The sequence below is a fragment of the Neolamprologus brichardi genome, chromosome 4 (assembly GCF_056152115.1).
Source record: "Neolamprologus brichardi isolate AB-2024 chromosome 4, ASM5615211v1, whole genome shotgun sequence".
Taxonomy (NCBI): domain Eukaryota; kingdom Metazoa; phylum Chordata; class Actinopteri; order Cichliformes; family Cichlidae; genus Neolamprologus; species Neolamprologus brichardi.
The window spans coordinates 8426156-8714513 of record NC_142107.1 but is presented as its reverse complement, the minus strand read 5'-3'; the positions used below and the strand labels follow the sequence as shown (position 1 = coordinate 8714513).

The 288358-nt window shown below is 40.7% G+C and overlaps 4 protein-coding genes across 8 annotated transcripts; 1 reads left to right on the top strand and 3 right to left on the bottom strand.

Moving 5' to 3' along the window:
- Window positions 1–30715: 30715 nt before the first annotated feature.
- On the bottom strand, window positions 30716–34431 carry wfikkn2a (info WAP, follistatin/kazal, immunoglobulin, kunitz and netrin domain containing 2a). Its single transcript, XM_006791600.3, has 3 exons — window positions 33868–34431; window positions 32759–33075; window positions 30716–32562 (listed from the first exon to the last, which is right to left on the bottom strand). The coding sequence occupies exons 1-3, from the start codon at window positions 34078–34080 to the stop codon at window positions 31362–31364; spliced, it is 1731 nt and encodes a 576-aa protein (XP_006791663.1). The 5' UTR covers window positions 34081–34431; the 3' UTR covers window positions 30716–31361.
- A 6344-nt stretch (window positions 34432–40775) lies between these two features.
- Window positions 40776–49474, bottom strand: ankrd40 (ankyrin repeat domain 40). Its single transcript, XM_006791601.3, has 5 exons — window positions 48988–49474; window positions 48290–48438; window positions 47293–47925; window positions 46187–46368; window positions 40776–43254 (listed from the first exon to the last, which is right to left on the bottom strand). Exons 1-5 carry the CDS (start codon window positions 49119–49121, stop codon window positions 43111–43113), a joined length of 1242 nt encoding a protein of 413 aa, XP_006791664.2. The 5' UTR covers window positions 49122–49474; the 3' UTR covers window positions 40776–43110.
- A 1907-nt stretch (window positions 49475–51381) lies between these two features.
- luc7l3 (LUC7-like 3 pre-mRNA splicing factor) lies at window positions 51382–58919 on the top strand. 2 transcript variants are annotated; one of them, XM_006791603.3, is made up of 11 exons: window positions 51382–51637; window positions 52319–52385; window positions 52495–52534; window positions 52630–52774; window positions 52938–53012; window positions 54008–54112; window positions 54398–54559; window positions 54712–55121; window positions 55293–55483; window positions 56388–56602; window positions 58252–58919. In XM_006791603.3, the coding sequence occupies exons 1-10, from the start codon at window positions 51539–51541 to the stop codon at window positions 56567–56569; spliced, it is 1476 nt and encodes a 491-aa protein (XP_006791666.2). In that variant the 5' UTR covers window positions 51382–51538; the 3' UTR covers window positions 56570–56602; window positions 58252–58919. The 2 variants fall into 2 exon arrangements, with proteins under 2 accessions (XP_006791666.2, XP_006791665.2); XM_006791602.3 differs by having other exon boundaries at window positions 56388–58919.
- Window positions 58920–88649: 29730 nt separating this feature from the next.
- cacna1ia (calcium voltage-gated channel subunit alpha1 Ia) lies at window positions 88650–275176 on the bottom strand. 4 transcript variants are annotated; one of them, XM_087839747.1, is made up of 37 exons: window positions 274155–275176; window positions 226818–227081; window positions 185659–185771; window positions 173485–173618; window positions 166008–166105; window positions 159212–159371; window positions 150940–151288; window positions 150451–150543; window positions 142817–143141; window positions 142132–142520; window positions 138476–138627; window positions 137976–138161; window positions 132239–132356; window positions 131961–132116; window positions 130328–130418; window positions 129251–129405; window positions 127987–128691; window positions 127345–127445; window positions 126292–126415; window positions 126002–126070; window positions 124503–124681; window positions 123736–123862; window positions 123417–123542; window positions 123207–123296; window positions 122890–123082; window positions 120532–120683; window positions 119468–119577; window positions 115673–115806; window positions 114659–114729; window positions 108208–108286; window positions 107872–107993; window positions 105969–106424; window positions 100313–100462; window positions 95208–95345; window positions 92817–93000; window positions 92204–92337; window positions 88650–91956 (listed from the first exon to the last, which is right to left on the bottom strand). In XM_087839747.1, the coding sequence occupies exons 2-37, from the start codon at window positions 227062–227064 to the stop codon at window positions 91231–91233; spliced, it is 6936 nt and encodes a 2311-aa protein (XP_087695873.1). In that variant the 5' UTR covers window positions 227065–227081; window positions 274155–275176; the 3' UTR covers window positions 88650–91230. The 4 variants fall into 4 exon arrangements, with proteins under 4 accessions (XP_087695873.1, XP_087695875.1, XP_087695874.1 ...); XM_087839749.1 differs by having other exon boundaries at window positions 92204–92334; XM_087839748.1 differs by having other exon boundaries at window positions 95208–95342.
- Between the last annotated feature and the right edge of the window lie 13182 nt (window positions 275177–288358).

Genomic DNA, 288358 nt, shown 5'->3' with positions numbered 1-288358 from the left:
CTATTAAAAAAATAATTAGATTACTGTTGCTTTCTCGTAAGCACGCTGCTTTACTATAATATGGATCATATGGAGTGCAGGAGAGAGTATGAGCGTGCAGCGTTTAAAGCGCGTACGTACTGACATTACTTTGAGTTTGATTCCGTAAAAAGTGACAAAAACATTAGCGTCCTCTGTGGGAAGAAAACTTCTTTCTATAGCAAAAAATAAAACTTCAAACCTGAGCAAGCACCTAGCAACCCGCAACGGGAATGTGAAATTCACAGAGAAACCCCGGGATCCTCCCACTGACATGACCGCTGCGGCACCGGGCAAACCTCCACCTGCTCCGCTCCTGCTAAACAGGTGAAAATAGATTTAAGAGCAACAGGACTTACTGCCGCTGAGTCTTTGATTTTATTTATTTTTTGCTGTTTTACTTTCATCTATTTGAAAGACTGAGTGTAAACACAAAAAATATTTTAATTTACATGCTGGAATATGCAGAAAATAGGTTTAAATGTTAAACAAATGTCTTCCAGTCAGAGAATTTTACATATAATGTCATTTTTGCTTGATGCAATGTGCATAAAGTTAAAAGACTAAAACTCACAAAACAATTTTAAGAAAAGACTTTTTCATTTGATTAAATTTAATATGATGGATTATGCAGAAAAAACAGAACTGGGCTGAACGGTCTGTTGCTTTATTAAGCATTCAGGTTGTGTATCGTGTTTCTAAAATTAAATAAGTAATAAAGTAACTGATTACTTTTGAAAATAAGTAATCAGTAAAGTAACTGGATTACTTATTGGAGAAGCAATCAGTAATTAGTAGCTAATTACTATTTTCAAGAAACTTGATGAGCTCTGCCCTTCAGTTAGCTGAAGCAGTACCTAGCAAACAGCTACAGCCTGCTTCACCTGCTAACGCTTCACACAGGCTCACAGTAAAATACAACAGCAAGCACTAATACACCTTTTATTAGAGATGGGGCTTTTTAAGCTTTTAGCATGTTTTTCAAAAGCTTGCACTGAATGTTTACATCCATGAATTCTTTATTACAATATAGTTGTTATATTTTATACCAGTTTGGGCGTTTTGGTAAAGGACATGAACTCAAAATGTTGAAAAAACACCTTGAAACGTGCTGTTTGTGCATCTGTTTAGCACATAAAAATTTTATCATATTTGATCTCATTATAAGCTTTACACTATATGAACACTGTAATAGAGACATATTTGTACTTGTGTAAGGTTTGTCTCAAAGTAAGCGAGTTCCCTTATTTAGGCCACATTCCTCCTAAGTTAGCTTTCATACAGAAGTTCTCCATCTCGAGTGTTGTGAAATTTTTTATCTCTCACTAAGTGACACAACTACCGCTTTCGATGACCTGCTACTTTGTAACTTTTGGTTCAGTCAGCTATTTGTCTTCAGTTTAAATGTCAGTATGTTTGCGTGCCAGGTGTTTGGACATGTTAACACAGGCTTACAGGTGCAGAATCAGTGAACAGCATCACATCAACCCTCCAGCATTTTACATTATCAACAATGAGAACTCACCATATTGCTTCTGTCCTGACAGTGTGTAGAAACCGAGCTCTTAGGGAATAATTGGAGCCTCTCTTTGTGGCCCACTGCACTTGCAGCTTGAGGAAGGAGGAAATAAAGACTGTTTTATCTTAAGCAGGATTAAATGCTTAAGGAGGTAGAAGAGGTGAAGGAAAACAAGTGCTCTGACTAAATCTTAAGCATGGTTTCAATTAGTTTAACTCCAGAAAACCGTTGTACGGCGCAGTGAAATGATACTGTTTTAGTGGTCTCAACAGAACACTTGAGCAGTCAGTAGACTCAAACGCAATCCTCCATGATACTGAGGAATGTTTGGCAAGGTGAAAGCCTCAGACAGCCTCCTCTCTGTGTGGAGTTTTACAGTAGTCACATTTCAGCCCTAATTTATACTTCATCCTTCACTCGTGCTTTTTTGTTTCTCAGGCTGATAGCAATCCACAGCAGGCCTATAAAACACAGATTTCATATTTTGATACAGTGCCTGCTGTGCTGTCAGTTATCATGGAGGATTACTAGAACTGTTACGAGTTCTCTGGCGGCTGGTTACAGCCAAACGAGGACAAGGAGGAAATGTAAATGGAGAAGCTGGAGAAGGGGCTTTGGCAGGCCATGTCGCACCATGTCACTGAAATGTGATCTGTAGGTCCCACATGAAGGAGCGCAGCCAGGAGCTGACAGACCTTTTTAGTTGTTCGCCCTGTGCCATGTCTAAAAATCAAGTGTTCTTTTGAAAAACAGAACAAATCTAAGTGATATTGGCCAAGAGATACAAAAATGATGACATCCATATTGTTTCCAGACCCACTGGAGTGTTTGCCTAAGAAACTCTTTGCAACTAAACTACAACAACTGGGCCGTGATTAGCATGTGGGTCTGTTAACACAGGTTTTGAGCTCAGGGGAATATGAAAATATTTAACACGCTCTATCTAATGTGTGCAGTTTTCCAGATTTCTGTTGTGAATGTTGTCTATAAATGGAGAAATCAGAGGATAATTCTGTATACACAGAATTAGGAATCCCCAAAACGTGAAACTTAATTAGATGCATCATACCGGCAAAATGAAAATAACTTTCTCAAGAAGGACGACGATGATGTAAAAGCACCTAAAGAAATACTTTAACTATGTCACTAAAGTTAAAACAGGTCATGTAAAGTAGTGCAGAGTCTTGAGTTATTCCTCATTTCTTCATGTTTTTCTTGGAAAAAGGAAAGGAGATAATGGGAAATGTATACTTGCATAGGTAAACGTATAAATATGAAAACAGAGCTTGTACAGTTCTGACAAGCTTGAAAGTCAATATTTTGGAGGATCACTTTTACTCTTCAACACTGAGAAGAGTAAATGAACTCACTCGTCATGTCTTCAAGTAGTGCTCAGGAATATTTCTCCAGGCTTCTTGAAGGATATTTAAAACTCTTCTTTGGATGTTGATTGCCTTTTCTTGTGTTCTCTGTTCACTGATAATCCCACACTCAAAAATGTCGAGGTTCGGGCTCTGGGGAGGCCAATCCATGAAAAATAGTTTTCCATGGTGTATTTTTCCATACAGGTTTTTATTGCCTAGGCAGTGTGTTTGTGATCATTGTCATGCTGAAAAATGAAGCTGTTGTCAATCAGACTTTCCAGATGGGATTGCATGGTGAATAAAAATGTGATTGTACTTCAGCCTTTTCTTCATGTTCTGACCAAAATATAATAAAACAAGAAGACTTTTTCCCCAGGACTGTATTATTATGTGAATATTGTTGATGTTAATGCTGTCATCAAAAAAGGACCATTACATTTTCAAACATGTTTCCAATTTGAAATTCATTCCATCAGCAACTGAATTGCAGTTTGCAGTTGCAATTTATGTGAAAATGTATCAATGGTTTATAAATGTGAAATTGTGAATATGTGTGTGTAAGGGCAGTCATACTTCTGTTTCTATTCCTGGCACACTTCTCGGTTCACATATGTGCGCGCGTGTGCATTTCATTGGAAATCAGTTTGATTTAAGGCAGTTCTTGGCTGTGCTCCACTGCTACTGCAAACGTCAGCAGCCTGGCCAGCTAGCTGAGAGGGATGAGGGATTGAGGGTGTGGGTGGTGAGGGGTTAGTTAGCAGATGGAGGGAAAAGGGTTGAGGAACTAAAGGTAGGAAATGAAGAATAGGCTGGTGACATGATAAAGAGTTTAGCAGGGACATAAGGCATAAGAAATAAGGCAACTGAGGGAGGGAAAGTGAGAGTGATGGCTGTAGCTGCACATGGAGAGGAGGGGCAGAGAGATGAACAAAGGGTGAAAAAGTATGACTCTGATCATATACCAGATACAGGCATGATAAAATACTATATGGACACAAAGCACAAACTAAACTACCACTTAGTGTTGAGCTAAGAGTTCACTTCAAAGCACAAGAACCAAGCAACCTTAGTAACAGTGTGCTGTCCCAAGTGACCCCTGTCAAATACAAACACTCTTGCACAATCTTCAGAAATTAATCAGTGACGTGAACGTCCTCAACGGGCAGACAGGTGGATGTGGGCTGACAGCAGAAAGCACAGCCCTGTAACAGTATGTGACAGGCTGCGGAGTCAGAGATAACAATGAGCCAGCTCAGTTCCCAGCAGGAAGACAGTCTTTAATGAAGCCAATACTTGGGCTGCCTGGGGAGAAAGGATGTTATTAGCATAGGACAGAAGTCTCTGTTACAGGTAGCTCAAGTTAAGGGGAAAAAAATAAAAATAGGAAGCAAATTCAGGATTTCAGCATTGCTTTTTGTGGATGATGTCATGTTGGCTTAGAGGTGGTGACCTCCAATCACACTGGAGCAGTTTGCGGCTGAGTGTGAAGCAGCAGGAATGAGAATTTGCAACTCCAAGTTGGAAACCATGGTTGACAGCCGGAAAAGGGTGGAGTGCCCACTCGATGTCAGGGAGCAGTTACTGTCCCAAGTAGAGGAGTTCAAGTGTGGTGTCTTGTTTACTCTGGGTCTTGTTTAGTAGTGAGGGGAGAGTGGAACACGAGATTGACAAATGGATTGGGGCGGTATCCGCAGTGATGCAGATGTTGCACCGATCTGTTGTTGAGAAGAGAGAGCTGAGCATAAAGCAAACTTGTCGATGTACTGGTCAGTCTACATTCCTACCCTAGACTGCAACACTAAACATAACCTCCTTAAAACCAGGTTATGTGTTCAGGTCACCATGGTCATTTTACTGTGGAATTTATGCAACTCCGTCACACAGGAAATTCTGACTAACCCATTCATTTCCTCCATGGTGCACACCTCTTCTGCATACTACACAAACAAAAGCAAACATTTTTTCACATCTCAAAATTTAAACTCAAAATCATTCTCACACATAAGTTTTCTTAACATGGCTCCATCTCACAGCTTGTTTTAAAGAGCTTAATGATATGAATTCTAGTGTAATTCCAAAGATAGCAAACCTGTTTTTAAATCACAAATAACAGTGGCCACAGTGAGGACCTTTAAAAGATTGCTTAAAAGTGGGGTGTGCAAATTCATTAATATGCTCTAGGCTAAATATGATTTTCAGTTTATGCTAGTGTATCTATGCTAGCAAATATTATTACTTATTGCAAGTGATGGGAATAACAGCGTCACAAGTAACAGCGTTAGTGTGTAGATAGTTTTATGTTGTGTGTCAGAACAATGAGGCGACTGCTGTCTCCAGGTAGAAAACAGGAGTGATACACCTGCTGCTGTCAGAGCTGCAGGTATCAGGCTGTGATGTTCTCCTTTATAGTGGACAGAAATTTTTGGAGTGGCACAAATAATTTGTGTGGCATCTTACTGAATGCAAAACAGCTGACTGTTATGTAAACAGTTTGAAATGTTTTTTTGTTTTTTTTTTAAGGGGTAAAAGGTAAACAACTTTGTTGTTTGCAAAACTTGTGCATATCATTTTCAAATTGACAATTTATATTTGCATTTAAAGTTATGAAATATGATTCATTAATGTTTGTGGTTGTTACAGTAAAAAATGCAACTTTTTCTACTCTGATTTTATTTTTTTTGTCTGATTTTAGATCAGTTGTGTTAATGCAGTATATCAAAATGAAAACATAACTGTAAATTCAGACACGTGAGGTTGTGCTGAAAACAATGATACCAAACAAGGCAAAGTAATTAGGTGTTAAAAAGGAAATGTAGAGGAAACATCAAAAGTAGTTAAAAATGGCCAATTATACCCTGGACCCCAGAGGTTAAACTTTTTTTTTTAAGTAACGCAATAGTTACTTTTCAAGTAATTAATTACTTTTAGAATCTTGTAACTCAGTTACTAACTCAGTTACTTTTTGAAAAAGTAACTAGTAGCTATAATTATTTACTTTTTGAAAGTAACTTGCCCAACACTGCTTATTAATTTTGTTAATTATTGATTACTGCTTGGCGAGTACTTTTTGCTGACAAGCCAGCTCCTTTCTTTCGCACAACATGTGGCTGAGGCTATCTACAAACAACCAAACCAGTTGTGGAGAGATTTCAGCTGCAGCACTGTATACCAGCTCTAATAATCAAATTCATGCAAGCAACAGCGATAGCAACCACTTGCCATCCAGTTGCAGAATACACACTTTCCCATAATGACCATTGGTTACCAGGAGAAGGGGCTTTAGAAATCTATTTCACAGCAAATACCATGCAGACACAACTTGTTTCAAATATGCACTTTTCCCTAGTGGCCAGTGGGTGCCAGGTGGTTGCTAGCTAGTCTTTAGCCTAAGCAAACTAGCCCATAGTCGGTGGATGGGAAGTGTGTTATCTGTATTGCTTTTTATTTATATTCATTTTAGATAAAAACATAAGTAAAAGAAGAAAGATGTATGCAAGGTGAATTTAAATATAATGGAAATAATTGAAAATGGATAAGTAATTGAAAATGAAGAAAGTAAAGAAGATATGTATCGCCTCCTGTTCACTCTAAGTGGACAACCTCAGACATTTCTAGCTGTAGTGAGCACAGAGCAGTAAAATGGTATTTGGATTTTCTGTCATCTCTCCTTCATACTGCAACCTTTGAGAATGTAACCAGGGTTGTTAAGCCAGAGATGAACATATAATGTCATCCTTAGGTCGTAAGCTTCTTCCTCCCACCCTGCAATTGAAACGGCAGTTGTATTCATGGTGGCTTGACAGTCTCACACAATAGACACAGTAATGGGTGGGTGCATTCCAGCATGCGCCACACACACACGCACACACACACAAAACAGAAACATATACAGGCTTACTGAGACCACAGGCTTTCAGCGAACCACAACATAAAGATCATCATTTAGGCTCCTGACTTCCCTTTCACAGGGAACTTCAGACACTGATTATATGATGCTTGTTTGTATATATGCTTTTATATGTGTTTATGGGTGAGACCAGAGAATAATTTTTAGATCAAATTTGTGAGGTTAAAAAATTGGAACACTTTGAAATTTTGTCTGCAACCTGTTCTCCATCAATTCCCTTAGCACCCACAAAATGAACATCCATGAGTTTAATCTGGGTGGCTGAACACGGGTTAAGGGGCAAAAAATAAAATAACTTGACAAACAGCCTGGTTTTTATTTCTAATGCATTTCCACATACTAGCAGAGCCACTGAGCAGAGGGCGATCCTTCCTTTCTACAAAATAAACAAAATCACTTCTTCAGCAGAGAAGCATGCACATCTAAGATGAGGGGACAGTTGTGGATAAAAGCCTTTAATTTATTCACAACTGTATATATATGGATTTAAAGTTTATGCAGTTGCACTCTGAGACTCAAAGGCTTTATTATTTATTATAGCTATTTGCCATAAATATTTCCAAAAATGTAAAATGAAAGCTCTGCAGATAAACAGAGGATTCAGGGACTAAAAAACATATCAATAATAAGCATATATGTTTTTTAAATCAGCTTTTTCTGGAGCAAAAAAAGAAAAAGAAAGAAAGAAAAAAGCAAAAACCCATTGAGAGCTAAAATTATATTAGACACGTACCAGGCGAGAAAAAATTACCATCAACCATTCAGATCCAGTTCCTGTTCCAGTAATAGAAGCTCTGGAGAGTGCTGTCACATGGTTGAAACTCAGCATGAACCATTTATTTCCACCAGTATGGGGTTTCTCACTGACAGACTGATATTTAAAGTTGACATCTGATGAAGCTGTTGACAGTTTCAGCTATTGCAATAGCGCGGCAGGGATGCTTAAACTTTTCTGTATCGTAATATTTTAGCTTTTTTTGTTGCCGTAATCCTAATTGATTGATGAGCACAGCAGTATTTATTGCAATTAAACATGGATCATTTTTATAGTAATTCCCACATGCTATAATAGAACAGAACAGAAACTGAAATGCTTCAAGGGTCAAGATGACAGAAGATCTTCACAGCTATGTCAGCTCGGCAGCCCGAACAGCAAAAGTCTGCCACATGGGAGTGTCCAGGCAAATGCTATCTATGACAGGCTTCTTGATAAAATGCAGATCTATTTGGTGTAATCAGATATGAGAGCCTCGTGCTTTCGATCACAAAGGAAGATTGATGCATTGAGTGACAGAGTTTCACTCTGAGAAAATAAATCTTGGTTATAGATGATGGATTTTCTGTTTGACTAGTAGACTATCAATCCTTTGAGTTTACACTCTTACGGCTCAGTGACTGCTGTTTCTGATGTATCCAGTTTTCCTTCTTTTTGTTTTAGGGTTCAGGTTCATGTTGTGTATGAATTAAAAATAAAAAATAAAAAGTATAGTTATATCAGAAATGTGGTGCTGTCATTTCTTTATATTTTACTTAAGAAGTCAGATTTTCTTGTCATTTTTTAAAATCTACAGAACAAACAAAAAAGCAAAGAAATTTGCATCTTTGGGCACTTTTTGCTGGAAAACAGTTGCAAAAACATTGGATTTGTTCCCATTTTTTAGTTGAATCTGTGAAAAATGCCAAAGATAACACAAAATGGTATTTTTTTTTACCAATAAGGGGATCACCTGGAAATTGAACAAGTGGAGGACAAAGGAAGACGTGGCAGGACCATCTGCATCTGGCCCTTCAGTTGATCCATCAACTGTTCACTGAAGCCTCATCAGAAATAGTTTAAGAGGAATGATGGCTGTGAACAAGCTTCTCTTGGGGAAGTGAAACAGGAAGAAAGGGCTGAGCTATGCCAAATTACACAAGAATCTAAGAATTATGGAGTGATGACTCCAAATTCAAAATATGGAGTACAAGTCATTATCAATATGTATAGAGCAGGTCATGAGAGAAGTACAACTATGAGTGCCTACAGTTATCTGTAAAACACGCTGGGAGGCTCTGTCATTGGGGCTGCATCTAGAAAGCATCTCATTAGCAACGGCTTCATTTCTCAGCAGGACAATGAACACAAATACACTACCAATGCACTCAAAGCATCCCTATATAGCAAAATACATACTGGGAAACTACCAGTCATGGATTGGCCTCCCCAGAGCCCAGACCTCAGCATTATTGAAGCAGTATGGGATCATCTTGACAGAGAACATAGCAAAAGGCAGCCAACATCCACAGAACAGCTTTGAATGTCCTTTAAGAAACAAGAAGAACTATTCCTGAAGACTACTTTAATGCCATTGTGCTATTTGAACAGTCAAATACTTTGCAAGTGTCATCCACCCATTGATATGCACATTGATATAACATATTTTTTCTATCTTTTTTTTAAAATCCCTTTTTCTGGCCAATAACTGGTCACATGGGCACAATATGCTGTTACCATTCATGTGCACTAATTTAACTAACAAGATAACAGAACTAGAGTAACACCCCCTTTCCGGTATTTATTCTAAAGGTAACCAGATGCTGGTTGGAGCTTTGTGGTAAGTTATGATACTTTAAATCTTCTCACTGAATACATGTTTCCTCAAAATGACAAATTATTTCTTTATTGAATATAAAATGAGCGGGGGAAACTCCAGTCAAGCAGTTTTTTTCTGCCATTGGTAGAAGTAGAATACACTCACAAGTGCGAGACCATGAGAAAGCCACAGCTCGGTGGCCTCACGTTCTCACCACTAACACTATGTTTGTCTGTAGAGGAAGGCTGAAATAGATAGTACCCCAGCCAAACTATACAAAGAGGACATCTGATGCAGAGTGCTAAGAATAAGGACATGAGTCAACAGTGCTGTTCCCAATATGAAGGGGCAGGCATCTGACAGTGACACATTTCGCTGGAGAAGAGACAGAAGTTGGTCACTGTTGGTTAGTGTTTTACATTTTCCCCCCATAACATTTGAATTTACAGTATTTTCAGATGTTCCAGTAACAAATTCCCCAACCTGAGATATTTATTTGATTATTATGATTAGTTTGAGGGCTGGACGGTCTATGTGTCTAAATCTCTATGTACTTTATATAAGAGGTGGACTTAGCTATTGTAACGTTACTCACAGGTTTGTCCCGTTATGAGGCTGCACTTTGGCATCATGGCCAATGCGTCTTTGTTTTTTGAGCTAGATGTGACCATATTTGGACAAGATGGTGGGGTGCTAAGTTAACACTATCAAGCTTGGTTACCAATCCACCTCTAGAAACCATGTAAGTGTATCAAACGGATATTAGCTAATTTGTGCTAAGTGACATAAAAATAGAATTTTACTCACCAGAACTGGAGCACAGACTCCAGACACAGACGGGGAAAGCCTGTTAGTCAAATAAACCCAATAAAAAGGCTCCAAACCGCACTGCAAGAGGTCAAATTCAGCGAATTAGCGATAATGATGCCTTAGCATACAGTAACAGCTACAGCTTCCTCTGTCTGCACCCGTCTGTCAATAATAGTCGCCGTGTATAACTCTAAGTCTGAATACAATTTTAGTTAATGACCGCAGGGCAGTGTTCATGTATGGGGAGACTGTAACAGCTGTACAAGTTGCAGTGTTAAGATAATTCTCTGCTTGGTTGAAACATGTAATACGAGTTGTTATCTGATCTCTTCTTCCCAAAGTCTTACTGAAAGTCTTGCTGCTGATCTTTGAGAAAGCAACTGGAGTCTGGAGCAGATTTCATGAGGCATTGCACAATGATCTTCCTAAAAGCAGGTCAAGCTCATCTGAGACCACACACCCTGAGGACACACACACACCCGTTCTCGTAGCTCAACCTCCCCTCCTGGTTCAGGTCTCTGTTTCCAGCCACTGACAGGTCAGCAGGGCCTATTCATAGTAACACACAAATCACTGTCTTATTGTCAGAGAGAGAGAAACATTGACCTGCAGTGACACAGGACAGGGTTTGGCTTGCTTCTGATTTTTTTTTAAGTGAAAGTCACAGTGAATAAGGAAATAGAGGTGGCACACACAAAAATGCTCTTAAACACACAACCACCCACAGACCGCTCCTAAGTAATATTTTCTCTCTTTTCCCGTTAGCAGCTCATAATAGCATTTTTTTTTCATGCAGACTCTGTGGCTCTCCGTGTTCACCCTCACTTTTCACATCGCTGTCAGTCGGGAGATGTGTCTCACCATTCCACCGTCTGTCCTTGTTTATGTAGGTTTGTGCAAGTTATGTGATTTTTTTTTTAAATTTTGCCACTATAGCTCTTGTTCTTGATCTTCACTGTCCATGTCTCAACATTCGTATAGTGTGCTATTACAGGGTAAAGTATACAGAGAAATGACATCTATTTGACCCACTTTCACTGACTCCAACCAGATTTGGCAGAAAGATAAGAAAGCTCTCTGCCAGTAATCTGTTAGTAATCACCTATATAGCATTAAAATAGCACTGGGTCTTAATCCAGATGCTCTCATTAGTACACTTCCATGTAATACAATATGTACCCTGTGTACTTACTCTAACAAGGATTTCAGCAGTCTAGTAAACAGACTGGCAATTATGTAGTGCTTTTCTATTTAATTTGAGTACTCAGAGAGCTTTCTCACTACAAGCCCAGTCACACAGGTGGGTGTGGCAATGCAAAAAAAGTGTTTTTTTCCATACCTAACCTCTTTTAACCTAAAATTCTTCACTGATGTAGCAGTTGTGTTTAAAGTTTATGAATTTCACAAAAAACACGTGTTTTTATTAAATATTTTAATTTGGGTTTTAATCAGAGCCATTGAATGGAAGAGTCACGTAATGTTCGCTCCAATTGACCATTTAAAAAAAATGTTTTTACAGCAATGGCGAATCATGGAGCCTCGCAATAGTTCTAAAAGTTATTGACATACGGTAGCCGGCGCTAAGCAGCTTAGAAGTCTAAGGTGAATTTTTAACCTCCTAGGACCTGGTGTCCACAAATGTGGACATCACATTTTGGGTTATTTAGACAAAAATACTCAGTTTTGCTCTATAAGGGCCTGATGTTATACTTCTACTGTTCTATCGAAATTTTAAACTGATATCCTCATATGTGGCTCTCATTTTTCTTGATACAAAAATCAGGTAAAAAAAAAATACAAAAAAACACATTTCACAAAAAGAAAAAACACATTTCACCTGCCCACTAAGCACTTGCGGGAAGTATTTGAAGGCTACATGATCCACATGACAACCCCGAATTCTGAACCTTTCCTGACACGACTGGGACTTACTCACAAGGGCTCTGGTTTTAATCTCCTGCCTGTGTGTTCTGAGGCTGTGTGCGTGTGTGATCGTGAACCGTGTGATGACGTAGGTGCGTGCACGTGTGCTCCGGTCACAGCACTTTCCAGCATGGCCAGACGTAGGTCATTGTCACGTTGTTCACGTCGCTAATTAAAGATTTCTTAAGTCCATTAGTTGTCATTTGAATAAGCTCAAACTGCTGTGTCTTGTTCTATTTTATATCTGACTCATCTGGTGTGAGTCCTGCAGATGGTTGAGTTCGCTAACTGAAATTTATAATGAGTTTTATCTCGAGGATATAAGGGTAAAGCTATCATGCTAAGTTAGCCTGATTGCTAGCATTTTTTGGCTATATCATCTATATGATAAACACCCTATATCATAGGGTGTTTATCATACAGAAGCGCTGGGGGCAACTCTGGGTGTGTTATCATGGGTAACATGTAGGGTTGGAAGAGCCAACCTTATTGACCTTATGATCCATATACACACACTTCCTTAGCCACTGCCACCCCTACTGTTGTCTAAAATTGAACATCAAACTTGCAGTGTCACAATACAACACTTACAATGAATGCACAGTTAGCTATCCCTGCCATGATCCTGGCTGGCTGGATGGATGGATTATGCCCATCATCTAAATACTGTTAACATGCCTTTAGCTACTTGTTAGTGTGAACACACTCGCCCTTAGGCACTCAAAATAGCGACAGACGTTTACAGTTAGTGACACATTATCTCCTCTCACAATTTTTTTTATCATCATCAGCACATTGTGGGGAATGTAACGACTGTAACACAGGAAACTCTAAAACTCTTTATTGTTCATTTCACAACAACAGCATTGGTCCCTCTTAACCTTGACCACTGCTTTTATAGCAACAATGGCAGCAAAGGCAGCATTTAAATGTAACAAAGCAGCATTAGCCCAGAAACGTCTCATAGCTCAAAATCTTGTGACTTTTGGAGAAATCACAAACATGATTAACAGCATGTTGCCGTAACTTTAATTTCACGCTATAATGTTGTTCTGAGTAAGTGCAGCAAGTGACTCAGCAACAGAACACCTGCTACTACATCAATCTTTTCACCGACTGCACCCATCAGATTTTGGGAACACATATTTTACCACCTCTCGTGCCTCTGTCGGCCTCTATTCGCGGTGTTCCCTCTGTCATGAGCCTCCTGGCCTTATAGCTGTCTGCCTCTCTTCTCTCTCTCTATCTCTCTTTCGTTCTCTTCAAATGGCATGCTGTGCCAAGTGTAAGTGATTCAGCTGACTCACAAGCAGCGTGGGTTGCCAGCTACCGCCCTCCTCACTCCAACACACATTTTACTCAGAAACAGAGGTAGAATTCAGAACTAAGACGAGAAAGAGCGAGCTGACAGGATGGAGGGAAAATGTTACAATTAAGCCAAGTATATATTTCTATTTTCTTTGGGTAGATTGGGGGGGTAATGTAACTGCACACTCAAGAACATACCCAAAATCTTTTTTGCTCTTCTTCTCTTCATGAATATATTGAAACTTTAGTCTGACAGAGACGGGATACCATTTATTAATTTGTTCCCCCGGGAGCACCAAACGGAGTCATTCCTCCACTTACAACTGGGAGAAGGTAAACACAAAGGCACATAAAGGTAGGCAGGGAGCTCCCCTAAGGTACGCCATTGCCCCTTTTTATAAAAGGACCCTTATAATCCTAGCATATCACACCAAAATACACATGAGAGCACACAATCCCTGTTTCATATTAGAGAGAGACCTAATTCTGCTACTGAGAAATAGGGTCACATCACAAGGATTTTATGTTCTTTATTCCAGCAATCAACATTGTTCTATTACACAAAACTTTTTTTGGTCTGTTGTGTTTGCATGAAGGTTGAATCACTAATTTAAGCAGCGCTTATGATGACTCAAGTTTGTTGTATTAAATATACATACATACATATATATATATATATATATATATATATATATATATGTGTGTGTGTGTGTGTGTGTGTGTGTGTGTGTGTGTGTGTGTGTACTGGGCCAAACAATTGACGTGCACATTTTAGCAAATTATTAATTGGCTCCCCCAAGAGCACTGCAGATGTCCCATCAAGTACAGATCAGGCCATGGGACGCTGGTCACCAGGCCTCATTACCTCCAAGGTTGTCAGACACACACACACACACACACATGCTCTTTTCTGTGTGTATGTGAAACTGAAGGGGAATTAATCATCTACATTGTGCAGATGAAAGTGCCCTTTAGTCTGCAAGGTTATATTTGCTCCCTACTGGGTTAGACCGTCAACAGCTCTGCACATTAACATAAACGCAGACACTGTAACTGGCTTTAAAATGTATAGATAATATCAGTATAGGGTCATATTAGTGATATTATAAGATATAATCTCACCCCATAAACCTTAATACGTCCTTCAGTTAAAAGAAGAAGAGTAGCATCCAGTCACATATATTGTCATATTATATATTGTAAGTGCAGAAAATGAAATGGTAATGTTCTGCAAATCTGAGCACATTTGAAGATGATGTATCAGTAAGAGTGCTGATTATTTTTTTATTTTTGGTAAAAGGCGGGATAGCACAGAAACGTGTCACTGGGAGCAAAGTGGACGAGAGTCTGATTCTCATACTTTTTTAGACATTTTCATACCATAAAAGACCACAAACTGCAAGGTCCAAGAACTTAACTACCCGGCAAGACAGACTCAGGCAGCCACCAACAAAAGCTTACCATCACACCAATTACAGCCCTAAGCTTCACCACCCCGTGGTCCACCCAAACCTCCGATGCTCCCCAGCCCCAAATGCCGACCCCACCCTCTCGGTTTATAATCAGAGTTGCCGAGGTAAGCAGAGTGAAAGCACAGGAAAGACAGCGGGGGCCGGTGCTCGACCCCCCATTCAGTGCAGTCAGAGGGCCGTCCCGGGGCCCGAAAGCTCAGATTACACCGCACATAATGAGAGACCTGGCTCAGCAGGCTCTGCCTCTCTTTCTCTCCCTCTCTCTCTGTTGCTCTCACATAGACACACAGACAGAGCCGCTGCGGTATTATTGCTGAAGTCCTGCTCTGTTTCTCTCTCTAGTTGTCTCTGACAACTGCCAGCACAGCTGCTTTACATGTCCCTGTACGGTCAAAGGAAATAGGCAGAGCTCTTTGCTTTGCTGATTTTTGTATTCAGTGTGCGCAATCAAAACAAAGTTGAATGAAAAATGTTATTACCTTATATATAAAACATAAAATATATAATTGGCTTATATATGTAATTGGCTCTCAGTTTAATTTGTGACATTTGTAACAAAAAATGTTGCTTTAAATTTTAATATTTGAACCAAAATTTCAAAAAGATCATTGCTCTTTGTAATTTCCCATTTCTGTGTTGTGATGCCTTCTGGAAGAGTCAGTAATCAGCTTTGTTCCCAGCTGTGCAGCCATGTTAAGCAGTATAGAATATATGGTGCTATCGGCATATGACTGCAGTAATCTATGCACCTCCCTATGTTATCCATGCTTGATGTATGTGTTTGATGGTGTGTGTGGCTGTCACCTGATATAAGGTTATGTTCATGCACAGCACACAAATGGGTAAATTAGAAGCAGCCAGGGAATCTGCATCTTAGCTGATCTGCTCTTATGTCAACTGCTTTAAATATATGCAGTATTCATGTGTACTTTGACAGTATGGAAAAGAACATTAGATGGATTTGACCTGACTTATTTTTTTTTTCTTTTATTGTACTTTTTAAATTTCTTTTTCTTTTATTTGTGTATTGGAAAAGTATTTCTAACTCTTAAAACAACATCAATCCAAAGCCCTACAAAAAGACAAATGAATAGAAAAAAGCTACAAAAGTTAAAATAATAATAATAAAAGTAAAACAAAACAGAAGTGCCGACAGCAAATATGTATCTACAGTATTATATGAATCACATGATCAAAACACACATTAACCTACTCTCTCACTACTCTGATGAACCTTCTGCTTGTTTTCAGCGTGTCTCAGTTCAATGCTTCACATGTTTTGGTCTCTGTCACTTTAATGCGTCACATTATTGTGTCCCCTAAAATACTTCTGTTGTATTTTGTGAGATTTTGTGTTTTTCTACTTATATTGTGTAAAAAAAATATTTCTGTTGTGTTTTAATCAACTTTCATTGTGTTTTTGTGTGCGTTTGCAGCAATTTTCTATTTCCTTTGGTTTTCTGGCTCTAGTTCTGTTCCATTTGACCTCTCAGGGCCACCATACAAAACATGTGCAAGAACACAGCCAAAACCTCCACTATTAGATTTCGATTTCAGACTCTTGTAACAGTTTTCCCTTTAAAATCAATCAAAAGTAGCAAAACAGCAAACTAGAAGCCACATCATATCTTGGCAACTGTTTCATGTACTGACAGCACTACAATAAGATTGACTTTGCCAAAGTGCAGAAAGTACCAAGTAGCACACAGCCAGTGAGGCTTAAATAACAGTTCTAAACAACTTGTATTATACCACAACCCACCTTCAGTTTGTTAAAAATACTTGTGAAAAATTGCAAAAAAAACTCACTTAGTGACAAATCACTGACTAAACAACGTATCATGAAATGGGCTCCAGGAACAGTGTGTCCTCTGTGAGCCCTGGTGGCAAGGTCCTTACAAAACCATATTGAAACACGGCCTTTTCTGGAAGCTCAGTGTGTGCAGCGCTGTGACAAAGGCCAGCTCCTTCACAAACACACACACAGATCCATTCAGGACACAACTCACGACCCACTCGCTCACATGCCGTGTGGGCCGGCATTGTGTTTGTTGCTCCATGCTTTCAAAGTACCAAGGCCATTAGCATTGTGCAAAGCTGGACTGGGGCACAGTGAGCTTGTGTATCCATACGCGTTTTTTGGTGTGTCGGCCCATCAGCGTACGCTGAAGGGCATGAAAATACTTTTGCAAAAAATTACGCATTTAGGTGGAAGACTTTTTTTTCCAGAGTGCTCACCTCTTTGCTCTCCGACGGGAATATGGTGTGCTCGTGTATACTCGGCCGTGAAATAAAAGGAATGAGTGAGGTCACAGACTTTTGCCACAACGGCCCAAGGTCCACTAGAGTACAAGCAGCCTTTGTCAAGGCCATGTGTGGAGTGCTCTGTGCTGCATCACAATGAATCTGAGAGAGATGTAGAGGAGCAAGGAAGAGAGAGTGAAAGGCTTTTACAACTTGTATTGATTAGCAGGAAAGAGTTCCACCTTCTGCTCCATCCGGTACTACTGCTGCCAACTGGAAAAACAACAACACCCAAAACACTCACCTACTCTGTCATTTGGAAAATAGTTCTTTCTTTCTTTTTCTTTGAACTGCACCTAATTTAACATGGCTTCCACGGCTGTGTTTCTCAGAAGTCCCCCCTTGTGTACTCTTTGTTTGTTTGAAGCTGAAATTAGGTGTGCTTTTAGCTTTGTGCCTGCTTTGTTTTCTTGTCTGTTTTAACCTGAAAGAAAGGAAACACCAAGCTAATGCAGAGCTGTAGATCAGACCTGGTTAGGGTAACTGCTTAATACAAGTACACACATTTTATATATATATGATATGATACAATAAAGTATTACTTCTAAAGATTTGTCATGACTTAATTAAACATGGAAGCAATAAAAAGCCCATATATTACATTAAAACAGCCATGCTCATACAAATATTACAGCATGGACCATTTAGGGATGAAACTTCAATTGCAAGCACAAGAATATTGCCCTCTTGTACGTGCATGTACTTCATGTTTGTAAAACTGTGTGTTAATGAAGGTGAAGGTGTACTATGTAGCAGGCTGACAAAGTTGGAGGCTGGACACTACTCTAAGAGCCTGTGTGTTTGTTTCTCTGTGCATATAGCTTCAAGGACATTGCATGCAGTGCAGTATAGATGTTTTCCTAATTACATAAGTATCATATAAAGGGAGTTTACTTATAAGGTTTAGCCCCTCCTCTCGCTTTCAGTTTTAAGAATAGTCTGGCAGACAGACTGACTCGGTAGGCCACTAATACACTCTGCACCTGTCATCAGAAGCCTCACATGCAAATAGCTGACAAGAATATTAATAATATAATCATGTTGGGAAATTTAGGCAGCAGACTTTCTCATCTGTACTCAAATAGTGTGTTGCAACGTTTAGGTAGGTGATGACGCTAACTTCAAAATGACTGCTGTGAGCCAAGGTTTCCGATGATGGCTAATGTTGTACCAGCCACTTTAGTACCAGGCTGATTTCTGTTTGCCTTTGGGACTGCCTTAATTCTTAAAACAACACAAACAAACAAACAACAAATCTCCCATTCCACCACATTGCAAAGGTGCTCAATTGGATTGAGATCTGGAAATCTGAGTGAATGGTGCACTATCCTAGTGGAAGCAGCCATCTGGAGATGGGGACACTGGGCGTAAAGGGACTAATGTGGTCACAGCAATGCTGACCAGTGCATTTAAACAATTCTCAATTGATTCCATAAGACCAAAGGTTTGCCAAGAAAACATCCCCCAGCACTTTGAATGCCTGAACCATTATTATACCACAGGATGGGACCTCGAGGTTAGTCAAACCTCGAATACAGGAGGAACAATGTGGTTTTCGTCCTGGTCATGAAACACTGGATTAGCTCTTTATCCTCTCGAGGATACTTGAGGGTGCATGGGAGTTTGCCCAACCAGTCTACATGTGTTTTGTGGACTTGGAGAAGGCATTCGACCGTGTCCCTCGGAGGGTCCTGTGGGGGGTGCCCCGGGAGTAAGGGGTATCTGGCCCATTGCTACGGGCCATCGACAGATGGATTGGTGCAGCGGCCGCAGTGATGCGGATGCTGTACCAGTCTGTTGTGGTGAAGAGAGAGTGTAAAAGTGAAGCTCTCAACTTACCAGTCAATCTATGCCCCTACCCTCACCTATGGTCACAAGCTGTGGGTAGTGACCAAAAGAACGAGATCGCGAATACAAGAGGCGGAAATGGGCTTCCTCAGAAGGGTGGCAGGCCTCTCCATTAGGGATAGGGTGAGAGGTTCGGCCATTTGGGAGAGGCTCAGAGTAGAGCCGCTGCTCATCCACATCAAAAGGAGTCAGTTGAGGTGGTTCAGGCATTTGACAAGGATGCCTCCTGGGTGAGGTTTTCCAGGCATGTCCCACGGGGAGGAGGCTCCGCGGCAGACCCAGGACATGCTGGAGAGATTATATCTCTCGGCTGGCCTGGGAACGTCTTGGTGTTTCCCCGGACAAGCTGGAGGAGGTAGCTGGGGAGAGGGAGGTCTGGGCTTCTCTGCTTGGGCTGCTGCCCCCGCGACCCGGCCCCGGATAGGCGGAAGAAAGGGGATGGATGGATAGAACCATACTTTCTTGTTGTTTTAGCCAAAATGTTGCAGCAAAAACTGACACTCATCACTTTAGGCAATATTTTTCTAGTTTTCTATTGTCCACTTCAACATAATGTGTGTTTAGAGATGCTCTTCTGCATAACTTGATTGTAACAGGTTGTTATTTGAGTCACAGTTGCCTTCCTTCTTGAATGTGTGCCTTTCTTCAGTCTGGCACAACCAACGACCATGCCACATTCAAAGTAATCAAAATCATCTTTCTTCTCCAGTCTGATGCTAAGTTTGAATTTCAGAAGGTCACCTTGACCATCCCTTCATGGCTAAATGTACTGGGTTGCCGCCATGTTATTAGTCAATTAGATATTTGTGTTAATGAGCAGTTGAACAAGTGTACCTAACAAAGCCAGTGAGTTTACACTTCTTATGTCTGATTTTATCGCTGTGACTGCTCGTGTGGGTGTGCCTGAAAATGTGCAGTGTCTTTTCATTTACGGTGGAGAAATGTTAGAAATGAGCAACGACAGAAACCACCATAAAGGGAGATGAAACTGTTACATTTTTATCATAAAAAAGTAAGAACTCATTGTCATTGCATAAGCCTTCAATGAACAGCAGTGGACTATTGTATACACACATAACCCTTGAGAAGTTGTGCTTGTCATTGGCCGATTCCAATAAAGTCCTTTGAAGGGAACTCATCAGCTGGAAGCAACACATTTCCCAACATATTTGTATTTTCACACGTGTCACCCATAGCTGCAAACAGCAAAGCTGCTCCAATATTTTCAGCTCCTGTTCTGTCCCAAGGCAATATCCTGAGCAGATGAGCCTTCAAGGGGGATAATCATAGGCACTGCATGTGCACGTTAGTGTGTTTGTGTATGCATGTGTGTGTGCATACTTAGGTTACTAAGATTGCGAGGACAATTGTGTTTGCGCTTCCAGTCTTTCTTCATTCTGTGTAAAAAAAACAAGGTCTCATAAGCTAACTGATGACGTTTTAAAGTACAAGGCTGATTTAAGATTAGAGCAAGGGTAAGGCTGAGGTCAAGGTGAGGGTAAGTCTCCAGAAATCGATCATAATGTCCTCTAAAGTGATGGAAATTATGTTACGCGTGTGCGTTTATTTGACACAGCGAGAAGTGGAAGCTCTGGCAAAGGGACACATATCCCATCTGCTGCCATGCAGCTTGTAAGTGTGACATAAATCAAAAGCACACCGGAGGAATAAAAATATACGTGTACCAAGACATTTGCATGCCCTCTTTGTTTCTCATCGCTTTCTTTCTTCTTACCGAAACCTCTCATCGTTCCAAATGAGCATCCAGGTAAATGAATGTCATCTTTGCAAGTCAAAGCTGACTGCAGCTGGAGGTGGAAAATAATGGCTGGCTCGGGAAGATGATTAAAGCGCAGAACACACATTAGGAGAGATATTAAAGCCCGAAATGCCATATGGAAGAATGGCTCAGGGACCACCAAGGACAAAATTATATTGCCTGGCAATTACACACATCAGAGAGTACATGTAACCTTTTTTTTAAAGAGTGGGCATCAAATGTGAGATTGATGGAATGAGTCATAGTACGTGGCTATAAAATTAATTAACGCTACAAGGGAGTGAACAACAAACCTTTTGATGTGACAAGAAGGACGTGTACAAACGCATTTGCATCCCACGCTTTCAAATGCTGTCAAATACATCCCAGGTGATACACATGAGGTGTCTTTTCAGCGCTGATGCCTTGATGTACCAGCAATATTAGCCAATCCTCTTTTAAAGAGAACAAAGTCCACATTCAGAGGTTGGACATGTGTCGCACATTTGGGAGCTCTGTGTTCTCCACTTTGTTTTGTTCTGGTTTGGTTTATGCAACAGAAACTCCTTGAGTGGGTTTATAAGAAGATTCACTACATTAAGCCTGTTGTGAAGAAATATGCTAACAGCCACAGAGTGCAGATGATGCTGAGAAGTGTCTTACAAGGGTGTGTGACAAGTTTAGTCCACTCAGACCCAAGCAGACCCTAGTGGACTCATGAACATGGAACATTATAATCCCAAATTTAGGAATGAGGCCATCTCACTTATACCAACCCCCCCCCCCCCCCCCCCCCCCCCCCCCCCCTCCAGTCTCATAGTACCAAAGGACATGTTGTGCTTACCTGTGACATATAACTGCCGTATTTGACTCCCCAGGATGAGATTTTGCTGAGTGTGCATACACAAAGAGATGAGGAGTAAAGTAGCAACCAGAGACTAAGCAATAATAAAATTCAGAAACTTGTAGTGAGTACAGGTGAAATTACTTTCGTCAACATGCACAGAGTTCAGCTACTTTCAAGTTTGAGCAACTGAAGTGACAACAAAGCAAAAGACATTACTGACTAACATATTGCACAGAGGGTTACATAGACAGACAGACGGTTGAGTGTTAAGGCCACCTGCTGCAAAGCCATGGGAGACGAGCAGGTCAGTAAATGTAGGCCAATATACTTAGAGGAAAGTTGTTTCTATTAGAATGATACTAAATAAAGTAAATGAAAGACTCCTCATCTATTCACAACTTGCTACAAAAACGTTTTTTTCTCTATGCCAGCTGGATCTTCAGTTGTTATGGTAACAGATCAGCGTAATCACATCCTCAGGGCAAGATTCATACAGCCCATTATTGGTGACTTGACAGGAGATTTCCACTAGGGAGATCGTTAATAGCTGTCAACTTCACCATGTTCCTGCCACCTTCCCTATTCATCTTACCTCCCGTCCATCCGCTTATCCATTCATCCATCCATTTTCTACCATTTAACTATTTCAGGGTCACTGGAGGGGTCACTCTGAACAGGTTGCCAATCTGTTGCAGTGCCAATAAAAAGACAGACAATTTAGAATCACTAGTAAACCTAAAAATAACACAGAAAGGCTCTAGGCTGGATGGTGAGACAGTGCAAACCATTACACGACCCTCTTTGTCTTAACTTATTGTTTAATCAAATCTGTTTGTGTGTTTCTTCTCAGGGTTCACTCCTGCTTGAGCTTATGTCTTTCTCTCAGTTTGGACACACCAGGGGTCAAGGGTGAAAGTGTCATGTGATTGGATGTTTAATACACACTGGCATGCTGCCTAAGCTGCTCAGGACGAAAGCATGACGTCCCGCGATCTGCCACCCACAATAATGCTGTACCCACACACACACACACAAACACACAAACACACAAGCTTTGCTTAGATGTGAGCTGCACGTGAGGATTTCGTCTGTAGCCAGCTTAAAGGTACTTGAATTGCAGCCAAGAAGCACACACAAAATGTGAGTGTAAATACAGTTGTATATGCATTTGTGGGTGCTTAAGAAGAACATTTAGTCTTTTTGTACCTGTTAGCAGCTAATCACAACTCCTTTAAGCAAATTTGAAAAGTCAAATTTTTCAGGTGTGGAGCCCAGCCTTTCTTCCACGCAGCTACTTTTATGTTCTGCTTCTCTCTGTTGTTCTGCTTTTGACTTGTGAGGTAATGCAATACAGGGAAACAGGTTTATGGCTTTCCTGCCATTCAAGCGCAGAGGGAGTTTTTCCACAACAAACGATAAAAGCACTGATTAATATTCATATTCTCTCAAGGCGGAGAGGCACAAACGGTGGAGGAAAGGAATCTGACTGTATCCAAAAATAGTTCAACTGCAACTTCTTTCTTGTTCTCTGTCTTAGACAAGCCCAGGCATTTCCTTCCATTTCAAGTAGTGAACCCTTATGTAATTCTCCTGAAATAAGGTCAGATGCCTAAGTCTTACAATATGCATTATGCATAAAGCCGCACTATTGTGCAACGTGACAGTCTGAAGATCATGTCTGTCATGAAACAAGAAACTGATTATAAAATGGATTGAAACGTGTACACAATTCAAGAAGTGGTAAGTGGGGAAATGATGACTCTCTGAGGAAACGATCTTACACGCTATTTCTCACTGACTTGTTGGCTGACACAAGGGTCAAACAACAGGTCAGTGAGTGACCTCTTGTGTAATGGCCACCATTAGTCAGATGCTAAAAATTTAATAAATATGCACAGGTGCAAGATGGATTATTTCAAAGCACAAAAAACCAGAGACAACAAATTAAAAACCTTCTCTTAGAAGCAGACATATGTAATTTTTTTAAAGGTTGCATCAAAGTTCTGATCTATGTGTCCATGAGTATCAAGTCACATGGCCAAATGCACAAGACACAGATGGCTCTGCCTATCATTATACAGGGACAAAAATGAAAAGTAAAGTAGGAAGCTGGCAAAATGTAATCCAGAGCGCTGGACTGAGAGAATGGAAAATAAATCCCAAATTCATCTATTTATTTGTTCTCCTCTGATCCCTGATTTACCATGTGTGTCTCATTGCTTTGGGAAAGTGATCTGACATTTGTCTGGCACTACATTTGGCAGAAAATGCCCTGACTATGCTACAAAAACTTCTGGGGGAACAGCTGGAGGAACACAACTGAAAGAAAAAGAGTAAGGCTAGAGAATTGATTTAATATTAATAATATAACTAATATAGCTGCCTCATTACAAGTTCCATGTGGTACTCAATATTATCATTGAGTCACCATGTAAATGACTATTACTATAAACATCAAAGGACTAATTTTCTCTTTTTTTCACGCATAAAGACAAGGAGAAGTCTAGAACTCCCTCCAGTGTCTGCAGCGCTTTATAGCATTCAGCAAAGACGTGGATCCTTTGGCCCATCTGGTACCCCTGTGGTAGCAACAGGGGTTGTGGAGCCACTGAGGCCATAAGCAGATAGGAAAGGAAAGGCCTGGTATATACACAACCTAAAACAGACTGAAAGAAAAGCTCAGAAAATAAGCACATGAATTATTTGGGAAAAATAAGCATATCTATTATTATACCTCTTCAACTGCTCCTTAACACAACTGGGATTACTGGGATTTTTCCCACCAACTATCTCGAGAATTTACAGAGAATGGTCTAAAAAAGAGAAAACATCCATTAAGCAGTAGATTTCTGGGAGAAAATGCCTTGTGTTGATGTCAAAGGAGAGTGGCCAGACTGCTTCACACTGATAGGAAGGCAACAGTAACTCACACCCTTTATAACCAAGATGTGCAAAAGGGCATCTCTGAATGCACACTCTTGAAGCAGATGGGCTATAGCAGCAGAAGACCACACCAGGTGTCACTTTTGTATGTTAAGAACAAGAAACTGGGGGCTATAATTCACGTGGTTCAATGAAATTGGACAACAGGTGATTGGAAAAATCTTGCCCAGTCTGATGAGTCTTAAATTCAGCTGCAACTTGGATGGTTTTTCAGAATTTGATGCAAATGCCATGAAAACATGGACCCATCCTGCCATGTATCAACAGTTCAGGCTTGTGGTGATGTGATTATATGGGGGACATTTTCTTGCTACACTTTAAGCTCCTTAGTACTAACTGAGTATATCTGAAACATCACAGCCTACCCGAGAATTGTTGCTGGCCATGTCCATCCCTTTATGGCTACAGTGTAAATATCTTCTGATGGCTGCTTCCAGCAGGATAACAAACAATGCCACAAAGCTCAAACAATCTCTGGTTTCTTGAACATGACAATGAGTTCATTGTACTCAAATGGCCTCAACAGCCATCAGATCTCAGTCCAACAGAGCACCTTTGGAATGTGGTAGAACGGAAGATCTGGATCTGACATCATGGAAGTGCAGCTTACAAATCTGGAGCAACTGTGTGATGCTATCATGTCAACATGGACCAAAACATCTGAGGAACGTCTCCATCACTTTGTTGCTGAATCTATGACAGTTTTGAAGGCAAGAGGGTTTCCAGCCTGGTACTCTTAAAGTGTACCTAATAAAATGCCATGTGAGTGTACATTTTACAGCAGCCATTGTTGAGTTTAGTAACGTGACAGTAACTTCAGTACTGCTTTATTACTTCTTAAACGGTGTTTGTAGATTTTAGTTTGTGTCTTCCTCCTCTCACCCCAACTGATCACGGCAGATGGCCGCCCCTCCCCAAGCCTGGTTCTGCTGGAGTTTTCTTCCTGTTAAATGAGAGTTTTTTCTTCCCACTTTTGCCAAAGTGCTTACTCATAGGGAGTCATATGATTGTTTTCTCTGCTTTCTTTGCATTATTATTGGATCTTTATCTTACAATATAAATCGCCTTGAGGCAACTGTTATTGTGATTTGGTGCTATATAAATAACATTGAATTGAAATGGAGGTGATTGTTGGGCATGTGTGACTGGAACGTCTTTTCATATTCATGAAAACAAAACAAGCTGCCGCATCATTCTTGGTGTGCGCCAATAATCACATACAGCATTGGATGTATGCCAGGGAAGACACTAGTAGTCATTTTTATGCTGTTACAAAAACACCTATACACTGAGATGTTGATATGTAAAGCATAAATTGCAGAGATTTATTATCTGTGATCACTTAGCTTCATGCAAGCACCACTGGCTTCATTGTTCCAGCTCTGAGCTAAACCAGGTGGTTCCTGTAGGCCTATAGCATTACCACTTTAGAGTTAGCTTTTGGGGTACCAGTGGTATCCAAAGACAATTGTCATCCTTGCTAACAGCGTCTCAGCACCTCAGACCTACTAGCCAAACTAGTACATATAGACTGTTCATCAAATTCAGACATCACACATCATATTTGTACCACTCAAAGATATATGACGTCATGTCATGTTTGCCTTTGTGTAGTAGTAGTCTTAAGTACCATCATCACAAAATCCCCCATGTCCTTCCGTCTCTATAAGCAGATTTCTTTTCTCTGCTCTGCATCTAATCATATGTAAGGTAGGTCATTCACATTCACAAGAGACTGGCTCCTCTTGTTTCCACTCCTGATAGCATCTGGTCTCTGCTGCCTTTCTGCGGGGCCACACGAGGACAATGGTCCTTGTCCCAAAATAGAACAATGAGAAATCCCTAAAAATAACCGTGTGTGATGTTGGTTTGGGATTAGCATATTTTGTCCCAAAACATCCCTCTCTCCCAGTCCCCCTCCTCCAGGCTTTCTCTATTTTTTTTGGCCACTCCCTGTCCTCTTTCTCCCTCACTGCTGTCAGCTTTTTCTCTGCCTCGCTGTTATTCACATTTCAGGGCGATGGCAACTAAACCTGATTTTCACTCTTGCATTTTCTTGCCTCTTCATTTGCAGGTGACACAGAAATAGGCAATTTTGAGCCTGCATTATCATGCTTTTTTATCGCCCTACACTGAGCAGGTACTATTTTTAGAAAGTTAAAGATGAGTGGGGAAAAGAATCCCCAGGAGTCAGCAGCAGCAGTTTTATGTTCTGGACAATTTACACCCTCCTAATGCTACAACGACCTTTCTGCTCTCATCGCTCACGTATCCAAGCCTCCACCCCCCCTTGCTCTGTGCTCTGTTTTCTTCTCCTTCTCCTGTCAAACGTCCACAGACCTTTCATTCACCACACATGCCACATGTCTTGAAAAATAAACGAGAGACAGAGAATACTGATGTGGCCAAATTGTGAGCTTGTAAAGTGATTTTCACAAGCACTTGTTTGCCGTTTGTTCAAATATGATACGGCCTCTGTGTAAGTGGAAAAATTCCTGCTTACCAACTCATCAGTTACCTCTAGCAACATCACATTTATCCACTGAGCTCAATCTGCATTTTATCTTGATAATTTATGGCTTTCTGTTTTCTTTGGCCTTCTCTGTATTCTTCCCCATCTGGCACATTTTAGTGTACATACAGACCAGCTGTGCTCCGAAGAGATGCTACTGAGAATGTGTGCGTGTTCATGAAGTACTAGCACATCCAAAGCATTGGGCACGAGCTCCACGACCATCTGGCTGCCTGCTTGTGGATTCATTCATAAGGTAAAATGACACACTGTGTGTATGTGTTTGTGTGTAGGAACATTTGGAAATCTATAATATATTCATACAGTGCTGTGCAAAAGTCTTGAGCCACCCTCATTTCTCTGTATTTTGCTTATAAGGAGCCAGACTTTAAAGCAAGTTTGAGCAATAGATCACCAGACTTCTTGAAGGCCTTTAAGAATTTTGGACGGCTTCTTCACTCATTCTTGTCTGGTCCTTGTACCTGATCATTTTCAGAATGGTTTTAGTGCGTGTGTGTGTGTGTGTGTGGGGGGGGGGGGGGGGGGGGGGGGGGGGGTTCAGTCACTTCTCATTGACCGATGAATTGAAGCATAAAAAAGCAACTAACTGAACCACTGTTGTGTCTGCACAAAACACACTCACAGCAAAGAACTAGTTTTAAATTTTATCTTTAGGCACTCTGTTACTATTTTTGTTCACATTTCTTTAGGCATGAAGGGGTATTTGTGCACTAACCAGGTGATTCACAAAGAGCTGTAGGGTGAGTTATCCTCCACTTGTCCTCCAACTGGACAAGTGGAGGATAAAAGAAGAAGTGGCAGGCCTAAAAACTATCTCCAGCAAATAAACGGTATCTGAAAATCATAACCTCAAGAAACAGGAAGAAATCTTGACACAGAAGCTGAGAGATGCATCTGGCCCTTCAGTTGATCCATCTGCTGTTCACTGAAGACCAGAAATGGTCTCAGTGGCTGTCAAGGAGCTATTTTTAGGGAGTGGAAACAGACAGGAAACGCTGAGATATGGCAAATTCCAAAAGAAGTGGTCTGAAAAATCACTGTCAGTATGTGAAGAGGAGGAAGTTTAACAGTAAGTGTCTACAGCCATCTGTAAAACACGGTGGAGGCTCTGTCATGGTTTCAGCCAGTGGTGTTGGGGATCTTGTCACAGTTGATGAAATTATGAATACAGAAAAAAAAAACATCAGATTTTAAACCGCTACGCAATATCATCTGGAGAGTGTCTGACTGGCAATGTGTTAACACACTGCCAGCCTGGTAAAAACACATTCGAGTAGAAAAACACTCAGTGTGTCATAGATTGGCCTCCCCAGAGCCCAGACATTAACATCATTGAACCAGCATGGGATCATCTTGGCAGAGAACAGAACAAAAGGCAGCCAACATCTAAAGAAGAGCTTTGAGTGTCCTTCATAAAGCCTGTATGTACCCATGTATGACTGTATAGCTTAATGATATTATTAACAAAATACAAAAAAATGAGGGGCAGCTCAAGACTTTTGCACACAACTGTAATATAATAAGCCCCAGGTATATTAGAAACAAAGGTCCTGTTAAACTTACCTTATTTCTCACTACACTCTTATTCATATTTTGAACTATGTTTATTTAATGAACAGTAAATATAGATGAAGGACAACTATCAGTCCAACTTAACGTTATATTATTTAAATGTACTTAGGCAAGCTTACAATGGCTCATGGCTTGCTTTTCTCTTTCTTTTTTAAGTACTCTGCTGCCACCCAGTGGACAAACTACAATGGCTGCTGAAAAGAAAAATCAGTAGTGTAATTTTCTTCGTATCCGCCACACAAAAACGGCCCATTATGCAACTAAAAAATGTACTATTAGTTCTGATTACATTGATTTTGGTGTCCTGGTCCTCGCCAAGATTTAATCTAAACAGCCTCTTAAAATAAGCAACATGTTAGACTCAAATAGTCACTGATCCATTTTTTTATGCTTTAAATTGAAAGGCTACATTTTCAAACTGCTTTGACTTATTTCAGGATGTTGGAATATAAAGACATTTGCAGCTGATAACTGTTCAAATTATTGACTTGAACGTTTCTAAATGATTGCAAACACCAACACAGGATAAGAAATACTGAAATTATTTGTTTATTTGTTCACAAATAACCAAAATCTTGTGATGTGATTGCGAGACATAGACATGATGCAAGGACTGCCTCTACTCCGTTTCTATTTCATATCACGTATGTGTGTATTTTTTTAATAGCTATAGATTTGATCAAATTATAATGAATATAGACATTGGTTGGCAATTGGTTGTGCAACATATCTAATGTATAACGTAATTTAATTTATTTTATTTTTTTTCAATTAGTCATCTTAAAGTGAAAGTAAATCACTGCTCTGAATACTTGGAAGATCTTCAGTGATATAGTGTCACTGAGGGCACTCTGCCCCTCCCCCCTTTGTACCTGCGGCTGTCTGGCTTATTATTATGGTCTGTCTGGCCAGCTGCCTGGCTGGTGGTCTCTAAGTGAACTTGATACTGAAATCAGCAGCCAGCTGTGATGTGTAGTACATCAAGGAGGCTGTGCGGAGCTCTGTCTGGAGCTCAGCCAGTCACTTAACACTTGTCAACAGTTCTAATGAAAGTGGCCTTTTCCTTGGTGGCCTCTTTTTCATTAGCAGGGTCAGAGGTCGCCGCCCAAGGCTGGTTGTCGGTCGGTGGGAAGGAGGTTGAGGATGAGGGCTGAGGAAGAGGGCTGAGGAAGGGATTTAGAGAAGGGGATATAAGGCCAGAGGGGAAAGGAGGGAGGGGAGAACATTCAAAGGCTAGCTGGCGCTATGATCAGCTGATCCAGCTCACAAAGCATTTATAAACCCTGCCTCGATTCTCAAATTACAAAAACCTGCAAGGCTGATTTTCTTTTCGCCATTGTCACCATCCGCAACCAAGATCTTACCGTGAAAACATTAAAGCGTTTTCAGAATAACTGCGTGTGCTTGAAGCTCTGCACTGACTTGCTTGCTTCATGAGTTACCTTCCCCTGCTCCTGCTTAACTTATTACACCCTTTTACACCGCTTCCACTCCTCTCTCTGTTCTCTATTATGCCCCCTAAACACAGATGTGGCCAACTGAGGGAGCGAAAGAGAGAGAATCAGCCAACATCCCTCTCCTCCTCCCCCTCCTCCTCTTCCCCTTCACCGCGGCCTCTTGCACATGAAAGGGACCGTGCAAGGCCAATGGATGGCCGGTGGGGTGTGTGCTATGCGAGGGCCCCAGACCCAGACACAACACAACACACAGCTCCACAGGCCACCACAGCTGTGCTGGAATGTGACCTGTTTCGAATTTTAATGCCAGACTCGGCCCTGCGTGTGTGTCTCCATGTGTGTGTGTCGAAGGAGGAGGACATGGATGGAGGGACATCAACTACAGAACAACATGCACTGCCCGCCTTAACGCTTTGACAAATTGTGGCAGTGTCTGGTATTTCTCCTTCAGCAGAGGAAACAGCATTTAAAAAAAATCAAGAAGGAAGGAACATTTTTCAAGATTAGCTTTATTTATTTGCTATCATGTTTTATACATGTTTTAATGAACATTAATGTAGGATATCATAGACAAAATAAAAAACATATCTGGTCCCTATGCAATTAGATCAACAGAGCTAGATCAGTAAAAATAAATATGAAGTACACAAGTCCACGTACATACACATGGACACTCAAAAAAAAAATCTAAAAATAAAAAAAATTGTCCGGAAAATGGAACCGAAGAGCTTATTTGATTCTGGTTGATAAACTGAGGCATTATAGTGCGCTTAAGTGCTGAGGACAGATGTTACAAAATATCAACTGTGAGATACCCATCAAAAAAATAAAGCAACTATACTAATCTTATTAGGATATGCTGATATATACGAGTGGCATTAGTGTATATTTGGGTAACATTTGGAAAGGAAAAGGATTAAATACTTTAAACAGGGTAAATGCTTCTAACTATTAATACGCCACTTGCTTAATCCAGACAGTGTACCCCACAACTGAATAAAAAGAAATAACACAGTGAACAGTACGGATGATGTAAAATGTTTTTCTGAGACCTTCTGAGCTGTGTGGAAAATGAGAGAGGAAAGAAAACAACCTGCAGATACATTTCTAGTTTTGCGTTTGTTGGCAGTCAGTCTGACTGTTGAGGTCACTGGATTTATCTGAAAATGACAACCTGTAATGAGCTTTCAGTTGCTATCAGAGTCTACTGGACGGTGGAGAAATCTTTAATGAAATCGCAAGTTTTCTTGCTGATAATCTCACGCAGCTTCCTGATTCTGCGATTGCTCGAGGAGCCTACAAAGCTGTCGGGCTGCAGGATGGCCATGCCGTTGTGGACGTCCCCCATGATAATGAGCTGCCCGTCGGCTACAGTGATGTTGGGGCAGGGGCAGTTCCAGTCCATGTTTAGAAGAGTCACCTCGAGTGGTTCTTTGCCAAAGAATCTAAGACCCATCTTCTCATCCTTCAAGATCTCCTCCACCGTCACCAAAGCGTGGCCCGACTCTTGTTCCTCTGTCAGCTCGGTCACCCGGCCGAGGATCACGAAGTCGCTCTTGCAGAAGCTGGCCACCATCTTGCCTCGGGGTTTGCACACCTTGCAGTTGTTGTTCTTCGGAAAGGGGCACATCTCTTCACAGGCCTCTTTAGATTGAAAGTTGTTCTCGTTGCCACCGCAGCCTCCGTACACAAACGACTGGCACTTTTTGAGAGTGCTGCTGTAAGCCCAGCGGGGCTCGTAGGCTTTGCAGGGGCCTTGAAGGCTTGGAAGGCTACAGGGAGCTGCCAGCTCTCCTCCGCATGACAGCATGCAGGCTTCGTAGGTGTCAAAGTGGTTTCTGTTTTTGTTGCACTGACTGTAGGTAAAGGTGAAGCAGTTGTTCCTCTTTGGTTCATAATACCAGCTTATGCTCTCTTCCCCACAGTCATCCGTGTCTGGACTCTTAAGGCACTCGGCAGCTGGAAAAGGCAGGTTGGTGCTGTTCCCCTCTGGATTTTTACTTTTCGTTTCTTTCTTGATCACTACCAGAGGATAGTGTGATGACACACTTCCTCCAACATTTCTGGCTGTGCATGTATAGATTCCAGCATCCTGAAGTTGCGCGTTGTATATAACTAGCTGACCGATGTTAGTGACCACGACGTTCCCTCGGACGTGATTGGGTCTCATTACGATATTCTCTTTCCCTTTCAGTTGCTTCTCCCAGGTGATTTCCGGATGCGGCTTTCCAGACACTTCACACAGGAAGGTGGCTGTCTCACCCACAAAGACAGCCTGCTGGCTGGGTCCATTGTGTATGGCGGGAAGCTGGATGTCAGTCGGGAGGGTGGTCTGGAGGGCGGTGGTGGGATGTAATGTGGTCTCCACAGGGAGTGGGCTGGTGTTTGGCCAGGTCAGGTGGTACCTGTAGGTAATAAATCAGAGCCAGTTAATGTCTGAGGTTCTTCTTTCATTCCCATTGGGATGTTTTGTACACAAAACACATTAATATTGCTAAACTAAAGTTAGAGGAGAGTCTCAATTTTTAAGACTGATGAAGGACAACTTTACCTTGTTACCAAAAAGCAAACAGTAGAGATCTAAAATACTTAACATGTTACCTGCAGGTGACCTCAGAGATAGAGATACCCTTGGAACAGGCCTCAGCGTCCATGTAGCACTTGTTATAATACGTCATGCCATCAGATGCACAAGTGAAGTGGGGTTCTCTCTCACAGCGGTCTCGGCACTTACAAACTGGCTGGCCGTCCCAGATGTCACACTCGGACCCTTGCTGAGAGCACATGAACTTGTCGCAGGTGGCACCCTTTGGCATTCCAATGGGGCCCTTGTTCCCTTTGATGTCTATATAGCGTGCTGCCACACAGCTCTTGTTACCGCATACATTAGGGCAGCACTTCTCAAAAGTCTCACAGTCCTAAAGTTTGAAGAGAAAATAACACTTTTCTACCACATATCAGCAGTGAATGGAATCACGTGAACTGGACAAAACAGAGAAGACACTTTAAGGCAGGGATGTCAAAAGTGGAAAAATATTAAAAATAAAACATTTAATTGTTTATCTGTTACTTAACTATATTGGTGTAGAATGAATGGCAGTGCAGGTGGAGTCTTTATCGCTAGAAAAAGCTGTAAAACATATGACAATACAGCTAAAAGTTCAAAATCGTTGCACTTCACATTTTCCAAACCTTTCCAGAGGGCCAGATTGGAATCTTTGCCAGCCCAAATGTGGTCCCCAAGCCTTATGTTTGACACCCCTGCTTTAAGGTTTAAAGAAGTCATATTTTGTGTTCACATTTTTCATTTGAGGTACATTTTGGTCTTGAGGATTCTTTAAATACTGTTTACAACAGTATTGGCCAATGTGTGACGGCTTGAATAAAAACTTTGAAAGGAGTAAGTTTAGTTATAAATGCACTCCTGGTACATGACCTTACCACAGAGATTATTTTGGCTGTGTTCAGTTTCTATTACAGTGCAAAAGGAAGGTAATACTTTAATCTGCGTAAAAACACATAAATTATTCCCACTGATCAGTCTTAACTCCTCTTTTTGTTCAGCCTCGACCGTTTTAACTTCAGTATTCAGTAGCAATGAATGAATTTAAATGATTTTTTTAATGCAGTTTTTTTTTTCTTATTTTTAAATCCAGTTTGCCTAAATCTCGGCTGCACGCGAACATTTTACAAGCAGTAAGAGAACTCACCTGATCGGATTCGCACTCGCGCATGCAGGTGCTCATAGCATCCACCCACAGGTTAGGGTTCAGATCGTTCGGGCAAAGACCTGCGTGAGAGTACACCACTTTTGCCACAGACATGGGCATTGCTCTCACACGGCAGCTGTCTATGTAAAGAAGTAGAGTATAGCAATGTCCAAGAAGAAACCAGATCCATCGGTGAAACAGCATCCACCACATATCCGGCGCGTAATGGAAGCACTAAAATGCAAAAAATACAACCGGGTCTCGCCGACTTTAGGGCTTTTAAGATGTCTTTACACTAAGTCCAGTCGCGTGAAATTTAAAAAAGAAAAAGAGACGACGAATAAAATTGAAGGTAGAAAAAAAAAAGGCGTTTGCGGGACCGGGACCGATCTTGAGAGCTGTCCGGGTTTTTTTTTTTTCTTCCTACGTTGATAGAGGCAGAGGATGAGGGCTGTGGTGGTGCGAACCCCTTTAAGGTCTAGCTACATGAATTACAGTGACCCGTCTACTCGGACAGCATAAACCCAGCTGAGTTACAGTCATGAACAACTTAATTAAAAGTTCGCCAACAGTTTGCAGGCGTTGTTTCACAGAAGACTGGTGAGACACCTGTGCGTAAGGCGCTGCCTGCCTTAACCCTTAACTTGCAAAGTCGGTGAAAAGTAGCGATGATTCCGAAATTATATCGGGAGTTTAACACCATTTAGTATCCATGAAAAGAGAAATGTAAACTATTAATAAATGTGACGTCGTGGTTTGGCACGAGCTCATTCATTCTGATTTGTCAGTGTTAAGATTTTATTCAGTATATGAAGAAAAAAAATGCTACTATCCTGTAGCAAATTAAGCTTTGAGCGGGCTTCTGTTCAGAGATAATGTTTTACACAGACTGCGTATCACTTCACCTTTGTGATAATGCGCAGTGATTACTGTAAAATCTCACCGGCTCGTCTGAAGAAAATGTGACTCTCCAGGAGATAGCGCCAAACTCAGTGCAGTTCCGTCGGGTCTTTGCCATCTGCACGGAGAGACCACCAAATAGTGCCTGGTTCAGTCTTCTTGGGGTGAAATGCAGATGTGGCTGCACTGTGTCGGCTGTTATAACTGTTTTCGCACGGATTTGAACATTTTTATTTTAGATAATAGGTCTTTACCCATCTAGTTTTTTTTTACGTTTCAATGTCTTCCCACCGGGAAACAATTCTGTGCCTCACAAACTCTGATTCACACTTTTCAGACAGAAAACAATTATGATGGCGCACCAGATGGTGTCATACATGTCAGGATCTCTGTTCAAGTTTTTAATTCCTGTTATTTATAGAGACATGTAAAACTATAACAATGTTAATTTCTGCTTCTTACTATTTTGAAAAGAGGTTTTTAACATTATTAGTGTGTTAAATCCTAAATCAGTCTCAAACTGCTAAATAAGGAATAACCACTGATTTTTCTTTAATGACTCTTACTGATAATTTAGTCAATTATAAACTGAATAGAAATTGGTGTTTAACTTCCTTAACTAAAAGCTTTGCGTGTCTGGAAACCTAAAAGGAAAAACTTTAGGCAGGGCATGCTGCAGTAAAGGAGAGTCTGCAGGGTCATTTGGCAGCTATCACAATATTGACATGCAGGACGTCACAAATAGTACAGCTTGAAATCACGCTGTGAGAAACTGTATCATTTCCCGCAAAAGGCAATTCCAGGAAGTGCTGCAGAAGAGAAGGCCTCAAAACAAAACAAATAGGTTGGAGGTCTGCTTGGTGTGAACAAAACCACAGGAACAAAGGGTTTTCTATAGTCCTCACTTTAAGCCTTTGCTTGTATTAAATAGCTGGTGCAGCTTTAAAGGAATAAAAATGTTTACATTTTGAAAGCTTCTGTTTCTGCGTCTCTATACGTGTGTGTGTGAGAGAGAGAGGTAAAGAGCATGGTTATGTCGGCTGTGCTTCCCAAGCTGAGTCCCCGCTGAGCCTGAAGAGGCCCACTGTTCTTTAGGCCGAGCCCTGCAGTCCCATTCTCCTCTCCTGTCTGTTAGCGATCTCTGAGGGCACTTGTATAAACACGGACACATAAAAAGGAAGTATATAGAGAATGTGTTTAACACTGATTATAAAGATTCACCTATGGACGTGCATACAGTCAGTCACGATATGTTTTTACTGTCTGCTCACTCACACCACCACAGACCCCCCTTCCCCTAACCTTCAACCCTCAAGACCCTGCATTCCCAGCATAGTCGACACTGGTGCTTACGGGGCATGTCAAATATTGAATAAAGCTACACGGAGGACCCCATGCAGCCCACCAGTCTATCTGCCTCCAGAACATATATTGTCTGAAAACAGACCTTGACTTTGACCTTCTCTGTGCACCTCTCCATGTGTCTGTGCAGACCAAACAGTCCAAGAACCCGACAATTTTATGTTTGTAATAATAAGAATAAAATATATTAAGATTTTATGCTTATTATACATTATATAATATACAATCAAAAGCCTGATAACAGGTTGCAGGACAGTTTTGCTATAGGAGTTGCTCTGCCAAAAGTCAAAAATCACTAAAGATTTTGTTGGATGTGACAGAGAACATCACTGGCAGAAGCCTTCCTGCCATTAAGGACAAAACACGCCAGTTTTAACCATCGGTATTTCTCCCTTAGCAGTTTGGATTTTACTTCAAATGTTCAAAATTAAATTTTCTCCTGTTTTAAGTGTTCAGTAGACGTTCAGTATCCTCGCATTAGTCAAATTTCTAAAAACCTTTCTGTTAATTTGTGTGAAGTACAAACCAACTGCTAATAAGTACAGTATGCCACAAAAGGAATACATTTTCACACTGCTGGTGGACGACCTCACATTTAACATTCTTTATTTCACAGACTTAGGACAACAAGCCTACTTAAGGTCCAAAGTATGTACACTACCAGTCAATAATGTGGACATGCCTTCTCATTTTTCAAAGAAGAAATTGACAAATAACTCTAAATACATTTCATATTTTAGAGTCCTCAAAGTAGCCACCCTTTGCTTTGTTGACAGTGCTGCAAACCCATGGACTTCTCTCAATGAGCTTCATGATGTAGTCACCTGAGATGGTTTTCACTTCACAGGTGTGCCTTGTCAAGGTTCATTTGTGGAATTCCTTGCCTTCTTAATGGGATTGGGACCATCAGTTATGTTGTGCAGAAGTCAGGTTGGTAAACAGCTGACAACCCCATTTGACAGCTGTTAGAATTCCCATTATGGCAAGAACCAATCAGCTAAGTAAAGAGAAACAACAGTCCATCATTACTTTAAGAACTGAAGCTCAGTTGGTCTGGAAAATTGGCGAAACTTTGAATCTGTCCCCAAGTGCAGTCACAAAAACCATTAAGTGCTACGATGAAACAAATGTAAACCGCCCCCAGAAAGGAAGACCAGGAGTCACCTCTGCTGCTGAGGATAAATTCATCCAAGCCAGCAGCCTTAGAAATTGCAAGTTAACAGCACCTCAGATTAGAGCCCAGATAAATGCCACACAGAGTTCCACTGGTCCAATGGCTGCTAAGAAACCACTACTAAAGAAACGCAACAAGCAGAAGAGATTTGTTTGGGCCGGGAAACACAAGGAAAGGACATTAGACCAGTGGAAATCTGTACTTTGGTCTGACAAGTCCAAATTTGAGATCTTTGGTTTCACCTGCCATGTCTTTGCGCAGAAAACGGATGGTCTCTATATGCATGGTTTTCACCATGATGATGAGGGGGTGCTTTGCTGGTGACACTGTTGGGGATTTATTCAAAACTGAAGGCACACTGAACCAGCATGGCTATCACAGCATCCTGCAGCAGCATGCCATCACATCCAGTTTGCGTTTAGTTGGACCATCATTTATTTTTCAACATGAAAATGACCCCAAACACACCTCCAAACTGGGTAAGGGCTGTTGGACCAAGAAGGAGAGTGATGGAGTCCTGCTCCAGATGTCCTGGCCTCCACAGTCACCTGACCTAAACCCAATCGAGATGGCTTAAGAGAGATGGACCGCAGAGCGAAGGCAAAGGGCCAACAAGTGCTCAGCATCTCTGGGAACTTCTTCAAGACTGCTGGAAAAACAATTTCAGGTGATGATGTCATGAAGCTCATCAAGAGAATGCCAAGAGTGTGCAAAGCAATAATCAAAGTAAAGGGCGGCTATGCTGAAAAATCTAAAATCTAAAACGTTTTATTTCCCACTTTTTTGTTTACTACGTAATTCCATGTGTTCATTCATTCATCATAATTTTGATGCCTTCAGTGAGAATCTACACTGTAAACAGTCATGAAAATAAAGAAGAACCATTAAAAGAGAAGGTGTGTCTAAACGTTTGACTGGTAGTGTACCTGCAATTAACATCACCTTCTGCCTTTATTTGTAAAAATGCTTCAGGGGTTCTGCACCACGTTGATCCACAGATGCTTTTGCCCACGATTGAAGTCTGGGGATCTGGTGGGGCTGGTTTAAAAACAATGAAGGTGTTATGACTGTTCATACTAAGCTTATTATGAGTGTCTCATTCCATAGCAAAGGAGAAGGACACGTCCAGCCACAGCAGGGACCTAAGCCGATTTCTCAGTCTAGACACACAGCATGTCAATGAGAGACATGTAGGAATACACACACAGATAACGTATGCAGTACATCTCACTAGAAATGCCTCGTCTCTCTTTGTAAATTGGCTTGCATTTTCTGAAGGCACACACATACATACACGCACGCATGCTTAACTTCTGGAACACAATTCTGTGTATATTGTGCAATATTTGTGCTCTGCAGATTTGCTGTCTCTGAACATCTGGTCACCACATGAACGCCGCTGTATTCGTTTCGCTGAAAAGGTTAAGGATTTCACACATACAAGTATCAGGACTTAGGTGATGTTTATGTTCTTTAAAACCAAAAAGGAACATAACAAAATGTGTTGTCAGCTAAGTCCATAGCAGAACGATGCACAACACTGGCTTGTTGTGCAAACGTTAAAGTAAAATGAACTTAACCACAGCTGGATGGCGTAGCAGCACGGAGCGATTAGCGCAATATCTCATTTTATCACATCTTGAAATAAATGCCTAAAGTACACTCAACGGCCACTTCATGTACCCGATTAACTACTCGTTAACACTAACATCTAATCAGCCAATCACATGGCAGCAACTGTGTACTTTTAGGTAAGTAGACATGATCACGATGACCTGCTGGCCTTTAAACTGAGTATCAGAACATAACTATTTCTTGGCTTTAAAGAGATTGGTTTGAGAAAAAAATCCAGTGAGCAGCAGTTCTCTGAGCAAAAGAGCCTTCACGTCAGAAGTCAGAGAATAGCCACACAGCTTCAAGCTGATGAGGCAACAATAACTCAAATAATCACTTCTTACAGCCAAGGTATGCAGAAGAGCATGTCTGAATGCACAACACCTTGAACTTTGAAGCAGATTGGCTACAGCAGCAGAAAGCCACACCTCGGCGCCACCCCTGTCAGCTAAGAACAGGAAACAGAGGTTACAATTCACACAATTCCACAAACAAGGAAAAAAGACTGGGAAAAAATGCCACTTTGTCCAACAATTATTCAGATGGCAGGGTCACAATTTAACATCAACAGCATGAAAGCATGGACCCATCCTGCCTTGTTTCAACAGTTCAGGCTGCTGATGGTGCTGCGATGGTGTGAGGGTTATTTTCATGGCAAATTTTCGGCCCCTTAGTACCAATTATGCATTGTTTAAATACCCCAGCCTACCTGAATATTATTGCTGACCATGGCCATCCTTTTATGAAAAGTGTATCCATCTTCTGATGGCTGCTTCCAGCAGGATAACAAGCGAGGTCACAAAGATCACATCATGAATCTCGAGCGTGGCAATAAGTTGCCTGCACTCAAAGGGCTTCCACAGTCACCAGATCACAATCCAACAGAGCACCTTTGGGATGTGGCAGAACGGGAGATTGACATCAGATGCTACCATGTCGATATGGCCCAACATTTCTGAGGAATGCTTTCAGCACCTTGTTGAATCTATGAAGAACAACGGCAGCTCTGAAATGGATCAGTCCACTACTGGCAAAGTGTACCTAATGAAGTGGCATATAATTGTAACGGCAACATTTAAAATGTAAATGTCAAGCAACTCCTTGACTCCTGACTGGCTGATTGATGTATGCAAGCTATGAGCAATGTGATGACACTATGAGAATCATCTTATCAAATGTACCTTGGTAAGAGTTTAATATACTTCCCTGTGGTTTTATTATACTTAGATTTGCGTTTGTATAGCTAACAACATACAAATGGAAAAATATTCTGATGTTTATTAGAATCAACGTTTAGGCTGTAATACACGCAGTATCTCTGTTTGTATTACAGAGCAAAAGTGATATTTGTTTAAAGGGGGAAAAAAAGGGGAGGGGTTAAAGCTTCTCTTATTTACCTGCTTACCCTGCTACACTTCTAAATGACAATAATGAAACCATTAATGTAGCAAAGACTGAGAAAGCTTACCATGACAGGTCACATCCATAACTGTCCAATGTGACAGTGTAAGGATTAGAACTGAACTGTCTGTACTCAATTATATAATAGTATTTAAATGACTCCCCATACAGAGAAGAGCAGATAACTAAAAATTGATTCATTTCAGTGTAAAGCTAAAATAGTCCAGTATTTAAACAAACTCAGATTAATGACTGTAGTGAACTCAAAGAAATTTAGAAAAATCTTTAGATTATCAAACTAGTCCTCCTATATGTGGCTCTTCCGATGCCTGTATTTTCTCATGTGTGCCCTCTTGTGGTTGTCACCTGAAACACATTTCATTTCAGTTAAACCTGCAACACAACACATGTAAAAGGAAAAGAGTTCAGTGTAGATATTCAAACAATTAGTCAGATGGAGATATACCATGCTTTATCAAAGAACATACAGGTCATCAGAAACAAAAAACAAACAAAATTAGCAGTGCCCAAGATTAATTCTACAAGTACACAGGACGTACTGTATATAAAAATATCAGACTCTGAATGCATAGGTTAAGTCAAACTGCCTTTTCTAGAACAATAAGCAACCCAACAAATACAACGTTAGTCATCGCTTCCCACGGAATCAAAGACGACTCCATAAAAACCGACTGCAAACATGCTGCTCTCATTCACCGGGGCGCAAACCGCCCCCACTTTCTCAACCGAGCTCCTGCCTGACACACGTGGCACAACTTCACTTAATAAAGCATTTTAAAATAGTTTGGAACATAAACTAAGCACTCCGTCTACCTCCTTTCACCTTCACGAAAACCTCTGAAACACCTTCCTCCTCCCCACACATTGCACTTAGCTTCAGCATCACCCCCCCCCGCCACTTTTTGAACTCCTCTGAAACAAACTTTTTTTGACACAAAACAACAGGCCTAGCTGGTTTCAAACATACATACAAATTAATTAAAAAATATAAAACATATAAATACAGTAAGAGCTTCAGGTAATACAGTTGAACAGTAAACAGTTACCACTGGGTAAGAAACTGATTGCAGGACATCAGCGGCGTCCGCCAGCACTGCTTAAGAGAAACGAGCCCCAGCATTGTGAATTAAAGGATTATGTGTTGATGAAAGCAGCATAAAACATTACCATCTAACACGACGTGGCTGTGCCTCTTCACCAGTTTAACAATTAGCTTTCCTATTAGTGTTAATTATCATCTTACATTACTTTGATTTTTTTGTTGTGTATTTTAATTTTTAAAAGGTCTTGCTAGCACTAAACAGGCCTTGCTGGTAGAACTAAAGCCATTTATACTCCTTCCTTTACTTAAAAAAAAAAAAAAATCTAGTCACCATATAAGAGTTTAGGTTTGAATTGAAGTAACATTGCTATTTGTAATATTATTTTCGCAACGAGGAAGCGCTGAATCATAAAAAACAAACCCCCAGGTCCTTAGCAATCTCCTGTTTCATGCCTTCCTGGAGTTGAATATCGGTCGAGGATGCCTTCTTTTGTGTAGTTAGCATCTTTGCTGGCTAGATTAGTTTTTGGTTTCAATCCTGACACATTTAAACGTATGGACAACAACTGAATACATTCGAACTCACGGAAAAACAAAACGGAGCGTCGTCCGCAACCTCTGCTGGGACTCGAGCCTCGTCAGCCTAAAGCGTTATTCATGGTCTTGCTTTATTAGTATTAGTGTAATTGTAAATTAAATATGAGCCTTCACAGTTGACAATAAGTTTTTTAGTGACGAAACAGATTAACATACCCTGCAAAGCAAAAGTGACATTTGTTTAAAGAGAAAAAGAAAAAATAAGGGGGGGGGGGGGGGGTCAGTTTCAAGTGGCTGCAGTTTTATCTCCAACATTTAAGTCTTATGTGAATAAACAAACATAACTAGATCTTCCTTTACCACAGTGTACAACTGAATGGTGTCACTATGCAGGGAAACGAGTACTCCTGCTCAAACGTGTCCATCCTTGTGGGAAAGAGATTAAAGCGTCATCTCTGCTATCGTCTAATACAAGTAAAATTAGTCCAGCGATACTTCAAATGTCACCTGTTGTAAGATTAAATCCACCTTGAGAATTAGGCCAAGAGCAGATACACTGCAGGAAAAAAAACCCACACAGTTTTTTGCCTACAGCATATATGAAAGTGTGTACTGGAGCCAGTATATGTGATATCACTCAACAGGTCACGTCCACTGTGCTGCGCCTGGTCCTGTTCTGTTGACTTGATTATCTTATCAGTTAGAGTTATGCAAATCCTTCCTGTTGCCCTCTGTCTTCTCAGACCACAGCCTGAACCAGTATAGAAATGTGTCCATATAAGGCTATTGCAGAATCCTGTTCAAATCCAGCCCATAAGGAAGACAAGCCAGTGTCCTCCTCTGTTGTCCTACTGGAGCCTTGGCACAAAGTGCAGTGGGAGGAGAGAAAAGAGCTAAAGAGATGAGAGGTGTCCAAATGCTTCTGCAAGTCATCGAGGGCACCATGCATCAGTAATCACTTAGAACTGGTTTGGGTACACAAAAGCAGCGTGAGGGTCAGAGGAGGACAGGAGGCAAACAATAAGCTACAGTCTGGGGGGAAAAAAAAAGATTCCCAGTTAGTTAAACTGGCAAAACACCAAAGCTGAACAAAACTGTAATGAGGGACCTGGGCAGGCAACTAGTTATGGTTGCTTGAGGGTAGCTACAGAAGCCCATTGTAAGCAGGGGGACTTCCAGCTTTTTGGGAGCTCTAGTAGGTGAGTCGGGAGGCCTTCATGTTGTAGCAGGGTCTGTCTGTTAGGCCCCCAGACCCAGAGAAGAGGGACAGGCTTTCTGCTTTCTCCAACACGACCTCCAGCTCCTGAAAGTCCTGCAACCGAGCCACATCCTTGTCCTGGTCAGGAGACAGATAGTCGCGTTTAAAATCATCAACAAACACTACAGTTTCAACAAGTTCAAGTTAAATCTTTTTTTCATGGACATCCATAAAGTAGAGAGGACATGGATATGACCAAAGAAAGAAAAATGGAATCACTGAATTCTAAACTAACACAATAGCACAGAACGGTGTGTGTTGTTGCTGAGAGCATACCTCCTTACTGAAATCTACCACCCAGTGCACGTACCCCCCTCAATTATTTTTAAATATGAAGGTTTAACCAATCAAGAGACACAGACCTGAAATAGCTTACTTATGCCTTCAAAAATTTTACGTAACTGATGTTTAGCTGTGTAAAGCCCAAAGCTTCTTGTCTTTTTATGTCAGTGGACTTCAGTTTGGGTCACGCTGGGGTTGGACTACAACACAGAACCACTTTCAGCTACTTTGAATTTTCACAGACTAAACAACGAATGTAAAGAGAAAACAAAATGAACCACTTGTTGCAGCTTTGTCTTTATATATTCATTCTAATTTGATCACGCAGTCATCATTTGGACATAAAAGAACATGAACACAGTGTACCGACGGGGGTGGGAAGGTTTCAATGGAAAGTTAAAGTGGCTCACAAACTACAGATTAAGAGATTTAGAGAGTGTCACATGCATGAGTCAGACAGAGGAAAGCAGTGAGACTGAAAAGCTGAATAGTTTTGAATATATTCCTAACCTAACAGCACAGGTGGCATTTCTGCGCTAGGCAGATACTTAGCATGCATTATATACGACACGTCGGCCTGAAAGTGGCTTTGGTGCATTTTCATTAGGTGTGTATTTTGCACGAAATTACACAGTAGCAGAAGATGTCGCACAGTCCTTGGATATGGCAACCTATAATATTCACAACAACCTTTTGTTTAAAGGTTTAAAGTTTCAAAGTTTCATAGAGTGAGGCCAATTTTGTAACCACACAGACAGCAGACTAAATATATTCCACTTTTTCCCCTCCACTGAATTTGTTTGTTATACTATCCGTCTCATGGTTACCTTTAAATGAACCCAAGAAATAATAATAAAGAGGGAAAAAAAGCCTTTAAATGGCTGAAATTGTCTTTCCACATCTAAGATGCTGTGACAGATAAAATCGGTCTCTTGTTTTCCATTGTGTGGACATGACACTCAGGGCTCGCAAAATCGCTAGCCCGACGTCCCGGGGCTAGCGGTTTTTCCAGTCGGGCTACCAAAATCTAACTCAGCCCTGCCCGTCGGGCTATCATAGGAAAATATATGTCAGTGCTTTTGCATTCTTTCGCCAATGTAGCTGAGTAATTATGTCATTGGCATCGATGAGCCACTGTCAATATGTGACATATTGAAATCACGTTTGAATTTGCGCTTGCTTTTTGCTTTCACTTTCATTTTGCGATCGCGCGAACGGTGTATAGAGAGCGGCAGCACTGATTGGTGAGTGACGATTAATTGCGCACCAATTCCTCTGACATCGTCTTATCAATCATTAGCTTACTATTCAAACGCGACAAGTGAAATCTCTCGCAGCAAGCTTAAACATGTCAGAGGTTGAGTGCGCAAAGAATCGCTGATCATTATGTAAGTACGTGTGTAAAAGCAGCAGGATTTAGGCTGGTATTTTAGTTCTGCAGAGCCAAATAAGACAGGTCAGGGTGAAGAAGGGGCAGCCAAAGAAAAGCCGATCACAAAACGGAAAAGATATGACAAATCGAGCCCGTTCTCACTCCCGAGGCGTAACATGGCGACGTTTTGTCACGTCGGTTATGGCTGAAATCCAGTGCAATGACGCTCCCGCGGTAATCAACGTTCCAGCCCTGTATTCCAGCCCTAAACCTAACCTTATCCCTAGCCCTAACCATAACCTTTTTCCTCACCTTAAACAGGACTTAAATGATGTTAAATAGCGTGTTTCTAAGCTATTTGAAGGAAAAGAGCGAACATGTGTAGATTGAGTCCATACGGTTCTCACATTTCCTCATTTTTCCGAGGTCGTCATTTAGGAATGTGGTGGGTAGCCGAAAACGTAATATGTTGACGATTTGTCACCTAGCCTAAAATGTTACGCTTTGGGAGTGAGAACGTGTTGGACAAATCAGACTATGAGGCAAAAAGAAAGCGCAGCTTTTTTGGTTTCATGGACAAAAGAATTTCTGTGGCTGGAATATGACGAGCTAAATATCATGATGTTCTGCCAGGTGTGTTGTGAGTTTCATTTGATTTCTGAGTCGACAAGTGCCTTTGTTACTGGGACCAGTAATTTTAAGAAAGACCCCATCAGAACCCATGAGAAATGCAAGAAATGCATTATTGCCCAGTCTGCAGTATCTTTCCCAGAACAAACACCAATTGCAAAAAAACATACTACAAATAAACCAAGCACAACAAGAACTCCTGAAAAAGCTGTTTAGGACAGCGTGCTATATTGCAAAGAGTGAACTACCATTGGCAGAATTTAGCAGTCTTTGCAAACTTCAAAAAGCAAATGGCCTAGATCTTGGTTCCACTTACTTCTTACCCCTGACTACAGTGAAAATTTCAGATTCAGGATCTGACACAGACTGATTCATGTTCTACACAGTTCTTACAAGTTCATAGAAATTTCTGTTCAATTAGAACCAAGTATTTGAGTTGATGGTTTTAATTTTTATACAGTTGTTGTGATTTGTATTTTAACAATTTTTTTAATTAATTTTTGTTTCCGTTACAATATTATACTTTAATGTATAATATTGTAACGGAAACAAAACGTAAAAAAAAAATTCTTTTTTTATTCGGGCTACTTAAATTTATTTTGGGCTACCAAAAACTGAAGAATGCCTGCCCGAAGGGCTACCAGAGATTTTGAAATTTTGCGAGCCTTGACACTGTATAATAATATCATCAGCCTACACAGAGTAAGCAGGCTTTTGTGTCTGTACCTTTCTCAGCATGGTGTTGGGCAGCTTGCGGATCTTCTCCACGTGCTCGGCGCTGATATCCAACTCGCGGCAACAGACTCGTAGAAGGGAACGATAGGTGAGCTCCTGGCGGTCCAGCTCCACCTCAATGAAGTCGTTCTCCCGCGCATTGGGGTTCTGGATACGCACCTTCAGTACCAACTCTAGAGAGAGAGAACAACAGCAATACATCTTTACATTAACCACCAAAGTATCACACAGGCGCCTGGTGCATCTTGTCATTTTGGCTGTAAAATTATAAAATAATTCTCATCTTTCAGGAACCATTTGAACTTTCTCTACAGCTCAAAGTGGTTGAGAAGTTTTGGTAATCTCAAGCACACATGGTAACATGTAACCTGTGGAAACACAAATATATGATTTTTCTGTCTGTGCTCAGAGGGCAGCATCTTATGAATGCTTTGTACTATTATGAGAGACAGAATATTATTTCTGAACAGTTCATTTACTGATCATTTAAAAAGTGAAAAGAAAGGGTCTGTTTCGTTTTTATGAAAGCACATTAATAAAGAAAGCATGCTGGTTATATTTTGTCATAAAGATCAGCTTCTGGTTTGACAGGTCGACGACATCATGGAGTCAAATTAAGTTGTTATATCTGTGATATTATTAACTTAGTAACTCGGCTGCAAATATCTATACTGCCATGCCACATGAAAGTTTTACTGTCAGAACATTCACCGACAAAGTGTCAAAGAGCCTGGTTCTTTCTTCAGCCTGCTATGCCTGACACCAGCGGGTGTTTAGCAGTGTGTAGTAATTTAATGGGGCTCTGCTAGCTAAGGAGTAAGTCACTACTCTCAGCTAAGAAATCCTTACAGCATGCAGTTTCTAGGAAATAATCCATGCTGTTGTTTTTATATTTCTATTTGCATAAGCATTAAACAAACAAGATATATAAAAAGTAAACTGCACATCATGTCTATTAGAAAAATGTGCTGATACTTGTGGTGCTGCACCTCGACGCTTCAGAGTAAACCAGGGGAGTTGTTTCTTCCCACTTAATGTGTTTAAAATTGAGATAAACATTTCCTGTTATTTTAATCTTTAATTCACAGTAAACCCACCTTGTACATTGACAGGGAAGGTGCTGGTGAAAAAGAAAGGCTGGAAGGCTGGCATGGCACCACCAGCCTGGCCGTAACTCAGTTGCTGTGGGATAGACTGCTGTCTGCTCACAGTCGGGTTTGTGCTGGCCACTGGGGCTTGGACCTGGCTCCCGCCATTGCTAGCCAAGCTGGGACTGGGTGAGGCCAGTGGAGGTGAACACACGGTGCCGTTGTGCACCACTGTGTGCGGGTAGTCGACGTGGTTGACAAGGTGAGGCTCAACTGATAGGTCCATGGGCACCGTGCAGTTAACGACAGTGTGACTGTGGGAAGCAGCCGTGCTGGGTGAGACACCGTTCTGCTCGTTCACAGGGATGAACTCCCCAGTCTGGGCTTGGCTGTGGTTGATGGTGAGATTTGAGGAAGGAGCGGAGGCATCGAAGACGAGTTTCCGAGGAGGCTCGTGTGTTGGTGAAAGAGATGCCGAATCACTCTGCGTGTCTTCAGCGTGCTCTCCAGAACCGTTTTGTGTAAGGTGAATCACCTCTGACTTCTTGTCCATCTTGGAATACATAAAGGGTGGGTTAGACAGGTAGTTGGGGACGATTGGCAACTCGGGCTCCTTCACTTCAGGCACTTCCTCCACCTCAACTGTTGTAATAATGATCACAAAAGAGGGGGGATTATTTCCTGCAAATAGACTCGAAACAATAGCAAAGACTGCCGCAGATGCGTCAACACAAATACCCAGTGTTATAACTGATTATAGATATATACTTCACTCACTCAATCACACTTACACATTCATGCAGTACTTTTATCTATGCCTAAGCACTTCCTAACATTCACACATTGATGATGCCCAAGAAAGCTTCAGCATGCAGATCAGATGAGCCGGGTATCGATCCACTGAATCTACAACTGGTGGACAACCTGCTCTACGGCCTGAACCGTAACCAGCCCAGTTTCACCAATGTGACACAGGGAGCAGCAGAGTGAGAAATGTTGACTTTACCTCCTAACAGTCTTTTGATCTCCGGCTTGGATGTCAGTTGTGACGCTAACTCATCCTTAGCAGTGAGGATGTCTTTGTCCGCTCCACAACTGAGTAAGTAGGACACTATGTGCTTGTGATTCCTCTTGCATGCCCAGTGTAAGCATGTCCTGCAGGGATTAATGGAGAAACAAAAGAATTTAGTGGTGTACAAAAAGAAAAGGAAAAATAACAACAGAAATATACTGTATCACTCAAGTGGTACCACCTCTCATTAAGCTGACTATAGTGTGTGGCACTGGCATACAAATGGAAAAATATAAATAATGTATATATTACTTTAAACTTTAACCAAAATCTTGACATAACTCTACTTGGTTCTTTACAGGTGCAAAGTAACTGATGATGGGCGCATGCGTGAAAAATTAATAATCAAAGGTAGGTTTGTGTTTCCGAACTCAGTAATCAGGCTATAGCAAAGAGAACAGGCTTGTGGTTGAAGCAGCCACTTTACTCAATATTTTGCTTGTTTGCTGGTTTTAAAGAAAAGCTAAAAGTGGCAGCGCCGGCTGATTAACAAGCCCTCTTTGGCGTAATAGGATAACGCTGAGCAGTGTTTTTAATCCCTGTAGCTTTGCTCTGCAATGACTGCACTCGACTCCTGGCCGGCTGCAGTCGCGACCGAACAAATACTACTATAAATCGGTGAAAACACTCACCATCCGTTGATTTCGTTTTGTGAGTTGACATTAACCCCACTCTCCACTAACGCCCGTACTTCATCGATATCCCCGATGGCAGACGCCTCTCTCAGCTGCTCCTGTAGCTCTTTATCCAGCGAATTTGTGGACATTTTTGGTTCACACGGCTAGCGACGTGCGCTCATAGGACACGCAAAGACCACGCGAATTATGTTGCCAATACTAATTAGCTAAATATACTGGTTACAGCTAGCATTAGCTACCAGGCTAACCTTACCTACTGGCTAGCTCGACGAGGTGCTAGCTTATGGCAGCAAATCGCTTTGGCTATTACAACTACGTGTTGACCGTCTCTGGCGTTCACACGTCAAGTCGTGTCCCCGCCGCGTGTTTCTGCTGTTAGTTCGCGTTACAGTGGCACCGCATGCACTCGCTATAAACTCATTCAATCAAGCAGTAGTGTCAGAGCTCCGTCAATGCACTGCCAAAAACACCGCCGCCTCATCGGGAGGGGGGGGGGCATCTTTAGATGTGACAACAGTGAGCACAAATGTTAGTTCCCCTCCGAGGAATCGCGTAGCCCGTGCGTTTCCCCACGTAAATTGTGTGATATTGCCGTTGGCTGTCATGAATAAGGAAATACCTGGGAGATAAAAGTTCAAAGTACTTTAACTGTTTTTGACTCACACGTGTTGCAGGCAAGCTGGAATAAACCTCCCTACACTTATAATAGCCAGTCCAGAAAAAGCTAAAACAGCTGTTGATTATTTGCCCCAAGCACACCTGTTACTTTTGTTTTTATATCCATTTTAATAAAGTTATAAATACTGGTTTTAAACTTGCAGTACATTTTTATGCTGCATTTCTTCAGTATGCCACTAGAGGGGAGCAAACACCCACGATACTACACTAACTTGAACTTTGGCGTAAGATACACCAGGGATACTACAGCTGCAAGGCAGCAATTTTAAAGAATCACAGTTTCAGACTCTGTGAGTGTCGAGGGAAACTGCAAGAAGACGAGAGGAAAGAAGATAAGGAGTCTTAGTGGTAAAATGCGGAAGTACAAGAAAGCATTTAAACTTTAAGGAAGAGGTTAGCAAAGAAAAAGTAGACAAGAGTACTGGGAGGCTGGGTGTACAGCAAAGAGAAGTGGCAAAGGATAATAGTGGATTGTATGTAAGGCTCTGGACACTAAGAACAGAGAGCAGGAGTTGTATAAACTGGTTATGGAAAGAGATCAAGGTGGAAAAGATGCACAGCAGTTTGGGGTGATTAAGGTAAGAGGTGGAAATGCACAAATGAGGGAAGAAAGTGTGTTGAGAAGAGGGGGGGGGTCAAGAGGATTTCATAATATTATTTGGTTTTCATATGTGCATATTTTCAGTTATATCAACTTTCTTAGTAGAAAACTAATATGTTATATTTGAAGTTATATTTGACAAGAGCATAATAAACTGTGAATTCAGTTTTTGCTCTGCCAGCCCAATAGTTTTAGTGGCCCCCATATGACCACCCTATAAAAGATTTTTGGGAGGCACTACTGGATGTAAAAGGATGCAATGCTTGCTCTGAGTGTTGCTGTAGAGGTGCATAGAAACTCAGAGGGAGTTGAAATGAGTTACTAGATGGTAGTAAGACGTGTTATGATGTATGGTTAAATGAAAGGAGAGGAGGCAAAGTTACAGTTCATAGATGGAGTAAAGGAGGACATGCAGAGGGTTGGTGTGACAGAGGAAAACTAAAACACATTGGGGACATTAACGGGAAATTTATGTGGACTTGCCTTAATAAATATTTGGTCAGCACTGAAGTCACAAAAGTATGGATTTATTAATCATTCCTGGCAGTAATCAGATCTGGCAAAATCTGCATCACTGAGATAGATTTTGATGATGTCATAGCACTGCAACTGTGAAATATGCAGTCAGAAAGCTTCGCGTGTACTTGTTATGATCAACATTCACTGAGTTTGAAGTTTTTAGTGTGACCGATGGGAACTGAGTAAAAGCAACAAGTAAACATTATATATTACAGTATCAAATAAAGATCCAATACTAGTGGAAAATAACATTAGTCTGAATGTCCTTGTGTGATAGCCTCTGATGATATTTTTCACACACCACCACAATCTGGCTCTTCAATGTAGCATTTGTCTTCAAGAAACTTAAAGAAGTCCAGACGCTTTTCTTTCCAAGCTCATCAGACTTCAGTGCTTCCGTTGAAAACTTTCAAAATAAAACAAGGTATAAACATACGCAGTGCCGAAACATCGGTGTCTGGTCAAAATACAAATAGAAATTGCACATTTTGTCCGTTCTTGATCAATGGTAAAGTTTGCGGCACGATACGGAGAATTAAATCCTGGACACGATGGTCAGACTAGTACTTCCGGTTCAGAGGCCGCGGGAGCAGCTCCTGGGCTAGTTGTATTCGGACTGTTAGCGGGCGTTGTTGTTACAAGGTCTGCCATTTTGATTAGAAGTACTTCGCGCAGCAGATGGTGTAAATTGGGCCTTCTGAATATTATTGTAGTACTTTAAATTAAGGCTACATTCCTGAAGGAATAATGCTTTCTGCCGCCCAGTTACTCGACGAGTTGATGGGTCGAGATAGAAACTTGGCCCCTGACGAGAAGCGGTCCAACGTACGCTGGGACGACGAGAGCGTAAGTTAGCATTCTAGCTACCATTAGCTTAGCTAGTTTTAAAACCTACTAGCCGTGAGGTGTCCAAAATAAGCGTGCATGGCGTGCGCGGTGGGTACCGGCTAGTTTAGGCGGTATGGCCTCCAAATTAAAAATTTTCGATTCACACACAGAATCGATGGCGAAAAGCGGGCGGTTTGAGTCAGTGGTGCTTGAGCACGCGTGTTAGCGAGATTAGCATCACGATTTGGTCAGTCTTAAAGGGTTTCATTGGGCTCACTTCAGTTTTAGCAACTTGCTTTCTATGTATAGTTGAGATAATAGTTTAACTGTGTTAATACAAATGATTTTGACGTGCTAATGTGTGAAAGGACCTGCACATTACGTTCTCTAAAGGTTATGCTCTGCTTATTGCATAAACTGGCATTGCGATGTCTCAGCACTAAATACGGTTACATACATGTTGCTTTGTATGTAATTTGGCATTAATATTTAATATTAGTAATAAATACTGTTTTCAATGCTGTTGTGGGTATTTTTTGTGTTCTTAGTTCAAGCAGAAATTGATTATGTGAATTTGTACGACTACAACATTCATTTGCTCATAGTTGGTGTAAGTAACATGCTGTCACTCAATCCAATGTAATCTACTATGGAAGCAAAATTGACATAAAACTGTTTGATATGTTTTCTTTTATAAAGGTCTGTCGGTACTATTTGTGTGGCTTCTGCCCTGCTGAGTTATTCACAAACACCCGCTCTGACTTGGGTAAGTTGGGAACTTTGTATTCCCAAAATGTATTATAACCTGGACAAAGCCCTTGAGATTTGACAAACAACTATTTGACAATAATATGTTTATTGTTTTGGGTTCCCAGGTCCTTGTGAGAAAATCCATGATGAAAATCTTCGAAAAATGTAAGTTCTTATTGTGGCTTTTTTTCCTTTTTCTTTCCGTTTTTTTGGCTTGATAGGTTACACATAACTAAACAATTCTGTGTTGTTATATCCAGGTATGAGAAAAGCTCTCGCTTCATGAAGGAAGGTTATGAGCGAGATTTCTTGCGCTATCTGCAGTCACTCCTGGCAGAAGTGGAGCGGCGGATCCGCAGAGGGCATGCCCGGCTTGCGCTTTCCCAGGCTCAGCAGAATGCAGGGGTTCGTGCTTTTATTTGAGAACATCATTCTCAAACTCTTCTGTGCATCTTCATGTTTTCTCGGACCACAGTGCAAGTTATGAATCTAAAAGAAAATAACATTACCTGTATGTTTCTGCTTAGGATGCATTGATCTTAATTGTTCTCATGTATTCATTCTGTAGGGCCCTGGTCCATCAGGAAAGAATGAGGAGAAAGTCCAGGTTCTAACAGAGAAGATCGAAGACCTGGTTGTGCAGGTTTGCCCTAAATCTTTAAATTGGTAGTGTTTGAGAAAAACTGAAAGATTTGAACGCGGGTTCGTCTTTTCTTTCATCGGATATCTGACGGTCTCCTACAAGTTCTTCTTCCAGTGCCTTGCTTTAGGGGTTGTCACAGTGGAACACCTGCCTTCCTCTGACCTTATTACTAGCATCCTCCCCTGTCACGCTAACTCTCAGCATGTCCTCCTCCTCTACATCCATAAGTCTTCTTTCCTGGTTTCTCCCAATGAATATTTCAACATCTTCAACTCTGCCTCCTTGAGCTCTAAACTGAGTTTAACTCATACATCATAGCAGGCGCGACTACCATCTGATAATCCAAACCCTTCACTCTAGCTGCTATCGTTCTGTTACGAATCACCCCTGACACTCATTTCTACCCACACCTCCCTGTCCGCACTCATGTCTTCGCCTCTCTTGTGCGGTCTGCATTACCTCGGCTGGTTTACCACATATATTTAAACTCCTCTAATTTAACTACCTCTGAACCTCTGCAGCTTCACTGTTCCACCAAAATTTATGAATTTAGAAGGTGTGTGGAGTGCATGGTTAACTGTACATGCATTTGAAAAGAAGACTACATTAGAGTACAAGTCTGATAAAGGCTGTCCTGTCAGGAGGTTCATTGCTGCCCACACTTGTGCAGTTTCTCTTTAAAATAATTGAATAATAAACAAATGTAATCTGTGGAAGGAGATTTTGAACCCTTTGGGAAAATAAGGAAACATGTTGCTGTTCACACTGATCTAAGTGTAAGTTGACTTCAGACTTGAAAGCATTAAAACAGGAACAGCTTCCGTGTTGTGACCACAGCTGTTTTTGTGCATGCACTCTAGACTGTATGACATTTCAGATGCTTTTCCCTGACTGTATTACAGATCACATTATTTAAAATAAAACTCCCTAAATTCTTATATGCACTCCATAAATCAAGTTGTGACATTGTAACATGGCTTTTGTCTTTTTCTCAGATTGAGGAACTGGGCTCTGAGGGCCGAGTGGAGGAGGCCCAGGGAATGATGAAACTGGTGGAGCAGCTGAAGGAGGAGAGGGAACTACTCAGCTCCACCCCCTCGGTGAGTCAGTTTACCCTGGGCTAATCAGCCTACAAACACAGCTTAAGATAGCATAACATGAGCATCACCTACTATCAGTCAGTTAACATGAGTTTAATTCTATTTTAAATACAAGTTTAAACCCAGCCGGTGAGCTAAAAGTTCTTTTTCACTGTAGCTGTATTTGTTATTAATACTCCTAAAGTAAAGTCTGTGCGAGCTGGGCAGGCAGCTATGATGCAAATCAGAAATGTTTCCTTATTGTTTGACTTGATGTCTAATAACAAATTTGTCCTTTCAATCCAGACCATCGAGAGCTTTGCTGCCCAGGAGAAACAGATGGAAGTGTGTGAGGTGTGTGGGGCCTTCCTCATTGTGGGCGATGCACAGTCCCGAGTGGACGACCACTTGATGGGGAAGCAGCACATGGGCTACGCCAAGATCAAATCCACTGTAGAGGAGCTCAAGGTGACAAGATTGTGTCATTCTTGTATCTAGAACTTTTTACAAACTTGAGCTGCTTGAAAGAGTGTTTCAATTCGACCATGCTTGGTGTTATTGTTTAAAAATGTCTGCAAATGTTAGAAATGATATAATATGTAATGTTTTTGTATTCTCAGGAAAAACTGCGCCGTCGCTCTGAAGACCCTCAGGGTGAAAACCCAGCCCTCAAAAGAGAACGAGAAGAGCGGGAACGGGAGAGGGAGGAAAGGGAGAAAAAGCGCAAAGAGGGGGAAGAGAAGGAGAAGGAGCGCGAAAAAGAGCGAGAGAAGGAGAGGGAACGGGAGAGAGAGCGAGAGCGTGAAAGGGAGAGAGACAGAGAAAGAGAGAGGGAGAGAGAGCGGGACAGAGAAAGAGAGAGGGACAGGGAGAGGGACAGAGACAGAGAGAGGGATAGGAGGGCACGTCGAAGCCACTCTGGCAGCCGCCACTCCAGTCGAGCATCGGACAGGAAACGGAGTAGATCCCGCGAGCGCCGGAGGTCCAGGAGCAGAGACAAGGACAGGGACAGGGAACGCAAACGTAGCAGGTACGACTGAGCGTTGCACTTGGATTTATAGTCACGGAAATGTCACACACAAAGCAGAATCCAATGAAATGTTACAATTTAAAACATGAGGGATGATATATTTATAATTCTGAATGATTATTTTCTCAAAAATCATTTTAACCACAGCACTTTTTTTTGCCTTTTCTGTAGGAGCCGGGACAGAGAGAGAAGACGCAGCCGCGAACGCTCCGACAGGAAACGCCGCTCCCGAAGTCGTGACAGGAGGAGATCGCGTAGCTCAGAGCGCAAATCTCACCGCCACCGCAGCCGTAGCCGAAGCAAGGACCGGGACAGGGATCGGGAAAAGGAGAGAGACAGAGAGCGGTCATCAAAAGACAAAGGTACCGTCTGATTATTTTTATTTTTGTGTTTGTCGCTTCCTCATCATCCGCTGTCCTTCCAAACAATATATATTGAATACCATCCCTCCATTTATCTGTGCTCTTCTACTTATCTAGTTCAGGGTTAAAATGGGGGGCTGGAGCCTGTTTCATATGGTGAAAGGCAGGGCCCACTCTGGACAGGTCTATATTAGGAATACCTTGAGGGAATTTCTTCAATACTGGCAAAAGCATTTTATTATGTATCCAGGTAAAAGTCTCATTGAGATGGAGAAAAAAATCCCAGTGAGACTTTTGGCTGCTCTCAATGAGTCACAATGAGCAGCTCCACATATTTGATTTGGCAGAAAAGAGGTTTGTGTCTCCTCCGGGATCAAACCCCAGATTTTCTCCTTGTTAGGTGAATGTTTAAACCACTACACCGTGGAGCAACTAATTTTAAAAATGTATCAATATGAATTTAAAAGAAACCTATTGTAGTTTGAAATTATGTTACATAAAGCACTTCACACAAAGCACTTGTTATGTATCTTTTAGACTACATGAGCGGTAATTGTGCAGTCTCCCTCTTTTGTCTGTTTAGGTATTCCATAAATGAGAAGTAGTAGGATTACTAATGCATAAAAATTAGGCACAGATAATTTTGTTAATGCCAATAAAGGGCAGTTTGTTTGGTGCTTACCCAGACAACCTACTTACACAATCAAGCTGTTCCCATAAGAAGTCCTGCAGCAGTCTGTGCCCATAACAAATGAAAGAGGTGAGCCAGAGCTCGACACAATCCTACTGAACATTTGTGCATCAACAAGCACCTGTTGAACTCTTTAATAAGACAGTTTAAACTGAGGTTGTGCAAATATTTCTTGCTAATGTGTGCAATGTTTTCTCTCTTTTTTTTCTTCAGACCGTAAGGGTACAGAGGAGAGGAGCAACTCTAAGAAAGACAAGCACTCAGACGGAGATGCAGCCGCCATCAAGGCTTCTTCAGAAGCGGAACCGATGCAGACGGAGGCGGCTGCCTTCTCCCCTCTGCTAAACGGCCAGCAAGAGCTCCTCCATTCTGAAGGTGACACTCAGTCCAATTAAAACTGATCTGATAGGACCTCAGATCAGGCTCAGGTAAGTGCGTCCTCCTCCTCACACCTCCCCTGGCTCTCAACCCAACCCCCTCCACCCTCCCCTCTCACGTCCCCTCCCCTACCCACCTTTCCCATCTCCCTTTACCCACCCTCTCACCCCTGCTCTCCCACCCTGTTTATGTTCAGTTCAATGCCTATGATTTTGTCTTATGTACTATATGCAAATATCTTTATCCTGTTTTTGAATAGTGCATCATAAGTATGCACTGAAGATGAAGGACTAGGCCCGATGAATGAGAAGAAGGTAGAAATCATTCACACAAAGCCAAGAGGGAAAGGCCAGTGTAGTCCTGAGCAAACATGCCCAGAGGTACCCCTCGTTTTGTATCGGTTTTTGATCCTTATAGATGTATATTTGTCTTTGTGGACAAAATGGCAGAAAAAGTTAACGCATCCAGTCAAGATTTCCTGCCTGTATTTACTTGTTTCTTTTATTTATTTATTTTTATATTTATTTATCTTTTGTTTTTTTACTTTGAAGTAGCAAAATGTAATAATTGCTATTTGTTGCTGTAATAATCCATATAGGGAAGAAAACCAGTCACTGTGTGTGTACATGTTTCCATTTAAAAACCTTGGCGTTTTCTCCTGCTCATATGTAAACGCACAGGTGAACACACAGCCTTGGTCAGAGTTTTTTTTTTTTTTGTCACAAAGAAGCTATTTATTTTGCCATATTTATAACGCAATTGCCATGGATTTGTTGTCCAGCGTACTGTGCCTGATGATGCCATGCCAGTGTGTGTTTGGGGGGTGTTAAAGCACCGGGGGTCTAACGTAACCTAACTAACTGGAGGGTAGGGTTTATCGAATGAATTGCAGCTGACTTCCATACCTCACACAGCGTTGGTGTTGTGAGCGAGACCACATGAGAAAAGGGCAAATTAAAAATCATGGATACTCTCAAACTGTGCAGGTACTCACCCCAGGTACTCCTTTCTCTACCCACATCCATTTCTGAATGCTGTTGCCTGTCAGAAAAAAAAAAGCAAATTGTGTACTTCTCCAGAACACGAACTTGAAAGCTTGATTGTGTCACATATATTTTTAATTGTGCCTTCTTTGTTTTTCTATTTGTTAACTTTCAAACATGTTTGGGGAGAATGTGCGATAGGATTGTCAGAGAGACACAGATGCACAGACAGCCTGCCTCATATTCCTTTGCCAAATTGGAAATCGTTGCTGATGTGTGCTTTTCCACAGTGCTTCGTTCGTGTGTTTTTAAAAATCTAATTTGCTCAGGTGTTTGTAATTTTACACTTTTAAAAAAAACATATCAAGTGCATTTCCTCTTTGGCAAAGCAGATATTGTAGTTTTGACACTAAGTTCAGGTTTAGACTTGAGGCAGCTCTTGAAGAGCTTCTTTAAATTGCAAAGTTGTGCAAAATGTACAGAAAACAAAATAATCTCAGGGAATTTTGGCCAAATGCAGTCAAGACTTCAAGTGTCTGTTGTGCTAGTAAATGGATAGCTTTGTGCATTATTAGCAGTGTCTCTTGAGGGAAATTTGACTATCATATGACTTTGTAAATTGTTGTTGTTTGAGTGGCAGCAGTCGTTGCTACAAGCAGATGTTGTGGGACCCTGGCTAACATCGCATTTTGTGGACGTTTCTATATGCTCAACAGGGGAAGCTGGAATATCTGGTTGAGGAAGAAGTTGAAGAGTGCACCCATCCTTACCCTGAACCTGATACTTCGCTGCTTAAAAACAAGGTGAACCACAAATGTGTAATGGCTTATTTAAAGAAACATGAAAATAAATAAAACCGCGTAAAATTGAGGAGAGAGGACAGAATGCATCGATTTTTCTTGTTCCATTACCTGTCCATCTTTTGGCTGGATAAGGATAGTTGTGGTTCATCTGTTTATCTGATTTTACTGGTCAGCCAGACATCACTTAACAAACCAAACTTAGAGAAACTCTTTATGGATTTTTGTTTTTTATTTTGAAACTCTTTCCACATCCTCCGTGTTTCTTGGCATTTAGTGAAAATAAAATAAAATGAACAGTGCTTGTGGTTTGTATTGATTTGTCAGGTTCTACTTCACTTCCTGACCTCCCTTTTTTTTCTTTTTTTAAAGTCAGTTGAAGCGTATGTACAGTGTTAGACCTTTTGAGACGAGCAGTGTCTTCTTTTCTCCTCTACTTTAGAGCTCATTTTGATCGCTCTTGTTCCATAACTGTAAAATACTCTGATTGAATTTTGATCAATTTTGGAGACTTAATTTGTTTCTTTTTTTGCCCTGCTTTTATTGTTAATGTTGTACCACGATGAATAAAAAGCAAAATCTTGTCAAGATTGTTTTGGGTGTTTTGTTTTTTGTCACCTTCCCCACCCCCGTCATTGAGACTGTCTTGTATATAAGAGGTAGAGGCTCATCTCTAGTGGCACCTTGTGGGTGTGTTATTTTCTTGCCTAAAAATATGGATCTTGGTTTATCTGGCAACTTACCTTCTTAATCTCAACAGTGGGGGCCAGTGTGGATATGTACACAAAAACTAGTCCTGAGTCAGTGGCAGAGGTAAAAACAGACAAATTTATCGTATGCGAGCAGATGTGCTTTCACCACCAGTGCTGCAGTCTCATTAGCATGTTTGATCTGCAGCTGGATTTACATCTTTTTTGTTTGTTTGTTTTCCTAGTGATTTGTACCATCTGCCAAATACAATGTGAATATTTGATCAACATCCAATGTGTGATTTAAGTCTTCCCATAATTACTTTGATCAGTTTGTTTGAATTTAATAGGCTGCTAAATGTTTGGAGAAAGTAAGAAACTTTTAATTTGATTCATTTGCAGAAGCATTAAACTCAGCTGTTTTCCAGTTTGCATGGGTTTAGATGGTCCATAGAAGACGGAGTGGCCTGCATATGGTTATAGCTACTCTGTTTCAGAGCTGAGCTTAATATTTGGCATATTTTTAATATGCTTCATAACTGTAAAAACAAACAGAATTCCTGTAATGTAAAGTTAAAGTACCAAATAATCAAACCCTGCAGAGTATGCATGTGTTAATTATAAACCAAAAATATTTTTTCTTTGTGTATATTTTTTTTATTTAAAAAAATCGTTTATAGATCTTTTGACAGTGAAATTTGTCCTGCTCTGATCTGCAAGTGAATGAAACTTTTACAGCTTTAGCAATGAACTCTGTTTAAGTACACTATATTGCCAAAATCATTCACTCACTTATCCAAAGCATTGAATTCGGGTGTTCCAATCACCTCACTGGCCACACCTAGGCATGAAGGTGCTGCAAAGATTTCTGCGAATGTGTCCAAAAGAACGCCTTTGTGATGAACTGGAGACTAGAACCAGGACGTATCATCCGACATCAGTGGCTGACCTCACAAATGTGCTTCTGGAAGAATGGTCAAAAATTCCCATAAACACCTGTTGTAGCTGTAAGGGGTAGGTCGACATCATATTAAACCCTGTGGATTAAGACTGGGATGTCACTCAAGTTCATAAGCTTGTGAAGGGAGAACTCTCAGAAAATGATTAGCTTTATTTCCAAATAACAATAAACTATTAATAAACATGTGATTTTGTTGGTTGTTTAAGCAGCACTAGCCACTTTTTTTTAAATGCTTCCTTGAGAAAACCGTGCAAAATCAAACAAAATCAAACATGTAAAATGTATTCTGTGCATTTCTAAGAATCACCTTTGAATCATATTTTCACCTTGCTCAGCAGTAAACTGCATATGTTGTGCAAGGTCCAGTAAGTCTATCTATACACGCATTAAAATCAAAAATTGTCCCTCCAGTTAGCTTTGAGTTCATCATCTTTTCTAATCAATACTAAACAGACAGCAGAGGCATTGTGATACTGCCAACTCAGCAAGCAACGCAGATACTGGCCAGAAGCCACCTGCCTGGAACGACCAAAGTGGGGGAAAAAAGAGAATGTTGATTTATTAGCAACTGCAAAAGCCTCTTGCTCACTTTTGCATGTCACAGAGATCTGTGATTTGCCCCCTTCTCAATAATGAACATAGCCATATATTAGTTGCTAGGACACCAACACAAATCTATGCACATTGTATTTACCTGAGCTCATAATGTCATGCAGAAAAAAAGATTTCACTCATTCCCCCATGCACGTCTATGTCGCTCACAGTGCCCACAGGTCAGGCGTGTTTTGCATGGAAATGACCTTTCCAAAGCAGGTGCCTGTAGAGAGAGTGGCAGGGGTTTGTCGCAGTTCATTTGAGTCTAATTCCTGTATACTGGTCACCTAGGTCGCCGAACAGCCGGGGGGGTTGTATTACCCATACCCTGCAGATTCACCACAGTCTGGACTCGAGCCAAGAAAGGAAACAGCAGAAATGGATTAAAATGGTTGTTATCCCATCTGCTGTTACAAAAGCACAACATGCTACAGATTAGCAACATATCAAAACAAAGACAATGGTCTTAAGCAAGCTTACCCTCGTGTTAGAAATGATGGTAATGAGGCTTGACGAAAAAAATCTTCCTGCGATTGATTAAATGCCTAAAACTCATCTCAGTTCATCAAAATTACATATTTGGATTTTTTTTGCCCCCCCCCCCCCCCCAAAAAAGGAAATGATTCATTCAAATAGCTTAGATGTAACCCTACATCACTGCCTCATTTAGTATGTGCAGGACTATAAATATGCAAATTAGTCACAGCCTTTCCTTGCAGCCTGACCCCTCTCTGACTGTCTTTTTGAGTACCAATGTCTCATATGTTCTCATGCTACAGTGAGAGAGAGGAAAACCCAGTTCTTGCTTTGCAAATTAGGAGCGAGTTAGTGCAGCGGAGCGAAAAAAGTTACAGGACAGAAAGTAGTAGTAGTAGTTAGTCCCTCCAAACAAGTTCATGCAATTAGTTCCAGAGGTTTTTATGTATTAAAACCCTGGCTGTCTGGGTCATAGTTCATGAGTGCATAATTGGTAGACACGTAGGTGGTCTTTGACTACAGGCTGCAGATGTGAACTTTATCTGTCATAAAGTGACCAGTTTAGCAAGAGAGCGATCAATAAGCGGATCCTCATTACTCAGTCAGCTGTGTCCAGAGCTGCTTCCCAGAGAAAAATGTGGTTTGGCTAATCATGTATTTGAGTTGAGTCTATTAGAGTTCAATATGTGTTTGAAAGGTCATAACCAAATTATAAGTCAATTACACATGACCATGCTTGATTGTTCACCTGAACCGGCCCCAGCTGTGACCTTTGATTCTGTCGGTCTCGTGTGACTGCTCAGCTTCACTGCATGTTGCTGCCTGAGCCTTCTGGCTCTGGGAGGCCTCACCTGTCCCTGAACACCAACAAGGCAGGTGGGCTTCATGTGGTCTGTTGACTTCTGGGACTGATACCAGAATATAAAACAATGGCCCGTGAATGGGAGGACATACCTAGGAGAAGCACAGAGCTTCACATAAGGGAGCGACCAATAAGCATGGTTTATTTTTCTGTACATGCAACTTTGAAAGTTATTTTATAGATTAATATAGTGAAGCACTAGGTCTTTGCCACACTGAACAGCAGGAGGCAGTATTTAGCTTTTTTTCTGAATGGCTTAAACTGCAAAATGTGTGAGGAAGTTGCCTCACAGCATTGCAGATACAGTATTATATATCAGACATGTTGTGTCTATTATTGCATCCCAGTTCATGCAGGAGCGGGGAGGAACACTGAGAACAGTAAATTCTTTGAAACAGTGTCACACTGAGACAATGCTGCCATCCCACTCTCTGCAACACAATCTGCACGTCATTAGCAAAGCAGTATTTCCCCAGGGTAAGAGTTAGAGCAAAAAACAGGGGAGGGAAGCAACAACAGGAAGATAGTGAGCTGAAAAGACAGGGGAAATGGAAAAAGTGATAGAGCAGGAAACAAGGAGCGAGTCAGCCTGGTGTGATGTTAAATAACCTGGTTTAAAAAAAGAATAATGGAGATAGATTGTCTTCTCTTTTCCCTACTTTTACTCTCTTTCACATAGACAGCCGGTCGATCCGAAGTGAAGGTCGAGGGGGAAAGCAGCACATAGATTATGCAGCAGAGCAGGCAATTCATCAGCACTGTTGGCATGCTGTCTGATTAATAATCGAAACTGCAACACGCGCTCGCAGCTTATGTCAGCTGTCAGTCATGTCCTTAAGGCATCTGTCATTTGTGCTGAACTAATGCCAACTGCATACTTCTTGCACAACTGTGGCACCACCAATCCAAGAGGAGTTCAGCAACACTCTGAAGGTATACAGATATTTTTTTACACGTGCCAAGTTTACATTTGTCTTGCACAGCAGAACAACAACCCCATGTGGTTTTTCATACCCAGACCAACAATCAGTATTTCCTTGCTATTAAACCCAGTGTCCAGTGGCTGTGTGTCCTCTGTAGCAGTATCAGAGGTGGGCGGATCGATCCCAGAATTGATAATATTGATACCAATGCTAATATTGGTATCAGATCAATCCTAGCACGACAAGTGCAGTATTTAGCCCACTGAATTGTGTGAAAAAAATATACCTCAAACCCGCACTATAAAAAATGTCTGAACCTTTTTGTATTTACTTTCATGTGTAGTTTATTTATATGCTACAGCATACATTTTCAGGACTCCTAAAAACCCACTTTCAAAATAAGTAAAATTTAGTGGTCATTAATATACTTCCAGATTCATCTCATTAATCACGACACACTGCTTTCCCCTACATCCATATTTATATCAGTCCTGTATTTGTTCAGTATCGGATCACTACCAAAATTTGCAGTATCGCACAGCACTAGTGTGACATTTCTGAGCTACCTGGTTCTCCTTGAGAAGGAGCATACTATACATATACACCACATGCTTGTATGAAGGTGGCTTTTGAATGTGATGCACAGGAAAGATGTAGTTTTTTGGAAAAACTGCCTTGCCTTAAAACAAAAAAAATCTCCAGGAGCTCAGTAAAAACCTTGGCTCCTGCCTCAAACAGTCTTGTCTTAAACAAGAAAGACTTTTCTTTAACAAGAAGCATAATTGTTATGCCAGCATGGACCCACACGGTCTGTCTTCCAGTTTGCACTCTGCATGGTAAAGGTTAGGTAAGCCTGCTTCAGATTTGAGTGCTTCTTCTCTAACACAGTGTTATCAGTATCACAGATTACACTTCTGTTCTTTTTCAATTGTATGGGAACTTGTTTTTCTGTGTTTGTTTCGAATGTCTGTGTTTTCATGTAAGAATCCTGTGGGGGATTTTTTTTCTGTGCAGTGTAAAATGTAAAATTTCATTAACAGCAATGGAATTGGAGTGGATCACGGCTTAGTTTTTGCACTGCACTCCATCTCTCTCGTCTTCTTCCCTCAGCAGATGGCTCCACCACAGGAATGGGCTCCGAATCGACAAGTAAGAGCCCAGCAGCTTTCTTTTTGTCTTTCTTTCTATCTCTTCCTTCATGCTCTCTCTATCTTTTTTTTTTTCCTTTTTAGTCCTGCAGTGTTTGCATTTCTGGCCATAGATGAGCCAGAGCCAGGATGGAAGCCATTGAGAGTTTTCAGTCCTTCCACCAGACCATCAAAGTCCTTCTGAAGACAAGACTGTCCCCTGTCCTCTTTCCTCATCTGAAAGCTGCACAGGTAGTGATGCAAAGAAAAAGGAATAAGTAGGAAGAAATGCTCCTGATAAACATACTAAAAAAAGAAAGAAATTGCTAATATATTACAGAGGAACTTTAAAGTCAGAAAGAGAAAAAGAGAAACTGTCAGGATGAACAAAAACAACAAAAGCTTTACTTTCAGATTCGGTTTAAGGGTAAATCGTTGCATCTGATATGGTGGCAGGATCACCGCATTCTCGTGAAGAACACATTCACTGACACATGTGGAAATTCAGGGCGAGATTAAATCATCCCCTGGTGTAACCTTGTCTCCATGGCAACGGCTCAAGTGACCTTGCCTAATTTGTACCATAAAAACCGACAGTTGCAGAAATATGCACCAGGTGAAATGAAGATAACTCTGCACACGGAGCTACCTGCCTCAGTGTCTCCTCGCACGGCTAGAGAGGCAGATAAACCCGGACGAGAGCTGAAGCCGAACAAATAACAATTACCACCAAAGTCTGTCTGACTAATGCAAAACAATGAAAAAGGCAGCGCTGGAAGAAATTGTTATTTTCATTCATGTGAAGCCACAGATGACAAAGGTGAACAAACAAATGCATGTTTGTTTCTGCGTACTGGAGATGGGTGACTTTTTTAGCACTTTGATGAGCTGCAGCAGCATTAGAAGACCGTTAGCGTCCCCTGTGTTTAGTTATTGATCTCAGGTTGTGGCACCCAGAGTTTTCTCATTACATGCTGAGTCCATGATGCTCGTATTCCAATCTTTGTCAGTCACTAGTGATCATTGTCCTCAAGGTTTATTGCTTTTTACCCACTCATTGCTAGTTGATTGCCATTCATTGTGTTTTCATCAGTATGGATGCAGCATTGATCCGAGTCTTATGTGTCACATACCTCAATAGGATTTGGGTGCTTTTATTGTTTAAAAAAAAGGTAATTATTGGAGACATTTATAACATGTCAAGTTGTCTTGCTTCAAGACTTCTTGTCCACCCCCTCTCCATCACATCAAGCTTTACTCAATAACTCTTGAGCTATCTCTTCCTAATCTGGGTGGTGTCATGTGGAAAAGAGTTTTCACAGTACTTTGAACATTAACAAACGCTTGAACGAACGCTTGTAGAACCACCTGTAGTAGCACTAACTTGAAGCAGTTATTTTCTGTGTGACTTTATCAGTCTCTTATATCATCATGGAGGATTTTTTTTCCAACTCTTCTTTACCAAATTGTATCAGTTCATCGAGGTTTTGGGAATATGTTTAACCAGACCTGTCAAAAGGTCCAACCACTGCATTTCACTCAGGTTGTCTCTGCCATTGCAACAGCTTGATTCTTTTCTTTTTCAGCCATTCTGAAAAAGGGATCAGTTGGGAATCATTGTCCTGTTGCATGACCCAATTTTGGGCAAGCTTTAGCTCTCAGGCACAGGTATACAGAGCTGCTCGTAGCTGAATCAGGTGTCCAGGACCTGTTACTGCAAAACAACCCAAAATCATTACCTCTCCCTTAGTTGGTGTGAGGTGTTTGTACTGCTGTTTGGTTTTCACCAAATATGGTTCAGTGTATTATGGCCAAACATCTCCACCTTGGTCTCATCTTTCCAAAGGTTTGCTGTGGAAGTCTTGACTTGCTGTAATATTCTTGTTAGAGAGACGAAGCTTTCTCCTGGCAATTCTTCCAAATACTTGTTCAGTTTAATTGTGCTGTCATGAACTTTAACATTTAACTCGCTAACTGAGCATTGTAGTCTGAGATGTAGCGCTTTGGTTTCTGTGGGCAATACATGGTCTGACCTTGAGGTGAATTTGCTGAGATGTCCACTCCAGGGACGATTCTGACATTGTGCCACATTTATAGAGATGCTCACACTTGCTCATGATCAATTATTGAGTTAATTAGATGCAACTGGCTGCTACTTACTCTCTTAATTGTTATGGAAGCAGTAAGGGTATAGTTAGTGTTTCACAGGGCCCAGTGCATTCCTGGGAAACGTTTTTTTTTACATAACTGGAGACTTAAGTAGGGTCTTGGCAAATATTTTGGTAAGAGAACTGTAACGTGTATAATAAAGTGCAGCTTTTAGTGCCAAGTGTGTACCTCAATCCATCCATCCATCCATCCATCCATCCATCCATCTTCTTCTGCTTATCTGGGGCCAGGTCGCAGAGAAGCCTGGACCTCCCTCTTTCCAGCCAACTCCTGGGGAAACACTCAGGCGTTCCCAAGCCAGTCGAGAGATATAATCTCTCCAGCATTTCCTGGGTCTGCCCCGGGACCTCCTCCCGGTAGGACATGCCCGTAACACCTAACCCAGGGGGCACCCAGGAGGCATCCTTATCAGATGCCCAAACCACCTCATCTGGCTCCTTTCGATGTGGAGGAGCAGCGGCTCTACTCTGAGCCCTCCCGAATGGCTGAACTTCTCACCCTATCTCTAAGGGAGAGGCCAGCCACCCTTCGGAGGAAGCTAGTTTTTGCCGCTTATATCTGTGATCTCATTCTTTCAGTTGCTACCCAAAGCTTGTGACCATAGGTGAGGGTAGGGACGTAGATCAACCGGTAAATTGAGAGCTTCTCTTTTACACTCAGCTCTCTCTTCACCACGACGGACTGGTACAGCGTCCGCATCACTGCAGCTGCAGCACCAATCTGTCTGTCGATCTCCCGCACCCTCCTCCTGTCGCTCGTGAACAAGACCCCGAAATACTTATACTCCTCCACTTATAAGTATTAGCTGGTAACTTCACACTGCAAATACATCACTGTCTTGGCCAAATATGGTCAGTTTAGGCCGCAAAATAAAACAATATGGTCACATATAATTGAAGTGCATCATTATATAGAGCCTGTTATTCAGCGTCACTAAGAGAGAATTGTTCTTGCAGTTACTGTGAGGTTTATAGATTTTAGGTTAGTGATGTTGTCACTGCTCGGTGGACTGTATATAAAAATACACATAAAGGCAAGTAAACAGGAAGTGCAGCCGAGTTTGCATTTTCAGAGTGACAAATACTAGTTTTAGAATTAACAGCACCAAACACACAATAATAGGATGTATTTTCATTTGTGTTCACATAAGGCTAAACTCTTGAGAGGTCCTTTCATTTTATTATTGCAACACGTGCTTTGGCCATAACTGCGTTTTTGTTGGCCTGTTGATTAAGCACAGGCTCTAGTGTGGTCTCTTCTATTTTCTCCTCCCCGGGAAACTGCTGATGGGGCAGTTTTCTAACCCATCTTCTCTTCTTCACAGCACACTTTTCCGTCCCATGAATTATGCATCTGATTAATTAGGCTCGTCGTTACAGTATATGGTCAACTGGAAACTCCCCTTTGTTCTAGTTCAAACATGAAACAGACTTTTTTTTTTCTTCCCCTATTTCCTACCATCATTGTCGGCCATGTCTGTGTTATGGATGAGAGGGAGGGCCCTGGGTATTTGTTGTATCCCTCGGGATGCTGCATGGCATTGCGTAGGGGGAATACAATAAAATAGCAAGATAACAAGATAAAAGCCTCATGTTGGACTTCAAAGCGGAACAGCTGCTTGAATAGAAGCAGACAGAAACACGGTCTGCGCCTTGGTGATTTCAAAGAACAAGTCCACGCTGATGGAAGGCTTGAAGAGAACACACGGGATGCTGTGTACAAACACGCAGGTGTACACGTGACGGTGTGAATATTTAATCACTGCGCCGCACCGCAGAATGCTCCTCAATCGCGCTGTACTCAATTTGAAGCAACCAGCCTCTTCTTGCTGCTGTCTTTTGGACTCTCCTGCTTATGCTCACTGGAACGATCAAGTTAAGCCACATTAATCCAAGCTTCATCGAACTCCACTTCTTTATGACACACAATGTCACATGAATGTTTAGCTCTAAGTAACCAGAAAGCATAAACCTCCCTCCAAACAACAATAAATCAAAAGATTCTCGCTAGATGCCAAATTCCTCAGCTAAAGGTGCCTCATCACTTATTGATCGGCGCTGTGCTCGTGAAGGTGGGCTCTCCCGGCTCCTTGGAGACTTAAACAGACACATGAATCCTTTTGCTCATGACAGGAGGGAGGGGATATTCAGGCACTTTTCTGTGCAAAAGCTTGCATTTCTCAAATATGTGCATACACTCACACATTTTACAAGCTTTTAATGAAGTGGGCTTGCACCATGAAGTAAAAGGAGGTGTTAGTGGGTGGTTCTGCATTGTGAATCCTGTGGTCTTTCATCGATCCAGGGCTTCAATAGCTGTGTATTGATTGTCCCTCTTTTCCTTGTACAAAAATCAGTCATATACAGTACCCGTCCACTGATGCGCTGTGGTCAGCATCGCTGTCTTTTATCATTGCCCAGCCGTGAGATTATACTGACGAGTCGAGGATGGGCAAAAATTAAAAAGCTGCAGTTCTAATTGTGTCTCATGACTGTAGCTTTTCAAAGGTTTTAAGATTTAAGTGTCAAAATGAAGCAGCAAGGTGTGTGTGTGTGCCTTGGTCTGTTATCAGCCTTACTACTGCTCTGCTACAAATACTGTCAGATGGCATTACTCGGATGTACAGTATTTGTGTGCACCTGTGGGTCTCAGCATGGGTGTTTATGCCTGCATGTGTGTGTGTGTGTGAGTGTGCCTCCGACCATTTTCCTGTAATCATCTTGTGTGCTTTTGCGATGAGTAATGAAGCGCTGGCTGTCTGGCGGATGCTGTTTAATCATGCAAATCAGCACCACGCTCATTGCCTGCAAGGATATTGCAGCCAGTGCTGGACAGTGAGCAAGGCCGACCTCCTCCTCGCTGATTTATTCTGCCCTCTTCCCGCTGCCCCTGTGAATGACACCACGGCACTAATGGAAAGGTTGACGGGGAAGGAGGGAGGCGTAAAGAAGGACAAGGAAGGTGTGGGAACGAGGGTGAAGGAGAGAAAGAATGGAACAGAGTAAAAAAATTAGCAGCAGGGGGAAGGAAGAAAGAAATCTGTGCTTACTCTGAGTCCAAGACACAGTCTGGTTTAACCGAAATTCTCGTCCTTGTTATCCTTGCATTTCTTCAGCTGCTGGCAAACTTGTTGTCTTACTCTTCCATTTATTCCGTTCACAAATGCACTGATTAGCATGATGCATGACCACACATTAAAAAGGACATTTTGTGATTTGTTATGTTAAAGGACACTAACATTAAAATGCAAACAGGAGAATGATGATTATCCAGGGCTGTTAAGGTGTAGCTGATGAGAACTGGATGACTTCTGTCTTTGTCTGTGCGTATGTGTGGGTAAGTCACGTGTTTCCAAATATGTGGTTGTGGTGCGTTTTGGGAGATGAAGTCAATGAGTACTGACATTTGCACTGATGTGCACTGAAATTGAAAATTCAGTGCGGACTGACAAACACCTGACTCTCACCTCAAAACGTTGAGCAGGTCCACTATAATTCTACACAGGAGCATATACCAGCATTTGTATTTTTAATAGCAGATATATATATAGGCTAGGTCTCATAGTTCAGTAGCTTCCTCTGGATATGTTCGACAACACAAATTAATAGTTAAAGATTGTGACGTTTAAGGACTCTTTGGGCAACTGAACGATTACCAACCAGAAATAAGTACAAATTCATTTTTAATGATATGCTACATGTAGACCTATTACATGGCTTTCAGATGTGGTGAGTCGTGATATTCTGCTTGGTGATTGGTCAACGTTTTTCGTTCAGGTTCAGTTGATTCTCACTGGTTGCGTCTCAGACCTGAAGCCAACTGTAAAAACATAGTCCAACTCAAAGGCTCAAATTCAGACCATTTCTGTACTTAATGTTTAGACACTTTTGACTTTTCCCACTTAGTCAAATTAGACTTCCACAGGATTATCACAACAGTTCTGTTCCTGCTAAGAACATAAGAAGCTGTGAATGTGTTACAAGCAAATCAACAGCCTCCAAAGCTAAACGATGAAGCCCCTGCAGAAGTGCCAAGAACTTGAGGGTGCCTCTAAAAGCGAGTTAATCATCACAGATTTCCAGCTTTACAGCAGAAATAAACACAATTTTATAAAAAACAAAAAACTTTAGTGACTTCAGCGGTGATTCTAGAGTCTCGTGGGGCTCTAGACAAAAACTCACAGGGGGGCCTCTCCACTGTTATAAATATAAATACTCTGACAGCACCAACAGCAGTCCTATAACAGGTAAAACATTAATCTTGGCAGAGCTTGTGTTTATTTTAATAACAATGCTGGGATCTTTCAGGCTGGTGGCTTTGCTAACAAGTCTACTGCTAGTGTATCAACTCTGGGATAACTTGTCAGTCCCCCCCCCCCCCAAGCTTTTGTCTGCCTTGCCTTGGGTGGCAAGTGGCAGCTCTGTGTAACTGTGGCTAATTTCCCCTTCATTTCAATAAGGAGAGATCATTTAGAAGAATTGAACACGATTTATTGAGATGCAAAATTCAATTAATGAGCTATTTGCCAATTAGACTCTGATGAACCATCATAGCAGAAAGGAATCCAAGAAATGACAGGAATTAGGACAGGACCACTGGTGGAGGAGGTGAAGATGGGGGTCTGACTGACCAGGGTGAAATAGAGATGGGGAGGAGGTGGGTGTCTGAAAGGCAGAATGACAGAAGAGCGCTGAGATTTAAAGCAGCCAGAAATAAGGCTGATTGGCTCAGAGAGGGCAAGCAAGAAAGTGATTGGATTAGAGCTATGATGTCAAGACTGATTTTGACAGCGTGGGAAAGTTAACACAATTTAAAGAATAGACTAACAACCCCAGCAAAGCAAACAAATGACTTACAGCATTTTTCCTATTTTATACTTACACATAAGCGTCATGTCAGTGTACCCACTTAAATGTGATCAAGGATTAAAGATGTGGCTTTTTTAAACATTAGGTGTGCCGCCAACATAGGCAGCTAGATTGGGTGGCTTTCTGCCAGGCCTTACATCAGCAAATTTGTAGCTGAGCTCGGGAGGTGGAGCAGGTCTGCTAATCATCTACTAATCGGAGGGTTGGCGGTTTGATCCCTGGCTGCCCCTTGGTCAAGTTGCTCTCTGATGTGTTTCATTGATCTGATTCATATGGTGTGTGAATGTTAGACAGAAATCACTTATTAGTTTAATCTGTGTAAATGGAAAAACCTCAAGTGACTGTGAGAGCCACAGTTCAGCCAGCAAAAAAACAAACAAACTCTATGACAGGTTTTATGCTTCACCTAGAGTACATTGTATCCCCTCTGTTACTACAACACACAGCTTTGTGGAAATAATGAGATCACACGTCCCGGGTGAGTGCTGGACTGCTGGAAAGCCTGTGTGGGCTTGAAAGCGGGAGATCATTATTAAGCTGTTTGTTGCTGTCAGGAATGAAAAAAGGGTCATACTTGGTAGCAAACACAATTCAAGGTGATGCAGCCATTACAAAGATATGGATACAAGCATGTTTACTTCTTGTTCTGGTCTAGAGGCAGTGCACACTTTATTAAAATATTTATTACTGCGTAAACGGATCCATGCATTTGCACAACAGGAGATCGTGTGGTGAGACACAATGAATCGTAATGCAGCACTTCCCCTTTGTTTACATGACGCATTAAACTTTCTAGGCAACGGCACCTAATAATCTCAGCTTTATGGATGCCAGAATTACCCCTCGAGCATACCGCGGCAAAAAGAGTGGACATCCGCTTTACTGTTTTTTAGCTGGCTGAATACCATATGTGCAGGAGAGTGAACATCTGCCACAAAACAGGAAGGATACATACACGTGAACAACAGATCTGCAAGTGGATGCATCCCCTTGAGAGAGCAGAGCAGGGTCATTGCTGCACAATTCCAGTTCCAGCAAAGAAACCAAAGAAAATAGTCATAGTGTCACTTGAGATTGTGGAAGTAATGAAATACCATTTTTTTTACCCAATGTGGCATGCCAGAACAAGAGTGAGCCCATCTGGAAGCCCAAATTAGATTTTAGTTGGATTGTAATACATTTAAATCAAAGTAAAGCAGGTTTATCTATCCTTTTCATGACAACAATAAATTTGTGACTGCAGTATTTGTTAGAAAGAGGAAAAAATAGAAGTTGTACCTATAAATACAATAAAGTACCTGAAAAATCACCTCCTTTATATTTAGATTATATTTAGAGCACCGACTAAAGAAAGAAGGGCACAAGTCTAGGTGAACTGGAAACGCTGTACTCAAGGAATTCTGGCCCCTTTCCTTTTGTTTTCCCCACCATACTCTCTCCGTTGCCTTTTTAAGTCCCAGCTGTCAATCTATGTGGTATTTCCTTTGTTTTTTGTCAATCCAACAGTGTGACCACTGAAGGAAAAGACAGAAAGCTCCCCCAGGTTCATGTTCCATCACTGATCTTAGTGTCCCTATATCAGTCATTTAATAAATTCATCTCCTTGAAGCATGCCTGCATCACATCCTTCCTCTTATCTGCCCATTAGTATCTGCCCTCTCCTCATCTCCCTTTCCGCCACATTACCATCAAAGAGACAGACATCAAAAGTGCCACATAGCGACCCATTTGAATGCACTTGCTGCTTTGCTCATGCTTGTAAGACTAAATACCTCAGCATGCATGTGCACATCTTTTAATGACTTGTAGCCTGTGGTGGATAAAGCTGATAAAATGTGGCTGAGTGGACTTTGAAGATAAAGATGGAAAAATTAAAAATATTTAGGTAAAAGGCGAAAGTTTAAAAACGATTTTTCATGTAAAAGAGCTGTTTAACCAATGAAAACATTTGTCCCATCTCCAGCTGTTTCGCATCTGATTTCGGGTCCACTCTGTAAATGCTGGTAAGGTAGCAGAGCAGTGTCGCAACCAGTTGTTGTTAGAGCCTGCGTCTAAAGACCTGAAGCTAAGCCACAGTTTTTGGACAATTTAGTAGAGTTAATGTTTAGCAAGTGAGGTCACCAGCCACTAAGCTAAAAGCGATAATTTGCTAACTTTATCTACATGTGCTAATGGCTTACCTGCACAATACAAATCTGCTTAAAAAAAGTTACAGTTTTCAGTTTCAGGGAAAATTATTGCCTACTTGTATTGTAGCTCCTTGTAATTATGATTAGCATTTCATATGATGGTAGACGACTGTGGATGAATTCTTCTACCTTAAGTGTGCTGTAGGATTAGCTTTCTGGGACTAACTAGTATGCTTTCATGATGCTTAAAGATAAGATTATTATTTAGTGAATATTTGCATTTCATGGTTATACAGATCATTTTATAATTGGAACCTAACTAACTACGCTTAAGCTTAATCTGTGTAATATGTATGGCTAACCTTTACCAATGTAGTCGGTAACTAGAGGAATTCTCAATACCTATCAGGACCAAAGGAAAGTGGTTCTTGATCATCTATTTAAAATGTTAACATTAAAAATATTGTTAAGATTAACACAGACTGATATGTTAGGATGGTTGGTGAGTAGCCTGCTAATGTTACAGTTACATTATATTTGCATTAGCATTTAATGTTAGCTGATGCAAACATTTTAGCCTGTGGAATAAAGTTGATTTCAGAATGGCAGAGCTAGCTCTCTTAAAATGTTAACATGTACTTCACGATTTCAACTGACACAGCAAATAATTTGGATGTTGCTGTTGAAACATACTCAACTTGAATTCTTCAAACAGATCTGGACATCAATATTTTAAGTCCTTCGTTAAATTGCTCATCTTCTGCGTGTAGGTTTTGGTGCCCCATTCATGGTTTCTCCTTTGCTTGTGTGTTTCTTCCATCCTCCCGTTTCTCTTCAGCATGTAAGGATAGACTAGAACCCCGTTTTAGTTGCAGAAGAAATGTCGCCTTAACTCACTGAACATGCTGTAAAAAAACAAGACGAAACAACAGTTGTTGTGTCACTTAACCTCCTAAGACCCAAACTCTGGCATGTATTTTTAATTTCTCTTTGCCATTTGGGCTGATTGGGAGCTGATGAATGTAAAAACAAAGAATTACCTGATTTTTATTTATTTATTTATTTTTTTTACCTGAGTTTTGTTTCTGGGGAAAATGAGATACATATAAGTGGACATGCGTTTTAAATTTCCATAGAACATGGTTCTATAGAATTTCATGGTTTGATCCAGGAGTTGAGACTGTGTCATGACCACTTTTTTACATGTTTCAGGATGTCATTGGGGCAGTTTGAGCTCTTGTTGGCAGAGTTGGAAAGACATCTGAGGGGGCAGGGAACTAATTTCAGAGCGTTGTCTAGTTGTGTATCTGAGGATGAATAACATTACTTTACTATATATACATCCAGTACTGATGTGGGTTTTGAGCTACAAGGACACTTGCAGCTGTCTGATTGGTCAGTTTATTCAGATCCGAAAAATTGAGCTTTGTTTGAAAAGAAAAAAATGAACAACAAACTCTCCAGCACTTGTTCTAGGTTTATTTGAAGCTAGTGTGAGCCTTGATGTCATCAAGAGGTGCTGTATTGTTTAGATAAAACTCCCTCTGTTGTTGAGCTGGCTGGATGGTAACACAAAAACAGGGTTTTCTGACTAAACAGACTGTTACTTTCACAAATATCCACTGATTTGTCTCACTCATATTAGCCACAGATAAACATTGAAATATATTCTTCTTGCAAAGAACTGGATTTGGATTTTGTTTTCCATCACTTACATTGGAAGCACACTAGGAACAGATTTCAGCCAATCTGGACAGAAGGATTGATTACAGCAAGCAATAGCTGTTCAGTATTCATATGGCACCTAATTTTATTAATTTTATTTATTTATTTATTTATTGCTAGATATTGAAAATGTGATATTTATTGGGTGCTAAACAAAACTTTTGATGGCAATCGTCAGAAAAACAGAGATGCCATTTATTAGATACAAGGTTTAAAGTGTACATGTCTGAAGTGAATGATAGGGACACATCAAGTATAATGAATAGATTGATTACGGCACAGCCATATTATATATATGTATAGCATGTTTTCTTTGTTCCTATTAGTCTTTTTTTCACTATTTCTTGCTCTTTGTCGTTTTGTCTGCTCGTTAGTCTTGTGTCTGTTTCACATTTTATGTTTCTCCTCCATAACCTTCCTCCCTCTCCCTGCCTCGTCTATACCCCCTTTCTTTGCCCTCTTTCCCTGCTTTAGTGAATGCAGACATGGCAGATGCAATTCCAATATGGATACATCCTGTGCATGAAGTGTTGGCTTCAGTTTCACTTCCTGAGCTCCTGTGGATATACAACATATGTTCAAAAGCTAAATCTGGCCATTTTTTAAAAAGTCACCGGTCAAGTAGCTGTATAGCAGTGTGACACACTCAGTTTTACTTTGCCACACGGATGCTTTTCTGAATGTTTTTGGCATGTTGTAGTCAGTGTTTTCTTTATTTTGCTTCGACCTCATTCATCTTTTCACCTGGCTTTGTCTGCAGCGCAGTCTTTCAGTCTCCATCTGTCTCTTTCGCTCCTTCCTTGCCTCTTACTCACCCACCCAACTAGCTCTGTCTGTCAGTGATATTGTCTTTGTGTAGATGCAGTCACAGCCAAGACAAAAGGCAACATTTGCTACAAAAAAGGGCCAGGATGGCTTCTTGATCCGGCCTTCAACAAAATGCAGGAACATTTGACAATCAACATGTTTGCAGCAAAGATGACGAAGCGTCTCTTTCTTACCCACATGTGCACTCGCACACATCAGCCTCCTAGGTAAACAGGACAGACAGGCTCTCCAGTGGAGAAGAAATGCTTTTCCCAGTGTGGGCCTACATGCTTAGCAGAGTGAATAATTACAGTGATAAAAATGAGGTGATGGAGAAGGGAGATAAAAAAAAAAAAACCTCGTAGGATTCAACCTGGCGAGGCAAAATTCATAGAGATTAAAGTAAAAGGCACCAAACGAGATAAAAAAAAACACAACTTCCAAGCACAACCACAATGCATGACAACGTGATATTGCTTCTAAACAGCGCGCTGATTCTGGCATGTTAGTTTCAACGTGCCTGCACATTTCCAGATTTTCTAGAAGTTTTACACATTACATGATACGAAAAATAATTAAAATCCAGCCTTGAGAGGTTTTATGGGTATAGTAGGAAAAGGTACCATAATTGAGAAACATTTGAAAAGGAAGCACTGAGTAGCATAGAGCAGATGAACTGTAAAAGCGAAGCAAAAGGCCAAAAGAAAGGAGGAATAGGAACATTTGTACATTAATAGTAATTCCTTCATTAGGCTTTATCCTTTCAGAATGACTAAACACATAAGTTAGTAGTTACATTAAATGAGAATTTAACATGGACACCTGGTGCAGTCTCATTATGTATGAGGGCAACAAAAAGTTCACGTTTCTGAACTGCAGTTCTGATTGTAATTAAATGAATAAGCATGACGAAGACTATATCCCATTCCGCATGTATGCATGCAAACCTAAGGTGTTTGAAATTCATGAGCATCTTCATAGTTTGCCCTTCACTGCAACCTTGTGTCACGCGTTATGCAAATTCACGTGTGTCTGAGTTCAAGCTGATGTTCTGCCCCGTACTTTCACTCTCAGTGGGCTCATAGCGCTGCATGCATGAGAGCGTACAGCTGAAAGCCCTTAACACCAAGGCCCAGGTGTAAAAAAAAAAAAAATGAAGCTTTTCAAAATGCAACAGGCATCGAACTGAAACGTCATTAAATGCACCTCTGGCATGTTTCAGTAATACTGGCTCAGTATTGCTTCACTTTAACCTGAGACAGAAGGTGGGCTCATGCATATTGATTTAACTATATTCAGTGCATAGAAACACAGTTCAGTCGTACATGTTTACAGCACCGGAGGATGCTGAGATAAGTAAAGTGTCAACAAAGCTAAAACCAAGAAGTCCCAGTTTGTAGCACGCCCGACTTTGAAACAACTTTCATGTGCGATTCCTTTGAAGTGCATAATGATTACCAAGGTTGCCATAATTAAAGGTTCAACTAAATATGAAATAAATACAATGCATGAATAAAAAATAAAACAAAAAACGACTGCTGCCTTTGTTGCTCAGGATGCTCTGTGATGTGGAGGACTTTTTTTATTCACCAGTTATTCATTTAATGAATCTTTTAATCAATTGTTATATGCTTTCCTGTATATTTTTCTTCTGATGCTTTAGCTTCGTTAACAGCCATAGAGACTAAAGGTAATGTTTTTGCTTGCATACAGTCATCTGTAGAGGAGGTAAGCAGTGTCAGTGAAAAGATGTCAGACGTTTTAGAAATGTAAAAGATGAAGGACACACTTCCAAAGTATTTCCGATGAAACATCTAATCATTTTCACACTACAGCAAAAGACTTTAGCTTTTTTTTTTTTTTTCATGAAATACTTGATTTGGACAAATGAATTACAAGTTTTGGGCAAGTTAAAATCATTTGCAGATTATCTAATGTTTTTCTGAATGTTTTGGGAAATACAACTTCAGAACTAAGAAATGTGCCAAAGAAACTGAGATAAACAACGACTGCACATTATTGCAAACGTAAGCTTTAATCAGCATTCTTAAGAAAGAAACAATAAGACTGCACTCAGACATCCTGTGAAACAAAGTCTTCGAAAGGTCACTGTGTTTTCAGCTTTTCCGTTTACTCATGAAACCGCTACCCAGAAATGTTCGTCTAAAATGATAGCTTGTATTTCCAATCTTTTGGCTCGTCCCCCAAAAAAAATCCTTCTTTTGCATGCTGTTTAAAGGCAATGTGTGAATGGCTCAAAACTGATATCATGAGCTTTGCTACATGTGAAAGTAAAGAGATGGAAAACAGTCTGTGTTTATCTAAAATTAATCTCACATGTTGTCATAAGAAAGACACCAAATCGCTTCTAATGCATTAAATTGTGGAAATAAAGGAGACATGGCAATAATATATACTTAGAAATAAAACATTATATTTAAATTTTGTTGATCTACAGAAAAGAGAAAGAGAAATTGAATAACAAGCTCTATATAAAGGAAGGCCTATGAATAAATACATTTGCCCATTTTATAATCATCTTAGTCTTTGAAGAGCTGGATTTGTTTATAGTTCAAAAACCTTTAAGGAAGGCTCCTAGAATTAATAATTTACCCCTGACTTTTGCAAACACTTGGAGCTTTCATTTTTCTCTCAAATCAAACTGATGTTTGTAAAAGAGTGAGGGCATACCATGAAACCGTTCCTGCAAGCGGCATCAAACAGTAGATAACCTGCAAAAAGAGCCCAAGACTGTTTTTGTCTCAGTAAACATTCATTTTGATACCGTCAGGGGACAAGTCCTTGTGTGGTTGCGTACAAGCAAGACAGTCAGAATGCAGCTTAGCCATGCTGTCAATATATCAGTGTACTCTGTAAGTGTGAGTTTCGATGGTAACGACAGCAAATGAACAAGGCTGCCTGGTGCATTTTGAGTCATATGACAAAGTTACCCGTGTGTGGGAGATTGATTGCAAGAGATTGGATAAGATTCACGTATGCCTTTTCTGCTTTTGCTGTAATTTGTCAACAGACGCTGTCACTGCGTTACAGACGAGACTGTTTTGCAGCACTGTGAAGCACAAAGAAAAGTAAAGCAACACAGCTGACACATGCAAAAGCTACATTAGATACAGTCTTTTAATGGTGCGTTGCAAGCGAAAGAAATTGGTGACCCATCAAACTATGCTGCAATTCACAGTACAGCTCAGCTTGCAAAATTCTGCCTGGGAGTGGTACATTTTACATTTTACATGTTTCATTTATTATTATTATTTTTGGCCTATGCACTACTGTAAAGCTTTCTTTTTCCTGTCAGCAGGACATGTCTGCAGCACAGTCTAACAGAAATATGTAGAAATCATGTTCGACAGGTTAAGACGGTTTGTTTAGCCATGTTGCAATAGGTGGACGTTTTAGGATGTCAGACTATTCAACAGCCACTAAAATAGACTTTGATCAGCATGGGATAGGAATGTAGGAAACATTTGCAATTTCCAATAAATCATTGTATGCACAAGTGGTTATTTGATATTGTGATTAAACTGCTCACTGATTTGAGAAATAGACCAAAATGTTAAAAATGCTAAGAGAAATGATATTAAACCCAACAAAGAGATGTTGCAATAAGATACCTGGAGCTCTGTTGCAACATTTTTTGTCATTCTAAACTGCTTTCTCACGTCTTTGTGCACTTAAACCAGCACTATGTAGAACCACTAATGGAATCCAGTCTACTTTCTTTAGAGGTAGAACTATACAAAATCGCACATCTCCGGTTTTCACATTTAAATACGGCTGCGTTGCCCCACGCTGTGTGTGCCATTTGATGCCGCAGCTACAGACAGAAGAGTAAAAAGGCATCCAACCACTCGACTCAACAATGAGCTTAAACTTACTACATAATTCTGAGTGGGTTTACAGCAGTGGAGACAGATCATCTGGGGCAAATGGAGCAAAGTAAAAGCAGCTGGCTTCAGAAAAAAAAATTATGCAGTTAGAAATCCCAATTAATATGTGAGAAAAGAAATCCTAGTCCCAGTCTAAGAAGATCAAATTCCTATGAATGTGTGCCACAGGATCCCAGAAAGAGAACAACTCTGTCCCAAAAATGGACATCAGGGAAGAGCTGGCTCTTACGGAGCCCCGCAAGGGACATGGGCGGAAAAAAAAATTAAGATGAACTTTTGCGAGATCTCGCAAAACAAACTCAGGATCTCGCAAAACCTTTGCAAGAAAATAAAATTCTAAGATATTTTGAGGGGTGAATGTAGTTGTGTAAACGTCAAATATCTGCTCGATTTACAAGACATCACATATTTGCAAAAGTGCTCCGACGTTTTCGGAGACGTCTGACACCCACCATCTCGAAGCTAACGGGAGGTCGAGACCTACTATAGCCGGGGGGAACACCGCTCTCCCGGCACATTGTGCCTCAACCTCCCGGTCGGCTTCGAGCTGGCGGCCTCCGAATGCGGCTAAAACTTTTGCGAGATCCTGAGTTTGTTTTGCGAGATCTCGCAAAAGATTATCTTAATTTTTTTCCCCTCCCATGTCCCTTGCGGGGCTCCGTAGGGCTCTTATTATAACAAGAATGGAGTCAGAGGGGGTGCCTTACGGTCTTAAACACGTGTTTACTAGTATAGGTCCCTCCTAAAGGGAAAGAAGTCCAATTTAAAATTTTGAATAAAATTTACCCGACAAATAGACTCCTTGGTAATAGATTCAAAATAGAAACTGGTAATTGTGTATTTTGTGAAACAGAAGAGGAGGATTTGGACCATCTACTCTTTTTGTGCAATTTTATACAAATATTTTGGTTGGATTTTCATACCTGGCTTTATTCCAGTGGGATTAAAATTACCCCATTTACCTTAAATATGACATTGTTTGGAGTGTTTTTGAAAGAAAAGAAAGCTAATTATGGTGTTAATGTGTTATTAATCTTGTGCAAGCAATTTATACATAAATGCCATTTTTTTTAAGACCAAACCAACACTAGCTTACTGGAGAAACAACTTAAACCTGTTGGTTAAATCTTTGACTTTAGTTAAAAAGAAAAAGGCAGCTTTTTTGTTTCCTTTTTGGAAGATTTTGATTTAGTGAGTTAATAATCTGTTAAATTATATGACCCCATCTTTATATCTTCTTTTTCATATGTATGAAAGTTGCTAATATGTAAGGAATGTTAATTCTCTGAATGTGTAATATATGGTGCATTTTGTTTGTATGTTGATTTTACTAATTAAAGAAACAAAAACAAAAAAAAACTAAGGCTTTGGAGCGTGATGTCACGGGAGGGGGCGTGGCCAGGATTTTTGGTTGAGGCGCCATGTTTCTGGGCCAAACAAAGCGCTAGCTAAAGCACACGGATAACACCAGTTAGTACTTGCTGCGTGGTTTGTTGTAAAGTTAGATCGCACGACCGGCATGAGAATAAGCTTGAAAATGGTTTATCTTTTTATTCTTTCCCCACCTGGAAGCAACATGAGGCAGCTCACGTAGCGGATGTTACCAGAAGAAGGCCTCTAGCCTGGATAGCAGCTGTGAGACGAGCTGATATCCAGTTCTCTTCCATCTCCAAATATCTGTTGGTGCTCCAGACATTTTCATTCCGTTAAGTTCTAAATATGTTCATATCACTCTTTATAGCCTATTAGTTTTATTTGCGATGCGCTCTAAGGTCATAGCAAATTAGAACAAACATCCTACTTCTGCAAAATCATTTGCAGAACTACCTTCTATTTATAGAGTTGCTAATTATTTGGCATTATTGCAGGCAAACCAACCTATGAAATGGATGAAACACATCGTGACTGGGTTCCAACGCTACACAAGGGCCACTCCGAAAAATCTGCTTCAAACAAACCACCATGCCAATCAGATTACTTCTTCCATGTGAGGGTGAAGAGGTGACCCTTCTGGATAAGATGGTGAAGGTTTGCTGCGTTTTGGTGAACAGTGTGGTAGTAAAACCAGGGAAAAAGGAAACTTGCTCTTGTTAAATACTCTTAAAAGTGTTGTCTGTGTGTATATATAGCAGTAGAGGGAAAACTCCGACCCTCCTCCTCCTCCTGCCTTTTCTCCAGCAGACATTCATAGTGGAGGGAGGGTCTGTCAGCTACACCCCCCCTGGGATCCGCTCCTCCTCTGCCCGAGCACCAACTTTCATATATGGCTGCTCCAATCACCATGCAGCCATCTCATATATACGGCCAGCCAGGCACAGCTAGACAAGGACAGGTGAGACACTCAGACAGTTGTCGTTAGATATTTATTGATAAAGGTGCTTGAACCTGTTGGATGCTTCAGGCTAATGAAAGAAAAACGGTTTTGTTTATATATTTCTGTGCTGTTTATCATTATTAGTCTTTGAAATGCTGGACTAAGTGTCAGTATTATGGATTTTTGTCCTTCTCCCTTTCTCCACACAATCTACTGTATCAGTTGCCTGTAAACAACATCCCATCGGCAACAACAGCAACTGTTCTTCCAGCTCCTCCACCCCACAGCTCCGCTCCAAAGTAAGTTTCTCTGCTGCGTTTCCTCACTGATCTGCAGGTATCTGTCATTTATCTGCAGATGTGTGTGTGTGAATTATTGTAATCAGCCTCCTTTAATGGTGTCGCCTTGCATTCAGTTTTACAGCGTTACTCATGTTTTTAAAGTACTTTCTTCACAGTTGTACACGGTGGTAACACATGCTCTCACTCTGGGTTTTATTCCTGTTGAAGCAGAAAGCATCAAACCAAACAGGGTGCAGACCAAGCTTACATTAAGAAGCCCCCAAATGCCTTCATGCTGTTCCTTAAAGAGCAGAGGCCAAAGGTCAAAGCAGAATTAAATATCAGTGAGAGTGCAGCTGTGGGAGAGAGAGTAAGTGTGTAACTCTGAATACATTTATACACAACTACAGGACCAGCTGTCCTGTAGTTGTGTGTAGCAGCAGTGTGGCTGTGTATTTATACGAGCTGACTGTGTGTTCTGGTGATCTTCTATCCACAGTGGAAGTCGCTCTCAAAGAAGGAGCAGAAAAAATATTTTGACGAGGCGGAAACATAAAGATGTCATCACGCCACAGAACATCCGAATTGGTCAACCAAAGAGAACTATGTATGTCCAAAGTGCCAACATACAGTTCATGCATGTGCCTTTCACTGCACTGAATGATGAAACAGTCACTGCAGAGAGTTTGTATCAGCTCAGGAAAATTCTGATGTGTTTGTTTTTTTTAAAAGAGGAAGAGAGTCAGAGATCGCAACTGCACTAAAGGTGAGAGAATATTTCGGGGAATTGTTTTCATGTCAAATGTGATGAAAAAAGTCAAAAATCTATTAAAAAAAAGAACCACTGTGTTTTTGTTTGTCTTCTGAATCTGAAGAGGACGCTCAGCAGGCCAAAACGCCTTGTATGAGGCCAAGTCAAGCAGAGCCATCTTCTAATTCAGCGATGAAGGAACCACATCAGCTGGATAGTCTGGGTGTGCCAGCCACAGACCAGCCAGGTATTAACACCCTAATCAATAAGAACACAGTACTGGTGCAAATGCCAAACACACTGAACCCGGTCAGTGTGCCTGTGTGCAATGTGCCACAACTTTATTAGTCCCTCCTGCCTCTCATCTGGAGTCCCCTCCATTCACACCACTGATCTCCTCTACTGCACCAAATTCCTCAAATAGAATCACCCTGAACCCGTCTCCTTCCCCACACAGCCTCAGCATCATTCCTCTTGGTGGGAAAATTCCCTAGACTGGTCCTCAAGAAAATCAAACCAACCCTCATGGATTCATTTGCATCATAGGCCTCCTCTGTGCATTATGCCAATTATCAGATATGCAATGCAGTGAAATTACTCTGTATGCAGAGCATATGCACACAAGGAAGAGCATCAGATATTCTGGATCAGCTGTAAGCGAATGGTTTTCAGTTTTTCTTGTTTTGCAGCTGAAATAAAGATCAGCAACATTTGTTTACCTTCCTGAAGTTCTGTATCACTTAGTTTTTTTCCTGGTGCATATAATCCTAAGACTAAAGACTAAGTAAAGCGCTATACAAATACAGGCCATTTACCATGTGATAGTTGGGGTTTTAAATCTGGCTGTTGCAAACAGAGCTACAATATGAGAGAACTGTCAGCGCTTGCGTCGAATAAGTCTTTCAAAGCCGTCACTGAGCATTGTTACAGTATTATTTTTCACTATTATCTTACAAAACAGCAGTCCAGGTGTTGTGGAAACCAGTCAATCATCCATCACAATGAAAGCAAAGCAAGGCTAAAACTAGCAATGTCAGCGCTGCTCCCAATCTCCTAGTTTCAGCTGTCACAGCTTCTTTCTCGGCTAATGGCTTTAAGTTGCAGAGAAAAAGTGAAAGAAGCAGGGAGAAGAGAGTGAGCGGGGGGGAAATGGTGTCTGTGAAGGGATAAGATTCAGGCATTAGCAGTGACAAGTCAGCTACCTTGCAGGCTCCTGTTGGGTGGAACCATAGGCTGCATTCAAACATAGTTGTTGGGATGTCACCCATTGGTTTGTGAAGCCCAATTTGAAGGCTCAGTCATTGGATTTTGGAAACTATAAAAGTTTTTTGGGGGAGCCAGAAAGGACCTTGCTAATATAAGGTTTGAAAAACTGTGCTAATTAGTGCTAAATAAAAATAAGCCACAGGCTTTTCTTACACTTAAATGCACAGAAAACCATATCAGGTAAAATCAAAATCCATATTACATTTTCCAAATTCTCCAAAAGACACCACAAGCATGGCTGACGAGCCCTTTTTAGTGGTTCAAATTAGCAGACGTAAAGCCTCATAGACAGCTCCTAGAGATTTCTCGAACGATGTCATGGGCATGTTAAGAGTTGTCTGCCATATTGGATGTGATGCAACCACAAGGAACGAACTGGCCATATTTAGCCAGCTAACTGGTCAGTCATCTCTGGAAGGTGCTGGTTGATTTGGACGCTAGCAGTTTGTCGTGGTCACCTGTCGTTTCTGCATAAGGCAGCCGACTTCTCTGCAAAAACTTTCCAACTACTTGCTGAGCTGTAGTGAAACTTGAAAAAATGGTGAAGCCAGCGTAGACCTTCAAAGTAAAAGCTGTGCTGTATCCCTCACATTTCAAAAAGAACAGATTTTACTTCAAAGGTGAGTCGTCTCTGTTTCCAGTTTCTCTAGTGCTTGGAGTGTAGTTTCCAGGTGTCTGTAGACAAGTCAGTGTGTTCCATGTAATCATCGAATAGCAGCAGTAATCTGTTTGTAAGTAAAGCATCTGATGGACAGTTTTAAAAAGTGGTTGGGGAATACACATTGTCAACTAGCAACCAATGGTTGCCAAGATGAGTCTGGCCAGTCTGTAGGCCTGGGACTTTAATAATCAACCTCCAGCAACCAGTTGCCAACAAGTTGGAGAATCCATATTTCTGCCTCCCAGCCAGTGGTTGCCAGATGGTTGCAGACTCTCTAGGCCTCAAGGGCCGGTGTCCTGCAGGTTTTAGATATCACCCTGGGTCAACACACCTGAATCCAATGATTAGTTCATTACCAGGCCTCTGGAGAACTTCAAGAAATGTTGAGGAGGTAATTTATTCATTTGAATCCCCTATGATGGATCAAGAATACATCTGAAACCTGCAGGACACCGGCCCTCGAGGCATGGAGTTCAACACCTGTGCTCTAGGCCCATGTGACATCAACCTTATTAACTTCAAAATTGCAGACAAGTTGACAGCCTGGTTAGCGGTCACATATCTGCAAAACCTCAACGGGCTACAATGCTTTTAGTCTCAGTGAAACTCCAAACTTAAAAAATGTTTAAAAAGGGGTTAATTAGCTATAGACATCAAACTATTTTTGTAAACACATTAAATTCAGCTGTAAATGTGGGCATTTACAACCCCTTTAAGCAAGCCTTCAGTTACTAGGGGTGTGGAGAAAATGGAAAGGCCTGGCACACACAAGCACTGATGCAAATTATGTAAAAGTTCATAAAGGCCAGAGAGCTGCCTATTTGAATTAGAGCAGATAGGGAAAAGCGTTGCTACTGTGCCTGTTTAATTCATCCTCTGAAGTCACAGAGAGACGAGCTGGGAAAGAGAAGACAGAAAAAAGAGTGGGCACAAACAACAAAGAGACACTCAAATGAGACAAAACCTAAGAACCAGTTTAGATTTCTGAAAGTTTAAATATTGTCTGGAGATTGATAGCTTTTTTCTTCTGATCTTACACATTCAGCTCATTTTACTGCCACTTTATTCATCGTTTTATTGTGCCACCTTCACAACCTGCCTTTATCTGACTTTCTCCCTCGAGCCTGTGATGCAATCAATGGGCTTGGACAACTCCCATGGGCAGTTAGCCTTGACAGCTGACAGGGGCTGGTTTCAATGCCTGCCCCTGATGTGTGTGCGCACACGCCTGCATGTGCGTGTGTCAGGAAAGACTCAGGTGTGGACTGAGAGTAAAGGATTCAGTGGCTGATGTGATTAGAGAGATGAAAAAAGAGAGAAGTAAGGGAAGTGGACTTCATTTTTACAGTAATAATCCCATACAGCTGCATCAGGAAATGGAATGGCATTCATTTATCATCATTTGCCGAACCTTCAAAGGGAAGAAAAATTTCTCTGCAACATTTTCTGTCTTCTTTTTTTCAGGTAGAAATGCCCACACTGCTCTCTAACCCATCAGTTTGACTTCTCTCACGACAGCAGCTTGTGGTCTATGTTAGTCCCCTAAAAACAGGCAGTTAGGTCATCTCCTTGCACATCAAAAACATTCTGCTGGCTTACATGAGTCATTAAGTGACAGAGCATTAAAAACACATCCTAATTGACTTGCTTTTTTTTTTTTTTTTGGAATGAAAGGCTTCACACTTCCCTCCTGGGGTAAAAGCAAAAAAAATCTGCAGTTTGAAAACAAGTTGGATGTTGTCAGAAGTCTGTTGTTCCTCACTTTCTTCCTCCCTCCTGCCCAGAGAAAAACTCAGTAATGAGACACATCTTTGTGGATCTTGTTTATCAGTTTGACAAAACTTGGGGGTAAAGATTCCTTTCACGGCACGCCGTTTCTCTCAATTTTTTCGACTACCTTCTGACCTAACGTCTTTGGCAGACAAATTTGAGAAAGATGAGAAAAGATTTTTTCCCCTCTTTTTTTTTTTTTTTTGAAAAGAACCCCTCACAGCCCACTTTAATGCATTTCATCCAAGACACTGAAAACAGCTCGACTGAGGTGTTTGGAGCATTTTTTTTCTCATCAGACATACTGTAAATAAAACAAGAGCGAGCTTTGACAGTCTGAAAATCTCCCTTGTCCACAGTGTTCTCATGCTGCACAGAAGCACAGTGAAGTAAAGCAGCAGGTTTCTAAGCGTGGTGAACATTTTGTCTTTCATTTTTGTTTTTTTTTAACCAAACGAGGCCTGATGTGTCAGGGGACTTGTGCGCTGCCATGGGAAATAATCAATCAAATAAGCACACCAGTCCCCCAAAGGCATGGATATTGACCTTTGGAGTTAATGTTGCAAGAGGCTACTTGCACTCATCTGGCATTGGAAGGAAGCCACACAAAAATTCCAGATGACAGGACCTGGAGATAACCGAAGCAATGACACTACCACTTGCATCCACACATAGTCTTGGAGACTCGTGCACTTTTGCCACTCGCCACACAAACACACACACACCTCCACTCTCCTGCGGTGACATTTGAAGGACAGGGGCCTGGAGGGAGAGTAGGTTTTGAGAGGTTAGATGAGGTGGAGGGGCTGGCTGGTTGAGGGTGTGAGGTAAACAACACCTCTGAGTTCAGCGTGCATGCTTAATGTGCTCTCTCGCGCTGACGGCTCCGCTGGGCAAGACTGCCGATGACAAGCTGTCTGGAGAAGTCTCCTACTCCTGCACCATCTCACTACCTCGGTCTCTCGCGCTGTCTGTTAGCTTTACTCTGTCCAGCTGTCCATGTCGGGTGCGGACAGCTTTTGGTGCAGTCTCGTTGGCTTTGTCTTCCCTGCCTGACACAATCCAACCTCTTTCCTCCTGGCTCTCATACCACAAGCTTAATAATTTAAATGTGGAAAAAAACAAAACAAAACACAGGCATAAAAATGAAGACTGGATGTGTGTGATTTTTTTACATAAAATGTAATATTTTATCATTTTATAGTTTGTGTTGGAGGAGAAACATTTTTTTTTTGTGACTGATTCTCCAGTGGTCTCATAGCAGCAGTCAGAAACATCCGGGGCATTCCCTTCACCTTTGTACAGTTTTATGAAATGCATACTAACGATATATTCATGATCACTGGCAGCAATGCAGACATGCAGATCAAAATACAAAGATATGTACAAACGTGAAGTGTACACTCTTAAGGTGTGTTCAGACTGAAGGTGAAGCAAATTTTGAAGAGACTGACATGACTGCATACAATACAGAGTGTACAGGGGGACGCAGGCTTGATCAAGGCAGCTTGGACTGGAGCAAAAAACACGTTAGGAAAGATGTGTGCTTTTGCTGAACCTTTGTACTCATAAATATAAAAGGAGACAAGCGGGGTCTTGAACATCAGTCTAAGTGAGAGCTGTAGCACACACACAGTGCATGAAGGCACACTCTGCTGACGCACAAATTTGGTGCACTGTTCTGCTTGTTGTATCTGACGTCCGACGCCTGTAGTGTGTGAGCGCACAGTGCACAAAACACTCAAGCCGTCAAACTTGTGCGAATAAAGCAAGGCGAGAATTTGCTTCGCTTTCTGTCTGAGCACAGCTTTACAGCTATATTTAAAATTTAAACTAGTGGTTTTTACCCCCCGACCTGAGTTCATTAACCTCATTTACTCATGTTATCCAATTGGAGCCCATCTCTCAGGGACTGGTTTTGGAGAGGGCAGAGATGCTATCCGACCAGTTGGAAGTTTAGACGTGCAGAAGCAAAAACAGACAAAAATGAGTACTGTTGTGATCCGAGGAGATAAAAATCACATTGACATCATTTACTCAGGGCATACACATAGAACATTTATTGCTGTGTAGTCAGGCTTTAACCTTTGATGCCATATTCACTGACACAAGGATTTGTCTCAGAAAGATAAGAGGATATATCTTTAATGCTAAAACAGCCCTTGGTTGCTTTGTGTTTTTTCCCTCTTCGACCTTTAACCCCGCCAGCTATCCTCACTGACAAACAGGACATTTCAGGAAAAAGGCAAACACTTTACCTGAAGTCACAAACGCACATGCACACACAGTCCCTCACACAGACACACGCGCACACGCAAATGCCTCACTCATTAATACCCAACACCATATGCTAAAACATAGTCATCAAAGTGATTTTGCATGATAAAAAAGGTCAAACCCTCAGATTTTCTCACATCACCTCATTCCTCTTGAGAAATGGAAAAAAATAAATAAGGTAATGATCGAAACGCCAGGGATAAAACAGTCTACCTCTTAGAAATCAGGCTTAAAGATGAACGTCTCCTTTTTGGATGGAGCAGTTAATCGAGTGGTGGAAGCCAAAAAGACGCCAAGTCTTGTTCCGCTCTTATAGTTTCAGCTTTTCGCATCAAACCACCGTGCGTGAAAAGGTTGCTACAACATACTGTATGTGTGAAAAGATGGGGGGAGGGGGGGCTGAGTGCATCACGGTGTCATTTCAAGAATAAGCATACTGTATTGCAATCCCAGAATCATGCTTAAGGAACACTAATGTGCCCGTAATCGATATGTTATGGTGTAACGCTCAAATTAAAGCTTTCATAGAGATGGTGTACGCTGTTTGTGTGGTTTTTGTTGTTGTTGTTTTTTAGCATAGGAGACTAAAAGCAAACAAAGTCCCCTTTTGTGCAGGGAATGTCCGTGAGCTAGAGAGTCCCCATGTGGTGAGTGAGTATGGCTGTTCCCACCTCTGGTTGTCCTCTGAGACTCCAACATCTAGAAAAATCAAATCGCGAGGAATCAGCGTTCCCAAAGAGAAATGTGCTGGAGGGAACAATCACTTCAGCGCACAGAGTTTGTTTGAAATTTTTTGCTTCGTTGTTTTATACACTGTCCACACCTTAGAAAAATGTTAGAAAACTTGGAAGCCACTGGCAGACCAAAAAAAGTCCTAGACAACAAAGTCAAAGACACTGCATGGGTTAAATTAAATCTGGACAAATTAACGGCAACACTTGCACGTGCCTATTCTCTTTTCTACAAAAATAGTGGAATAGAAATCACATGGTTATCACCCAACATTGACATCTCAATACACTTCTGTATATAGTTAAAAATCTTGGTTAAATGCAATCCCATCATGCAGTCAAGGACCCTTGCAACACTTTTGTGTGTGGGTGGTTTCTTTTTTTTTTGTCCATTCGCTTTAAATCCTTAAACATAGTGAGAGGAAGTGGGGTCAAAAAAGGTGTGTGCTTGAAGTCTCACTTGAGCGAGGGAGCTGCAAACCACATTTTCCAGTGCAGGCGTAGCTGGCCTGCTCACACGACGCTGTTTCTCCTGGCCGCGTCTATGAAGCTCCATTCAACCTAGTTCTCCGTTTTATACTATATTTCTTCATGTTCACGAGTGAGAGATGCTGGCAAGAGAAAGGAAAATAACCAATTTCACGAATCACTCCATGCACAGTTATACCTCCACAGTCTGTTAATTTATTTCCATTTCCCGGTGCCACTGAAGACCAAGCTGAAAGACGTGCGAAACTTTTCCTCAGTTGATACCTCTCCCCCTGGTTTCAAAAACACAGAGGTGCGGTGCAGCGGTGAGAATGATTTAATTCATTGCCTTAGATACCTGAGGCGGTGCTCTCTCACACACACTCACACACACACAAACGTGAGCACACATTCCTGAACTTTCCTCCACCCTTCACATTTTACTCTGATCTCAGCAGAAGCTCCTGTGCCAGAGTGAGTAAGACCTGTTGTTTCCGTCTGCCAGAACAGATGGACATTAGATCCGCTTTCTGCTTTTCCAGCCAAACAACCTGCCTTCTCCTTGCCCCAGTCTTCCTCCTTCATATATTCCTCCATCACAAAGCCTCCGCCCACGTATTTGCCACACTGCCTTGGAGACATAAGCGAATCAAAACACCCTCTGTTGGCATGGATTGCTATTTCTTGTTTGGTTACTTCTGTTTTTGCATTTTTAACCTCAGTGAACCCGAGCCATCAGGAGAAAGGAAATTACAGTCGAGCAACATGAAGATTCTTTGTTGTATCTTTGAGTTCAAACCCTTTTGTATCTCCTTCTGGGTTTGCTGTGTGATCAGAAGCTTCCATGGCCTCCCATACTGGTACAGCCGCCAAGTTGGATAGAAGCTCTTGGACCTTGAAAAGGCCACTTCCACACCAACAGACCATAACCAAAACCACTCCCATAGATAGCACAAAATAGGACATGGGCTTGTCACGAATGTATAGAAATGGGTTAAGGGGGCAAGATGAGGGTTTGGTTTTGGAATCGTGTGTCATCAGACCTTTCTCTCACCAATGAGGCAGAGAGAGCGAGAGGGATAGCAATGGGTTCAGATCCAAGGAATGGAGAGACAAACAAAAAGGAAACATTGGGTTTCATCTGTTTTTTCGACAAGGCCCTACTGTTGTTTGGCTTGAGCTCTTCCCCTTTAGTCCTTGATCTCCATCTCCTATTTCCCCTCTTCCTTCTCCTCTTCTTGTATCAACCCCAGTCCAGGGGTTGGCCAAGAAGCCTTGGGGGTCCATAAGCTCCAGACCCATAATCTCCCTACGACCCTCCCTGCTTCGGGAAGACAGCAGCATCCCCCCTTGGTCCAGGCTGCCTGTGCTGTTGCACTTCTTTACTGCTCCTCCTGGGTACACCAGGGAGCTGGGTGATAGCAGTGATGTCAGCGACAAGCTGCTAAGTGCCTCTGACAAGTGTTCACTGTTGCCTGCTTGGCTGGAGCCACAACCTCCAATAGACGATCCAATCCCTATGCCCAGGTCCTCATCTGAAGGGTCGATCGAGTCATCGCGGGTGTACCCAGGGCTGGTGCTGCCACGCCCGCTGCTCTGACTCCGCTGGTGACCCCTGGTGGCCAGAAGGGTTAAACCCGACGATGGGCTCGGTCTTGGTCTCAGGGTCTGGACTGGGGAAGAAATGGAGGTGGTGTCCTCAGGCAGAGGGAGAGGACACATAAGCGGCAATGGAGCTGATGACAGTGGAAAGTCTAAGTTCTGAGGTGGGGACACACTGAAGCTCAGTCCTTCTTCCAAGGTGGTCTGAAGGCTGCCTTCAGAGCTGCCTGTAGCGAGGGATGAATCACTGTGGGAAGGATACTGAAGGAGATAAGAGACAGAGTGGAGAGAGATAATGAGCTCATCAATCCAACTCTCTTTTTCATTAAGACTTGTAACAGTACTGATTACAAGCCTGCCTTTATTATATTTACTTGATCATCATTTGTTAGTTAGCAATTACTGAAATATATTTCAACAGAACCTCGCAACTGTCTTTTTATGTTTCCACGTCAAACATCATCTAACTTACCGTAATCTATCTATTTGGTCCCTCGTCCCCTCTTACCTGTGTGCAGAGCTTCTTCCTATGGGCTCCAGGGGAGCGGAACGAAGCCCACGAGGCTCTGGAGGCTCGGGAGGCCAGCCTAAGGCCTCTTGACAAACGTAGGCTTCTACTGCGGGGAGGTACTGGGATGGCTGCTTAAGAGACCAGCAGAAGACATTATTAGTCAGTTCTTCCAACCAGATTTTATTTTAGGGTCAAGGATGTATTAAAAAGACAGATTTTATATATAGAAGATGGTGACGTATTAATCTGTAGTCTGGGCCTGAATACACCCAATATGATGCCATCCGATGTAAAAACTAACTGTACATGTGCATATATAGAGCTAATCCTACTGCAGAGGTCAGTTTCTTCCTTAGACTCCCCCCTCGTCACCTCTTATAGGCGCATTTTGAGACTTACTGTACATGGACTTGTTAATCTATATAATTACTTGAATTTAATTTATTGCTTTGTTCTTTGATTTGAAGTGTTGTTTAACCAAATTGTGCAGCATTTTGTTGAGGCTGTCACTTAAGATTACAGCATTTCGTTTACACAATATACACACACAGAGCAACAAGCAATTCACATTATTGTGCTTATGTGTTTGTTGCGCTGGGGATTTACTCACCTGGGCTGCACTGAGGTGAACAAACACGCGGTTCGTGTGTTTGCATTTCCATCTCCTGCAGTACGATCTCCATCTCAATGCCCGTGCTGAGGGCTCTGCATGGCTGGCTCTGCACCACAGTCTGAATCTGGTGACCTCCTCCTTCGACCTCCTCAGAGCTGGGAGAGTCACTGCTGCACTTTACCTACAAGACAAAAGATTAACAAATATCCAGAACAGCGGATGCATTTTCCTTCATATCTAAATTAGACATATGGGCTCATTTTGTGACGCAAACTGCTGCGACCTGTTTTGGAAAAGCTTGTATGATTAAGATGATTAGATGATCATTAAGTTAGCATAAAATTTGCTTTAAACTCTCATTTCATCTCCAAAGCAATAATTAATCCAGAATTCATGTGATGTATTTTAAATTGAGGGTTCCTGGTTGAGGCCAAAAAAAAAGCCCCTAAGGTGCTGGGGAGATATTAAACATGGCCTCTGAGTCACATCATTCTCTTTGCCTATTTATTGCAGTGCAATTCAAAGTGTGAACACGAGCTCTTAATTGTTATGTTAATCCTATATTTCGTGACCTTAAATGTTTAGGTTTGAAAATCCCGAGCGTCCGCAAACAGGCCGCGATGGCTTGAAGTGAGTAGCAGGAGGCGGATGAAGGCGAGAGTTCAAAAATAAGCTGGTACACGTGTGAGAGTGGGCGTGCAGGAATGCTTTTGTGCTTTCATTAGTGTACTGTACCTCTGAGTCATTCAACCCGAGCCCCTTAACAGCCCCATTTCAGGTGAAATCTCAAATAGCCTTATCAAGCATTCGCTTCTACCCCTGCACACACATCTCTTCAGATACCACCACCATAATTACTACTAGCCCTAACCCTAATGTTAAACAAGCTTTTAAGTAAAAATGGTGTGCTTTATATTGTAAGGGCTCGCTTTGGGTGCTCTGGCAGAGATGTGACTTCCCTCAGTGTGACTGTGTAAAACGGATTTATTTATTTATTTGACACTAGATTTCTTTTAATCAAACAGCGCTGGGCAAATTAAAACCCTAACCTTACGTCCTTTGTCACCTTCTCTCTTTCCCTCTTCCCCTTCTTTTCTCATCTCCTTCCCTCTCCTCTAATGAGCACTGGTTCACAGCCATGCTTGGTGACGGCAGGCTTATCTAGCTCACCAGAACCAAGGAGCATTACCCCATTACAGAGGAGGATATCTAGGATGGACGGATGATAAGGGATGGAGATAGTGAGGCTAGAGGGAGGTACAGAGCAGGTGTGCAATTACCAGAGGGGGAGCACTGTCAAAGGAGAAGCATAAAAGATAAAGTCTAAAGCAAGCGGTGGGTGGGTTCAAGAAGGGCATTCATAGAGAGCCACCACGAATTGTGATTGAGAGGAGTTTGGTGGGAAGATTTATTCAAGAGAAGGACTGTAGAGGATAGAGACTGTCGAATCTCCAAAGACAAGATAGTTACCCTGATACATGGAAAGAAAGTGATAAAGGCATCTTTGGAACCTAAAGGTTTATATCTGCAAATCGCGAGAGAGCCTAAAGCGCAGCCATGAAAATGACTTTATGAGGGTCATTTGTTTTGTGCTTCCTGGAAGTAATAATAAAGAAATCTGCTGCGGGGTTGGAACAAAGTGCTGGTAAACTGCTGTATTTACGTCAAATACAAAGCAGCTGGTGGAACCTAAGGGCTCTTATCCAATGACCTCCCTCTGGGGACAATGAGCGTTGATTTTCTTCTGACACTTTTGCGTATAACAAACACCAGGTCCGTGATGTCCTGCTCCATGTGTTGGTGATTGCTTACCTCCCAACTATCAGTGGAGATAAATATAAAAAACTACAATAAAAGCTAACTTGTAAATCGTCTTTTGTCAGCCTGCTTTGTCAGCCAAAGTCTGATTGGTCAATACTAGCCTGACACAGTTTTCCTGTACTAAATGTTGTATCTTGTTGAATTTGTGGTGCAGTCTGTAGAGTAACCATCTTCTCTTTCTATTCGTCTTACTCACATGAAACTGGCTTAAAATTCTGTCTAGAGATGACAACCAAGTGTGCAGCACAGCAAAATGATAATAGTACTAATATCCTCCTAGTGACATTTAAGCGGGCGCTTACTCTGCGCACCTTTGTAACTCAGAGCTGTGTAAAGATGGCTCAATGTTGTAAATCAGAGCTAGTGTACAAAACCTTAGTGCCCCTAAAATGACAGGATTACTAGAGCTACCTATCATTAAAAAAAACCCTAAACGTTCATACACTGACTTTTAGATTGGCCTAGCTGAAAATGAGCCTTCTTATGGACACACTGTAAAGCTATAAAATCCAAATTTACAGTGAAAATCTTTATGCTCTCTTTCCTCTTCACTCTGCTTATACCCACCTCGCCCTCTTGCGCCAGCAGCTGGTAGGCAGTAAGCTCATCTAGGCTGAGGTCATCCGGCAGGGCAGGAGATGAGGACTTGTCCGAAAGTTGCTCTGACTTCAAGGAAGCCTGTTCAATCTCTGCCATCCTGATCTGCTGGAAAGAATATACTTCAGTTATCCATGCTTTTAAATGCATAGGGAATAGGACTGTTTCAGACTTTCTACTTCATAAAACATGGTCTCATCAGAGCTCAGTAAAATTTTACGTGTTTAGCGCAAGGTTCATAGCAACCAGCCACGACTTCAGTGGCTTACATTTTGGTGGATATAGAAATGAAACTTTTAAAGGTTTAGTTTATTTTGATATCTATCTATATTATTTATATCTTGCATGATTTTTTGTTTTATTTTTTGTTAAAAGGCCAACATGAGCTACACAGACGAGTTCGATAAAACCTCCACCAAGCTGGTTCACCAGATGCTGACAATTCAAAGTTGCCAAAATGCCGTGGCGCCTGTCTGTAAAGAGAGGCAGGATGAGAGATTTCAAGAGAGCAGTGACATTACTTCATCATCATCAAGTGAGCAATTGCTTTATAGTGGCATCAATATATACGCAAATAAAGAGGCTGGATGGGAAGCTGGATGAGGCGGGTATCCATGCAACGTTTTCGTGTACGTGTCTGCGCCATCTTCATGTATATGCAAAAGAGAGTGAAGATGTTTATTTTTCCTATCAAGCGTGGTGATGTTAACAAAAAAGAAAACATTACCAAGCACACTGTTGTCACTCAGATGTGACAACAGTGTTACTTTCTCTTTTCTCTGCTCCAACACTGGCTCCAGCTAGGTTCATTTCATCAGAGCTGCGGGTAACGTGGCCCATATAGCTGCTGAATTGCTTTTAAATTATCAGCCACACGTGAGCTTCGAGCCTCCCTGCTGGCACTTTTCTCTGCTCTTGTAGTACTTTTCTTTTTGTGCACCGGTTTCAGAGCACAGTGCAAACCGTGAGCTGGAGTGGAACCTCAGTGTTGTGGAGATGCAGTGCTCGGGCAGCATTTCTTTAAAGAAACAGAACAATAAATGAGTCAGAGCAGAGCATGGGGAATTAAAAGGGGCCAAGTGAAATCCAATGAAGTGAGAGTTTCATAGAGGAACGAAAGATTCATGGCTAATATGAGGCAGTAAATTACCATTGCCCATGCCCCTGAGGAGAGAGTGAGCAAGAAAGTGAGAGAAAGCGATAAAGAGATGGGATGAGGCAAAGGCGAGGAATCAAGACAGAAGCACAGCAACTCATTAATTTGAAAGAACACTTTCTGTTTTGCCTCCATATATTACTCCTCACTTATGTGAGAGCACCACATCTGTGACTTTTGCGCGCCTTAGAGGTGGGCTGCAAATAGCTGTGGAAAAAAGGTCCCTGTGAGTCAACTGGTTTATTTATCGACAGGTAAAAGAAACGGGAGCTTTTCTTTTCCTGTATTCTTGGCTGGGCTTCCAGAGATAACGAAAAAGCACAATAGGCACAGGAAGAGTTGCTACACCGCAGCTTCCAAGGTAACTGCAGAAATATCGAAGGCTTCACTAACGAGATAGGGGACTCGGGCAAGGACCAGTTGGAAGTGTCCACTGCAGCCTTAGAGCAGTGAAGGAAGGTATTTTTCTATTCAGCACTGCCATGAGAGAAGATTGCTGACTGCAGAGGAAATAAGCACAATTAATATCTGCATGAGTCTTAACAGTCAGAATGTCATATCATAAGTGCACCAGCAGGTGCTCTTGCTCTTTTATCTTGCTTAACTATGACAACAAATGATCATTTACCAGAGTCTATGAACTTTGTCATCACGATACAGTGATCACTTAACTTCACGCAAACTGCAGCCATTAATTCTCCTTTTGTCACCACTGTCACCTGCTTCAACAGACTATGCCCATGATGCTGAGATCAGAGCTCTATGGCAGCCATGGCATCAGGTGCCGACCTCCTCTTCTTCCTAAATTATACTCCCTACATATATAGTCTTATAACTAATGACGGAAGGACTGTCTCATACTGAAAAATGAGTTTGTGGTATTATACATGGTACTGCATAATGAATAAAAAAATATATGTGTATATAAGGTGCGATCAGAAGTTTTAGTGACTGCCCCTGATAAGTAAAACCTCAACATGGTCTCCGTGTGCACCTCTGGACAACTAACAGTGCTTCTGCTATTTTAAACTGCTCCTTGGAAGTTCTGCTCTCTTGCATTTAATCCTCCTCAGTCCTCTTTAGTTCTGGGTAATTATGCAGGACGTATTAGTTTAGTTTTTTTTTTGGAGCAAGTAAGATTTTTGCATTTTAATAAACCGATCTGACCAACTGCATTTGGCAATAAATGCACTCATAGCTCAAAATGCACACCGGTACAGAATACACAATGATGTGGAAATAGTAAAATAATACTGTTTCACCTCAGGCGCACACCCAGATGCCACTCTGGGTCAATATAAGCGCTGTGGATCAATCAGCTGTCTGAAATGATTTCTCTGCCTCCTCATAAGTGATGATGCAGATATGCAAGCACAAGTGGTCACAGTACGTATACGGTACTGTAAAAAAGAAAATAAGTGGTCCAGAGGTCCACTAAATCTTTCAGGAGCCCACAAGGTTTCTGCTTTTGATGGGTGAGGTCACAAAATCTTTTAATTGCACCTTGAAATGTTTATGTCCAAAATTTTTCTACAAAACCATTTTTCCTTAACGGTGCATTGTGACCACAGGAACAGCTGATATCTTAAAATCAGTATCGCTAATATCCTTTCACTTTATAAACAGTGTTTTGCTTATTTCGATGAGATGCATTTAATATTACCATTAAAAGTAGTTTAGTTTCAACTTTGAATTGCCTGTTAGAGCAACATTTTCCAGTGGTTTGATTAGTTGCAAAAGTAAATTCAGTGAAAATTATGTTGAGGAGCTTTCATATAGTGTTGAGCAGTGGCCTCTTATACTTGCAGCCAAATTAATAGCGACGGCCTCCTCTGCTCCACTGAACTGTTCCCTGCAAAGCAAAACTGCAGTCACTCTCATGCTGTGGATCGTCCCTCGTGTTTATCAGTTCCTTGATGAATATTTCCAATGTCACACACACTGCACCCAGGTGTCCCGCTGTGTCTTACTGTCCGCTCAAACACAGTAAAACTGCACAGAACTCTCAGCAGCAAAAGACTCATCTGTGTACTCACCCATACTAGCTCTCTCTCTGTCACGCACACACGTGCACACGAAAACACCCAATTTGCAAGTCTGATGTTTAAAGAACGTGGCAAATTAAAGGAGATCAGCACCGGATCAGAGAGAGTAAATCTGGGCTAGACAAAGGGATTGCCAGAGGAGAGCAGCTACCGAAGGAAAAAGGGGAAGCGTATAACGGAGCGAGGAAAGATTGATGGTTTGACAGCATCTGCAGACAGGCAGAAAGCAGGGCTGACAGATGAGGAGGTGTAGAGCCCAGTTATTGCTTCTTCCGAGATGACCTGCTGCACTTTGTCATTGTGATAGACAACACCAACACAGGACAGTATGTTGTGGGGGTGTGTGGTTTATGCAGGATCTCCTGTTTACAAAACGCCCCTAAAATATAAGAACAGGAAAAACAGGCTGTTGGTGCGTGCCTGCATGCATACAGCAACAAGAATGGCTGCCTGTGTGCCATGCATTAAGTGGGCCTCATTGAGTCACATTACTGCACATATGGAAAGTTGCTTTAATCTTATGCTGCTGGGCTTTTTTTTTTAGAGGCTTTAACTTTCTGTTATACTGTAACATAACAGCACATAGAGCAGTTGACACACTTTATGAAGCTTGGACTTTGACAGCACTTTCCATTCAGACTGCTTGGTGTGATTAATGGACCCCTGTGTGTATCCACGAAAGTACGTGCAACCCCCTACATGCCTGCAACTTGTTGTGCGTGTGAATGTGTGAGTATTTAGGGAATCCTGTGTTTTACAAAGTAATTGTATGATTTACCAAATTGGTTTTTGATCCAGCCTAAAATTAGATTTTCCAGAGTACACAATCCCACACGTGCGCTAGTCAGTGAAACCGCAAACTGAAGGTTAGCAAATGCTGTTAGCTTTATATTTATACACATTTGCACAGCTACAAAGAAAAGTAGATGTTTTCAGGAATTCAATTTCTACCTCTACACTTATTTGGCGCTAGGGTGTCAATTTTTGTTTCTCCCTTCCAACACCTGGAGGCATTTTTATAAAGCATCTGGAAGCTAGGAATTACATGTCTCAGGATGATGTTTGGTTTTCCCTTCAGAGTGCAGGTGTAAAAGTGTTTTATTTGTAGACGGACTTTTCTCTAACAGGAATGAGAATAGCTATAATCTGGCATGCCCAGCGTACACGTTTTTTTCCACTCAGTGGAAATCAGCATTTTAAAATGTGGAATCAAGAAACTGCACTTTTAACAGCCTTATTTTCCTTCGATTGCATTTTTACACTGTCAGAGCTGTTCTGCTGAACACAATAAGGATTAGCCTGGTTAGCCTGGTTTTGCCAAAACAAAGTAGATCCCTTCATAGACACTCTGGATATTTTCCTGCTGATTTATATTTCAGCAGGAAAATATCCCATTTCTCACAGAATGCAGCTGAGAACTGCAGAAACCGTGAACGAGGAGGGCCGAAGATTCACCCGCGACTCTCTTGAAGCAAAAGTAAAATGCTTTCCCAGAAAGTCAGTAGATTTGTTGTTGGGTTCACTGTGAAATAACATTGCTAATGGGGTCATTAAAGTGTCCAAACCTTGCTAAATTGGCAACGCAGGGGTAGCTTATTTACAGCCTTAATGTGATGTGGAACTTTTTTCAATACTAGTAAATTATTCAGAGTGAGATCCTTGGATGTTTGTCCTGTAAGCCTGAGCCTATCACAAACAATTGTGTTGACTGAATTATGAAACACGTTACGCCAAATAAATATTTGACTGAAAAATTAATACATATGTTAAATTTTGCTTGCAAATGTGAGCAGATCTGAGACTATTTCCCCCTCCCCTTGGTCCCGTGTGTGTGCTGTGGACATGCTTGTAATCATGTGTGTTTAGGGTGGTACCTCTTGCGGGTGGCCCTTGCAGTCTTTGCAGATGAGCTGAGGAGAGGAGTAGTGGTGGAAGACAGAACCGGAGAGGTTGTCGATCATCAGCATCTCCCCCTCTAAGGTATCCTTGATCAGGAGAGATACACTGTCCAACCACTGGCTCTCCTGGAACACATACGCACACGCGCACGCGCACACACACAACACGCACGCACACATACGGACACATACGCAGGGGACGCGGGGGGGGCGGCAGACCAGAATGCACGCAGGCGCAAACATGTGCACATGCGGACATGCGAGGACAAAGAAACACGCAGGGAAATGCATACACCATCGAAAGGGTTATAAAAGTGCCCATGTGCACACGCTGGTATGCTTTTGCAGTTTTCTCATACTCTGTGCTCACACGCAAACACACACTCATGTCACTCATGTGCATATTCACCCCCACGACAGTACATTTCACACTCCGTACGCCTTCCTTTCTGACACTCCTCAACTGAAATAATAAATAAATAAATAAATCTCTCATACACTGTCAGATATTACGTACAAATAAATGAGATTTTGATGGCCTTTAAGGCTAAACACTTGTTCTTTTTTGGGAAGGAAAAAACCAAACAACAACAAAAAAAGCTCCTCAATAATATAACTCCAAACCATTAGCCAAGTAACACATAATTTTACTATCAAAGCCTTGAGCAGTGAGAGCGGTGCAATTATATTTGATATATCACCTCAATTAGGCTGTTCAATACCTTGTTGAAACAATTTAAGATTTAAGCATTTGCTTTGTGAGTTGGATATTATTAGGTTTAAAGCAATTTAGACTGAATCACTCAGGGCTTCTTTTTTTTTCCCCCTGTGACTTAAATGATCCCTCCTTGCTTGAATCTCATCTGCCAGATTGGTTTCTGGGAAAACCAATCTGGCAGAAAAAGGAAACTACTGACAAAAAAAAAAGGGTGGAGGAGGGACTACTTTAAAAATGATGTCTGTGATTTGCAGCGGGGCTCTATTTCACAGTGATGTGTGATTGTGCCCGTAGCACATTCTTAACAGCCAAAATAACCGTATTACATCAGCAGATCTATCCCAAAAGATGCTGTGAAACAGGGTCACTCCTCTTCAATCCCCACGCAAGCCTACTTTCATAACACGTTTCTACAACGCCGCACATGCCTATACTTAGGCCTCTTATGCAAACACACATTTCTGACTCATGTGGTTATATTACAATCACTCATGGTTCATGTTTTGAAAGTGAGTGGGCTCGTGATTCAAAAGACAGGTTACTGTACTCCCAGCGATATAAATACACCTAAATCATGCTGGGTTTTGATACAGAGCTGCAGTGCCGCATTTTGGCACAAAGACAAACTGACTCGGCTACATCCAGCTCGGTGTATGCACGTATAAAAAAAAAACATACTCTTCTCTCTCTCTCTCAGAGAGGCCCTGAGATAGTCCATTCTGTGTAGGTTGAGAGCTTAATATAAAAATAATGTTTGATTGACTGTGGTGGCCTATGTGGTGGCCTCCATTAATAACTGTATTAGTGGACAACAATAGGGCTCGTCTGCAGGGAATGGAAGTTGAGAGAGGGGGAGAGGAGAGAGCTGAAATTAATTACTGCCTCTATCTGACTGTCACTGGCTCGGCTATTATCAGTCCTCTCTTATGCCCGTACTCTCTCTCTCTCTCTCTCTCTCTCTCTCTCTCACCGTGCATGTGTCAACTTCCTCTAGTGGCTCCTTTAGTCCCTGTGCAATGCATTACTGGTGTTGCACTATTCTCTAAAAAAAGCACTTTCTCAGTGTTTAATATAGCACATTATAGATTGCATTAGTTGCACCAAAAATCCAAGTTCAACTGAGCTGTCTGCTCTGTATAGGACGTAAATATCAGCTTTGTAGATGAATACAAAAGATGAACACTGTAGGTCTAATTCTAAAAAATACTAGACTGTGCAAAAATCTTGAGCCATCCTTCATGAGTTTATATTTCACCTCTATTCTTTAACACAGAGTGGACTCATTTGTTTAAGTAGTCTTCAGGAATAGTTCTCCAGGCTTCTTGAAAGACATTCAGAGCTCGTCTTTGGATGTTGACTGCCTTTTGTTCTGGTTTCTGTCAAGATGATCCCACATCTGGAATCTGAAAAGGCCAATCTAGGCCCAATAGTGTTCCATTGTGTGTTTTTCTCTATGTTTTTCTGTGTGTTTGGGATCTTTGTCATGTGCTCAATCAGATGCTTTCCAGGTGGTATTACATGATGGATCAAATCCAATGGTAGTTTCTGTGTTCATAATTGAAAATTTTAACACCGCTGGATGAAATATAGCAAACCATGACAGAGCCTCCTCCGTACTTTACAGAACATGTATCTGGCTGCAGATACTCACTGTTGTACCCCACTCTTTTGATCTGACAATTAAAAAATCTCATTTGGATTCTTAATCCACAAGTCATTTGTTCTGATGTAACTGCAATACCTCAGCCTTTTCTCCCTGTTTCCCTTCCTTAAGAATAGCTTTTTGAAAGCCATTTCTGATGAGACTTCAGTAAACAGTAGATGGATCAGCTAAATACCAGATGTATGTCTTAGGTCCTGTATCAAGTATTTGCTGGATTTTCCCCCCTATTTCTTAAGGGCAGGACTTTCAGATACTGATCATCTGCTGCTGTAGAAGTTTTAGTTTTTTTTTTTACTCACCTTTTACTACACCTTTACTTTGTTGATTACTTTGTTGGTGCAGAAAAACTATTTTATGACTGTTAAACTGTGTTAACTTTGGCAACTAAAGAAATGGGAAAAAATTACGTGAGAAAAAATTTAAAATGAGCTCTTTGTCTGTTATATGTAGACACTGCTTCATCTGCTTGAGTTAGGTGTCTTTTTTTATGTTTGAATGATTCATATGTACATACAAAAAAGAAAAAAAAAAGAAAAACATACCTCTGAAAATGGTGAGGTACAAGACTCGACTTGGGATGTCTCAAGATTTTTGATTAGTACTGTAGCAGTATTACTAGCAGTAATATTACTGCAATTTATGTGACAATGTTTGCACATACACACACACACTCATCCTGGTACGAACAGAAGATATTACATCGCACTGCCAGATCCCTCACTGCATCGCTTGTGAGAAAGAGACGCAGAGAGAAAGACAGAGAGAGACAGGATGCTGCCAGTTTATTCTCCCTGGTCTGCATTAAGTTCCTTCGTCAGCCAACGCTGAACTAAAAATGGCTCCGTGCAGCCAAGTTTAGCTCTACAAAGGTGAAATTCCTCATGGCAGCCGGTGAGTCATCTTTATGTGTGTGTTTCTGCGTGGAAATCTCAGACTATCATTAATGATTTCATAATGAAAGCATGCGTCTCTGCTGACTGCGAGGAGAAATGAGGGACCCTTCCACTCGCTCTCTCACAAACACACACACACATTCGATGTAGGCAGTGAAATTATGATTTCCAAAGCGTAACCTGTGCACATATGTATGCAAGCTCACATAGTCTCAAATGAGCATTGAAAGGTTAATAAAGCTTAAATGAAAAAAAGCTTCAGTGAATATGTGATTAACATTTTTCACCTCTCCTCGCTGACTGCATTGGCTACAGAGAAGAAGGCAAAAACCTTCATACACAAAATCGACATGATATCACTTTAATTGTTTAGCTTGATTTTGGAAAATGCCTTTAATTTCTCCCTAATGGTTTAACACTTCTATTACTCAGCTTATTCAAACAATTGGCTTTGTGCAACACTCCTGCTAAGTCACTGCTTAGCATCTCTTTCTTCTTCTCCTTTTATCTGTTTGTGTAAATGTTTAACCTTCCAGGCCCTCGCTTCCATCTTTCAAAATCGCTTAAAGAAAAAGAACAAAAGTTCTAACAACTTATACAAAGAGATCGACTGATTGAGTGCACTCAAGCAATGTGGGCTGTCAGTGAATTTTTACTAAAAAAGAAATCAAGCAATGATTCTCTCCTCTCTCTCTGACATCAGAACCATTTAAACAGAAATTACTGACATTGTTTATCACTTTTGTATTCTTGCAGCTTGCTCGTCAAATATGTAATTTTCCCTGCATGAACTAATCCATTGACACCGTGTGAAGCAAACTGACAGACAGCCAGAGAGACAGAAATATTGCAGTAATAATATATAATAAGTCCTTTCATGTGCACTGTCTGCTCGTAGTCTGAGCTGTACCTGTGTATTTTTATTTACCTGCACAATTCCCACATACCCAGCCCTGAGGAAGCCTCCATCAAAAAATGATAGCAGCTCTTACAGCGGAATATATAAAGCGTGCATACAATAACAACTGTGTTTCTAAAAAGAAACATTTAAGACTTTTGTGCAATCGAAAATGGCACAAAGAAAACAAAAAACATGTTGAAACTGAGATTTTTTTTCAAAGACGCTCATTTTAAAGTCAATTTAAGCAACACGAGGGCAGGTTTTTATCATCCCTTCCTCACAACTTGCATTTTCATGTCTTCCTTCATATAGGATTTCATCAGTTCACAACCTCTTTGTCATATTCTTTGTTTCATAATAAGATTTTTTCAATGAGTTTCAGGTCTGGACTGTAAAAGGCCAGTTTAGCATTAATGCTGCCTCCACATATTATTAGTTACCTGTGTGTTACACCCCTCTGCAGCCCCTAATCTCTTTGCAGTGGAAGTGCAAGAGTGTTCAGCTGTTGCTAATTGACCACACCTAGTCAGGTGTGGATAAAGGAATGCCTGAGGCAGAATCATGTTTACATGCTTTTTCTTTGCATGAGGTTTTAACTACAGTTTTACAGTGAGAAACTAGGTTTACCAGCAGTGCTTTTCAGCATTTCTTTGGGCTAAAATGTTGTTGTTGAGCTGACAGGATGGTGATAGCAACTCAGATAATCAACAGGCTACAAAGCTAAAAAAAATCAACACCAACTGTGTCATTATGGACTAAAATCTCTGAGGAAATTTTCCAACACCTTATTGAATTGATGTCACAAAGAATAAAGGCAGTTCTGAAGGCAAAAAAGAGAGTCTGATCAGGTACTAGTAAAGTGTAACTACTAACCAGGCCAGTCTTTTGTTACCCAGTTTCACCATTTGATATATTTTCTTTGTACCAAATTCAATTAAATCCAAGTTTTAAAAGATTTACAAACTATTAAATTTGTTTATTATTTCCTTTTACACAGCATCTAAAAAGAAGATTGTACTTCATCTGTGTCAGACTTTCTGACGTTTGTATTTATTCAATAGTGTCTTATAGTACTATTTATATTGTTCTTGCAATAAGCGGTGACCACTCGGGTTTTAGACAGAGTGGACACTGCAGAAAGGAGCAAATATTTGGGCATCTTCTCTTTATCGCTATGAGAGACGTAGAACTATCAGAGTACTACTGCAGATTGACAACATCAGCAAGTCTCCTTATGAGGCTCGACGCTGATGCTAAAAAAACTAAAAGTCATAGATATCTCATCCTTACTTTCAGGCACAAACACACACGCATGCTTATTCAATCAAACACACAAAAATGCCTTTCACACTCCCACCAAGCAAAAAGATCCTCACGTACTTTCTTTGTTCTCTCTCTCTCTCCCTCTCTTTCTCACACTCACACACACACACACACACACACTCACTCACACTCACTTGTGCTGGTGAGTACATAGTCTGGCTGGAGTCACTGGAGTTATATGGTCCCTGGTGCGCAGCAGTGACTGCGTGTCGCAGCTTTCTCACTCCTTCTCCTCTCTCTCCTCGGGCACTTCCTCTGTCTCTTCCTCCCGCTGTGCCTCCAGGCCTCGATCCAGCAACGACTAGTCCTTTATCCACCCCCCCACCCCCGCAACCGGGGGCGCCCATGCAACAGAGGGTGCCCTGGGCCAGCTCCAGCTCAATTTCTGCATCCATCTCCGCCTCCTCTTGGGCCTCCTTGTTGGAGTCGTCCAGGTGCTTCATCAGCACAGCCACCACCACGTTGATGAGCACGAACTGGGCGGTGAGCACGAAGGAGACAAAGTACATGGGCGAGATAAACTGAAGGCTTGGATTGCAGGCATAGTCCACATCAGTGCCGTGGTCTGGTGGGCACTCCCGCAATGTATCCTGGTCAGACAGAGGATGAGGAGAGAGGTTGGTCAAGGGTAGTTTTGGGTGACAGGGAGAAAAACAGATAAGATATCACGAATGTCACTCTTTGGTTAAGAGCTTCTTCTTGAATATTTGGAAAGTGGCGGAGATGATGAGAAGAAGTCTCGAGTCAAAATTTAAAAGTCGTCATGTATTGATGCGAGCTCAGCCCTGAAGCAACTTAATCATTCACAACAAAAAGTAATTTTACTGCTAGAATTATCTTTCTCATGCTACAAGGCTCTTTGTAGTCATGCCTGCTTGTATTATCTTCATACACTCACTTCTATGCAAAATAACAAGTGGACAATATTTTTACTTTTGTCTTTTGAAAAGTTATTAGTGGTTTTCCAGTCTGGTTAACACGCGCACAGCGGAGTTCAGGCAGAGCAGAACCAAAGTGACAAGTGTTTTCTGGAGGAAGTACACATATCTCACCCAGGCTGTGACCACACATAACAATTTTAGCCCTCTGAGCTGAAGCTGGTCTTTTCTGTCTAATTTGCTTTGACATTTACAGACCCTGTGCCCCTTCACAAAGCTCCCATCATTTCTGCATCCTTTTCCATCTTCTTTGCTTAAATATTTCCATTTTCTCCTCATCCGAGCCTCCGTTTTCAAACGCACTCTCTCCCTGTTTTGCATTTTTGCTGTAATCCCACACCCACAGCCCCTCACCCCCTAGAGAGGAGAAAGCATAATAACTGGTCAGTTCTCTTAACCCCTTTCCTTTCCTCTCATCTTCCCTCTTATTACAGTCGGCTAGTGCCTCCTTTTTCTCCCCGCTGCACTCTCCCTCATTATTTCCTCCTCTCTATCGTCACTGCATGACTAATTACTGCTTTCCTTTCCACTAAAGCAGAGCAGGTCTAACCTCTCTCACAGCCCAGGTAGCAAGTTGATGGATAAAATGGCTAAGATTTACTCTGAGGGGCACCATCTGTGGCCCGCTGTCCTGCTTCATGGCCCGCTATCATCCACACTGCCTGCATCGAGTGTGTGCCTAATGGTCCACACCCGACACGCGCTAGCATAATCTCTGATTCCCGTGCAGCCTCGGAGCGTGGAGGAGACGTGATTATTCCTGGTGGAAGTGGATGTGATTTCAGAGGAGATTGGTGGGGTTTTTTGTTGTTTTTTTTTTACATGTGCACGAGGCAGTTATCTCTTTCCATCAGTAGGGAAGTGTGTGCTTCCTGTGCTGAGCTAACACATTTCTTTTTCATTGCTATCATTAGAGAGAAGGCCAGGATGGTTGACAGTTTACTATTAAAGAGTCTATTTTTAAATAGTGTTTTCTCTCAATCACAGTTAAAAATATACTTGCATGTTTACCCTGTAGCATCAGACTGAAGCCTTTCACATGCACTCAATCTAGTAAATAAGACTGACTCAAATATATCTTCATACTTTTGGTTTGTACCTTCATAATGCCATTCCAGTTGTCACCCGTTGAGACTTGAAACAATGTAAGAAAGGCCATGCCAAAGTTTTCAAAGGTAGCGTGACGACTCATACCCTCACATGGGTAATCTTCATTGCAAACTGAGAATAAGAGCGAGAAGGATCAAGAGAAGAAGAAGTTAAAAGAGGGGCGAGAGGAAAATGGCAAGCAAAATTTCTCCAGTTAAGTCCATCCTGAATAGATACTGTTTGTTATTGAATCGATAGCAGTGTGACCAAACACTATCTGATTCTGAGAGCACAAAATATTTAGCTGCTATCTCAAGGCAGTCTTTAGGATGTTATATGAACTCACCTAGTTCTCCAAAAAGCTCTACTCCTAAGGCGGCGTAGATGAAAAACAGCAGCATGAAGAGCAGGCCCAGGTTACCCACCTACAACGGGCACACAGAAGGAAAAACGTATTATTGCGTGTTTGTCATAAATTCATAAAGAGTATTTTAATATCTGCAGGAATGAAGAACTTTGTAGATGGCATTATGGTCGGGTCAGTGTCTAATGCACAAGTTACAGTCCTTTTAGTGAAAAACAAAAGCGTATTCTAAACACTAATATATGCACATAACTAAATGCACTCACCAGACACTTTATGAAGTACAATTATTTAACTGACTGTTATTGCAAATATCTAATCAGCCAATTGTCAGGGTCCTGGGTCTGAGCGACCCAGGGACCTTGAGCAGTTATGGACTTGTATGATAATATATGTATTTTGTTATTGCTGTCCCTCGTTCTCCCTGCTTGTAGATATATGTGTGTATGTAGGTGTGTGTGTGTGTGTGTGTGGCCCTGGCAGGTGATTGGCCACACCTGAAGTCCATGACACACCTGCAGCTGATCAGGCCTCGTCGGAGGAGCTACTTGAGAGTGTGGTGGAGCTCTCTCCGACGCAGGATCATTGCGTGAGACTTTACGTCAGTCTTATAGCTTAGTTAAGTTTGCGAGTGTATGCCTACTGGAATTAAGGGTCTTGATGGCTGCCTCTGTTATTTCCCCTCAGGAGGAGCGTGGAACACCGGAGGGCAGCAAGCACGGGGTGTGTGGACACACGAGAGTGGAGAACACGGACTTTTTGAGAAGACATGACACGGGAGAGCACGGGCATTTACTGTTATTGTTCCATTCACTGTAAATAAACGCACTGCTTATACACAGAGCACCGCGCCTGGGTCCTTTCCCCACATCCCCACGGTTTGCCCTGCCAAACCGTGACACCAATAACATTGCAGATTTTGAATGTGGCATGATTGGCCCGACAGACTGGGCTGAGTATTTTGAAAAACTGCTGATCTAGTGGGATTTTCCACACACAGCCAGAAAATATCCAGCAAGCTGCAGTTCACTGAGTATAAAAGCGTTGTTGATGCCAGAGGTCGGAGGAGATCAGGCACACAGGCAACAGTAACTCAAATAACAACTCGTCATAACCACGTTACGCAGAAGAGCATCTGCAAATGCACAGCATGTTAAACTTTGAAGTAGCTGGGCAACAGCAACAGAAGAGCACACTGGTTCCATTCCTGTCAGCTAAGAACAGAAAACTGAGGCTACAACAGAAGATTGTATGCCTTGTATGAACAGTTCAGGCTGGAGGTTGTGGTGTAGGAATTATTTTTTTTGGCATGTTTTGCCCCCCTTTGTATTAACTGATCATCTTTTAAACACTACACTCTACTGGGTTATTGTTACTGACTGTGTCCATCCCTTTATGACCACCATGTACTCATTTTCTGATGGCTGCTTCCAGCAGGATAGTACATCATGCCACAAAGCTCAAATAATCACCTCACTCTGGGATGTGGTGGAATGGAAGATTCACATTACTAATGGGTAGCAATTGCACAATACTGTTATGTTAATATAGACCAAACTCTTACAGGAATGCTTCCAGCACCTTGTTGAAGCCATGCATGAAGAATTAAGGCAGTTCTACTACTTGCGAAGTGTAACTAATGAAGTGGCCCATGAGTGTTTTTCTTATGACTAGAAATAAATCGATCACTGCTTCGTCTGCATCCATAAAATGTGTTATTGCAAAATAAAACACCAATTGATGATAATATAGTACGTGTATTATTACAGTCACACATTATGTCAATTCTAATGATTTTTGTTCCTGCTTTTGAAAAGGTCTCATACAGTACAATTTCATTTTTACAAGATTTCCAGTATCTATAGTGCTTCGGAAGAAAACTCCTTTTCATTATATTTTATCATTAAAGAAATCACTGAGTGATGGATATGCACGGACCTAATCCAATATTCCAACTTGTCCTGTCATGCTCCTCTCACCCTTCTTGGTTCTGTAAACAGACTTTGACACGACTAAAGCCACAATGCTTCTGTGAATTTTTCAGCTTGGGCTTTTGGGACTTGGCCTGGATCCATGCCACAAAACAGCCTTCTGTTGCTTCACCCTAATAGTGATGATGTTGTATGGTTAAAAAATTTCTAATCCTATTAAAGAGATACAAAAGCTAGCCTCCTATTCACCGCCTTTAATGTTCTGCAAGCAGCACTATTCCACTGAGAATGAGGGAATATTCAATGTGTGCCTCAGTACTCAGAGACTTTTCAAGGAAACTATACTTGTGATTTGCTGCCAGTTCAGCTGAAGAACACTGCACCAACACTACGGCGGCTATTTGTTCAGAGGAAATTACACATCAGCTGTTGTGCAAGTGAAGTTTATAAAGAAAATTACATTGTGGTGCTTTGCCAGGCTTTTTTTTGGCTCTGTTTGAGGCAGGATCTATAATGATGCCATGCTGAAGAGGAAAATAATAGTGAAAAAGAGAACTTTGATAATAATGTCTGGTTTAGTCGGAGAGCTCTCAGTAAATGGAAGCCAAGTCAAACATTTCTGATTTAGTTTAGCTGTCAATGAATTTCAAACAAGGACTTTTCCAGCAAAGAACAACAAATCTAGTGGAATACATTAAAAGTAGCTCTTTCATGCTTAGGGTTTAAATATGTTCAGGGTTTATCTTTGTTACTATATCTCAATAAGTGTTAAAAATGATAATGACATACCATATAATACCTGATGTACTTTATCTGCTAAGCCAACAGCATTAATTAAAAGAGATTTAAAATGTAGTGAAAAGTAAAAGGAAAAAAAGCAGAAGAAGGAGTTTGTTCAGGTATGCCACAAAGTCAAACTCAGCTTCAATCCCAGCAAAGCAGCTGCTCTCACAGCCAGCTCACAACATCCTACACAGCCAATTGATAAATCTATGATAAGGCCTGTAATTAGTTAAGTTGCTTTAGCCTGGTCACATTTGCTGTCCATTGCAAGGTCCTGCACCGCCCCCAAACCCCAGCTCCACTTTTCACACTGTTTTTGGCTATTGCTGACTGTCGGGTGCCGCTTACCACCCATCAGGGACAACTGTAGCATCAGAGAACCATGAATATACTACCAAACTTTCACATCAACTCTTTACTCTGCTGCCCTCTGGAACGAGGCCCTGAATCAGGGGGGAAGGGCTGAAGACACCTTGTCCGACCGACAATCATAAGCCCATGTATTTCGTTCTCTTACACAAACTTGTCTCCAAACACAAATTATTCGCCAAGCGGTAGAGAAACTTTGAAAATGCAACAGAAACTTAAAGCAGCGAAAATTTTGAAATATGTTGGTTTCAGGATTTTAATTTGAAGGCGACCTTTGCCCTTTTGTAGTTTGCATCACACCTTTTCAAGTTTCACTACAGCCTGCAGGGTAAAATGAGGAGTGTTTGTAGACAAGTCGTGTCTTGCATGCAATCTACTGGCGACAGCAGCAACCTGTTAGTGACCAAAGCATCACCAAAGGTTTTTGGCGCAGCACCCTCTTTGCAAATTTCACTCACTTTTAATTTCACTTGCAATCACTTGCTACCCAGTTAGGGAAACAGCCATTTTTCCCTAGCCCCTTAGACTTGCCTCACATGTAATATGAATTATATAACAGTAAAGCCCTGCCAGTCCTCCTTTGGACTGAAAATAATGGAAGTAAATGCATCACAACAGGGGAACGTGTCTACACAGTTTGTATCTCTGTGTTACTCTTCCTGGATTCCTTAGCCAATCAATAATGATGAACTAACAATAAAGTTTTGCTAGTCTAGTATTAAGGCTAATAATCTGTTTGGTGAAAATTATTGACTTCAATCTATACTTATAAAATAACATGGACTACTTTGCTATTTCTTTAGACTATATTTTGCAAAGATGAGAAAGATGAAGCTATCTTTTATTATTTTAATGATTTAATTTGGCAGCAAACACACATATTAACTGCTCCTTTTCAAAACTTGATTGTATTCTTAAGGGAAAGTGGCTTTCTAAATGATTTCTACAGTTTCCACAGGCATTTCTGGAGTTTTGTCAGCCATTTCCAGACAAAGAAATAAATACGCATCTGGCTCGGCTTTAGCGCTAACGTGGCATAAACTGTTAGTGACAGGTTGCAGCCGTTTTGCATCAGTTAAGGAGGAAAGATTAACAGAGAACGGTCCAGGGTAAATGACTTTGTCTCACTGCCTATTTGTAAAGACAAGCCATGAAAATGCATTTCTTAACATGTCACTGAGCTATTAAGCTTACACACCCTTTCAGTGTATGGATCCCTCATTACATCTCCATGTCTTGTCATGATCTATTAACTGCAGAAACCGACTGTGTAACTTGGGGAGTGCTGAAATGATGTTTTATCTCATAAATTATTATTGTAGCAGCCATCTGTCGCCATGTGCCACGGTAGCGTAATTCATATTCTGTGCCCTCCCGTGGCATTATCAAGCGTTTGCCTCTTCAGCTGAATCCTTAAGCCTTTGTTGAAATGTCAATAATCTCTTCAATGTCCTATGTGATGAAAAGCTGGCAACTAGCCATTTCATTTTCACTGTGAAATATAGCGTAGTATCACCTGAGGTTAAATCTCTCACCAGGTATAATGCAGTCACTCTCACTGTTTCAATACCTCACACACACACACACACACATGTGCGCACACACATACACAGACCTCCTGGAACTGTTTAATTAGCCCTAGTTTTAATTACCTCCCCTGTTGCCCTTGGGATAGAGTGAAGGGCTCAGTGTTAATGAGAGCGGGATCAATAGAAAAGAAAGACAAGGAATCTGTTCTCCCTCACCTCTGCCTGCCCTCCTTTCAACATGCCACCTGTTTCTCTGTGCTTGCTTCATCTTAGTTTTGATGGTCAATGGATTAAACTGTCTGTATGTGTGTATATATTTGTATATGTGTGTGTGTGTGTGTCCTGCATAAGGCACTACACGTCTTTATTTCATTCATTTATTTTTGGAAAACCTGTTGGTCTGGACCATTTGTTCTGAAAACTTTTTCTGTCATGCCCCACTTTTCAAAGCTGAAAAACGATCCATAGCCCACACCCCATTATTTTATCATTAACAATTAAAAGGATTCATGATGAATTTGAAGAGACTCAAGGTTAGAACAATAGCATCTGCACACTAACGGTTTATTTTCCCTCCTATCCATAAATTATGTTAATTTAACTTAGCGTCACTCCGTACATTTCCCCCGGTGCTCCCCAACACACCTGCAGTAGCTCCACGCCCCTCCAGTGGTGCCTGCCCCACAGTTTGAGAACCACTGTTTAAAACACAATGACTAAAAGGAGACAAAGGCCTGTAAATTTTGTGGGTATTATTTTTTTCCTGTAAGGTACAAAGAAAAGATAATCCTTACCAAATTTATAATACGATAAAAAACGGGATAGTTGAATAATAGAACATCTATCTGTTGAATATTAAATAAAGAAGTAAAAAAAAAGATGTAAAAAGGCAAAATTTACCCACTACAAAATACAACCTGTACCCTGAAAAGTACAGCATATTTACGACGTTAGACGAGAAATATTATTTCCTAGTGTCCTGTAAAAACCTGACTTTTTGCGCTCGTTATTCTAGTGTACCTACCTTTAAGTACTTGTAGTTAAATATAATTACATTAGAATTTCATTTAATTTGAGGGGAATTATGCCCTTACTGTGGACCATATTATAAAGTTACTGAAATGTGAGAGTGGCCTCTATCTTCATTTAATTTTCCAGAATTCTGAAATTATTGTTTCACTTTTTGCTGGAAAAATTCTGACAGTTTTGAAGGAGTTAAAAAGGAATGCTCCAAAAAATGACACCAGCATACACCAAGAACATTAACCAATAAGTGTTGAGACACTGAGGGAGATGACATGCAAACAGAAACATCATACATACTTTCTACAACATGTTTGATGTGCTGTTTCACACTTCCTGTTCTAATGAGTACAGTTATTCTAGAAAAAACAAACAGAGATAGACAGGCAGCTGAACATTAGGTGCCCTGGAACAGTGAGAGACGGCCTGGGCACTGTTTGACTCTGCGGACAATTCGCCACTAAATGAACTAAAGACTAGTTTACAAGCTGTTTCTAACACACTGCTGTCTCAGTGGGAATCTGTGAACTCTCCGTGGTGCTGAAAGTGAAAACAAGCAAAAACCTGCCTGTGTGTAGATGTACGTAGATGCATATGTGTGTTTCAGGCTCCCAGTGTGTGTGGTAAATGAGTGATCCATTAGAGTTGCCTACAGGCCAACAAAGAAAGGGAAGAGGGGCTAGTACCCCCCTTGGCTATTGACTGAGACTGGCCAACTTTCTCTTGGGGGACTGTGGAGTGAGTGTACGTGCGTGTGTGTGTCTGAGCAGAGAAAGAGAAAGACTAAGTGTTTTTTACCTGAGGCAGGGCTTGGACTACTGTATCCAACAGGGCTCTCATTCCTGTTGCCATTTTCAGCAGCTTCAGCACTGAGAGAGACAGAGAGAGGGTGGGAATTTAGAAGAAAGTCCCTCAGGTTCAATTACATGCTACATGTACATAGAATGGGAAACAGTGATCTGTGGAAACATCCGTTCATGATTTTCCCTTGTAAAACGAATGCATTCGTGTCAAGCCTGCATATTAACAAAGGAAAATCTCTGGGAGTGTGGTAACAACATTTCTACTAGTATTTCCTTTAAAGTTGGGTTTCATTTAATCAAGCTTAAATTCGTTTTTGTTTATCAAATGTCCAAAAATCCATAAACTTCTGTTAACTTAAGTAAGAAATCCTTTTAATACGACAGAATATTAGGGCCACATTAAGAAAAAATAGAAGATTTATATAATTTTTTTCATTAATATTGTTCATTTTGAGAACAAAGAGAAAATTTCAAGATTAAATCCAGGATGAGTTAGTGAAACACTTTGATCAGCTTTCTTGTAATACAACACATTCCCTCTGTACTGCACGAGGGTGTAACCATCGATGTCCTTGCATCAGTCCACTGCCAGTTTTTTCCTTTGTGTGGGTTTTTCTTCTGACCAGTTGTAGCTTTCTTCACCATCTCGTCCTCTGTCCTCTCGTCCTTGCTTAACAATTATCCACACCAAACTGTGTTCATGTGCTAAAAGGAAAATCATTTCTGAAGTACAATTTCACTAACTCATCTAGACAATTTTGTAGAGGGTAGAGCAGCTGGGTCAGTTGTTTGCCTTGAAACAACAACTTTAATCTCCACATTTTGACTTTTTTTCCTTAAAATTTAGAGTTTAATGTTAAAATTTTGAACCAGTATGTGAGCTGAAATGGTTATATCAAAAATATAACTGTAACCCCCCCCCCCTCCCCCCCAAAAAAACAACAACAACAACAACAACAACAACAACAAAAAAAACCATGTATGTGATTATTTGTCACAGCATATTTACCTCTTGCTATCCTCAGTACTCTCATGATCCTGATGATGGTGGGGTTGATAGGCAGAGCAGCACTGATCTCAATCTCTTCCAGCGTGATGCCCATCAGTGACAGGAGCACTATGGCCAGATCCAACTGGTTCCACCTAGTACAAGTTTACACATTCACTCTCATGTGGTGGAGTAAAAAAAAAAGCATTGCAGCACTAAACTCAAAACATAGAGAGTGACTACAAAACACAGACGCTCTGGTTCACTGGGGGAGTAAATAAGTCACACTTGTTAAAACTGCTGCAGACTCAAATAGGCTGTTCACCAAGTTCTTTAAGGAGGCATCTACACATTAATCTCCTTTGAGATTTACACATTGCTGACAGTGATGCTACAGTTCCTCAGACCCAAGAGTCCTTAAAGACATCATGTGCGGCAAGGCATCTTGTAAGACAATTTAATTTTAAGACTTGAGGACAGATGGGAAACAGATGGTGCCAACAATTTGAAGAAAACCATTGCCAGCGCAACATCTGACTTAAAGGTGCGGTACGCCGTTCTAATCCAATACACTTTTTGTCAAATTCAGCTAATATTTCCTCTGGGTCTGCTCGTTGTTGTTGGTGGTGGTGGTGGTGGTGTGTGTGTGTGTGTGTGTGTGTGTGTGTGTGTGCACTAAAAAAGTATTTGCACACAGTCCTGGTTCTGCAAATTGGGAAAAAAGTAAATCTCACGGATCAAACCACACAGCAAAACAACAAATCTATGAATTTAGTGAGTAGACATTTGGGAGCAGATTTTTTTTTAGAATGTCTCCCTTAAATTTAAAGGCATTTTATTTATTCTGATGAAACTGCACCACATTTGCAAGGCTTCCAACTTTTCAAGTCCAAAAACAGCCCCCGCGCTTCCAACAGACTGTCCAACCAAATGTAGGCAACAACTGATTGAGTTTGTTTAGGTTCAGGACTGTGTGAGTGTTTATGAGAGACAGTAAATACAATGTAAGATCACAGCGAGGCACCCAGCACGGTGAAACATTTAGATTGGAAATCTGGAAAACAAGACGGCAACAACTTGTGAAAAGGTTTAATTAAAGTTGCGCTTTGCTTTTCTGTTATCGACACTGTTAAGCTCAGATTTCTCTAACGAAGCACACGCTCCACTTAACTATCTGTCTTCAACTGTAAGACGTTGTCATGTGCCGTGTGTTTTACCTGCTACTCCACTGACCCAGTTCTAAAGCTGGCCCGAGACTCACCCCAGCGTATACCGTAAATCACACTATGCACAATGACTGGTTGCGGCTGTTGCTGACACTACATAAAAAGAGACAAATTGCCAGCTGATCATTGCGTGATAAATTCTCTCTATATCCGCCCATCTCTTTCTCATTTCATCATTCATTTGTCCCCTCCATTTCTTTGTCTTTGATCACTGCAGCTTCCATCTTCTATATATTATCTGTCTTTTTTCTGCATCTCTCTCTCCGTCTTCCACCTTATCTCTTTTACAAACCATTTTTTTTGCTATTCTTTTCCCGCTGTCTGGTCTCTCTTCGGTAACTGAAATAGGTCAATGACATTAAACTACCATCAGTATAATATGAGGTCCCAAATCTGGTTCTGCCTAAATTAGTCACTGCATAGCTCTCAAAAGACATCAGTGTCATCGTTGTGCAGTAACAGATGAGGCTGTAAATAGAGAAGCGCTGAGGTGATTTTCCTATAAAGTCTAACAAAGGTGAGTACAGTAAGATGGAGAGATTTTCAGTGTATTCATTTCACATCCACATAATTGACAGGCACATTTCATTTGGTGGTGAGATTGTTCTTTTACAGCTTCATATTTTTATGGATTATACCATATTAGCTTTACTTGGTTCATAGTTTAAAATGATCCCTTTTTATCTTACATTTAGTCTTTCTCCTGCCCTCAGTTCATTCTTTCCTTGTTATTTTAGCTTCTTCCCCTTTAAGGACCACTTAACTGATTGGCTGCCATTTGTCAACAGAAGATCATATTAAATATGAGCATTCGTGAGAAACTGTACTTAAAATTGATCTCTAGTATTTTACCTGCAGTACTGGTAGTGTCCCAGTGTGTTGCAGTGTGTTTGAAATCATGTCATGCTGAAAAATGAAGCTGTTGCCAGTCAGATGCTTTCTAGATGGTATTGCATGGTGGTTTAAAATCACACAGTACTTTTTTGTGTTCATTAATTAATTAATTTCATTAATTTTGATGAGATTCTTCAGTACTACTCGTTCAAATGCAGCTCCAATCCCTGACAGAGCCTCCACCGTGTTTAAGGGATGGCTGTAGGCTCTCACTGTTGTAACTCTCCTGTCCTGACTCCAAAAACCAAACCAAAAGTGTCACATTTGGATTCATCACTCCATCAGACCTGTTACAACTGAATTCCAGTCCAATTATTGTGCAATCTGCCATACCTCAGCCTTTTCTCCTTGTTTCCCTTCCCAAAGAAGACTTCTTGACTGCCAAGCTTCCACTGAGAGCATTTCTGATGAAGCTTCAGTGAACAGTAGATGGATCGGCTGAAGGGCTAGTGGCATCTCTTGTGTCCTGTGTCAGGTCTTTGGTGGTCTTTTTCCCTATTTCTAGACTTGAATTTCATGACTTTCAGACACTGTTCTGCTGCTGATAGTGTTTTTAAGGACAGACTGCACACTACGCCAAAATATCCCACAAAATACCTCCTTTTTTAGTTAATAGTTCTTTGTGAATCACCCTGGTGGTGCAAAACTACAAGTTCATTCCAGTCAAATTGTGTTGTCTTTTTTAATTTTTGTAAATTCAACTAAAGAAATGGGAGCAGATTACATGCTTATGTGATAGGCTTCTATAGCCTATCAAGTCCACCAAAGACACAATCTAAAATCAGTTCTTTGCTATACATGAGGGCTGGCTCAAGACATTTGCATAGTACTGTAATTATTATATTATTCTGCACCTTAAAATAAGCCTTTTAACTGTAAGCAATTTAAGGTTTATATTTGCACAGTACAGCTTGATGGAATAAGGGCATGACAGAGGGCTTAAAAGAAACAAAGTAGGAAAAACAAACCTCTTTATTATTTAAAGCTTTCTTAACTTCCAGCTAAGCAGACTGAGGTACTATGCTCTTTATACTGCTTAAGACATTATAGACAGAACCCACAATGTGTGCTAAGTGTCATATTTGTAGTGCTTATTATTTAGTAGACTTGACAACAGAACGTTTTAACGCCAGCGCAAATATTTCAGCACATTCATAATCCTAGATGCCGTCAAAGCTGCTATTCCACTTATAATGATCAAAGCAAACGGCAGATTTATTTAGCATTACACTTTGAACCAAATAACTGTTTATTGTTGCGCTATTTATATTATATGTTAACTTGAGAGATTATAGCATGTGCCAAAAGCCCTAATAGTTGACTTAATGTTTTTTTTTTCTGTTGCTTTTTTCTTTTTATCATCATATATGTGATAAGTGGTTTAGCTGAACAGACAGTGACACAGGATGACATTGTAATTTTTGACTGATATAAATGTCCACATCTAATCCAAAGGCTGCTTAAGGCTAAACACTGTAGGGCCATAAGAAAAGCTGTCTGTCATTCAGAAACAGATTCATCCATCTCTGGACAGCAGATTTAACAAATCCACAGTGGAAGGATGAGATCTGCTGTGCTGCCAAGCTTTTTTCTATTCAAACACGCTGCTACAAATAAGCACTATTACACTTAGACAGGAAAATGGTTTCAAGCAGTATCACGCCTTGATCACAAAAAGTAGAAACAGGCACTGTACCTGTCTTTGAAGAAGCGACGGACGCCGAAGGCAATGAGTTTGAGCACTGCTTCCAGCACAAACATGGAGGTGAAGAAGTAGTTGCAGTATTTCAGGGCAAGATCCAAAGACTGCAAAGAGAGAGTAAAAAAGGGGCACGTGTGTGTGTGTATAAATAATGGGGTAGAGTGAGTTAACAGTTGCATCAGCAAATTGGAATTTGCCCAACTGTGTGTATCGTAAAATCAAACAAGCCAGAGGCCAAAGGAGAGCATGCTCCATTCATGGCACTAGAAACACACCACGCATTATGTCCTCTAAAGATATAAAATAGTATTTAAATATTCCAAATGCAAACATGCTTTATTTTTTTTTTTTACACCCAATCCAGCTTCCAGTCACTGAAGAGGCCATTTTCTCCCTTTATAAATAGAGCTGTGTTTTCTAACAAGTGGGAGGCTCCCAAATGTCAGGACCAACAGCTGACAAACACAGCCGAGACCTGTGATATTTATCTGATGCTCGGTCAGTTTGAGAAAGCTCACTCCATTTTAAAGGTCAAATGGGCATCTTATCTCAAGGATAATCACTTTTCTCTCCCTTACAAAAGCGCTGTCAGGCTTTTAAACCTCCATGTGCCACACAGATACTGTACCGGTAACAGCACTCTGACAGCAGCCCCTTGTCAAATCAGCAGTGCAATCACAGCTCCTTTGTACGGACTCCATATACTCACAATACATGCTATGGAGCCTGGAATACAGTTTTCTGATGCTTTGACTAGTCTGTGGAATTTAAGATGCTGCTGTTTGGAGAAGGGAAGAAGAGCGTGAGGCTGAAAGCTGTGGCATGATGCAGAAAAGAAATTAGGAAGATATGACAGGCATTAATACTCAGCATAAAAAGCCTGCATACGTTCTTTCTAGTAAGATGCAGCTTGCAGCAATTTCTGTATTTCTGCTTATATGAAAAGCATACGTAAGCTGAAAACACCTGACTTGCATGACATACATAGCTATTAAATTAAATTAGGTATATGCACAACCAGCATACACTTTTCCCCACACAAGTAAACTTCTGCTTACATGAGGTTGATTGTAGTGCTCTAAGGACATGGTGATGACGTTGATGCAGATGATGAAGGTGATGATGAGGTCCAGGTAGTGATTTGTGCACAGTGTGTGGATCATCAGGCGCATGTTGCCATAGCTGGCATAGTAGGGCAGCTTCTGAGCCTCTGTTAAAGAAAAAAAATGCGGTGGTGAAGACGCTACAATAATAGAGCGATAACATAGAAACCCCCCCAAATCATGTGACCCCACTATGAAAAAGCCCAGTCAAGCTTTTCTTTGTTTCTTGGACATTATTAGAGTAGATTTGTGGGAATGAAGTTTTAAAATACAACCCTAGATCCAAAGGAGTTGGGAGGCTGTGAAAAACATAAATAAAATCTGAATTAAATGATTAATAAAGCCTCATTTTATTTTTAACAGAACTAAAAAGGCCATTTTAAATTTGATGGCAGTGACACATCTGCAAAAAGTTGTAATAGGGCCACGTTTACCACTCTGTAGCATCCACCCCGTGTTTAACAATGTTTAAAAGCTGGGTTCTGGCTACTATCTGGCTATTATTCTATTCTATATTTTTGTTTCATAATACAACAAATTTCCAGATGCACAAGCTGCCAGTTCCATAGGCACTAATGAACCCCCATACCATCTTCTGATCTGAGCCAGCTCCCTCTCCTCTTTAGTCCAGCGGATGTGGCATCCATGTTATCCAAAAAGATTTTAAACTTTCAGTTCATCTGACCAAAGAACAATTTTCCACTTTACCTCAGGCCTTTTTAAATGAGCTTTGGCCCAAAGGAGACGACGACACTTCTGGATCATGTTCACATATGGCTTCCTCTTTACACAATGAGCTTTTTAACCTGCATTTGTGGATGGCACAGAGAACTATGTTCATAGACTGGGATTTATATAAGAGTTCCTGAACCTATCAAGTCATTTTCATGACAAAATAATGCCTGTTTTTAATGCAGTGCTGCCTGAGGGCCTGAGGATTGCAGGTATCCACTATTGGGTTTAGGCCTCATCCCTTGCACACAAAGATTTCTCCAGATTTTTGATGATATTATGAACTGTACTGTATATATTGATATATTCCATAATTTTACACTGAGAAGAATTATTCTGAAACCATTCCACAAATTGTAGATACAGTTTTTTTGCAGATTGAATACTCAATAACTCTTCCTCTCTAATGTGCTCTTTTATATCCAGTCCAGTCTTGCTGTCAGTTAACCTGTTTAGCTGTAAGGTCTGCACTTACAGGCCCCGCTAGTTCAGAGACTTATCCCCATGAACGAAGCAAGACGATCAGAGCTCAGTCCATTCAACTTGCAAGGGAAGCCGGTTGGATCAGGATCTTGGAGCTACGAGCTCCTCACCTGATCCCAGATAAACATTCCTTACTAAATAAGGAACCCAGAATATTACCTAGAATGTGCCTGCAGTTAAAGGCAAGGTTTACAAATTTTAAGCACAACAGTGACAACTTTTAACACAATCATTCTAACAGTTTCTTTTGAGCACAACTTACTTTTCAAGTCACTGGTTGTCCCAACATGTTGCTACCAAGTTTAAACAGGTTTAAACAGGTGTTTTCTGTGTTTTAAATAAATAATAAATAAATATTTTAAATAAAATATAGATTCATAAGATTTGCAAATCACTATGTTTTTATCTATATCTTACACAGCTCCTCAACTGTTAGAGGAATCAGGTGTGTAATTTCTAATATAATCTATTGTTCTGCAGTTTACATCTGTCCAGCCTTGGTGCAGGCTCTCACGTCATCCAGCGTCTGAAAGAAAGTGATTTAGCGACGCTCCTTTTCAGGTCACCCTCACTTTAAGCTCTCTTTGATTTAAGTGACAGAACTGGTTATGTAATCAGACGTTCCTTAAAAAGCATAATTTAAGTGGCTTGATCGCTGTAAAATCAGAAAAAAGAGGACTTGGAGCAATGTTAGAAAACATAATACTTGCCGTTTATGTTTTTATTATCAATCTGCCTCAATTTCTATCTCTCTGTTTTTATAGCACAAATTTTCATCAGTGATGATCTCAGCTTAGGAAAATGGGTCTCGCAATGTGTCATAATAACAATAGAGCTAAAATGAGATAATAAAGTTCTTCTTTTCAAGCCCTTTGTGCATGGTATTACTCTGTCTTGTTATTTTATGGTAATTGTCATAGTTTTCCATTTGATTTTACCCATTTTTGCTTTCTAAATGTCTGTCTGCTTCTGACTTCCCTTTCAATCCCTGCTCTTTCCCCCTTTAACCACTTTTGTGTTCTGCCTTTTTTAAAATCCTCTTCTAGCTTTTAGCCTTTTTATTCTCGATCTCCATTTCCTGTCTAACTTCCATCTTACTCCTCCTCTTTTTCTCCATGCGCCGCTGACGTTTCTCCTCACGCCTCTTGGCTTCCTCCACCTCCTGGTGTTGACGGCACTTGTGGAAGTTCTCCACCACCACGCCAACAAACATGTTGAGGACAAAAAAGCTAACGATGAGAAGGAAGGAGATGAAATACAGCAACATCCACGGGTTGTTGTTGGTTATCGGCTGGGGTTGGAGATGTGGAAGTATTATGTTGTGATGGGAAAGGAGACAAAAAGAGAGTTACTGAGATTAAAAAAAATAAAAGGTTGTTTCCTCAAAAAAATCATAAAAGCTTATATTCAGGTACCTGCTGGTCCACACCCACGGCGTCCAAACCGTGGTACATGATATTGACCCAGCCGTCTTTGGAGGCGAGTACAAACAGAGACATCAGAGCCTAGACAATACAGGGATGTGAACAAAAAACACTGTTATCCTTACCTCACCCCGACAACTACACACTTTTCTATTGTGTACTGTAAAACATGTAAGTGCAGGAACCGCACGTGGTACTCACCTGTCCCAGGTTGTCAAAGTTGTACTTATGGTGGACCCACTTATAGTTGGCTTGCAGACAGTCAGACTTGTTGGTGATGTTTTTGACATCAGGACCCAAGCAGTAGAAGAACTTGCCTTTAAAGAGCTGTCAGTTCAAGGACAAAGAAACCAAGATTTGGAGCTCTCTACTTATATATAAAACAGAGAAATATGCCTTAGAGAGACTGGACCTCTTTAAGGAGCTTAAAGCGTAAAATAATAGGCTGATAAAACCTCACACCAGCTCAAAATGTTGTGCAGTGAGGGAAGAAGTAGTAGTTGAAGACAGCTGTTCCTACCTGGACCCCGAGGATACCAAAGATGATGAAGAATGCGCAGCAGATGAGGACAATGTTGCCAATGGGTTTGAGGGAGGTGATGAGAGTTTCCACCACCAGCTTCAGGCCTGGGGCTCTGCTAATCACTCTGAAGAAAGGAGAGGGGTAAATGGATGAAAAAAAACATACATCAGTGAAGTCCAGTGTGAGGTCTTTTTTTAAACCACAATACTGTCAGATACAAAGACTGAACCGTTCTTGCAATTCATTTTTGTCCTGTGCATCAAGACCTTTACGCCTACATGAACTTTCTTTTCAAAATGACGGGAACTGAAATCTGATTTTTTTTTAAAGCTTGATTTTCAGAAACTATTTGTTTAGGGTATGTTTTAGTGTTTTAGACATGTTTCCTTCATCTTTACCTCAAATTCACACAAACATGGAAACAATATCGTTACATCGCAGCTTTGTGTGATCAAACAAGACCCGATGTCCTCTACAAGTGACAGAAGATCAAAACACTGCAGGAAACATATCTGTGGGACAAAATACTCCTACACTGGATTTTAGATTGTTGATCTGTCTGTCAGAGCATTACTAATTAGCCATTTTCAGTTAAAACATTAAAGAACAACATTTTCACAGGTTTGTAAAAGCTGTATGGACAGCAAAGATGGACAGGAAACATGATGATGATCATGCCTGACTTTCAGGAGATCAGGAAAAAAGATACAATAAAAACATAATGATAATAAAAAGAAAAAAAACATGCATGGCTTGGTGCCAACCTGAGGGGACGCAGTGTCCTGAGCAGCCGGAGCACTCGGAGCACACCCAGGATCTTGGCCCCTCCCGCCATGGACACGACAATGTCAATCAAAGACACAAAAACCAGGAAACCATCCAGAATGTTCCAGCTGCTCCGCAGATAAGCCTGTTCTCCCACATACAGACCCATGGAAACCACCTGGAGATGAGAAAGCAGACATGAAGCGCCACACCACAAACTGGTAATATCCACCGGTCTAGTGCATAACACCCAAAAGACCAGTTCCCTTATTACTGACTCGTGAATAAATATTAGTGTATATCATATTAGCATATGACGGGATTTAACATGTCTGTGAGTTGAAATGTTACGAGTGGTTATTGTACAGGCACATAATCACAGATGGATGCTGTTTTGGTAAGCAGCAGTGGGAGCATTATGTCAGCTTCGGCAAAAAAATCTGCAACTGACATTTGAAGCCGTTTGCTGAGTGTTTGCTAAAGCTTCAGAGGGACCGTGGGGGTTAGTGTGCAAACATCAAGATGGCTGAAAGATCAGTGCCTGGCACACATCTTAGCTCTGAATGCCAAAATGTTAACAGCCTTCGATAATAAAAGTGTAAATTAATTTATAACGAGTGTGCTATAGAGTTTGCTATTCTAATTATGCAATAGGACTGGTATTTACTCTATGAACAGTTGCTGTGTGATTATCTTTGAAATCTTTCAAAATTAATGAATATATTATGTAATAATGCATCTGAAGAAACCTCAGACATGCTGACCAACCCTGCAGCGTTGTTCATTTATGTAGCTGCATTTTTCATACATCGTTAAACTACATGGCGGAGTCCTATAGGGAGATTAAAGTTACACAAACAAACACCACCGGCACACAATGTGTAAGCCACACAAAAGTCCAGACAGACAGAGACATGAAGGGAGACATGTACGGCTCAGCCAGGGGGCTGACAAGGCTGTAGCTCCTCGACGTGTGGTGGTTGGTTAATAATTGATTGTGGGAGTGCATAATTGATGGCCCACTTGTGCCAGAGCCTTTCTCAGAGAATACAGACTCTGTGGTGGAGGGAGGAAGAGAAAATTAAAGAGGGAAAGAATGGGGAAACAAAAATATTTGAGTCAGGGAAAAAAAAATAGGTGAGAACAGAAGGAGTCTCAGGAGGTGGAAAAAACAAACAGACTTAAAAATAAAAAAGGACCACTTAATATAGAAGTGGACTGGAGGAGGGACAGAGTGTGGGGGAGTGCTGAAGATGGACTGCTTCCATAGGAGTAGACTAGTCCCTAATTAATGACATTGCTTAATTGCTCTATTCTCCATAGGAACGAGGGAATTACTGAGAAAGGAGGGAGGAGAAGAGGATGGGCCGTGGGTCACCAAGGCAAAGGCAGTTCAGAGCGAGAGACAACCCTGAACACATGGGAGGAAACACACAGAAACGACGCCTCTGCGCCGCCTGCATTGGCAGTAATAGAGAGACAGGTTGTAAAACGTTACCTTGAGTGTCATCTCGCCCACAAAGATGGCAGTAAAGATGTAGTTGGAGATGGTAAGAAACACTCTTTCCTGGACAGAAATAGGAGCGGGGAGAGAGCGGGAGAGAGGGTTGACAGTCAGAAAGTGAAGATGGGCCAATTAGGAGTAGTAAAAACAGCACTTACTGCAACTTATAGATCATAAAAGTGAATTCATCCTTGGAGAATACAATCAGCTACCGCACAGAAACTGCAGAAAGGAGCTGGAGTTTCAAACACACGCGTGCAAACAAACATTTTAGATAGATTTACCAAGCTGCCCTGTAGTATCTTGGGCCTTTCCAGAGCCACTGTGATGCAGTTGGAGAAGATAAAGGCCAGTACTACGTAGTCGAACAGCTTATGGGCAATGATAGATTGGCACATCTGTCTGAACCTGGAAGAAGATAGCAGGGGAGAAGAGAAAAAAAAGTTAAACTGAAGGGAACAATGAAAGGCCTCAGTCTGCCCAGACGCACTTTTAAAACCCCTTCCATCCAATCGGAATGAGAGCCAAGTTCCCTGAATGTGCATGGGAGCTCCCTAACATCTTGGTGAGTAAATAGCTTCATTCAGCCCCTGTTTACATCTCTGCTAATTCAAAACAAATTACATTAACAACACTCTCAGAAGCACCAGACTCCTGAGTACAGTTCTCTGCAGGGGGAACAGAATAGAGAGATAAGAGAGAAACAAACAGAGTAAGAGAGACAAGTGTGTGTGTGTGTGTGTGTGTGTGAGTGTGTGTGTGTGTGTGTGTGTGGGGAGGGGGGGGCAGAAAGAGATGGGACATATAAATACTGAATATGCATTTCAAAACTTAGCATGTGACGCTGTGCACTGCCAAAAAGCAATTAAATGTCTCCGCTGCAGTGTTTATAAGGGATGGATGAAAAGAAACGGAATGAATATGAAAATGAATTGACTACGAGAGCGAGCGAGATCAACTTTATTCCAAACTGTTCGGGGACACACATGGACACGTTTAAATGGCTTTTATTGAAATACTCAACTGTGCCTAGTCAAACCCTTCCTCTCAGATTGTAACATGGCATCACTACAAATTAATGCATAATTTAATGAACTGCCTACAGTATTAAATTTATGCCTCCCCTCTTGCTCTCTGACTAAAGGGGAGGGTTCAGAGGAGATGGCTTTGCTATCTGTAAGGTGGCGATCAATGTTCTAATGCAGAGGTGCTTTCGCAGGAACTTGAAACTGTCCTTCACATTGATGAGCCGTGAAACAGAACTGGGCAATCAGTTCGTACGTTTGGAAGACTTGAGCACAGCATCGGTAAAGGCTTCGGATAAAGGAGAGGCTTACTTGTTCTGCGGGGAGAAAAGAAAGACGGACCAGTCTTCTCTGGTCTCACACCAGTCTGGTCTGTATGCTTCTAACATCTTCTGGATGCGGAAGCACAAGCTCTGCAACAAACACACATATCAGTGCAGATCATGGCACACACACACATGCACACACACACACACAGAACGGCAGAGCGAAACCGTCTGTTTAGATTCCATAATTAAATTATTTACCAAAGTGAAACACTTCTATGGCAACAGCTCGGAGCATCTTCCAACATTACCATCTGTATAGCTCTTTCCCCCGCTGTCTAAATAGTCCTTTCTAATTAACCTTGTTTCCCTCATACACAGACTTGTTTATAATGAAAACAATGAGGCTCCCATGAGGCCCAGGTGATGGGAGTGCGGGCTTTGCACAAAGTACTTGGCAATCCTACACAAGAGAGCGGGAGATTATTGCACATGTAAAGCCTTATACTTGAACATAAAAGCTAATGGTTTGGTTGTTGTGTATTACAAACCTAGATTGTGTTTCTTTGTTCTCTCTAAATGCTCTTACATAGTGTGTCTTAGAGCTGCTTATCTGCATCTGAGGATGATTTCCTCATGCATCTGTGTCTAATTTCCTTAACCGCACATGCACACAACAGTAGCCTACATAGTCGATGTCATCATCCAGGTCCTCTCGGTCCTTGCTCCGTGCGTTGACCTGGGGGAAGACCTCGGCCATCAGGTGGCTCTGGGGATTGGACCCTCCGGCCTGCTCGGTTGGATGTCTAGGCGGGGGCTGGAGGAGCTGTGACAGTGGAGTCTTCCCGTTACAGTCTTGGTGAAGCCCTCCGAAGTTGCCACCGCTGCTGATTATCATCCCTCCAGACAGGCTCTTCTTTCTGTGGTTGGCATTAAGAGTCATGGAGGGAAGGGGGTGCTGCAGAGGGTGAGTTTGTCCAGGCACCTGGAGCAGGTGTGGGAGCTCTAGTGATAGAGCTCTCCGGTCTCTCCTGGGTCCAAAAGAACCTGGGAGCATGGGATGGGGAAGGTGGAGGGAGTGGGGAGCGACAGCAGGTGGGGAGAAAAGAGACTCCTCCTCGTCTGGCTGGATACGATGTAGGTGGTGGTGTGGGGATGAGGAGGCACGGGGACCTCGGATTCGCAGGCTTCCTCCGACCACCCCTCCTAGACCTCCCAAGCCGTAGCCATAGAAGGGCCTTGAGGAAGTCGGGGTGAAGCCAGGACTAGCAGAGGGGGATGAGGAGGAGCACGGCCGGCCTCCTAGGCTGTTCCAGCTAGAGCGGCGGGTCAACAAGGCATGGTGCTGAGGAGGCAGAGGACGGCCCCAGTTGTGGTAACCTCGACCTGGATACTGAGAGAGAAAGACTGATATGATATCTGGAAGTAATATAACATCAGTGCAACTCTTATTACTAATTATTTTTAATCCTTTGCTATTCATTACAGTTCCGTTTAATTAGGCCAGCTGTAGCTCAGGAGGTAGAACAGGTCATCTGCTAATAGCACAGTTGGCGGTTCAATCAGTGGACCAAATATCCCAAATATCCTTGGACAAAATACTGACCCCAAGTTGCTCTCAGATGCATCATCTAAGTATGAATGTGAGTGAATGTTAGATAGAAACGTGCTTAGATAGAAAATGTATGAATGGGCAAATGAGGCAAGTGCTTTGAGTGCTCAGGCAGAGTAGAAACACGCTAAATAAGAACCAGCACACACATTTTCAGATTTATAAGCAAGCGTAAAACCTTGAAATGTGATGAAAATCTATGTCTGCGACTCTATAAATACTGCTGTTAAATTATACCGACCAATTAAATTTTTATGTCATAAGAGCTAACGATGTAGCAGCTATGCTCTTTGTTTCCTTTCATTTTTCTGCTACTTTATGCACAGTCCCATCAACTTACCACAGCCCTCTGCTCCAGGTTGGCTCTGCCAAGAGAAATGACACTATTCTTCCTGGAGCTGAGAGCAAAGGTCAACCTCTCTCCTGGAAACAAACCGGCAGGCAATGGGGACATGTCCAGGTGCCCGTTGGGAGTCAGGGTACATATCTTTGGGTCTGCAGGAAAGAAGAAGAAGGAGGAGGAGGAGGACAGGGAAAAATAAAATAAACAGTGCTAAATGGTGGGAAGAAGAGAAATAAGACGGATGAGTGAGAAGGAAAACTATAAGACTAAATAAGGCCTTCCCTCCTTTTGTTTGCCTTGTCTTTGTTGATGCCATGAAAGCACAAAACTCCACACTCTCCATCACTGTACGCAATTAATGTCTTAAAACAATGTTACAGTCAGCTCCAGGAGGAAGAGGAAGATTTCATTTACACTAAATTGCCTTACAGGACCAGGGAGGAACTTGTAATAGCGAAACAGAGGATATCTCAGAGTGCTTGTCCATTCTCAAACATGTCTTTTGATGGAATAGGTCTCAGTAAACATTGTCATTCCAAATGTGTTTCCCTTCCATGTACCCTGACATTTATGGGCAAGATTTGTGATCAGACGCCATCAGAGGACTCGCTAATGCGCTGCTAAATGCTGCTCACTGCTGCTCGCTGCTGCAGGATGGTGGTTCTTGGTGAGTTCGCTTTTGTTATGCCGGGGGATATGTGGGGAGAGAAGTGGATGGAGGAATAGCATCAGTCATGCATTATTTAAAGTTTGCTCTGCTTACATTCCAGACCAGGACAAGGAAAAAGAAAAAGGTGCTTAGGTATGTTTGTTGTGGAACTCATACCAAGTTTTTGATGCCCGAGGCACAACAAATCACCTGACGCCACAGAGCGTGAATATGACGGTGCCCCTCGAGCAAACAGATTTAAGTGTTGCAAAGTTGATGCTGGATAATAACAACAATTTTTCAAAAACTGTTATATTTGCAAATCTGTAAGTATTGGGGAGAAATGGCAATAAAACTCTAGAGTTGAGAAAAAAATTTGTCTGTAAAGAAAAATATGCAGTGAAACTGTGGGAGGTAGCATTCACCTGATAGGTGCAGGGAGTCTTTCTGTTTGTCACTGTCATCGAAATTGCAGGAAGACCTGTCATCGTCTGAGTAGGAGCGATTTGCATCACCCTGTTTTTGGGGACAGTGAGAGAAAATAAATGGGCGAATCAGAGAGACAGAAGAAACAAACAAAGCAAAGAGCGTGTAAAAAAGAAAGAAAGAAAAGAAATAATGAGCAATTACAAGCTAACAATTACAAGCTTACACATTCCTAATTTTCAGTTCTTTCTTTATTACCTAATTATCTAAGACACATTTCCTCCCAGGGCTGTTTGTTAGCACTCACTTGTCAGCTCTTGCTCTGAAACACTGATGTTTACTTCTCCGCTGTAACTGTGACACGAGTCAGTGACTGCAGTTTGTGGACGTTCAGTATTCCTACGTGGGTGAAAACCCAGCAGTTCACATTAACTTATGTGGATGTGGATTTTTAGGGGTGCAGAGGACTTTTTCTACATGATAACGAAAGTAATTGAAAGAGATCGGTCAGCATGACTCTTTGGCCTTAAATGTAAATGTGCAAAATACAGAACTCCATAACTTAACTACTTTTGGGGAGTATGAATAGCCATGGGGGAGGTCTTTATAAGCAGGAAAAACTGTAAAACCTGCCAAATTACAGTTAAAAGTTCCAAGTTTGTGCCCTCTTTCACATTTTCTAAAGCCGTCTAGTGGTCCAGATGGGCCAACTCTGGCCCCCAGGCCTTATGTTTGACACCCCTGGCTTAAAGTGACAGCTTGTTTCTGTTATTCTTAAAGGCCAATGTTTGTCTAATTATTTCATATTTGTCCGGTTGTCTCAAACCTTTCAGTCAGGACTATTTTATTTGGAATTTGGCTCAATTAAAATACGCATGAGCACAGACAATTAGAGATAAAGAAAGCGGTTACATTACATTCATTATGCAGCAAATTAATAATGTATTTCCTACTGTTGTGTGGACATTGCTATTAAAGTAATCCACTGGGTCCTTATTTCCTCAGACACAGGAAGTGCATACACACTCTTGTGTTCACTTGTCCAGCCAACAACAGAAGATTTACTATGCTTTGGTTGGGGGTCAAACAGAAGAAGTAGCTTCAGCAAGAATGAATAATAGTAATGAAAAAAATAGCTGGCTGTTTAATCAAGGTAGCTGCTTATTATTTGTTCAAGCCAGCGGTCCCCAACCCCCGGGCCTCGGACCGGTACCGGTCCGTGAGTCGTTTGGTACCGGGCTGCGAGAGTTGAGGCTCAGGTGTGAAATGTGTGATTTTCAGGGTTTTTATCGGTTTTCAGCGTTATTTTGTTATCGTTTTTATCGTTAACTCGGTTTTCCTGGGTCTTTTCACGTGTGTTATGAATAACTCTTCTATTTTTCAGTAGCGGTACTAGTTTTATTTTGTTGTATTTTTCCACGACACCTTAAAGGCCGGTCCGTGAAAATATTGTCGGGCGTAAACCGGTCCGTGGCGCAAAAAAGGTTGGGGGCCGCTGGTTTAAGCCACTGTGAAGGCCGCAAAAGTCCCAAAAAAACTAAAAGACAGTTATTTTCTATTGATTTGGCTAGTCTGCTTGGTCATTTTCTCTCATCTCCATGCTGCCTATTCCCCTAAATCCAGGTGTCTTACCTCTGCTTGAAAACCCTCAACTAAGATGGCCACGAGCAAATTGAAGAGCACGTAGTTTCCAAACGTCATAAGAGCTACAAAGTAGAGAGCAGCACAGGGAGAGGTGGATGCCATGCCATTGTACAGCACCATGTTCCAGTCCTCCTGGGTGAGAATCTGCAGCAAACATATGCACAGAGTGAAACAGGGGACACACAAAAACAGGCACAGACACTCACCTACACAAAAAAAGTATATGTGCAGTCATAAGCGCACCTGTGTGTCTGAACTATTCTTACCTGAAAAACGGTGACGATAGCCCAAAGCAAGGAGTCAAAGTTCTTCCTGTCAGGCACGGTGTCCCCTGCTTCTGTCTTCAAGCTAAACTTACAGCCAAATATGTGCATACCCAAGATGCTGCAACACAAACAAGGGTTTTGTCCTGTAATTACTTATTTCAGTCACAAATCGTATCGCAGAGTGAGAATGCAATTATGTTGTTAAACTGGATGTTTTAACAAGAATATGAAATCCAGACAATGCCATTAATATAAGTGCTGCGTAGAGGAATTATGAAGACATTGGATTTTAAGGTTAAAGTCTCTGTAGCTCTGTGATTTAACTGGTCACTAATGGCTATAGTAATTAGGAGTATGGGCCAAATGCCAGTGGCTCAGGATATCATTAGCTGACTAAAAGCTCAGATGTCATCTGTTTTCTCACACTCATGCTTCACTAGAGAGATAAAGAAGCTGGCTGGCAGGTATGCATACACACATACGTAAGATTGGGTAACAATCAGTATACAAGCATAACATCATTATGCAGCAGCATGTAAGTCATCTATCAATGTCAAAGTGACTGGTGCCAGTTATGATAAATTCTCCTGTTAACACATCATTTTCAATTATTTTAAAGTCATCAGCAGATACACCATAATATTTTCTTAGGTGTAATATGAAGGTAGAATGAATGTTTAAGTGATCCATATACCTGAGTAAGTAATTAAATTAAGTATTAGTGTACTTCACCCTTTCTGTGACTGAGATTTTACAGTTGACCTACTGGAATGATTGGTACCAGGAAAGCGTTGCTAACGGTAATTTACAGGCAATTTGAAAACTGTCCAAACTTAAATTAAACCATCTTATTAATATGCTGCACTAGAACTTGGATATGACAACTTAATACAATACAGTTTACCTTTGTCACTGTTCTTTGGCCAGAGACCTATCTGTCTGGTGTAATAGAGACTCAAATGTTTAGAGAAATAATTCTCATTACCTTAGTGGCAGAAGAAAAGTCGGAAAGGGACACAAGGTCCAAAAAGAATAAGCTTGATGTAGCTGCATTTGTGCCGTGTAGGCGCAAATGCTGCGGAACTGCATTGTTATAAATTAACCCCAGAAAGACTGATGCATGAAATAATTGCCAGAAAATTAACTTTAAAAAAACAAAACACAACTGGAGTGTTGATTGAACCTTCTGACAAATTTAAAAAACATATAAAAAATTTAAAATTGTATCACTTTTGCAACATCTGGGATTTTTGAGCAGCGTAAAGTGTTGCTCAGTGAATCAGATCACTTTGAAGTGATCTGATTGGTGCACACGAGACAACATGGCGCCTGTGTTCGGCTTGGCTCCTCCGCTTCAGATCGCTCTCCTAAACGCTTGCTCCATAGCCAACAAATCATTTGTACTGAATTACTTTTTTAGCAGTAATAGTCTGGACTTCATGTTTCTCACGGAATCTTGGCAGCGGGAGAATGAATTTATCCACCTTAATGAGCTCTGCCCGGTCGGCTGTCGCTTCATCGGGACTCTGCGCTTGGACCGTCGTGGTGGTGGTCTGGTCATTGTTCACCTAGACAATTTCGCTTGCAGGACTATGGACTCTGAGTTTTTCCCTTCCTTTGAGTCACATCTTCTTAAGGTTGATTCTTCAGATATATTTTATTGTTTTAATTTACCGCCCTCCCGGCCCCGCTGGTGTTTTTATTCAAGATTTTACGGACTTTTTATCTTCCATTATTAAACTGGAGAAAGTCTTAATGATTGGGGACTTCAGCCTCCACGAGAATGATCTTAGCTGTAGCATCGCCTCTGACTTTCTATCCATTACAGACTCTTTTCATTTTATTCAGCATGTCTCTGGACCTACCCATGTTAAAGGCCACACCTTGGACCTTGTGTTTTCTCTTGACTTAGACATAACTAATGTCTGTGTTAAGGACGTACAAGTGAGTGACCATTCCTGTGTTACTTTTAGTCTTAGCTTCCCTCTGTACACACCACCTTCTAATCTCATGTTCCATAAGCGGTTCATAAATCAGGATGTTGCTTTGAAGTTTTCTAATATGTTGGACCCTCATGTGATCAGTGGCTGCACTGATGCTGATGTTGCTACACAGTGTTTTAACAATCACTTCTTGGAGATTTTAAATTCAGTGGCACCTATGAAATCTGTCATTGCTGCCTCAAAAAGAGCTCATCCATGGATAAATGGTGACGTTAGGAAGGTCAAAAGAATCTGTAGAAAAGTAGAACGCCTTTGGAAATCAACTAAACTCGAAGTTCACAGGCTCCACCTTAGGGAACTTTGGGTTTCCTTACATGAAACCATAAAAACAGCCAGATCAGGATATTTTTCTCAGTTAATCTCATCAAGCAAGAGATATTCCAAGGTACTGTTTGACTCCATAAACTCTATTGTTTCCCCCGTGGTCCACCCAGTACCTGTCCGTATGAGCATTAGTTCTTCAATACCATCTGTTTGTGTCTCTGGGCCACCTCCCCCTCATTTACTGTCAGTGTTTAACCCAATGACCATACATGACCTTTCACTCCTGCTGGATAAAATGAAAATTACCACTTGTGCAAATGACATTCTACCTGCTGGGCCTTTCAAAAATGCTCTCTCTGTCATTGGCCCCTCTATTGTAGAGATATATAAAGCCTCTCTTTTAACAGGTGTGGTCCCTACATTCTGTAAGCATGCTGTTGTTGAGCCGATATTAAAAAAGAGCAGTTTGGATCCAACTCAGCTTAAGAATTATAGGCCTATCTCTAAGCTTCCATTATTATCAAAAATTCTGGAAAAGTTGCAGATCAACTTACCACTTTTTTAGAAAAACATGAAATTTATGACAAATTTCAGTCAGGTTTCCGTAAAAATCACAGCATTACTTAAAGTCTCTAGTGACATTATGATGTCAGCTGACTCCGGAGCATCCTCAGTCATGGTTTTGTTGGACTTGACATCTGCCTTTGACACCATTGACCATCCTGATTAACAGGCTCCGGGACATAGTCGGTGCATCCGGTCTGGCTCTGGAGTGGTTTCGGTCGTACCTCTCCAACAGATCTTTTAGTGTTTTTGCAAATTGGTTTATGTCACATTCTAAGGATCTGACATGTGGGGTACCGCAGGATTCAGTTCTGGGTCCTATTCTTTTTCTTTTGTACATGTTACCTCTAGGACTTATAATTAGGCAGTTCCCTGAGGTGTCTTTCACTTCTATGCTGATGATATTCAGCTCTATTGCTCTTTTAAGCCAATGGAAGTCCATAAACTGTCCTCTTGAATTAAATGTTTAGCTTCCATTGAACAGTATCTTGGTGACAACTACTTACAGTTGAACTCTGGGAAGTCATAAACATTCATTATTGCCCCCGACAACCAGATATCTCTAATCAAACAGCATCTTGGTTCTCTTGGCTCATCTGTTCACCTGAGCCTCAGGTACCTTGGTGTGATCTTTGATTCTGCCATGTCCCTAGAACAACACTCTCACCAGTTGATTAGGAATGGCCTTTTTCAGCTAAGAAACATATCCAACCTGCAAACTTTGCTGTCTAAATCCGAGTTAGAAATGGTTATTCATGCTTTTATTTCATCTCGCTTAGATTATTGTAACAGTCTTTCTTTGTTTGAGCAAAAAGAATCTTGACCGTCTCCAGTTAGTCCAGAATGCTGCTGCAAGGCTTTTAACTAAGACATGAAAAAGAGAGCACATTACACCAGTGTTACGTTCATTACACTGGCTTCCAGTAAATTTTAGAATTCATTTTAAAATCTTGGTACTGACTTTTAAAGCTTTGAATTGTGATGCCCCTGTCTACATTTCTGATCTTTTAGAACCCCACGCTACCTCTCGCAGCCTGAGATCATCTAATCAAAGGCTGTTGGTAGTCCCACGAACTCGTTTTAAGACTAGAGGTGATAGATCTTTTAGAGCGGTGCCCCCCAGGTTGTGGAATGCTCTCCCTCCATCATTACGTTGCCTTGATTGTATTTATTCTTTTAAAAAGCAGCTTAAGACTCATTTATTTAGATTGGCTTTTAATTAGATTTGTGCTGTATGTTTGATTATTAATGTATTTTATGTATGTCTGTTTTATATTACTGTGAAGCACTTTGTGGTTTTTATCCCGTGAAAAGTGCTATATAAATAAATTGAGTTGATTTAATTTGATTTTGCTTAAAAATGTATTGTATAATTTATTTATTTCAATTTTTCAGGAAATAAGAAATAAATCTCACTGATGAGGCAGTAGTCTCAGAAATCCAGGTATCAAATATGATGCACTTGGCTTAGAGGGTCAATACTATTGTTTTGTGCAAACTGTGCTCCAGTCTTTATTTAGAGCTGCCTGCACCAAGTGCTTTTATGTTAATCTCCAACTATTCCAAGAGAGCTTTTATTTCAAACTGTCAATCCAATGATTTGTTTTATGCTATTAAACTATCCTGTGTACTGCTTCACTCTCCAACACTCATCTTTTTTCTCTTCTCTTCCCCCTCACTCACTAATGGCAGATCACTGCCTCTCCCTGAGCTTTCTTCCAGTCAAAAGGGAGATTTCTTTTCTTCCTAATCTCGCCAAGTGCTTGCTCACAGGGGATCATCTAATGATTGGGATTTTCTTTCTAATATTGTAGGGTCTTTACCTTACAATTGGAAGCAGCTTGAGGCAACAGTTTATACATATATATATATATATATATATATATATATATATATATATATATATATATATATAAATAAAACTGAATTGAATTAACTGTCAAAAGTAATGTTTTCAAAGGACAGTGTGCACCCGATGATTCAGTAGCTTGCAGAACAACCATTAGCAGCAATAACTAAGTAAATTATTGTAAAATAAATAACTTTTTAAAAAAAAAAATCATTTTTAGTATGACTTCATCAGTATCTCACTCCTTTTTTGAACGTTGCTCAGTTCATTGAGAGTTGTGGGCATGATCCAATTTTGGCCAAGCTCTAGGTGTGAGACAACTTTAGATGTGAGCACTGCAAGGAGCCCAGGTCCTGTGGCTGCAAAATAAGCCCAACTCATCACCCCTGATGCCTGATGGTTGGTATGAGGTGTTTGTGCTGCTATGCTGTGTTTGAATATTTCCAAACTTTGGTTTCTCCCCTTTGGTCCAAAGGACATTGTTCCAGAAGTTTTGCGTTTTGTTCAAATGCAGCTTCCCAGTATGGCTTCCCAACATGCCATACATGTTCAGTCTTTTCTAATTGTACTGTCATGAACTTCAACATTTAACATGCTAACTGGGCCTGAGGACTCTGAGATGTAGCTCTTGGGATTTTTACAGTTTTGCTGAGCATTGCACAGTCTGACCTTGGGGTAAATATCCTGGGATGACTCTGTGTTTGTGTTAACACACATCTGAATGCTCCAGATCTGCAAACTGCCAAAGCTCCTTTTTAAATAGAGGTGGTTACACTGATGGCACATGAATCATGTGCATTTGATTAGTACTTAGTTTTCCACAGAACGTTTCACAGAATCCGATGAAAACTTCCTTTTTCACATGGTTGTGTATTGATACATATTTTATATTCATACACACAGAAGCATTGAAACATGTATGCACACATAGCACTCTCTGTATTCCACATGTTCTTATTATCACCTTGTTAACTGTTGTTCTCCAAGCTACACTATACATATATATATATATATATATATATATATATATATATATGTGTACATGCCCAAGAGTTACCTGAAGATGAAGATAAACAGCATAAGCAGCATGCAGAAGGTAGCCACATTGTCCATCGTCTTCATCAGAACCACAAGCTGCCGCCTCAGCGCAGGCATGAATCTCACCAGCTTAATGACCCTCAAAAGCCTGAATGTCCTCAGCACCGACAGACCACCGTCTGCCTGGCCAATGATCTCACACACACTGGGGCGAGTGCACACGTGTTTAAAAAGGAGGGGTAAAATGAGAATGGTAAAGATGCGGTGAAATTTGTAAAAATGTATGCGGTCATTTCAAAAGAAATATGGGGAAAGGAAGACCAAAATTAATACGAGTCAAGAGAAATGAGGGGAAATAGATAAGAAAAGATTAGATAAGAGGCTAAGTTAGTCTTTAAAAAACAACATTCAATATTACACACATGAAGATAGAAAATTCTCATTCTGTAAGCACACATAATCCATACTAGGGTGATAAGGAACATACAGTATTCTCAATCAGCAACTCATATCACACACCTGATGATGACGATGATGCCATCAAAGATGTTATACGGATTCCTCAAGTATTCAAAGAAGCCAAAGGCAGTGAGCTTCAGGATCATCTCCAGCGTGAACATGCTGGTGAAGACGATGTTACAGATCTCCAGGACATTGGTCAGCTCCTCAGGCTTGGTGGAAACATCAAAACAAAATCAGAAGAGTGAGCTTTGAAGGTGAATACAGACCGGTACCTCTTTTGTTGCACCATAAACCTCAAAATAGCTGGACCCAATATTGGAGTCACTGATTTCTCATGCTATTTGAGAGCTGTTACAAAAAATGTACCATTATTTTCTTACCCTAAATTTCAACTGTGGAATACTACACGATGTGCACAAGCACCAGTGCCATGTCAGTGGAAAAAAGGTCAGAGTGACAAGACCAATGATGAGAAGGGAAGCGGTTACAGGAGCTCAAGCACTGCAAGTATTTGAAGTTAAAAACAGAGCAGTGCCAAATACACACAAAGAGATAAAAACAGTTAATATTAAACCAGTGCTTTTCAATCACAGCTGCTGTAACAATAGATACGGGAGCCGCTGCCAAACAAAACAACTGCGCTAGTATTACTTTTCTCCGCTTGCGCGGAAAAAGCTGCCAGTCAAACTGTCAGTCACTTGAAGACAGAATTTACCCTTACCTGGCACATACATTTAACACATGCATCTTATCTGAGAGAAGCAACAGTCTGAGATCAAGAGAAGAGGCTGAAAAGTGGGAAAACAAACAGTTTCCTGGCACAGCTGTTTATGTGAAATTGTAAAGGAAAACTCACATCAGGGGGAAAATAAACAGGAAATGAGAAAAGGGATGGAGAGTGTGCATTGCCTGTGTCGCACATGGTGTCAAACACTGGCTGAATAGGATAGCCTGTTATCTGGAATTGCCAAAGCGACTCATACATATATGAACACGCCACACATATAGCACACACACACACCCACCCACGTGCACGTACACCCCCGCACACCAGTCAATTCCGAGTTTATTTCCATTTCTATGCACAGACTGGCTTTATGCAAGTACGCTTTGTGTGCGAGTGGATGTGTGTTATGCGCGATATGGATCAGATGCTTTCTCCGATACCCCCTGTGAATTTTAGTTTCAAAAGCCAGTGGAGATATAGCCAGCTCGCCCTGCCAAAGTTAGCAAACCATGTCAGGGAAACACACACTCTCACAGCCCTCCCCTCCCCTAATCCGCTTTGTCTCCCAGTCTATCTCTACAAAACCCCTAGTTCTCCACGCCTTTTTCTTTCTCTTTTCTGAGTCTCATTATCAGGCAGACACATCTCTTCCCAATCAATATCCTCCTGTCGATCAGAGGGAGAATGAGGGAGAGAGAGGGAGATGGAAAACCAAAAAAAAATAAAAAATGGAAGGATTGTTTGAAACTAGATGATGGCATGACAGCTGAGGAGGGGAGATAGATTTGTCGTCAGAGACGAAGAAGAAAGAGCAAGAAAGACCTGCAAAACAGATTTGTTAGTTTCATAGCTTGAAGGTGGCTGTTATGAATTTAAAATTCGAAAAACATGTAAAAAAAAAAAGGCAATAGTATGATATAGAAAAATGAACATAGATGGAAACACCCTGCCAAAAACAAGTTGCATCCCTTAGCAGCTGCTCTAACCTTGACCTACGCCCATAACTCCCTTACGAGTCTTAAGTGCAAACACAGGATATGAGATTTATTGCTATTGACAGAACCATCACGGCCCTTGACACCACAGTTTAAGTCAAACAAAATACCATCATCACTCCCTCCCTGTTGCTTTCTCCTCCTCCTTCCTTCTCCCCCTTCTTCTTGCCCCATTACCTTTCATTCCCTAGCAACGTTTCTCCTCATATTCTCATACCTTTGATCTCCCATGTTACTTTTTCGCCTGTTCCTGCCCTGCATATGTCCCCTGAAAATCCATCTCATGAGACAAGTGTCCTCTCTTGTTACTCACCTGAAATGTGCCCTCAGTCAGCATGACTGTTTCATGAATATGAATGAATGAGCTACGCCCTCAAGTGTGACTGCGCATGTGTGGCTTCTTTGAAAACTAATGAATTAGTAAAAATTATTAGTCAAACTTAAATATTTGAACACACATAAATTGTCCGCTGTCACATGTGACACCTATCCAGAAGGATTCATTTGAAATCAGACTGTAAATACAGACCTTTTCCCTAAGCCACGGTGGTGCTGTGGTACAGCAGCTGTGTGGTTAGTCATGTTTTGGGCCTCAGAGTTCTTGTTTAAGAAGAAAACACTGAAGTTAAAACTTCTGCGCCGCAAAGCCGGCGCACACACCTGTGTAAGTGCTCCTGTCAGTCTTGCAGAGGGAGAAAGACTCAAAAGACAAGGCAAACGAGGCGTCTGCAAGTGTGTGCATGCAAACGCGTGTGGGTCCCTGCATACGTGCCCGCTCTGAAGTGCGTGCACTCACACGCACGCACAGAATTGCACGGGGAATAGAGCTGAAAACTGCTGTGTAACCGGCATAAGCCTCACGCTTCCTCTCTCACTTGTCTCCTCCTCTTCTTTTCCCCCACACAACCCTCGTTTATTTTTAGAGTCTTTAGAGATGAGGGAGAGAAAGACAGAGAGAGAGAGAGAGAGCGCAACTACCCTGTACGCTGTCAAAGAGTGCGTGGGCGGATGAGAGAGGGAGAAGTGGGGAGACGGAGGATGAAACTGAGGGAGGTAAAAAAGAGTAGGTGAGTAGATGAGACGCTCGGGGTAAGGCGGGAAGGATGGAAGGAAGGGAGACAGCGAGGAACAAAAAGAAACAAGTGGGGGAAAGTGCAAAGGAAAGGTGCACAGAGGGATTTGTGGGGAGAATAGGGGGAAGGTGAGGTGGAAGTAAAATTAGCAAGGGAGGGAGCATGAAAGACAGACAGAAAACAGAATGGGAGAGAGAATGGAGAAAAAAGAAAAAAGCTGTCTTATGTAACAGCTTGTGAGTCCATGTGTTTCTGTTGGTGCATGCGCAAGAATATAAAAAGATATTTTGTTTATGCGCCTGCACACGGTTTGCAAAAAAAAAAAAGGATCTGCATTGTGTGTTTGCGTGTGCAACTATTTGTGTTCATGTGTGCGTGCGTATTCTTGGCAGGCTTCTCTCACTCTCGCTTTCAGACACCTGCCTTGTCTGCCTCTGAGGAGGCTTGGCCCATGTTAAAAGCCAGCTCGGTTATGTCTACTGCTAGGCTAAATGTTTACACCTCGATCATGGAACTGTTAGGCACTGATGCTCCTCCAATCCCGCACTCGTCGCCCTGAATGTCATCTGCCGTAACGCTGTTTCCTTCTGCTGATTTGCTGGGGCGGGAGAAATGATTACGGTAACACACTGTATTGATACTGTCACTCTCAAACACTAGGCAACGCTCCAAAACAATCACTCTCTTTGGTGGCTCATGGCTTTTGGAATCGGTTCAGAAATAAGTAATGGCGAGGTTCATAAATAAAAGAGAGACCTTAAAACAGAAGATGGGTCAAAAACTAAAACAAACAAACAAACAAAAACCTCTCACCACTCAGTGTGGATTATTTCATGACCTGATGTGAAAGGTGGAAGTGCTGCATGAACTTGAGTGAGGTGAAGATGAAGGAGGTCTCTTAATCGAAGCTGATCTTACCTGGTTGTGATGCTCGATGCCCATACTGATGGTGTTAATGAGAATAGCAATCATAATGCCCCTGCTGAAGTACTTGCTCTCCACAATGCCCCAAAGCTTCCTCCTCATACCCTTCCAGAGGTCCTTACAATGTCCAAAGCACGTCCTTTTCCGCTTCCTCTCTCCATCTCCCCTCTCCTCCAAGTGGTTCTCCTCTTTGCTCGTCTCCTTAACCGCATCCTCTTCATTTTCCTCGCCATTGGCGGTTTCTCCCACAGCCCTCACTCCCTCCTTCAACGATAACGCACATATAGGGCAGTCCTCAGGATTTTGAGGGACAGACAGACTGATGGAATTGGCTAGTGGCTGAGAGTCGTGGTCTTGCTTGTTTTGGTGGGGGCAGTGGAACGCTACAGAAACAGAGTGACAGGTGGAAAAAAAGATGTGGATGCAGTCTCAAATACAGAACTTTTTTTGTGTTTTTTTAACCAAGTATACAAAAGAAGTTCAGGTATGCACTAGTAGCACTGTGCGAGATTTATTATCTAAGAAATGCATGATCCAATCGGGCCGTCATCATGTTTTGAAAAACCTCAAATTCAGCTCTTGCTCTTATGTAATTGTACATCTTATCTGAAATAGAACTGCCAAATGTTACATAAATAAGACTATTCTCATTGTTATTTTCTGAAACCCTCCTACTCACATCTCGGATGCCTCAAATGATGCCGTTCTCCGTTCACATTGCCTCCACCCCGCCTGTTACCCCTGCCTCCACCAGCCGGCGGGGGCTTGCCCCTCAGCGTGTAATAGAGAGCTGCCGATCTCCTCTTAGCCTTGCGGAGGACATGGCAGACCAGCTGGAAGATCTCTTCGTAGCAGTCTCCAGGCTCGGCCATGCTGGCCAAGGTGGAGGAGGACAGGCACTGCGCCCTTTGCTCCTGCATCAACTGGTGCTCCCGCTGTTTGGTTTCTGAGAACTGGGTGGCGATAACCACTAGGCACAGGTTGATCATGAAGAATGAACCGATCTGGAGAAGCAGAGGCAAAAAAGTTGACCCCGTGAGATTAAACCCAGTGCGACGGAAGACAAACTCCTGCAGGCATGTCAAAGTTTATTGTTTTGTTGTAAAAACTCATAAATCAATGTTTGACAAAATTAACTAAAACAAAAACGCACAGATACGCCGCCTTATTTGAATAATCAGCCCATGGCTAAAGCAGATGTTGCTCATTTAGGAAACATGAAAAATGTGAAGAATTGTGGTCTTTCCTCAGTGGTAAATACACACTTGCCTAGTCTAATACTGTGCTCTGTTCCTCCTTTAGAAATGGTAGCGCACATGCTAAAGGTCTCTGAAGGCTGGCTTCCCACCAAACCGAGACTGATTGGAGCAGACAGACAGAGCCAACACATGCCCAAAGCACAGTTCAGCGTCTGGCAATCTCTCTTTCTCTCCTTCTCTTTTTATTCTCTGACTCGACTTAATGCTCCCTCCCCTCCGTGGACTCAACATTAATTTTTACTTTTCTCACGCCTTTGCTTGACAAGCATTCCCTAACCACTCTCTCTCACTGCTTTCTTTTTTTTACTCTGTTTTTCCACAAAAGAAGTTTGATTTTCTTATCATGAGTTAAAGTAAGGTTTGGCAGCAGAGAGGAGATGAGGTTACCCGTGAACAGTACATGCTGACTGACCCTTTTAGTGGCAGTAATGGGAATCACTATGGGACTGCTGAAACTGCCTTTATTGGTGTGCTCTGAGCAGGTTACAGACCAATGAATAGATCAATACTGGCTAATGGTGAACAACTAAAAAAAAACAGACTGCTGGAGGGATAGAGCAGCTTTTACCAGTGTTTCAGTTTTGTGCATCAAAAATCTGAACTTGTATCTCTTTGCTTCAGTGATATAAATACATGTTGAGTACATACATAGACATACTGCACATACATATCTATAAAACTATGCATTTTGAGATGTGATGCTTAATAAATCATTCACAGATATAAAATCCAAACCTAATGACATTCCACTTTTAGACTTTCATCCAAAGTGATCAAAGATGCAAAGGAAAGGTGGGGGAGAGAGCGAGGAAGCCGGAGGGAATGAAATAAAGCGGCTCCAGAGATATTTACAAAGAGAAAAAGAGAGAGGAAACATAGATGGGAGGTGTGTGAGAGGAGGAGAGATACCCATCTGTGGCCTGTGGGTCAAAGCAGGTCTGCAGGTGTGTGGGGCTTTGATTTCCCTCCAGGTTTGCATCTGCGTGTGTGTGTCTATTCTGTGATTCTGATCAGTAGACAGCTTTACGCATAATGAGCGAGGGCAGCCCAATATCACGCATTCAGACCATCACTGCATTATGCATGCATGCAAGCTCACACACACACATACACACACACACTCAAACACATACATATTCACATAGACAAAAGCATGTGTGATCACACACACGCCACCACTTAGATGGGCTTAGCTTATAACAGATTGCATATACAGCTGTAGGCAGAAGTTTGCACACACTCATCCTGGGCATGAATGTCATGATAATTTGGATCTTTGAATGATTTCTGCTCTTTTTTGCAGAATGGAAGAAGTTTAAAAAACTAGAATTGGGTGCACAAGTTTGAATTTATTTTTGATTTTTTCTAATACACATGGGGTCCTCGACACCTCGACTTCATGCCTTTGGTAGTAATCAAGAAGAGTCTGGCATAGTTAAGGTTGGATATTAGACCACTCTTCTTGACGGGATTGAAAGAGTTCATTTGAACTGGTTGGTTTACTGGTATTAAACCATCTTGGACAAATTTTCATTACTGTTGAGGTCGGAGCTTTGGGAAGAACATTTCAGAAGCTCTTTTGTTTGCCTTCTTTATCCATCTGTTTTACTGCATCTATGTGATCATTATCCTGTTGGAACATCCTGTGTGTACACACCTGGGTACAAATTTTAATTGTGTAGCTGTGGATTTAAGGTTAAGTTAAAAAGATTGAAGGTAATCCACTGAGATCTACCTCCCTCTGAGGTTAGACTGTAAGGACTCTTTGCAGCCGTTATTCTCCTGTCTGTCTGACATTAAGACTTGGATGGCTCTTAACTTCTCAGTCGAGAAGTTAGACTGAGAAAATTGTCAGGCGGTGGAAGGAATACTTCGAGGACCTCCTTAATCCCACTGACGCGTCTTCCAAGGAGGAAGCAGAGTCTGGGGATGAGGGGAATGACCCGCCAATTTCTGGGGGCGAGGTCACTGAGGCAGTTAAACAACTCCTTGGTGGCAGAGCCCCTGGTGTTGATGAGGTCCGCCCCGAGTTCCTGAAGGCTCTGGACGTTGTAGGGCTGTCCTGGCTGACACGCCTCTGCAATGTTGCGTGGAGATCAGGGGCAGTACCCGTGGATTGGCAGACCGGGGTGGTGGTCCCCATCTTTAAGAAGGGGGACCGGAGGGTGTGTTCCAACTACAGGGGGATCACACTCCTCAGCCTCCCCGGGAAAGTCTATGCCAGGGTGCTGGAAAGGAGAGTTCGTCCGCTAGTCGAACCTCTGATGCAGGAGGAACAATGCGGTTTTCGTCCTGGTCGCGGAACACTGGACCAGCTCTTCATCCTCTCGAGGATACTTGAGGGTGCATGGGAGTTTGCCCAACCAGTCTACATGTGTTTTGTGGACTTGGAGAAGGCATTCGACCGTGTCCCTCGGGGTGTCCTGTGGGAGGTGTTGCGGGAGTATGGGGTGTCTGGCCCATTGCTACGGGCCATTCGATCCCTATACAACCGTTGCAAGAGCTTGGTTCGCATTGCCGGCAATAAGTCGGACTCGTTCCCGGTGGGTGATGGGCTCCGCCAGGGCTGCCCTTTGTCACCGGTTCTGTTCATAATTTTTATGGACAGGATTTCTAGGCGCAGCCAAGTGGCGGAGGGCTTTCGCTTTGGTGGCCTCAGGATCTCATCTCTGATTTTTGCGGATGATGTGGTTCTGTTGGCTTCATCGGGTGAGGGCCTCCAGCTCGCACTGGAGCGGTTCGCAGCCGAGTGTGAAGCAGCGGGAATGAGGATCAGCACCTCCAAATCTGAGGCCATGGTTCTCAGCCGGAAAAGGGTGGAGTGCCCACTCCGGGTCGGGGATGAGGTCCTGCCCCAAGTGGAGGAGTTCAAGTATCTCAGGGTCTTGTTCGCGAGTGATGGGAGAAGGGAGCCGGAGATCGACAGACGGATTGGGGCTGCAGCTGCAGTAATGCAGACGCTGCACCGGTCCGTCGTGGTGAAGAGGGAGCTGAGTGTAAAAGCGAAGCTCTCAATTTACCGGTCGATCTACGTCCCTACCCTCACCTATGGCCACGAGCTGTGGGTAGTGACCGAAAGGACGAGATCGCGGATACAAGCGGCGGAAATGAGCTTCCTCCGAAGGGTGGCTGGCATCTCCCTTAGAGATAGGGTGAGAAGTTCGGCCATCCGGGAGGGGCTCAGAGTAGAGCCGCTGCTTCTCCACATCGAAAGGAGCCAGCTGAGGTGGTTTGGGCATCTGGTAAGGATGGCCCCTGGGCGCCTCCTGAGTGAGGTGTTCCAGGCATGTCCCACCGGGAGGAGGCCCCGGGGCAGACCCAGGACACGCTGGAGAGATTATATCTCTCGGCTGGCCTGGGAACGCCTTGGTGTTCCCCCGGATGAGCTGGAGGAGGTGGCTGGGGAGAGGGAGGTCTGGGCCTCTTTGCTTAGGCTGCTGCCCCCGCGACCCGGCCCCGGATAAAGCGGATGAAGATGGATGGATGGATGGATGGCTCTTAACTTCCTACATCTAAATGAAAGTAAAACTGAAGTCATTGTGTTTGGGCTTCCTAAAGACCCCACCCTTTCCTTTGATTTTATGGGACCCCTAACTTCCAAATGTACTTCCTCCATTAAGAGCCTCGGTGTTACTTTTGACAGTGCTTTTAAATTTGATAAACAAATCAGCTCCGTAGTCAAGGGATCTTTTTATCATCTACGGATTTTAGCTAAAGTCAAGTCCTACCTGTGCAGGAACGATCTAGAAAGGGTGGTCCATGCTTTTATTACATCACGGCTGGACTACTGTAACTCCCTTTATGCTGGTTTAGATCGTTCCTGTCTGCATCGCCTCCAACTGGTGCAGAACGCTGCTGCTCGCATGCTGACCGGCTCCAAAAAGAGAGACCACATCACTCCGGTCCTCTGCTCTCTCCACTGGCTCCCAGTTGCTTTTAGGATTGATTTTAAAATTTTACTGCTGGTTTTTAAGGCTCTTAACGGTACTGCACCTCCTTACCTGGCAGAGCTTCTTAGCATTTACCGCCCCAGGAGATCTTTGAGGTCAGCAGACCTGATGCTTTTAGATGTTCCCAGGTACAGATTAAAGACTAGGGGAGAGAGGGCTTTTGCTGTGGCTGCACCCAGACTGTGGAACAGTTTACCTCCTCACATCAGATTCTCCACAAGCCTAGGAACTTTTAAAACTGCTCTTAAAACTCACCTCTTCTCATTGGCTTTTAGCAAGGTTTAACTTACTGTTTTAACTTATTGTTTTTATCAGTGAGGTGTTTTATGTACTTGTGTTTTATTGTATTTTATATTTGTATTTTATTGTACAGCACTTTGGTCAGCCTTGGTTGTTTTTAAATGTGCTTTATAAATAAACTTGACTTGACTTGACTTGATACAATTTGTGCAATGTATCAGTACCACTGACAGCTAAACATGGTGTTACCACCACCATGCTAGACAGTTGGTACAGTCTTCTTAGGTTTGAATACTTCACCATACTTCTCCAAAATGGTCAGTGTGGCTAAATTGCTCAATCATTGCCTCATGTTATGATAAAACTTTTCTCTAGAAGGAATTTGGCTTGTCTATGTGGGTAGCTGAAATGTCAGTCAAGCTAGAACAGGGGTGGGCAATCTCAGTCCACGAGGGCCGGTGTCCCTGCAGGTTTTAGATGTGTCCTCGAACCCGCACAGCTGATTTAAATGGCTAAATTAGCTCCTCAACATGTTTAGGAAGTTCTCCAGAGGCCTGGTAATGAACTAATCATGTGATTCAGGTGTTGACCCAAGGTGAGATCTAAAACCTGCAGGGACACCGGCCCTCGTGGACTGAGATTGCCCACCCCTGGGCTAGAAGATGTTGATTTTGGAGCAGGGCCTTTGTTCTTGGCCAGCACCCTCTCAGTCCATGATTATGTAAAGGTTGCTTAAATGTTGACAGTAATGCTGGGGTTCTAGCAGTTTCTAGTTCATGGCAGGTTTGAGCCTTGGTGGGTTGGTCCTGAACATCTTAATATATTTTGTCTCATCAGAGGGTGACAGTTTTGGTTTTATTCCAGACTTTGTGAAAGTGGTGACACATTTGAATAACTTGTACTTATTGAAAAATGTTTAAACTGATGATCTTGGACTCTGTTGTTGATTGGAAATGACTCAAAGAGACTTTCCCAGCTTGTGTTCTTATACTCAATTAGTATTTTGGACTTTCCCACTGTTCGGTTATTGTTCAATGGGTTAGAGAGGAAGGATAAAAGACACTGAAGATCCTTCAGCACAATGTATTAAAAGATTTAAGTTATTGTATGTAACTACAACTGTATGCACTCTATTACTCCCATTTACCCTCTCCGTTCACTCTGATATAGCTACTTTGGGTTCCACACTTGACAGTATATCAAGTTTCAAACAGACAAAGATGAGACTGTGTGTTTGACACTGTGGAGGTTAAACTTCTTTTTGTCTCTCAGTTTTGTACCCCAAACCACACACTTACATGACTGATTAACAGGCTTTAAAGCGCGGGGTGCTACAACATCATAATGACACAACAGACGGAAAGATGGGGTGGACGAGGGAGTGAGAGTTTGATGAGTAAAAGACAGTAAATGGAAGGAAAAGAATGAAAGCATTCAAGGTGACCCTGACTGTGTGTAGAGCACAATAAGGGCCCATTGAAGTGTGTGACTGAAAACTTTTCATGGCGTCAGCAATGCTTCCACGGCATCACTTAAAAACGTTGGGTGGCTGCCAAACAGACTGGAGCTTTGCAAGGAAGCTCAAAAGGAGCAACACATTTGCGTCAGTTAGTTACACCAAAACTATGTGGGCATTTGCACCACAAAGGGAGCAGTCTGTCTAGAGCAGTTAGACGATATCTCTTAATCTCTGTAGCTCTCATACTGAACCCGAAAACAAATGAGTTTTTTTTGTTTGGTCAGTTCTTAGTGCCAGATTGCAGCAGTTTGGGCATGAACTCTGACTGCAAATCAGTGCGATGATGTAATCATCTGTTGGCCCTTAATGTAATTGGAACAAGAGGGGTACGTGATATGAGACTCTAGACAGTGGGTTAGTACAAACCAGGAAAAAGTGATTATGCTGTAATGTGACACCACATCCATATCTCGCAAAAAGGTGATTCTTGCACTGACAATGCCTGCCTGAGGTCTCATCTGTCACAGTGGATGGACTTTAGTCAGTAATCACATCAGCAATAACAAAGAATTGGACGCAGGATTAAAATTCAAATACCCCCAAAACATGTCCCTTCCCTCTGATTATACATCTTTTTACATGTACAGCAAGTGTTATAAGATCTTTCTCATAGTAACATTTTTTAACGATTGAAACTGCTCTTCTACTCACGCCTGGAACTCAAAATGCATACTATAAGCATCAATAACCCATTCACAAACACCTGACTATATCAGGTTTAACTCAGGTTTCAGCATCTTGCCCAAAGAAACAGGTCAGAAGAGCCAGGGATTGAACCATCAACCTTCCAGTTAGCAGAAGACTTCCATTACTTTTAGAAAGTATCAGCACTACAAAGTTTCTCATGTCCTTTCTTCTGCCATGTTATCTTCCTGATCTTATTTTGTCTTTCTTTTACTGTTCACCTGCTGATGGGAATGTGTAAAATCTGCAACTTCTGTGGCACTGTCTATTGTACTGACACAGTGGGAATGAACAGAGTTTACAGGCAGTCAAAAGCATGTGAATGCAGCAAAAACAACCCAACCCTCATTGTGTTGCTGACACTGTATTTCCCATATAACTTTTGCACAGAGCATGCACATGATAACTTTTCCCTTTCGGCACTTGATTTTTTGTGTGTTTTTCAGCAGTCCATCAACTTGTACTTGTTTTTTTACTTGCATTTTTCTACTTCTCACTCAAAAACAGTTCAATTTATCACTCAGAAAGGGTGTTTACTGACATATACATGTAGCAATATACTCACACTAGGAGGCAATAGTCTGTGTTTTTCTATAGTTTATCCAAACGTTTATAATAATTAAACATGTGACACACTGGAATGTTAGTAGAAAGTACTTACAATGATGAGTAAGATGAAGTAGATGAAGTTGTAGAAGGAGTGGGCATCCATAACATAATACATTATCTCAACCCAGCCCTCTAGAGTGATCACCTAGGAGGAAAGATTTGACTCAAAGTTAACATTTGCAATTTGTGCTCCAGAGTTTGCTTAGCATTATATAATTTTTTAAAAGACTTACTTTGCCAAATATTTATCTACTAGTGAAAGACGTTTTTTTTATCACCTTGAAACTCCTCTACATAAATAAATACATATATAAAACCAGCGATTTTTTATTTAAAAAATAACATGGAGTAATGAAAAATAAGTAATAGGAAAACCAAGGAAAATAGACAAGTAAATGCTTCTTAGGTGCAAAAAAATATGCAGATATCTAATTAAAAACAAATAAATGAACAAAAGAACACTAAATCATCAGCACCAAATAACCACATTCCAAAAAGAAGGTTATTATTACTACTCATTACCCTTAGCACATAAACCTACCTGGAAAATTACAATCCAGGCGTAGACAATGTTGTCAAAGTTGATGGCACCTTTGTGGGGGTTAGTACTCCCAGTGTGGCACCGAGTGTAATATTGGTTCCAGTTTATGCATAGCCCTATTGCTTCACCAGCACCACTACTGTTAGCCAGAGGCTCAGGACTCAGGCCCAGCGCCTGTCTGTGGAGAGCGTCCTCCTTATCCAGGCAGCATATGCGTCCTCCTTCACGTCTCGCTGGCACGTCAGTACATGACATTATGCCATTATCGGAAGCCAGGGAGCAGATGAAGGGTCGCTCATCATCTTCATCTGGCCGGTAGTATGGCGCAGGCAGGGTCATACCTGATGGGCTGGAGAAAGAACAAATAATAATGAAGGTAAGATGTCTATGGTATTTTATCCCAATACATACAATTGTACATGAACTTAAATGAAGTATTTTACTTACTTCATTTAAGGAGCACTGTACCAAGAGGTGTGTGTGTGTGTATGTGTGTGTGTGTGTGTGTGTGTGTGTGGGGGTGGGGGTGGGGGGTGGGGGGTATGAGTGATGACTTAAGGCAAGCATGCTATCACAGGAAATACTCCCTTGCTTTCCTTCTCTCTACTGCACACAGTCACAAATATATACACATTTACAACCTTGGATGATTGGATTAATAAGAGCTTTAGGTGATATGTACAGTATATCTATAGAGGCCATACCTGGCAGACACCTAGCAGACAGTGCTTGAAGCTGCTGCAGTGGACCAAAGCTGTGCTGACAGGTGTGGTAGGGAGGGTTAGAACATGTGTTGCCAGGATATTACCAAAAAAAAAATGATGTTAGGAATTACATAATATCCTTTTTTGTGCATAATTTTGGAGAAGTGTGTGAAAAATTGTCCTTTCACCTTTAGTTTTCCAGCAGAAGTGGTTATTAACTGTTTGTTAGCTGCTACTGGATTTGACTGGCATGAATACAGAAACCAGATAATGACAATTAACTTTGTTTGCTTTTTATTTATTGGGTTTGCAGTTTGAGTAGTTACTAAAACCTTACAGCAGTATCTGTGTTTTCTGTTTTTATTGCGATTTCTCCTGTTTGGTGGAGTAGGGGTGGCTGATGTAGCTAAAACGAAAAGGATACAAAAGATGATTCACAGTATTAGCATATGTTTTTCACCCAACAAACTCAAAACAAAGCATGATACACAAATAGTTTTAAAATTATATAATAGTTTATATAAGGCGAGCATCCTTGCTTTATTTTACAAAAATAAAATGACAAAGCTGTTTTTCTCCATAACAGAAAACAGTGATGATCTTCAATTCAGTTCTGCTGTTGTTTGAGAAACCATGGAGGATGCACTTTAACAATTCTCTGCTGAACTATCAACACAAACATTTTGAGGACTAAACATTTTATATATTTGAAGACCTGAGATTCAAAAGCCTGTAAACATCAGAAATGAGAGGATGATATATATATAAAAAGATCTCAGTGCATTTTGCTTCATGCCCTGCAAAATTAGACAAAGCACCTTTTCCAAGACATTGTTTTTGCCACTTGCCTTTTCACTACAGTATGTCTACCAATCACAGCACTACCAATCAGAAGGTACAAATCACATCATGAGATAATTAAACAGGGGAAGTGCCATTTATCAGTTTTGGAGACTGTGATCATAATATTTGCCACCTTCAGGTGCTATTTTGCATCTTTACTTACTTGAAATGACACCAGTACACTCATTTTGAAGCTATTTAATTTTGGTTCCACATTTTTATTCTTTTTTATTGACACAGCATATCATTTTATATCCATCCTACATCTGTCTTTATTTATTTTGAGCACAGTGTAGTTAAAAAAGTATGAATTTACTTAAACCTTACATACTGTTTGGATCTAATTTGACATATTTTGGCATTTGACAGCAGTAAAAATTCTGTTAGCCTGAACTTTAATTACTTTTTTTTAATGTAGCGACTGAAAATACATCAAAACTGTTGTACAGGTGCTCAAAATTTCTGAACAGTAAGGTTGTTCCAGGTGGTTTTAGGAAATCTTAAAACTGTACAAGCCGTGATGATGTGTATAATTTATGGGACAGTGGTGACACAGTTCAAGGGGGAAATTGACACTGTCACGAGAAGTGTCTGTGTTATCGCCACATTCACTCAGGTTCCCACAGAGACAGGCGCCTGGTGGTCTCTGAGCGATCCTGATGGTATCTTGAAACAGCGAAACAGCAAATCTCCTTTCACATACTATATGACAATGGCACCGCTGCTCTCTAAAACCCATTATATCGGTTTAAACTGCATCGTTTGCTGCTGCGTAGCAAATAGCAACACAAGTAGCGCCAACCGGGGAGCACTCACATGTGCAGCGACCGTGGCGCGCTGTGACATATATTCTCACAACCAACAGAAATGAACAACAAGAGAGAAATGTACACATAAATATAGTAAGGAAAAAGACCATGAACAGGTGCAAAGATGTCACAGTACATCTACAGCGCAGCAGTCAGTGGTATATCAATTTAAAGGCCATTCACTTAACTTAGTGGTCAGCTGCCTTTTATGTGAATGAGCCACATCGAAGCGGCTATAGATGAGAGATCACAGGTTCTGCGCGTAATGACGAACTAACATTCATTCATAAACTTGCACTCTTATCTTGGCCAAGGATACTTTGACATGCAAACAATATTAATGGTTATACATGGTTATTTAAAACAAATCAATTTTTTTTCCTTTTTGATATTTTCATTTAAAAAGGCTTCATATTGTGGGTGAAACAGGATATTGCCATTGTGTGAATAGTAGAGTTTTCTTCCTGCTTTCTGAAGCATTAAGTAAGTATTAAGCATTCATTGATTATGCGGCCTATGTGCTTCCAATGCAGACCTGCAGTTCAAAATTTGGTATAGACAGTTTTTATGAAGGAGTTTCTGGAACTTGTTCAAAATTAACCTGGCTGATAAGGTGAAGACATAAAATTTGACTGTTATATAATAATGAAACTGCATGTTTGAAGTTAAGACAGTTGATTCAGTGACTAATTTACTGAACCTGAACATGGGAGCTTTGAAAAAAGGGTTATTGAGAACAAAACATGCCAAAACAACCCTTTTAAATTTGTCAATATTCATTTTGTTTTCATAAAAAAACAGAAATAACATAATTTCAGTAATATTCTTCTGCCACTACACTTTTATGGTGACAGCACAAAACTGAGTTTGTTTGCAGATATTACAGCAAGTTGTACAAATATCATTAAAAAAAAGAAACCTGAGTTTTCCTTTATTTTATACTAAAATAAGATCCAAATATCTTAGCAGGGAAGCATTAACCTTATTCCAAGACTCTCTGGATAAATAATTAGTCTGGTCTTGACAAAGCAAAAATAACAAGTGAGGTTTGCTATTTGAAGCAGAGACAGCTCTGCACTGTTGCCCTGACTACCTTGCTAAAAACAGGGACCTCATTTGACCAGGGCTGTGATAGGTGGAGATAATCATGCATCACTTTCTCAGATGCTCAGATGTTTTTAGAAATAGGATTTTAATGAGTGCAAAGAAGTCATGGAAGAGGAGCTCTGAAACGAATGTGTCCACTTACTGTTTGTTGTATGAATAGTAGCTTGTATTGTTGTCACCTTGTGTGTGTGTGTCATCATGGCAAAATGTGGTACTGAAGGCACCTATTGAAGCAGGAGCTACCTAAAAAAGCAGTACTTCGGTGGGTGTTTACATCTGCTTGTCTGTCTGTTTGCCAACATGACAGAATCACAACTATGCAGCCATCAAACTTTGCATATGTAGGAGTTAAAAAAGGGTTTTGGCAACAATGTAGTACTGATTACTTAGTACTTGTTTCCTGAAATGTCATCACGTTGACAGGCATTGCAGCTTATGTAATCCTATCTCTGTTTTTATCTAGAGAGCAGGATTGCTGCTCTTTCATTTTGTATTGATTAAGATTGCTTTTGGATGTCCTGATAGAACCAGCTGTATAATTAGTAGTCCGAGACAGAGGCAACAAAAAAGACAATTAGACTGCGTGGCAAGTATCTGCTCATGCATGTACAATTATTACACATGTAAACTACATGCGCCATTACCCCCTGGAAAGTGACTCTAATGAGTAGGAGAGTGTTATCTTTAGTTTCTGTCAGACTTAATGGTATTATTTCAAAATTGTGACTCTGAATTTCCTAACTTGTTTATCATATTTGTTATGAAAAAGCATGCCAAATCTTCCCAAGCTTAATTTAAATAAAATCTTGGCCGTCAGTTCAGTTTTGCATGAAAGCGGTTATTTTAAAAAAACAAGTGCCAAAAAAAGAGGAAAAATAACTTGTTAATTTCAATCAAATGACTAAAAGCAGAAAACCAGGGAATGCACCTGAAAGAGAGCAGATAATCATCCAGTTTAAAATATAGGTAAGTTGAAAACGCATTAACCCACTCAGGTTGCATGTGTTTTGACTTGGCTGTGGAGTAATTGAGGGCACAGTGTGGACGCTCATGCAAAGGTCTGGGTCTGAGAAGGATAAAAATAGTCCCTTTCCATCAGCAGATCAATTACTGAACAAACACATTCACTGTCTCCCGACCTATACCGTTTACTCGCTGCTCCGTCTATATGCGTCACTTCAGTTTCCCTTTTTGCTTCTCTCATTTTACTCTTCTAACAGGAAAAGGTTAGCTAAACACCAACTGCATGCAATGCAGTCACAGTTGTTTTCTCACATGCAACCAGAGCATGCTATTTGCACTGAGTGAAACCTTGCCATACGACCTTTCATTGTCATTTTTCTGCCAGTAATTTATCTGCTTTATTTTTTAAGGAATACTACTGGCATTTCTATAAATTCACCGGGTGGTTAAACAATGTGGAAAACATTGGTTAATAATAAGGAAATATGGAAAATTCCTTCTTTTCAAAATCATGCTGTATTTTTCCTAATTTCTTTTCCATGTTCACAAGCTCTTTATGCTGTTTATTTCTTGTTTTTATGGTTTCTCTTTCTCAATTTTTTGTATTTTCCCTCTGCCCTTTCTTCTCCCTTTAACAATCCCCTATTTTCCAATCCTCTCTCATTTCTCTCATCCTGCTCTCTCCTCTTTAATTCTCTTGTCCTTGCCCTCTATCCTGCAGTCAATAGCAAGACAGATACTACTGACATATATGGCGGCTGAATATCTCCTTTTAACCCCACCACAAACCACACACATGTGCACACGGAATACGCGTGATCAATAGAAACAGTGGCCTTCCCACTGAGAGTCACTTACAAACCATGCATTGATTGGGTGGCACAACAAAGTTTTATGCGCTGACACAGTGGCTTACAGTACCAGTAGAGTTAATACTCCACAACTGTGGGGAAAGGGACTTGCAACAGAGGACATAGAGGACAGAATAGAAAGAGTTTGTCAAAGTAATTCAAATAGGTGTGTTGCTAACTGGATAAATACTGGATTTCAAATATTGAAAGCAAGAAAAGGAAGCAAAAGACACAGAGCACTGTCAGAGTAGTGAGGCATGAATGAAGTGTGTTACCCCCTGCTGGTGACTTTGCACAGCGTGGCACATGAAAACCAAGCATCACACTGAGAATACACCTGCCAGTGGAGTGCAAGGTGGCGAGAAGGCTAAAGAGTAGCAGGAAATAGTGACAGTTTACAGAAACTGAATTAAGTGCAACTGTGAGATACTGTGGTCATAAAAAAATGTGGCAGACAAAGCCTTATCAGGTGAGGAGGTTTATACAACTTGCATGTGCAAAAAATTGTCTTGTCTCTCTGTGGCCATATGGCACAATATATCTGCTGTAGTTTGGAATCTTGGAGGCAATGACATCGTTGTTATTAAAAACAGCAGAAGATAATGGAATTTAATCAAGAAGGTAAGCTGGCTGATACAGGCTGAAATTCAGACACGTGCCAAGATTGTATGACTAAAGCAAAACAAATCACAAAGAAATGTTGAAATCAAAAGGAGCAAAACAGTAAACTGAATGCTGCACTTGACTGCCCACTTCATTATAACCTCTCAAAGAATTAATATCAGACCTTTATTTAGCATAATAGTCCTTAAGCGCTAACACACTAAGACCTTTCTAATTAAACACTCAAGCACGCTGATCAACCTGAATAATATGTTAATACACCACTCTAAAAAAATATGCAAAATAATAGTTTGGTTTAAAAATAAGCAACACTCTGACTGCTAAAAATCTGCTGTTGCATAATCAGCAAATGTGTGGGAGTCAAGTGTGAACTGGCAAGTACAGCCATGGTAAAAGAAAATACACCCTTTGCCAATTCCAAAGTATTACATATCAGGAAAAAATGAAAAATTATCTAGTTCTTACCAGATCTTAAATTTAGGCAAATGCGACATGAGATGAACATTAACATACTTATTTAACCAAACTTAAGCCAAGTGTGAAAATGATGTCCAACCCATTATTAAAGCTTGTAGAACAACCTTGAGCAGCAATAACTTCAAGTAATTTTTCTCTTTATGACTTTATCACTCTGTCACATTGTTGTGGAATATTTTCAGGCCTATTTTTCTTTACGATGTTTTGATTCATTGAAGTTTGACTGGTCCAGTGCAACAACTTGATTCTTTTCTCTTTCAGCCATTCTGTCGGAGGGTTGCTGCTATGATCGGGATCACTGTCATTTAGCTTTAGCTGTCAGACAGATGGCCTCACATTTGACCCTAGAATACTTTACTTGCTTAATGTCATGAGGTGTCTGTATTGATATTATTTAGTCAAACATGGTGCTGTGTGTATATGTTATGGCCAAACATCTCCACTTTAATCTTGTCTTATCAAACTTCTGCTTTTATAGAGTTCACAGTTGTTGATGATCAGTTAATCAAGTGAGACATGCCACTGGTCAATACTGTGCCATCATAACAAGAGACAATACAAAGAGACTCCATCTGGTATACATTTTTGAGATATTATAAGTTGCTATACATCAATACAACCATTATGTCCCAAATTATAATAATATGTATGCATTAAGTCCATAGTAACTACATAAATTGCAAAAAAGTGCAATAAACTATAAAAAATTGAAACATTTCTAGCTAGAGAAATATCAGAGGTTTATCCCTCAAAACTGTAAATGCAAAAACGTTGCACAAAATAGTTTCTAACCACAGGAAATTTATTTTGAGTGTCTTCATAGTTTTATTGTTAAGATACACCAATTTTTATGTACTGCAGGAAATGCAAATTTGCACAGCATGTGCATCAAAATAAACAATTTCCAACAGTGTAATTTGAATTCTAAGCATCCCAGAAACTATACAGAAAGGCATAAACTCAAACATTAATTTTAAAAACACCAGCATATCTTTGTAAATGCCCTATAGGAAAAAACTACATTTTCCGTGAAAGTGACGCCACTTCCGGTTTCGGGCAGGTACTGGCGGACATCAGATAGATCGTGCTGATGTTTATTCCAATGTAGGAAGTGTTATGAACAGCTGATCAGATCGGCAAAGCGTGTTTTTTGGAATATTACGTTTTTGTTGCTGCAAATGCTTTTTTCGCAATTTTTGCAAAGCCATATGTGGAAGGAAACTGTGACCTAGGACAAGCTGAATGGATAAGACGGAAGTACAACTCCTCCGGTTTCATATGCAAAAAGATTATTGTGCTAGTTCATGTGGTTGCAATTCTACTGGGCTTTAAAAATAATTATGCAAAACGGAGTGTGCCCGCTCCGACCGGCCATAAAGGGTTATATATTGTATACCTTAGAACACACACATCAGAAGTGTGTACCTAATACGCTGATGCCAGCATAAAAGAGGAAACCAAGAAAATGAAATCAAACACTGCTGATCTCTGGTAAATGTCACTCACACAGCCATAGACACAGTGGGAGATGCTGTCACACAGGGTCATGAATATTGAGGCATGCAGCTGGGACCTAATCACCTTCTCAGCGGCAAAGTGGGACAACTACTGTTACAGTTGTTTCCTAACTTGAAAGCAAAATGACTGTAGGAAAGATTTATGATAATGTATATAGTAAATTGAAATATTCATTTATCTTGTATGAAAGCCATGAAATTGGGATTAATTTGCTAGTATGCGTGAAATGGATTTTTCACAAGCATCACTTGAAAGTAGAAAGCAATGCGGTTTGATGCTGGGCCAAATCACTGTCATATCTGTCAATAAGCAGTCCAGTTTCTTCACACTATACACACACAACCGTAAACACATGCAGATGCACAATTTAACTCACACAGTGAAGTTTTCCTCAGGGTAGCAACGGTTTCTCAGGAGCCCCGCCCACAGCTGCACCCCGATGATCCCGAAGATGAAGAAGACGAAGAAGCACAGCAACAGCACATTGCCCAGCATGGGTAGAGTGTCTAGCAGCAGGTTCACCAGGATACGCATACCTATGTAAAGCAGGAGAAGAATTAACCAGTAACAGAATATCACAGTCTGGTTAAAAAGGCATTTTATTCTTTGTATGGATGGTAGTTTGCATTGATAATCATCTGAAATGAAAAAGAAAAGATACCCTTTGTCAATTCTAAGGCTTTACATATCACAACATAAAAATAACATTCTAAAATTATTAAAATCCAAACTCAGATAAATAACTGTGCATAACATACTAGAGCAGGTCATTGTTTAGTTAACCAAAAAGTAAACCAAAGTCCAGAAGGAGTGTGTGAAAACTGCACATCCCATCTTTAAATAGCTCATGAAAGTAATGTTTTTCTGTGTGAGTATTTTTACAACGTTGCTTCCGCTGATTGAGGTTACCGGCACAGATGCAGCTTTGCAAACCTAAGCTGTGCTGCATTTCTTTTTAGAGAGAAGAAGCTTTCTTCTGCCAGCCCTTCCAAGCAAGCCATACTGGTTCAGGCTTTTTCTAATTATACTGTTGTGAACTTTAACATTTAACATGCCAACTGTGACCTGCAGAGCCTGAGATGTACGATTTTAGCAAATTCCCTGAGCATTGCATGACCTTGAGGCCAGACCATTTGACCATTTTTCTCTAAGATCATTGCTGATCTTTCCTCGTTTGCTTTCACACACCTAAATCCTCCAAACCAAACTGCCAAAACTTCTACTTCTATTGAGCTGCTAACACTAATGATCAGTTAATCAAATGCATTTGGCTTAATTACCCTTTTAATGGTAAGTGTTTTTCCACACACCGCTTCTGCATTTTGAAATTACTGCATGTTTTTTTTAACTAAATAATGATATGTTGCAATATGCATGCACTGTCATCCATCTGAGGTTTTATTTTTTCTAATGTTAAGATCTAGTAATATTTTTATTATGCTATTATATGCAAAACATAATTTAATTGGAGATTACACATCAGAATTACAGGAGCAGCACCACAACTCCAAACACGCTCCTTCCGGTTCTTATCTATATATGTTCCCCCAGTTCTACAAGCTTTTCATTCTCGTTTATGTGCCTCACCGTGCCTCCCCATTTCAATTCTTTAACTCCTTCACTTCTATTTAGTACATGTGGATCTGTCAGGCCCGGGAGCCGCTGCCAGTCCCCTTCCCCAAACCGCAGCTCAATTCACATCCAAGCCATTCACCTTTACCTACTTAAACGCTGCCAAACATAAAACGAGGATGTGGGTCCAGCTAGTGAAAGATGGCATACTTCCTTTCACACATGACTTTAAATTTTGACTTGTAAATGCAACTAATGAACTTAGTTCTATGCACTATGTCTTAAATGATGTGCTAAAGAAAATATTACATGTTACATGTCTTTCTTTGTGATCCTTTTGCAGTTTTTCTGCAGACCAGTAAATACAGTTAGGTTACATGGTTTGTAACCGGAGTCTGTCATGTATTTGTTTTTAAATGTCTATGTTTCACAAATATATCGTATAATAAACACTTCATTGCAGATATATTTATACCTTTACAAATCTTTGGAAGTAATTCAATAATAAATATATATATAATTTCCAGACATTGATACTTAAAGCATTGTTTTCTTACACATTTGGACATTTAAGTCAGATAACCACAGCATCAGTAGACATTCTGCTTCTGTACATGCATGTACATGCACTGGACACACATATCAAACAGTAGCAGATACCAGTTGGATTGGAAGTTAACAACCTCTCCAGAGGAGTCAGTTTGTAAGACAAATAAATCTTGGACCACTGTAGGAGACGAACTATTTCCTGAAAGATCAAGAGCTTGAAAGGTTGCATATCAGTGACACAGCAGCGTAATCAGGCTACGCGAGGTCTTATTCATGATTAGACAAAACCTAATTGCAGAAATACAAGCGCGTCTCCTGTCGAATGATGATGACCTCATTCCCCATGGATTGGCCTGTCTTGCTGTGATGACACATTGAGACTGTGATTAGCGGAACATAATGACAGCTGATTGGACTAACAAGAGGGAGAGGTGAGACCCACTGATGAGATCACAGTGATCCCGCACTGGCACCTGAGAGTGGTTTGCCTGTGTGTTGGTGTTACTACGAGCGTGATTGCCTGTGTGTATGTCTCTACTTATCTGATGGCGGGTGCATTAGTGTTTTTCGGTGGCATAGCGGGATTCGTGAATAACAACTCTGCAGTAGGTTAATGTGTCACAACAGTGCATCTACACTGCCAACAGACTGTATGACAGGAGAGAAGCTGAGAGAGATGATGACGATAGCTTTACACAAAGACAAAAGCACCTGTAGCTCACTGATGACACAAACACAAAAAGATGCAAACACAAATGTTGGCACTGAAAACAAAATGTTCTCTTTAAAAATCTTTATAAATGTCCCCATTTCCACAAGTTGTAATTGTTATTATCACAATTTTTTAGAGCTTTATTGAAAATACACATGAAAATGCAGTGTATAAGGCAAAAACACAGTTTGTACAATTCTAATGAGCTTGAAAGTCAATATTTGGTATGACCACCTTTAATCTTCAACAATGCCTTGAACTTTCTTCAGAAAGCTTTCTTGTAATTTCTTTAAGTAGCATTCACAAATAGTTCTCCGGGTTTCTTGAAGGACATTTAAAGCTCTTCTTTGGATGTTGACTGTTCTGTTCTTAGTGATCATGATCTCATACTGCTTCAATAACGTTGAGGTCCAGGCTCTGAGGAGGCCAACAGACAATAAATGAAAATGAAGCCATTGCCAATCAGATGTTTTCCAGATGACACTGTATGGTAGTTAAAAAGAGCCCCCACCATCTTTTACAGGATTCTGCAGACACTCACCCTCTGTACATATTGAAATTCAGATCCATCACTCCAGAAGTCCTGTTGCCATTTATGTTCAATCCAGTTCTTCTGCAATTTGCCAGACATTACCCTTTTCTTCCTGTTCTTCTTCCTTAAGAATGGCTTCTTGACAGCCATCCTTCCACTGAGACCATTTCTTATGGGGCTTATCCAAATTAGCTGTAGGGCATCAGTCGGGTCCATGTCAGGACTTTGCTGGATTGATTTCCCCTAATTCTCAAGTACACAAGCTTTTAGGGCTGCCACTTTTTCTTTTGTCTTCCACATCTTTTTTTTTCAAGGACACACTGTACACCATAGAGACATAGGCCAATGAGTGAAAAATGAAGCTACTGTCCAAAAAAACGATGAAAGACCTTCAGAATACCTGGAGAACTCTTGTGAAAGGCCAAGAAAGTCTGGATCCTTGAAAAGAAAATATAAAGAAATGAGGGGTGGCTCAGGACTTTTACACACTACTATATTTGATATTTGTTTGGTCGTCATGCAAAGGCTGCCAATTGGTACAATGTGTTTCATTGATTTGAAGTCTAATGTGATGTGTCTCTAATCTTTCTAGGAACAGAAAGTGGATTTTCTGTCTGAAGAGCGCAGATGAAAGAATTTTTCTTGAATGCACATCTGTTTTCCTCCCCTGGCTAATTTGTCTCATCAACTGGTATTAAATGGAAAGTAGTAGTGTTGCTAGCGTATATGTGTCTCTGCTGGTGGCTGGAGGCGAGTCTAAATGTATTTGTTCCCCCGGGTCCTCGTCATTAGGCCACTCTTCCATTAGGCCTAATTGGGTGATGAGAGGGAGAGATGGATGGAAGGCAGAACAAGAACGAGAATGAGACAGGGCCTGAGGGGGTGTTAAAAAAAGTGAGCATTAAAGAAGAGAAAAAAAGCAAATAGAAAAGAAGGGAAAAATATTCATGCAAACTAAAGAGAAATGCTGAATGGAAGGGACACAAACAAAAGTAACTAGAGAGAAAAGAAAAGTCCTTTTCTAAGCCTCTCTATATATTTACTCCTTCCCTCTCTTTTTCTACCTGCCTCTATCTCTGTCCCCTCATGGCGACTCTGCCGGTTTTCCAGCTCCTGCTGTTCCCAAATAAAGATGGATGCCTCCCTTTGCGCCACAGAGGAAACACATTTAGAGCTACCTGCCTGTGCTATTCATTCAAGACCATGAGACTTCTCTTCTCTTTCATTTCCATACTGTCTGTTGTTTTTTTTTTCTCTGCTGCCATTTGATCTGACACTCCCTCTATCTCGCACCAATTTCATCCAAAAAAGTCTAACACAAAAGCACACATTCTTACGCACACATACGCAACACACACAGGACTATTATCTGCCATTTTGTTACAAATTGTTATGTGTGAGGGGTCAGGATGTGCTCATGCTCCCTGTGTACCTGTGGGCAAAGTAGCAATCCCAACAAAACAAGTAACAAATAGCTTTATCCCCATGCTTCCTCTTCTGTAATGGGGTCACAAATAGGGGACAGAATCAAGTTACTGCTTGCTCATTATGTGCAACTTACTGATAACCAGATAAATAACAATAGTATCCATTTCCAGCACACAGACGACTAAAGTATGAAAAAGTAGAAACAAGAGAAATGAAGAGTGTGGTCATGCATGCATGCATGCATAGCTACATATGCATTCATCTGCTGCATTTCAGTGAAGCAATGTAGCAAGAGATTCATGATATGGTGCATAATTATCTCCTTAAAGGCATATTTGTTACAATCTGTGCATTTATCCCTGGAACAACATATGCAGTCTGCTGCATATATCTTCTAACCATACTGCTGGAAGCATGATAAAGTGAGCATCTTCATGTTCTTCCTGCTGCGAGTGTTGTTGTAAGATATTCTGTTTAGCCAGTTCTTCATTTGTGGCCCCACCTGTAAGATTGCTTCTCCTTCAGACCGTGTAGAGGAACTAATATTAATTCAAATGGGTACATGAAAAATAACAGGAGAAGTGAATATATTAAAAAGAAAGAGCAAAACAGATATTTGACATGCTGGCTCTGCAAAGCCACATATCGACTATTTTCCATGCAAGCCCGAAGAACTGCTCACCTCTCTCTATCCTCTGTCTGCATCTTTCTTCCCCAGCTATTATATTACAATTATCATCTAGCTCTGAAATGTCCATTCTTAACTGTAATGGCATGAAGTTCAAAGTTCAAACTGAGCATTACAACAGGGAAAAAAGGTCATTGTAGTGAGTTTGAACATCATATAGATGCCACATGGGGTGATCTTAGTATCTGAAAAGCTGCTGATCTACTGGGATTTTCCCGTATAGTCATCTTGATGGTTTGCAGAGAATGTTCCAAAAAGGAGAAAAGAGAAAATATTCAGTGAGCAGCAGTTCTCTTGGGTAAAATGCCTTGTTGATGTCAGAGGTAGGCAACAGTAGCTCAAATAACCATTCATTACAACCAAGCTAGAGCATCTGTAAATACACAGGATATTGGACACTGAAGCAGTTGGGCTACAGCAGCAGAAGACCACAACAGGTGACACTCCTGTCAGCTAAGATCAGGAGACGGAGGCTACATTTCACATGAGCTCATCAAAACTGGACAATAGAAGATTGGAAAAATCCTGCCTGGTCTGATGAGTCTCGATGTGTGCTTTGACATTCGGATGATAGGGTCAGAATTTGGTGTAAACAACACGAAAGCCTGGATCCATCCTGCCTTGTATCAAAGCTTCAGGCATGGTGATGTCATGGTGTTGAAGATATTTTCCAGGCATACTTTGGGATCCTTAGTACCAACTGAGCCTACCTGAGTACTGCTGACTACATCCATCCCTTTATGCTCAGATTGTACTATATCTATTTCCAGTGAAGAACATGCCATAAAGCTTAAATCATCTCAAAGTTACTGCACACAAATGGCCTCCACAGTTCCCAGATCTCAGTCTTAGAGTGCACTTTCAAAACATATAGGCTAATAAAACTAATAGTAATAGCTACTACAGTAAAGTTAAAAATGAATCTGGTTCTCTTGATGAGTACTGAACACAAGTGCCTGACTACTTCAGTTCATGTTTATGACCTTTAAGGAATGATTTCCTATAATATCTTTTTTTTTTCTTAAATACATTAAAAAAAATACCAGTGTGTGAATGTGAGAGTGAATGAATAGTGGCATTGTAAAGCGCTTTGAGTGCCTTGAAAAGCGCTATATAAATCCAATCCATTAAAAAAAATACATAACCCAAAATTAGCATTAGCTTGACCAATCACTCAAGTACTGGAACAAAGTGATTGGACTGGTCTGAAATTGGCCCAGGCAGGCTAATTGCTCGCTTGCAATCATTAGGAGATGTCTGTCAGGGCTGCAGAACAAAGAAATCAATTGGAGTTAAAAAGTTTGGCCAAGCGCTGAGTTTTTGATGAGAGAAACAGGGTTATGGTCACACGCCGATCAGTGAAGCAGCATTAATGGACGGTTTGTAAATCTGATAAAGCCGTGACTCACGGTTTGAACTGCCTGCATGATTAAGCATACGATAAATGTTTAATGATGCCCGCAGGGAACAGGTGGCATGTGAATGCAGGAAAAAAGCAAAATATGTAATACATATACATGAATTTCCATGTTGATGCATTTGGACTCTATGTGAACTGACAGAAATACAGATCTACAAAGAGAAAGTACAAGCAAAAGTATACCTCAAAGGCCACATGGAGACACGAAACATTAAACAGCAAAGAATTTGCCCAGAAACAAACACACACAAAATGTTAATGACGATCTCACTTGGCACTCTGTTAATGGCTTTGAGCGGCCGAAGAACCCTCACTGTCCGAATGGCTGACAGGTTGATGTTCTGCAGGTCCAGCGAGTACTCTACCATCCTGAATATACAGACAAAGAAGCAAAAAGGAAGAGAGAGATCAGTTAATCATTTAATCATGAACTGTCACTGTCTTGATCGGTCACTGGTTCAGCCTAGGAGAAAAACCGATTAGCATAGCCCCAGCTTCAACACAGATCTCTGTCCGCGATTCAAAGCCACTGGTCTCTCTTTGATCTAGTCTCACCGGTGCCCTCCCTTAGCTCCATGAATCTCAGCTGTATGGGAAATTTACTGCACGTGAAAGTGCAACCCTCCAGAGAAAACGCTCGGTTGGGGTGGGACTGCGGGGTATAAAGTGACAAAGCATCAAAAAGGGAGAATAACATGAAAGAGAGGTGAGGAAGAAGAAAAGAGCAGGGGGAAAAAGGGATTCATTCTATTCTAAGTGTTGCCTGCAGGATGTTGCGGCTCAGTCAGTGCCTGGCATCTGTTAGCAAGTCATTTCCACAGCATGGCTAAGCTGTTTGTGCCCCCAAACCCAAACCACTTTCATAGGAGAACGGTCACGGTATGAAAGCACTGTGTACGTCTGAATGTGCCATACACTACTACATGACTGTAATCACACAGAGTGAAGTGAATGTATGAAATTTACAGTATATGTGTAATAAATGACAGAATAAATAACACTGTGTGCATGTATATGCGAACAAACTGTGTGGATTGTGTAATACTTACGTGCGTTTGTCCAAGAGCGTGCACAAATTAAATGTGCCTGGGGCTACGACAGTGTCGGGACAGCATGATACCAACAACAGCGCATCCAACACAAGCTAATAACACCCAAAGCACATCCGCTGGCTTTGTAAAAAACAAGCCAAGCTCACTGTCTCTCACATAGATAGACTTATGAACCGTGTCATTTCCAATAATGTGAAACTTTATTGATCCCAAAGGGAAGCTTTCTCCGTTTGCCCTTCAACAACAAGCACAGAGTCATCAGCCGAGGAGCACCCCAGCTCACACTTAAGTAGGATTACTTGTTGTACAAGGGGTTTAACGGCTGCACAACCTACAGGGAGTCAACTCTAACCACTAACAATTTATTCATATGGTTGTGAAATATTTAAAAACTAGGGTTGCACTTTTAGGTGAAATGCTTACTTGTGTTTTGTTTTAAACTTACTCCTATAGTTGTGGGTTTTTTTGTAGTTTTTGAGTCTTATACTGTAGCTGGACGAGACCATCATTGCAAGGGAGAATTTTCTCAGTCAAAAACAGGCCACAATGCCAAACCACAGAGAAGAACGGAACAGTTTTAGGGGTGGGGCTACTAGCTTTTCTACTAGTTTTAATGCAAAAAGGATTTGACATAGGCTGCTGGGAGCCTGAATAAAGGGCTAAAATGCCAAAAGCTAGCTTTAAAGCAATTAAAAAACACATGTCCTTCTCTTAGTTAGCTCAAGGACAAATACTAAATGTAAATGTGTTGATTGAATAGGTTATAGGCTGAGTGATACACTATTAGATAGAGACAGCCTACCCAAAACACATATAATCGCTTAGATGAGTGCAGATATTGCAGCTTTGTTAGTGATCCAATTACATCCTGATCACACACAGAGCAACAAAGAAATTAAAAATGAGAACAGAAGATCATTAATGTGCATGCATGTGTGTGAGTCTTTAGACATGTACGTCTTTGTGTGTGTGTGCATGCATTCTATCTATAGAAGTGTCTCTTCCTGTGCACATCAATCAGGCCGATGTGTTTGGGAGGGTAATTAGTGGACTGCCGCAAGCAACCTTTTTATTATTGCTTTTTTGCTCGCGATACCTTCATCTCATTCATGCTTTTATGTAACCACACTGTGTGTGTGTGTGTGTGTGTGTGAATGTGCCTTTCTATATCAGTGTAAAATGTAAAATGTAAAATGTAGCGCTTCAGCGGAAACCTAGTGTGAGCCTAGTGTCAGAGATCAGGCACAGTTTCAGCATAAAGGATGATGAAACACTTGAAACAATCTAGATGTCAAATATGTCGTGACATGAGAGCAAAGTTAGCAATTAGCCACAATCATAAAACCCAAAAGTTTAAGTTCTGCATTGGGAAATGTGCGTTTTGGCATCATTTATATATGAAACACAAAAAGAGACTGCTCAACTGTGATGATCTCCTCGTAAAATAATGAAAACTGAACAACAGCTGCAGCGCTTTCTTGTTTTTGTCTCATGTAATTATGAATTTCAGCTGAGCCTCATAAAGGCTGTTAAGCATATTTCTTACTATTTATATCCTAATAGATTTATCTTTATAGTGTCATCCAAGGTGACAAAGCTTTTTAGACCTAGTCTCTCATTTCCATGAAAAGGTCCTAAAGGGTCAAACCTACTCTGTAACTCATCACGTTACAGGCTGTAAAGTGATGAGTGCGCTCTACTGATGACCTCCGAGTCTTGGCATAGCACATCTTACTTGCATAAGCAGAAACACAAAGGTCAGAAACCTGAAGTGTAGACCACAATGTCAACACCTTATGGAATAAACATTGACTATCTGTCTGAAACATAGCAATCTTCCCCATTAAAGGGAGCCTCCAGAACCAAAGTGCCATTATAAACTATGGAAGTGCAGTTTCCTTTTCACCATTGGTGCCAACACAGAATAAATGTTTCCACAACTTACAGCTGAGTCTCCTTAATAATCCTTTCTGGATGAGGAAAACCTGTCTCATCATGTGTTTTGTAGGTTCTTAGTCATGCAATTCATGGTAGTCTTGTGAGCTTGAAAATGTTTCAGCGCTCATCCAAGAGCCTTCTTCAAGAGTCTCCCAGGTAATAAACTCTTAGTGGGGGTTCTTCATTTTGGAGGTCCTTCAGGTGATTCTGGGTCTTTAACCCACTATTGGTCATACGAGTCATCACATGAACCACAGTGCATCATCCAGTTGCCTTCTTTTTTAGTTTTCAAGACTGGTCTCATCATAATTGGCATCAGCTTCAGTCAAGATTAGGGTTGCCAAAAACTGATACTCAGATATTAATCAATACTAAAACTAATACTGAATTAAAATACACATTGCAAAAATATTGATGCAAACAGTGCCATCAGAGCTCCTCCCCTCACTAACGTTTATGACACTGGACAGGAGGAATACAAAGAGGTCAGTGAAGCTCCTGCTTCAACAACATTGAAGTATCGAACAGTTATCAGTGTTAACTCAGCCAGCAAATGCATTAACAGTAGCTGTTTAACTGTTAGCAATTACCAATAGCCACATTAGCCATCTGTTTTTATTAATGTAGTGATTAGCAGGCTGTTAGAAAAAAGATGAATAATTATTGCCGGCTGAACGGGTCATGGATCGAATATTGAGCCGTGGCAGAGCGGATTATGGACACATGGTGAACTGCCTGTAAAGAGCAGCAGGGAACTAGAGTTAAACGGAGCAGAGAGTCCAGAGTGTGGAGAACTAATCTGAGCAAATAAAGAGTGAAATTCGGAGTACAGCAGCCAAATCAGTTTGAAATTTTTGTATTGTGACAATACAAGAGCACCTAAAGAGCTGTGCCTAGTCAAGGCACAGCTCTTTAGCATACTCCATAGACCAGCATCATTCATTTTTCCACGATTTCTTTGACCTGTTAAATTTCTTCAGCTTTTTCCTTGGCATCCATTCATCTGTCCATTCATTTTCTTCCACTTATCCAATTCAGAGTCACGGGGGAGGGGCTGGAACCTGTTACAGATGTCATGCAGTGAAAGAGGAGGTACACCCTGGACAGGTTGCCAGTATGTTGGCATCCTTGGTGTACATTAGAAAAAGATGCATAAGTTAAAGCTGACTTTCAATAAAAAGGGTCACACTTCTTTGCTGAATCATGAATTTCAGTGATATTGGCACAAAGATACGGAATTTGCATGCTGTCACTGCAGATACCACACAAAGTGGGGAAAAAATTAATGTCAGTGCAGTGGAAATGAAAAAACAAACCAACATTTTTCCTGTGAGGTGTCTGGTGTTAAAGACAGAAAGGGAAAACCACTCTTGACAAAAGAAAGGAGCGTATGGGGCCAAAGGGTGGATGTTCATCTGAGCATGTCAAGAAGAAAGAAAGAGCAGCGAGGTGAGTCAAAAAGAAACAAAAAAGAGGTGTTGCCCGTAGGTAACAGGCATGGAGCTCATAGCAGAATGTTGACTGTGATTTGGCCCAGAAAAGCTGGCACTGCCCTCTGCAATTAGCCTAGACGCTAATCTAATGGGTGCTGCCAAGAGGCAAACGAAGACTGAGGTGTTCGCACAAATGCATACACAAACACAGGCAGGCGCACGCACGCAGATTAAACACAGCAAAGGCATAAGCTGACAGACTGTAATCTGTGTGGGTAAGTCTGTGCCATAAACGCGCACATAGACTCGTGCGAGCTGTGTTTGAGCATCCGCTGAGGATAAACTGATTCAGCACAAATGAAGATGAATGTCCCTGCATCGACCCTGGAAAGTCTGTAGCTTTATCGTTGTTTGTGCGCCATTATACCAGCCACTCCTCCCATCCATCTCCCTCTCCCTCACATAGTCGTCACTTCGGAGGACATTACATTTCCTTATGCTCATTTTCTGGAGACTTTTTAAACCAAGTCTACATACTAAAAAGCTTTATGTATTTATGGTATGAGGGCTTCATTTTCCCGACCTCAGAATAGAGTTGAATCCCCCAGATGTGGGCATCTCCTCACCCCCCGCACACCCCCCAGGACCAAAACAAACACAAACACACCACACACCACACAGAGGGACTTTATCACCTGGCATGTCTGAGCCTCGTATTTCACTTGGGTTAAAGCAGGTGTTTGAGCAGGTGTGTTTACTTTGGTTTTGTGCACATGCATCCATCTAGCACATCTGCCTTGTATTTTCCTCACGCATTAACAGCATGTGTGAAGAATACTTGCAAGAACAAGTTAAACCTGTAATATATGAATATATGACCAGAGACATGCATGTTGTTGCCGACATGTAAGTGTTACATGTTCTTAGACTGATTTGATGTCTTTTCATAACTGTGCCAAGCTACATTTTTGATCAATATCTGGTGAACACCCAATACTTTACCAAGCAGTATCTCGGTATGTGATACTGTAGTGTCTGTGGCAGAATATCAGGGACTCTTAATAACATGACTTTGATTTAATTATTTATCTTTTTTTTAAATTCTTTGAAATTAACATGTAAGTGCTGATGGCTTAACAAGAGCTGCTGTCTCACTCTGCTGGAGCTGCTGAAAAATACAGAAACATTTGAAACGGCCGCACAATCAGAGCAAACTGGATGGCTGTTATTGCATAGTGGTTTTGCCGCTTCGTTCACACCACACAGTGACTTTTTCTGGTCGAGTGTTATGTCAAAGCCTGTTTTCCAAGCAGTTTTTAAAGACACATCAATGACAGCAAAGCTTTTCAGTGGCCTGCCATCAAGTTTAGTCAGTGGCAGGTAAAAGTGCAAAGCTGCTACCTGAAGGTTTTCTACACCGACCTTTGCTTGTTTCATAACACAAGAGTCACTCAGAGCTGTGCCACATCCACTGTTACAGTTTTGTGTGTAAAGCAATAAAACATCTATTTGTAAAATGCCTCCATAGTTTTATTTCACAGTTTTATTTGTTTCTATACCATTTTGACTCTGACTCTGGTCCACACAGGGTCATACCACAAATTTAAACTGGTTCTAATTTCATAATTTTAACATAAATTCATGCATAAAACTATATGACCTCCATGCAAAATAATAGCCATTTACTTGTCATCCTTCTGTTAAATATACACATAGTAGAATATGTGAACATATCTAGATTAACTGAAAATGATATGGGTCACATTTAATTAATCCATCCATCCATCCATTCGCTTCCTCTTATCCTTTTCAGGGTCGCGGGGTGTGCTGGAGCCTATCCCAGCTGTCATAGGGCGAGAGGCGGGGTACACCCTGGACAGGTCGCCAGTCTGTCGCAGGGCCATTTAATTAATCTTCCCTCTAATTTCTTTTAAGATGCTTAGAAAACAAATATTATTTCTAAGTAAATAGTAGAAGAGACTTGACCAGAGTAATAGAGACAGATTGCAATAATTAAAGCTGGGTAACAGCAAGCCAGTCAGCCAAAAAGTCATTCAAATTAAATGGCAAAATAGGCTGTTAATCTTTGCTCTTAAAAATAACACTTGTGTTTTCTGGATCTGCCGTCGAATAAATAGCATAATGACAGCATAATTTATTAATGTCTACAAAACCCATTATAAAAAATATTATATATACTTCAAATCTAATCTTGTGGTTTTAAAGATTTAAAGTTGTACGTGCTAAAAGTCATTGCCACTTACGCTATAACATTTTGTCTATTGCTTCTGCAGAAATTGTCTGCAGAAATTGCTGATGGGGCTGTTTTTGCTGGTTTTAATGTTTTGTCGCTCAAGATCTTTTATGATAATGTTTTTACCTTTTAAAGTTATTCACAGAAAGTAAAAAAGACTCGAGATTTTTAACATTGTTCTCATTTTTTGTTTTACATCTTCCCAAAGCCTTGTCAGATGAACTAAACAACACTTTCATTAACATCACTTCTCATATTCATATTCTACTTTATTCATGTACTACTTTAAGCGATGTTTGGCTAAATGCCCTCTTTTGTCCTATAGCCCACTATTTCAGTTCTTTTAATCACTGTTTGGTACATTTAGTGATCTATTTAAATTGCTATCCAAACTTTTAGCTAGTCATTTCCATCTGTCAAACATAACCTTACCTTTTTTCCCAGCAGACACTGTTTAGCTAACAATTACATTAGCTATTTATAAGTTTGGGGAAACCATTTGGGGAAATCACTTGGATGAGTGACAAAATGTTTTTCCTACTAAAAATACTACATTAAGATGAACAGAATAAACTTTTTGGGAATTATATTAGCTTACGTTAGCTAAATGCTATCAGATGACATTTTGCCATATGTCATCGGATAGCATTTATCTAACTATTAGCCATTTTTTTAACATGTATTTTTATCACTTTGACAATCACGTATCTACTTTAGTTATATAGAGATTGCTGTCTATTTGTACTATTTAGCCATTACGTTTTTTCCCCAACATTAGTTTAGCATCTGTATCCATACACCTTCTGGCTGCTGCAGCAAGTATGCAGAGTTCCTCTTTTTATGAATCATTGGTATATTGTATATTGTCTAGTCCAGTACTAAAATGGTTGATTTTATGCCTTTATTTTTTTTAAAGAATATTTTAAACTGTTTATCCTTATTTTCTGACAGGATAATAGACAGGGAGCCTTTCAACATATGGGTTACCTGCTCAGACCAGTGATCAATATTAGATCACTGGTGTGAGAAGTATTAGAAGCCTACTGTGCTTGTATAATGATTTTTGCTTACCCTGCCATGACTATGAAGAAGTCCAGTCTGTTCCAGGTGTCGCCCAGGTAACAGCGACGGCCAAAGATCCCCAGAGCCACCATCTTTACCACCATCTCCAAGGCGAAGAAGATGTAGATGAATGCATCAAAGGCCTATGAGCAATGGGAGGAAGACAAACACAAAGGAAAATGAGCTGAAGATAGAAAAAAATTAATGCTTTTATATATTTTACATGAAACACACGGGCCAGACATCTGTTTTATCTGGTGTGTTCAAGAGATTAGTGGGCTCAAGCTGTTGATAAAGCTCCCTCTTCATTTTTTTCAACTCTGATTTTCAGTATTGGAAGAACAGTCATTCTCTAATAGAAAAATTGTCTGAACTTTAAAAAGTGGTTGCTTTTAATTGCTAACGGTGCAAATTGGGGGAAAAAAAAATCACTGATAGTACTATGAAAACTGAAAGATTAAAACTAAATGGTACACGTGCCCTGAAGCAAGCTTCAAGCAATTCCTTAGTTCAGCCCTGTATCTATTCAAACACTTAAACCAGCGCATGACCTTTTATTCTCAACAGCAATTTTAACACTCTAAATACGGCACAACACAGTTGATTTCAAATGATCACTCACAAGCAAAATAATATTCAAGAATGATGTGTTCTGATCTATTTGTGTGTGTGTGTGTGTGTGTGTGTGTGTGTGTGTGTGTGTGTGTGTGTGTGTGTGTGTAGATTGCTGGACTGTAAAAAGGCTTAACAGCTAAATGTGTGTATGCACTGCAAACATAGTCTGTACTACCATAATAGAGCATCACACAAAACACACAGTGCTTTGTTTGAACCTGCCTACTCTATAATACTTAAATCACAAAAGAAGTAGGAAGTGATCAGGAATAAGAAAGAGGAAGATCCAGGTCAAACCTCAGAGAAAACAAAGATGAAAAGCGAAAACATGGTGAGAGATAACCAGAACGATAGAGACAGATAAGAGCACATGTCCTGATTACATTATTTTACACAGATCGCTAGCTAAACCACCTATTGTATTTTGGTAACAAAAAATCTTTCCCACTGCCTTGCCGAAGGCTCTGTGACTGTGCTTCCTGCCGAGTCACATGTTCCTACACTATATAACTCAAGCTGCTACATCTTCACATGGAGATTACAGGACCAAGACCAAGAAATTCAAATGAAGTCATGCCTGCTAATTAAAAATCATTGAATATAATCTTCATATATAATCTTTATAATCTTCTAAAAGTTCAAAATCTCAGGAAAGACAAAAATTCTGTAGTCAACTCTGTAGTCACTAAATATGAGAGCAATGAGCAGACAAATAGAATAATAAATGGTGTAAAGATACATTACAGATACAGTACCTGATGACTTTCAACAACCAAGACATTTTATATAGAAATAACAGGACAGATTACCAAAATAAACTCTAAGGTTATTACCTTCCCTAAGTAACATAAGACATAAAATGGATTCAGTGGTAGAAACAACATTCTTTTCCACTCAGTAATGATGAACAATTGCAAGATGGTGTTTGCAGCTATAGACCAAATAGAATGAGACAAATGGTGTGTGAAATTTTGAGGATTTATTCATGCAGCACCACTGGCAGAAGCCTGGGATGTTGTTTTTGTCTCCATCTAGAAATAGCAAGAGTCAAGAGATTGGATTCAGAAACAGTAATCTATTCTCTGGTTGGGCACTGTCTGTATTGTTTGTTATTTTCAAAGATCAAAATCTCTAAAAGCAGGGACAGAGGTGAGCTGGTACAAATTTATGCACTGCAAATGTATAAATCTCTGCTTTTGGGTATGCAAGGATGGTTTTGTGTGTAAATATACAGGCACGACTTTGCCTTGTAATGCATCGGAAACCAACATGTGTGTTCCATCGCTGCTCATTCAAACGCATACAGAAAAATACACACACCAGCTCATATACAGCTAGTATACAGAGCTGGCAGCTTTCAATGGGAAAGATGAGAAAATCAGGCTCACATGCTGTTTAAATTATGTTTTGATAAATAATGCAGCCTGCACGCTTCACATGTAATCCGACATTGGCTGCACCAGTTGAATCCCTGTCGTGCTCTGCTCTGAGTGAAAGGGGAATGAATTCATCATCGTTATTTGTCACTACCGCCAGCTTCCTCTTCAGTCAACCTATCAGGTTTCATCATCAACATGATTTGTATAGAGGTTGAGGCTGTCTTGTGATGGGCCCTTTCATGATTTGAAATAGGAGCTGGTGTGGAAGCTACTTTATATGCTGTCATTGTACCACTTATTTGGCAAGAGGAAAGGACATGGTAAGTAGGTCGTAAGGATTGTGATGTTGGACCATTTAAAAATAAAATTATGTTGTGTGTGTGTCTTACTCTACTTGTGACTGACAAAATTAATCAGTGTATAAAACCAAAGGCACCACAGGGACAAATACTCACTTAACAAAATAGGGCAGGAAAGGGAATACCAGACACAGTGATTTATAAAGTGTACGTGTGTTTTCTGAACATCTGAAGCGCTACTAAAACCTATAACAGGTGCAGAGTTGAAGATATAATGAATCGAAATCCATGTACCATCCAAATCAATTGATGAAAAGAAAATAACTTTTTTCATGAGAAATAATTGCAAATGCAGACTGGAGTTTTTGGATTTGATTTTTAACACTGACTGAAGCTCCTGATTGGGAGTCCTTTGACTTGTGGAACTTAACCCTTTAAGACCTACCATAGAACCAAGTCCGCCAGAGCTTATATTATATTTTTACATGCTGTGGAGCCATTTTTGGGAGCATTTCAAGTTGCTATACATCAATACAACCATTACAGCCTAAATTTTAATAATATGTATGCATTAAGTGCATAGTAATTACATAAATTGCAAAAAAGTGCAATAAACTACAAAAAAATTGAAAATTGTTTTTGTTTTTTTAACATATATTTCTAGTTAGAGAAATTTAAGAGGCGTATCCCTCAAAACTGTAAATACGAAAAAGTTGCACAAAATAGTTTCCCACCACAGGAAATTTATTTTGCGTGTCTTCATAGTTTTATTTTTGAAATACGCCAATTTTTATACACTGCAGGGAAAACGAAAATAAATATTATAGTGCAAATTTGCAAAAAAAAAGCATATGCATCGAGATAAACTATTTCCAGCAGTGCAATATGAGTCCTAAGCATCCCAGAAACGACACAGAAAGTCATAAAGTCAAACATAACTTTTATAAACACCAGTATAGGCTCATGAGGCCCTGATGGTAAAAAACTACATTTCCGCGAAAATGACGTCACTTCCAGTTTCGGGTAGGTCATGGCGGACACACGATAGTTCGTGCTGACATCTATTCCAACGTAGGAAGTGTTATGAACAGCTGATCGGATCGGCAAAGCGTGTTTCTGGAATATTATGTTTTTTTTGCTGCAAGCGCTTTTTATGCAGTTTTTGCAAAGCTATATGTGGAAGGAAACTGTGACCTAGGACAAGCTGATGGCATAAGATGTAAGTACAACTTCTCCGGTTTCATATGCAAAAAAAATTATTGCGCTAGCTCACGTGGTTGCAGAGCTACTGGGATTTAAAAGTAGTTGCGCAAAACGGAGCGTGCCCGCTCGGACCGGTTTTAAAGGGTTAAGAGGAAATATCTATTAAACAGTCATAAAGAGTTTTTATTGGTGCTGTCAGCGTTAATCTTGTTAAAATTACGTTAACGCCATAACCGCATTAATGCGGCCAACCTCTGTTAGCTCGTTAACGCAGCTCCCCCGTGCGAAGGCTGCACGGTGTCAACGCATTAGCACGGTTAGCTCGTTAACGCGTTAGCGCCGTTCAGCACCTCACACGGGGGTTTGCCGCGTTAATGCGGTTATGGCGTTAACGTCCTTTTAGCGAGATTTACGCTGACAGCACTAGTTTTTACATTTTTTTTTTTACCTGCCTAACCCGGTCGTGTTTATTCATATTACTTACAGGGGCATACGTTTTTTTCAAGATTATCACCCTACATCCAATCGTTTGATTTTAGAATCTGAAACAAACTCTTAACTGAAGCAATATCTGCCAGACAACAATTTTCAAACTCAGTCTGGCTTTAGATTTGTTCATAGAACCGAAACTACAGCTATTTTGGCAACAAATTATGTTCTTACTGATTCAGACAGGAGGCAAGATTGTGCTGCTTTGTTCATTTGAATCTGTTGGCCAGTTTCTTTATGGTCAATCAGTGATACTAGTTTAGGCAACAAGGTGGATTAGGAGCTACATTTTAGTTTAAACAGCTGGATGTAAGTCTAGTTTGTAAAGGAGTCCTCTAAGGCTCAGTTTTAGACACTGTTTCATTAGCTCATTGTGGACTTCAGGAGAGAGAAAAGAGACACCCATGCCTCCATCTACATAAATGGCACAGCTGTTGAACGGGTCTCCAGCTTCAAGTTCTTGGGGACCCACCTCTCTGAGAATCTGTCCTGGTCAACTAAGACCTCCAGCCTGGTGAAGAAGGCACATCTGCACCTTTTTTTCTTTAGGACACTGAAGAAGAACCTCATGTCTACTGACATACTGGGTAACTTCTACCACTATGTGATAGAGAGCATCCTGACCTACTGTGTCATAATTGCTCTGTTGCTGACCACAAAGCACTGGAGTGGGTGGTGAAAACCGCCCATTGCATCACAGGGACTCCACTTCCTGCCATTGAGGGTGTCCACAAGAAAAGATGTCTACGCTGAGCACACGTCTTTATCAGGGACCCCCCTCATCCTGCCAATAAACTGTTCCAGCTCCTCCCCTCCAGAAGACGCTACAGGACCCTACTGACTAAAACCAGCAGGTTTAGGAACAGCTTCTTCCCCACAGCTGTCACCCTACTGAACTCAGTCCGCCGCTGAACCCTTCCATCCACACTCACTTAATCCTTCTACACTCCTCCTATCCCTTCCAATGACCATGATCATGACTGTCATTCATGCTCAACATTTACCATATGCTGACATTGGTTACTGCCATAGTTTTAGAACACTGACATAGCATAGTCTCTGTTATAGTGCGTACACTGTTCACTATTATAGTCTGTTCAGAGCACTATGCTTCCACTACTGTAGATATATTCATAAGACTCTGTAGATCTGTTTACCACACACCGGTACGTCTGCATATATGTAGCACATCTGTGTATATTTGTTCATAGTACATCTGTATATCTGCCTGTCTGTATAGCAATATAGAACATCTGTATGCTATACAGATCATCTCATATGTATACAATAGTGCATATGTATATTTGCTCTCTACTTAACTCATCTGTATATAATCTGCTCTTTTTGCACTTACTCCTCTTGCACTTCTGATTAGATGCAAACTCTATTTCCTTACCCTGTATTTATACATGTGTGTAATGGTAAATGGACTGGTTCTTATATAGCACTTTTCTACTCTTCTGAGCACTCAAAGCTTTACACAACTTGTGCATTCACCCACTCACGCTAGCACATTTTCTTAGTGCTTTCTAAATAACATTTACACTTTGTTATCTTTACTCTATCACAGTGCTTCACATTTCATATCAAATTAGTTGTCCAGTACACTTCACTTTATAATCTGGATTCTTGGCTTTATTAAGCCTTAGGAGGCAAACGCACTGGTATATTTTGATGTACAAACCAATAATGGGTAAATGTTCTTGTTATCTGTGTAAACAGCCAACACCTTCAAACAGCTTGTATGATTTGCATTTCTTTAGATGGCGCCTTTGTGGGGATCCCTGGATTTTGTTTGAGAGGTTGGTATTTTGCACTTTGGTCATGGAATAACCTTCAGTGCACATTAAAGCTGAATGCTTTAGTCTCTCCAGGAGAGTTCAAAGCTTTTATGAAGGCTCCTGTAACCAAAGAGTGCAATTACTATTCAGAATATGTTATATTTGGTTTTATAATTTATAATTTTTCAATGCATGCCTTCTTGGCCAGGTCTCCCTCAAAAAAAAAATGTTGGAGGGCAGAAAGGCGATGGAAGAAGACAAATCTTCAGGTACATTATCAAGAAATGAAATGAAAGAATTGAATGATTTAATGGTTGATTTCAATGAATGGGTTAAGACTGCAAAGTGCACTTATTTCTCTACTTCAGTACTAATAAGCATAGCCTCAGAGCTGTTTTTAACACAGCAGACTGCCTTTTAAAATCCTGTAAGTTTAAATTGGATTATGATAGGAAGTGACAAATTTCTCCAGTTTCTGAGTTTTTTACAGGAAGAAAATTGGCATCAAATCCAAAACAGTAGCTTCTGATTCTTTTATTGATGTCCAGTAACTTAGTCATAATTTTATCTTCTTCTATGCCAGTCTCTTTGGATGAGCTTTTAAGTACTGTGTCACAACTGAAACGCTCATCAAGCAGAAATGATACCTCCAAAATGTCTGTGTGAAGTTTTCGATATCACTGCCCCTTGGTTGCTTTCAGTAATTAACAGTTCTCTGTCCTCTGGGTGTATCCCAACATATTTAAATAGGCCTGTGTGCAACCACTCATCAAACGAATCTGGCCTCACTCTTTCTGATTACAAGTACGGCTCAGTGTCAGAGTTACCTTTTATATGAAAACTTTTAGAGAAGACTGTCTGGCTAAAACTTCTTGAAGGATTACATCAGAACATTTTGAAGTCCTGACATTGTGCTTATTAAGGTGACACACTTATGTCTTAGGAACTGCTGATGCTGATGGATATTCTGTTCTTGTGCTACTTGATTTAGGTGCAGCATTTGATGCTGTAGACCATGGGTGTCAAATTCCAATCCTCAATGACCGATGTCCTGAAACTTTTAAATGTATCCCTGCTGCAACACACCTGAATAATGGCAAAACTCTATAGAACTTCCCTGCATGCTGAGGTGGCAACCCCTAACTCTACTCAAGTACATTTAAATAAATGTAAGTAAATGTAAGTGTTTAGAAAAACTTCCTAAAAGTACTTTTATCGCACCATGTTCATTCACCCATGAGGTGCTGTAACATGTATCAAATGGCTGAATTGAAACCTCAGCATGCAGGCAAGTTCTATAGTCTTGTTAATGACCTACTTAATTTTTCAGGTGTGTTGCAGCAGGGACACATGTAAAGGTTTCAGGACACCTGCCCTCAAGGACTGGAGTCTGACACCTGTGCTGTAGACCATCGAGAGGCTGCAGCACTGGGTTGGAGCTCCGCAGTGGTTAGGTCACATCTGACCAACTGAATTTTTTTTGTTTCCATTGGTGAACAAAGATCTCCTTATGCAAAACTAAACTTTGGAGTCCTTCCCGGGTCTATACTGGGACCTTTCCTACTTTAATTAAATATGGTACCTTTGGGCCTTATCAACATTTCATGTATAAATAATATTTCTTTTCAATGCTATGCTAATGATACACAACTTTATCTCCCTGTAAATGGTAAATGGCCTGTATTTGTTTAGCGCTTTTCTAGTCCCTAAGGACCCCAAAATCCTCATTTTCAAACTTAAACACTGTCTAACTAATATTAAGTAATACACGTGTGCAATTGAAAAAAATAACTCAGAAACTGAGATTTCAGTTATTGTTTTGGACATGCTGCATCTAAGCATCAAGTACTTCCTTTGTCCTTGGCCTGTCAATATGAAATCAGCTACCAGAATCCCGGGCATGACTCTAATCTCACCTATCGGCAGAGATGGACAGTAACGCGTAATCCGATTACTTTTTTCGAGTAACAAGTAAAGTAAGGGATTACTACTGCAAAAACGGTAATTAGATTAGTGTTACTTTCCCGTTATTTTTTTTGCGCGAGAGTCTCATGACAATGACGCAAGCGAGTGCGATGTTTGTGACAACAGCTGTGTGCAGATCAAAAATGGATAATATAACGAGTGCGGGAGAGAGTATGAGCGTGCAGCGTTTAAAGCGTGGAAGTACTGACCTTACTTTGAGTTTGATTCCGTAAAAAGTGACAAAAACATTAGCGTCCGCTGCTCACTGCGCGGGAAGAAAACTTCTTTTTACAGCGATAAAACCCTAAACGTCCGAGCAAGCACCAAATAGCTGCAGCTGGAATGTGAAATTCACAGAGAAACTGCCGTATCCTTCCACTGACCGCTGCAGCACACCTGCACCAAGACAAACCTCCGCCTGCCTCACTCCTGCTATACAGGTGAAAATAGAGCAACAGGATTTGATTTTATTTATTTTCTGCTGTGTTTTACGTGCATCTATTTGAAAGAGTGAGTGTATACACAAAAAACTATTTTATTTTATATGCTGGAATGTGCAGAAAATAGGTTTAAATGTTAAACAAATTTCTTCCAGTGAGAAACTGTTGCATATAATTTAATGTTTGCTTGATGCATAAAGTTAAAAGATTAAAACTAATAAAACAAGTTTTAAAAAGAGACTTTTTATAATATTCTAAAGTAATATTCAATATTTAATATTTAATATTTAGTGCTATATACACAGAGTATTGCGATGGTGTTGTGTTTATTATATTGCTGTTTTTGTTTGCTTGTTTTCTCTCTTTTTTTTTCTCAACAGGTGATCCAGGTGATATATATAAAAATATGTAATTTTTTTGCCCCCCACCTTTTCTTTTCCCTTTTCTTTGCCCTTCATCACTATTCCTCTTCCCCGCTGTCTTTGTTTCCCTCCCTCCCCCCGGTCATGTCTGTCCCATCTGTAACAACTGAAAATAAAATAAATAAATAAATAATAACAACAAAGGTCAATCAAATGGACCAATACGGCAAGGCAGGGATGGTCCACTTGGTAAAGTAATTCCGTTGGGCTTCTGTCTTTGCCTTCAGACAATAATTCTGATGGCAAAAGAACCAAACGGGACAGGCGGCCCAAAAAAAAAAGAGACTTTTTCATTTGATTACATTTTATATGAGGGATTATGCAGAAAACATAGAATTGGGCTGAAAGATCTATTGCTTTATTACCTATTTAGGGGATAAATCATGTTTTAAAAAGTAACTAAGTAACTAATTACTTTTGAAAATAAGTAATCAGTAAAGTAACGGGATTACTTTTTTCAGGAAGTAATCAGTAATTAGTTACTGATTACTTTTTTCAACTAACTTGACCAACACTGCCTATCAGAAACACAAACAAGGTCACCCAGTCCTCACACTACCAAGTAAAAGCACACAGGGAGAGAGGACAGAAGACATACTACGGGAGAGAGAAAACATATAATCAAAACATCTCATTTTTAAGTTTTACTCATTTGGTGCACAGTTGTTTGGTCAACTGTCTAGCTTACTTTGGAAAGATGAAGTTAAAACAAAACATAAATAAAACATTGTTGTATTCACCTTTAACCAGACACATCATCTCGTTGTATTGCGCTTCAGTATGCCACCATACCGAACTTGGAGACACACATCATTCTAATTCTAATTCGTTTTAGAATTAATAATTACAGGGACATGGTATTTGAGACCTGATATCTTTTCATATCTCACAATTATTATTGGATATTGACTCCGGACCACATTATACCAAGCCCTTCAACCTCTGAGGTCAAGGGCATTTTCTTATTATATATCACAATTGAACCCCTACAGATGTCCAAATCGATTTTTATATTGTTTGTGTCCCTCTTTTATTTTTCCTCCAGGAAGTAAGGCAGGCTTGCTGTATTCTCAGAGACTCAGAGAAGTATGTGAGGGCCACTCTTAACTATCTAAGCCCTGTCAGCAAAATCCCTCCTGTTACCATTAGCAACCACCAGAATAGGACCCCTCACACTACCTGGGGAGGAAATATGCTTGTTAGAGAGACAAAAGATGCAGAGGGAGAGAAGGAGTTTGCAGGAAGGGGGAATGGGAACATAGGGAGGGGTAAAGATGACATCAGGGTGGAGGATGAGAACAGGAAAAGAGGAGAGCGAAGCAGAAAGATATGTTGCACAGCCTCAAAACAATACCAAATAAATATTTATTTTAAATCTCTGCACAATGAAGGGAAAATCCGATGAGATAAATAAACCTATTACAGTTCGGTCTGGAGGGCTTTATTTGATGTTATAATCCACCCTAATGTGCTGTAGGCAAGTGAGATATGGCGAAACAACGAGCCAAAACATAAGAACACACAAACAAGTGACAGAAAGCTCATGTGCAGGTTACTGTAGAAAGATTTTCAGTGTCAATGGCCATTAAAAAATCGACAAGCGAAAGCACACGAGGCAAAATCAGGTTGTCCTTGTCGCACCTGAAATTGAGCCTGCCAAATTTACTTCAGTGCAAAGCAATTACAATCCCAGAGGAACACAGTGAGTCTTCAGCCAACTGGCAAATCACCCATCACTCATCAGTAACACATCACACAGCGCAACATGGCTTACAAAAACAATGGGAACCTATTTGAAAAGCACACAGTACTGAATCTGTGATCTGACGTCAACCTATGAGTAACTTATTTGTTAATGATGATCTAGCACAGCTCCCAGAGTGAGCAAAAAATCTGATTGTGCCTAATAACAAGCACCGCACTGTATTTTTATCAGTTATGGGGCCTACACGTGACCTTCTGTAGTCAGCTTATAAATAAGTCAATATAGAACAATGTTTCTCACTTAAACCATATTCCCAATGACAAAGTTGTCAGAAGGATCCTCACTTCTCACCTTTGGTGTCAAGGTGGCAACTTTCCAGATAAAAACTAATCCTCCCAATTTGAGGGAGAGGCCATGCTGTGACACGGTAATCAGTTTAACAGCCTGGCCACAGAACCACATGGTGGCTCTTTAGATAATATTGGTGTGGATACAAAAAGAAGGATGGCACAAAGGAAAGAAAACATTTCTTTCTAACAGAGACGGAAATTAAATTTCCAAGAACAAAAGAAATCAGAAATTAAACAAATATTAATGTTGTTCTTTTTCTCTATCTCTTTTTTTTTTTTTTTTTCTACGTCAGCACAAACAACCAATCACTTCTTACCCTTTCCATGTTTGGATCATCTGCCTCCATCTCACTCCTCTGTCACACTGTCCATTAATCTTTTCTTTGGTCTTTCCCTTTTCCTCCTGCCTGTCAGCTCCATATCCAACATCTTTTTTCTGATATATCAGCTATCCCACCTCTGCACGTCCAACCCATCTCAGCCTTGCCTCTCTAAAATTGTCTCCAAACTGCTCGACCTGAGCTTCAACGCTCCTAAGTATAAAAACTAAGCTTATTTCTCTGTGAACAAGAAATTGTTACTTTTTTACAGAGGTGTTACATACTTTTCAAATGATCTCTTCATATGGAGACAATGGGTTTAATCTACAGTACAACACAATAACATCAACACTGCTTAACAAAGTATGAAACACTGCTGGGCTATGTTATAAGGAGAAGAGCCAAAGTCTAATGTTCCTATAAAAGAGTGTAGAGTCTAAACAGGATCAGCTCAGTGTCCAAACGGCAAAGCAACACTAGCACATCCTTACATTGACAAACATGTCTATTCATGGGTTAGATGATTTATCCCATAATAAGCCATCACTGAAAAAGCAATTTTAGAGGTTTTTCCTTTGGTACCAGTGAAAGATCTCTTTCTGTCTTGGTCCATTTTTCTTAAAGGTGCCTATAAATAAAATGTATTATTATTATTATCATTATTATTATTCTCTAGGACAGCTTCAACAAGCATTTCACTTTCACATTCTACTGCATCAACGCTCAGTTTCTTTTGCCACCTGTTATTTCTTTTAGTGTACACTGTTTATTAGAGTGTAGTAATATTATTGTGACTCAATTCTTTTGCTGTTTTTGTGTATTTTCTGCTTAATAATTCTGATCAACAGCATATTTTTCCAAACTAAGCTAATTTCCCTCCTTGAGCATGTACAATTTAAACAGCTGGCACTTTTCTTCCCATATGTATTCTTGAATTCTTGAACTGACAAATTCACATGTGGCTCTACAGCACTATTTTTAAACAAACTGAATCCCATTTCCCTGCTCAGAGAGTAGAAGAAAATATAAACATTACAGAAGGGGAAAAAAAACAACAAAAAAAACTGTCTGTAGTGTGCATGAATCACAGCTTGAATAGCAATAGGAAGCGATACAGGAGCTGCTTTGAATTTGTGGCAAATAATTGAAAATTTAGTTCCATCCCATCCTCAGTGCACACACATGTGCACACATAAACACAGCAGGGCAGCTTACCTGTAGTATCTGGCAGCGGTCCGAGGTGCAATCGATGTTCTCACAGGGCTGGTACATGCCCAGTGTCACACAGTTGAGCAGGATCACCATGATGCTAATCCTCTCGAACCACGTATTAACAAGACTGGGGTTAAGGAGCATTGCAGCTGAGGAGAAATACACACCTATACACACTTAGGCCTTAATGGATGTTTCAAACAGGGCTTCCGGTATTAAGGAAATTTTTTAAAAAAAGGAAAAGAAGAGACAAATATACGACACGCATCAGTTTCTCAAAACTATTGTGTTTAAAGAACCCTTAAACACCACAAAGAAATAGTAACTTCATTGCAGTTGTTCCTTATTGCTGAATCATTTGCATTATTCAGTATGATTATTGGAAAGGTATTGTCAGTCATCTATCTCAGCCTGTCATCTTGAAATGACACTGTAACACAGTCCTGCACTATTTTCCCTTTTCTGTGAACATATAACGTAATACAGTATGCGTGTTTACCATTATTCAGCAAGGTATGAATAAAAACTAGGAAATAAATAATCACATAAACATTTTTTTTCACAGGTTACTGACTCCCTCACAGCAGCTGACTCATTCACTGCATATATGCAACAGATCAGAAGTGAAGGCATCATTCCTTTGGGGTAATTTATCAATGAAAAGGAAGATAAAAATACATTTTTCCAGCCAAGCTACTGTTGCAGTTTGACTGTATGAGTCTTAAGATGTATGACAGAGTGAATATGTTTATTATTGCCTGAGTCTGTCAAGGCACAGGACACCTTCTTTTATATATATTGAAAATGATGACTCACAAAACAGTATCTAAAAAAACAACTTCAAAACAGTGCCAATATAATTACGACGGTAAATTACTGTTTTGCAAGTAAAGATAGTAATGTGTTTCCAGTGCCGCCTGGCAGCACGCTATTTAACCTCAGTCTCCCTCTATATTGTTTCCTGTTTCTTCTCATTTTAAAAAGCCAGTTTTTCACCCTGCGGGGTGCTTCGCACTGCTGGTTTCACCTGCTTTGCCAGACAGCGTGCACATACAGTAAGAGGACAAACCATCTTTACACATTAATATAATTACTTCATGCATGTGATGAATAAAAATGAGCTCCACACACTATGCATATGTTGGTGGGGGGTATGCACTGTATGTGTGTTTTAATCAATGTAATGCAATTTAAAAGTCTTTCCCAGCCTTTCCCTTCTTCTAATATCTTAAGCCGTCAGCTTATGTTCCTTTAGTTGTGTTGCTCTATCCTCTTAAGTCTTTATTTTCTGTCTTCTCTTCTGTATTTGTTCCCTTCACAAAATGAGCTTAAAATCTTTTGTTCTTATAAACCTTGATGCTGACTGAACTTACTTTCTTTGGTACTAAGATGTAACAGTGTGTCTGTGTGTGGTATTGTTAGAGCCCAGTTACCGATGTACAGGAACTCTGGACCAGATCTCTTTTTAAAGGGTCAGAATTTCTGGTCTTATGAATAATAGGCTATGCAGAAACATACTTAGACTGAGACACGCTTAGCTCTGCCTACGTCTGGATGCCAACCTCAGTATCCTCTGCTGATGCAACTAACTAACAACTCTAATAGTCCAATCAGCAGCCTCGCCTCTCCTCCTTATGATCGCTGCTCTCGTTAAAATGGCTAGGTTGTACTTTCAAAGCCAGGAAAACAGGCCCCAGGAATCTGTTTTATGGGCTAGAACAACCTGTAAAAACCTGTAATACTCATACTCAAGTTTTGCAGCTTAATCACATAATATGAATCATAGTTAAATCACTTAAATCATTATTATTACCTAGCTAACCAACTCTTTGCTGAATGAGGGTTTCTAATACCACTCTTGAGAGTGGTATTAGAGTGGGACAGAGAAGAGGAAGTACACCCTTGCCAATAATGAAATTCTCTCCCAGCCGGACTTGAAAGAGTCCAAATATGGAAGCAGTGACTCAGTATAGTCCACCAACTTCCTCAGGGCTTCAATCCAACACAGCAAAATGAGCAGAGAAAAGAGAGAATTGTAAATCTAATTTTAAGATCGCAGTTGCTTGGTCATGGTTAATCCTCCTGTACTCCTCATTTTAAAATCTGCAAAACTTTTCTTTTAGATATGCCATCTTCTCATGGTGAGGTCCAGAGAACCCACACTTTTATTTTTTAATTACACGGAACATCACTTTTTATCAAATTTATGCTTCCTCTCTCCACTCCTGCTGCGATCACTCTTGACGTGAGTCCAGAGGCGCCACGTTTACTTCTTATTTTTTCCCACGCACAGAAAGTCCTCCTGTTTGTGACATCATTGCACTTCTCAGCACAGTGATTATACTTTAACCAATATACTTTTACAGTACTCTGTTTATAGTAACCATTGTCCATATGTAAATATGTAAGAAACATTGTGTATGTTTCTGTCCTGTGTCCTGTTTGTTTGTATATGTGTCTTTCTGGCTGCTGTTACAACCAAATTTCCCCTTGTGGGACAATTAAAGGATTATTCTAACTCACACAGGGCTAGATATAAAGTCCCTAGGACTCAGACAGCCCTACATGTATGAGGCCTTGGGGATCTCAATCTCTTTGATGGCATGCAAGTAAAAGCAAGTTAGTGTAAGCAACTTTAACAAGTTAAAATAGGCCTGATTTGCCCCAAGAATGTGTATTTCATTTTTGACACATAATTTACTTTTATAATGCCTGGATAAGCTGTCGTTTTCTAAAACAGGCTGTTTCAGTGCCCGTTGCATTAAATCCTGGGTAGCTGTATTAAAATACCATCAAAAGCTATATTTTATCAGTCAGTGTTTGCTAGGTTTAGTTATATTGTACAAACGTGCTCATACAAAGGGTTGTTATGAGGACATCCAAAACAAAAATTATGCAGTGGTTCTTTAGACACTCAGAAGTCAGGAGTAAATTCACTCTTGTAGTAAACATAAAAAAGAAAGCATTTGATGTGCTTTGTTCAAAGCAAAGACGTTTCACTTAGCGGAACCTGAAGTTGCTCTAGGATGGAAACAATAGAAATGGCTGACTGTGGCTGCTGCTGCGTACTCGTAAATGTTTTGTTCCCAGTGAAGACGTCCCCTTCAGGAACTCACGTTAGCTTCCTTACATATCCATTATTTTTGTTATTCCACTTGTTTTATCATGTACATGAGTCGATGAAGCTGCTTCGTAGACCGACAACAGCCAGTGAGAGCCGGTGAGGCATGCAAAATACCGTGACAAGTGACTGGAAACTGGACTGAACATATATGAGAGTTTAATGAGACACACCAGAGCTGAGGGAGTGACCCAGTTGAGCGAGTGAATGAGTGGAAAAGATGTTACTAAGATTTCATGCTTGGTATTTTGATGATTTAGACTGGCAGCAAGAAAAATGTAGTTTTTATGAAAAGAACATAACTACTCGCTCAGTGCAGCAATTTCCATCGGGGTCGGTTGGTGGGGAGGGGGGTGCAAATGAAAAAACACAAACTCAGCAGTACAGAAGATTGCTTACATAACCAGAGAAAGGAATGAATGGGAATCAAAGGTAATAACAGCTTTAATTGGATTGAGGCGAGCAGCTAACTACAAACAGGTTTTGCAGCAGACTTGTATGTGTGAAAAAGGGTTATGTTTTGGTGATAATGCTAAGAAGGAGCATCGACTATCAGGGTTCACACTTTTAAAAGTGCCAGAAGGAATGCAGTGTTTTTTGTGTGACTAAAGGCAAAAATAATAAATGATTGTACCTGTTTTTTTTTTCTTTTATTTTGCATCAGAAGGTTTATGACTTAATGAGCATAGACGCTCCAGCTCAACACCTGATGTAGAGTATTATTCAAAGTCTTGGTATTATTCAAAGTCTTGTGTCATACCTAATTTCTTTATACTTTGGCCCCAAGGAGCTAAGCTTTTGTGTAACTTCAACAATAGTTCTCCAGGCTTTCTGAAGTTCTTTCAAAGTTTTCCTTTGGACATTGGCTGCTTTTTCACTTATTTTCAATGATATATATAGTGTATTTAGTTTTTCTTTGTTTGTTTAGCAAATTAACACTAACCTATGAATTCTTCAAGCACGAAACAGGGATGCACCAGTGTGTCTACAGATAATAGACAAATGAACAAAGAATCAATTTCAAATTGTATCTTTAGGCACTTTGTTAGTAGTAGCTTGTCATAAACAGAACTTGTTTCCATTTCTTTAGCTAAAGTGACAACAAACATAAAAAATAACAGTTTGGCGGGCATTAAATGATATCTTTCTTTTCTTTTCTTTTTTGCATTAAAAAGGTGATTCCCAGAGAGCTAATGAGACAAATATTTGCTTATCTTGGGCTGGTGATTGGTGTGTCCCTAAAAAGTTTGAGGAAACTGGACAAGTAGAGTTCAAAAGAAGAAATGCCAGGCTATCTATAGGACATGAAAAGTCAAAAAAAGACTTTAAACAGCATCCAAGACATGCATTCAATTAAATTAAATTCAACTTTATTTGCATAGCACCAAATCACAACAACAGTCACCTCAAGGCACTTTATATTGTAATGCAATAATGCATACAGAGAAAAACCCAACAATCATATGACCCCCTATGAGCAAGCATATTGGCGACAGTGGGAAGGAAAAACTCCCTTTTAACAGGAAGAAACCTCAGACAGAACCAGGCTCAGGGAGGGGCGGCCATCTGCCGTGACCGGACATGCATCTGTCTCTTCAATAGGTCCAGCTACTGTTCGCTAAAGTGTCATCAGAGATGAAAAGGGAAACAGAGAGGAAAGGCTGAGACATGCCAAATTACACAAAAAAATGGCATGAAACAGGTGTAATGGAGTGATAACTCAAATTTGAAATTCTTGGTTCAAGTTGTCACCAGTATAGATAGAAGAGGTCAGGAGAGAGGTACAACAGTGAGTGTCTACAGCCATCTGTAAACACAGGGGCTGTCATTGTCTAGGGGAGCAATGCATTTCAGACAGCATTGTTGGGGAGCTCGTCAAAGAATTACTGGAATTATAAATGCAGAAATGTACCATCAGATTTAAAATAGAGATGGCACGATACCACTTTTTTATGTCTGATACCGATATCATAAATTTGGATATCTGCCGATACCAATATAAATCCGATATAGTGTGTTCTTTAATCAATAAAAGTTTTTTTTTTTTTATATCTTGCTACATTTAGTATAAGTTGAAACTCAAGTTTAAAAAAACTAAACAAAACTAAAGCTATTATGTCATACCTGTATGCAAAAAATACACTGCACCCAAAATATTTCATAGTTCAGCAATACTGATCAATCTAATAAACTTAAACCTACTCCATCCTTCCTATTCTGGTATTTTAAAGAGTACTTCACAGAAATATTAAGCAACCTAACTAATAGGGTTACCAGCAAAAAAAACCCCACTCTCCACCTCATAATGCTTAATTGACGTAATCAACTTTAATTTAATACATGTGTAAAAGAAAATGCACAGAAATCAATAATTTTTCCACAATAATTAACTAGATTCAACATCTTCTCTAAGAGAGTTCGCACTGTGTTAAAAAATATCAAATGCTGACTGAACAGAGGGGATGATCTTTTCTAATAATGTGTGGGCCTCTGGACACAAGGGGGGACAATTTGTGTTCAAAAGCAAATACATAATCGATTTACTGCTGTGATAAGTTGTTCACAGAAAAGCATTAATAATAACTTCTGTAACATGTTTTTCTGTGTGAAACCTGTCATGCAACCTACCACGTACAGAAGCGAACCTCATTTTTAATCAAATGCATCACAAACCAAACCTACAAATGGAAAAATAACGCGATGCATAAGAATTTATAGTGCTTGAGAAATTGGGAATGTACTTTAAAGAAACTCTTAACTGTGAAACACTTCTTTATTTCCAGGTTGAAAACATGTTTGTTATTCCACATCCATTATCCATTAATCTGAATCTCTCTCTCCATCCTACTTGCGCCGCTCCACTGTTTTGGCTATCGCTTAGGCACTTTTCTCTTAGGTAACAATGAAATATGGAGAAATAATATCAGAACAATGTGTTCAGAGAAGCATTTTTAAAAAGTCAGTCTGCCTTCTCTACATTGTTTCCCCATCTATGCACCAATTTCTTCTTTGAAATAAGTATCTTGTCCCCTTTGGGTTACAATTGTTTTTTCTCCCTTTGCGTTCTGTAACTCTTCATTCTCAATATCATTTCCATTTTCCCAGCTGTCACTTCTTCTCTGTCTTCTATTTTTGTTCTCTACTTTTTATTTTCATTCCTACCAAATGATGGACAATTGCGCCCCACTAGCAAAAAAAGCAAAAAAAAAAAGAAACGTCAAACAAATGCAAACACTCTGGGACATATTACACCTCGGCAGGCAATGAAAAATCAATCAGGCCTCTGCGTGTAAAAATGTGCGTGCACACATGAGAATGTGTGTTTACGTGTTTGTGTATCGCTCCCATAGCACCACTAAAGAACGTGCCCCGAGGTTCTGTGTTAGCAAAGTGAGAGCCAAGAACAGAGGCATGGTATGAACTTGCAGAGAGAAAAGAAGTGAGGCAGACAAAAGAAGACGAAAGCATGTTTGGACTGTAAACAAAACCAAGACAGGGGAAGATGGACAGAAGCTATGCCAACGCACCGTGTCTCAACCTATGTGCTGAGCCGTCTCAAGCAATCGCTTCACGGTGCACAGTCTAGACATCTACAACATACTCCTTCATTACATGCAAAACAACTCCCTCACACCCCGTGGACACCTCACCTCCAACCCATGAAAGCCAGCAGTATCAGCATCATTTGCACTGACATGTGCAGTGACTCAGCATTGGTTTGATTTCACTTTCTTTGTCATAGTGACCCTGAACCTTTCTCTCCCCAGGGAGCGAAGCAGCAGGCGGCTGACTCACGCCCAGCTGATTCCAGAGCGCTAGCTGTTGCATCGTCATGTCACTCCTTAATCATGTAGGGCGGGTGCTAACAGAGGCTGACATCAAGGATGCTTTGAGGAGAAAAGAAGGGAGGCATGCTGTTATTGAACTTCAGCATTTAATTTGATTGTTCTTTTAAAGCTGTTACATGTGCAGTATTAACTCAAAATGAACCCACGCAGAGACGGTCTGCGTGTGACTGAGGATGTTCTGTCTCTGTCTTTTTCTCCCTTTAGCATCTTCTTCTCCCCTCGCTGTACGTTTAATCTTCTTAGGATGCGGGCAGGGCCTCCTCTATGTCTTTATTCTCTTCTCATCTTCTCCCTTCTCCTCTTTTCCACGTCTCTACCTATTTTTATGCCTGTCCCTCTGTGTCAATACGCATTTCGTCAGACATTTGCCCTCCTCTTTCATCCTTTTTTTTTTCTTCTATTCAGGGCTTTCCGCCTTTATCGAGCTCTCGGTCTTCGTTTTTGACAAAACTCTTCAGGATCCTCACTTTTGTCTCCCTGATTTTTTTTCCCGTCTCTCTGTCTGTCTTCTTAATGGAATCCAGCAACAAAATGACACTTGCGCCACATTTCCACTACTTAAAGTAGAAACCGTCTTAAGAAAGAAAAAAATAAATAAACATTTGATTCATAAAAATGTAAAAATGGTGAGCACCGATGCAAAAAATCTGTACATTTCTTACTTACTTTTAGACTCCCTGCTGACTGCAGCATCTGAACATTTTACAGGTGCAGTCTTGAAGCTGAGATTAATTATAATGTGCAAAATATTTAACCTGTCAACAGGTTGTATGTCTGCTACTTAGAATTCTTCAAGGACTTATTCCCTGCACAAATCTGTTTTACAATTTCAAAATATTTGTGTCTGTATGACAAAAGTTTAAGGCTACCAATGATTTTTCTATACGAGTGGTTATGCACTTGCTCAGAGGACTGAAAGATAATTTCCATAAAATACTTCATTCTTTGTAATCTTCATGAACACTGTGAAGAAAGCATGTGTCCAGAAAATAAGTTTCATAAATATTTACACATGTTCTTGACATGCAAGAATACCAAGTTATAGAGAAATACACCAGAGGCTGTAAACCAGAGGTGTCGAACTCCAGGCCTCGAGTGCCGGTGTCCTGCAGGTTTTAGATATCACCCTGGGTCAACACACCTGAATCAAATGATTTGTTCATTACCAGGCTTCTGGAGAACTTTGAGACATGCTGAGGAGGTATTTTAGCCATTTAAATCAGCTGCGTTGGATCAAGGACACATCCAAAACCTGCAGGACACCGGCCCTCGAGGCATGGAGTTCGACACCTGTGCTGTAAACTAACTGAGCTTAAAAAGAGCTTTTACTAACTGAAGGTAAAACCCATGAAGACTGGGAGGGCGAACAGTCAGAACAGTGTTTTAGAACCCAATGCATTTACTTTTCTTTGAAAATATCACATAAATTCTACACATCTTTATGCATAAATTCTCCTCCTCTCACTTCTTCACATCGTGCTTCCAGGGGCGATTTTCTTGTGCTTTTTCAAAGTGGTCTTGAGCAATACTTCACAGGGCTTTCTGAAAGTTTTTTTTAACTTTAATATTTATTTATTTATTATTGTTTTGGACCCTGGCTCCTGTTTTACTCATTTTCAGTCCAGCCCTTGTACCTCACCATTTTTAGAAGAATGTTTCTCTTGCTTGTTAAGCTACGCAACACTTACCTGTGACAGCATAGCAAAAAAACTCTTTTTTAGCCACTTTGTTACTGAACTGTTCCAAAACACATAGTGTGTTCATATTTCTGTAGTTAAATCATAAAAAAATGACAAAAATAACAGACTAAAAGGTATCACAGCATTTTTAGATCAACATGATGTTTCCAAAAAGTTATTAACCCCAAACTTATATCACATTTCAAATGGACATAAAAACTATCTACAGCAGCAGGTGAAGTAAAAGTCAGGTTTTGATTCACCATCTGAAAATCATAGGACTGGCAATGACTTCATTTTCATTTATCATCTATTGGCCTCACCAGAGCCCAGACCTCAACATTATTAAAGGACTGTGGCATCATTTTGACGGAGAACAGAACAAAAGACATCCAAAGAAGATCTCAAGAAGCCTGGACAACTATTCCTAAGGAGACTACTTAAAGAAATGACTAGAAAGCTGAGAGAGAGTCCAGGTTGTGTTACATAAAAAAGCTGGTCATACCAGGTACTAACTACAACTGTGTTAGAATTGTACAAAGTCTGTTTTTGCCTTACGTATGCTTACACAGTTCAATAAATTGCTTCAGCTATTTCCCGCTATTCCAGCAAACTATACGCTTAAAATGTTTGCACATTACTTTGATAACACAAACACCATGATATTTAGCTGTACTACAGACACAGAATCAGTTTGTGTTAAAATCCCTGAGATTTAGTCTCACATATGTGCTGCGATGTCTTAGAACTGCACATGAAATATGAATTCTAAGCTTAATGCTTTTATTTCATTTTCCTGTGCAGTGTAATGTGTAACGACTGCAGAAAAAAAGTGGCCTGTGCGATTACAATTTGGCTTCCTATTTGTGTAAATAATTCAGCAACCAAATTCTATTTCTGTGTGGTTCTTATTTCTTTTCTAAAAGTAGCACATCTCTCCCACATTGTGTGTGTGTAAGGGCTTGCAGGACTTTACATAATCAATAGAAAATGTAGGACTCCATTAAAGAAGTGCACCAGATAAACCAAATCTATTACTAAAGAGTCTCTATGTTACAATGCAACGCACTTTGAGAAGACTGTTGTTGTAAACTGTTGCTGTAAATTGTGTGTTTGTGCTCATGCAAACCGTGGGAGTCACTCTTTGTCCGATATTCCCTCATTTTGCCTGCATATGTGCATGCATGCATGTGTGTGTGGATATTCTATTGAGGACAAAGCTCGTCTCTGTGAGAACAAAGCATGCTAAGTCATATACGGCTACACACATTCAGTGCATCTTTACATTTAAAGTGTAGTCCAGTAAGCCGGGACTTCTTTACAAAAACTCGTAGTCATACGCATGTCTTCCTCTCAGCATGTCTGTGACAAACACTATCCCATCTAGTGGACTGTGTTTTGAAATAATTTGCCTTCAGAAAAGCCTGAGCTGTAGCGTGTGTCACAACCTCATCTACTGTCTGTGATACAGTGCATAGAGGGCTTCAGCTGCTGGAGGAAGAATCCATCAGTACGGATGAATGACGCCTGGGTCAACTAGTGTTCAAACCAATAGAAGTGAATCTGCCCAGTGTCCTTGCCATCAGACAGTCACACTTTTTGTTTTGACTGAATAACTGCTGTATTATGCCCTTGCTTTTCTCCCTGTCGACCCCTCTCTTGGTATCCTTCTCCGTGATGAGTGAGTGAGGCAAACTGCCAGTGAGCTCCCCACCTACCTCGTTTAGCTCTCATCCCTCTTTTTATCCCACATAATTTCCTAGTGCCTTGTGGGAAAATTGATCAATGAGCCTATCTATGTGTCTGTCTGGGTGGTTTGCAAAGCTGGTTTTCTCTGTCCTGCCCTCTGGCAGCTTGGCCTCGTTTCTGCTTGCTTGTTGGTCCAAAAAGCCTCTCTGTCCATCCTTCTCTAGTGCCTGCCAACTCGGATCTTTGTGCCTTAAGTTTCCTGCTGAGCCCTTGCTGTCCTTGAGTAGTCAACTGCTAAAAAATTGAGACACAAGAAACTTCTTAATATTCCAAACAAAGCCCTTCCCCTGTGCATAATGGGGGTGGTGGAGCTAAAAGCAATCCAGCTGAAAGAGCATGCACACATTGGCACACCTAGAGTAACAAAGTAAACCACCTTCTTAAAAGATTCAAGAAAACTCCAGTATACGCTCTGTAAGTGCTGCAATGCTTGTCTCAGCAAATGTAACTTTCACTTTTGCACTCCTAGAGAAAGTTTGCATATGAAAATACACTCGTGCTCCTGTATGCTTTCTCTCTGCCCCTCCCATTCAAAGTGTCATTTGAAATTTGAGGGATTATATTTTTGCATATTTCACCCGCACCAAAATCCCTCTTTGCTCAATAACAATGCCAGCAGCCTTTAAGATAAGGCCTTCCTCATAATACAAAAAGCTTTTTGAAAAAGTGTCTGTTGTGCAATGAATAGGATGGGGTCTAAAATGTCCAAGCACAGATTCGTCTGGGGAAAAAAATATGTATAACGCTGCAAAACATTTGTTACAACTTGAGTATCTTGTAGTGCGGTTAAACAGGGATCAGTTAAGAGAGCAAAGGATGACGTTAAGGTCATTTGAGACTGCGAAATTATAGCAAGCGTGCTACAGTATAAAGTGCAAATTTTAAAACGAAGGTAGCTGTCTAATGGCTATGCGTTTTTCCACTGTAATTTTCCCACTAAGGTCAAGAATAGCCATCGCACAGGAGGAGGAGAGTGTATAAAACACTACACAGTCACATCCTGCAGTACATAATTATACAAAGTAACATAAAATCACTGAATGTGATGATGCAGTGACTGAATTCATACACACATATAACCTATAGGGAACTAGGTGCAATGATTTATTAAAACACATGAAAGCATATATGGAAGTACAGTATATCAGGGTAAGTAAGTAAGTGAATTCAATAAATATATATTCAAATAAATATAATACAGGTAGGGTCACTTATAGTTTTGCCTGTAAAAACATAAATTATCAAATGAATGGCTGTATAAACAGCTGTGATGAATACTAAAACCTTTAATCAAATCAAGCCTGTTTTTCTTCTTCTTATTATTAAATTCTGCCTTTATCAGCTGGAGTTTGTATTTTATTAAATTGCCCATGTTTTGAAAACGAGATAAAGGGGAGTTAATTGATTCAATTTACTCAAAAGTTTTTCTATGATTAAATTTAGTGAGTTTCACCTCTCATTCAAGGACATAGCAGATTAGCATATCATTTACTATATATTTTTATAAAGTCAGACATACTAGCTGCTCTTTTAACACTCTGTAAGGATAAAGTCCATCACAGGCTTTCACAAAATTCCATGTCAGCCAATCATAGCAATTTGGAGACATGCAGACTTTGTTTTTGTTCATTTTAGAGCTATAATTGGAGACCACAGTCAAATGTACTCTGTCAGAAATATGTAAAGAGGTTTTGTGCAGTTGCTGAAGCCATGCTTTATTGCAGGAGTGTCTCACTGGAAACTGAAAAGAAGAAAAAAGGAAACTAAAAATTCTTCCAAAGAAAGCAAACCTTCGGGTCTCAATTTAAATGTGCAGTAGTGCTGCCTATAGTGTTTGTCTCGCAAATGAGAAACGCTCGGCCGTTTCTGCTTGTGCCAGCGTGCTCTTGAAAGGCTTTTTGACATAAAAAAGTAATTATAAAACAACAACATAAGGTAGTGGACTCATTACAGCAACCGAGCAACTGCACTCTCATTTGATAATTGCACTTACGATTTGTTTATTACTTGCAAAATTGCCACATAATATGCTATGCGCTCTCCAGGAGTGTTGGAAGATACAATCCCATGCACAGGCTTGCACACGCCCGCAGAGAGAGACAAAGACAGAAAGGAAACAGAAAGACAGACGAACAGCGCCGACCACACAGCCCGACATGGCAGGCTGAGACCCAGAGCACCTCTCAAGACAAGCCTATGGTGTGTAACCAAGGCAACGGGAGCAGACAGGTTGCCTCCAGCCACAGAGACAACACGAACCCAACTCGTCAATATTAGTGTTTGTGTGCCTGTGTTTTAATATATTTCTAGACCAGTAATTGTAAAACATGCGCAGTGAGCCAGATGAGCTGTTTAGGATTCACATCTGTTGGTGATAAATGTGATGTGGCCTTCAAATGACATTGAAAATGTAAACTGTGTATAAAAGATGGATGACGTCACCCAGTGTTTTGTGAAGTCGGGTTATGAACGAGGGTGTGTATCTAACTGGGAAACTGAGGGCGTCCAATGCTCAAGCCACCTGTATGTCATAAAGTATCCACGCCCTAAAACAAACACTGCTTTATTGTCCATTTTACTTTAATTGGTATCATAATTTAAAAAAAATGAACATCATGAGGAATTAAATAAGGCAGCGATTGAGTCGATAAACTCATTAGAAAAATGTCGACTGGGGTCATAAATCTAATTTGGAAGTAGGGTCGTTTTCTCATAGAATTACATACAGTCAGGCTTCTTTATTCCAACCACATTTCAGACTTGGAAGCTATGTTCGGCTTTTACATAATAGAGAAACACAATATACTTTTGGATGAAAAACACAATTAGAATCTTTCATCTATTTAATAAATGCACAAAAACATTCACAGCACTGATGGGAGGAAAAAAAGAAAAAGTGATCTAATAACTGGTTGCAGTTCCTCTGGGAGCAATAATCTCAAACGCTCTCTCTCTCTCTCTCTCTCGCTGTCTCTTTTGCTCTCTCAGACCTGCGCAGTGTTAAGGAGGAATTTTTGATGTGTGGTGTAAACAGCTCTCTTGAGGTCATTCCATAGTACATCTATTGGTTTAAGGTCTAGACTCTAACTGCCTCTGTCCAAAAGGCTCCAATCATTCCTCTAAGCTTTTAACTGTAACTCTGGGACTCTTTGACTTTACCTCACTGAGCATTCAGCATTAACCCTTAGCTCGCTGTTAACGTCTAGCAAGAGTCTAAATAACTAGCACGCGCATTCAGTCCTAAGATTCTTCTCTCAAATGGGGTTCACTTACTTTTTCTTGAATCACTGATTTTATAATTGTGTACAAGTTATACGCAATATCTGCATTTACAGGAAGAGGTTTATTGCATTTTCTACCCATATTTGAGCATTTAAAAGCCCACGGTGTGAGTGTGTGTTTGGGTGTGCGACTGTGTATGTGTCTTTCTCCTCATATCAGCTCTGCACAGCAGGTGCCTTGCTCCAGTACATTGCTGCCGCCAGTGAAGCTGAATGTATTGCAGATACCATGGGAAATATAAGCCAATACTTTCTCTGCCCGTGTGTGTGTGTCTGTTTGTGTGTGTGTATTAGAAAGAGAAAGAACGGCGTGACTCAGTGAGATGAAGAGGAGGAAAGTGAAAGACAGACAGAGGGGAGGCCAATATAAACTGAAAGTATAAAGGCAAGTCAGGGGTGAAAAAGATGTTGGTAATAGAAGCAAGCAAAGATATTTTAGAAGAGACATGCATGAGGAGAAAAAGAGAAGCTAGGAAACAGATAAAGAGGAGAGAATTTGGGAGGTCAGTGGATAGCAGTGTATGCGGTGTACTCACAAGCCATTAGTTTGGATTCGACACAGGGTCAGAGCGAAGGGAAGGAGCGAAAGAGAAGGAGGAAAAAAAGATGCGATGACAGGTCGATGCTGCTGACATCTACAGGGACTAGTCAGACTCTGATGTGACAAGCGACCATCCTCACCAACCCTCAACCTCCCTCCAGCCATCTGTCTTTCTCTCTGCCTGTAATGTATTCTGTTGTCACGACTAAAAAGTTTGCCTTTTTTGTTTTCAAAGTAAAGATGACAATGACATGATATATCTTCCCATCAAGAAATGCAGTTGAGAGTTTCAAAATGGTATTTGAACATCTTTAGTCATTCATAGCAACTTTGACTGGTCACATGTGGTGATGCCATCTGCTCCGTGATCTCTCCACCATCCTCCCACCTCGTTACGGCTGCTATGGCCGAGTTTCATAGGGCGCAGTGCCGGACATAGTCTTCTAATCTCACTTTGAGAATTGTGGTACTTAGAAATAGCGCTTGCAGCCGATGAATTTGCAACACAGATTCTTGCTGTACAACAAATGTGCAGTGCCGCCTCTGTTAATCCATCATCCTTCATGCATGTGTTTCTCTAGCTTTGATTAATCTGGCCTCAGTGTGCTGAAGATTTGCAATGCTAAAGTTTACAGATGTACTCAAAGTCTTTGTACCAGTTCAGGGACAGATGCTTCAGAGTCTACACTGAAAGTCTAAACGCACAGGCCTGTCCCCCGTCCTTAAGACCTACAACAACATTATATGATAGCATATTTACCAGTCACTGATAAATACTATATATCAGGATCAAGGATGCCAAGTAAAAACCCACCTTTGGAGATAAGAAACTCCATCAAGGACTTTTGCAGTTATTGTAGAGATTAGCATTGTGTTTGTCATTTATCAAACAATGTTTGTAAAAAGGTGTCCATGATTTCATGAGCAAACACCATAAATCCCAGGTGGTTTTGTTGACAGTGGAAGATTCAGTGATAAAGTTGTGAAATAGTCACGTAAACGTTACACATGTATTTTTGATAAGACGTAATCAAAAACACAAAAGTTGTGTATGAAGAACGAAAGAAAGCAAGGCCTAAGCTTACTAAAACACATACAGAGCTTAAAAAAATTATTAGACCGCCACCCAATGTAAAGTTTATGCTACAACTGTCCTAAATCAGCAATATCAGTAATTATCAAATTCGTTAATAGTTAATCTGCCATTATGTGCATTTTCAGCAAATAATTTAAATAATTATTTTAACTTTCCAAATTTACTGTTTTACAAAACAGCAGAAAAAATAGTAAAGCAAAAATGTTATTATTATTATTATTAATTAATTAAAAAAACAAATTACAGTTACTTACTTGCATTCCTCGCATTAGTTTTAGTGATTAATTTCTGACTTCTCAGAGCAGTCCAGTGTGCCGACTGATATTTGGGTATAAAATTGTGACTCCCTTTACAGTTTTATTATCTATAGATATATTTATTATAGATAGATTTAGATATTATTTTGTTTTTAAAAATGTTTTTGACTGTTTTTTTTTTTTTAAATAAATCTGCTTTAATGACAGGTGGTCTATTAAGTTTGTTAGGCACTGTGTGTGTGATTGTCATCTGTGTAACAATCTGTGTTGCAAGGCTAGGGCCTCTTATTACGTACTCGTCCTTTTTGCAATGAGAGACAAACAGAAAAGCGCAGCGTGAGCTTAACAATAACTCTGAGGGAGTCTTTCTGGGAAGCCCGTAGCATACAGCTCTCCTCGGGGGCCATGTAATGTGACAAGAGCCACTGTGTAAATCTGTCCATATGGTCTCATAATCTCTGCTCTAAGATTTAGAAACTGTGATTATTTTTAATGTTCTATGTTGTTTTCAGAGACCGCCTGAAGCAAATGGTCAATTTAATTTAAGATGGTCCCACCTGACCAGAACCAATACATTGTAACCCTGATAAAAGAAAAGAAAAAAAATATATATATATATATATATATATAAAGTTATGTATTAAACATACAGTCAGCAATAAACACACAACACTGTGAAATGAACAAGCCAGTTCCTTGGGAGAATATGTTTTCTGAAGGTTTTCCTCTGAATAGCAGACAAACAACACACTCATCACTCTCTGAACTGACAGAGGGAAGTGAGGATAACAAAGATCAGAAGGAGAAGATGGGGATGAAGAGGATCGGGCTGAGAAAGGAACTCTAAGCCCTCATCTCTCTCATCTCTTCATCCATATTTCAACAGGGGTCTAATGGGCTGACATGATCTCTTGTTATAAACAGAAGGAGAAAAAAAAGCTCTGAGGGCTCAGTAAGAGAAGGGAGCAGGAAAGAGTGGCTCAGCCTTGGCAAGTGCTGAAATGACAGATCCAGTGTGAACTGAATTGTTACCATGTATTTACATTTTCTATTCCCGTAGTGTATATTTTGAGTTTTTTATTTAAGATAATTTCCCTTATATCTCTGAGGATGAAGTCTATATTTTGTTTTCAATGAGCAGCAACTCCCAAAGGTGACGAGAAAGAAAAAAAGAATATGTTCGGATCATCTTTTTCAGGCACGAAATGTTGACTAAACAATGGAAAATGAATGTATCGATACAAGCAACACTGTATAGCGTACAGCGTGAACAATCCCTCTCATTATTACACAAAAGTTAATTGCTTGCTCTTTAAACCGCGGGGGTATGGGCTGAACTTTCTGTCTTTTGGCTCTCGCAATCGATTTCCTCGTGATTGGTTAGGCTCCCTGAATATATGCCTCTAATTGCAGGCATGGAGACCGGATCCCCGAGCTTCACAGGTGCTTCATGAAAGGAGAACAAACAATCTGAGAGTAGCACGGTTGATGATTGAGGTGACACAGAGCGGGAGTAGGTGGGAGTGAGACAAAGCGAGAGAGACATTATCAACACTGGGATCCGTCTATTTGTGATGTTAATTTCTCAGCAGTAAGGTGAATGTTTCCCTGCCTTTTTGTTTACGTTACACCCATACGACAACAAGACACCACTTGTACATTTTTTAATGATAGTGAGTAACAATGTGGCTCTGCAAGATTTTTTTAATAGTTTTTGTTTGTGTATTTTTATTCAGTTATTCCATAATAGATATTGAAAGTCCACAAACCATGAACTAAACGGAAGTGGTTAAAGAAGAACCAGTCAAAAAGAAAAACAACATGTGCAACATCATTCACGCTATCCCTCGAAAACGTCTTTGCAGAATATTCTTTTAAAACCGGCAGCAAATTACACATTTTTAACTCCAGTTAACCTCTTTAACATGTCAATGGCTGTGAACAAAGAGAAACTTGTAAATAACTCATGAAATAATAAAGTTACGTTGAAACCAAGCACACCATTGTTTTTCTTGTGACATTACCAATAAGTTTGATGTGTCACATGGCCCTCTTCCTATTGAAAAAACAAAAGTTGTATCCAAGATGGCCGACTTCTAAATGGCCACCATGGTCACCACCCATCTTGAGGAGTTTGCCCCCTCACATATACTAATGTGCCACAAACAGGACTTTAATATCACCAACCATTCCCATTTTATTACGATGTATCCATATAAATGGCCCACCCTGTACTTCAAAGCTCAGTAACTGTCGGCTGGTGGGATTTTTTTAAAATATTTGGTTAAAAAATCGTTCCATAGACTTTACCACAACGTCAGTTTAAAGCATTTGACAAATGTCGCCTGTCTCTTTATCGATTTTAATAAAGCGAGATAAACAGAAAAATTGCAAAGAAAACAATAGCTTAATGGTGACTCAAACTCAAGCTCTCACACTTTTATGCCCTTTTCTTTTCGTCCTAAACTGACTGAGTTCACACTCACCTGCTCCCATCTCTAGTTTCATGATCCTGACATATTTTGAGTAAAATAATGTAAAAGTATTTATTAAAAAAAATGAAAACACAAAAAATGAGGTTCTGAGATCATAAGTCTGTTTATGTGAAGGTGTTTTGGGGCCATCCGTTCACAACATGTACTAAAAAAAAAGAGTTTCTGCTGCTAAAAAAATAAAATACAAAGGCACACATAATTCCTTCTTTCCAACAACATGATCTATATTTCCCACTTTGTAAGAGACAGTTTGAAGCGCTGTCTTTTCTAAATGGAAACAACTTTTGCACCCATCTGTGGTTCAGTTTCTGATGTCGCACTGGGACCAGTTTTGAAGAAGGCGATGACGTTGGCGCTTCAAACGCCGTTGCTGGGATACCAGTCTTTGGTCTGCCCAAGTTATACAGATTGCTGGTGAGTTTAATAATGCAAACTGTTTCCGGTGATGTTGGAGGAATTTATTCATACTCCCTGGCAGTGTTCTTACTGGCACGAGAAATGTTAGTGATGTGCAAACACGCCTTGTCAAAACCACATTTTGGAGCCAAACGTGAATAATTTACCTAAAATAAAGTTTTAACAGCCGGTTGTATTCCTCGTACACGCCCGGTAATGAGGGATTTCAGAATGAAAGGCTCTACCATCTTATATTCATGTTTCCTCTAGGTTAAGATAACACTTGTGAATACTGCATTCTGTTGTAGAGTCCCGCGCAGGAAAGCTGTGTGGATTTTACTGATCACTTGTCGTAAACCATTGCAAACTACTGTGAACCCGAGCCGATGCCAAAATAAAGAAATGCAACTGTTGCCTAAATTGTAGGCAACAGCTCGTGCTCCTTATACAGTCTCTGCACAAGCCACCAAACACTACAGTTGTTACTGAATACAGGGCTGACTGACTGGTCTAAAACTCTTCAATCCAGCAAGTACAAGATGGTACCATGTTCATCTACATTTTTTTGTTTGTTTCATTTGTGTTTTGTTTTTTAAGAAATGCCCATAGTGACCTTTGTGCTTAGGGGTGTGTTGAATTTGTACACTGTGCATCGGTTTTGCACTTTGTTAGATACTGTGTTTAATCATTGTTAAAGGCAACTATAGCCACTATTGAGTGCTCTGGCCAAAGTCAAATTGAACATTAAACACTAAATTGAGATCGACAGAGTAGGAAAATGCACAAACACATACACACACAGATGGACACAAACATGTGGCACATGATTTCCATTTTCCCTGTCCTTGTTTTCTTTGACCTTGTGCTGCTTGTCATGCCTCCTATTCCTTCTCTAAAGTTATGGAAGCACTTAGTTGTGACCCTGCCTTTTGTACTGCATTTGCTTTATAAAGTGTTTGCTGCCTGGCTGATGAGGAATACAGAAACTTTCTATAGGTGTTTTCTGCCTGTTTTAAGCCTAAAGGCACAATTATAGAAGCTCACACATCCAAGGCTACCTGACTTTATTGTTATACTAAAGAATCCTTTCAGTTAATATAATCATTTTGTACAAACACATCTTTTAATCCCTGTTACTAGCAACTAATCTATGTTCTTCGAGCTTAAACTTGCCTTTTGATATTACATTTTTTTACTTCTTGAAATTTCTTCATCTTCTTTCAAGGACATTTAGCGGCTTTCACATAAAGCCGAAACTTCTATCATATTCTTCTCACTTGGTTCAGTTCAAGAAACTTTAATTGCTTGTGTTGCAGTGGCGTTTAAGACTAACAGTGCAGGTCCAGCGGTTAGTTTGCAGGGCACGCTGAACTCTTTATGTCTCGCTAAGTGCCCTGGCCTGCCTGTGCAATGTGTTTGCAAGTTAACTTTGTTGAGAACTTTAATGTTTTGCGTGAAGGGTTCAAAGGGAGAACAAAGTACTCCAAAAGCTCTAAGAAACCTATTCTCCCTGTCTACTACAGGTTGACTTTTTTTGTGCATATCAGACTACTACAATATTAATTCACAAGTGCTGCAAGACTAAAATGAAATAAAAGGAGAGACTCAATAATGCATAGCACGCTCTTCTGTATCCCTGCCTTCAACTGTACAAAACTGGGACACTGAAATTAAGAGGAAGCCTGATTGGCTAAACGAGATCTTAGCTTACTTTTTAACTGATAAAGAAAGTTTTGGCCATGGCGCACTTCACTGGAATAAGAATGTCTTTATTTCCAGTGTGTGTGAGTGTCAGCACAGTGGTAAAGCCAATGTTCCTGTCTTTATTAATTACCACCTGACACGGAGACACACTTTTACCACACACACACACACACTTGTCTGCACATACGACTCCCCAAAAAACACATGCAATTACACTTTTATTCAAACATGCACCTGTCTCCAGTCACATCCTCTCCTTTACTTTAGCAGTAACACACATTCCAACATATGCACTCACACACACACGCATATACATATAAAAGCAACAGGAAGCTAGTAATTTGTCCCCACATCCTCTCTGCACTTCTACTTACTCATGCTTGGTTTAGGCCAGAAAGGGCATTGAAGAAGCAGATGAAGCAGAATGAGGAGTCAGGCTGTTAGTCTCACTGGTTGGCAGGGCTAACAAAACACACACTATACATGGTGACACTGCATGACGTATTAGCTTTATAAGACTATAAAACCCTAAGTTTGCATTCTTTAGCCATCACATTACTTACTCTGCTGTAAGTTGCCTTTAATTCTTCTAACTACCATTTGTTATATATCCAGGTTCCTCTGCCACGCTGACCCTTATTCTCATTTTATCGCCATCATTATAAGAGTCGAATTGCCATTCCCTCATGTTAATGGTCCTCATCGTGCCCTTCACGAGAAGGGCACGATGTGAGCACAGCTTTCAAGCAAAAAGGAAAAAAGTAGGGTAGAGCACTGATGATGAATTTATTTAGCAAACATAAAGACTGAACATTACAAAATGATGCGATTACAGTATCTTTTCACTGGCAGTGTTTGAGCAAGTGTTTAAAGCCGGCAGGGAATGCAAGAAGCTCACCTGCTTCTCAGCCATCAAGGTGCCCTTGTCCAAGACATGTAAACCTCAAAAGGCTCCAGCAGTGCTGTTCAGTAGTTATCACTACAAGAGTGTGTTTGTACCAGGCGGCTCCCTAGTGCGAGGATGCAGCTGTCACATACTGAAAAAGCTGATGTCTGTGTGTAAAAGTTTTTAAAACAACACAAATAAGCCAACATCCATATTAATCATTAAATGGCTAAACAACGACAACAAAATTACACGCCTGGGATGATAATTCCACCCATGTCTCTAATACCCTGTCTTACTAAAGAAAGATGAAATAAGTTAAGGAATTGTAGTGAAAATGACAGGGTTCCTCTTTTATCTCATATTCCAACTTCAAAACTGGCAAAAATTGCCAAAAAAAAAAAGGAAAAAGAAATGCGCATTGAAGTGGTGACACAAAAATTAAAGAACAAAAGAACGTCCTCGTCTTCTTTCATCATTCCATTTGTTTAATAGAAGCAATTTCAGTCATGGTATTGCATTATCTATTTTTCTCTCCCTCTCTCTTTTCCTCTCTCGGGCACTTTAAACCTTCTCTATCTGTGCTGGGGCTAACTACTCCCTCAAGGCAATGTAAGACTTTAGGAGGGAAGTTGAGATACAGTCTGTATATGTGCATCACATATGGATATATCACACATACAGTATCTGAGACATTCACATATTACTATTTCCTGCTGTAGTGCAAGATGTCCACTTATATAAGGACTGCCCGGACATTTAAAGTCATCACTGAGGACCAAATTTCAAATGCTGTTGTCAAAATATTTACATTCCATAACTTTAAGGTGTGCAGCAGAATATGTAACACTGTAAAGCAGGCTACGTTACATTACATTAGCTCACAGGTTAGCTAAAACATAGCCAAGGTCAGACATTGCAGCTCAGCTGGTTCCGGTGATATTAATCGGACCTGGCAGTGACTGCACCCTGTGGGATCGCATCTCTCTCTGCAGGTTGGCGAGCTCAGGTATGGGCAAGCGAACCGCACACACCAAAATACACAGGCACACATGTACAGTCTCACATCCACACACATATTATCCTCACACGTGTGCCCACACACTTTAACACAAGGACAGAAGAATAGATGTGCAGTAACTCGAAGGCATAAACCCGTACCTGCGCATATGTGCTACAACTTCAACACACTGGCACGGAGAAAGAGTGAGAAGATGAAAAATAGAAAACCATCTAATTGAAAAAAATCTCTCTTAGCTTCCACAGATTTAGTTTTTTTTAATTTATTTTGTTTCAAAGTTAGTAATTGACAAATGCACTCTTTGGTAATTTAACTCCTGGATGCCATGTTTAACCACAATCTGCCTACTGAGGCATGACTGCTACCAAAAGAAATTACACAGCACAGCATTGTTCCCGCTGTCCCAGTCTACCAGGTTCTGCTGTCTGCTGATTGACTCGCTGACAGCTCCTTGACTGATCTCTGTCGGTCCGTCTCACTCTTACTTTGCCTCTTTCTGTCACACCCTCTTGCATCTGCTTGACTCTTCTTTGGCTTAAGTAACTCTAACTCAAAGAGAGAGGGGAAGAGAGGATGGAAACACGGTGACAGCAAAGTATCCAGAGGGAGAGAAAGAGAGAAGAGAGATTATGTGCTTTGTAGGAGTTACACATCAGCCACACCAGGCCTATTGACTACCTGAACTCATTTGCACTCTGAGTTTCTTATGTGGATAAGGAGAACAGATGCAAAAACAAAGAGATTAAAAAAAAGTCACTGTGATCAATATGAATTCTATTGGCTCAGCCGGTTTACATCCACAGGCTTTTCTGGGTGACATTGCGATAGGATAGTAACAATTAACCCAGCATGGTGAAAGGCCGTCTAATTCCCACTACCTTAAGTTACTTCTCAACTTCTTTTTTACTTAAAAAACATCTTTAATGATCATGGCATATGATGGGCTTCTTGGTGGGCTGATCTGTACCAAACTTTGAATGAACATCATCACACACACAGTGATTATTAACACCTGTATTTTTTATAAAAAAAATCCAAATTCTTTTGATTTTCTTATATATTACATTCATTTCATCACCCCCCTGTGAATGTAATGTCACTTTCTCTGTTTGTTTGTTTCATGCGTCACGTTCAACTAACATCACCCGTACGTAACTCAACGGCAAAATATGTATCAGTGAGGGAATTTTGTTTGACTCGCCACGAAATATGGAATGAAGACTAGTAATCCTAATTAAATATTATTACTCACTCAAGCATGTACCGTGCTTGTTTGAAGGATCTCTAATTTACCTATCACTGTGTACACAAATCAGATAATGACAATACATCTGGGTGCACTGACATTAATACATGTCATGGTAATCCTGAGTACTTAAGTAGAAGCCACTTGGACTAAATGTCATCCAGGAGGCTTCCTCAGTTCTGACTGACTATTTCTTAATCAAACAATTATGTTTATTTGTGTTACATAATTTTCCAGTATGTCCACATTGGCTGTTTAAAAAAAAAAGAAAAACACAAAACAATGTTTTACAGTGCTGTTATGCAACAACACCTGATCCCTGTTAATGCCAGGGGATGAGGGGGAAAGACAAACAGGTTTGCAAGTTTGAAGGGTGGGGCTTCTCACATTGCTCAGTAAAGTGCAAACTGTCCCAAGGCCAGACACAACTATTCATTGCTGTCACTATCTATCCCTCAGACCCAAAGTGAGGCTCAAGCTGAGTGTCTGCCAAATGCAACAAAGCAGCCAAATCCTTGTTTTCAGCTGGAAGCACAAGCAGACATGAGCATCTTGTACAGAAGCATCATACGCAGTATGAAGAACAAGGCTGACACCATAACTTTACTGTCACCTTTGTGGTAAGGCCCTCCTTATCATGATGTGTCTTTATACCGATCTGGGGGTATATGTTGTTAACCGGCTGTTACTTGGAAATGCATCACTGACGTCTTTAGTAAGGTAACATTAATGTGACAGCTAGTGTAACATATTACTTTCTACAGGAAGTAATGTGTAAGGCACTTTGTTTTGGTCTTTACTCAGCTGATTGAGGGTATGTGCTATGTATATATATATATATATATATATATATATATATATATATATATATATATATATATATATATATATATATATATATATATAATAAGCAGACATATATCTGCATAACAGCTTTATATTAATTGTTACATGCAGCGAGAGAAAAATAATAATAAAACAGGGTGAGGGATGAGGAGCGTGAGTGAGTGAATGCATAAGTGAAACAGATGGAGTGGAAACAAATGTATTGTGATAACATCATTTAAACAGTGCTTGGCTCTCTGAAGGCCCTGGCTGCCTTTACACACTCTCTCTCTCACACTCGTTTGACTGGGAAAACAGCCAAAAGGATGGGCCAACAGGACACACTCTCTCTTTCTCGCTCTTTTTCATTCTCTCTCACCCCCCCATCCCTCCTGCTATTCTCTCCCTTCCCAGCCAAGATACTAAATTGTACAGAATTATGCTGTCAGGTCTCATTTGTGAGAGAAATAGCGCACTGGGTATTACCTGAAGACAGCAGTCTGTTTAGGGAGTTCTGATGAATCATCTTTTTTTTCCCCATAGTGTGTAGTTTTAGTTAAAGGACAAAGATAATGCGCCTGCATCGCATCAGAAATAATGGATATAAGTTAGTATCAGCACATCTGTGTGTGCACAATAGAAAAAAATACCCTCAACTTCTAACTACCGAGCCTGTAGAGGTTTTAAGTGGGCAGCAATAGTATCAGCACTGCAGTCACTGTAGGGATTAGTCCAATGCACCAAACTGTGGGTGAGAATCCAAACAGATATTGCACCAAAAAATTCTGCTTGCTTACATTGTATTACTTATAAACTACCTTTTCTACCAGTCGTATAGTTTGCACTTCCTAATTTGTGCGTCTCGCTGCCAACTCCTTTTCTGGCTGTCATAAACGGCTATGTGGCAGGTTAGGCTGTGTGTGCACCTGGGCAGCAGTCAGAGACAGAGACATTGTTATGCAGAGACATTAACTAAAAAGCAGCTTTATTGTTGTACCTAAAACAAAACTCTAACCGGGAAGAAACTAGGTACTAGGAAATGGAAACTACAAAACATGGAAACATGGAAGTTGCAGAAAATATAAAACCACACAGTATGAGCGGACAATACAGCAAGGATCAGAGGGAGACAGACTGAAACGAATCTGACTGACGAGACAGGGGAAGCAAAACTGAACACAACGCAAGGCGAGCAAGAGACAATCAAAATAAGACAAGAAGTGAGATAACAGTGGCGACTAGGACTAAGACACATGTGCTTGAGACTGGTAACAGGGAAAAAGACGTGGGGACATGACTAAATGCGGAGAGAGAAAAGGAACACCAAACACGGAGACAAGAGATAAACAAACATTACAACAAACATCATTTATAAATGATGTAAATATAACCATGAAACTAGAAATCAAATAGAGTATCCCAAGAAACACTATTAAGTTCAGAAACATCGAAACACTGGGTCAAACACCCAGTACCATGACAGTGGCCCAGGGAAAGTGTAAAAGGACACATGAAGTTCTGCATAGAATCAGCAAACAAAGAGGACTTTCACAGAGTGAGTCCAACACGTGAAGAGATTCACGCTAATGTCCCACAGTTTCCCCAGTTCGCCTAAAGACGTGCTTTCTGGTGTAAAAAAGGCGCAGACAGAATCTCTCGCTGACTTCTCACACGAACTGCTTCACTGGTTTTCTTTTGTTTTTCTTTCTGATGTCACAGCCATCGTTGTGTGACAGGTGACTCGACATTTCTTTTTCTCTCTTCTGCTCCCCTTTATTTTATCTTCTCCTTAGCGCATCCCCACATTAGGCTGCTCCTCCACCTCACTTACCGCATTACCTCTCTGCACCGTTCCTATTTCATTCTTTCTCTCCATTCTTTCTCCCTCCCCTCCCCTCTCCTTCTCCTACTGAACAGTTTGTCCCTCTCTGAGCTGATATCACTTGAGCTTGTTGCAGTAATGTCAGTGACTCAAGCGCTGATTCAGTTACATGACAGTCCACAGAGTTTTAGAAAAAAACTTACCAACTCAGCTGCTTGGAGAGAACATCAAAAGCCGTGTGCATATTTGTGTGTGTGTGTGTGTGTCTGTAAGTTTAAAGATGGTCTTTAATGAACTAAGCCCTAAGGCTCATTTGAGCTGCAGATACCAGCAGTCAACTAATGTCCAAACATCTGGGTGGTCTCTCTCTCTCTCACACACACACACAGACACACACAGACACACTAGAGCTGAGCTTTTATCATTGGCCAAAGGAAAGGTTTTAGTATCCACCCTGACAGATGCCACACAGTGACACACACACACCATACCCAGTGAAGGATTTGTGCTGTGTATGATCCATATATGTGTAAAATATACATCTGACAGCTTGGATTATGTGCATCTATCAGCGTAATACAAACAGCAGGGCGAGCTGCGTGTGTTTGTGTGCACGTATGCGCGGGACAGTGACGAAGCAAGTTTATTTCAGCAGGTCCCCTTTGGTCACTAACACTTTCCTCTCTTTCTCCCCTTCTGTTAACTCTCATTGATATCCATAGTTGCACTTTCTTTTGTTCATTTTTTCACTGTTAACCAGCACCCATTTTTCTACCTTCCCTTTGCTTCTCCTCTTTCCCAGCGCTGACAGAGCAATAAAGGGAAAACGCCCAGGAGAGAGTAAGGGTCAGTGAACAGAAGCTAGAGGAATGCCAGGGGCAAGTGTTGCAAGCGTTCATTATGGCTTTATAATCTGTCCACTGGGTTGAGGTGTTCAGATACAATCACCTGCTCACCAGGGCATGAAGTGAGTTTATGTTGCTAATCTGAAATCTCTTTAAAAAAAAGTCCTACATCAACCTGCATGAAAAAGTGGAGGAAATGAAGACGAGGTTAAGTCTTTAGAAGTTAATAAAGACTTTCCAGGCATTGTCTCACTGCAGTACATGTTCAGTTCAGTCCAGTTTAATTTAAATAGCACCAAATCACAACAACTGTTGCCTCAATGCACGCTAAACTCTAACATACTACAAAGACCCTAAAATATTAGAGATAAAATCCAACAACCACATGACCCCCTATGATCAAGAACTTGACAGTAGGAAGGAAAAACTCCCTTTCAGCAGGAAGAAACCAGTAATAGGATGTCAGTGCTGCAATAAATCAGTTTGTGAAAGTTCTTTCTATAGATATAGATCAACAGTAAGTGGTATTACTGGAAAATGGAGGTGATTTTGAACCACATCAACAAAGTGTCAGACCATGTTAGAGATGTAGCCCTGCTGATGGAAGAATTTAATTAGATTCTTCATCACACCAAAGCAGAAATCCAAAATAAGTGGTTCAGGCGCTTCATGCTGGAGGGAGTGCGGGGAGGTCGCTGCAGGTTGCTTCCATGTCTTCTGGTCATGCCCTAAACTGAAGACCTTTTGGGAGGAGATTAAACAAATGGTGATGGATGTGCTGGAAGTAACACTGGACTTCTCCTTTAGTACCATGTACCTAGGGAATATCCCTGAGGATATAAATAACAGAGACTCATATTTACTGAAAATAATTATGGTTGCATGCAAAAAGGCAATTACTAAGTGTTGGTTGCAGACAAGCCCCCCCACACGGAAGCTGGTCATAGACATTATTAACACAATTCATCATATGGAACTGATTACCCTCTCACTGCAGCTACAGAAGGAGAAAGGAGAGAGACTTTGGGAATGATGGGATCGTTATACGTCAAGAGACTAGAGACTGATACCTCTGTGATGCAGAGGGACCGCTACGAATTTGTTTGAATGGAACATGCACCTGTGTAATATGTAATATGTGTAAGTAAAACAAGCCGTTGTGTATTTTGGAATATGTGAACATATGTGAATATGTTGGTTTCCCTTGCCCTCTTTAGTTCTGTATGTAAAATAAGATGAAAATCAATAAAGAGAAACTGTTAAAAAAAAAAGAGATGTAGCCCTGCTGAGACTCATAGTTTCCAGTGTTTTCATTATTCCTCTCACATTAACATCAGCACTAAAGTTGTGCACTGGGAGCTTCCTGGCTTGGATTTCTATAACTGAGCAGCTCCTGTGGGTGTAATGAGTAGTGTGTTAGTTATCTTTAGCTTTTATCCATGTCATGTAACACCTAACATCAGAATGAAAAACGACATTTTTATGCCAGGAATCAATCAAAAATGAAAAGAGCAAAAATGTATGTTTTTCAATATGGTAAATGGCCTGCATTTGTATAGCTTAAGGACCTTAAGGACCCCAAAGCGCTTTACACTACATTCAGTCATTCACCCATTCACACACGGGCGATGGCAAGCTACATTGTAGCCACAGCTGCCCTGGGGCGCACTGACAGAGGCGAGGCTGCCGGACACAGGCGCCACCGGGCCCTCTGACCACCACCAGTAGGCAAATATGGGGTTAGCATCTTGCCCAAGGTATATTGGGCATGCAGCCAGGAGGCAGCCTGGGATTGAACCACCGACCTTCTGATTAGTGGCTGACCTGCTCTGCCACCTGAGCTACAGCCACCCAATATCAGTGTAGCCTAACTCATCAGGCTACATCAGTTTCTTGGGCTATAAATAGAGGTAGTAATATCCAGACAAAACAAAACATTTGCAGCCTGAAGTAAGTGCTTTCGGCTGAAAATCACCTCAGACCATTCAGTGAGAGCAGGAGGGAGCTGCAAATTTGAACACTCCTTTTTTAAAACTCACTGGTAAACAGAAGTAAGTGTTGTGACAATCAACTAATAAGATGAGGGGCAAAGCAAGAATAGCCTCATAATTAAGCTGTTTTCTTGCCTCAAAGGACATACAAGGCAGGTAAGTATGCCAACATGTAGTCACACTGGAACACCCTGAGCCATCTAAGGAAAATCTGGAGCAAATGGGGTAATTTGATGCTACTGTGCCAGTGGAGGCAACCAACATAACCACCTGCTTCTTCTCCAAAATAAAATTGAAGTGTGGTCACTTTGACAGATAGAAGGACATCCCAGAATGCATTGCAAATGGTAAAAACGAGTAAACCTTTCAGAGGATCTCGTCCAAATTCAAATCAGGCACAATTTTTGCTTTAAACACAATATTGGAGATTACTGACTACACTTCATGCGTTCAAAGTTTGAACTGGTATAACCATGAAGTATTTGAGTAGTTACACTGTTACAATACAGGCATGATTGTGCAAAATACAAAATTACAGCATGTAATGGCAGATAAATATCAATATATATTTATAATATATATAATATCAATAAGTGTTTTTCAAGATAGATTTAAATGAACTAAATAGGCAGGTTTTAAGATAGCAGCAATCCCTGTTAGGTTTGGAGAACAAGTGATGTTTAGGGACAGAAAAGAATAACTGTGTCTCTTCCTGTTACTTAGACCTTTTTCTCCTGATCTCAGTGTTACTCTGCCCGCCTTCCAACTCTGTCTCTCCCCCTTTCACCACAGAAGATGTCTGAGGCTGCAGTCACCAGAGCAATTAGAGACTTCATGTTCCTCCTCACTGTCAAGAGGAGGAACGACACACACATACATATATATATATATATATATATATATATACACAGCACACGTGTTGTGTGCACACACACCCGGCGATCTCTGTCGTCCTCTGTACTGACAGGCACTGGGCAAAAGTTCACTCTGCCACTGTGCTAACTATCTCCTCTTCTCTTCCTCTCCCTTTTCCTCCTTCACACTATCTCCTTCTCATGCCCTGCTTTTTCAAGAAAAGTGCTAACTAGCAATTTCTCACTCCTTCCCTTTCTCTCTTTGTCCGCCTCTCTAAGGGCTATCATCCTCTTTGGTCTCCATCTTTTCTCTTTCTCTTTTATCTCTCTTCTTGAGAAGTTACAGGCTTGTCCTTCACTCAGTGTCACGCTTTTGTGCCTCTGACTAACTTCCTATCCCTCCCTTTGAATCTACACAATAATTACCCCTTCTCATCCATTACCTTCATCTTTCTCTCCCCTCCCTTTGTCCTTACTTTTTAATCTTTCTCATAGCATTGGTATCTTCTTCATTTTTCATGCACACATGCATTTGAAGTAATCTGTATGCATTTACACTGCTTATGGCCAGCTCTAATGTGGTAGAAAATCAAGAAAATGGTGCACTTATGTACAATGAAGCTGTCTTTGCCTGCATCTCCAGTGCGGCTTTTCCCCAGTAAAAAATATTGTCAGCCTCAACCAAATTAACCGAAAAGAGCAGGATTTCTGAAAGCAGGATGTTGAGCACCAAGGGAATTTCACAATAAGCTTCTTTTACGCCTTATATTACATCGACCCCCTTGACTTGTTCATCTTAGAATTTGCACCACCTATTAGGCCGTCTGGAAGCAATGATGTGTTCTAATATCAGAGTCTCTTGAAGAAATGAAATTCCACCATCTGCCAACCCTATGAAACTTTTCTTTGATCTCTCCCAGGTGAATGCCGGCTTTTGCTGAAAAAAAACAAAAACCCTCTGCCCTCTTTTTATCAGGGGAAATGAGAGACCTCAAAATCTTCACATCCATTGTGGTCTTGTGGATAGTTGGATGTCATTCATCCACTGCGAATTGCCATGAGAGCACGTCACATGATAGCCAGGGGAATCTCTGCTTTATGCTCACAACATGCTTGGTTTTGTGAGCACTGATGCACTGAATGTCAATCACCCAGCGAACCACCAGTTAGGGGAAACTCGGTTCAAAGACCTCAAGGTTTTAAGGATGCTGCAAGCTTTCCACGACTTAACCTCCAACAAGTAAGCTTGTGATGGACTCATCTGAGCTTGGCATAGTAGTAATCCATGAATTAGTTACAGGAAACCTCATATAGCTCCAACAAAAAGACACATATTCTACTCAAAGGCTCTAAAAAGGACATGTGATCTGCTGGTCTCCTTGATATTATAATGAGTCTTCTTGGTCTGCTAATGTGCTCATAAGTATTCATTACCAAAGGGTAGACCTCAAAGCCTGCACAGCAAGCAGGCAAACGGTTCAATACTGAAACATACTGCAGATCAATCAAAAAGCAGAATATTCATAAACACCCCTTAGTGAGTCATGCTATCTTCACATTTTACACAAACATATAAAAGTGAACTAGAAGCATACACATAATAGCGGTTTGTTCTCCTTTATAAAACATTATGGTCTTTGAGACAACCTGAGTATCTCTCCTTTAAAGTTAATGGCAGAGCAGCAAGGTAGCATCATTTCCTGAAGTTTAGTGTTCTGTCTATAAAAGTTTAGTACATCAGCTTGTGAACTACCACAACTTATTTAGCGTCTTCCTCCACATACACACTACATACACTGTAATTCTTTCTATGGTCTAACTTGCTTAAATATGCAACAATAGTTTGCCACTCATTGTTTTTACAACATTGGCCATAGGCGAAGTACAGCAGAATTTATTCTGAAAAGACAAAGTTGATTCTACAAAGTAAGGACAGACTATGAGCTGTCACATTTGATTTATTAGCAATTCAGTCTGCTGGCACTTTTTCCTCCCACTGTAGCAAGACAAGAATATCTTGAGTTGAATATTTATTGCTTTGCTTATCTGTAGCTGCCTTTACAGCTGCCTCTGGTAATAACCATAGCATTAATATACAAACTAATAACATGTAAGCTTTTGTTGTTTTTGTTCAAACTCTTCCATTTCAAGAATGATGCAACACGCAGTTGCCCCTGTGCTGCAAAGGAGAAGAAGAAACAGAAGAAGAAGCAGAGTACAAGTCAGACTGCTTATAACACACTTTACTGTAAGACTTGATCTTGGTCTCTTGAGATGGCACTGACTCATCACTAATCTGTTTTCACATTACAGATTCTAGCATCATTTTAAGGACAATTTGAATTTGCTTTCCAGAATGTTTAATTTTTTAAATGTGTGTGCACGCCAGCATTTTATTTGGCCACATCATGTATGTGAGGGAAAATCCAGTGCACGAGCATTTAAAACATTTCCTAATGTTATGATGTTCGTGCTGAGCAGAGCGAGTACCCAGAGAATTGAAAATTAGCATCTATGTCGAGCAAAGGTTAGTTTTTGCTGTCATATTATTCTTTTTATGTAGAAACCAGTTTCCAAAAAAGGGTGGACATTGTATGAATGAAAGTATAATTGAATGATTTGAAAAGCATTGAAAAAGCCCAATGTTGAAAATTTTTAAAAATTTGAAATCGATACAAGAAAAGGGGCCATGTTTTACACTGCACTGCAAACTGAGATGCAGTGCAGTGCAAGTCATATTGTTTCCTGTTGTTTTTGTTTTTTGGGGGGTTTTGGGCAGCATGGTGGTGTGGTGGTTAGCACTGTTTCCTAACAGTGGGAAGGGCCTGAGTTTGAGGCTACCATCTGGCCGAGGTCTTTCTGTATGGAGTTTGCATGTTCTCCCCATGTTTGTGGGGGTTCCTCCCACAGTCCGAACACATGCAGTTACGTGTTTGTGATTCTAAATCATAGATGTGAGTGCGAATCATTGTCTGTTTCTATGTGTTAGCCTGACGACCTGTCCGGGGTGTACCCTGCCTCTTGTCCTATTACAGCTGGGATAAGCTTCAGAACCCCTGCAACCTTGATAAGGATAAGAATGGATGGATTGTTTTTTAAATGGTTAGAATCTGTTTTAATACACAACAGATCTGGTAGGCGAGCCAGTGTAGCCCCTGCTGTGGAGCTGTGCTTTTATGAAAAGATAAACTTACCCTGAAAAAGGTGTGGGGAACTCTTTTAGTTTTTTGGAGGAAAAAGAGTGCTGTACAATATGACAAGAGCTTGACAGGTATTTAATTCTTTTATCCTCAGAAATTTACTGTCCTCTGTAGAGTGACACATGGGCAAGCAGAACAAGCACTCCATTGCATCATTTAGCTTGTCTTCTGCGTCTTGAACAGAGGCAGGGGGTGTAGACAAGCAGCAGAACTCACACTGAACTCTTATATGCAAGAGACATGTTGTTATCACATGTCGCAGATGGAACTGAAGTGTCCGGTTCTCCCCTGACTGCCAGCAAAAGGGCTGTTCAGTCACACCTGGTCAAGCTACTCGCCCATGCTCACTGTAACCCTCAATCGTGGACTTGTATTTCTGAGAAAACCTGCATTTGAAATGTTCAAATCTGAGGAGATTTTTTACTGAGGTCGTAAGCAAGGCCAGACTCTCTGCAGTGAAGAATGAGTCATGCAATTTATGTAGCACTTTGTGGATAATAGATGAGAAATAGCAAACTACAAAGCACTCACTTGGATAAAATGTACCCTGCAGTTAGTGGTGATGGAGCCATTAAATGACTTATTAAATTCTCTCAAAAGTCCCAGTTTGTGTAAAGCAATGCTTCTGAGTTGAGCTGACGGGGGAAATAAAAGAAAGAAAAAGAAAGAAAGACATGATTCTTTGATAAGTCAAAAAATTTGGCAGCGAGAGCGTGAGGATGACAGGTGCAAAACAAAATGAGGGGAAAAATAAATTTGTCCACGCATATGTGCATATGTGTGTGCGATTGTGAGTGTGTGATAGGTTTTTCCTTTTTGACATTTATCTCTGTGGTTTATCTAAAGCAATCTGCCCTGCTGTTCCTGAGTTCAGACAAATAGGCACTGCTGTCTAAAGGATTGCTCTAATATACAGCATATAGCAGAGCAGAGAGCCAAAGCAGTAGGTGGATAATGTCAGCCAGCCATTTCAATGTAATTCTCTTCTTAAGAAAGTGACTTTGCACCAACCCATAACCCAATTATGGCTACAGCTGAAAAACCACTGTACACATAATCCATAATTCAACACAGTGAACTGTAATAACACACACACACACACACACACTGACACTAATGCATTTTTGTACAACACGTGTTGGACTTATATCCTGAACAACATAACTACGGTGAGTTCTTGGACAATAGTGCGCAGTACAAAGTGTGTGATATTGTACATCTGTACTGTACACTGCATATCTATCACAGAATGAGTGTGTGTATGAATGCATGGATGTAAAGAGTGTTGAATGGCTAATAAGATTAGAGAAACGTCATATGAATGCCCGAACTCAGAAGTCATGCAGAAGGAAAATTCACATGTTGAGGACACCTTAGGCTGACATTGTTAAACAGGGGACGAGGTTCACACATCACTCTTTATAAATAGCAATCCTCTCAAATGTTAATAGTCAATAAGCATAAGCCACTGGCAGAGTGGTTTCTGATTTACTGTTTCCATGATGGACTGCAGACAGCTGTAAACTAGCTGGCTAGAAGTGCCCTGAGTTGTCACACACTGAAGCAGAGGCTTTGTTACATTACATCACATATATTAGTTATATATATTTAATATCCTCTTTACAATATATCCTATATATCTCCTCTGTACATGTCCAAACCATCTCAGCCTTGCCTCTCTAATTTCGGCTCCAAACGGCTCAATCTGAGCCCTCTGACGTACTCATTTCTAATCCTGGTCACTCAACTGTCTTTTAGTTAGCTCCTCCGTCTCCAAACACTACATCATAGCTGGACTCACTATCATCTTGTAAACCTTCACTTTCACTCTTTTTCTGCTATTGTTCTGTCTCAAATCACCCCTGACGCTTGCCTCCACCATGTGCTGCTTTTGATTGTTGACCTCAGGCATTAAAAAAATGCATTGCAGAAGAGTAAGCATCCTTTAGAGTGCAAGAGAATGGACCAAACAAACAGAGCTGATGTAGTAACACAATCTAAGTGGACTGCTACTTAAATGGCACCTTTATACTCAAATTGAACACTCAAAGGACTTTATACTACAAGTTTCATTCATGCACACCATGAATGCATTGGGGGGGGGGGGGGGGGGGGGGGTCTCAAGGACACTTTAACATGTAGACTGAAGGAGCCGGGGATCAATCTACTGAAAGCAAGGTGTTATTTGACCGGTCATCTACACAATGTAGCATCACATGTCCTGTTTTAGCATTTCTCTTTATCTTTAAGCATAAAAAAAAAACATGAACTTTAAGCTACCTCCCACCATGCAAATGTTCAGCGCAAGCTAACTACTATGAAAGAATAATGCATTTAAAATAGGTCACAAAGAGAGCGTATGCACTGAGGCTTGGTACTATAGTAGTCATTAGAGTCACTTTAAATCCTGCATCTCTTCTTCACTGTTCTTCTCATCTCTCTCTCAGACAGCACATGCACTAATGGAGTTTGGACTAGACCTGAGGGACAAGAAAGAAAAGGAGGAGGGGGGAGGCAAGAAGTGTGAAAGAGTGATGTAAGAGTGGGGATCATAAGAATTAGTATTGGTATGTGTGTTAACATTAGCACTGGGATTTATTTTGGAAACGTAAGCATTAGTATTCTAATAAGTTGTATTTATTTTAAGAGAGGTTAGTCTCATTAATGTTTGCACCTCATTTAAAAAAGGGAGACTTTCCCCGAGGTAAAAGGACAACAGTTCATACTCTACTTGAAGCAGAGACTCATTAAAATAAGCAAAATACTTGCATTATTGCACAAGATGAAGGCACAAATGGTAATCTGGGAAGCGACAACATCTTAAGCAAGAGGGAAGGCGATGCATCCAAGTAAAAGAGCGGTTGAATTTGTGAGTTGTAACAAAAGAGAAGGCAAAAAGGAAAAAGTGACAGAAAACAGACAGGAGACCAAGCGTAAGATAAAAGAAAGACAGAGTGTCGCTGTGAATTAAAGACAGACTTGATGTTCTTTAATAAAACATCTGTCAAAACAAGTGGAACGAGCGTTCAGCGTCTACACATACAACCATCCGTCAAGTGGCACACCTCACAGGAAGTGTCACTGCAAAAGAAAAGGCATAAATCTACTGTGTGGCCCCGCAGCAGCTCCTCCACACAGAACAATTGAAAAGTGGAAGGACGGAGAGAAAAAGTTCAGAGGAAGAAAAAGAGTGGGAGAACCGAAGAGAGCAAACGGGAGAAGGTGAGGTGAGAGAGAGTAGGTGATGTGTCCCAGGTGTGTGCTCTATCCTCAGCTGTAGTTAAGAGCGAAGCACGGCAACGCCTCAGCCATCCGTCACCATGGAGATAACAAGCTGTCAGGGCAGAGAGGATCACGGGCCACAGAGGCCGGTCACTCGACTTGAACACCACAGGAGCCAATCAGAGGATAAAGAAAGAGGGTGAGATAATGCGAAGAGAATGATAGGAAACGGGAACAGAGAGAGAAACCAAAGCAAGTTATTGATAGAAGGTCTCAGAGGACTGACAAGAGGTGCCCGAATGAGCATGGTTAGACAGCGCTAATTAGAACTGTAACTAATTATAACGATATTTGGATAAATAAAGGAAAAAAAGCCCAAATCTATGTACCAATCAACACGCTGCTTATAAGCAACTCATACCATCATCCAGGGCAGGACAGGGCATTTCTTTTCTGAAACTATGTACATTACAATTAATTGGTCTGCATTTACCGCTTAGTGCTAAACAATGTTAACAGTGATACCCAGTTTGCAATTATAACTGCAAGTTAGAAGACTCAAACAAGCAAAGGTCATTAATTTAACAGGAGAAATTATTTATATTGAGCAAGAGTGCTATTAAATATCTATTGTTACATATTTACCACACACACACACACACACACACACACACACACACACACACACACACACACATATATATAAATATATATATACACACTGAATGGTGTTAATTGCACTATTTCTGGCATAATTGGTATGAGTGTCCTGACGTGTTCTCATCTTGATCTTCAGAATAAATTACTGATGACATGTAATGCTTCCTATATAGCCAAGGCACAGTGCAGCAGACTGGATGGAGATTATAATAAAACTCTACACTGACTGTGAAAGATTTGCTCATGTGAATTCTGCTTTTTCACATCATTCTGACATCTTGCTGCACTTTCTGCTGCTGACTGTTTGCTCAACCTTTTCCGGATCTGTTTGATTGTATGGTTAAAAATGTCTTCCTCGTGTGTGCTTTGGTGTTTCATCATCAAAGAGGACTCACTTGAAGTTTCACATGGTAAACCGTGAAAATCTGCTAAAACAAAATCTAAACGAAGTGCAGCCAAATCCACGCAGCAGCCATCGAAGGCAGGTCAAAGTGGGAAGACATATCAGACAACATCCATAAGGAGACAGTTACAAACATGACAAAGTCAAACAAAAGCTCAAGCAACAAGATGGCAATTTAATTGAAACAGGCAGTGTTATCTAAATATATATTTAGGCACAGCTAGATTTATAGACGTTATCATCCTTTTGTTCTGAGCTTAACACTGTGAGGTGTTGAGCATATAACTCCTGATGGTTTTGCTGTTAAATTGATTTTCCTTCAGGAAGGAAGAGGGTGATAATTTCACAAATTTAAATGTAATGCAGTGGAGCTACGACTGCTGCCTAGATGGTCAATATGCCGCTGCTTGTATCTGTCAGTGCATGAAAGCCCATGGCTGTAGAGTCTCAGGTTCCTATGCAGTCCTGTGAAAAACTAAGTAAAGCCTTACTTCTTCTCTGAGAATAAAAAGTGTAGGTAACACCCAGGTGCTTCTAATATAATGCATTCGATTAAAGAGTTTCAGCAATTTGTCAGTAGCATTACGGTGTGTGTGCACAAAGCCAAGGAGGAAAGAGGTCGGCAATGATTTTAAAGAAGTTGCTATCTAAAGCTAACAGGACAATGATCCCAAGCAAGGCAGAATGGCTGAAAAAGAAACAATCAAGGTGCTGCAGTGATCGAAATCAAAGCCCAGACCTCGGCCCGACTGAAATGCTGAGATAAGAGCTGTTCACAAATGAAACCTCAGTCAGTTGAAGCAACACTATGAAGAAGAGCGGGGCAAAATTGCTCCACCTCATCATACAGAACTTAGAAGTCATATAGAAAATGATCAGTTTAACTTGTTGGTGATAAAAGTGGTTCTAGCTACTAAATCATGGGGTACACTTAGTATTCTTACACAATGCTTTGGCATTTGTGTTAACTAAATAATGATATGGTGTAATATGTCACGAGTTGTTGTTCATCTGAGGTAGTGTATAATGCTTGGATGCCATCAGTCTCGAAATAACAGCTGCAGGAATGTATCTCTGAGTCAGTATAAAGCGACACAGCACAGCAGAGGCCCTATTATTGAAAATAAGAAAAAAAATGTCAAATTGATTATACAAGTCAGAAACTGGAAAAAAATTGCCTGCAGGGCAGATGTTACACAATGTACAAGTCAGCGAGAACGGACACAACACATATACTGTAGCTGTGCAAATACGTGTTACGCGGAGTGAGTGGAGAAGCAAAGTGGAGGGGTGTGATGGCAGAGGTGGCGTAAGAGCAGTGACAGGGAAGAAGATCAGCAAAGAGGGAGGAAGACAGAGAGAAAGAGAGAGAGATCCGCGATCACGAAAGAAAAGAGAAAATTAGGAGAGAAAAACTGGCAGCTAAACTTTATAGTAAGAAATTTAAATTCCTCTCATAATCATTTCAAATGTCAGCATTAACATATTCGAAAATTGGGAAAGAGATAAGATTTGTAAAAGGATTTTGAAAACAATCAAGAGCAACACAGGGGGAGAGGAAGTGTGTGGTGTGCAATATAGAGAGGTGCTCCAGGTACTCTGCTGCAGGCGAGCGTGGGAGAGCGTCACTGTTTGTATGTGTGCGGCACAATGTACTGTAAGTGTGTGTGCATGTGTGTGTGTGTCACCAAAGGCCTCTCACAGCTACTGAGCGGTGGACGGAGTTATTGATTGGCACAGAGTTGGTGAAACAACCATTTATTGCCCCCCCCTTCACTCACATCAAGACAAAATTTACTTCAGACACACTACACTGAGCAAAAGCAAAACACTGTTTGATGAAGTGAAATGGGGCTTAACTTATAATCCTATCACAGTGGCATTTTTTCAATGTCTTTGAAACAAACAAAAATGGGCTCATATGTAGTCGACACAGGCGATCCAACACACCTCTCTATATACAGCACCGACTACTTCAGCGCGATCAATACACGCATTCGAACGGGTACAAATCATTGTTCCAGTGCACCAAACATCAAACTTCTGCTCCAGCTGAAGTCCCACACACACTGCAGATACATGCACATCCTCTTATTCCTACACAAGAAAGGCACTAGGCTTGTGCTTGCATAGCCATCCCACACACACACAAACACACACACACATAAACAGGGCCACTCACTCAGAAATATTCTTTAGGAAGCTTTAATCCTTACTAACCTGGTTGCAGTAAAGGCAAAAGTAACCCACCATGGCAACTGAAGTGTGTGTTTATGCGTCTTCTAGTCCCTCAAGCTGAATCAGCCAGAAGAAAATCACCTCAACTACAGCAATAACAGCCATTACCTGCTCTCCCAGACACACTGTTTTAACATGCTTACAGTCTGACCCACTATAGGTGTCAAGCAACACAATCAGCAATTGGTTGTGTGTTTTTGCAGTACATGTGTATACACAGGCGGCGTTTGTACCCCCGTGTTGGAGCCAACTGTGTGTAGCAGAGCACAGGCATTAGCAAGCTAGCACTGTAAAATCCTTCTGATTTTTTCTTCTTCTTTGAACATCAAAGACAGAGTCTGACAGGCAAAACAGAAATTCTCGCTGTCCAGTTTTGTCTGTCTGACTGCTTACACTTTCCCTCTGTCGTTCTGATTTTCTGGCTGCACATTTGTTTGCCTGTAATACAGACATTTTACTGTATGGTTTTAGTTCCCCCTCACCAGCCTGCTGCACATGCATGGGCAGTGAAGACTGAATATTACAGGGCATTTAACAGGCTTTTCCTTCAAATTCTGACTACATTTCATGATTAATGAAAATCCGTTTGTCACTGCGGTATGCCAGGGTCATGTCTATCCTGTCATTCAAAAAATCTCAATAAATCAAACTCGTCTGAATAACAACTTTCAAAAACGTTAAAAGGCATAAATATATGTATAAATGTACAGAAAACATCATTTCTAAAATTCTACTCAGCCTTTTATTGTAATTGTGGATAGAAGCTAAAGTTCTGGGGGGAAACTCGGATTATATAAAAACATAATTCAAGCAAAATAAAGCAAAGTCCAGGTGAAAGAGAGGGATCCATCCAACAGGAGCTCTCTGTCAACTTTAAGAAGCCAAAATCATCACAGGCAAACATCCTTCCCATGTCCCATCAAAGTATAGTTTAATAAAGAAAAATGGAGTTGAATATTATATCTCAGTGGAAAATAGACTCAACATGTAGATTATTTGGTTGTGTTAGTTTACGTTTGCGAGGAACACTCAAGAGATGATTAAAAACAGTGTAAAGGAAACTAGCTTGTCAGCAGATTACCTTGTGCTCAACAATGTGCTATAAAACATTTAAAGTAATTAATATCTTTAAAATAATACTGCTGGCTTACAGCTGGGAGCAAAAGGTGTTCTGAAAAAGCATGTTTCCCCATAAAGGTTCCTCTGCTTCTTGCACATGACAATGATAAATCATCACTACTCAACTGAGCAAAACAGCAGGTCTTGCACTGTGACTGGTGACAGTAAATTGTACTATAATCTATTCCACCTACACACACACACACACACACACACACACACACACACACACACACACACACAAAGCAGTGCAAACACACTTACTTTGAGACGATTCTGACGAAATCCACAAGATAAAGCAGTGAGGGTTGATGGGTTGGGGTAAAGAGGTCAGTGTCAAGATGGATGATGATGTCTCAAACAAACATGAAGGAGAGACTTGAGAAAGCACAAAGAACTCAAACTATGACCCTGCTGAAGGGGGATGATGAACAGGCAGAAAAATGCTGCAGCTGAACAGGCAAATAGAAAAAGGTGAAGGGTTGACAAAGACTGAAAGCTGGGTGAAAAATGAGGTAAAGTAAGATGGGGGAGGATTTAAAGAAAAAAGCATGACTACAAATGCACTTGGCTATGACTGATGATTAAATGTAGCTCGATGAAGATTACAGGTTATCTTTAAGGTCAAACTTGATCCATCCCATCAGTGAACCAAAGGATATGGGCTGGAGACCATACGGATGCACCAGTTGCGAGGACAGGTGGTCTGCTTGAGGCAGAAGAAGACCACGGGCGCTAGCTCTGGGAAGGGCACCACGAGAGTGCTCAGGTCACTGCCGATACTGACATCGTCACCTGGGCCCATTTCCTCAATGATGTCATCAGCCTGCGCCGAGCTGTATTCCTCATTCTGCCCTGGCCCTGCTGAGGAAATGCTCCCCAGCGGCACAGGACACTCCTCGCTCGTCATGGCAAGCCAGCTGGGATCTGAAACACAGAGGAAATTGACACATGGATTACAGGAGCAAAATGACTTTGATATGGTAAAATTATGAAATGTTAAACTTGTTAATATTGTACATGTTAACTGAATAATTCAGGAAGAGAGCTTGAAAGGAGAGTCCTGGGGGTACACATACTCTCCCACAGACATCATAGTATCAACTCACAGACATTTAATGATGGTTTTAGCCCCAAAGGCCCGTTACTCTCCGGCTGTCTCTGCCGCCAATGAAACCAAATGCTCTTATCATAAACTCACTTGTCAACGTAAGACGATGGATTCCTTAATGATAAGAATCACCCTTCGCTGTCCAACACACACATGGCAGGATACAACAACGACGCGTAAGTCAGTGTCAACATTCATTGTGCATTCACTGACGATTCATTTAGCTCCATCACAGCGTTGTGGGAGAGGAAATGCCTTTCCTCCACCAACCACTTAACTCGTGAAGGAAATCACATTTATCTGTGGGTATAGTGCACAAAAAAGAACATACACACAGGCACACAGCAGTGCAATGCTACACACGCCTGCATATTAAAGCGTTTTTACACGTTGCGCAATAATACATGAGGCTGGCTGGAGTGCTGGCTGCTGTCGTGAGTTACTTCTGGCTAGGAAGTGTTTGTGTTTGATTGGGTATTCAAAGCCAAAGGAGGGATAATATTAGAAGTAAAAAGCGCAAAGAAAGACAGAATGACAGAAACTTTGTTCTTTTGGCTTCCTCCATTGGCCGGTAGCAGCCGGAGCCTAAGTGAATGCATGATAACATGCCGGACTTGGTAGTGCTCTTGCTTTTAACTGGCAGCCAAAGGAGGCAGCCAGCAAGAGGCAAGGAGCCAAGAGAAGGCTGGACATGTGCAGAGCTGGACATATGCACAGTCTTTCACACATGCCCACTCACACTGTCTCTCCCTCTCTCTCTCTCTCTCTCACACACACACACACACGGACAAGATCTCATTGTTGAAAGGTTTTTAAACTGGTTTCGGATATAAAAGCAAAGAGGTGGAAGTGACAGAAACTAAAAAGCAACAAGAGGAAGAAACGTTTGTGTGGTGTGGGCAGGTTTTTTGTTTTATTGCCACTTTAAAAATGTATGATCACGTTTCCGTGTAGTATCACCAAGGCAAAATTTACCTCACGTTCAAGCTACAAGCACGAGCAGATAACTACGAGCATGTATACGTGGGCGTGATTTCCGTCATTTCCATGCATGCATGGATCAGTAAATGTGTTTGTTTGCCCTAAATCCTATAGAGGGATTAAGAGCCAGTGGGAGAAAAGACTTTGTTTTTATAGGGTAATGATATTAAGGGCTATTCATTACAAGGAGAGAAAATAGGACAGCGGTGATTTAGGGGCCGGTATATCTGACAGCTCCGGAGATAATCCTCGGAAGATGTTAAACCAGGTAGAGAAAGTGAAAAAGGGAAAAGTCACCAACCACACGCAGAATGTTTGCATATCTCTGTATCTGTTTACTGCACATGCTGTCTCTCTAACCGGACTGTAACTTGTCTGTTTTAAATAAGCTTTACCATGGCAACAGCTGCTTCCTGTGGCGGAAGGAAGTTTATTCTTACTCTGTTGTGTTTTATTTCCCATGACAAAGCTTCTTAGGGAGACCCTGCAGCTATTACCGGCGAGTACAATTAAGTAGGAGACAGCTTTGCAGAAACGGTTGGAAGGAGAGTGTTCGTGTGTGTGTGTGTGTGTGTGTGTGGTAACGACAGTGAAAAAAAAAATCACAAAATTGTTTTATCTAACTTCTCTGCACCATAATATCACTCCTACTCATTTGCTGTGATTCTCTCTTTCAAAACACCCCTCCATGCTGGGCAAGCTTCCTCTGTGTTGTTGTGTTTTTTCGTGCATAATGATGATGATTGATGAATGTGTGTGACACGGAGATGCTGAGAGAGACGGAGATGCTGAGAGAGAGAGACCACGCACAAGGCCCTGACTGATGTTTCGCACTGACACATCCACGCAGAGACACATTCACACGTTCTCAACATACACGCTCTCGCACATTAACACCCTTAATTGGGGTAGCGGATATACAGTCACCCATTTAGCCGCACTATGAGCTAAAGGCTGTGATGAGCCATGGAAAAACTTGCTTTCCCCCTCCCACACACACTCACTGCGACAGTCTGAGACAGACACAGGAAGAGGCTGGATGGAAAATAACAGTAAAAAAACCCCAAAAACATACTGTGGATTATTTAGGCAACACACTCTTCAGTGCAGTGATTTCAAACGGCCAGTTTGAATGTAGAAAGCTGTGAAAGGTTGTGTTTTTATTTCTTGCTTAGATTAAAAAATACCCCAGGCGTGGAAGTAAAGTCTAAAACTCTCAGTGACTCACTGAATAAGCTCAAAAAAGATGGATGAAGATGAAGAATTTGAGGCTTAAAATAACAACAGTTTGTTGTCTGAATTCTCCATTATACTTGGACGGTATCTTTGGTTAAGGATTTTTTATACGCGATATGTAAACCAGTAATCGAGCCTGTTTTTTGCAACTGAAATCCATCGATATGACATTTGAATCCTGCTGTGCGACCTTTGCCCGTCTCCAGGCCTTTGAAGCTGTTCACCAAATTAACTGACTCATCTTGAACTGTGACATGAAAGAGCTGTTTTTCAATTAAAACACACACACACACACACACAGAGCGACAATTGCGATTAGCATCATTGTGAATTTGTGCACCACAACAGGGATATTATACTAGCCAATACCCCTTCTAGGCAGCCCCGGAGGCATGGCTGCTGAACGACAAATAGAGTATACATGCAGTTTTTACCACTATTAAAAGCCCAGCAAAAAGTATGTTGGTACCTGTGCGTGCTGTGGAGTGACATTAGATTTGGGAAAATATGTGATTGTTTAGGAGAGTCAAATGGTTAACAATGGACACAGTGGTCTTGGGCTGTTTTCACCCCTGCGGTCCATTTAAATTGAAACCTGGTTCATTTTTCCAGTGTGAACACTGTAATCACACAGAGACCCTTTGGAGGATGTGACCTCAGTAAGGCTCTTGAGCTTAACCATCTACCTCTCCCGTAGCCACTTATGCTTTGCATTCTCAATGCAGGAAGGTACTATACATGTGCAATCTGTGAAATCACTGTAAATTCTCTGTGTTCTCCAGGAGTGCAGAACACAGCACCTTCTTCCTGTATTTGCTTTTGCAGCTCCCGCCCCAGATACATCTGGCCAATGACTGGACTGAACATCCTCACATGATTTGTAGCAACACACTTTAGTTTGCTTGGAGTTCACTTGAATTTTTCTCAGGGTGAAAATAAATCAAACCATGATGAGTTTCTACACGTTTACAAACTCATCAACTGATTCAGACCAGAGGAAATGGACTATAGGTGTAAAACACTAAGACTAAAGATGGAAATGCAGTATATTGTAAAATTATAAATTGTTATTTTTGCATGAAATCAGCTCAGTGTTACTTGATGAACGTGTTTTAGCTTGTATGACAGCAGTAGATGTAAAATATATATCGATTACTATACTGTAGCTTATCTGCATCCTGCTTTCAGAGGACAGCAGTCTAAACAGTGCTGCTGAGATCTCCCTCTCCCCAGCCACCGCCTCTGGCTGTCTTGGGGGGATACTGAGGTGTTACCAACCTAGTTGAGAGAAATACTTTCTCCTGCGTGACGTGGGTCTGCTTCAGGGTCTCCTCCGGGATGGACACGCTCGAAACACTTCACCTATGAGTCGTCCAAAATGCATCGTAGACATCTCAAGTCGCTTTTTTGATACAGAGGAGCTGCAAGCCTTTAGGGCCCTCCTGAACAAATAAAGCTCCTCACTGTCTCTACAGGTGAACTCAGACATCCTGGTGACTCTCCTTGTATCTACAATCTTTTTCTTTCGGTCACCACCTACAACTCGTGGGCATAAGTGAGGATAACCCAGAAAACTGACAGCTTCTCCTTACGGCTCAGATCTTTACTTCCGCTACTTGTAAACTCATAAATTTGTTGAGTACATTTGCAGAATTTTCAATTTTTGAAGAAAAAGAATGTTTTCACACAACAGCAACAATAATTGCGCCATTTGGGGGTAAAAGGTGAGGCACTGCATCCCTCTGTGTAATGATTAGTGCCAGCTGTGTTGCTGTGGAAGACAATCCAAATCAGGAGATCTGGAAAAGAACTGATAGCATATCTGACACATTGTGGCTCATAATCCTCAGTTTCCAGAGGGGAAAGTTATTAAAAATTGGCTCCCTGTAATGTTGCATTATGAGTTTCAGAAGTTATAAAGGCTGGATTGGAAAGTTACCGTGGATTTTTTTTTTTAAAACCAAAAATACAGCCGAGTTGTGCGTGATGTGTGCTATATATATATTTGTGGGTATGCAACCAATCTGGGTCCGACAAAGCCCTCTCAGACAGCAGCCTGAGTGTCACACTTACTTAAAGAAGCACCCCATTTCAACTGAACTTAAATTCTCTCACTGTGTCATGGTGAGGTGACACAATATTATCAGCTGAGAACACACACACACACACACACACACACACACACACACACACACACACACACACACACACACACACACACACACACACACACAGTGTACACATAGTCATGTTTGACTGGGCTGAAAAATGAGAACATTGAGCATTGAAAACACGAGGCAGATCCCTGATGATCGGTACTGTCCCAGGTGTGTGTGTGTGTGTGTGTGTGTGTGTGTGTGTGTGTTTGTGTAAAACATGATGCACCATTGGTCCATTGCAACACAGACAGTGGCTAATGCTATTAGAATCACTGCAGGGCAAGTATCCCTAGAGAAGACAACTTAGGCTTGCACAAGAACCATACACACACCCTCACAAACACACACATACACACACACACTCCTTGTCGCTTCAGTTAAGGCTGCGCTTCATTCAGTGACCTGAGACAAACCAGCTTTGACACATATTGCTGAGTGATCAAAACAACACATTATTTTGTGTCAATATAGCCAATGAGAGAGTCTAATATATTTATAAACCAGTCACTGACAGGGGAGCCAGCAGTGAATATGATGGCTGGCTTTTTGACAGCACCATAAAATTGCCTTCTAAAATGTGATAAATGTGACTCTCATATAATGGAGAGGAACATAATTCCCACTCTCCATTTTTACCTCGCCAAGTAAACCCTAATATGTCTACTTTAGGACCATTGTAACATTTAAATATGTCAGCACAAATGGACTTTGGAGTATGATCAAACAACTTTATTGCACACTCTTGACTGGTTTTGACAAACTTGAAAGGACAGCTTAAAGTAATCTCTGGCTTGCCGTTTAAGATCAACATTCAGTATAATTTTTGCCTCTCTGAACCATTGTTTTATTTTACACCAGCTAGGCTCCATGCTTTCACCTTCCATCCATCCATTTTCTTTGACTTATCCAATTCTTTGACTTGTGGATAACTCGAGCCTTTCCCAGCTGTCACACAGCGAGAGATGGGGTACACAGAACTACAAAATAGGTCCAAACAAGTTAGGTATGGTGATAACTCTGTGGCTGTGGATATAAAAGTGGATATAGAAGAAAAAAAACACTTCTTCCAAAAATCTTCTTTTGTTTTCGTGCACAAAAAACAGCATAGCAGACTAACAATGTCATGAGATCATTACAGCAAGTCATAAAATTGAAATAAAGAATATCCAGGAAGATTTTAAGGGTGAAACCGAAAAAACTCATAGTTAGGTCCATATACTTTTAGACACTGATATATATATTTTTTTCATTTTTTATCACAATATCAACACAAATTTAAAGTGCAGGCTTAAAGTGCAGGCTCTCAGCTTTAATTTCAGGGGTTGAAGACAAACACTGCATCAACCGTTGAGGAGTATCAACCAGTTTTACACGCAGTGGCTTATTTTTAAGTGCTTAAATGTAATTGTATGGTCAAAAGCCATTTAATGGACAGATGTGAACTATTAGTTGACTTTGTCTTATTAAATTAGGCAGGTTAAGAGTGATTCCAGGTGTGGCATTTGCATTTGGAAGCTGTTGCTATGAGCCCACATGTTTAAAAACGAGTGAAACAGGTCATCCTTAACCTGCAAAATTATTAGAAGTGGCCAGAAAAATGTGTGGTGCATTCTGAGTAACGGGCTGGATATACACAAGCAAGAGTAGTGGATGCTTTTAAGATGCTTTCCATGGTAAAGAACCAACAGAATGTTCTAGAGAGGTGTGGAAATTTCTTCTTCTCATTATCTGCTATACAGAGAAGGCTTCACGAGAGAAATACTCAGGGTTCAACTCAAGGTGCAAGTCATTTATCATCCCTAAGAACCGGAAGGCCAGATTAGACGTTGCCAGAAAAACTATCCAACACAGCCAAATCGGTTAGGGAATGTTATTCTATGGAGAAATTAAACTAAGATCAAACTGTATGAAAAATTATGTGGGGAAAAGAATTATGGAGAACCCTCAGAATAGCTTTTAATTTGAACCACAGAACATCATCTGTAAAACAAGGTGGAGGCATCATAATGCATGGATATGTGTGGCTTTCAACGCCACTAGATCACTGGTGTTTACTGGCAATATGAAATAGAGGAGAAGAAGCCCGATGAGTTCTGAAGTGTGCAGAGATTCACTGGCTGCTCTGATTCAGCAAAATGCAGCAAGTTGACTGGACAACACTTCACAGTACAGATGGGCAATGAAACAACTTGACAGCGATCCAGGAGATTTTGAGATTTTGAAGGTAAAAGTCTGGAATATTCTGCAATGGCCAAGAGAAGTGCCTGTGAAATAGTTCAGCTACATTTGTAGAAAATAGGACACAGTCTGAATGTGATTAATTAAGTCTTTCACCATTAAGGCAATATTTTTGGTCAGCAGTTTAAGCCCATTTTCATTATAGAAATGCAACTTCACAGCCAAAAAAAAAAAGACAAAGAAAAAATAATGTGCCAGTGCCCAAAATTACACAGATCTATTTATTCTAAGAAAGTAAACTAGGCAGAGAACACATTGCATGTGACTGTGTTATGTGGATGCATGCAGGGATTTCAGTAAATCATGAAACTCTTTGGTTTGTTAGACTTTAATTACAGTTAGTATCTGGCAACATCAGTGACTGAGACATCAGAGCGTTGCGTCAATCGTATGGTGAATTTGAATGCAAACTTTTTTTAACTTAATTATTAGGAGATTGAAAAATATAACCAAACCTCAGCAAAAAAAAAAAAAAAGTAAACTCTAACACTCAAGCCAAGTTCTCCAAATCCACTATCAAATTGTACAATCCTTCACTGGCTTATGGTGGATCAAAGATGGGAAAGAAGAGTATGTGAACAACTGCTGTAAGCCTCAAAATCAGAAACACCATCATGTACAGAAGAACCTATTTTTCCAGTTTTAAATTCAGCAGATCATCTGAACCCCATGTTCATATCTAAATGCACTGACTTGACTAGCTGGATAAAAGAAGTGGCTGTTTAATTTATTTCAGTCTTAAATGTAGTTTGCAGCCCATCTGACAACACTACTGCCAATGAGCCTCACCTGCTCTTATTGGCTAGCTGAGGAGGGACATTGAGGGACGTAAAAGATAGAAAAGGTTAATCTGCATAAAGACATAAACAGCAGTGTGTTCTTCATATAAGGGACTCAATCCCTATGCAGGTCACACCACTGTTGTATGATATTTTTCACATACAGTGCTCTCTGCTTGTGCCAAATTGGGTATTTTGATTTTTTGATTCCATTTTTTTTTTTTTTTTTTTTTTACCTTGAAATGAGTAAAAATATCCACAACTACTGCAGTGAAATGGGCTGTCCCCTGCAGCCACAACCAGGCACTTAAAGGTATTTCAGGTAGTAAGTGACATATGGGTGTCAAACCATCTTCTGCTTTCAGCAGCATTATCCTGACTCTGCAGCATTGCCAGAATGGCCCACACATTTGTTATGGATCACAGACCAGCAAGGTGGGCAGATTCCCCCCTAATAACCATATGCTGTGCAAATGTGGCACTTTATTTGGTCCATCTAAAAGAAATAGTTCAGTGTTTACAGATTAGTTCAGGTAAGAAATAAAAACTCTCAGAATAAAGTTTAACAAGTAGCCGTTTTAATTCAACAACAGTGTAAATACACAGTACAAATAAGCAGTGAAAAGATCGCATTATCACCGAAGCGTAAAGATGAACAGAGTGCATTATTACAGCAGAGCCGAATCAGATGCCTTCTGTTTGGCTGTTGTCTCATTTGCTTATTTTATGTTCTGCATTGAATGAAATGTTTCTAACTGACTGACACCCAAAATAAATTCACTTCATATGAAATGGTTTGCAGCTGCTTGTGGCACACAAGTAATTACAAGCAATCTCTGCCCAGTGCAAATGATGATGAAGTGGAGCAAAGAAATGAGTCAGAAAAGTCAAACATCAGAGAAGAAGAACTTGGGAGAGACTTGGGGTTCAAATGCATTGTCCATTTTTCTCTTGTTATGGCAGAAAATAACAATCCTGCTAAAACATGCTTGTTTTTTCTGCAGAAACTGGCGGCTTTTCTCTCAACTACGGTTTTTAGTTTCCACAGCAATTAACTTTTTGATCTAAAGAACGGATGAAAGATTGCCTTTGATTCTCCTTTAATCTAGCTTCTTCCTTTCGGAATTTTAAATTTCCAGTTTCCAATTGAGTGTCTTAATCCGCATCCTCTCCCTCCCCTTTTCCCCTCCTCTCGTCTTCTTATCCACTTCTCTGCCTTTTTCTCTTGCTCTCATTCTCCATGTTCTTCTACCCCCACCTCTTTCTTTACTTCTGTCTCCAACTGTGTCTCTCTCATTCTATGATGAAGAGGATACTGAGCCCCCTGTCAGAAATCATCTTAAGAGAGTGGCTGCCAGTGGGTTACACTGAATCAGTGGCCCAATCAGTTTAATCTGTTTTAACAGCATTAGCTCTGGCAGCCAAGAGTATTGCTGTGTATAGACTGTATTGAGTGCATCTTTCAGTCCTTAAGTCATCCTGAGTTCCCTGCTGTATTAAATCCTTGCCAACACCACGACAAGCTAACGCTAACAACACCTTGCAGTGTGAAAGGGCTCAAGATATTAGCATTAGCATCATGTTAACAGCTTTTAGACTATAGGGAAAGTTAAAGTTCAAGAGCAATGACAGTGGCAGGAGTTTAGACAGGCAGGGAAATGAATGAGAAAGAAGCAAAGAAAGAATGGAACAATAGAAACTGGATTATGGCTCGCTGCACAGATCGCAGAGAGGAGACGTCAACCGAAGACCTGAAATAGTTCTGTTAAGCAGAAATTTAAAATGTCAAATCAAATTTGCTGTTTGATTTAGGCTTTGCTTTTCAATTTAGTATTAGATTTAGTTCAATTGAATGGAAATTGCATATTTCTGCATGTCTTATCTCATATCCCTTGTGACCACAGCTCATTTGTCTTTTCTTTTACTCTCCAATTCACAAACAAAGCTGCCCATTAATGCACATGCACTGTTGTTTCAATTGGGTTTGGGTCCACATGCAGCTCTCTTGTTCACAAAGGCAGTTTCACATCCCAAACTTTATGTATGTCCCACACAAACAATGAATATAATGCCAATTTATTTATTTATATAACAAATACACAAGTGTCTCTAACTGTACAAAATCATCCATGCAATGCACTTGTTAGCACTGATCCCTCGGCAGCCTCTCATCTATAAAAATGGTCACTTTTGGCTCCAAAAAAAAGGAAAAGAAAAAAACCCCAAACTGTTAAAGTCAAGGCTTTAAAGTGGGACTGCACACAAAGAATGGGTGGTGTCATGGCGGTTTCATCCATCTTTTCATATCCCATCTGTCTGCGTGTAAGATAAAAGCAGAGGACTGCAGAGGACAGAAAACAGAACTAACACAGTGACTGATCCACATAAGAAAAGCTCCTATCGCGGCCCAGCTTATCAGCGCATTTATTATAAATTCTTATATGTGTGTGCATGTGTAAAGTAAAGTAAAGAGCTTTAGCCTCCGTGCATTGTGGAAAGATTTTTGTGCACACTCTCTTGTGTGTTATTGGCTGATTTATTACAGTCTCCTCCAGTTTCCCAACACAAATCCATACAGGCGAGGGAGAGGAGGTCCAATAATGCTGCCAATGATTTACTATTAGAGCTCTTGCTGTCATTCTTTCACCCTGATAAATGACAAACGTTTCCCTCCGGCTGCCTGTGTGTGAGGCAGGGAGAGCTCACACTCATACGCGTGCCAGATAAAGCAAACGCTCAATCGTATTTGCTGGCATGTGAGAGCATCTACTCGTAGCCTGGTAGCTTCAGTGACTGTTTGTGTGTGCTCCAAACCATATCATGCAGTGGTCTGGGTTTTTGCAGTGGCAGGGGGACTGAAGACAATCAATTCACATTAGGGCCAGACTGCCGGACAGCTGCAGGTGCACATATAATATGCGTGCAGTTTGTCAGTGTGAACGTGTGTTTGTGCATATTATTCTGTGTGTGTTTGAGATGCTGCTCTATATCAGATAATGGGCTTTGTCCTCTATTCCTCTCGCCTTTGCCATCCACACAAACGCACCATCACGCACAGCAAAATGAGGTAGTAAGTAACAGTAATGAGGACAGTGGAGGCTATCATTGTCACAGGTGTTTCTTAATTGGCCAAAGAACTATGATCTTTCTAATTTAAAGCACAGGAGAGGATTTGAGGCCGTGTTTTGTGTTTTAGCGTCACTGTGACGCCTCCTTCATCCTCCCTCACCTGAGATCTGACTTAAAAGTTACTTGTTAACCAGCACACCGGCATGAAATCTGCAGCGCTGTCTGCGAGGTGCTGAAAATCCATTCTGTGCTGTTTTGTTGTGTGCTATTTAAAGTTGCCTAAAAGCTTCAGTGCCTTAAGATCAAAGCAATGAAGTCAAATTCTGTTTAACGTGGGCTTTCTACAAGGGGGAAAACAAGGAGGGGAGGAGAGGAACAGAGTTTTGGGGGAAGAGGAAGTGATGGAGGAGGAGAAATAACGACAGATCCATTCCTCCTTTTCTCCTCTGCGGGGCAAAAAGCGTCGAGTTGAACATCTGTCAGCACTCCTTATCTCTTCTCCCCTTGTCTCCTCACTGTCTCTTCCTCTCCTTTTAGAAATCTCTTTCCCGTTACTTTTATGCCCTGACAGGAAACTGCCATCCAAAGTTTAAAAACTCAGGGAGAACTGGCACAAGGTGACGTGCGCGTGCACAGGCGCGTTTTTCTGTACAACTTTGTGTCGGTGTGAGAGAGAGCGAACGAGACAAAGAGACGGCAGACTTAAGCCCCGATATCAACCCCAAGGAGAAATGATCTCAATTTTCATGTTGCCTCCCTCACCAATGAAACATATGTCTATCCCAGAGTACAGTGCGTGGATTTCTGCATGCATTTGTGTTTGTGTTTACAGCTCAATGTGAAGCCAGAGAAGGGGACGTGTAGAGCAAATACAACACGAGCACAGAATAAGCAGCAAGAGGCAGAAAAGATGGGTGAAAGCTAGAGACGGTGAAAACCGGATTTACAGACAAAGAGGAGGGGTAAGGAAAAGATTGAATCGGGCAAGAACATAAACACACAAGAGAGGATTGCGTGCACAGACAATGGGAGCTATGAGGGGAGGGGGAGAAAAAATGGAGATGACAGAAAAAAAGTTGAACGGCCGGGCGAAAAACGCAGAGGTGAGGTGACTTGGGCGAGTGAGACGGAAGGGACAGAAACAAAGAAAGACAACATAGTAAGAGGGAAGGCTGTAAGCAGGGGTGACAGGAAGAAGGTAGAGGATGAGAGGAGATGAGAGCACTGAGGACTGTGGGGAGGAGGAGGAGGCGGGAGGACACACGGGGCTGGAGAAAGGAAAAGAGAACGAGAGCCGAAGTGTTTCGGGGAATTTGTTGCTGTGTCTTGTGCAGAAGGGAAAGCATATTAAACTGCACACACACAGACACGCACAAAGAAACACGCAGCACTTTAAACTGAATGATATAGGGGTGTGTAACGCTGATGCGTGTTCTTATCCATCCATTTCTCCTCCCTTTTTCTTCTTTTTTTGCTTTTCACACCTTGTCCCAAAAAAACCCTTAGAGCTCGAATGAAGCCAAGCAGCTTCCTAATTACCTCATTTGCATAAACATGCACACTGTGTGAGAGGGGAGGAAGTGGGAGAAGATGGAAGAGCTTCACCTGGAGACAAAAAAAAAAGAAAAAGAGCAAATGAGGGATGGAAATGACACTGTGGAAACGGGAAAAGAGATTGGGACAAAAGTGTGGCACTTGCTGACGGAGTGAAAACTGTCAAAACTTGTCTTACCCCTCGTCCTCTCTCACTCTCTCACCCAGTTCTCATCATCTCACCCTCTTCTTCCCTTTTTAGAATTGTCTGAGGGGAACTCATTCTCTACTGCCTGGCTCCCTCTTTTCTTTTTTTGCTTCCTTTGCCATACTGTAGGTATCGCCTCGCCAGCATTAGTCTCCTCCTCTCCCGCATCACGTCCCTTTGCTTTCCTCCTCCACTTTCAGCGCTGTCTTCACCATCATTTCCTTCCCATCTCTCACTACTCCTCTCATTCTCACCCTCTCGTTCCCTTCCTCTCCTCCCTTTTTTTCCGTCTCCCCTCACAGAGTGCTGTGTCAGGTCTTTTCACCCTCAGCAGTGTGAAATGAGATTTGAATATGGCTCTCGGAGCATTTGTGGCTTGCCTAAACCCCCCTCCCTCACCCCCATCCACGTACATAAAAATAAAGCAAAGCCCACTCATAATGGTAAAGAATTGTGACGCCACTTGAGTGCACGTAAAGGGAAAGGAGCGAGCCGAGAGATGATTTCAGGAAGCTGGAGGAGACAGGGAGGATAGGAAGGTGAGGACTGAGCAGAGCAGCAAAAGAGAGCCGGGAAGAGCAGAGAAAAGCCGAATTGGCCACTGGTGAGCCATGAATATAAAGAGGGGATCAGCAAGAGAGAAAAAACTGTGAAATGGATGAAAATGAAACACAGATAGGGCATCAAGTGGAGTACAAAAAACAAACAAAAAAAAAAAAAAAATCCAAACTAGGCAGAATAGAGAGGGGGAGAGAGACTTTCGTTTAAATGCTCTAACCTTCTTGTTCGCCCGTCTTTGCATTTTGAGTGGAGACCCTCCACCGAGAGAGCGACAGAGGGAATTGAATGAAGAAGAGAGCCAAACTGAGCTGAGCGTAAAATGGCCATGAAGTGTCAAGTGCTGGCCTCCTCTCCAGAGGGAAACCGGGGAGAGATAAGAAGGTCCCAGCATGTGTTTTGTATTTGACTTCACATCAGTGCTGGTGAGATGGCCAATTTTTTCCTATAAAATAAAGAAGTCAAGACCTTCTAATTTCACAATCGTGAAATTGCGAACGCACATAGAAGATTTCTGTTCACGCATTCACGTGAACGGCTTTTAAATTGGCACTGAAGAATCCAGCTTACATGGAGAGAGATGAGGAATTCTCTCTGGCCAGGCTTCATTTTAATTACATCCCATTTGGTTCTTCCAGTGGACGCATTAGATAAACTTTATCAGAAAACAGTTGCACATGAGGTGTCAGTTGGTGCTGCTGCTGTGCTGCCTCTGCCACATTAATATTAAACAACTAACTGGCCTGTTGTTGTTTTTTTATACTGACTCGAGCCTGGTGATACAAACACGTCGGCTTGTTGTATGCTGAAAACTTTTCACGCCCAAGTAATTCTTATACACAAAGCCCAAGGTTGTTTTAGTCATACAGTTCTGCAGCTGAGGTTGAAGCCATTCATTAGGTTAAAAAAAAGACAGGGTTTAATTCTACTCTTAGATTTAATTCTACATTACATTTGCATCTAATTACCCCAAACTTATGAACTTAACTTCATTAAATCTGTATTATGACTTTTCCAAACAAGAAAAGCATTTTAACCTGCTCCCACTTCCACAAGTTTTACTATTCAATTTTAAATACACTGAAAAATTAACAATACTCCATTATGACTCCTTTAGGGTTCTGTTATGCTTCAGTTAGTTATGAAAAACCTTAACTGAGAAGAATAGGTTTGAAAATATGGCTCAGACCGTTTGAGCACAGTGCTGTCACAATTCAAGTAGACATATTCACCATGACATGTTTTCTCTTAGTGGCCCATAGCAACTTATTTACAAAAAACACAAATCTAAATTACACTTGAGTCCATGCATTACAAATTTGCTTTGTGAGTCTAATTTTGGTTGTTTTAAAAACCTTTTTTGGCCTTCTTGACTTTACCGACCCAAATGACCCATGGAGAGGGAAAAAAAGGTTGTGGCTAAAAAAACAAACTTTTAAATCAAGAAGTGAATGGTGATTTTTCATTTTCATGACTAAATCCAAGGTTTAGCTAATGTAAATGTTATTATCAAAACCAATTTTGAGTCCAAAATGAGGACACATGCCTTCCTCTGTTAAGCATCTTTATCTCTCTGTTAAGATGATTCCAAACTGCTCTAATAATGTTGGGATCATTTTCATGGTGAAAAATGAAGTCATTCCCAATCAGACATTTTCTAGATTGTTTCAAAAAATTTCCTTTGGTTCCTGGATCATTTGTATATTTGTCAACATGCTAAATAAATTGTTTACCTAAATGTTTTCTGGTGGAACGCCCTGGTTGTGCTTGGCTAGTCTCTAAGTAGCTGTGACGAGGTTGATTCGTTTTGGTGGTGTCATTTTGGCGTTAAAGCAACACAGCAAAAGTAGGGCAGACTCATCCGTCCCATGTGCACCTTAATCGCTATTAAACACTCATATTGACGTGCACTAAATGATTGATATTTCCTCGCCATCTCATTATTGTAGTGTTCTTACTCGGTTTTGCTTCCCTTCTATGAATTTCTACCTCTCACCTCATTATACTTCACCCCTTTCTCTGCTGTCATTTTCTTTCATTAAAGCCCATTTTCATATCTCCCTGCTTAACGTTGCTTTTCAATTACAAATCTAGTGAGCAGTGCATTTTGACGGGATCAGCTCTCAGTGGGTGGCTAACTGATTTTCTTTCTTTAGGTTGTTCGGTCTCAGGCAGTACTTAAATACTACCTAATTATTGTGATTAATGCTTTTGATAATGACTAAATCATAAAATGACAATTTTCTTTTACACCATATCAGGGATGACCATTTCTCCAAGATAGTTTGGCTTTTTGAGGACATTCACGTAATCTTTAACCAAGACCGGTAATGGGAAAGTCAAAAAAGGCAACATTTAAATCGACCAATTTAAAAAAAAAAAGTGATGACAAACTGCACTGTAAACTGGCTGTGGTTTTAATTCAAGAGAAAAGCAGGAATAATTTGAAAAAATAAAGATTTGGTTTTATAAAAAAGAATGTGTACATTTAAGTTTTAATGCTAAGTGAAGCCAAACTATAGGTTAACAGCAGCTAACCCTGTACACTTAATTTAATTGCTTGAATACTTGAATAAAAGTTCTCCAGATAAATAGTAGCATCACGTTGCACTTTGTCAACTTCCTACCAGTGCAAGTATTTGTTTGTACCCCTATGTAATTAGCTTTCTGTTCAGGATCACACGACTCTACCATGTATCTTTGATAATACAGAACAAAACATCACCATCTCTTCCTGCAGACAAAAGCTATATCATTCCGCTAATTGGCTAAAGCAGATAAAATGCTAATCCCAGTAAATCCACACTCTTGTGTTTTTCTTTTAGTCTCTTACAGAGTTCGGTGGCAGGAAGCTATAGCCTTCTAGAAAGATACTGAAGGTCAAACTGAGAGAGAGCAAGAGTAAGAGGAACAGAACAGAGAGAAGCTGAAGAAAGAGATAAATGATGAAGTATCACAGGGACTCAGGAAAGAAAAGAATTTGAAAGCACTATGCGAAATCAGAGGACAAAGAATTACTGTAGATAAAAGAAATAAAAAGAGAGGGTAAAAAGTCCAAAGAGGGCCGGTGCCTCACAGTTTCAGGGACAAAAATGTCACGTTTGAGGCTTAAAAACACTGAGGTGTGGCAACGTCACTCGATGTTACTTACACTTGCAGTGTGAGTGAAGAGTTTCATCTCTCATTTTTTGTTCAGTTTTATCCTCAGGTGTAGATTGAGAAGTTACAAACTTTATGTGGTTACCAATCAGCTAGTAGAACCATCAAATATTGGTTGAGCTTTTTTGGTGTGTGTTGTGGTGTGCTTCAGATTACGAGCTTTCCTTGATGCAACCTAACACTGACCATGAACACCACAGTCTGCTCTTCACCAGTCCAACAGTAGCTACAGCACTGCAGTAGCGAAACTTTACTACATTTCTGAAAACTAAACCCTTTAGCCTGCACTGTACTGCCCAGTACTTTCATTAAAACTCAGAATAACATAATTTTATCATAATTGAATTAATTTTTCAAGACATTTCACATATAAACTTAGCAAACACTTAGCAATATCATTGTAAAGAAGTTAGCTTTAGATTTTGGGCTGTAGGATGTCATTATTTATTTCTCTTTTTTTCCATGGCATCAAATGGACCAACTCCAGGCTGTAGCATGCTAAAAAATAACTTTTTATGCATTAACCTGCCGCTCGGATTTAATTGCTCAATAGCTGAAGCCAAAATGAACAATCTGAAATAGTTTTAACCCCTGCCTCTCTTCATTATAGACCTTGACGATGGTACAGTGTGCCATCACCCTTTTGTGAAGGAGTTTTTGTAACCATGGAAATGATTCTGTGATTATTCACTTTAGTTTCCTTCTGTTTGCTTTCAGGCCTTTATTGCTATTATTGCTTAAGAATGAACCAGATTGTTAATCTGACTACAACTAAAGTTTACGCTATCTCTCTCTGATAATGGGGAACTTTGTTTCAAAAATTAATAATTGTAATTAATAAACAGTTCATTTATGCAGGACTTTTGTTAAACCACTTGAGTTAAAGCTTAAAGTCAGCACTTCAGTCACATCCTGATTGCTAAATTTAAATTGCTAAATCCTTGGCTGCAATAGTATACCGTAACAAGCTTTTACAGTTTATTGTATTAAAAAGAAGGGCTCCTATAGAGCTCATCTCAAGGCCAATCTGCAGTGTTAAAGGATCCAAAGCAGTATAAAAATTTTATGTGTTCATCATCCTTTTCCCATTTTCCACCAAGTTCATGTTTGTGTTTGCTGACAGATAGGCAAGCAGACAACTGGAACTGAAAAGCCAAGTATTGGTGGAGAAAAAAAAATCATAGCATATATTATAAATATTTAAAGAAAAACAAAAGTTCTTTTGAGGATATTTAAAATCCTCTGACCTGCTGAGCTCTGTTGTCAAAGTGATCCAGTTTTTCAACTCAGAGAATTTAGATTTCAACATCAAGTGTCAGAGAAAGCAGAGAAGAGCCAGCAGCAGAGGGAAAAAGTGACAAGAACACAGCAAAAGACAGTCAACTAGAAAGGAGAGTTTAAAGAAATCAAGAAACGGGCAGACAGAAGAAAAGCCAACAGAAGTGTTGGAGAATAAAGAAAGAAAAGGTAATGAGAAAAGCCGAGATATTGTGACAGCAGGCAGGGAGGCCGTTCTACGCTGTCAAGCACTGGTTCCTTTGGGAGTGGTTAAATGCATTAGGCCTGTCCACTGGGAAGCAGTGAAGTGATTAGCTGCACTTCAGCTCAAGGATGGAAACTAGTGAAGATTAGGAGCATACAGCCACACAGGTACACACAAGTACTTAATAACACAGATGTGCTGGAAGCTTGGACTGCAATGCTAGTAAATCACCAAAGCTATCTAACAGTGAGAATTAAATGTACAAAAATCCAAACACAAGCTTACATACAAAGATGTATTTTACAATGCATTGACTGTATAAAAGGAAATGGATAACATGAACTGCACTTTTTTTTGGACAATCAGGAAAATGTCCAAGAAGATTCAACCAATGGCATTTGACTAGTAAAATACAAACAGGCATGGAAGAGTGACACATAAAGACATTGGAGATCAAAAGTTTTCTGGGGCTAATCACCACTTCAACCTGTTCAACTCTGGATGACTCAGATTACTCATGCCAACAGTAGGAGTTATTTAAAGCACTGAAAGAGTGTGGAGGTACATTATGTGCAGCTGGCTAGAAAAGATCAATACAAATATCAATATCAAGAAGAATGTAATAAAGCGAGGAAAGGTAAAAGAACTGGGTGCTCAGAAATGCAGCATTATTATGAACACGTAATGTGTAAAGTTTTAATTTGCTAAAAGCATCATGAATTGATAGATTTTTTTTCCATTTGCTACCTTCACAAAAAAGTGCAGTAAAGACAAAACTGTAATTTAAATCTATACTTTATGATGTAATCTTGGGGGAGTCAATTAGCTGTTATAGACAGGTATTTATACACAGCTTTTCTAGCACTTTTGACCACTTGAAGTGTTTTACGCTACAAGCCGCCTAGTCACACAAGCATTCACACCATGCTATCCATCACACAAGAATACACCCACACACCAATGTCGGAGGCTATTTTGCCGATTTCTGTTGTGGTGGGCCATCAGTTGATATGCCATGATTCAGCTGAGCCTTCCAAGCGATAAAAGCTGGTTATGTGCTCACTCTGTCCCTTACATCCTCACTGCATCACCCTTCTTTGCTGTATGTGCGCTGCTAATATTTTTCAACTTCCACACCTGACGTTGTGTTTACTGGTTTTTGTCCTAAGCAGTTACCTTGTATGGACCTCCCTGTTGTCTCATTAATTTAGCATTTTTTTCGATAGCCTTGACTGCAAGGTTCAAATAATGAGGTCAGCAAGCAAAGCTCAGACTACTTTTAACAGCTTCAATTTTTTATTTTCTGTAACTTCTGACTCTGTATGATGTCACTAAGAATAGATATTGTTATTTCAGGCATACAAGCCCTGAATGTGAGCACAGCAGTGCCACCGCCTGCTGTTCAAGTTCAAACTTTTGGAGAAGCAAATCACAAGAGATAGAGGGTGGCCTTAAAGAGAGATGCAGTTTTGGTAATGTAATGTAATAGAAATTACTTGTTATTTTTCTTAGTAGTAATGCAGTACATTAATGAATTATTTCGCAGAGAAAGTAATTTATTCCACAACTTGTTTCATAATTTTTACATTACACTGTAAAGTCACATAAAAAGCATTGTCACATAACTACCAGTTGTAAACCTTAGGCTACAGTTCCACACACCAACACATATCCTAGTAATGACGCACATGATCTTTCTTTCAGTTTTTATGTGTAAACACAGAATGACAACACAAAACGATGTTGAAAACGGGCCCAAATACTTTAACACCATTCTGGATTTTTGGCTAACTTTGCATTAGCATGCTATCTGTACAGATGTTTTCAAAGGCTCAGTTCTGCATTTGTGGTATAAGGTAGGTGTTTCAGTTATGGACACAGTTTGTACTTTAACTCACACTCCTGTGCCTATCTTGTCCTTTTGTGCAATAAAAATAAAAGTAATGGCCGCGATTTTCTTCCTCCCTGCACATGAACTGAAATCAGCTATCTGTAGTAATCAGCTGTGTTTATGAAGAAAAAAGCAGGTTTGTTAGATTGTTTTTTTATCTGCCCAGTGCACAAATAACTGATAAACCTTTGTAATGTGAGTAATGATATAATTCCAAACATAATGTAATTACTGAATTTAGTACAGTAATATGCTACATTACTGTATTACTGAACAATGTAATTATACTAACACATTACGCTGGAATGCCACCCAACACTGAAGACATGAACATGTTGTTTTAGACAGCGCATATGCTCTGGCTTGAGACAAACTCCCAACTTGAATAGAGTGAATCCCGCCTCTCACCGTGATATCGTGGATATGGATGGTAGACACGAAAGTTCCACCAAGCCCCAGTACAAGTTAAAAATACAAATTTGAAGCAGGAAATTAAATTACTGTAACGGTTCCTCCTATACACTTTTCCTATACTTGAATGAGGAACTCATTATAGGAGAAATATGGGAAGGACTCGGAGTAGAGTCACTACTTATTCACATTGAAAGAAATCGATTGAGGTAATTTGGGTATCTGACCATGATGGCTCTTGGGCAGCTCCTAGGTGTTTGGGGCATGCGTTGGGGCAGAACCAGGATACAGTGGAGAGAACTCTTTAGATCTGTTCCCTGGAAAAGCTGGAGGAGGCAGGGGGAGAGGGAGGTCTGGGTATTTCTGCTTAGACTGCTGTAACTTCAAACTGGACATAGATAAGCTGCAGAAAATGGATGCATGGATTCTCCTGTACTTAAAAACTAGCGAGTAGCTTGTTTCCAGGATCCGCAACCTCTTTTGTCCAACTTAGTTCTGGTTCTTGAGCCAGTACCATTCAGGATCTTTCAGTATCATTCAGGAAACCAAACCATGTTTCCATATAGGCAAACCATTAAAATTAAGGATGTGTCATCAGCTGAGAGTGTTAGATATCCTGATTTTCTTACCTGCAGAAGATAACACACCTAAAAACGTCACATTTGCACCAGAAAACTTGCTACTCTACCACTTTATTTTTTCATCAAGCTGCCACAAGCAGTTTAAAGTTAGTGGAAGTTAATGGAAAAAGTATCAGAAATCTTGCCTTGGCTCCTCTATGGATTTAGGCTGTCCTCAGTAGCTTCCATCTCTTTGAGATCAGGGCTCTGTGAGGAGAATGCTATCTCCAGCATTAGTTGTCAAACTGTGCTGAATCTGAGCCTTTATCAACATGACTATATGTCCAAGATCATGCTGCAGCATGATGTGGGACCATCCCTGATGTTACTGTGACAAAAATGACAGGACCTAAAGTGCTAAATCCTTTGCAAAGCACTGTATTTCATTTGTTATTGATGTTCCGCATATGTTTTATCTGGTCTGGGGTTTGTGGGCGTGTGTTTTGAATGCCCTGTAAGTAATCCATGAGTGTCTGTAGGCAAAACAGCATCCAAAATTCAATTGCCCCTGACTTGGCAGAGAAAATGGTTGAGCAATGACCTTACATAAATGTCAGAGTAAATGAATTCAGTTTAATTTTGCATAACATTGAAACCTCCCAGAAGACCAAATTCATTATGCAGCCTATTTGTCCAAGAGCCCATACTAGCTAAGTGGACTATACACACACTGTGTCAGCGATGTTGTGATATCTTACTTTCATGACAGACTGTAAGTTCTCTGACCTCATTGTTCTGAGCCTGTGATGACCGCAGTAGACATTGTGTTAATTGGTCTGAGTGCTTAAACAAACTTAAAGAAAATTTGGCATCACCTCCTTCTAAGAAAAAACTGACTCCTGTAAACTCTTTCCTGGCACATGCTGGCAGTAATGGCTCCAGTATCTGCTCATCTGATTGATTCCTTGGCCACTGGAGTGTTCAAATAACCTCTACCTAAATTAGAAGACAAACATGCACAAGTACAAGTTTAGTGTATCATATATACAAGCTGTCAAAGAAATTCTCTGCATATAAACACACACACTCACACATATAATCCAAGATGACTATGTCAAATCCTCCAAAGATCTAGGCTGAAATACCCTTTGGATTTTCCTAAAGGCACACATCAGTCCTCTATAGGTCACGTTGCTCTTTGACATATTAAATGTCAGCAACACGTGCCCAGGAAGACGGACACACGATGACAGGCTAAATGGAATATCTAGCGCGCACTTCTGGGGCCTCTCATGTTGTCAAAATTAATTCTTCACTATTCTGTTAAGATGATGCAAAGGCTATTTTCAGTTTCTGGTCTGTGTTAACATGACTGCTTCACATCATTTCTGCAGATATGTCAGCAGTGCAGTCATGAAGCAAAACTGGTCCAGTCACACCTCAAAGCCAGTGTGTCGTCTTCACATCTGGTGATTAGGAAACAGAGTGAAACTCATTTCCATGTTCGTAAAAGTGTTTCAGGTGACGTTAGCTTTGCTACATAGTGCATTATCATTTAAACCTGGCAAATTCATGATGATGTGTTGGTACACAACAGTACTTAGAATTTAAACAATGGTTAATCAATGGTTAGGTGGGGATGCTTGGAATAAAACCACAGAAAGAGGGTCTTTTATTTTGAAAAGTTATGGGGGAAAGTTTTGATCTGTGAAAATAACTTGCCCACATTAAAGGAGGTCAGAAATGGCACGGACATTAGTTAAATGAGTTTGTGTATTAATCAGATATAACAATGGGGATAACATGTAATTAGTTCCTGATTACAAATGTGCACTTTTTGCTCTTCTTGGAAGTCATTGCTTGTTTTTAATGTATGTCATTTATTGGCTAATCATTATTCAAGTCAACAGTTTGCATTTAAATCATCACCTCACAAGGAGCTATGTCCCACATTATGACGGGTGAAGCAGACATGCAAGCAAGCAGAGTGCACATACAAAAACACCATTGTTGAGCACCACAAGATGCTGCCTGCTTTCAAAAGGAAACATTCACCTGCTGATCTTAAAAGGCCTCCCCTCATTTCAGTAGGTCTCATTTCACATCTGCATCTCCCCATCCCCGTGTCACTTGTGATGTCTTTCTCTGTCTCACAATCTCTTCCATCTTTTTCTGCCTCCCTTTGTCTTTTGCTTGGCACTCTCAGTGTGATAGCTGTTTTGCATCTCGGTAGGCTTTTCAGAGCAGCACACTGACGACATTAATAATACTGCCAGTGATTGCTTATTCAGAAGAGAATGAGCATTCGGGGAAAAAAATGAAAAATTGATATGATTTCTCCATCTCTCTGTGCTTCCCTCTCTCACTTGTGTTTGGAGTTAAAGTTAGAGCCACCTCCTACTGAACCGTCCTACTGCAGCATCCTGCAGTACCACATTTTTCTCCTGTCTCTGTTTGTTATAGGCTTCTTTTTATCCCATTATTTTCTTTGTCTTCTTTTGCTCACAGGCCTGCTACTAGTGCAGCATCGTCCTCTAAATATTCATTATATATATTCCACATCTTCTTGTTTGAATGTAAGCATGCTGAATACAAATTGACTGACACAGTGCTGTACATGTAGGTTCAGTATGCTTGAGTCAAAATCCAAGGCAACCAACATTTGCAAAATCTTATTTTCTAATGCCTTTTTAAAAAACAAAATCAAAAATAATTGGAGCTTTCGGAAACACACAGACAATGTACCCCATGCCAAAATTGGTTTAGCTCTAGGCGGAGGAGTTTAAACTTTAACTTGACTGTCTTTTAAATTAATTCTGATGCTCTGTCAGGCAGATTTAGTTTTTCTATCTGAACCTTTTGTGCTCCTGTCCCTTGATTGATTGTACAATTTTAAAGATGTACTGATAACAACTCAACAAAAGGGATAACTCCTTGGCAAGTCGAGTTCTTGCTCAAATATGCCTTGTAACAAGAGAAAGGTAGAGAAAAGCGCTGAATGTTAAGAGTTTTTAACAGCAGCGATAAAGACAGTAAACATTCTCTGCCCTCTGTACCGCATAATGGCCATTGACAGCCGTTCTGCAGTTTCCCATAACATCTGTGGATGGTCAGCAAGTTTCTGATACTGTTTGTGTATAAAAACATTTTTATATACATTGTATTTTAATGTGTTAGGTTAATGTGTTTGCATAACATCAATAAAATAATTTTTATTGTAGTAGTGTAATAATTTTTATTGTGTAGTGATCTACACTATAGTGCCAAAAGTATTCTTTCACCGATCCATATAACTGAATTCAGGCTTTGCAATCACTTCCATGGTTAGAGGTGAATAAAATCAAGCACCTAGGCATGCAGACTGCTTCTACAAACGTTTGTGAAAGAATGGGTCGCTCTCATGGGATGAGTAAATTCCAGTGTGGTACCATTATAGGATGCCAAGTCCAATTGTGAAACTTTCTTGCTAGTTGTTGTTCTTAATGCTTCAGCATACCAAGACATTTTGGACAATTTTATGCTACCAACTTTGTGGGAAAAGTTTGGGAATGCTCCCTTCCTGTTCCAACATGTCTGCACACCAGTGGACAACGCAAAACATGGATGAGTGAATGTGATGCAGAAGAACTTGACTGGCCTGCACAGAGTCCTGACCTTAACCCAACAGAACATCTTTAGGGTGGATTAGAGTCTTTCTTATCCATCATCATTATCAGACTTCACAAATGCCCTTCACAGTAAAAAGTCAGAAATCCCTTCAAACAACTTCCTAAAGCTTTTGGAAAGCCTTCCCAGAAGAGGCGAAGCTGTGATAGATGCAAAGGGTTGGCCGACATCATTTTAAACCCTAAGAATTAAGAACTGAATGTCACTCAAATTCATATAAGTATGAAGGTAGATGAGCAAATATTTTGGCAATGTAGTCTATGTCAGTTAAATATTTTGTGATATTTTACATTGTTACCTCTGAATCACCTCAAATTCTCTGACTGGTGTTCATTTGTAGTAAGTCTAGACTGTCAGTCCACTGTTCAGCTTCCAAAATACCTGGTGTGAAGCGTCCACGTCTATTTACTCTTGAGGAGGCTGTAAAACTTTGTGAGAGGAGTCTGATACGGGCCAATGAGTCAATGAAGCTCTCTTCTCACCTGTGACAGCAATACTGAGGTGAGTTGTTGAAAATATCCTGAACTTTTCTGTTTGTAAGGTCTGTTGTTTTCTCTGCTGTTAGCCTGTATTACTAGAACTTTCTCTGAAGTGGATCTAATGTCCGCCTTGGGCAGTTAGTGAATAAACTTTCATACCATGTGAAAATGTAATCATACCCCAACGCCAGCTCAGAAGATGAAGCTTGAGATGAGGAGGAAGAGGGTATTGTATGTCTGAGGGAGGGAAGAGGGTGGAGAAATAAATAATGAGAAAGCGATGATAAAGATATAGTGTAAATGTACAATCTTAAACTGTCACATATAATTTTAAAGAGCTATTTTTCATCTATATATTTACACACTAACTTATAACTGATCCTTTTCAGTTATGTGTAGCTACACATAGGTGTTTAAAGTGTTCATCGAGGATCTTTCAGACTTCACAGGAATCTGTAACATTCTAATGGAATTCTACTCCTGTTAAAGAGGATAATTCCAATACTGAATGTATTCCGGTACATAACAAATATTTCAGTGTCTAAATCTTCCGATTTCTAAGAGTCAACCTCTGGGTTTGAAAAAATAAAGACAACGTTGAAATGCCAAAGACTGCATCTCCTGTAATGGCCACTTCAGAATGAGTCCTCATAAAATTCTGTCTTAAAATTCCCAACACCAGAGATAAAACTGATGTGTTTTATCTCTGACGCCTCCACCAATTAGCGTCACAGAGCTAGACCTCCTGATCGTGCTTGTTGTGTCGATTCCTTTTGGAGCATTCTTAGCAGGATTGTTCCACAAACAGTGTTGGGAAGGTTACTTTTAAAATGTATTCCATTACAGATTACAGAATACATGCCCCAAAATATATTCTGTAACGTATTCCGTTACGTTACTCAATGAGAGTAACGTATTCTGAATACTTTGGATTACTTAATATATTATCATGCTGTTTACAACTACATGAATGTACTATTGCTGTGATTTATTACTGTTACTGAAGGTCCGCGGCTCCGAACCGTAGTAAAGGGACTTCTGGCTAATACGGTGGGTTCTGTGTTGGGCTCGTAGCTGAAAAATAGCTTTACTTTGTTGTCTGGGTCAACTTTGCTAGCGAGAGACAGAGAGAGGCGTTGAAAGGCTGCTCCAACGGAGCTTATTGTTTCAGAGGAAAACACGAACACAGTGTACAGTCGAGTCTTAATAGCTTACTTACAACTGGGCTCGTCAGGCACTCTTCTTGGCTGCAGTGGTTATTATTATATTTACATGCTTCCAGCTCCCGTTTTTGCTCAATGAAAACTCGTACTTTTCCTTTTTCTCCCTCCCTCGCTCACAGACACATAACGTGTATGGCAGTCCATTCTCCCTGCAGCACGGACTACGCTGCCTATGATGCTACATTCTTTAGAGCTATACCTGTAGCATTCTGCCTATTAGCTTAGCACAACAACAACAGGCGCTCTCTCACCCAGGAAACAAGCAGAGAGAGAGCGTCACCCTGTAACCATGGCAACCGTAACGCTGCCGCCTGGAACAACAGAACGTAGCTGTCAAACAAAACCCAAACAGGCCTGACCCTTGACAATATGAAACAGGAAAGTACTGCCGTGTAATCCATTTATTTCAACAAAGTAACTGTATTCTAAATACCACCTTTTTAAATGGTAACTGTAACGGAATACAGTTACTCATATTTTGTATTTTAAATACGTAACGGCGGTACATGTATTCCGTTACTCCCCAACACTGTCCACAAATAATGGCGTGCTATGCAGTTAATACAGTACTGAAGCATAGCCTCAGTAAAGTATAATATACTGTATAAGTTGAAGAAGAACCCATAGACAGTTTCAAGGCCTAGATGTTTTTTGGGCTTAACAACTCAACAGAAGAGACTTCACTGGCAAGTCAAGGTCTTGCTCAGATATGTCTTTAAATAAGAGCAGGACACAGAGAAGTGCTTAACATTAACATCTTTCACAGCAGAGATAAAAACCTGGGGAAATTGATGCAGACAGTAAACATTTTATAACAGAGAGAATGTTAAATGAATGACGGTAGTGAGTTATAGAATCTAGTGGAACAGACGCTTGATGTGTGATGATGTCAGGACTTTGGTTTTCTATGTAAGGAGATAAAAGGACTACAGTCAAAGATGAAGATATAGCCTTGGCTCAATATATTATATAAGATATGGAATAAATATTGTACAATAATAAAGCTGTTTGGAGGAAGGACCGCACTGGAATTTTATTTCAGCACTAATAGAATCCACAAGCAAACCACACACAATCCTGTGAATCCCTCACTGCAGCTAAAGCCCGTAGCAACAGTGTACCATCTAATATCTCCTCCCTCATTTGGGTGTATTTGTCATGATCCTTATACTCATAATCTTCTTCGTGCTTTTTCCTCTTCTTCTGAAGTTTTCCCTGTCTTTGTGCTATCTTTTCTATCTTCATCTCCTCTGCAGTTATTCCTAACAAGCAGGCAGACTGAAAGGCGGTGGGGGTGAGTTCATATCATTCACAAAATACTGTTTTCTGCGAGGCTAACAGGGCTAAAAATACTAATGTTTCTCTGCTCCATCTCATTACTCAGTGGGTTTCTAGACGGAACCATGCACACGCACACACACACACACACACACACACACACACACACACACACACACACACACTATGTCAAAGACCACTCCAGATGAGTGTCAGTGCTCCCTGAAGAATGTAGGGTTTATTAAGTATAACGTGACATTACTTGTGTTTTTTCTAAGTTGGTAAATGAGTCACATCTGATTATGCTGATCTGCTTCAAGGCCACTTATGTGTCTGTTTGTGCGGGTATATATGAGAGTACATCTGCTCCCATTCTAGCCTGAGACATTTTCAAAACATAAAACACTGGGTGGCTGAGAAACATCTGATGAGCGTTAGCCACCACAGCCCGTAGGGGTACATAACACCTGAATAAGTATGTGTTTGTTGCTTCCTCCTTATTTTTTCATTAAATTTGATTCCCTATCTGTTCAAATGATTGATGTTAAATTATAACTATAATAACAGCAACATTAATGCTTGTTCACTCATTATTTACTCATTTGGTAAGTAGCAGAATTTCCTTCTACTAAAACAAAGAACATGTACAGTGTCTTGCACTTATAATACGCCAATCACCCACAACATTAAAAGCACTAACAGGTGATGTTAATAACAAGAGTAATCTGATTACAAAGCAATGCTCTACTGGAAAACTTCTAAACTGACTTTCATGTGGATGTTACATTTTTAAAGGATATGACCGCTCGGCTAAATATCATTTTGAATCAAACACATCCATATGGCAGCGGCCTCCCCTGATAGGAAAACAAATGTGCTCAGGAATGGCTTGAAGATTCCCTAGATTCTAATCCAATCAAGCATCCACAGGATGCACAAGAATAAATCTAATCCACCGAGGCCTGCACCCAGGATCCCAGTGCCAGACAACACCGGGCACCTCCAGAGGATCCATGTCCATGCTCTGACAGATCAAAGCTGTTATGGTGGCACAAGGGGGGGGGGGGGGGGGGGGGGGGGGGGCTACACAATACAAGGCAGGTGGTTTCACTGTTGTAGCTAAAAGGTGTGTGTTTACAAGTCCAGAAGTGAATATTGGAAATGTTCCATGCAGATGTAACCAGAAGCTTTCTACTGTATATCAGATAAAGCATCTGGCATTATTAGGCTTCCACAGAAGCCATCCTTACCTTTTGTTTTGGTGAGATTTCTCAACGTTTAATTTGGTTTTTAGAAACCTAAGTGACTGTCTCAGCCAGTTGAGGATCTTTCATATTGTCTGTCCTGCTTAATGATGAAATGTATTTATCTGCTCTCTGATGCTTCTTTTTGCTGTCAGTAAATGGAAATCCACTAGTTCCACATAAAGAGCTATAAAGAAAATGTCCATCCTGTGAGGTGAGGTGTTTGCTTTACATGCTGTTCTGTTTGTCTCTCTACATTTTATTCTTTCAACAATTTTGAAAGGATGCCTAAACCATGGCGGAGGTTGTGTCGTTGTTTGGTGCTGCGTTTCAGCCTGTGGTGTTGGGGATCTTGTCAAAATAAATAGAATTATGAACACAGAAAAGATTTTGAGCCACCATGCAATACCATCTGGAAAGCATCTGATTGAATTTTCAGCATGACAATTATCCCAAGCACGCTGCCAATGCAGTAAAAGTATACATGGATAGAGAAGCATACAGTGGAACTTATCAGTCAGGGATTGGCCTCCCCAGAGCCCGGACCCTGACATTATTAGAGCGGTGTGGGATCATCTTGACAGAGAACAGAGCAAAAGCCAGCCAACATCAAAGAAGAACTTTGAATATCTTTAAAAACCCTGGAGAACTATTCCTGAATTTCCTTAAAGAAATGACAAGAACGTTTTCTAAGAGCATTCAGACTGTGTTGAAGAAAAAATATGTACATACACAAGACTTTGAAGTTTGTATGAACTGTATAGACTCTGCCTCATATATTGTTTTTCCATGTTCCATGCTTGCACATCTTATTCAGCATTTTCCTAGAGGTGTCTCCAGATTTTGAATAGCATTCCACAAACTGACACAAAAGCCGGAACAGACTACAGAACAACTAGAATGGAAAACACAAAATAAAATATGTCTGTGTGTCTGTATGAGCTGTTATTTGCAAAAGATGGACAAGCAGAAAAGAAAACATAAAATAAATGAATAAACAGATAGACAAATTACAATATTGGAAATTTTCCATTCAGATGTAACCAGATGCTTTCTACTGTATATCAGTAGGATTATATATGCATACACGGTTAACATAACAGCAATCAAAAGGTACTGTGATTAGAAAAGTCTTCTTGAAAGTTTAAGGTACAAGCGCTAGAATGACACATGATAAGATTTAAAAGCTCCAATATCACCTAAGAAGTTCACCCAGGTCAGTAATATTTTCATGTTCAATAAATGTGAACATTCTGATGGTATTTTTAGTCATTTAGACTGGTGTATGCAGCTTTTAGTCACCCAAAGACCCTTAGTAGGATGCTTGCTTTTTAGGGAGTAAGCTGTCTGGCGACTTTCATATTTAGTTTAGTCGAGAGGATAGAAACAGTGACCTGGTCTGACTTCCCAACTCTTGAAGGTTCCCGAGAGCTCCAGGTTCACATTACTCACAGACTGTCAGATCAAAATAAGAGTGAAAGAAAAAAAAAAACACAGGAACAAACCTACACACACACAAAGAAAAAATAAGTCTGCATACCAAAATCATGAAATGAAAATGAAAAGAGAAAAATGAGAAGTGGAATTTATATGCACTTTAATGCATCACAAAAAAGGCTAGAAGTGTATCATCAATAGCACATTAAAATAAAAAATTAAAGTCATCAGCGACAGCTTCCTCTCATAGCTTGTGCATGCTAAGCTATAATAAATCAGCTCTAAGTGTGAATATGAGCTTGAGTAGTTTTCTGTCTTCCTGCGTAAGCCTCTCGTTCAGTGACAGCTACACTTCAGTACCCCCTTAAAACTGAATTGGACATGTGATAAATGGATGGATGGATGGATCACGGGAAAAAAACACAACAACAAAAAAACTCCCTCTTCACTTGCTTCTCCACTCAGTGAAAGCCAAACAGGTAAACAAACAGTTTTCAAACTGAGTGTTTTTTTTTTTCATGGATTAACATGAAAACTCTTTAGCTAATTCGCAGATTATTTGTGAGCCCCTGCAATTATTTCTTAAAAGAGCTCCGTTTTTTTTTTTCCTGCAGAGGACGCTAAATGTGCTGAAGCATTTTTTCATATAGACTCATCATTTTGCGTGTGCACTTTTACATCTTCAATCAGCCATGTATAGATCCCCACTGCTGGGTGCACAAGTACATGTGTGCGTGTCTGTGTGACAACAGTGAGAGTGCCCCAGGATGCTAGATGGCTCTCCAGGGATGAGAAGTGTCGTCAAAAATAGAGAGCTTTCATGTTCTAGTTCACTGCTTGTGTCTGCATTCACAACAGTTTAAACTGCAATCCTTAATTGCTTGCTCCAGAAATATGGCATGATGCAGTCTCCATTATTAGGACGCTGTAATGGGACCTCTTATTTAGAACTTAATGAGCAATTCCCAGTTAAATCTATCTATCTATCTATCTATCTATCTATCTATCTACTTACTTATGTGGCCATCCCCTTTGTTCTGTCAGTGTGTGTGTGTGTGTGTGTGGGAGAGAGAGAGACAGATGGTCTCTGGTCATAGTCCCAGTGGAGTATACACGCTACAGATGCTGCAGCCAAGCAAGGTGTCAGCGGTAGTTTGCTTTCTTGCACTGTCATTTCCACAGTATACCATATGTGTTATGTAATAATCTTTGTTCTAAATGACCTTTAATAGTCACTTACACTCAGCTGTGCCTTGCCAAGCAGATGGTTTTAGTAAGAAAATATTAAACTCAAATCAAAAACAGGGTGTCAAGAAAAGCAAACACAAAAAACGTTCCTGTTACTAATCGGTTTAATAAATGCACTATGTCGTGAAGAGATCCCAGGAGAGTAAATCTTTAGTAACAGTTTACATAATTCAAAGGTTAAAAATTAAATGTTTCTTTTCCAGCGCCCTCCAGAACTGGAAGCCTACGAAGCCCAAATTATAGGAGCTTTACGACTAATAAAAACTAATAAACTAATAAAACAGTGTCTTCAAAAATCCATCCTCGAGCATACATTTTGTGCAATAACTGCTTACGCCACATCCCATCATTCTCCATGTATAGTGAACACGCAGTTGATCAACTACAGTAATTTCACCAAAACGCCTCGCTGGATTCTAGTGCACCAGAGCTTTTAACCCTGAAGAAAGCCCAGGGCTGACATGTCAGTGTCAATCAGTATCATGTTATGCAGGGAACAGAATGTGGATTTTGATGCATTCATCCTTTTATTTATTTTTTTTGTAACTGTCTTTGCTCATACCTTTGGGAATGCGCCGGGCATACACGCAGACATTTCGACACACACTCACCTCCATCCAGCCCATCCATCCGTGAACACCGAATACGCAGCTTAACTCTGCTGTGCAACAAGAATGCAACACTGAGAATCTCCCGTCTTTGTCTTACCATCAATCTCTGGCAGAACAGAGGCCTCCTTAATAGAATTCATAAAACAAAGAAGGGATTGATTGGTAAATGAGGCGTGTGAGGGGGGCTACCGTAGAAATTAATTATTAGAGCAGCACCGGCCCAGCTTGTGATCAACAAGCTTGGACCTGTGGATCCTTCTCCATGAGAGTGTGTGTGTCCTTGTGTCTGTGTGTGTTTCCAATTAAAGGCAGTGAAATTGAGAGACTTGGCCTGTAGGAATCTAATTACCAGAATCCTTGGGGGGAAAGAGGACAGAGTGCCTTCTATGTGTCAGCACATCTTGCAACTCTGTGTGTGCGTGTTTGGAGATGATGTATGCTTTTATTCATTTATGCAGGTGTAAAAATTCATTAAAACGTTTCTACATCAATGATTGTGTGTTTATTAGACTTAGTGTGTCTGCATGCTTTAGCTTATGATGCACAAGTCACCCCCCCTCCCCTTCTGAGCTGAGTATATACTACCAAACTATATAGTTATGTGTGCTTGTGCGCAGTAGTTCAGCCAGAGATGATGCATCAAGGCAGTGAAAGGAACCACAGCTTCATTACAATCAACAACCACCACAGCTCCATATGTCTGTCAGCACCCGCTCTGGTTCTAAGAATACACAGCGAGCATTAGTGGGAAAGATCAGATCAGGTAGAGCTGGAGAGAGAGCTTGATAGATAGCACGAAGGGAGCCAAAACAAAGCAGAAAGGCAAACAATTCAGCCCTGCGATGTCATATTTTTTGTCTTTTGCCATTTCTAAGCCTTGGAGAAAAAAGAACTTTGACTGTACAAAAAAATGTGAGCTGTTTTACAGACTCCTGCTTGCTTAACAACCATTTACCCTTAACATTTTTGTCCTAATATTTAATGAAACAGATTTCTATAGGTTCATTTTTATTAGTAGTCTTGTCTTGTGGATGAACAGAAAATTGAAAGAAAGTTGAATGACGCTACATATGTGTTTGTCAGTGATAATATTTTTCAACCTTCGGAAAATAAGGATACAAGTTTCTATTAAATCTTAAAAATTGTAAAAAAGAAGGAGCTACAGTTCTCCTGGTTAAGTTCACATCTCCTCTGCCCTCTGTGAGGTAGGAGAAGTTTTCCTAATAGTGAGAGCAGCCTGAGCTTCAGGCTCAAATGGGATACTGTACAAGCTTTACAAGTACTGCCCCTATGTCCTGAAAATGCTTTTTAACCTCATGAGAGCTACAGGTAAAGAACCTCTGATCCATTCCTACTTTCTCTCCAAAGTCTCCTCCAGTAGTTTGGCAGTGGTCATACCTGTTCTCTCTGTAGCACTGACAGCATATCTTGTCCTGATACTAGACACTATTGTGCATTAGATATAGAGGCTTGACAAAGTTCTAAGGAAACTGGCAGAGTTGGCTTTGAGGCCAAAGCACAAGCACGGGGTTATCCAATAATGCCAAACTTCCATCCAGTTTACTGGGGTCTGAAAAAAGTTTTTTAAGCCCAGTGTTTAAAAGCTACAGAAGGATTCCTCTCACAGAGAAAGAAGCGGGTCCGGGTAACCTTAGGAAAAGTGTCAGTTCCCAGGAGATCAGTGGAGCATCACTCTGGCCTGACATTGTGATTTCACGAGTGCAAATGTCAGGTCAGGGTGATGCTGCTGCCATGGCAGCAAGATTGTATTGCTAGTTAAGCCGACCGTCCCATGAGGGTTTAGAGGAAAGAAAAGAAGTATGTTAACCTGTCTGCTGAGCGGAGAGGTGTGTGCAACATGGAGGTGGGGTGCTAGGATTCATTACTTCGTCAGCCTCCTAAATTATCAGCCTCCCGAGTGTTAAAGGAGCAGAGCACTGAGATGTTGAGAAGGAGCTTGCTGGGGAGGTTAAAAAATGCGATTTTGGGTTTTGGCTGAGGCGGAAGAGTAGTTGGGACAACACCGAACAACACCTAGGAGCAAAATATCAGTGGTGAGTCATTCACAGCTGAAAAGCCAAATGGGCTTCAAAGGAATGCTTAGTCTGGCCTCCTTTAGATATAGAGTAGTACACTAAGGTACGTATATTTCAAACTGCAGAAACACACAAAAAACAGAGTCCTAAAATTGAGTTCTGTGGAATTGGATGGGAAAAATCAACTCCTGGAGGACCTGTTAAAAAAGTAACATCGCTGAATCCAAACACGGTACTGGTTTTGTTTTTGCGACTGCCAATAAAGCTGGCACACTGGCATTTAGTGAAATTCCACCACTGACAGAAGCAAAAGGATGAAAGCAGAGACATACAGGAGAGTCCTGTGTGTACAGAAAATACAAAGGCATCAAACCTCTTTGGTAAGTATTTTAGCATTCAGCAGGACAACAAGCCTAAACAAATCTACAGAGGATTGAAAGGAAACTCCAGAAGGACATGGAAACAAACTAAAAAAAATGTAATTCAATGAATAAATTATTAAAGATGTCAGTTGCATTTTTAAAACTGTTGATGTAAACTGATTCAAGTTAAAACTTTATTCTCATCGTGCACAGAGCCTAAAGAGCAAGAACTTGATAAGTGGCCAAATATTTATTGTCATATTTTCCAGCACAGACACATGCAGCAATGATACGTAACACTCATCTCCATAGAAAAATAGGTGAATGAATAAATCACATCTGTTTTCAGACTCACTGGTGCATCTTTTTGAACGTGCAGCTGGCTTCAGCGAAGCAAGTTATAAATAAATACTCAGGTTTACTCTCTCACAACATGACAACGCTAACATTGTGCTGTTTGGTTAGCTGTAATGCCAAGAACATAAATACCAAGAACAGCTCAGGTTTATGAAAAAGAAAAATCATTATTTTTTTGTATTTTCTGTTTTTACAAACAAATCAAATTATCCCACATTTGATTATTTATGAGAGGGACATCAATAATTCAGACTCACTGTGGTTAAAATCAGAGGAGTCACAATCAGGAGGATTTATCCGCTGGATATGCAAGTGTGCGCAACAACCATAAAAATAACCAAATGTTTAAAAACCGTTGTAGTGGACCAGCCAATGCACAGATGGTGATCCCTGGAGCCAAACTGCAATGACTTTACCAGAAGAAGCTAAATAAATATGATAGTTTTTTCAGAACTTGTTCCCATTCATTTCCCCAAACTACATATTAATCTATTTAGCGCCTCTGTCTCATCCTAGAGATAAGACAAAGCTTATTATTAGCAGACAAAATCACAAGCTTCATTCTAGTAGTATGATCACAGCGGTTACTCATGTCCCCCAAATGCTCCATCACACCATTATGATCCTTGACTAATGTACTGTAACATGCCAGTGACATTTAGGAACTGGATTCACAAGATGGATGATATCATTTCTTGGCAAACCGACTATATGTACAATTTGATAAACTGTTAATCGCTAGATGCTTCCACTGTGATTGGAAGCTGAGGGCATCAGAAGAATTTTAAAAAATGGATTCACTACAATACAGCCAGCATTCAAAATAAGCGGCACTGGAAATTTCTGTTGAAAGATGTGGCTCAACAGAGCTAAAGTTCAATTGAATGGTTGTGTGCCTGTGTACTTGTCGTTCTTTGACAAACTGTAGCAGCTGTGATTTAGACGCAGGGGCCCCCACCCACAAACGCACACGGGTGCACATACACACAGAGTGCACGATCAATCAAATCTATCAACAAATAGACAGAGCGAGGGCTGACATTTACAACCCTGCAGCTTGCAATTTTTTGTATATGTTTGTATTTCTCTGTGTGTGTGTGTGCGTGTGTGTGTGTGTGTGTGCGTGCATGTGTGTGTGTGTGTGCGCAGAAAGAGGCCACAGCCTGCAACTTTAATATGAGGAGGATAGAAAGTATCCACATAGGTAATAAAATATGAGCAGTGCGTCATTATAGCATTTTTGACAGGCTACTTTTATCAATAAGGGTACAAATCCAATTCAGAAAGAAGTGGGACGCTGTGTAAAAGAAAACGTTGTTAAAGTGAGTGGTGCTAAATAGAAATGACTGGAGGAACTAATGAGGTTAACTGGCTACAGGCCAATAACATGACTGTGTATAAAAAATGGACATCTTAGATAGGCAGAGGTTCTCAGAAGTAAAGATGGGCAGTTTCACAAATCTGCAAAAAAAGCATGTGGAACAGTTTCAGAATCCTTTTCACTCAGTGTGAAAATGTGAAGACCTTTAATGTCTCATTATTTACAGTACAAAATACATTAAAATATTCAGAGAATCTGGCGAAATCTCTGTCTGCAAGGGACAAGGCCAAAAATCAGCACTGAGTGCCTGTGATCACCAGGCCCGTAGTTGTCACTGCAGCAAAAACAGGAATGATTGTGTCGTGGAAATCACTGCCTGGGCTCAGGAACACTCCAGAAATCATTGTCTGTGAACACACTTCATTGTGCTATCCACAAATGCAGGTTAAAGCTCTATTATGCAAAGAAGAAGCCATATGTGAACACTGCTCTCTTCTCTGAGCCAAAGCTTGTTCAAATTGGACTGGGACAAAGCAGGAAACTGTTCTGTGGTGAGAAGAACTGAAATTTGAGATTCCTTTTGGAAATCATGAATGCAGCGTTCTCCGCACTAAAGAGGAGAGGCAATAACTGTTTGTTTTTTATCAGTATTAAATTTTAAACGTATGCATCTCTGACGGTATGAGGGTGCTTTAGCTGATTATGGAATTTCGATCATGTTTGCCTTGCAAGAAGAACACACACTGCCCTTATTACAATAGCATGGCTGTTTCCCATGCTCCATTGTCAATAAACTATGGGTTTATGAGATCTAGGAATCATTGCGTTCTCCCATTATTTACATTTCACACAGTTTCCCAACGTTATTAGACGTCGATTTGCATAAATAAGTCTCCCTGAGTTGTTTACGGTGATGAAGGCAAACATGTCCCCTATTGGTTGGCATTGGACACAGTTTGAAGCCTGATGTTACAGTTTATGGTCTTCCCCATTCTTTTCTGATTGTAGCCGGGACCTTTCAAAAAAAGACAGTGAATGTCCTTTCACGCTTCAAAAACACGCCTGGCTACTTTAAAGTGGAAACACAAGCTTACTTAAAACACCAACCAGTCCACATACGGATTAAGGTAATTAAATACAGACATTACACTTGCAAGCGTCCTCTGAAGATGTTGTTAGTGTACCTTTTTAAGATGAAAGCATTGCATAAACATTCGAGTCTTAATGGAACAATCATTTTCAAATGCACATTCTGGATTTTAAGATCATAATAAATGAGCAAAAAAGAAAAAAAGATGCCTTACTATTCCTAGAAATGAGTTTATGTTTTTTGAGAGGGTGTCAGTGGGAGTTAGGATCCGGATATTTCAGTTAACTGATTGGTTTTAGCCGTAAGCTATGGCAGTAGCTGCGGGGTTGAATGCAATAATGGCAGCAGCTAATAATAAAGACAACTGGAGAATTTGTAGTGATGATGAGAATGATGATGATCAACATGACATTATTATAGTACTGTTTTTAATCATGATGACAAACTGTAATTGGGTTAGAGGGGAAAAGAGAATGTGTCGCTCAGTGATTTAGTGATGCAACGATGAGATAGAGCGGTGGCAAGGCGCGAGGCTGGGTGAGATGATCGCCCAGCCAAGAGCGAGAATGGGGTGAGAGCGCAGTGGCATTCAGCTACATGCATTGTGCTTCTCTTCACTTAGATACCTTTCTCATCTGCAAACACACATACACACAGTACACAAAGAGACACAAACCCGCTGGCAACAGCTAGTGTTAATCTCTTTAATTTATAAGTAACTGTTGGGGACTGCTAGAGAAAGCGAGATAATGGAGTCTGTGTGTCTGTGTGAGTAAAGCTGTCCACACATCTGCAGCATGGCTGATCAAGAAAGATCAAATATGATTCTCCCGTGCTCATTTCAAAATGTGGGATTAATCAGATATGCTAACGCAAAATTCAGGTAATATTAATTCAGAAATCATGAAATTCTTTAATGTCAAACTTTCAAAACATCTAAATAAAACACTGCCAGCAGAAAACCCAAATGGAACATTTTGCTTTGGCAGGACCATTTTCTCACGAATTTGTTGTTTCCTTTCAGGTCTAAAATATAGCATATGAAAAGAAGAGGCAGAAAGTGACAGACAGACATTTTTGCTGAGATGCTGTAACAGTCTTCCCGATTGTAGGCTTTCAAACTGCAGTTAAATTCATCTCTGGGTCTCTAAACTGCCCACTCAAAGTGGCTGCTGTTTTAACAGACTAGTCTGGATGACTGAGTGAATCAAGGTGTGTCCTGTTTCAGGCATCACAGTGCAAAAGTGGCATTGTGCAGTAGCTGCCCCACCCTACAGCTCAGTGAAATGCAGCTTAAGAAAATATGTCAAACAGTATGTTAGTAAAATATTTTACAATAAGTGCATTTTGTCAGATTATTTGAATTGGATAAGAATAAAGTCAATAAAGTCAAACTGTTCTGTAACATGTCTAATCAGCCAGTCAGATTGGTGTAACAGATCATTTACGCATGTAGACGTGGTCGAGACAATCTGCTGAGGTTCAAATTGAGCATCAGAATGGGAAAAAAGGTGGTTTGAGTGACTTTGAATGTGGAACGATTGTTGGTGCTAGTCTAGTATTTCAGACACTGGTAATCTTTTGCAGTTTTCCCACACAACCATCTCAAAACCAAAGAATAATCAGCAGTTCTCTGGGTAAAGACGTCAAAGAACAATTGGTAAACTGCTTCCAACCAAGGTGAGCAGAAGAGCATCTGTGAATACACAACAGATCCAAAACCACATCTGTAGCAACTGTGTGATCCAGTAACGTCAATATGGACCACAGTCTCTGAGGAATATTTCCAGCACCTTGTTGAATCTGTGGCACCGGGGCAGGTCTAAAGGCAAATGAGAGTCCACCCTGGCATTATCAACGTGTAGCAAATAAAGTGGTGGGTTTGTGTATGTACCAGTTGATTTTTCAAAACGTCCACCAAGTAACTCGACTTAAATCAAAAATCACGGAACAACGCGTCACTTTTTCTGTCCTCTTGAATGTTGCTGCTCATGAAGTTCTCAAAACCATCCCTGCGAGTGAATTTGCTGATCTTTGATATTAAAATGTACTTTTTACAACCTAAAGTCCAATTATTAGAAATGTATGAGGATTTTGTAATGCTATCTGTAGCTGTACTTACATTTCTAGAAATAACACCAAACCTACAGCTTATTATTTGCTATCTCGCTAAATGTGGATGAGCCACAGTGTGAGTACTATTGTTGTGTCGTCCAAGCTCCTAAGTCATTTACCGCCATGTAAAAATTATCATAATGTGAGACAATTGTTCCTGTCGATCACATTATATGAAGGATCTCGTTTCAGGTAACAGGTGAGTCATTTCAGAAGTCTTTTCTCAGATAACGTTTGAGGGGAAAAAAAGATATAATTTGCCTGATGATAACAATTTCCCCGAAGCTAAATTGCTGAAGCCTACAACAGTATTACTCTACGCATACCTCACAAATGCTAAATGAGCCATTAATCATGGAAGCAACCATGCAAAACATCATAAGACATTAATGCTACGGAACTGCCACTCAGGCTCTGAAAAGGTCACAAATCGTCATGGCGGGGGCGCTGTTTGTTCACATCACTGAACAGTGAGCAGAGTGGAGCCGAATGGCGGGATGTGGTGTCCGTCAAAATGACTTAGTGACGGTAGAGTGGGCCTGAGACGACCTTCCTTAGTGGTGTCAGACCTGACAGGTGACAAAACTGCTGAGGAAGAGACATGCCGAGGGACCGAATGTGTACAACAGAGACAGCAAGAAGCAATAGGTCTGTGTGGGAGCGTCAATGTGTGTAGGAGAGAATATGCTGATAAAGTAGGCACAAATAGTTCGACGTGAAAAATTCTGCTGACAACAAATGTGTTCTTAGGCGGTGATGAGCATATAAAATGTACAAAACATGTATGCTGTAGCAATAACAAAGCATTAAACAATCAAAGGATTTTATCTTTATTAATTTCATTACATTCTGGCACTACTTTGATGGGAATGCTAAGCGCCATTAAGGTCAGACTGCATTTTTAAGGTTCCAGTGCCAAGAAGCAAATAAGTAGAAACTGGAGTAAGTGTGAAATTTTGTGTCAGGGTAGTGGAGCTGATCATTAATGGTGAGAGCAGGTGGGAGGTTGGATGTTTCTGGGGCAACTGAACAGACTGAGGTGCCTTCTGAGAGTATTGTGGTCCAAATTCAACAAAACACCTGTGAAGTGATAGAATATTCCCTCTAAAGTGCATTCCTTTCTTCTAAAAGCAAAGTTTTAAGCAGACACACTTTAAGGAGTAAGGCTTGTGCTGTGTGAAGTACTTTAACAGGAAGAAACATGACAGCAAAGGAAATTCTTGACATGTTATTATGCGCATGCTGAGACTGATTTTAACCACAATAACCAGTCTAAATGAGTGAGTGTTACCCTGAATATAAAAAGCCCTTTCTTTACACGAGTTGTTTTGGGGAAATATGCTTATTTGCCTTCTTGTTCTTCAAGAAAAAAGGAGAAATACCACAGTCACATGTGTGCAGTAAATATAAAGTAGCAGCAAGTTAGCTTAGCTCGGGATAAAGACTGAAAAAGGCTTGCCTTGCTCTGTCGATTTAATGCTTAAAGCTTATTAATTAACACGGCATATTGAGTTTGCTTAATCCATATAACACTGAAGTGTATAAACGGTTGTGGAGGTTGTAGTTTTGAGGAGGGGTATGGGGGAGGATCTGGTGTGTTAGTTGTTCCCTTGCTTGGTTATGTGGGATTATCACATCCTACTAATAACCAATAGTACATTTAGAGTTATGAAAACGCTGACGCCAAGGTCAAACAAGAGAAATGATTCAACTAAGAGAAACAGCTTGTTTCTGAGATTATTAATTAATAAAGAAAAATAAATGATAATTCACAAAAGAGCTGTTTTTTTCACGGACATATATTAAATGGCAAAATTCAAGGTGATCAAAAAATAAGGAAAAAACATCCCTTAAAATTTTTTTATTGAAAATTCCTTGCTGTTAAACAGTACATCGTACTCCATTTTTATAGATTTTTTTTTTTAAATTTAGTGCACCTAACAAGAGAAATGGAAAGGCATAATCATGTCATAATGCCTGCCACGACAAACATATAATTTCAAAACACATAAACACCCAGTTACCATAAATCCTCACCTTCCTGTGCTGCGCGACATACAATCATGTATAATTGGGATGTTATGTGATGGGGCGACTGCTGCTTGTCACGAGAGATTAACTGCAGGCGAGCGTGCATATATGTGAGCGTGTATCCATTGTTGCACCTGAGCACAATGAGCAAAAGCACCTGGATTATAATGTAAGGACACACTACGTGCAGGCAGTTATACAAATGAAAGTCTGTCTATAAGCAAACAAGTGCAAACACAGATGCTCACACTGTGTTTCCTCTTCTGGTTTCAGATTTAAAATCACACACGGAAAAAGTATGTTGAGTAAAAATGATCAGTTAAAAGTATTATATTTCTTAACCCTTTCAACCCCGGTCGCTCCGATATTGAGACCAGACTTTACTATGCATTTTAAAAAGACGTGTTCAGTGGAGAAGCTGCCAAAACTGAGTTTAGAACCAGTGCAGATCATCATCATTAACATTTGTGTTTAAAGCTGTCAATTACCCTGTTCTTGCAGTTTTGAGGGAGGAAAAAAAGGGGAGTAAAAATGGGAATTTCAGATGTCACCTTGACTTGACAAAAAGGTGGAAAAGATCCACCCAAACAGCAAGCTCAGTAAAGAAGACCAGAACCGTATGGCTACCTTCAAGGTAGATAATAAAAAGCCAAAGTTAAAGTAGGTTAGCTCTATAGTTCAGATAATACCCAGAACACCATACATATATTAACAAGTTCCTCCTGCAAACACTGAACCACTAAAGACTTCCTTTTATAGATTAATATGTTTTTTTCCTGGGGGCACTGAGCAGATGCTGCACATGTGTAAGCAATTCCAAGCATTTACACACATATACTCATCATATAGTAAACTAACACAACAATCAAAAAGCTTTAAGAACAGGTCCTTCTCATCACCGGTGATGGAATGGACATTTAATCTCACACTTAGGGCCATATTCTCATTCATTCTTTTCAGCTGCTGTTTATAGATATTTTCAGTGGAAGTCATGTTGTGTCCAATTACACAAGTATTTTCTGATACTTTCTGAGGCTTGGATGATGTCAGGTAAGATTTCATATAGGTTACATTCTTCTTATATTGAAAATATAAAAAAGATGGATGGAATTTCTACTGCAAGGTAGCTAATACCTTTGCAAACCTTTACCTATTAGCACCGTGTGCTAATAGCATCTTTTGGCTCTTGATCAGCACGCTCAGCATTAGCAAACCACAAATCTGCATTTTGTTATCATTTATTGTCCAGCTTTACCATTTTACAGCCAACGGGTCTTTTTTTTAGTTCTTTTTTTTTTTTTTGCATTTTCCATTTTGATTACTTCCAGTGTTTGCATTTGGATCCTTGTCTGTAACTGCTGCTCTTTGCAAATGTATTTTGAGGCATACACTGTATACAGTATCATAATTTCAAAACTGCACATTAAATAGTGTCATAGTTTTAAGTGACTTAAGAAATTATTCATTTGAAAACCCCGACACCCATTGTTTTACTCATTTTATCGTTATAAATTGCCATTGATGGGCAGATAAGGACATGACTAATTGTGATTTAGTGCCAACAGTGAAAAAAAACTCCCTCTTTGCAAAGTATTTTCGCTATTTTGTTGACTGGTCTTCATCTTTGATCTCTCGTGTTTACGGTTCTTTGCATGAAATCTGGCTGCGAATACACAAACACGCGCCTCTGGTTACAATCTCGTTCGGTACGACACAATGGCAGAGCCTGTGGGTGAGCGTGCATGAGTCAACAGCCTTGCCTGCCGGTGGCATTCACAGTGACTCACATTTCCAGGAAGAGAGAGACGCACACAGAGAAAGAGATAGGTGGGCCTGAAGTCAAGCCCATCTGATTTATAATACTCATTACTCAAGTAAACGGTTTAAAGGTCTCTAAATATTATTTTAAAGTAATACTGGCACTTTATTTTTTTTTTTCAAGCTCAGATTCAGCTAAATTCTCAGAAAAGAAATGAGCCAAATAAAGAACTTTTTAAATGATGAAAGACCTTTAAATGGTTTGTCCAGAAAATCTCAGAACTTCTCTTCTGTCATTTTTTTTGTGTTTTTTTGTCGTGTGTCTTGTCTGTGTCTTATCCTCTCTGCAGGTGTTCATCCCTCCATCCATTGCATATCTTCTTTGTTCTCAATCGTTGAATATCGACACTCACAGCTACCAACCCTCTTCGCTGCTCACCCGCCATCTCCCCCTCCCTCCCCCACTCTTCCTCTCACTTGTTCTGGCCTTCACGGGAGGCTCTCAGGGCACAGTATGTGGCTGCCCTCACCGCACAGTTGCCGAGCATAAACCGATCGTTTCACCTAACCTAATAATACCAGCACTCACTGCAGACACACTTGTATCTAGCTCGCTGTCTTTCACTCCATATTCCCTCTAACCCTTTGTCATTTTCATCCTCTCAATCTCTCCTTCGCTTTCCTGCATCTCTTGATATTTCCCTTGATCTTTACACCTCCTGTTCCATCTCTCCCCTTTCTTAAAGTCCTTTATTCTTTCACTTTTTTAGTCTTTCATTTACTTTTTTTCCGTTCACGTCACTCTTTCAGATATACATGCATTTTTTTTTTTTGCTCATCATTCCGCCTCATTTTCTATACACACACCTATTCTCTCGATTTGAGCTACCCCCTGTTACTTTCAGGCTATTGTGAGCTGCTGCTACAAAAGAACGATAAATGCACCCTCTCTCCCTCCTATGGTGAACCACAATGTTGGCTCTCATGCAGGCCAGGCCTGACGTCCATTTGCGCGAGTGTGTGTATATATGTGTCTATGTGTGTCTGTCAGTGTGTGCATGCACTTTTACGTATAAAAAAAATAGACATGCGAAGAAGTAGTTACTGTCTTTGACTGCTAAATGTCCACACCCTACAACATCAGGCAAGAAAGATTTACAGAGGTGACCCAGCGAACAGACTTCCTCACAGTCATGCCAGTTGAGCTACATCATCATATGTAGCTCAGTATAGCTCAGACATATGGCAGGTAATTAGCTCACCAACACTAGGAAATGTGGATTTCTATGAGATTTGATCAGTCATAGGAGATTAAAACTGAACCCCAACAAATATATTACTGAAATGATATTATTAACTGATATTGGAGTACTGTGCAAAAGTCTTAAAACATATATGCAACACCATATATAAGGCAAAAACAAAGTTTGAATATTTCAAATGAGCTTGAAAACTCATAATTTAGTATGACCAGCTTTGTTCTTCAACAGAACCTGAAGTCTCTTTGGGAAGCTTTCTCTCCAATTCTTTAAGTCGTCTTCTTTGGGTGTTGGCTGCCTTTTGTTCTGTTTTCTATCAAGATGATCATACACTGCTTGAAAAATGTTGAGATCTGGGCTCTGGAGAGCCTAATCCATAACTTATATAGTGTTCCACTGTGTGTTTTTCTATACAGGTATCGTTTTACTGCACTGGCAAATTGTTCGGGATCATTGTCATGCTGATAAATGAAGCTGCTGCCAATCAGATACTTTACATATATTATTGCATGGTGGCTTAAAACCTAATGTTTTTTTTTCTGTGTACATCATTCAATCAATTCTGACAAGATCTCCAACACCACAGCACCAAGTCATGATAGCGCCTCCACCGTGTTTAACAGATGCTCGCTGTTGTAGTTCTCTCCTGAGTTCTTCTGTACATATTGATGACAATTTGAATTAGGAATTTTACGTTTTGATTCATCATTCCATGGCACCTGTTGCCACTGAGTTTGCCATTCCACTTTTTTGGCTAATAATCTTTTGGGAATCATCATGTTGGTGCAATCACGCTATTTCACACCTGTCAAACTGTGTTATTGTTGGGATTTTCATTATATATTTAACTAAAGAAATATTGACAAATAATGTGCTTTTACAACAGGCTGTGTACACATGGGTTCATCCCTTGATTTAGGTGCCTTTTTTATGATTGAATGATCCATAGGTTACTGTTAAGTGGCTTAACAAGCAAAAGAAAAAGAAACATCCCCCTGAAAATGGTCAGGTAAAAGTATCTTGAAAGGCCTTCAGAAAGCTTTGAGAAAACAGATAAACTACAAGAAAGTATCACTGCTCTAAAGCTCTATATAGAAATGAGTGGCACTCAAGACTGTGTGCACACTACTCGATCCATATTGTATTTTTGTTTGATATTAAACATTATACTATTCCCAGAACATAATGAAGAGAAATGTGCAGATGGAGTAATTTAGAAATTGTGTTAGTAGAAAACTACTCCAAGGAATACATCAAGAGAATGATAATAAACAAGGACTCCAGAATCGTCATTTTTTTTTACAATATAACTATAAGATAAATAGAACTGCACAACAACAACAAATAATTTAGCGAACACTTGATCATTACAGCATAACACAAACACAGATAAACTTCAGATTTATCATTCTATCCAGTTAGGCAGCATAAACCATTGTGAATCCAGTTTACCTGCTTTGGTTCAAGTGAAAGTTAAGACAGGCGTACTATAAAGGCAACAAAAAGACAACCCTCAAAGCAGGGGATGGCATTAAAGGGTGTGGCCCGTGCTCTCTCCTTATAAATCATAACTATTTTTTTCCCAGTTTTCCTTTTTGCTAGTGTCCTTGTCACTACTTGCAGCTTGCACAGGTAGTCTAGCTCCTCCAGAGTGGCACATCCATATGGGCCATTAACAAGAAGGTTCGCTGTCTCTCCAAGCACAGCGTAGAGCAGATAACAGCACATATGAGGAGAGCAGGACAGGATTGTAGAAGGGCATCAACCGCAGCAGGACTGGTATCTGCTTTTTATGCAAGAAACAGGAGGAACACTGCACGATATATTAAAAATATCTAATATACAGTGTACAGCTAGTATTTCAAAGCTTGATTTTTCGTTCCTTAAAATTTTTATTGACACAAGCCAAAATCACATTAACTGTTAGGCTCTAATTAAAACTTGCCATGTTGAAATCGTGAACAATTTTGTGGTTTGACTGTACATTTTGTTTGTTTGTTTCTTTACAGCACTGAAGATTTCCATCCATCTCAGACACAAGACACAGCCAGGCTCCTCTGAAACAGCCTGAGGTTAGACACCACTGTAAACGCTAACATCAATAGAAGGTGAGTGGAAGTACAGTTAAGATATGAATGAACAAGATTTGCTGGTGGTCTGTTCCTCAAATCTAAGTTCATGTAAAAAAATTGCACATTGCCTCGTGTTTGGCAGCTTCATGGCATTTCATTGCTGTAAGGCCTCAAGAGCAACCTGAGCATTAGCAGCAAAATCTGCCAGTAGCAGCATGGACCACTACACTACACAACACGCCTAGTCCTCTTTAAAAGGGAGCAGTAGAAGGCTACGTCTATGTATGTAATTCATGTATTTGTTTTTGCATTGTAGACTTTTACATTACATGGTGGAGAGTGGAAGACTGACCACTGTTTAAACACACTGCAAAGGTTTATGGCAAAAACATTTCCACCAAACAAAAAGAAGGTGAGATAGGTTTAAAAGGCCAATCATCCCAGTCAGGCTGCAGCCTCTGTGATCAGATTGGTTTTCATTAGTCTGTCCATTATGCCTGGAGACATGATACACAAGGCCCTAAGCAACTTTATACCATGCAGGGTAAAAAAAATCAAAATCACGAGTCCACAATTTTGTCAAGAAGAATCCTAAAAATAGAGAAAATTCCATTTTGACTTTTATATACAGTAAAAGTGTAAGCACAATGTACTTTTGTTTAAATGCAAATGAAAAGAAAGCAGAAAATCTAGTTGCAGTGATGATTACCTACACCTAGTCATTCCCAATTCACTCTTTTTTCCTCTTTTTAGAGAAGAGGAGAGGGTCTTATTTCGAGTCACGTTGTTTCTATAAATATTTCACACTGCAGAAATCCCAAATAATTACAAAAAAAATTTAAAAAATTATATATTTATATAAAATAGCACATCACTTGTCGGATTTCTGGGGCTACAGGTCTAAAGAAGATTCAACACCTTTGCCTCATCTGAGCGCTTGGCTTCACCTTGTTTTAACAACGTGTAACATCACAGCTCGTGACTGTGCCCACAGCAACATGCGAGAAACACCTGAAGTGGAAACAGGCCAAACTTACCTTGACTGACATTAAAAAAGGTGTGTCCAGGGTTTACTGAACAAAACAGCAGAGGTTTCGTCTTCTTTCATCCACCTGGCCGGTGAACACCATGGAGAATCAGTATCCACCTGCCGTTTATGGAATCGCAGCATACGGAGGCATTTCGGCGAGAAAAGGCGAGAACGTCGCTGCGGTGCTGCGATGCAAAGCCCGGTTCCCCGACGGAAAAAAATGGTTTGCGCGTCGAAGCCTTGGCGACTCTGTCTGGTGCGCGCCGGTCACCGCCGGGCTCACATTTCCAGAAAGCCGAGAACAAAATCAAGTAAGAATTTAAACGTTGTTCTCTCACATGAGCCAACTTTTATTTCGAGGCAACTAAAAGATCGCTTCCAGCATGTGAACGTCCAGCATGATCAATATTTCGTTTTCCAGTTTAAGCTGTATGCGCAAAGGAATTTGGGAACACTTTTTTTAACATGGTCACGTTGACTGAGCACACTGGAAAAAAAATCCTGCGAAGCCGAAGAGAGAAAACGTCAGACCCAGTGTTGGTTAATAGCGTGCACATCCTCTCCCTTTTCATAGTTCCCACAAAATATTGTCATGAAGAAAAAACGCACATCTTCACAGACGATTCCGCAAATTTCAGGGAGCAACTTGTTATTTTAGGACCTCGTATCCAAAAGGCGTGCCTTTTTTTTCTTTTTGTGTTTCTCCCCCTAAGAGAACCAACTGCAACAGTTAACTCCCTGCAGGGTAGACCACGAACATTTCTATTACAGCATCGTCTTCACTTCACCGTGCGTCCAGACCTCCCTCCCGGTGGAATAGGCGATGGAGGGGCGCATCTGTCAATCCCGGATTTCCGTGCAGCCAAAATATCTCACAAAGGTTCACCCAAGGATCGCCCCGGACAGACAAACGTCTTAAAATCTTACCTAGTTTGGACGGCAATATGCTCAGAGAAGGAAAAAGTAAAGCTTTTTCAAAGAATCCCACGCTCCACGGGCAGATTAATTCGTCTCTGGCGCGTCAAAACCTTTCTCGTGGGTGAGTTCTCAGCAAGAGAGAGAGAGAGAGCGCAGGAGAGAGAGACATCGGAGAGAGAGAGAGAGAGAGAGGGAGAGAAAGAGAGAGACGTAGGGCATAATCTATAAGGTACACACTCCCTTTTTTAAGTCCTCACATGGAAAGTGCTTGTTATTGTTACGGCTTGTCCACAACCAACTCAATCGACTGAGACTAACCACATGTAATTAACCAGACACGCTATGATGTGTGTGTGTGTGTGTGTGTGTGGGGGGGGGGGGGGGGGGGGGGGGGGGTCTGATATTTGACGAGGCATACCTCATAACCAGTTCACACCAGCACCGTGAGCTGACACACCGGAGTAATGTAGCAGTAAGTAGCAGCGCCCACACGAGCGCACACGCGAGTCCGACGCGAAAGACTCTCCCGTGAGCAACTTTGGAGATACCACGAGGGGACAGACAACGGGGTGCACCGTGGATCGCGTGGGCAAGCGGGTTGTGACTGGGCATTTGATGAGGCATGCTGTATGTTGTGTTAGCTCCGTGCACAGGCAGAGAGTAGAGTTAACTTTTGGTCCCAGAAGAGATGAAAGAGAAGAGAGACGAGAAGTCGCCTGGAGTGTGCTTAATGCAGATGAAAAATCAGCTGGGAAGAAAATATCATTTTTGAAGTTAGGGAAGGGCATGTCTAGAGACACGCGCTCACACGCTCATTCACACACATGCCCACAGACACTCTGTTTAGTAGCTGTTATTCTCTAGTGTCTTCATTTATATTCTTTCAGCACCATGGACAGCTAACAAGCCAGGGCTGTCCAATGTGCTGAAAACATTTCACTTGGAAGGACTCACATTAATATAGGCCATTGCTCTCCTTTTAGCTCCATTTGACCTCCTCCACTGAGGGGTCTGAGCACTCGGTCAACCTTCTCATGAGCTCTGGAGATACTTCCTTGCACTGGGTTTATTTCTTGGCTTTTACCTCCTTTAACCTCTCTATCTAATCATATTCAAGTTGACAACTGTCCAGTTATTGCAGCTTTGTCCAAAATAGAGTGGTGTTCATTAAAAATTCACAGCAGCAGTCGAAACTTTGCTTCTACTTTACATTATCCATCAATACAGCAGTCGGCGCGAAGTGCGCTTTTTCCTTTGAGCAGGCAGCAGAGCAATAATAATGGAGGGTTTACTAAATCTGAGCATAACGTATGTGGTCTATAGGGTAAAAATGCATTTTACTGTTTGTTAGTCTTTAATAATAATACTGACCTGTGCAGTATGAAGAATAAGGTTGCAGAGAATTCAGATCAATTAAACATGACTACATCCCTTCACGTGCCAGGTCAGTCACACAGACAGCTAGCTGAACCACATGCGTTAGTTTTAGATCCTCTCTACATGTATTGACCACAAAATACTTATTATAGCACTTTATACCTCATAAAGGGAAAAAAAGCCAGAGGCATGAAAATTGCATGTTTTGCCATTGTGAGTTTATTACTAATTCAAGGCACCATGGGCAAAAATACCCCCACTTGGCAGCTTGAGGTAAAGTGCGTTATTCATAAGTTGTTAATAATTGAGGTTTAGGGAGCACAGGGGAACTTAGTGGGGATATTTGCTGACTGTGTGCATTGTCTGAGGTGGCACTTACAAGGAAATACAATTCTTGGGGTGGGCGATTAGTACTGTAGGTAGAACGAAGAACACGATATTGGGTATAATGTGTGCTTTTAATGATAAAATGCAATCTCCAATCCTTCTCCTACTTTGAAAAGTTGTAAAAGAAGATTTATCACCAGTGGTGTTGCTACTGCTGGGTCTTTTTCTTTCTCTCTTTTTTTTAAAAATTATGTATTTGTTTATTTATTTATATTTAGACAAGCTACTTTGATACTTAGTATCAGTTACTAAAGAGGGTGGGAATATCTGAAAACAACAGGACTCGCATTGCATCACATCAGAACACATCATGTCGTTAGTGTCACACCACATCTGATCACATCTGGTCTCTTCATGTCACACTGCATGGCATCAGCGCAAAGCAGTGCAATCAAGCAGTGACATCATGATTCCTCTGGTGTATTTTTTTAAATTTTTAATTTATTCAGCACTGTTGTAGCGCAGGATTTGCACTCAAACTATCAGCCTCGCATGATTTTAATATTGAAAGCAGTGCTGAGGAACACTGCCTTCACGGAGCTTGCTGATTCATACCAAAACGTGCCTCCCGACTGAGCAGAAGACTGATTTCAATAAACACGTTGGAGTCGGGATGAAGCTGTTTCACTACTGACATTTACTGGGAGATGTTGTCAAACCTTTCTGGGTTTGTTTTTGGTATTTATCACATGTCAAAGAATGGAGTGGTTTAAAAATCAGCGAGAAACAGCTGTTTCCTGGCCATTAAGCAAACCTGATAATTAGGCTTAATGAGAAAGTTTCCCTTAAAAAAGTTTCTTCGGCCCAACGGTGATTACGAGTGGAAAGCCACAAAACAGTGGATTTCTCAGTATTAACATAAAATGATCTGCTTGACTTTGTTTTCAGAATGAATGTTATTCCAACCGAAAATGCCTGAAGGATCATGTGAAATTTTGCTGAAATCTGGGATGTTGCTTTGGATGACTGCACTGATAATGGCTGGTTTCCATAGATATGCCAGTTGTACACAGCCTCCAGGGCTGCTGGGAAGAGATAGACTACACCCCAAGGTGCACGCATGTGTGCAAGCGTGCATGTGTGTGTGTGTTAGCATTTGTGTTTAAGTGTAAAAGTTTGACTTCTCACCCTCACTGGGCAGAGATAAGGAGGAGTCCTGAAGGTGCCTGGAGCTTGGAGGAATCTGGGGAAAGTGATTAGTGCCACAGGCACATAGTAGACACACTCTATCTAGATACTATTAGAAACAACTGTGACCATCCAGGTAGCCACACTAAAACACCATATGAGTGTCGTATGAAGCCAGAAAGAGAGACTGCATTACTTTGTGTAATCCTATGTGACATAAAAGAATTGTCCCAGCTCTCATTCTCATCTTCTGTAATGTCTTAAATGTCTCATTTAGAGCACTTGTTGTGTGTCTTTCAGTTTTGTATGCCTCTCTGACAGGTTCTTGTTATATACACACATATGCCCACAAAGCTGAAACTTGAACTGTTTCCCCTGTGTTCTTATAAAACATTCAGAGTGCCAGTTCACTGGACATGTGTTCACCTTTGAACGGATAAGCACCCTCGCGTGTGTGTGTGTGTCTTCACATCAATCATGTCTAGGCCACACTGAGGTGTCCTCGTGGTTGAGTCATGTTACTCCTTCTTGTGGTGCCACTGGAGAAAAGCGACTGTCAGGGAGGAACCGAGGCTAAGGAGAGCGGGAGAACAAAGTGGGTTTGCTGACAGGAAAAATAAAGAATTAAGGAATCTCGGGCTCATGGGGGTGAAGAGTAAAGATTAAAAATGATTGGAAGATTAGAGAAGGAATACAAAGGATAAGAGGAGCCTAGAGGTGAGATAAGTCGAGAAAAAGGAAGAAGTATTCACGTTTACCAGGTCTGGGTTGTCAAATCTACACGCAGCCACAACAAAAGCAATTTACACATCAGCTCTACTTCCATTAAACCCCAACTGTGATGTTTTGCCCAGTGGACTAGATTGTTTATTTAGCTGTGTGGTGTCAGTTCTATGCTTTGGCATTGATTTCCTTTCAAACAAATATTATAAAATTTGTTTAAAAACAGAGCAATGTTTTTAATTTCAGAAATGTAATTGATTCCCATCAGAATTTGTTTAGTATGAATGTGGCTTTATAATCTTATTAAGTGCTTAAGCAATATCAGCAGCCAAACATTCAAGAACACATTGTGCTTTGAGTAAATTGTAATAGTTAATTACACTATTATATCAATATAGCATATTTTGGTTTTTAGTGAACAAACTGATGCATCCACACATGATCAGTGCTTTGAATGACTTTTCCATGAACTTATTGCTACTTTCGCTTTTATAATAGAAAACTGTGATTGACCTCACAAAAAAATTCATATATTTCCAGCTGTGACTGCCTCTTTTGAATCTTATTAGCCCATTCGGTGGCTGTTCATATCACCAGTAAACAGTCTCCTCTACCTAGGCCCAGCAGGCATTCATCACCTTATTGGATCTTGGTTAGTCTGCTTTGCTGAATGGAAAGGCTGGATGGAGGGATTCCATAAGGACAAAAGGATGCAGGAGCGGTGGGTTAAAGACAGCCCTTCTGGCTTCCATCATGACACGGGAGTTTGATTCTTGCCTTTTGAACCAAGTATTTGTTTTTGACTTGATTTTGAACTTTCTTTTTACTCATTGTGTACTTTTGTTTTTGCATGCTATCGTATGATTTCACAAAGCTACTTGGCCTTAATTAGGAAGTGATCAGAGTTTGGGTACAAATTCACCCTTCCACATATCAATTGATTACAAAACTGTCTTCTCGGTTACCAAAAATCTATTACTTAGCACTGGATATACAGTATAACATGCCTTCTACATAATATATCACAGTGTAAGCAAAGATAGCGCAATACTTTGGGGATGATGGGAAAGCATAGAGCAGGGGTGGGCAATCTCAGTCCACGAGGACTGGTGTCCCTGCAGGCTTTAGTTCTCACCTTGGGTCAACACACCTGAATCACATGATTAGTTCGTTAGCAGGCCTCTGGAGAACTTCAGGACATGTTGAGGAGCTAATTTAGCCATTTAAATCAGCTGTGTTTGTTCGAGGACACATCTAAAACCTGCAGGGACACCGGCCCTCGTGGACTGAGATTGCCCACCCCTGGCATAGAGAATCAGGATTAGTTTATGTGTCAGGGTCTGGGGCAGGCTGGTGAGTGTTTTCCATTTGTATTCCTCAAACACAGGACTACGTAAAGTGCAAAGACAAGACAGTGCAACACTTGACAGAACAGGACAATACAGACACAAGACAGTGCAATGGGACTGTGCAAAATACTGAGTATTGTGCAAAAATGACTGCACGGCACTATGAACTTCAGCTAAGCACAGTGGTCAGCTTGGGAGTTCTTGCACACACAAGGGTCTTGAAGTTTGGCTACTGCAACCTGTGACAACTGCCCATTTGGCCCATAGAAAGGAACCATTCAGCGGGAAGAAGGCTGGGAAAACTTAACATCATGTGTCTGAATTACCTGAATTATATAGCATGAGTTTGTATCGAGACTACAGGAGGAAAACATTTCTCTGAAACAGGTTTCCATCCAAGTAAGCACGTTAGGTGATTGCTTTTACAATCACTGAGTTGTATCTAGGCAATGTGTCAAACACAGTTTAGAGTTGTTATGTTTTCCTCCCGCAGCTCTACAGCTGTATTGGAGATATTGAGGGAGTGAGGAAAAGAGGTACAGAAAACAGCCTAACACCTTGTTGGGAGTTTTGAAAATTCTGCCTATTTTGCTCTGCCTCGAACAGTGAGCTGAACCCAGCAGGCAGCAAAGGGTTTGCAGCATCCTGTTTGAAAGCAACACAAACAGCAATCCAATGGACCAAGTACAGCTGCTGTTACTGTGTGGCTGGTGTCAATTTCACCTTGTGAGCCTGTCTGTGTTTTTGTGTGCTATGATGCCATTATATTCCTGGAGACACCTGCAGTGGGAACCTCTTGAAAGGATTTTTTTGTACCTTGGTTGAGTGTTTACATGTATTTTTACAGTGAACAGACCATTTTCTATGTAATAGCGAAATAAAGTTTGCAGGCGTGCAGTTCAGATCTAAATCAAGAACAGGTTTGAAGATAGGTTTTGTCTGAGATGTGAGTAATGAGTAAACTGCAACTGAACTATGAATTCTCCTGCAGTTTGCGGGACTGTCTCACATTTTGTAAGCTGTGGCATAGCTCTAATTCCCAAATGAATCTTTTTTTTTAACTATAATATTTTCAAAGATGGATGTGATCTAAGGCTTCTAGGTTTTAGACATTTACAGGTATGCACAGAGAGAAGTTTCTTACTTCTGTTATCCCTAACCACTTCTGGAAAAAATCCATCTACCAGCTGCCAAGATGACTTCAGCAGAATTCACACCAGTTAGACCTGATTTCAAGTCTATTTACAGCATCTCACTTCCCCTCATGCACTATCGTGCACACACATAGAGAGACACACACACTCAACTATTCACATTACAATCGCGGACATATGCCTTCAACTACAGTCTCATTTCGCAGTCTCCTCCTAACCTACCCAGAATCCCCTGGAGGGATTTAGTAAATAGTTTGTACTTTTCATTAGAGCCTAATTCTATTACACAGCCAGCTCCTATCAATCCAAACATTCACGGAGACATGCAAGAAAAGTAGCAAGTGGAGCCCAGTGGAGGCGACTGAGGTTTGAGAATGGAGATGGGAAGAGGTGGGAGTGAGGGGGTGCTTTTAGTGCAGGGATAAATATAATAAGAATAATAATAATAATAATAATATAATAAGAAATAAAAAGATAAGGACAGGGGTGATTGGAAAAAAGGAGGCAAGGGTAGAGACCCATCTGTAGCCACCTGTAAACAATGCTCATATTAGCAGTCATGATATCTGTATACAGGTTGAGGAATTTGCTTTGATGTGTTTCATCTGCAGATAGGCAGACATGGAAATGCCGGCCAAAGTTCTTAAAACTGTCTTTGTGATAGATTCCACTACAGAAGGTGCGCAGGATCATTCACACAAGTTGAAGGCAACCCTTCAGCGATTTCTTGTATTTAACATTTCCCAACATTATACAATATACATATATATTTGTGTTGGTGTGAGTGTAAAGAATAATTCACATGATGCAAAAACAGTGATTGCTGAAATATTTTGTCACAGGTCTGATGTGCCAGTGAGGAGCACTTACCTTGTTTGTACCAGGTTGGACCCCTTTGGCTGCAGAACTGCCATAATTCTTCATGGCATAGATTCAAGAAGATGCTGGAAACAGTCCTCGGAAATTTTGGTCTGCAGCTGCAACAATTTATTGGCTGCATATCTGTTCCACCACATCCCAAAGGCACTCCATTGGACAGAGATCTGTTGACTGTGGAGGCCATTTGATTGCATGTTCAAAAAATGTTCAAAAGACTAATTTGAGATGATCTCTGTGACATGGCGTGTTATCTTGCTGGACGCAGCCATTAGAAGATGGGTACACTGTGGCCATAAAGTGATAGACATGGTCATTTTTTCAGTCTTCTGTGGTCCAATTTTGGTGAGCACATGCAAACTTTAGGCTTGGTTTCCTGTTTTCAGCTGACATGGGTGGCAGTGTAAGATTTGACATGTTATGCATTCAGACTGCACCTTCATTGTAACTAGTGCTAATCTGAGTTACCATTTCCTTTAGACAATTCTCATATGGTTGTGTGGGAAAATCCCAGTTTTTAAAATCATCAGACGAGCCCATCTGGCACCAACTACCATGCCACTTTCAAAGTCACTTAAATCACCTTTTTTCCCTATTCTGATTCTCAGTTTGAACTTCAGCAGATTATCTTGGTCATGCTTGCATACCTAAATGGATTGAGTTGCTGCCATGTGATTCCCAGTGAATATATTTTGCTATGATGACTCAAAGACAAACTCACAAAATTCAGAAAGTACCAGCCGTGCTATCACAGCTGGTAATAACGGCTAACATATGGAAAGTACGTCATATACTCTACAATATCTTTGGTGCCATTATTTGAAGATAATGCAACATATGCATGCATATGCAACACACCGCAAGTGCTTTCTCCTGTAGGAATTTACACACCTGTGTACTGAACTGTGAGGTGACCACAGCTAGACTGGTGAGCAAGACTCAGACAGATATAAAAAGACATATCTGTAGAAGCTTGGGGAGTATGTGCTGTACTGTTTAGAGATTGTAGTTTGTTAGCGTGTGTGATCTGTGACCCAGGCAGCACTTGGAACCCAGAGATGTGGTCACACCTGACTCACCCTGCCTGAGGGGGTGAGTGTGAGTAAACCTGGAGAATAAGGGAGAGAGATTATGAGAAACATTTCTTCAGAGACGAAGTAGACGGCAAGTGAGAGAGAAAAAAGGCAATGGTGGCAAAAGGCACTGGAGCAGATAAAGGAAGAGATGAATTCAGAGAGGGGTGTGAAGGACCCAAGGTGATATGGGGATCAGGCAAGGTACAGAAGTAGGCAAGAACGAAATAGATATATGAACAGATATTTTTGGCCAAAAACCAACAAGATACAAAAATAAAACACAAACGTCGCTGCTACTCTGACCTATAAAAAGATTTTTGTTAGCTGTGCATGTTCATTCAGTCAGAAGTGAAACACAGACAGATCCTAACTAAATTTAAACTCAGTCACCCTAAAGCAGCCAATGAAAAAGCATGTAAAACAACCCTAGGATATCCAAAGAGTTCTTAAATATATAGTCATAATATGATAGAAGTAAGGGGAAAAACTTGAAATCTTCAGAAAAATGGAAAACAGTTTTCTCACAGCATGTTTCACAGGATCACAGGAGACCTAGTTCACACTGATGACTATATAAAATGTTAAATGGCCTGTATTTGTATAGCGCTTTTTACTAGTCCCGCCTAGGGACCCCAAAGTGCTTTACACACCCAGTCATACACACATTCACACACTGGTGGAGGCAAGCTACAGTTGTAGCCACAGCTGCCCTGGGGCAGACTGACAGAAACGAGGCTGCCATATCGCACCATCGGCCCTTCTGGCCAACACCAGTAGGTGGTGGGTGAAGTGTCTTGCCCAAGGACACAACGACCGAGAGTGTCCGAGCCGGGGCTCGAACCGGCAACCTCGCGATTACAAGGCGAACTCCCAACTCTTGAGCCACGATCGCCCAGATGGATATCTGTCAAAGCTGTTATGCCACCAGTTATGGTTAACCCATTAAGAGTTTTTCTGTTATTAAACTAGGCATGTTAAATAAGTTACTAAAAACCTATTCACATTACACTCTAAGGCCTCTACTAAGCTTAATAAGAGGACAGTTATCTCTTAAGATGATAAGTCACAGAAGCTCATTTACTTGCTAATGCTAGCTCTGTTTCTACACAATGGGCGCAGATGACAACTGATCTCAGAGCAGTGAAAGCAGAGCCAGTGGCAGCTTGCCTAGCATGTTGGTCTCCCGTCAGTCTTTTATTAAAGACCAGAGGTGCATAATGTACCCACACAAACAGTCACAAAAAAAGCTTGTACCACAGCTCACCAAGCGCAAGCCATGCAATGTACTACAAATTTCAGTCAAGCAGAATTAAGCCAGCTTTCAGTGACAACTGTGGCCAGAAGATGGTAGCAATATATTGGATGAATGCAAATAGGTGAGAAGCTTTATTCCATGCTGTTATGCTGATGCGAGAGCAGAGATCACTTTCATTTTGGTTTTAATGGTTGTCTATTTTTAGATTTCAGTGGACAAGCAGTGCTTGCCTTGTTTCCCTGGCACTACTAAACGGATATATAATTGAATGTCCCTCTGTGAATCGCTCCCTTATTGTGATGAAGGGCTATGTTGCCCAGGGACTTTGACCACTTGTATGGCAAATTGGTTCTGACCACTATGAGTAGAAAATCAAGGGAACAGTTGACCCTGCCCAAGATAGGCCCTGCCCTGGAGCCAAGCCCAGGGAGGGTGCACGAGGTCGAGCATCTGGTGGCCGCGCCTTAGTCCATGGGGCCCAGCTGGGCACAGCCAAAAAACTGGACATGGCCCCACTCCTCCTGCAGACCCACCATCCGCAGGAGGCACCATAGAGGTCGGGTGCATTGTGTGCCCGGCAGCGGCCGGGAGTGGAGACCCTGGCTCTGGATGTTGTAGGGCTGTCTTAGTCTCTGCAACGTTGCATGGAGATCAGGGGCAGTACCTCTGCATTGGCAGACTCGGGTGGTAGTTCCCATCTTTAAGAAGGGAGACCAGAGGGTGTGTTCCAACTACAGAGGCATCACACTCCTCAGCCTACCTAGGAAAGTCTATGCCAGGGTGCTGGAAATGAGGGTTGGTCCGTTAGGCGAACCTCGGATACAGGAGGGACAATGTAGTTTTCTTCCTGGTCATGGAACACTGGACCAACTCTTTCTCCTTTCAAGGATACTTGAGGGTGCATAGGAGTTTGCCCAACCAGTCTACATGTATTTTGTGGACTTGGAGAAGGCATTCGACCATGTCCCTCAGAGTATCCCATGGAAGATGCTTTGATAGTATGGGGTGTCTGGCCCATTGCTACTGGCCGTTTGATCCTTATACAGCCATTGCAAGAGCTCTGTCTGCATAGCCGGCTATAAGTTGGACTTGCTCTCGGTGGGTGATGGACTCCGTCAGGACCAGTGTTGGTCAAGTTACTTGAAAAAAGTAATCAGTAACTAATTACTGATTACTTCCCCAAATAAATAATTCTGTTACTTTACTGATTACTTATTTTTAAAAGTAATTAATTACTTAGTTACTTAGTTACTTTTTAAAAACACGATTTACAACCTGAATAGGTGATAAAGCGATAGATCTTTCAGCCCAATTCTACTTTTTCTACATAATCCATCATACAAAATGTAATCGAATGGAAAAGTCCCTTTTTAAAACTTGTTTTATCAGTGTTAATCTTTTAACTTTATGCATCAAGCAAAAATTTTATTATATGCAACATTCTCTGACTGGAAGAAATTTGTTTAATATTTAAACCTATTTTTTGCACATTCCAGCACATAATATATATATATATTTGTGTTTACACTCACTCTTTCAAATAGATGCAAGTAAAACACAGCAGAAAATAAATAAAGTCAAAGACTAGCAGTCCTGTTGCTCTATTTTCACCTGTAAAGCAGGAGTGGGGCAGGTGGAGGTTTACCCTGGTGCAGGTGTGCCGCAGCGGTCAGTGGAAGGATACGGCAGTTTCTCTGTGAGTTTCCCATTACGTCGTAGCGCACTCGGTGCTTGCTTGGAAGTTTTTTGGGGGGGTTTCGCTGTAAAAAGAAGTTTTCTTCCCACGCACAACGGACGCTAATGTTTTTGTCACTTTTTATGGAATCAAACTTAAAGTAAGGTCAGTACTTCCACGCTTTAAACGTTGCACGCTCATACTCTCTCCCGCACTCGATATATTATCCATTGTTGATCTGCACACAGCTGTCCGAACGTAGCACTTGCTTACGTCACTGTCATGAGACATTCTCGCAAAAAAATTACGGTTTTAGTAACGCAGTAACGCAGCATTCCTACGGTAAAGTAACGGTAATCTAATTACAGTTTTTGCAATAGTAATCCCTTACTTTACTCGTTACTTGAAAAAAGTAATCGGATTACAGTAACGCGCCCATCTCTGGTCAGGACTGCCCTTTGTCACCGATTCTGTTCGTAATTTTTATGGACAAAATTTCTAGGCGTAGCCAAGTGGCGGAAGGCTTTCACTTGAGTGTCTCAGAAACTCATCTCTGCTTTTCTCGGATGATGTGGTTCTGTTGGCTTCATTGGGTGATGGCATCCAGTTTGCACTGAAATAGTTCATAGCCGAGTGTGAAGCGATGGAAATGAGAATCAGCATCTACAAATCTGAGGCCATGGTTTTCAGCCGGAAAAGGGTGGAATGCCCACTCTGGGTCAGGGACAAGTTCCTGACCCAGAGTGGAGGAGTTTAAGAATCTTAGGGTTTTGTTCACGAGTGATGGGAGAAGTGAGTGGGAGATTGAGAGATGGATTGGTGCTGCAGTTGCAGTGATACGGACACTGTACGAATCCTTCGTAGTGAAGAGAGTAAAAACAAAGCTATCGATTTTCCAGTCAATCTATGTCCCTACCCTCACCTCTGGTCACGAGCTGTGGGTAGTGACCGAAAGAACGAGTTCGCCAAGAGAATGGGAGTAGCTTTTAAATCAAAACAACTAAGAGACAAAATGAAAGACTGTACAAGATGCACAAGAAAAAGCATGTCAACAGTGAACTGCACAGACAGATGGGGGGGGGGGGGGGGGGAGCATTGTAAATGCTTGCTGTATGTTTAAAAGGTTCACTAAGAAAGCTAACAGGAGTGCAATCTGTATTAACACTATAATAGAGCTCATGACTCCATATGCTTATTTTATCACTGACACACACCCACAATCACAGTGTCTTTCTTGTCATCTCCCTCAGTGTAGTTTTGTCACTTAGAACAATGTTTAATTTGACAGCTCTGCTCTCACAATGTCTACAAAAAAGTTTTTGATGCACATTCTTTTATTTTTGAGTTGTTGAAATGAGCAGAACCCCCATTTCCTCGCATAAAGAGTATAGTATCCTTAAGGACACATTTTAAACACGAATCTTCCTCCCACAAACGAGCCACTGTTTATTTGATTTTAAGGGGACATGAAAATTTGTGCTGGATTTTGACAGCATCCAATAAGCACTCAGTAGAGCTAGTCCTCTCCTTAACATTTATAGTTACCTGATCCACAACTTCCTACATTACATTACTTTACAATTCCTACATTACAATTTACTGCTGTAGCATAAGGAGGCAGCCATGTTTAAAATATTTTACTATCATGGCTGTACTTTTCAAGTTTATGGCCACATCAAGTGCTAATTCTCTTTCTTTCCTTGAATGTTGTACTGTAAGGAAGGCGTGACTTTTAAACACATGTCATGTTTCCGGCTGCCTAAAAGCAATACATTTTAAATTTCCCTATTTAGGATTCACATTTATCCAAAGTGCAAAGCAAAAATAAGTGAATACATCAAGTTCAGAAGAGGGAAACTTACAGATAAGTGCTATGGAAAGTGTTGCATTACAAATGTTAATCAGCAGAGTTAAAAGGTCAAATGTAAAATATTCCATAAAGCATGCAGGCTTTAACTGTATTTACGGTATAAGCCTGCAGTGATTTGGCTGAGCAGGCAGATCGATGCATTCTGCCATACAGCCTCAAGGTTTGATTACTGTGGGATTACAGCAGGTTGGCAGGGTGTCCCTATGCATACCACATGAGAGTGAGAGCAAACATTTACCTTCAGCTTAAACTCTTAATTTCAAGAGTTTGAAACTGTAGTATGATGGACTCTTCCAATGCAATTCTAAAGACCAAACTCATGGTGTCTTTCAGCAAAGGCTCACATACTGTGCTGAGTGAGTCACACACAGACTCACTGATAGAAATTAACTCTTGACTTCGATAACGTGACAACCTTTTGGT

What these genes read in the sequence shown, in the direction of transcription:
- ankrd40 (XM_006791601.3), bottom strand. Translation starts at nt 49,121, where the DNA reads ATGTCCACAAATTCGCTGGATAAAGAGCTACAGGAGCAGCTGAGAGAG. An exon ending in GATCAAAAGACTGTTAGGAG is followed by an intron (nt 47,926 to 48,289) that starts GTAAAGTCAACA and finishes TTATTACAACAG; the next exon opens with TTGAGGTGGAGGAAGTGCCT. An exon ending in CTTCCCTGTCAATGTACAAG is followed by an intron (nt 46,369 to 47,292) that starts GTGGGTTTACTG and finishes CTCTCTCTCTAG; the next exon opens with AGTTGGTACTGAAGGTGCGT.
- wfikkn2a (XM_006791600.3), bottom strand. Translation starts at nt 34,080, where the DNA reads ATGTGGTGGATGCTGTTTCACCGATGGATCTGGTTTCTTCTTGGACAT. An exon ending in GCGAGTGCGAATCCGATCAG is followed by an intron (nt 33,076 to 33,867) that starts GTGAGTTCTCTT and finishes TTCAAACTTTAG; the next exon opens with GACTGTGAGACTTTTGAGAA. An exon ending in ATCTCTGAGGTCACCTGCAG is followed by an intron (nt 32,563 to 32,758) that starts GTAACATGTTAA and finishes TATTACCTACAG; the next exon opens with GTACCACCTGACCTGGCCAA.
- cacna1ia (XM_087839747.1), bottom strand. Translation starts at nt 227,064, where the DNA reads ATGACGAGCGAGGAGTGTCCTGTGCCGCTGGGGAGCATTTCCTCAGCA. An exon ending in GGCATCATCGTCATCATCAG is followed by an intron (nt 138,162 to 138,475) that starts GTGTGTGATATG and finishes CACTCGCCCCAG; the next exon opens with TGTGTGTGAGATCATTGGCC. An exon ending in CATGGAGAAAAAGAGGAGGA is followed by an intron (nt 120,684 to 122,889) that starts GTAAGATGGAAG and finishes TTTCTTTAACAG; the next exon opens with AGGCTCAGAAGCTGCCCTAC.
- luc7l3 (XM_006791603.3), top strand. Translation starts at nt 51,539, where the DNA reads ATGCTTTCTGCCGCCCAGTTACTCGACGAGTTGATGGGTCGAGATAGA. An exon ending in AGGGAACGCAAACGTAGCAG is followed by an intron (nt 55,122 to 55,292) that starts GTACGACTGAGC and finishes CCTTTTCTGTAG; the next exon opens with GAGCCGGGACAGAGAGAGAA. An exon ending in GCGGTCATCAAAAGACAAAG is followed by an intron (nt 55,484 to 56,387) that starts GTACCGTCTGAT and finishes TTTTTTCTTCAG; the next exon opens with ACCGTAAGGGTACAGAGGAG.